Source organism: Rhopalosiphum padi, chromosome 2 (assembly GCF_020882245.1).
Source record: "Rhopalosiphum padi isolate XX-2018 chromosome 2, ASM2088224v1, whole genome shotgun sequence".
Classification (NCBI taxonomy): Eukaryota; Metazoa; Arthropoda; class Insecta; order Hemiptera; family Aphididae; genus Rhopalosiphum; species Rhopalosiphum padi.
In genome coordinates, this window is record NC_083598.1 from 44,300,258 (window position 1) to 44,564,319 (window position 264,062).

General features: G+C 26.7%; 1 protein-coding gene across 4 annotated transcripts; it reads left to right on the top strand.

Moving 5' to 3' along the window:
• Positions 1 to 24,790: 24,790 nt before the first annotated feature.
• LOC132919766 (chaoptin-like) lies at positions 24,791 to 225,550 on the top strand. 4 transcript variants are annotated; one of them, XM_060981587.1, is made up of 8 exons: positions 24,791 to 25,024; positions 72,325 to 72,370; positions 119,931 to 119,968; positions 147,574 to 147,612; positions 167,827 to 167,894; positions 218,748 to 222,064; positions 222,167 to 222,501; positions 222,592 to 225,550. In XM_060981587.1, the coding sequence occupies exons 6-8, from the start codon at positions 218,800 to 218,802 to the stop codon at positions 223,045 to 223,047; spliced, it is 4,056 nt and encodes a 1,351-aa protein (XP_060837570.1). In that variant the 5' UTR covers positions 24,791 to 25,024; positions 72,325 to 72,370; positions 119,931 to 119,968; positions 147,574 to 147,612; positions 167,827 to 167,894; positions 218,748 to 218,799; the 3' UTR covers positions 223,048 to 225,550. The 4 variants fall into 4 exon arrangements, with proteins under 4 accessions (XP_060837570.1, XP_060837571.1, XP_060837572.1 ...); XM_060981588.1 differs by lacking the exon at positions 72,325 to 72,370; XM_060981589.1 differs by lacking the exons at positions 24,791 to 25,024; positions 72,325 to 72,370; positions 119,931 to 119,968; positions 147,574 to 147,612 and adding an exon at positions 166,372 to 166,548.
• The last annotated feature ends 38,512 nt before the right edge of the window (positions 225,551 to 264,062 follow it).

Below are 264,062 nucleotides of genomic sequence, written 5' to 3' on the forward strand. Positions count from 1 at the left end.
TTCGGTGGGAAGGTGGGATGAAAGACAAAAATGCCTTAAATACAGACCGCTTTAGTCACTCATCTTTAAATACCTAAAATATATGTGTGCAGTGTGCATACCATCTAATATAAGTACATTCAGAGAGTAATATCAACATTGCGATATGTGTATGGTTTCATTTTAAATATAAATTGTAATAAGATTATAATAAGCCTGTATGGCTGCATCAGTATACCATAATATTATATACTATGATTAGGTACAAGTAATTTCTGTACAAATAAGTAATTGACGAACGACGATTAATTAAACATTATAAATACAACTAAAAATTAACAATTTTATAAAAACGATAATTTTCTTGTGTAAATAATTGTTTTAAACGAGTTGCAATTTGTCAATGTAATTATTTTCTATTAGCCAACAGTTGTGTAACGTGCTACGTGTACAATGTTTAACATTGGAATATTCCTAGAGCGTCCCACCGTTGGTGCAACTAGTATTTTATGATCTTGGATAGCCAGACGATAAAATATATTTTCTGTCATAGTATAAACTATAAAGGCAATACTAGTTTGATGTTTTTTATAATGTTAGTATTTGATAATAATAAAACAAAAACATTAATTGTTCTTTGTTAATAATTATGCACTTTCTGATCAGCGAAAAATATGTTTTATATTAAAAGCTTAATTCTTAAGTTAGTAATGTATTCCTTACCAGTTACCGTAGTATAATATATATATATATAAGTCGTTTAATCGAATAAGTTCATGTCTTCAAAGTATAAATACATTAGATTATCAAAAACGCCTTGACAATGGTTTTTAACTCAATGTCAAGACTGTTATACTCGTACTTTTTACTTCTATGGACATTTTCTATGATTTTAAAATTCCCCAACAGAGTCTTTCGACAAGGTACACAATACATTAATTTCGTCTGTTATTAAAAAATTCAGTCGCTAGAAACATTATCACACTAATTGTTTGACACACGAATTAAAAAAAAATATAATTGTTTAGTTCAAAAGTCTATGATTAAGAGTGCTACGTTTTTTACAGTAACAGATTTTCCGCCAAGTTGTTCATCTATTTTATATTTTATTTATGTTTCATGGGCGTCACTATAGAGTCCAAATTCTAGGGTAGCAAAAAAAAAATTATCTACAACAAATTTACATCGCATTTATTTTTAGAAAGGGAAAAATTATTTTGTTTGCCGATGTATGGTTGTATTGAGTACCAATGTCATAATATTGTTAATTCACAATTTATGGTGATTAATGAAATTGTAGGTACAGACAGAGTAATAATAATACAAAAACAACAAACCAAACAGGTCACAAAGAAAAGAAAATTATCAGTTATCAGTTAAACACACTATCATAATACATGCAATTAGTATGACGTTATATTAAACTAATAACAAGTATGATATACTATACACTAATCGTCTTATCATAAAATATAAATATTTTGGACACTGGACACAACAACCACAATTATAGATAGTCTTAAGTCTAAGTTCATACACACTTGAAATACTTGAATAATAAACATCGAATATATTTTTAAAATTTAAGACTTTTTTGAGGGTAGCAAAACGATACCTTTCATACCCCCAAAAAAATTCTGGGGTAGCAAAGAAACCTTTTAGAATACCCATTAGTGACGCCTATGCTTAAAAACCTCTTGATTATCCTACAGTCCTAATCTTACAGTTTTATTAGTCTACTTCCATAATTTTTAAGTAATTGAAAACAATTCTACTGAAGCTATTGATGAAATTTCACCCATTCTCAGTTTGGTTTTAGGAATAAACACTCTATAGTACAGAAATCAACAGCTAATTCGATAGAATCTCCTTCTAAAGTAGTAGTAATTAATTTAATTCGTTTTAACCTATAATATACTGTTGATCATCCTACGTCTCCTATCACAATCGTAGAAGACTTTCGGTGGCGAGGGAGGGACTTTTTCATTTTATTATAATATTATTAATATCATATCATTTTGTAAAAACTATATTTAGGATTTGATTTTAGGTCTTACATATATAATATAACTGTCAAGGTACGAGGGGGGCGGGTCCTTCGGACTCCCCTTTGAATCCACCACTGGAGACTCTACTGATAACAAAACCGTTCTCGCTACATATTCCTCTTATCCCTAAATAGTAGATAAACATACAAATGCACTAATATATCCGTTCACTTTAACACATTGCTGTTTCACTTTCACACTACAAATCAGAAAATTTATAAAAAATAAAATTGTTTATGCTATAAAGGCCGCATAAACGCCGTGCGACGTATTGTGATTTATTTTAACAAAATACATTTTAACTTCTACGCCCGGTCATAGGATACCGTTTGTCGTTGTTTTCCAAACGAGATTTAAAGTTAATAAACAAATTTTAATATACATCAGAAAAAAAATTACGTTGCTTTAACACACAAACACTCGATTCAAAACTCTTTCAGCTCACAGAATTGGATATTAGGAAAGAAAGAAATACGTGAATTTAAGTTTAAAGCGCAATAAGAAGACCCAAAATATCGAAAAACTTTTTCCCCTTCCGACCGCACGTCCACGCGTCACCATTGTGGCATGGACGCTTATTGTTTGTAAGTTTTAATAATAGTTTCAGCGGGGTATATCTAAGGAAACCTGAATATATAGTAGAAGCCTCTCGGCCGGTCGTAATAAACCTATATAATAATATAAATATAACGAAAAGCTTTGGCGTCAGTTAATAATTTTTCACGGGAATCGACGTGATGTATAATAATGATGTAAAAAACTGTAAATTTCTTGTTGTTGCTATACTGATTATACCTATGAAGTGATAATTTATAATATCATAAAGTCTTTGAAATGTAATGATTAGTTCATATCTGTATCGCGTGTATCATATTGAATACATAACATTCTCACGGTTAATCATTTAAATTTTTGTTTATATGCTAAAATTATCGATGACCAATGGGCAATGACTATACATTATTTACATAAATTACACTAAAAATAGTTTTGTATAATATAGTCGTATATATAAACGAAACACGTATCATTTATGGAAAACAAAATAGAAAAACCTTTGATGAAAGAAATCACGTGGCTTTCGTGTATATTATTATTGTTGTATAAATTGCGTAAGTTTTTATTTTTTATTTTGTTTTAAAAAAATGTCGGTTTTAACAGGTGCATATAATAAAAACAATTGTTTAAAATATTGTATCATTATATTTATTTTTTGAAAAATTATAAATGTTTAAAATACGTTCATATCACATATGTATTCGTACCACGTTTGTTGTGTATACATATGCAGCTGGAGGGTATTTAAATGTCACAAGCAGAGTAGGTATGTATGATATTTAGTGTACTACTATAGTTGGCCGAAACTCGAGAGGAAAATTTAATAATTTTAATTTTAAAATAAACTATTTTATATTATCGTCTAATTCGCAGACGTATATAAATATTATATAAACTTCATTGGAGAGAAAAAAAAATTATAACGTATTCATTTACTGCCTCCTCTCCTACTCTTACTCCGTTGTTGTGATATTAACACAACTCTAAGTCACGGTCACATCTATCTATATAAATATTATAATATAAGTACTATATACCTACGCGACGTGATGCCAATGTAAAATATTTGGTAAACCAATAAAATATACAATTTTAATAGTTTTATTTTTCAAATTGTTTTGTTTGATTGGAAAAACTACTATATAAACATGGTTACTGAGACATATCACTGAAATATGAAAAATAAATTATTAAACTACGCTTTAAGCATGTTAAAAACAGCAGCTATAGTCTAATTATTGTACTCGAACCTGTCGAAAGCAGTTGTACTAAATTGTCGATTAAACGATTCTCAGTCAATAAAACTTTCATTTAGAGCATACATAATATTTTATGGCATTTATAGTATTTGTTAACCGTGTATGTATAGACATGTATAGAATTGCTTGGTATTTTTATATATTATTACAGACGATGTTTTAACATCAAGTGAGTAAACGTCTCTAGTCTTAGTCCCTAGGATGGATGATAGTTTTTGTCGTTGAAGGGAATAATTTTAAAAAGCCACCAAAATGAAATAAAAAGTTTTTCACGATTAAATTTTGATACAAACATGTACTGTGTTAAATCATCAAATTGCATAAATACACTGAGAGCATTAAGTTAATATCTTCATGTGAAAAACAAAAAAAAAATCTTATACAAGATGCAGTAGCCTTCATTAAAAATTAAATAGAGTTTTTGACTTAAATATTATTGTAGTAACAAATAATAATTTATAAGTGTTAGTATCTTAGAATACAAATTATTTTTTTATTATAATATTGTTTTACCTACCTACCTAATAATAATAATAATAATAATAATAACAACACATAGGTAATGAATCTTTATTAATTAAAGACTTCTGGTATTTTGTTATCACAACTACAATAAATATATTTTTGTAGTTGTGATAACAAAATATATTTTTTTTAACTAGTCAAAGTCGGATAAAAAAAAAAAAAAAACAAAAAAAAATGAATGAGAGACAATAGGAAAAATATAGTTTTCTTTTGAGCTTAATTATCCTTGCCACCACCTTATTTAACTCATAGAAATGACCCAGTATAATTAAATAGCTTATTCTGCCTATGATGTATATTATTAAATCTTTTTGTCTGTGTTTATTTCTATACTTAACCTTTTTTACCATACTGATTTCGATGATACGTTTAAATTTGTCAAACTATTACCTATATGCTATAAGGAATGTTCATATTTCAAATGTATTTAATGATTTAATATCTAAACATGTGAACCATAAATCATTGTTTTACTTGAATAATCTGGGTATAACTTTACATTCAATTATGTTCAGTAATAATATAAAATAATATACAAAAGTACAGAAAATAAATATTTATAATATTTATACTTTACTCATAATTTGTTTTTTTTTTTAACAACATTTGCACATTATTATGATTTATTAAATAAACAATTAAGATATTGATTTGTTGATTATTATGAGTTTATTAGTATAGCACATTTAATTATTAATAACAAAACTAAAATGTATGTGTTAATATTATGCATATTATGTGTATATTAATTTACCAATGGGAATTCTTAATATTTTATTACAGAACCAAAAGTATAAAATTATGTTAGGTAATACAGGGATACTAGGGATACTATGTTAATCTTACTCATTAATATACTCAATGAGAGAAGTTTATGTAACTATATAATTTACATATTAATATAAATATATAATATTATATACTTTTAAATGACAAAAATTAATCTAAAATAATCCAAACTACATTGAACAAGTTAAAAAAAATTAAAATGTTTATAAATCTATTATTTAAATTTGTAAGAAAAAACTTGAATACAATAAACATTATTAGTCTCTGTCGCTGGAGGTTCACTTTTAATTAATTAAAACATATCGAACTAGGCTTAGGAAAATGAAAAATACGTAGGTATATATGTCTTTACTCTTTGGGGATTTTCATTACTTTTTTTGTTGTATTTAATCGCAATTAATGTTGTAGAAATGAATCTCGGAAAAAAAGTGGCTTGACATCCATGAAACATTTTTTACTTTTTAATGTTCTACATAGTTTTGGTCTAATGTAAGCAACGAGAACCAGGACATGATGAGTTTTTAGACTCAGTGGTTTTTGTTTTGTTTACTAAGACAAATTGTCCACAGTAATTCAAAATATATTTTTCCCGGTTTCTTTGAGAAAAAATACCACTAGAAGTAATGTTAGTTCCTAAAAATTGTTAAACTAAGGGCAATTTTAATAATATTTTTTAAGGTTCTACCACTAGTTGCATGTCATCTGTAACCAAAAACACTTGAAAAAAAGTTCAACTTACAGTTTTTTTAATGGAAAAATAAATTTCTTTTTGCTTTTTAATTAAATTACAAAATATCCTTGGGATTATAACCTGGCACTGATTGAAACATCATCATACTCAAATTTAACAAATCAATTACTGTGTCCTACACCGCAATAATAAGGTAATACTTACTCAAAATGTGCTATATACAGTAGACTCAATAGAGTGACTTCCCCAATTTTTTTTCGTTCCCTTATGTAGGTAGGTAAGCATTACATGTATACATTTGTAATATTATTGAATAAATAAAAAGGTATCAAATCTTTTGAAATGTGTAAAATAGTCATTGTTCAGTAAATTTAAGCATTTTTTGATTTAAATAGAAAACTAATAATGAATGTTAAGATGGATTTAAAAGGTAAGACAGTAAATAAAATATGTTAAGCGAATTGTGAGGGATTTATGACATGGACATAGACGAGAATTATTAAGTAAGATTAAAGAGTATGCTTGGTAAAAGATTATATTTCTTGAAGGAAGACAGGAGAAATTTTATAAAAAAATAGCTATTAAGATTTTTTTTATAACGAGAAACTGATGAGACAAATACTTGATGGTAAAAATAAGTAATTTGGCAAGTAAGTAAGACAGATTTTAAGATTGCAAATGAAGAATTGTTTGTTTTTTAAATGAAAGATAAGGATTAAATCAATGCTTCCATATTAAAATTATTAATATTTTTTATCGTTATAAGTAGTTCTTTGAAGATTTTAATGAAGAAAATTAAAAGTAATTAATAAATATGATTAAATGATAATATTATGACGAAATCAGTAGAAGATAAGTTTATATATTATTTATATATTACGTATATCATGGTATTTAGATGGTAAGTAAAAGAAATAGCGATACGTTTTTAATAAGAATAATTTTGTAAAGAATATTATGTAGACATAGAGTGCTATCATTTTGCTGTTAGGTAAAATAAAAGATAAACACGAAGAGTTTTAAATTTAAATGGTTTAATAATAAAAAAATCAGTTTTCTGCAATATTATTGTGCATAGCTGTTTATGTAAACTTGAGTTTGTGAGGTAAAATATACCAAAAAAGAAATTGTGTTTAAATAAACTAATAATAATTGAGTTGTATAAAATGATTAAAAAAGTTAACTGGTATAATTTGATTGAAAACTGCTGAAATGAAAATTTTGTAATAATAATAATAAAAACAATAGTTTGATTAATATTTTTTCTCGTTAAAATTTGTTTTAGAATTTTATGTTATATTTGAAATAAAGTTGTATTATTGTTAGATCTATTTAATATAATGGATTTTATTGATTGATTTTATTGTCTTTTTAACAATCATTTTTTGTTACTTCATTTTTTAATTGTATCATTAGAAAAGGTATTGGCGGTATTAGCTATACTGCTATAGTACTCGAATAACTTACAATAATACAAAATCAAATCAATTAAACAAAATTAAAATTTAGAAGCTAGTGAATGTAGCATATTACAACGATTTGGGCGTGATAAACTCTTATTTATATTCAGGCATAATAATACATATAACTTTTGGACCCATGTTATCTGACAATTAACAAAATGAACACAGTTTTATGAAAAAAACAACAATGATTAAATTACGTTTTAAATTCTTAGCAGGTCAGGAATGTAATCGTGTATTCGCTATAAAATTATATGATGTTTGTTTTGTACATTTTGTTAAACAAAATAAATGTTCCAAAAGTTTAAAGTCTAATCTATTGATTGAAAATTGAGAGTATTCAATGCTTAAAAGAGGTCATTTTTCGATTATCTCAATAGTTTTTATTTATACTTCGAAAAACTATAAAACCGTCGAAATATTTTGAAGACGTTTGTTTCAATGAGATTTTAACTAGGATTTTTTATAAACTTATTGGACTATAATGATTTACCTTTACCTAATATTTTTAAACTAAAAAATAATTATTATGAAGGTGGTCTCAATTCAGTAGGTACTAATGTGGTTTGATAGCTTTTAAAATTTATTTATATTTTGATGTTTCCCCAAATATTTGTGTTAACAAATTTTAATAACAGATGGTATGTGTACACAAGATATATTTTTATTTATGTTATATATTTAAAATAGTATATCTACCTACGTATACGATTAGTATTTAAATAAAAAAAAGTGGGCAAGTGGGTATCGTTCTGCTGTATAGTAGAGATGGAGAGTAGGTCACTGGTCACTGGTCGTGTGGATGTGTTAAATTAGAATGCAATGACGGGTATCATTATATACGAAAAACGATTCTGAACGGAGATGATTAATTGTCAGTCAATGATAATTAGTTGGATATATTATATTGTTATTACTTATATTTAAATTGTAATATATCGTTATTTTGCGCGATTTCGTAAAAAATTAAATTTCATACGCTCATAAAATGTTTTCTATATTGACGCTGGAATTTTTTTTACAATTATTTAAAGGAAAACTTATGGATAACCTTTTATTGGATTTTTGGACCTTAAGTATAAATCAAAAAATTTTTATGAAATTTCAACTTCAAAATTCCTTGCAAATTTTCGCGATTTTGATATATTTCGTAAATATTTGAACTTTAAATGCTTATAAACAAAAATTGTGACTAACGATTTTTGATTTTTTTTTTACTACGATAAGTTCAATTTATAATAAACCTTGTATTACATTTTAAAGATTTTTTGGATATTTTTTTATCGACATTTTAAGAAAAAAAACTTAAAAAAGTCAAAAATTTCAATTGTCTATAAGTAGCTTAAAAAAATTCTAAATATTTTGAAAATTTAATCGTAAATATATAACGCTAATATAAACATTTAGTGAAAATTTCAAGTATTTACAATAATTCGTTTTTGAGTTACAGAAAAATCAAAAAATCGATTTTGTCAAAAAGTGGTTATGCGTAAAAATTCCCATTTTTCCGTATTTTTTCAGGGTTTTTCCCGAAGCTTTTGAAAAATATTGGAAATTTTTAACTTTTGACCCCCTCAAAGTACCAACTAGATGAATTTTCTTTTTCAAAAAGGGGCTAAAGTCAATAATCGAAGCATTATTACTACTCCAAAAAGTGATGACAGACACAAAAAAAAAAAAAAACACACATCATTGTAAAATCTCAATACATTCATAACTCCGTTCAGAATCTAAAAATGATTCAAAATATGGGCATTTGGAAGATTTATTTCAAAAGTATTGCAAAAATTGAAGCAATTTTAACTCTGTCTATAATAATTGTAAAAGTAGTCATACATTAATATCGTCTAAAGATAATATTATACAATAATTATGTCAATTCGTATTCAATTTTAACATTTTATATGTGTTTATTGTAAAATCAATACATTCATCACTCCGTTCAGAATCTAAAAAATATATATATTATATATTTTTATACATTTATTAAAATCTATCTGATTCTTATTATCTATCTACCTATATTTAAATAATATTCATTTATGATTCATATACAATTAAATTAATGTTCAATTACTATTTTACATTTTTTTTTTTATTAATTTGTAAAATAAAATATTATGATAGCAATCAATGTAAACATATATTTGCCTAATAAGATGTTTGTTTTATTTATAATATGATAACTATTTTTAACTATCATATATATTTTTTTTTTTGATTAGGTTTTTGTTTATGTGAGGTTCTATTGACAAATCCCCCTGTGAATTGTCTATGCTCGGATCAATTTTCGGGTTTGCATAGACGATAATGGCCGGACATCCGGCGTGACCCCATTGTGTTCGTGGTAAATGGAGTTTGTCTTTTAGTTGAGATAGGAGTGTCTATTCTTTTGTTTTCAATCCAAAATTTGTCTGGATCATCCGAAATATCATTACTTAATCAATACAAAAATAATATTTACCTTATTTTGTAAATTTTAATGACAAATTAATATAATCAAAGAATAAATGTAGATTTAGAATCTTGTATATAGGTATATAGCAATTTCTTTTAAGTAATTTATAAAAATAAAATAAATATTTACTGCTTTCTGTTTGTTGGTTATTCATTGTCCATCGTTTTACGATTACAATAATAGAATTTACTCAAATAATATTTGTTTTATTGAATATTTGGTTAAGTAGGTCCTTAATTATTTACAATAGGTATAGATAATACGTTTACATTAACAACTGTTTTAAGTTTTATACGCAGCGTAGGACCTATACTTAAATATAATCAATAATATACATTTAATCCATAAAATATTATTGTCCAATATAATTATAAATTTTCAAAATAACTAAAATGGTACAAATATCTAAATAACATAAATAATTATTGGCCGTTTAAGCTTTGTAATAAAGATTAATAATTGAAGATATTATTAATTTAATGATTATTAAATCAATAAAACAGTGTACTTTCAATAGACTTTCCTTATTTCTATATTAATTAGCTTGAAAATTTTACGGTAATTTAAGCTATTTTAACTTAATTTAAAACCTAGCTTTAAGCTAGTATTTATAGAATATTTCTATAGAATATTATGTTTAGTGTATACTTACACATGATATTTATAGCATTAAAAAAAAAATGTAATGCTTTTGTAATATATTTTTATGAATGTAATACTTTTTTGTGAAAGAAAGTTTGTCCAAGTAAAGAGTATATAATGGTCTCACGATTTGTATTTTAAAATTTTGAATTATTCTTTTTTCTATTAAACTTGGAGTTATATTTATGAAGTTGTACTCGGCTAGTTTAAACATTTTAATGTGTTAAAAATTTAAAATATAAATTTATTTTGCTTTTGTAAAATACCATCATAGTGTTTTAGAAATATAGTTAGTATGTAATATTATAAAATACATATAAATTGTATTTTTAAAATAAAGTTTGTATAAAATATAATTAATTAATAACAATTAATATATTACTTTAAATTAATATTTAAAATAGAGTAAATAAGTAAAAAAAGATACTATAATCAGGTGTTCTTAACAGTATATACATAATTTATCTGTTGTTTGTAATATTAATACTATTTATTTGTTATCAGTATAAGATTGTTTATACATGTTTACTTTTATCAAAGGGCTAAGCCCGTAAAATAAAATAAAATAAATAATTGTTATTACTATTATATATATGAGCGAGTGTGTAAAACATATTAATGATTATAGATTTATATTCAAATATATAACTTAATTATAGTTGAAATTGAGTAGCTAGAACTATAATTATACAATTTATGCAGTAACTAAAAACGATTTATTATTAGTATGATTTTTTTTTTAAATTTAAATAATCATTTTTTTATTTTTAATAATTTTTTTAATTTAAGTTTTTATAGTTAACTAATAAGAAATCCTATGTATTTTTTAATAGGTTACTGTATGAATTTTCATATAAAAGGTTAATGTTGGTTATTTTAGTTACCTAAGATTTTTTATGAAAAAAATGTAACATTTTCAACAATAAATATAACTATTTATTTCTTCTTGATTTATTTTGGACTAGGATTGAGGTTTTCCACATTTATTTTACAAACATCTAAAATTTACAACATCGATCAAATTTAAGTCTAACATCATCAGTCTATGTTGCTTTTTAACATTCCCAGTCTCATTTGTGGTCTTTTATTCTTTAAACACACTTTTTGCAAAAAAAAAAAATAATAATCAATCTTTGTCGCACTTCTCTTACCTAGTAAGTTATCACACGCTTCCGCTTTCTGAAGAGAACATATTCAAAATTATGCTAAATATTGTACAAATGACGTGTTCAACGTATTTTTATTGGAATTACATACAACGATTGTGTCATATAAAAATATGAAGTATTTACGAAGAATAATGACACGTCTTTTAAATATCCTGCTATCATTACGAGTGTCATAATTGATATATTTTAACAGTTTATTTGTTTAAACTTTTGTATTTTTTCATGTGAATCAATATTTAAAAATGTTAACTGTCCTAAAATTTGATTTCCACCATATTTATTATTATTATTATTGTTTTTTTTTTAAATTTTATAACATACGATAAAATAATATATAATATTCATTATTTAGAAATTACAAATTACTGTTGCTTGTAAAAAAAAATATTTTTTTTTTCTATGAGCTCTAAATAATTTATATGTTTCATTAATTATAATAATATTATTCATTGATGTGTGTGATACATAAATATATATTATTCAGATGAGCTATTGGCTGACAGATTTCACTAAATACCAAATTTTTTTTTTCGATATTGTTAACCAAATGCAATATTAATAAAAATATTAATGGTTTTGAATATGTGTTTATAATACGTGTTACAATAAATTATCTAAGTTAATTTATTTTAAGAATTTCAAGACTTAGCTAATGATGTTTATTTTATTCTAAGACGATGATTGATGATAGAGAATTAACAAAAAGTTATCAGTTTCTAACTAATTTAACTATAGTTTGTTATATGGTCGTGTATTTTATATGAACTATAAAGTCCTATTGTGTGCAAATACGTGCAATAAACAACACATAAATTATATCTAAAACAGATCGATTGTTAAGCCTGAGTGAGTTTAATGTTAGATTTGGCAGTTGTCCCCAATTCGAGTGCCACAATCCCAGATGTGTACCGCAATTATAGATTTCAGTATTATTTGGAATTATGAAACCGACAGCTATATTTCAATTAAAGTTAAATAACATTTCGATTAAATTCAATTTTCTTTAGATAAGGCATTACAAAATATATTTTTCACAGACACTTGATTAACGTTGACTTTTGTTTCATTTAATGGTACTTAAATACCGATGAATAGTTAAATTTGAAAAAAGATAGGTTTGGAAAAATAGTAATAACCATTAGGTCTTAAAGTTATTGTTTTTCTTTTGAAAGTCTAATATTGTAAAAAGTAAAAAAAAAAAATGGTTTAAAAGTATATAAACTATAAAACTGAATGCTGATACTATCTCGTTAATTTTAATGTCAAAGTATGATTTCCACAAATGTTTAGGTTTACTTTACCGGAACCAAAATTAATCAATACTGTTTACAATTTTACTGTTTGGTAGTTTTTGAAGGACGTTGGATTGTGAATGTATAGAATGTGTGTTATTATTTTGTATTTCATATTCTCATGGATGGGAATCGCAGAAACATTATAGGACATAAATCTTAGATGACAAGCTAACAAGAGTTTTGGCCCAAACGCTTTTCTTTAGGAATCGAGCAGATACATTAAAAAAAAAAAAATAGTAAAAAAAATAAGTTGAGACGAGATGACGATAGATGGGTTTAACATGTATAATAGTAAATACATTATATTATAAACTATTTAATATTAATCATAGACAAATATACTTTATGGACATATGACTTTTAACATATGCAACAGATATATTATATGGAAAATATAAGTTACTGTAAAAGTTTTAATTATCTTATTAATCAAAATAATTGTATTTAATGGTACTTATAGGTAGGTAACTATTGTTTTATTATAATATATAAACAAATATTTGATAGAAAAATATTGGTAACAGAATAAATAATAATAATTAATCGACGAGTTTGAAAATTTAAAGCAAATGTAATGTATACGATGTGAAAAAAAAGTCATGTCAAGTATTTATTTATTCGTTTATTTTATGGAAATCTAACGAAATAATAGGTACAAAAACTAGCTGATTTGTGGAATAAGTATAAATATTATAGCTAAAAGTATTTTATTGGCATCAATCTGTTCTAATCTGAATAGCTACTGGGAATTCGAATTGGTACATTCAAGTATCCTTGAGTACATTGTCGTATTTCTTAAAATATTTATTGTATGCAGGTTTTTTGTAAATTATTTTAATCTGGACCAATGTTATAATTGATTAAATATATATTGTATGTGATAGATATTAATTAATTAACATGATACATGAATAATAAGATCTAAATAATGTTATTAAACATTGACTAACAGATGTTTATAATTTAAAATATGAACCTTCAGACTTTTAATGTAATTTTGTTCACAAGAGCAAGTTTTATTTTTATTTTTCATTCATAAATAAAATTTGTAAACAACATAAAATATAATATGTCATTAAAATATTATAAAGTTATTTAGCACCAATGGCCAAGTCACTTAGCCCAAGTGCCTAAGTTGTCGAAGGAAAATAAATATCAATTAAAAAAAAAGAAAGTTTGTTGATAAATTTGTGACGTACTGCAAGCAATTTCATTATCAATGATTTGAAAATTGTTACTCTAATAACTACATCAATAATAAATTTAATTTTTAAATATATTTATAAATTATATTATAAATATAAATTTAATCACAAAAATTGAAAAATATATTCTATATATTTCTGTTTTAAAGAAATTATAAATACTTAAAGTTTCCTAAATATTAAAATATTATAATTATTGTATGTAACAGTATTTATGCATATTAGGTATTACTTTTGTTTTTATTTATATTGGTAATTTGATTTTTTTAGTGATATATATACTTATAATTTCGTGATCAATTATTGTAATTAGATTAATGTTTAAGGCATTAAAGATACTTTATTTTATATCTTACATATGAGAACTGTATATTTTTATTGCAATTAAAGTTTTATATTTTAGAAAATATACATTTTCATTACAAGTCTATCAACTAACATTTTTTTTTAAATTTATAATTTTTTTGTCATGATAGATTAACCTGAATTTTTATATCCATGAGCATACGATGAGTGAAGTATAATTTTTTTTGTATATTACACAAATTTGCTTCAGTTAATTGATAAGTAGGAACAAATGACTTCACAAATGTTAACGTTTATAATATTATATGAACTAATAAATAAAGTAAAATGATTAATGATTATTAATTTTATTTTTTATTACTTTTAAATTTAAATTTGAAATATTAAACTTTAGTTATACCTTTAAGGTATGCGAGTGAGTATCTTATATAATATTTTTTTCGGTATTGAATTTGGGTTAAAAAATATATTAAACATCATTATTACTGTACACGGTTCTTACATATCATAGAATACTTATTTTATGTAGGTATACAATGTTGTGAATTGAATATATTATGTTTACTGAAAAGTGTTTTACTATATATGATATACGGATGACCGACAAGATACTTACACTCACCTTGTTGATGGATGATGTACCTCATGATATTGTCATAATGCATGTCTATTATGTGTGTGTATATTTCAGTTTGATACGGGTGGAGTAATGCGTAATTACTAACTTTAAAATGCATTTTTAAAAAGATTCTTTTACCTTGGCAGATTTCCAGGGAACATTAAATGAGATATTTGTTCGTAAAATACGGGAGTTTCGACATTTAAACAAAGTAACTAATCTCTTCCCATTGGCACCGTTGAAACAAACAACGATAACTTATTATTTCCATTATTATCTAAATTCAAGTACTGGCTATTATGTACATGACTTACAACCTATTATAGCCGAATTATCGCGATAACCCTTTCAAAGTTGGTAATTGTCATTAACTTCAAAAGAACACTGATCGCTAAAATAGGTTTGTTTTGCAAATGCTCATCTTATAATCATTATATTTATCTTTATTAAAATAAATAACATGCATTATAATTTGGTGTATAATTATTCACACGAGGGACAAAATATTTAATACATTCATAAAAGTCGCTATACAACAATATACCTAATAATGTATTTTTATTTTATTTTTATAAGTGCATTTTGTTATGTTATATTATTTTATTATTCAACAATTTTGAAAGCCATTTATTTTTTTTAAATTTTATTATTTGTGTAGAGATTAATAATATTTTTTAATTGATATGGGTATTTATTAGTTTTATTTTGAATAAATTTAATAAATCCTTATGACTAATCATTAATAATTTATACAGTTATATTATTGCAAATTATATTTTTATTTTTTATGTGTGTAGAATATTTATTTTTTTAAATAGTTTAATTGATGAGTTCTTATGTATTTCAATGTAAGTAGAATATACATTAGATAATAATAAAAAGAAATCAAAGCTTTTAAAATAAATAAATAATTAATATTTACCTTTGGCACTTATGTGATGTGTGCAACTGATTGCAAGGTAGTAATGTAGTATTATTCATTCTGTGTAAACCTAAAGTATGAGAATTTCATCATATGTGTTTCCGAAATGTGTCGATTGTTTTCAACATTTTGTAATAATAATATCGAATGATTATAGTCCTTACATTATCAAAGCATTTACTAACGTCGAGGAAGTTTGTGAACGTGTCTTATTTTACACATCGTACTCTTTGTCCATGTGACAAAACTAAAATCAAATAACTGTTCAATCGTGTCCGATTTAGTTCTGTATGAGAAAATGTGGATTGAGGATGACAATAATTTAATTATATCTGCTGTCAAGGAAATGTGATTCTTCGTTACTGTCGACCTAGAGGAACTTCATGATCTGTTATATACACATAAAGTGTATCACATATAGTTGTTTTGAACAACCAAGTTGATATTGTGGTTTTACTTAAATAAAACATTTGAATAGATGATAATAGTACAACAAATATTGACAAGCAGTTTATAGCTTGGTCTTTTTGTGTGGTAGAAGTTTAAAACAAAATGTTGAGAATAAACAATAATGAATTAAACAATATAATGTATAATTTTCTTACACAATAAAATGAAAAAAAAAATTGAATATTATAGTAATTGAAATACTATATATTATATTAATAGTATATATGTACACTAAATATTATTTTGGAATAATAATACAAAATATTTTATAATTAAGTTATAATTTCCCATTTTAAAAGTTTTGTTTTGTTAAAAATTATGGCGATCAAAGTAACAATGCCATTTAATTAGTTAATTGTATGTTATAATTTATAGTATAATACAGAAATATAAACATTATAGATAGTAATTATTTATCAGGACTTTTCGAGCGTTGGAATACAAATAATAACAAATTGTTATCTTGTATATAAAATATTTTATTTTATTTAGTACATTATAGGTGTGTGCGAATACCTGTAATAAGGATGGTTAAATATTAATTGATTTCTGTTGTTATAATGTTATGAAGTTATAACGTCTTATTTAAATAATTAATTATAGACAAACAACGCAGGAAAAACTTTTGAAAGTTAAACTTTAATTATCGAGGCACTATGTAATATACTTATGTTTAGTTTGGCTCAAGTAAAAATTAAATGATAAACTTCATATTTTAATGATAATTTTCATTATCGTTAAAGACGACTATACGTTATTGTGTTTTATAGTACCTATTATATATAACGAACGAAGAAAAGTAACTATAACTATTAGTTACTAAAATCTATACAATATATAGATATTTAAATTACATTTCATTCATTATTCTATTCTTAGAATATTTTAGTATTTCTTTATATTACTACCAGTAATAGCCAATATAGGGTAGGTTAAACTAATATTAGCCCAAAACATCCCATATATTATTATTATATCATATATTTTTTGTTAGGTATTAATTTGTGTCTTATTAGTCATAGCCGAAGTACCATATAATGGCGTAAATAGGTTCATGCAGTGTAAATAAATTTAAATAATTATTCCAAATATTTTGAAAATGTCGTTGTGTATAGATAATAATACTAAAATCGTTTTAATTATAACAAATAACTAAAATTGTTATTTTTGTTTAATTTATTCAAGTTTATGTAATTTTTGACTTAAATTGTTTATAAAAATATATTTTTTTCGTATCAATTATTGTTGATATTTTTATATTCCTATAAGAAAATCTTATGAAGAACATTATACTAAATGTTCAAGTCAATTAAATATTTAAATTGTATATTGTATGCATTTTGAAATACAAACGTATTTGGAAATATTCGTGAATTAATTGACTGAATGATTTTGTATTTTTAAAATATTTAAATATTTTTAAGTTTATAATTTAATTTATTAATTGTATTTAAGCAAATAACACAAAGTTAAACAATTATTTTAATAATGATATGACTTATAGACTTTTATAATAATAATACTGAAACCACTCTTCTATAATTTGGTATCAAATAAAAATATTCAATTTGACTCTAATAGGACAAAGGGTCCAAGGAGTTTTCCAACTCGTTTTACTCAAACATCTGAAAAAATATTACTTCCCTTAAAGTGGTAGCGATCGGTATTTCAACATGTTTAACGTCATATGAGTGATAAATGGATTGTTATTCTACCAAATAAAAATAAAATAGATCAAATTTACATAGCCCCATTAAACCATAGTGGATAAAAATATAAGGTTTCATCAATTTATAAAAAACAAAAAAAAAGGGTTTAAATTAATTATGTTGACGCTACTTCATATTGTTAATAAATTAAGTAAGTACACATCTATACATTGACTTCGTTATGATTTAAGAAATAATATATAAAATCCATTTTAAAGATTAATACATTTTTAAACTTATTTTACTAATTTGGAATATCAGAATTCTACACTTTATTTTGACCTGAATGATTATAAACTTAACAATACTTAACTAATAAACATTGAGGTTAATAAAAAATAAACATATTTAAATAATTAAATGTATTTACTGTTAAATTTTAATGCAATGAATGTTTAAAAAAAAAGATTTATTTAGTATTCTTTCTATAGAATTATTTTAAATTGAATACTTATAAGTCTTATATCTTGTATAAACTACATGTACAATGTAAATTTACATAAAATAATATAATTATTCATATTAATTTTCGTTTTATATTTATTTTTTCGTTGCTGTTATTTTCATTAAGTAAAGATATTTTTTTGTGAAAAATACGTATATATTTTAAAGATATACGGTATAATTAAATAGAATTTAATCTATGTGATTAAGTAGTAACTATAGTCTATAGTATACAAAAATAGATATAGGAAATAAAAATTTTTGGGATATTTACTATGATAATTAAAAATAAACTATTATCAAGATATTGCTCACTCGTATCTACTAATCTATTTATTAATTGTTTATTGAAATAGAAGTCGCTTTGAAAAATTTTAATTCTGTCAGATAAAACCACAATAAATGTATAACAATGTTCCAAGTGCCAATTGACGAAGTAATAACTGTATTATTACTTCATTATTAAAAAACTTTTCCTTTATTCGGATTCTGTTTAAAATCGTAACATTAGTGTTGTCGAACTTTCAAAAACGAACGAAATTACTTTCCGTTAGATTACGTTTAATCGCCCCCGTGTTTCATTATTACTAAACTTCTTATGGTACTTCATATAAATTATATAAATATAAAATACTGATATAATTTAAACTCCTATTCATTGACCAATCATATTTAATTTATATGTACTTATATGAAATATGAATTAATCATTATTATTGGATATTTGGACACAAACTGCAACACTCAGAAACTCTAAACAATTAATTCTTGTATCTAGAACAAAATCAATCAATAAAGTAATATAGTTTGTTAATGAAATATAAGTAATAAAACTCCGTTAGTTAATATTATAATAAATCTTATATTATATAAATATGAATGTAGATAATTGTTAATTCTATAGTTTGTATCGATTACTCGATTAATAACTGCGTAGTTAAGATCAATATAATATGTGTAACATAAAAATATAATTATTAGGTTAATTGTTGTATTTAAAAATTAGGACTATACATCTTGAATATAGATATGTAATATGTATAGTACACAAATAAGCAAAATAATGAAATATCATTTTTTTTTTTTAAATTAAGTTCGGTGTTTTGATAGTCTTATTTTGGTATATATTGTTGTTGTGAATAGTAGGTATCTAGTTTATCTTTAAAAAATTGTTTTCTAAATTAAGTAATGAAATGTAAAAAAAGTAAAAATATAAAAAATTATTGTTTTTGCTTCCAGATTGAAACTGCAAATAGTAATTTCTGATTTTAAATCAATAAATCCATAATATTATAGAGTATAGAACTATAGACCATATTCATTTTTTTTTTTTTTTTTACTTGGTTAATGTGATAAATAGACATTTAAGCGCATATTTTTAAAGTTTTAATATATTTCTCCTATTTTATCGCATACGTTATTGGTATATCTTGACGAATAATACTATATAATCGACTCATTTTCTAAATTTATCGTTACCAGTTTTCATGTTTTTTTCTTTATGAATTTCCACATAAAAACAACATAATAAATTAATAATAATCAAAAAAAAAATTAAAAATAATAATAATAATAATAATAAATTATAATTTCATAATAATGAATATTTATTAGTATATTGCCAAGTTGTATTGCTATTGTATTATAATATATTGTATATCTTTTTATTCTTGGACCTTTTGTCTTAATGGCTCATTCGATTAATAAACATAAATACTCTCGTCCCAAAGCAAGTTCAATGTAATAACTCTATACTATCGGTGACTAATGTACCATTTTATTTTATTGTAATTTTAGCTTAAATAAAAATGAAAAATATTTAAAGTATCATAATTCATAATAAACAGCTGTGCTCATATATAGTGTGTACTATAATTAATACGTAAATATTAAATAACCAATATGGTTCAAACTAAGGAAATGATACATGTAAAACCATATATTAAACGCAATATTTTAAAATATAATTTTTTTTGATTTACCTATTATTTATAATTAAAAAAGGAATTAATTTTAACACAATGTAATTATTGATTGTTTATAAATAAATGAAAAAAAGATTTTATTTTAAAATGTCAAAAACAAAATTTAAAGTTATAAAGTAATTTTCATCAAAATATTAAAAATAAGAAGCTTAAAAGAGTATACATTTTGATGTTATTATTCAATTAACATAACACATGACTAAAAAAAACTTAATTTTCATACTTCCATTAACTTGATAGATTGCTCAAATCGCCAGGAAATGTTATAGCTTGTAATAACTAAGACAAAATATGAAGTTTCTGGAAGATCAGTTAAATTAAAGACCATATTTATTTTTTTAATGTAATAAGCATACATTTTTTTTAAATATGATAATATACTTAAAGTACTTAACTATTTAAATGTACTTTTATTTGACAATTATACGTGTTTTTCAGCAAAACTTTGAATAGATTTCTACTCACCCGACAATAATTAATTTGGTGAACTACTTTTAATATTTGCATAATATATTCCATATATTATACAATACTAAATCTTAAAAAAATAAAAATATTTTAATTAATACGATTTTAAACTCTAGCTAATGTGATTTTTGATTTGTATGAATGTTGAACGTAATATTCGCTTATTATTTTTACACTGTTGAGATTTATCTAAATATAAATCTAAATTGTATTTATTTATTTTAGAAGAATATTTTAGTCATCTATACTGCAATTTATTTAGATATTTTTTAGTTTTAATTTTATTAATACATTTATGCTATTACATATAATAGATACACGATACATTACTATTCATTTTTATACAATTTGAGATTATGAATGATGGAGTTACAGGTAATTTATTAAAGTTACTTTAAAATAATATGAATAAATTCAAAACAGTTATATACTCTAGAGAGTTTGGATCTTGGTTTTGGACCACGAAGTCAGATTGTAACTGTAGTGTATAGTTTGCGGTGCGTAATTCGTGGGTAGGATAGAGTCTAACAGTTAGACCACCGAGAAAGCCAGTGATTGGTGCTCCAAATTGGAAAATTTTGTATTGGGCTGGTTTAGACTGCAGAAATGAATTTAGGTTGTGAATTATATGGATTAGTCTAATATTGAGTTTATGGGACAACAGTCCACAAGTAAACCTATAGTGTATGACCAATGACCACCTAAGTAAGAAGTAAGAAAACAACTAACATAAAAATTGTCTATTATCCAGGAATAATAATAAATAGGTATTTGGAAAATAATTAATATAATTTATAATCTTTTTAACAAATTTGTCTTAAAACAATTGTGTCATTAATATTATTAAAATTATAAGTCTCTGGAATGCGTTGTTTAAATGTTATTTTTAATAATTATATTATACATTTAATATACAGAGTCTATATAATAGTAGGTAGGTATATATAAATAATTATCAAGAGGTACCTAAAGTATTTAAAACTGTACTTTATTAGTTTTATTGTATACAATAAATTTACTGTTAATGTATAAAATAAATCACAGTTAGAATAAAATTATGTTAACTGAAGTTTTTATCACATATTATTGTATCTATTACACGGAATAAATTATAGGCGAGTATATAATGTTGTTTTTAATAATTGAACATAATATAAAGTTCTTTTTTTGTATATATAAAGTACTTTGAAGCAAGTTAGAAATAAAATATATACCAGATTTTAAATTATCAAGTATGAATATAAATTGTATCGTAAAAAAAGCTCACAGAAAGAAAGTTCTGCTTTTGTGACGTTCCGGTATTTCAAAGAAAAATATTTTTACTAGTTTGTGCAAAATGCAGGTGCTTTGACTGACTGTAACGAGTGATGTTTGTTTTTTGTTTATTATTAATTAAAGGTTTTTTAAAAACCGTACATTTTGTATTGTACAAGTTCATAATTTACATTTTACGATATATAATATATATATTCAAAAGCTGGTTCCTATCTACTAAAGTAAGAGCTTGTGATAATCATGTGTGATCATTTAATCCCAATATATTATGTGGACAATATCATTCAATAAATAGTATATCGGGATAAATACACTATTTTCCGAATTACAAAATAGGAAAAATTGAATATAATAGTAATATAATATTATGTCTGGAAAATCACAATATATAGAAAAAAAGAACGTCAGTAATATATTTTTATTAATAATATTATGGATTGAACGATGCAGTTTAAAATATTCATAGAAATAGGCGTAAATATATACTATAATATATTTTAAATATAGCACTTGTCTATTTATATAGATTGTGAGGCACTATTATTAAGTATAAATTTATATTATAGATCGTTATAATTTAAGATCTATTTATTCATAATAAATAGCATTTACAAATAAAGTAGCATATTATAGAATCATTAATTATTAGCCATGATAGTATGACACAAATACACAATATGTTAATATTATGTGAACTGATGATTATTTCATTCAATTATAATTTTAGAAATTATATAATTGTATAATAAGTCAGAAATTAAAATGTTGTAAATGACATTAATTTATTTCAATTTTGTGTCCATTCAAGATATTTTTAATTTGCAATGTTCTATTGTACTTTAAAATTAATTAAAAACATTATTTAGTAAAATTAAGATAAAAAAAAAGTTACACAAAGAAATATAATAATTTTATGATTAAGCAAATAAAACGATTTTATTAAAATAATAAATTTTTTTCACGGTGAACAATATAACGCATATTTTATAGACTTTTTGTTATGATAATTCAGTAGTATAAAGTTTCTTTAAACTTGTGTATGAACTATATTCGAGCAATAACAATTAAATCGTGTAAAATGTAAGGGGAACAATGTGTATACATGCCAGACTAATTATAAATTACCTATATATTTTTAATTATAACTTGTATTTTGTTTATTCGGCGTTAGTAAAAAAACAATTATAAAGTCGGGCGATTCGAAAATATTAAAGAAAATACATTGGACGTACACGCACTTCAGTGTGTTCAATAATTTACTGCAAATAACAATGAAATTATTAATTTAAACACATTCAGGATGGCATGGTATAAATGATTGATGATAATAATATACATTATTATTACTCTTGGCTAGGTGGTGTACGAAGCACGTGTACCTTGATATAAGTCTCGTAGATTATTTTATATTCTTTCACATCCTTAACGCATAAACAAGTACGTAAGTACGTAGTATTATATTATAATATATCTATTATAGGTACATGTATACTCATCCAGTCACCTCTAATTTGTCCTTTATTAAAATCCTGATATTTATTTTTTATACAAAAATTATACTTCAGGGTCCATATTTTAAATTATTTATATTTGCTATACATTTAAAGGAGTGTCCTGTGACGATATCAATAAATTACTTTTTTTTAAAACGCATTTAAATTAAAATTTGATCAAGCTGCAGTTCCTAAGTTATACCAAATACCTACAAAGGATAATGTTTCTTAAAAAAAATATAAAATAGATTATAGATATAGAAAATTTGTTGCTATACTTATTGTTCTCGGACAATATTTACAAATTATATAAAATATTGATAGAATTATAGATCAATGCTGATTATTAATATTTAAAAATTATCACAGAAACACAGTCTCCTTATCTTCTAAAACTAAAACACATTATTATTATAAACCTAGTATTGTATTATTAGTTAGTTCACAAAGTTAAATAACTTAGTACTTTTTTGCATTTTTATTTAAATGGATAAGTATAAATTTTCTAAAAAAAAATCATCTGTCAAACATAATACAGTAAAGAAAATTGGTTCTCATTTAAAAATAAGCGTATATCGCTACAGGGCATCTGCTAAATTATATACAAATCTAAATAATTCAATATACTTAGTTTACAATTAAAAATATCAGTATTTTAATAAATTAATTATTAAAAGATAAAATGGGGTGAATATGTTTGGTGAATCCTCTTGTATATTATAGGTATTATATATCTAATAATAAAGTAGACGTGTGTGACTGTTTTTTTATTTTTAATCGGTACTTTTAATATTGATAATAACAAAAAAATATGAAATTTGATAGAATCTTTTAGACAAATCTTTACCGTAACTAATGAATTTTTAAAATACTTACATATATTTTTTTTAACAGTGTACTTACATCGACGGAAATCTGTGCAGGTTCGTGGTTGTTGTCTCGTCGAACGGCAGTTGTCTCCGGCTGCAGTATCTGCCATCCGATATAATTCCGGTATGGTGACAACGAAATAATAATAATAATAATAATATGACGATGGATGACGTCGTGGGAGGCAGCACTGCTGCGCGGTCCAAAGTCTTGTTGCCGCCGTCGTTTCGGGTAGTTTCCGCTCACGCTTCGCGTATTCACGTTCGGTCGTTCGAGCTCTGGTGTATCGGCGTCCGGCGATATCGCGTGCTATAACTGACGTTCGTCTGTGTCATTCAGTTGTCCGATAGCGTAGACAAGATACATTAAGAATATTTCATTAGGACTGTCATTTGAAAATTGGTAAGTCAATGATTGATTTATGTTTTTTTTTGTTTTTAGATCAAATATAATAATAGTGATTGGTCTTACCTGAATGTAATATGTTCGTGTAGTATCTAATATTTATTTTTAAATGGTCGTTGTTCGGTATTATTATTATAATTTAAGTATTCTTTTAAAGATTTTTTTTTATGCTATATGCATATTATTATGTTTATTGGAAAATTCAACTAGGATAGTAATATTTAGAAAAAAGTTAAAAACTATCCAAAATCTATCGAACTATATACTTTGATATTTTATTAAAACTTTAAATGTTAATTTAGAAGATAATTCCAGTCATTGATATAAGTTCATTCCAATTAAATAATAAATTATAATCTGCATTTTTTTTTTGTTGTTGTTGAATCAATGCTTATAGTTTACAATTCTGTAGAATTAAATAACAAAGAAAATAAATTTTTTATAAAATTCAATGTATTTGTTCCAATGTTCCATCTTTTAATAAATATTTCTCCTTAAATGATTAACGCCCTAATGTAATAATTTTTATAACGATGTATATTACTGTTTTATACTTAAAGTACTAACTCAAAAATGTTTTTAAATTAAACTTCATTGGATTTATGGATTTTTTAAGCTTCAAATTGAAATATGAAATTATTTTTTGAAATCTTAAATCAATTTATGTTTATGAACACTTAATGTTTTGAAAATCAATGTTTTTTGTAAGATAAAAACATAATTCGTTTTTGAATTCAATGATTCATTTACTTTAAAATAAATATCATACTACATTACCTATGTCCTATATATTTTAGCCTTTGAGCAAGAGTTTAGTAAATCTAAATGTCTATGACTTAAATACAAATTTATCTATATATCACCGATATTGAAAGTTATACCTAAACTGACGATACCCTATATTATTTTTAGCAGCCTTATTAAGACCGAATATTTTATCCAATTTGATTCGTAATGATTTGAAATATTTTAAATAAGGTGAGACATTTTTGACATACGTGAGGTAATTAACTCAGATAAACAAAAATATTTGTTTTAAATATTATTCTATATTAAGTGTTTTATTTGCGGGTTGGTCCCGGTCAAAAGTGTTTCGGAAACTGTTTAATAGTTTTTTTTTTGTTATTCCGCGGGGAAAACACATGGCTACCCTCTTGACGGAACGTATAAGTCTAGTCGAATGATGGTTATAGATTTAGTGAAACAACCCTTTTCGCCTTTATTGTATGACTTTTAAAAGCTTACAGATAATAAGTTATGTATTTAATTAAATGCTTTTATACCTACTATATTTCGTAAGTACGTGACTTCGCTCGATTGCGTTTAGGCACATTTTTTAATTTTATATTTTTGAGTAAAATAAAAATTATTTTATTTCTATTCTATTTATTTTTTATTTCATATTTATAGTCCCCAACAACTATGTGGTTGAAAAACTTATTTACGTTTGTACAGTGTATATATTACTATAATATGTTACTTAAGGTTAGAAATAATTAGAGGATTCGGTGAAGTGCAATTGTAAAAAATTATGTTTTCAAATGTCTGCAGCATTACGTACACAAATCAACATAATAAATGTTTCGTAAAATACATCTGAAACGAGTTACGTGTTTTTTTTCACATCTAAATACACAACTTGGGAGGTGGGGTTCACCATTTACGGGTTAAAAGCAAAATTTGTTTGTTAGTTCTTTGTTGTTATTTTTTGTAAATCTAGCTGGTATTTATTTTGCTTTTTTCTCCTCCACCCATCCTCAAAGCTTTTAGAGTTTGTTTATGGCGGATTTACTCTAAGCAAATTATGTGCACGCACATCCAGGTTTCTCTCTTATTATTTGGATATCATTTTTATTAAGGTGGCCGTATTTCAAAAAGATGCTTTTCTAAAATAAAAAACATATATTTTTCCACTTAACAATAGAAACATAACTATGTACGAATTAAAAAATTAAAGAATACATTTTTCTTTTATATAAATATACGTAAGTATTGAATCTCAAGTTCTATAATGTTCTAATACTAAAAATTAAATATTAACTATATTAAAACATTGTTATTTAAAATGAACTAAAGTTACGGGTAAAATAATGTAAATATATTTAATGGTTTTTTACTATTTTGTTATATTCATATGAGCAAGAGACAAAATTTAAAATTCCTCATTCATAAAATTTCAATTATTGGTTTAATAAAAATATTGTGATAATGCATAGGAATATATACATCAATACTCATAGAATTTCACTCTAATAGTCTAATTAAATAATAGAAAATAATATTATAATAAACTTTCAGTATTCTATTTGATTTATATTATTCCATAATTTTTTTTTTTAATCACGGTACAATAAAAACTGTAATACATTGGATTTTAAACTCATAGTACCTACATAACTTAATGCCTACATAAGTTATATTGATATTGTTAATTATTTAAAATTGAATTTGTGTATGAACGTTTATCATAATTATATAATTTTCAATATGTAATATTATAAATAAGATTATGGATTAAAATATAAAAATGTTGATACTTAATTTAAAAGTTAATGTATTAAAATACTTAATATCCAAGTGGACTTTGGAAAATTGAAAATAAATTCTTATTTACCATAGAAAATATTAAACTTAGTTATTATATTCATATATATATATAATTGCATAGTATAGTTTATAAGTCTTCAATGTCTTTGAAACGAAAAATATACCTGATCGTAAAATTGTTTTTCAATAAGACTATAATTTGAATTTGATTAATTTTTTAATATAGTAAAAAGTTTTAGCAAAATTGTATAATCTTAAAAGTTTATACTTAGTTTATTTTTTATATGTCTTGTGTGAAAATCAAGAGTATAATAAGAAATATTTGATGATTAATCAACAAATTAAACTACGAGACTAAGAAATGTATGAAGTACAAGAATTTAGCTTAATTAAGATATATAATATATATATATATATATATAAAAAAAAAAATATAATAATAATAACCTTTTTTAAATTAAATAGATAGATTTGAGTATACCAAGTAGTTAATTACTTCATCGGTGATGCAGATTAAATAATAAATATATTCAATAAATTAATATTTAATTTTAAGTTGATTTTTTTCGAACTGTCAATTATGAAATTATAAGAAAATATATATTTTTTCATTGTTTTTACTTACTTCTAAATTTTTTTTCATAGGTGCGTCTTTTAGGTACGTTGTATTTTATTATCTATTTATTTTTTGAGTGATAATTGATGAAATATTTTACATATTTTATTATTTTTTAAATACTAAAATAAACAAAGAGTATCTATTTATGTGGTCTCTTGATTTCCGTCCTCGTGATGATTTAATTATAATAGAAATCGTTATACATTCTTGGTTTTTATTGAATGTCACTCCGGGAAGCTTCATAGGGAAAATAAGCTTATTGGTTTATATAATTTTGGATCATTTTATATATTAGTATATGAGACAGTAATTTGGTCTCTCTATACCCTGTGACCGATACTCAGAGTATAAATTGTATCTAGAAAATATTTCTCAGCTTTGCTGTATTATTTTTAATATTGCGCATTCTTCTCATAACTAAAAACCTGTTATACAAGGCTTGGATTATTTGATTATTTGGAGGAAAGATGAAAGGGTTCGGGAAAATATTTTATAAAGGGAATTGTTAAATTGTTGTTGTCTTTAAGAACCACTACTCATCCGGGTACCAAATAGAATAAGACCATTCAACATTTTTATTTGCCTCTGAAGCAAACTAACTTTTCAATAAATGCATACATCTTTATCAATAGAATGATTCGAAACACCATTACATCTCATTAGTACATACTACATAAACTATATTTGCCCATATTTTCTTAAGATTATTTTTATTTTATTAGTTAATTATTTTGTTATTTATATGTAAATAATTGTCACTATAACTAAAACCTGTTCAATTTTAAAATGCTAAATCAATAAAATACATCAAAGTATTTAATGTTAAATAAATACACTTTAGAATTTAGAGGTATACCTTATAATTACTAGAGACTTATATTAAATGTCCGGAGATTTGAAATGATTACATTAGTAAATTCTTTCATTAATTTTAATCGTAACTTGTAGACATTTATATATTATATATATTTATATTTAAATAAGTTCTTCAAAACATTGCTATCTATATTATGAGATAGTTTAATTTATTCTTGAAAACTCAAAAGCTTAAGATGTTCAGTTTAACTTTATATAACAAAAAAAAAAAAAAAAAAAAATAGCACCAGTTGACTATTATACATTTTTTTAATACTTAGAATTATTTTATGGTATATAAATTCAATTTTTCGTCTTCAAGAAGAATCATGTAATAATAAAATTATTTCTTATTTATATAGATTTTAAATAAAAAGTTTAAAAACCAGTAATTTTTATTGTAATGTGAAAAATTAAAAAGACATTTTAAAGAATAATAAGTAATAACCTTATATTTTATTATGAAACACTGAAAAAATTATTCTAGATAAAATTTATGATGGCTACTTAAGCACTAAATATGTTTGTTAGATTGTTTTATATAGTTAAGTTAGAGCTTCGTCTAGCAGATACTTGATAATTATTATTACACTAATAAATATATTTTGTTTTATTACGCTTTCGATTTATTCGAGGAGCAAGGATTTCAAGATAATATTTCATTGGATATTTACTATTTATTTTAATTTAGTGAGTGGAATTTGAGTGTTTAGTTATTTTTAATAGTTATTTTGTGGTTGACATAATAAGATATACATAAAGTTATTGTTTATTATTAAGTTCCTATGTAATATATGAAAATATTTTGTTTTCAAGAAGGGTTCATCACTTGAGTAGTGAAAGTATATTATGAAAATAACTATTTATAAATACAATATTTTATATATTGAAGTATCTGTTATTAAATTTTAAAATATGAAAATTTCACACTACAGAAGACAATATAATACTGGAATAATAAAATTATATTTTGTTTTAAAGAGTTTATTGATTCGCTATACTTTCTAAATTTTTACTGTATCATCTACAGACATAATTGTTTAATAATGTATATTGTATACATTAATATAAAAAGGTTGAAAAATAGTATTAGATAATAGTATTTTAGATCCAAATAAATTTCCAGTTAACGAATATGAGCTTCAAGTTAATAATATGGATTTTAAATTCGTTAAATAGTATTTCTGATTAATAATTAAATTTAGGATTGTTAAAATCTAAATTTAACACTACATTTACGTAATCTAACTATAGTTAGTTAATTTAAATTTGAGTATATTAAATAATTTCATGTTATTGGTAATACTGATACAATTTTGTTTGAATAATTCAGAACAAATTGATGTACACTATTTTAATTTTTCTTTTTGATTTATTGAATTAATCTGTTAAATTACATCCAAGTCATAGATTATTAAGTTGGAAAACTGAAGCCCATTATGGGATTTAGAACCATTTTTGATATTCGGATAAATAAAGACGATGGGCAGAGGTGCGGCAATAAGTGAAATCCTTTAAAGCTGGTAGTAGAATTTGATAGCCGACTATTAGTTTTATTTTTCTTGCAGCAGTCATCAGTCTGTCTGAAACGGATTAAAACGGCTCCTACTTGACGGTTCTGTCTTACCCGTTGCTAACTGAAATCCTTTTTATCTGGCTACACTCAGAAAGTACAAAAATTAATAATAATAATAATAATAATAATTCTTGTTCATTTATTTTCTTAAAAATCGGAAGTTATATTAATATCAAAATATTATTACTTTTTGCAAAATGTTTTGTTAACTAAAATTTAGTGGTAAAGTTATTTTAATTGTATAAAAATATTGTTTATACTTAATGATATTCTTGTTGATATATTATATACTAAAAATGTATTCAGCTTATGAATTGGCTTATAAGTAGGTAGTAAATAAAAGTTTTTTTCGTGAAAAAAAAACAAATAATGATTTTAGATTTAATACTTATTTGTACGTTTTAAGAGGAATGTATGCTGTATATTTTAAATATATGTATTTAATTAGAATTCTTTATAAACATTTTGCTCATAAATATTTGATTTATATTATATTATAATATATATATTTATATTTAATTTATATTCATAGATAGTAAATTAACTACAAATAATATAAATTAAAAAAAAAATATGTAAGGGAATCATAAAAAAGTTAGTACGAAAATAATATTTTTATGCCTTTTTTTTAAAGTAGTCAGCAGCTTAAAAAAATTACATATCTATGTTAAAATTTTTCCACCTTAAAGCAGTTTTTTTTTGAACGATAACATACATTTTTAAATTCATATTCTGAAGCAAAAAAATTTTTCTGAATTTTCATACATACAGATTCAAATTTGGATGAATAGTTTATGAGTGTTAAATATATAAAGTTTTGGTGAGCGGAATAGTAGACCGTTATTTTGCGAAGTATCACTGTACCATGATTCCACTACGCTAACAAAAACTTTAAACAGTTATAACTTATAAACTACTCATCTGAATTTAGATTTTTATTTATTAAAATACACGGAAAAACATTCTACTTCATAATATGAATTTAAAAAAGTAAAAACTTAAAAAATATATAATTTTTAAAATAAATGTTTCATTTTAACTAGAAATTATGTAAAAAAAATATTTTCAACAAATTTAATAGATTTTGAAAAAATGAGTGTTTTTTGATAAAAGAATCGCCCTGTATTTTAATGGTTTAAAATAATACTGTGCAATACATATTTTTGGCACTGTAACGATCATGTTATTAGCTAAATAAATATTTTAAAGTATTAATATGAATTCGTTTTAAGCAGCATTAAATAGAAATATATTGATAGAGTTTATTTTGGCGGTAAAAAGTCTAAATGGTTTGTAAAGCGCAAACAAAATCATAATTAGTATCGAATTGCAATAGTTAATATAATAAATTATAATACAAACTGATTAAACTTTTATCCTCAGAATTTGCTTTATATTTTTTAAATTAAAAATGAAATAAAAGAGGATTAGCTTAGCGAACATTGGTTTTTACAATGAATACCCAATCAAAGTTTATTCGTAAAATGAAAAAAAAAATATTTTAACACCCTCTATCAAAAATAAAAATTATTTTCTACTTCTCTTTCCATTGAATAATATTTAGTTTAATGCTCATAATGGATGTGCAGGGGAGTAAAAGCATTTATGTTTGCCCATTGGACCATGTCGTATTTTATTTTTCCAATTAAAACAATACTAATTAGCTTTAGTTTCCTTTTGGGTCACCAAATGTACCCCTACTACCATCCTTTAATTTTGTGGTGTTTACAACTCATTCTCTGGGGGTATATACTGTTTTAACCTGTCTATTATTTCAGAAAATATTTTGTGAACCCTTTTAAATTCACGTGATCATAAGTTAAGTTTTCTTTCTACGATTATTCTAACAATAATAATTAATAATCTATTCCGATTCAGCGTTTAGAATAAAGCTAGGAAACTTGTGATTCTTAAAAAATAAAGTTTTTTTATCTATAGTGTCTGTGAAAGCTTTTAAAGATGTTAAAATACGTACAAGTATAATATAAGTTATTTCATTGAATTATATCAAATTTATTGGAAATAAAAATAACATATTATTTTGAACTTATTATTAAAATGTTATATTTTTTTAATTTACTCATGAAAAGAAAAGCCTAACATCAAATTAAATAAAAATTATGAATGTAATAATTAATAATATACTATGTTTGTGTATTATAATTTAGGAAATATGAATAACGATAAAATTAGTGCTTGTATAAAGTTCAACATTCTAAGCAACACTTAGACATTTTTGATTTTAGTTAAAGTATAATTCACGTGCATTAACTTATCAAGTACCTAATATTAATAAAACTATACATTTATATATAAACCTTATAAACATTTTTGTTCATTTTTTGTTACGTATTATAGTTTTATTTATCATTTACTCATTACTTATAAACTGACCGTTATATAAAAATATTATTTAGTATAAGTTATATTATACTTATTTAATATATCTTTATTGATAAACCATGAGCATTATAAAATATTATAAGATATTTGTTACTGATTTATGTTATTTATTTATTTTAAATAACTGTAGTTTTAATTTTTTAATTTACTGATTTTAAACTGAGAAAAAGTATTGTATTATTAAATAAATTATTCGGTCAATCTATAAATTTAATATTCTAAAAGACTAATAGATGTCTTCAAAATTCACACTAAGGTTCAAATTGATTAAAACTATAGTTATAGACTGAAATTTACTTTTATCAAATATTTTGAAATACATTTTGTCGAGTTATTAATTTACACATGGGAATATGGGGACAATGGGATATATGTTTCTAAAATATAATTGTATTATTAGTAGCAGTAATGAATAGTACCTACACGAAGACTGAGGAAATATTATTATTTTTCTCAGTACTCACCATAGTTTTTTGGGTGTATTATAGTATTATGAAAATTTGTGTTTAATATTCTAATTCAATTAAATAAAAAAAAAATATTAATTAACATTTTCCAAACAATTTATACGTAATATGAACTATTGTAGAATTAGTAAGAATTAATGTTATGTCCCAATAAAATATAAAAAAAATTAAATAATTACATTTATTTACAAAGAAAATTTAAATAAATGTATTGATATAATATTGTTATAATGCACGAAACTTGAAATTTTCATAGAAAATAATATTGAAAAAAAATTTTGAATAAAGTCTGAAAGTATTAATGCAAAATAATTATTTTTCTGCCGAAATTTGAATTTTACTCCCTAGTCCCTTGATCATTAAAAAATAATTACACTATTAGATTACTAATTTATCTAGATTTTGTTTACGTATGAAATATCAATTAAAATATATCGATTCTATAATCTAAATCTCTATATCATATTTTTATAAAAAAATTCTTTGTTGAATATTTATTGTATAAAAATTGAATACTAAATATAATAATAATAGCAATTGATACAATAATTATTTAATAAACCTAGTATAATTGTCATATAATATAAAAAGTCATAAATAATTACTTATGTTTAATTACACTTAAATCTTATCTTCTTTATATTATGTGGTTCACTAAATAAATAAGTTAAAAAAATTCAGTCATAATATTCCTAGTAAAATTGAATAATAAAAATTAATTGCTCGTTGCTTGTTTTTTGATATTTAAATAATAGTATTTTTTTTTTAACGTTGATATAATTTATAAATATTACGTACTATACGCACTTATAAATTTACCCTAGAATATTGTTCAAGGACTATTTTGATTTATTTTATATTATGTAGTTTTAGGTTTTTGAAATATTTATTTAAAAATTAAATTATACCTTGATTGGTGTTTTATATTGCTTAGTAATATTGGGATGAAATATTATGACATAGGTATGTACCTATATATTTTAATTTTTAAGTATCAAAAGATGAAGAGTGTTAAAAAATTCTCGAAATTGATCGAATAAGTTACAATATTCTTCCGCGGGGCTTAAAAGATATAAATATAATATAGTTTTTCCTAATACACGTGAAATTGACTTGTGGTCTAATAAAATCATGTCATTTATCTGATGACATAATTTGAAATCTGTTTGAGTAGTGATTATTTACAATAAATTTTCAAACTCTAAATTGAATGTTCTAATTTATTTAAAATTTGATTTTTATTTATTTTTTAATATTCAAACAAGGGATCATTTTAAGACTATTGTATATTTGATCGTTTGATTAGGCAGACCATACTAAATATTATAAGAACATCAACATCATAAATAGACTGTAGTTTTAACTTAGTTCAGTTCTTACTTATATAAAAATGAATCTGTAACCAATTTTTCAAAGTATTTAATGCCCTTTTCAATGTCCAGCATGTGGTAATTATTAAATAACAAGTACTTCCAATCTTGATGTAAAAATTTAAAATTGTTGATTAAATTTAATACAATTCGGATATACGTACTTAATATATGTATTATATGTATAAAAACTGAATAATACTGTGGTCAGGTTGTATCTACTGATAAAACGAGTGAAATTCTGTGATGAATATATGTACGAGAAAGCTTTACTGTTGTGATTTAAAATCTGACGTTTGAAATCGGGTTAACGTCTAGACATAGACATTTGTATTTAAAAATACGTGGTATGAAAGCAAAGTTTAGAGTTAGTTAAATAATAGAACTTTTACGTTCTGATAAGGAAAACAAAGTATTTTATAAACTTTTAGTAATCAATTTGTCAACATAAAAAATCAAAAAAAAAAAAATGCTTCTACGTTTGCATGATTTTAGTTATTGTAAAATATATATTTAAAGTGTAGATGATATTTTGATTATATTAAGTTATTATATTTCTTACATCGTATTTCATCTATGTAAAACTTTTTTTCCTCTTTTTAATTCAAGAGTTTTTGATATTCCAAATTTTATATTTATTTAAGTTTGTTATGACTTATTAAGCTCAAAATAAAATCGGCAGTATTGATAATTGATTTATGATAGTTATTGTCTGTGTCCACTATGAATTTACAATTTAGTCATGGTTCAGTTACCTTTTGAGTGCCGTCAAAAAAGAATAAAGGATGGGGAAATAAAACTTTCAAAATTAAACCCACATCTAAGAATACAAACGACTGTTTGGACTGACCATTTCCTACGGAGAAAACAATACGGCACTATTGTGAAAAGATTTAATTCAATTTTCTCGTATAGTACATCCGGTCATGTATATTAGCAACGTCTTTCTTTTATCGTTTTATAGAATCGATCAATAATAGTTGCGTGTTTAGAGAATTAAGGAGTAAGACTATAATAAATTGACGAAATTTATTCCCGAAAAAAAAATCCAACGAATTGCAATAGATAAAATAACATCAATATTAAAACACAACTACGTATTCCACATGTAACAAAGTCATCGTTGATAAGTCATAACATAATATACATATCTGATTAATTATTTTTATAGTAAAATATATTTTCACACTTCGTATTTAAATATATTTCGACCTACTTGTCGAAGCAGTATAATAGATTTTAAGCGGAGGTATGAATATATTAATTTTATAATGATGATTTTTATATGTGTGTGTTTATAATTACATAGTTTTTTTTTAAGTTTGTAGTAGTTTTTTTTCTAATGGTATACACGATAAGATTGTAAAATATTGAATATCTTAAATTTTGAGATTAGTTTCTGATAGAAATTTGAATGTAATTTGTACTTTTGATAAATCAAAATTAAAAAATCGAATTCACTGTATTTAATTGAGAAAAACAAATAAAAAATTAAGGAAAAAAGCAAATTTTCATGCAAAAATATTTTTTAATAAAATCAATTTTTTTTTAGTGTAACTCAAAAACAGAGAACTGTATCGACTTTGAAATACATTTACCAAATATTATTTCTTATACATGATACAATTTTCAAAATGTTTTTAATCTTTTTTGAGGTGCTATTTAAATATTCGATTTTTTTTAAATTATTGATGATAAAAAATTTTGCTAGGTCAAAGACCTTGGAATCTAGAATCTAAGGTTCTTTATAAGTTTAAATTATTTTCATTTTAAATATTAAAAACAAATAGGCATTTTATTAAGCATTTAAAGTTCAAGTTTTAATATTTGAGAATTATTTTGTAGTATTAATTTAATAATTTCAAACAAATTAAAATAATATTTATATTCGTACTTAAGATTTGAAAAATTACTGGGTAGGTTATAAATGGTTCGTACTGAAATCAATAAAATCTAAAAAATATTTAGGCAGAGTTTTATTTTATATATATTTGAAATTTAAATATGGACAAACACATTTTTAAACAAAAAATAAATTATTTTAATAGCAATATAAAGTAAACTTAGTAATATAGACTGGCGACTGACTTCACTTAGAATAATTTTTTATATGTAATGATTTAACATTAAATTTAAATTCAGCACATTTTATGTGTTATTATATTACAGTGAATTATACAATTGCGAAGTATATTAGATACTTACTGTACAGCAGAGCAATTTTAACCCTTTTTTATTAATAGTTATTAATGTGCATTAAATTCGTATATTTAAGTAGAGTAATTACATATAAATAAATGAAGATCTTGATTATGATTAGTATTTTTTATTATAGATTAAAATTATGTACAAGATGCATTGTTATTCATAAAATATGAAATAGAACTTAAAACTATACATATTTTGCAGAAATTTGAATTATTTGTATAGTTTATATATAGTATAGTATTTTTACATCATAATATGTACATTTAATTAGGCTGCTTTGCATTTAATTGCTCTAAATAAAGCTGTTCATAATGTTTTATACAGTAAGATAAAAAGCATTTGAAACAATACCAAAAGAGCTATTTTACTTATTATTGTTATTATTTTTTTTTCCAAAAAAACCATTTTTGAGATAATAAAATAAATAGACTTCGTTGATTGGAAATTGAATATAACCGACATGGAATTTTTATGATACATGTAGTGTATCTATAGATTTTATACTTTTATCTACATTACAATTTATGGTTTTGAGATTTTACGTGTTAATATATTATTCTTATTCTCTAGTACAAAAAAATGTCTTAAATATTTTAGCTAACATTTTTCATGACATATGACGTTATTTGCATGAATGAAATATTTAGATCAATGCAGTTTCATTCTACCATAACAATACGTTAACTTTAAATATTGTCAAGGGACGTAAAAAGCAATATTTTACTACCCTTTTTAATGTCAATATAATAGTAGGTTGTATGAGACCTTATGGTTTTCAAACCAATAGCTACCTGAGCTCAGAATTTAATTACCACTTTAAAGCACCAACATAATGAATTCATGAAAAGGGAGTTCAGCGTGTAATCACTAGTCCACTTGTTTGAATTTTATTCATTAGTCAAAAACGTTTAATAAATTCGATCGTTCTGAAACCGAATAATTCATTAAAGTGATCTGAGAATTTGTATAATTCACTAAAAATGTAGACAAATTTAATTTATTTGAAAATTATAAGTGAGTCATGTTTGGTAAAAATAAACACGTGTTATTTAAATTACAGTGTAATTAATATTCTCTAATCACACACCATAAATATAATATTAAGTTGTACCTATAAAATTATTTGCATTTATTAATTTTGCGTAACTCGTGTACTAAAATATCTCCTATGTTGTCTATCTGATTTTAATAATGTTATTTTGGTGTTTGAAGTTGTAGATAGGCATATTCGAAGGGGTTTAATGACTAACAAAGCTATAACTGTGTTTATAAATAAATAATAATGCAATGACATCGACGTATTCGCCATAAATGCCCACATGTTAGAATATATTTTCTTGTATGAATGTGATCGTAAAAATCAGGGATACTGAAAACTAGTTATGTAAAAATATAAATGTAGATGAAAAAAAATCATTGTTAGACTAACATCACAATGATATTTATTATCTCTTTATCTTTTATAATATACTATGACTAAAAGCCGAAACATAATGACCATAATTTATTGTATTGCACGTACAAAGGTCAAAAATCATTAGCTAACGTTCTTTAGAACTAAAAAATCATATTGTACACAAAATCAAGGGTGTCTCTTAGTTTTTTTTTTTTATCAAGTAGATAATAACTTATAAGCTAGCAGTCTAAACAAAATATGGGCTCGGAAACGTGAATTTATCGTTCGTTCTATCATTAAAATGTGTATGTCTTTGTCTTACGAAGTACGTGAAGTTAATTTTCCAATTTTTAATTGTATATCTTTTTTTTCCATTTATTTAGATTTAATAGTTCTGACTATGCGAATATTGTAATACAATTTAAAGAATAAAACATATTTTGCAGTTATTAATTGTATTATTGACATATATTTAGTTAATTTTACAGTTAGTATACAATTGTTTAAAAAACTAAAATTTTGCTCATATTGATTTTGAAAAATAGTTATTCTCTACAATATTCTCTGTTTATTACTAATTATTATTGATAAAAAGTAAACTCTAGTACACAGCGTTAACTTTTTTTAAAACTTACTTAAGGTACCTACACCTAATTTCAAAACATTTAACGGATAAATTTCATGTAAACAGACTTATATTCATAATTATTTAAAGTTTCAAAGGAGGTTTATTTAGAAGTTAAATTTTTAATAATTACATAATAGTTTTTACACCTATCATATTTTTCAAGTCTTTTTGAGGTATACTGCAGGGACTTAAAAATTATAAATAATAATTAATTATAGAATACTTACATTTTATTTTTCATTTCATGAGATATGTTAAATTACTTCTAAAATTGTGATAGTATGAAGTATTGTTTATGTAAGCATTAACATTAGAAATTTTACAATTTAAAATTGATTATTTCCAAAACAATAAGAGATATATGTATAATAAAATTATATAAATAATATTATATAATATAATTTATATATATTTATGAATTGTAATATTCATCAATAGAAATTATAAAACTAATTAAAAAACTGATCTGCCGATTATTATGATCAATAATGCGTATTATAATTTGCTTATTATATATTGAGTATATTTATATTTTACTTGTTTTTTTTTTTTTAAATATTCAGAAATGTTTTAATTTTAAATAATTAAATAAGACACTATTTTTAACAAAAAAAAAAGTTGTACAATTCTTAACGTTTTGGTAGGTATATTTTTAGCCGAGATTTTCAAAGTAATATTTTCTTTCTAGTATAACCTAGTTCAACAAAATGAAGTTTTACAACCAATATGCATTAAGTTGATTAAACGAGCGCCTGAAAAATATTCTTAGATTTTCCCTAAAGGGCAACTTAATAAAAAAAATAATGGAAACATACTATTATGTTGGTGTCCATAAACTGTTGCGACAGTTTTGATACGAGAAATAATTTAAAAAATTTTTCATTACTAATTTCTATAAAGAATTAAAAATGTATCATTATTTTTTTTGAGATATTAAAAATCTTATTAAAATAAGATATTGAAACATGATTCAAAAAGAAAATCATTAAAAAAAAAATTATTCGTTTACAGTCTTAAATTTAATTGATAATGTTCTGAATAATAAATATGTGTAAATTTGTTAATTGTTCATTTATGTCATGCATATCTTATATTTTTTCTTTAAAATACGATTTATGAAAATATAAATTAAATTTGATTTATTCGATATTAAACAAAAATTAGTCTTGAACTACGAAATTAATACTGAAAATGTATAAATGTTTAAAACATTTAACATACAATATTGTATTTGGAATCCATCATGCATAAAACAAATTTGCCAAGTGTTCATTCTATAATATTTTATCTATATTCGATGTACAAATTAGCAAAATATTTATTAGTTAATAGTTATTAGTTATGTTATATTTTTATGATGTATTTTCTTTACAATGATTTAATTTTAATTCAATTTATTATACTTTATAATAAAAACCTATCAAGACATCATTATTTTTTTACTTGGATAATGGATACAATTTTATAGTTTGTGTACTGTGATATTATTTATAATATTTATTTTGGAATCATTAAATAGTTGCAGATGTTATCTAATTATTATTGGAAATATTTACGATTTACCACATATAATTTTAAAAAGAAAAGTTTTTTAGTAAATTATTTTTTTTAAACTTTATGTAGTTTATCGACGATATTAATCTTCTCGTATTTTATTTGGTATTATCCGAGAGTAAAGTCACTAAAAAAAAGGTTGATCTATTAGTCCAAGCTAATTTATTGATAGACAAATTGTATTATTTAGGTTGAGTTTGTTACCTAAGTAAATATGTTACTACGGATATAAAAACTGTTTTCCAAAATATTTAAATATACCTAATGAAATTGTTTATAAATTTGACAAATTATAATTTATTATCAACTAATAACAATAATAGATCTAACTCAGAAACACGTATACATCTTCTAGGATATTTGATTTTTATTACATCAATCTATCAATTTAATAGAAACTGAATATTGATGTTAAATTATTAAAGTCATACTTCTACTTAAAATAACAGCAATTAATATCTTTAAAATTTAATAAACCACTTATATTATAGTGGTTTAATACCTCACATTTTTAGTATTGTTGTTTTATTGTGTTTGAATGATGAAAGTTAAGTTGATTGATTCATTTTCAACCTATTTATATTTAAATAAAGGTTTGTACATTATGTAATAAATATGTATGTACGACCTACGTAACATATTATAAGTTAAAACTACTGACTAGGATCAATATATTGATTTTTTTTTAAAATATTATTAGACGATAATTACTAAGCTAAAATGTATTTCACTGAAATATAAATCTAAATAAGTAATTTTTTTGTGATTTCAGTTAATTTTTAATTATTTTCCACTATCTATTCGAGAGAAATTTATAACTTTATAAAATTGGTGCATAAATTTGTTAGAATTAATAATGTTTCTGTATTATGTTTCTGTTATTATTATTAATTAAAAAAATAATAATTTAAGTAGGTATATAATCCCGATAGTTTTAATGGTATTTTTATATTTTTAGATAATTAATTAATTGCTTTATATGACTCTATATAGAACTTATAAAGTATAAATGTAATAAAAGTCAACCGCGTCAAAGCATACAAGTTCTATAACTATAAACGTGCATATCCCAAATAGTATAGACTGCGTCAAATGAAAAAAAAATACGTAACGTATACAATTTTTGATGTAAAGTATTATATTATTGTCATAACTGCCTGTTTGTTATTCCGTTATGATACACTCTATTTGCAGGCGATAGGACCATGTATAATAACGTGTGCATGTGTGCGTAAATGTATGTGTTAGGATATCCGGTATTGTCTTAAAACACACAGTGGCTGTAAAAGAGGTTAAGGTACACGTTGTAAAGGGACTAAGGGATAGAATGTACAGTTTGTGTGAAGCACGTGCTACGAACATATTTCAAGTTAAATGCCCCGCCGCTCTTTCCAGGCTCCCGAACTGCTGTGGTCCTTAATGATTATCATCTACTGCTCGGGTGTGACGTCATTCTTCGTTATTTTTACATTGGTTTTTCTTTTTTTTTGATTTTATTTTAACTGCAGTGAAAACGGATTTTCTATCTAATAGTTAATTTCACTTACATAAACGTGTTAATGTGAGTTTATTAGTATCTATATTTTATTTCACTTCATTCTGTTATTTGCCCCTATTATTATACCCATGTTTAAATTAGATTGAATCTAATTGTGTCATTAACAAACTAAACCGTGCGCAAGTACTTATAATTTTTTGCCTATACGATTGTACCTGTGTGACTGTATATCAATTTTATTTTATGAAGTTTTTTAAAACATCCTCCATAATATATTATTATTTATCTAATTCAATATTGTTGATATTAATTTTATTATTAACTTATATTTTGTCAGTTAAGTAGTTTTTTTACTTATCTAATACACCATTTATATTTTACATCACACATTTTAAATTCCTTTTCAAGTATTCATATAATCAAGCTCTCGTTTTTAAATCAATTGGTCCAAAAATTATTTTCATAATATATCATGACCAATTTTATTAATTGATAAAATTATTGTATACATATATTTATATTATTTTTATTATAAGTTATATTTATTGAATTAGCACATACCTGTTAAAATAATCGACCCTATGTATGTAAAAAAAATAAATGTTATTATTTATTTTCAAATATTCAATGTATAAAAATTTTTAAATCTTATAAAATGATAAAAATAAATCAAAAACTTTAGTTTTTCTGTTCTTTAAATGATATATTAAATACCCCAGTATTGAAACAAAATTTTATAATAAAAACACAAATTGAAATTAAACATGTTAACACGCATACAACACGCGCGCATACCTATATAAAAAAACAAAAACTTGAATAATAGTGACAAAATAAAGTCCTTTAATTATTTTAAACAGAAAGTATTCTATATTTATATTATATTATAATACGAAACTAAAAAACAATAAATTAAGTCAAACTCCTTAAATTTAATATATTTGCTATGGATATAAAATGTATATAATTATATTACATATTGTCCACATTGATCCGTTATAACTTATAACCAATATTTTATAAATATTTTAAATACAAAATCATAATTTTAATTTTGATTTGATTTATCTACTACTTTTTCGTTGATATAATAATCGTGCATTATATATTTATAAATACCTATATATTGTGTAAATAAATAACTTTTTTTTATCATTGAATCTATTAGTTTTATTGAGAACATATTTTTATCTTTTACATTTTTTATTAATAAAAATATATTATATCATTAGTTAAACACACATAATATATGTTAATAAGAATTAAATATGTATTTTATGTTTTTATACAGTACACGTATAAAAATAGTACCTATTATGTTAAAGTTAACTGAAGCTATGTAAATTTGGTTTAGTTGATATTTTTGACATATTATGTTTGGTTACTGAAATTAAGTCATCGCTTAACAGTGGCAAACAATATTATATTATAAGCTATCAAATGTGTTTTTTAAGCTATATATTTTGGATAATGACATTTATAACATATAGTGAATAAAACTTTGTTTGGTTATTGAAATATAGTAAAATACAAACTTATATAGCTTACTATAATAATAAAAATATATATTTTAAAAGTTGACATTCCATTATGAACTATGATAAAATATCGTAATAGTTATTAACTAACTAGGTACGTTTGAATCGTTTGATTGATTGTTGATTTTGTATTCATGTAACAAATACGATGTAATATTTGTTTTTTTAGTCTGGTGATATTACTGAATACCTTCCTATCCTGTAATTTACCGCTATTTGATCTAATAAAAAAAATAAAAAAAAAAAATGTTGACAGTATGGGTCTAGAAATTAAATACGCTAAAAATAGGAATGTAAATTGAAAAAAAAACTGCCATTGATTTAACAAAATTAAATTTGAACAGTGTAATATTACGTACCTATTATACACGCATGAACCATTCATTTTTCTTTTACTACCTTATACCCTGTTTTTGGGCCAAAAATATTGTTTTTCTCTCTGAATAATACCGAGTGGTCAGGGCAATTTATTGAGCCCCCAAACAACACCACTACCATACGCGCCGCCAAATTCCGCATATAACCACAACTATTGGTATTAAATATTTAGATTTTATTCATGCACATTTTCTATAGTAACATACCCAATACACTAATTTAAATAACAATAATTATTAATTTAAAAAACGGTGATTTGAAATATGTGTTATCATTAAAAAAAATATAATTTTTATTAGTCCCTTGAATAAAATCTTTCCTGCAGGCTAAAAAAAGTATCAAATAAATTATTTGTGATTTAGTTTTTAAATAAGGGTTATTTTTCTATTTAAAAAACCAGAAAATTACAAATATTCATAACATAATTTATATTATAATTTTATTTATTTATAATAAAGTTTTTATAGTTACATATTAAATGTTAAATTTAATAACACAACATTAGTTCATCCATCACTAATAATCAGTAAACATCTTCAAGGCGAATCCAAGGCATCATATAGTCATATATTTAAATTATATTTAAACTAGGCGTAACGAGATTTGTTGCATCAATAGACCGAATACACAGTTGTAATTCATTCTCCACGTATAGTCAAAAGCCGTTGTGTGTAGTTTGAATTATGAGTTATTATGATGTATACTATGTGAATTTCAATGTGAATCAAGCATTTATCAATGGTTTAGGAACAATGTTTTCAAATCAAACTGCTGTACATAATATTATAATGTACAGATGAGTAATTAATTTAACAGTAAACACACATTATATCAATGTGTTAACTTTTTTTTAATTTTCTTTTTGGAAATAATTTATCTATATGCTAAGAATGTGTATATTTTAACTTTTCAACTAACAAAAAATTAGTAATCTATTGTATTTTTAGTTTTGGAAAGTTTTTTATGTATCAACTCCGAATATTATTTGATAGTTTAAAAAACGCTAATAATTTGTTGACGTCACAAAAATACTTATAATTAAGATAATGTTTATCTATAACTTTTAAATGAAGATTCTATTCACATTTTACATACTGTTAAGATTATTGATGATATTGGATCACAAGGGACAAATAAAATTGAATAATAAATTATTATGTGTAGAGGAAGTAAATAATGTTAGAATGTATTTTATACTAGTTAATTCATTTTAATTAATTCAATATAAATAATTTAATTTATGGTTTGTAACCATAGTACTATACACGATTTGTTTTATACATTTAATTGAAAATAAAACATAACATAAAACCGGGGAAATCGTACTACTATTTAGTATGTGCCTACAGTGTTATTCATCATTGAGCAGGTCACTGTGTTGAATTTTAATTTAATGATAAATCGTCGAATACGAAACATGATTCTAATGATTCTGAATGAAAAGTATTTGTAGTATATTATACTTCTATACATATTTTATAACAATATATTTTTATTGCTTATTATAAATATATTTTTTTATTTATTTATTTATTAGAAATTCACGCCCAAAGGCATAGAGTAGGTACAGCATTTTCTAAAAAAATTGAACACATTTTTGTCAAATATTTTAATTTATCGATAACAAATGATATTTCCTATACGAGAATATGACGATTTCCAATTAAATGTGATTGCATTAGATATGGGTGTACAGATTATTTTTGATTTTATTCACCACCACCAGTCGCAGAATGCAAATTCCATAAGACGACATTTTTATTGTTTGGGTTGTACAAAAATAATTCCGATAAACCGTAGTTGACTCTATTATAAATGTATATCAGCTAGCGATTGTCACATAGAAAACAGAATGCGCTGCATTTCCAATGAATTCGGCACCTTGCATCTGAATCTGAATATTTTAATCGTAATTCGGAATGACCCAAAAGTTTCATACAACCATACAAATTAATATGTAAGAAATCTTGTATTGATTCAAGTACTTAATATTTCTGTGGAAATAAAATAAGATAAATAATACAATAATTAATCCCAGACCACACCAATAGGTACACTGATATTATTTTATCGCGTTATCGACAAAACAATTTTTATTTGTTGGATAAACCATATACCTAATAAATGAACCTACAAATACTAAACGTTATAATTTAATTTTTTGTTATTATTTTTATTATTATTGTATCGATTGTTTATTATAATAATATAATGGTAAAGTGATTCATAACATTTTTCAGATCGTATACAAATAATTGTAAATGCATTTTATATCATATTAAAAATGTTTCATGTTAAAACAATACATTTTAACTAATTTCATCTATATTATTTAGCATCAGTAGGAATGTGGCTACATTAACCCGTACCCTCCCTGAATACGGCTCTATACATATCACTAGGGCTAGGGACTTCTAGGAGTGTGTATGTTTTTCAATAATCATTAAAAACATAGCAAAGTAAAATATACATTTTTTTCATAGTAATACGAGTGTATATTTAAAATTTATAGGTGCATATTTTGCATATTTGATCATTTTTCATTTATAAGTACATACTTGACTTATATGAAGGTATAATTTTATAAAGACAAAATTAATTTTAAATAGATACAAGGATATTAGGTATTAGTATTGTGATTTTATTTATACAAAATAAATATTTTAAAATAAGTTTTTGCAGTGTTTTTCTCGCCGATCACTTGCATTGTTATTACTTATCGATACATTGCAAGTGTGAATTAAAGAAAATAAATCGGAAAAGAAAAATAATAATGAATAATTTATAATTTTTGCAATTTTGCAAATATTATCTTGAAATTAACATAAAAAGATTTTATTCAATACTATGATTTTTATTTTTGTAATGTATATTTTAAGGTTTTTTAGGGCATGAAGTCCCTATCCCAACATATCACTATGGTAAACGATACATAATTAAAAAAAAATTTCACTTTGATATAATTATACATAATAATTGAGTAAATATGTGCATTGAATTCGAATTTAATGTTAATTCATTACATAAAAAAAATCATTCAGAGCGGAGACAGTATGTTAGGCGTCAGCCTATATTTCTAAGGATATTTAATTATATATTTATAATGCTTTTAGTAATAATAATAGATTCTTATCAATGCTATTAGTATACAATATAATGGTAAAATTTTTACAACAAATAAATCTCATCTATTATATATTTATATAAACTACCTATATTATTTCATATAGTACTAGCTAAATAGCTGTTGCCTGTCAAATTAACTTAGAAGTCAGTATACCGACGTATATAATTGTAAACCAGTGCAATAGGTGCATTTACTGCTTGGAATAAAATAACTTAAAATTAATTTAAATATTTTGAAAATATATTATACATAGAGAATACTAATATACGTAATGCTAAAAATTTGTAAGTTTTTACAACTACTATTTTTTTAATTACAACAAAAGAACTAAGATTGTTGTTATTCCTTTTTGAATATCTAATATTGTAAACATTTTAATTTCAAATGCTTATAAAAACTAATTCTTTTTTAAATTCCACTTAGAAAATATCATGAGAAATTATTTATCAATTTGTCAAGCTTTTTGTGGTTGAGCATTAACGAAAAATGAAAAATGTCTAAGTAACCAAAATTAAGCCAAAATTATGTTGACCATATTTTACAGTGTTAAGAAAATTATATTTGATAACAATTATCTACATGTATATGATGTGCTATTCATTTTTAAATTTCAACAAAATAATAAAATAAAATTTGTCAAAGATTTGGTTTTTTATATAGTTTATATCAGTATATTATATTGTTATTTAAATATAATGAATGCCTTTTATTACTTTATACTAACTAACTCAATCAACGATTTTACTCGGTTCAATTGGACCGGCTCGATATAGTGTTCGGCGCCACTTGGCCTTCATAATTTTGTTACGGTAATACATTTTAAGATATGAATACGAATATGATACAATAGTCGGTTAGCGGGTATGTGGGACTAATCACTTTATACGAATTAGTAATTACTATATTATATTTAATTATCTACGGACTACGTCTCTATTTAATTAAGAATTTAGGTAACATTAAATTGACATTTGTTACCTACGTAATAATTTTTCAATACTATTTTATATTTAAAAAAAAAACAAATTTAAAAGTGTATATAATTTGTAAAAGGTAACAAAAAAATATTGATAATTTTTTTTATTACGATTTGCAATATGAAATGAAATTTATTTATATAAATATCTAATTGTATGTAAAAATTAAAGGTTCAAATTTTTAAATCATTAAATCTGCATTATTAGTGGAAAATTTCTAAGGACTACGATGTAATATTTCAATCCCCAAAAATAGATTTTCTATGAAAACCGTATAACTTGTTGAATAATTAAAGACAATAATATTTTATGTATTTAAATTAAATCAAGTACTAGTTTTAGTATATTTTTTTGTTGTTGACGTATTATAATTGATGAAATTTCATAAAATAATTTTAATAGTTTAACCAATTCAATTTTTTTATAACCAATTGATCATACATTTGATTTTTAGATTTAATATCAATAAATCCGTTTAAAAATAATATGTAGAGTTCGTGTTTTATAAAATATATTTAATATATACATTAACGTATGTTTAAAAGATCTGCAAAGTATAATATTTACAATTGATAAAGTGAATTTTATTTTATTACTAATTTCATTTGAATTACTGAATTGCATATTAAAATACAGTTTTAAATTTTTTTTAAATAACTTATATAACTTATATAACGTATATTAAAAAATTAATATGTGTAATTTGTCTTAGTTATACTTAAAATTGATTAAGATTTAGTTAATCTTTTTTTATATATTTTTTTTTTTATCATTATTTTTCCTTAATTTGATAGACTTTTGGTAAATTGAAAAAAATCACCCGTCCAAAGTAAAATATATGTTCCATTTGCAATGTTGGTATATAGCGACGGACTTCATTAAACTGTTTAATCTTTTTTACTGCTAAAAACGCGTAAACAAAAATATATATTTTATTGTATAATATGTACGTGTATATTATCATAAGAACCTAGTTTGCTAATAATCCGAAAATAAGCGGCGGGATTTAATTTCAATTTTATAATTGTATATTTGTATGCATATAGAATAATATGTTGTATATGGTTATATATAATATTTGTTTGCAAAATTGTGTTCGTAATATATTTATTACGAATTAGAATATCAACAAGCTTAAGTTTCGGAGAATATAATACTATTATGTCTTATGCATTTTTCTGTTTAAATATTTAAAAATTTTGTCTTAGTCAACCAAATTCTATTTATTTGATTAACTGAATGATAATGACGAGAAAATGTAGAGTTTTGGGTGTTTCGTCAAAACTGCCTATGGGCGTAAACCGGGGTGTGATGCAAGATTAATTGTGTTGTCGAGTATTTTTCGAGTCTTGGAAACTAATAAATAAATAAGACCTTCCAGTCACCGCACGTGATGAGTTTTGGAACGGATCCAAACTATCAAATGGCCACCTATCCTTCCGTGCCCTAAATAATATATCAAAAACTGCTCGACTAACAATATACTTACCGCTGCGTTGGTAGAAAACTATCGATCTTCTCTAATAATTATATTTGTAAATTGAATTATGTTCTATCAAGTCATAAGAAGGTCTAATAGTAGTTAATACGTTTTTATTTTTTAGTTGTTCTTAATTTTTTTTTTTTTATCTATTTATAATGATTCGTTTTGAACTAAAACCAAGGAAATAATGTCGCGTAAATACTAAAAATAGTATTAAAAATAAATAAATAGTTAATTAACAAATATATAGGTATAATTTGTTAGGAATCATAATAGTGTTATACAAAAAATATTTTTTAATTGAATCCTTGATAAAATAATTTATTATAATAAATTTGGCAATGTTAATTTTTTTTAGCAAGTAAATGTTAAAATCATTGTAATTTATATAAAATAGTTGAATTTATAAACATAGTTTTTATTTTAAACTTGAAATATTCAGTGTAAGATAGTTTTATTTATTTTTGGCTACTTGGGTTTTATTTTGTATTTTTTTTTTTTGTAACAATATAATAATAATAATAATAATCATTAATTATAATTTTATTATTATTTAATTATTTATAAAAATAAATATAAACGTTAGTTGGATTTAATTGAAAGTAATTAATTATTAAGTAAACTTAACTAATATCAGTAAAAATCGATTGATTGAGTTAATAGTTAAGTTAGTAAAAAATAAACGCAGACAAGTTAAATAAATAAGTTAAAATTAACATAACTTTAACTCGTGTATGATTGGTATTGGTCAATATTTTTTTTTATATATTACTAAACTGAATTTCCATTAATACGACGTAGCTACCAACTGGGGATTTTAATCCGGCGATGTCCATGCAGCTACAGAACATGATGTGAGCAAATTTTGAGTATTGACAGGACAACCTTCTCCCTCGTCAATAAGCGATGTTTGATATCAATATATAAATTTTGTTATATAGATTATTCTCATTTTTTGAGTTTTTGGTTGTTTTTATGTTATATTTATATATTATTTGCTAATAACCATCTATCGGAGCTTTGAACGTATCATGTTTTACGACTATAATATATTATTATTATTATACATAATAATTAATAACACAAAAAAACAAAATTAATGGAATGGTTTTTTTCCCATCATAATTCTCAATATTTAATTATATTATTATTGTATTCATGGAATTTTACGTATTTTTCTATTTACATTTTATGATTGTTTGGATTTTTCAACGCTCACTTGATTGTTTTTTGATAAATATTATTTTGTCATAATTTTTATTTTTTTATTACATAATAAAAAACGTGAATTCTTTAATCACCCACGACACTATAGTCCTACAGATCTCAACCTTAATTGGCGACCTTGCCCAAAAAAGACGGGTCAGTGGTTGTGTAAACTATATGTTTCCACCCCCCCCCCCCGAGGATTGATGATTTAGCAAATAAAAACAAAAAGCTTGATTTCATTTTATAATTTTATTTTATTTATGCATATAAACTTTAAGTTGTAAATACACTACTGGTTGTTATTATATTTCATATATAACTAATTTTGAATATAATATGTAGAGTTAGGATGTATATGACTCTAGAATTCTAAAAAAGGTATGCGAATATGCCTTTAAAACAACCAAGTATGACATTATTAAATGCTATAAAAAGTATATTAGGTATTAGTTATTTATTCAAAATATACAGGTTGTATATTTTTAATAGATAATTTATATAATGTTTCACATTAAAACATTTGAGTCGTTCGAGACAGTTGTGACCCCAACAATAATAGTTAATAACTACTAATAATAGTATTGTCATAAGATATATATATTTTAAAAGCATGTATAACATGCTTAAATTATAATATATTGTTATGTGTTAACTGATAAATGTAATAATACATTTTTTTTAAAAAAAAATTTCATTCAAAATCTAAAAATACTCGTAAAAATAATGAGTTAATTAGTAATTAATATTTATATTAATTAGGTTTCATCAACTATTTCTTTGAAACAATTTCAATTATAATTATTTAAGAAAAACTCAAAAATAAAATATGCAAAGTCTAATATTGTTGTTGAACAAAAGATAGTTTCAATTTCATAGTATTGTAAATTAAATTTTACTTTTAGTAACTACCGATTTATGTACATATAATATATATTATATTGTCTTAGTCATAGTAATTTATATATAAGTCAAATTTAAATAAGTTATCTATTTTATTTGATTTAACTATCATGGACATTTGTTATAGATTTAACATCAAACTTTCACGGTAGACGAATAATTAACTAGTTACCTGTATAATTACTACTTTGAGTTTGAAATTTGAATTTACAGATTAATATAAATCCTTTGAAATTATTACAGTTATATTACTGTTATCTTCTTTGTTATACAATTATTATATTATAATCATGGATAGTAAACAATTATGATGATAATTATAATACATTTATCTAAAATAATTTCAAAAGCGCTTTTGAGATAAAAAAAAACATTGTAGTAAAATATTATCGGATTGGAAATAAAATTAAGTTATATTATAATTAAAACTTAACATGTTTTAATAGTTAAACATTCTTTAGTGTATTTGTAAAGGTTCTGAAATTATAATAATAAGATTTTTGCAGTTTTAAATTTTAATAATGAAGTAAAAATACTTATATATAACTTTTTTTACCAGATCGATAGTTTTATAAAACTTAGAGAGTTCTATAGTATAAGCATTTTTTTTCAATTGAGTTGAGGTATTGTACTTTTTACCATTTAATAATGAACTATTGAAGTATTATTTGACGTTAAATCAAATATATAGTTAAGTATTAATATATCATGAATGTGTAATTTATTATACGAAACATATGCATCAAGAATAATTTGAGAATTAAAAAATTGTGTATATATGTTATAGTTTCTAAAATCATACTAAAAAAAGTTAGTTTTTGATCTCAATTCTTTGCAGATTAAGATACCTATGTGATGACCATCGCAAACATAACACGATAGATAAAACGGTATTATCGGATAATAATTTATTCTTTTGTACACAATAATACACATTACGCCTACCTAATATTTATTATTCATTAGTTATTACCTAAACCTGAACTATAATTCTGCCATGAAAATAGTGCATTTGCGATTCGGCTTTTAGGCCGGGCGTTATCATCGATAGTGGGTGGCGGATGAGATCTTATTATTATTATTTTTATTATTATATTATTATCGCAATGATCATCGATCATGAGTTATGTGAATCGTATAATATATATATATATTATATATATATTATGCATATCTGCAGAAATAATCGTGACGGTGTGATTATTATTCTTGGTGAGAACGAGTGTCATCACGGAAGACGCGCGACATCGGATTTCCTGCGAAATGCACTGTAACCGTCGTGAAACGCGCACTAAGTATGTCGAAACGTCGTATACGCATAGATCCATATATATATATATATATATATATATATATATACATATTATATACGAACAGTCAGTTTGTATAAGATTTTCCTCTCTCCGCTACCATAATCTCGTGGGGCGAAATCGTTCAATCATCGCTCGGACTCTGTAGTGTCAGTGACGGTGGCGGCGGCGACAGGTATATATTTAGCGGGTCTCCGTGTATCCTTATAGTGTATTTGTTGTAGGCAGGTGTATAATATAATATAGTGGTGCGTATTTTACAGTTGTCGGAGCGTCCAGCATTACGTTGGGATTTAATTATATGTCACACCCGGTATATATTATTCGAGGACATGCGCGTGATTCGAATTGACGCGCATGCGTATTCAGTAATGATACAAATCTATATATATATATATAAATATATTTATTTATATATACGGTTTTCAAAAACAACCGAATTAGACATCCGGTAGAGTTTATGATGAACGTGATTAATGAACGACGGTTGTGCGTAGAAATGAAAGCGTGCATGTGTAGTAAACACCCCCTATATACCATCTATACAAAGCTATATGTTTCACTCCTGTTCGTATATATCGTTGGTTTTACTGCGTCTTGCATCAACACCATCACCACAGCCAACTCTGATCTTCCGACAAACCTCATTGTACAATTTGTTTTGTACGGACTACGATAGATATGATAATACTGTATGACAACTCAGCATATTATCCCTTCTGGATCCGAAGAATTTGCCGTGATATATTTTACGGCCGGAAGCAGCATTTCTTTTGCTTCCATCCTGTTGGTTTTGAAACTACTGTCGCGCACGGATTACGTGTACGTACCTATATACACGGTATTTAATTTGTTTGATACTGCATAAACTAGGTAAAAGCGTATGACAATAATAACAATATTATGTAATTTTTCTGTTCAATAAACACGCAGATACAAAAGGGTACATGCATAAATTCTTCTCGTTAAATGCTAATTAGTTTACGCTCTGTCACTGAAAGAGACTTGCTTTCATCTGTATAGATATTGTGCGTTACTGATTATGTTTGTCGTTGCAGTATCATTGGTACTACACTTACTACCTGTAACACTTGGTCGCGAACAATATAATATTACCTTGAGTGTATAAGCACACAAAGTTTGCACTTCAACACATATTAATATTAATATAATAGTATAATCCAATAGGCGAACGAGTTATCACGATTGCTATATCGCAATAGATGATTTACGATATTTTGTTTGTTAATATTTTAATAATCATTGGTACATAATCGAAAGTTGAAGTATTATACTGTCGTAAATACATCATATAGTTTAGTATTACTAAATACGTATACTTTACAATACTATGTGACTGTATTGCTTTTAACTCTTATTAATAAACATAATACATTGAAAACATGAATATAAAATTAAGGGCGTCTTCGTGACAGGAAGTTAGGTAACAATATTTGCTGCACTAAGGACCTTAAATCATTAAAAAATCATATCTGATATTTATGTATATAAAATAAAATAGTTTTTAGTTTTAATCTGTGTTTATTTTAGATCTTCAATTACAGGGAGGGGGGTAATGGGTATCGTACATTTTCAGAGTTATGCCAAAGAAGTAAATAATAAAAAGAAATAAAAATATCGTATACATTTTTCTCTGGGAGGGGGTAAAGCCATCCCTAAAATAAATACTGGTTTTAATATGGTGTATTCGAACATGTTCAATAGGGCCCATTATCTTTTTAAAGAATAAATAATAAAAAAAAAATATGCGACTGATAATATAATATAACAAAATTGCCCGTTGATACAATATAATAACAACATATACAATTTAGCCCATCGACCTATCAAAAATATGTTTGCCACGTATGTTTATAATACATAGTAGTGAAAGGGTCTGTAATTATACAATAAAATAATACAGGTAACCTCGTACACGCACAAAGACATCACTAACTAACTATATCGGCCGATTAATACAAAATTACACTAAGGAATAAAAATATAACTACAGTATTCACAGTATGAACATAAAAGAAAACCACAGTTGTTCATATTGGCTGCAGGTAAAGTCGATAACACCCTAAAAATGGTGTAAACAAATATAAGCAATATGTTGGTAAAAGCTTCGAACGATATAATCTGATAACCAATTCATAAAAAACGCATTTATGAACCAAACTGAAGTCAACCCAAATGGACAAAACGAAGATAGTTATCTACGAATCATGAATACGCAAATACAGATTGTTAAATAATACCAAACAAATGCGAAACGAAAGAGGTTCGAGGTAAACAGTAAAACAATTTTTAATAAGCTGTTCGGGCGCGCACATGAACTACAAAACGAAAGATCAGTGTCCCCCACATAAATTAAAACATACTTGAACTAGGAACGTTTCGATAACACTAAGGTCAATAACTTTAAAAATTCACGAAAACATAACCGAATTATTACAAAAACCGTGCATGTAATACGAAAAACAACAAATGTATTTACACTTCACAGCACGCACATACTGGACAGTCAGCAAAACAACAGCTGAATTATTGTGAACCAAGCCATGGCCACGCACGATACCGACCTTTACGAAATGTAATTGGTGAGTGTTGAGTGGCAGAGAGGAAACTTAAAAATTTAAATTTGTTCGTAAAGTGAACAATATGTTTCTGAAACCTTTTTCTACTTAGTGTCCATTATAAAATAAAACCATATACCTAAAACATTTCATTAATTTTAGAGTAATATTGTTCTTGGATTTTATTAAAATACGTTTATGCAAACCTAGTTAAAAATAAATATATACTTATCTCAGAAATACTAACGTTATATTTTTTGCAATTGGATGCCGCTTGTAATAGTAGTACATACTTGTTTTTAAGTTTATGTGGTAAATTGTATTAGAGTTGATTTTTTTGAATTTGTTTACTAAATGTTTCGCAGCAAAATAATCTATTTAAGTAGTTGACCCGACTTGAAAAGGATCCTACTTGAAAGTACAATAAGAGGAAAAGAAACTTGTATTAGTCACTATAAACTCCTTGTACAGGCACTTGAAAGGGTGTATTAATTTCCTGAGGTTTAAAAAATAAATCGAGCATATAAACAACCAAAATTCTCAGTTATAGTTAGTAAAAACATTGGTTTGCTTAATTTTAAATGTATAATGTATAATTTTAAATTATTAAAAACAACGGTTACAATTAAAATAAATTATAACTAACCCAAGAACTCTAATTTCTTTTGAAAAATAATCTTATAGCTTAAAAAAAAAATGTATGAACATTTAATTATTCTTGAATTATAATTTATTGAATAAAAACAATAAATTCAAAATATACTTAGTTAAAACAGTTGTCATAATACACGTTTGATAAGAGAATTTTTAGTAGTTACCAAAATTTCCGTCTCCTGCTTAAAATTTACCACGGATTCTCTGAAAAACCTTGAATAAATTAAAATACATAGCCGATATAAGGGAAAATATTTCTTTGTATAATATGCCGATTAAACACGTTTCCTTAAGTTTTGTTTTAACTAAATAACCCTTTTATTGTTAACTGCAAAGTAACTTTATTTTTAAGAAATATATTTTAATTTTAATGCAGCAATGATTTAACATAAAAATTATATATTACTAAAAATGGGAAATTATGGTGAAAATCTTGTACATATTATACAATAATATATATTATATACCTATATCATATTTGGTTTATCTATAGAAGTGGGAAATATAATTTAAATACAAAACACAAAGTATATAACGAATATAATTTAAATTATTATATGAATTTTTTTTTCCTAGCTGTTTTCAAATACATATTTTATTTATTGTATTATAACCGTATTGATAATGTCATTACATCGAGAACTTTGATATATATTATTTTATTTTTTCGGATATGTATATTGTATACGTACTTATATATTATATATTATTATGTATGTAAAAAAAATGTTGTCCTCGTAACATAGTGTGTAGATTAGGGTATAACATCATTTAAAATATTTAAATAATAATTTTACTGAAATTAGGTAATATTATTTATGATTTACGATTTTATAAAATATTTAAATCTACTAGTAATGTACTCGTATGCATGATAGATTGATAGATGTATTATCGATTCATGTATATTTACATAATAATACGTATGAGAATAAAGGTGTATACAATAATTATATAATATTATGAAATTCTTTAAATAGTAATTAACTAATAATTTGTTGAATATTGTCAAAATATAATAAATGTAATTAATTATAATAAATCGTATAATCTCTAATCACAAATGAATATTATGTAAAGTATATTATAGACATTTAAAAACAATATCGTTTTAATTAAGCACGGGGGGATCGATTATTCCACTAATGAGCCATATTCAATATTATTAAGTACTTAACTAACAGGAATAAATGGTCACATTTGTGAACACAAATTACTTACTTTTAAAATGCATGGTTATATACAGCTCATAAACAAAGTATACATTTTTAGGGTTCCACTCGATATTATAGGTATAATAATTTAAAAACAAATTAAAGTGGTAAAACCAAAACTCAGAAGTATGTATAAATAACACATAATTGGCAACAGATAAACTAAAAAAAAAACCCAATTTTAAATTAAATTTGACCATACAGTTTTAAAAATAAGTTCTTAAATAAAATGCAGCATGAATAGTTGCTTTTAACAACTGTCTAAATAATATGTATATTATTATTATATCAACAGTTATTAAAACTCGAATTCAATATTTTTGAGCTTATTGTTTCAAATATGCACAATATTTATACTAAATATTTCTAATCAGAAATATGTTAATAAATTATTTTTCCCGTGACATCTTATTAAATAAAAAAAAATATATTTTTTGAAGAATTATAAGCAGTTAAACTGTCTTTATTATATTAACAATACAACTGTCTACGTAATAATAAACGATTATTATTTATTTATGTTACAGTATAACATCTAAAAACTTTGTATGACCTTAAAAGACATTTTAAAGTAGGTAGAGAATTGCTGTTTATCACAAAAGAACTTTTTTTATTGCACAATCGTCTTATTCCAAACGTTTGAGAAAATTTAAAAACTTACATTATAAGCATTTTTAACCAAGTGCATACTATTTGTAAAGTTCTAAAATTGTTTTTAATATTTCTCATTTTGTAGTTTACACCTTACACACGTTTGGAATATTTATCCGTCTTATTATAAGTTATAACAGATTAATAGGTTTAATCATAAAGTCCGGCTAATATTTTATTTTGTTCAAGTAATTAACATAATTACAGTAATTATTCTATTAATCGTTTTAAAAACTAGCGAGAATACTTTTTTATCCAGCCCTCAATATTTCTTTACCTATTCAAGTAGTACAAAGTATATATTATTAGTAATTATCTTGGAAATTATATATTTTAATTACTGTCTCTTCTTGTGTTAATTTAGATTGAACTTAAAAAATATAGACATTTTTTAATCAAATGTTATAATACTTTTAATGCCTTCTTTGTATATAAAATATTAATTAAGTTGACTTATTTTATTATAACCTAACCAAAAGCAAATGTTCAGCGTAATCTATGGAACGTAAAAGTGGGTAGTAGAAGGGAAATGTTTGTGTCCGTTTACGGATGTGTTTAAATCCGTTTACAAAATTGAAAATCCTTAAAAGTTATATCTTACTCTAGTAGGGAGCAAAACAAAAGATTTTGACAGTAGACTTCGTAAACGGTGATCATTAAGCTGGTATTACTCACCAAATTTAAGTGCTAGATTGTTGAAAAAATAATTATTTAGTAGAATACAAGGTATAATTTTCTCTTATTTGAATAGGGTTCGTTCTACTATAGGTTTTTTCAATAAGACATATTTGCTATTAAATAGTGGTGCAATTAAAATATTTAAATATACATTAACTATTTTTCAACCATTTTACTATTTTACCATTTTAACCATTTTCACTATTTTTTTTCTTATTTGTAGAAATTGCATGTTAAAAAACATTTTTAAAAATAAAATAAAATGATTTTTTGACAGTTATGACGATGTTACAACAAATATTTACCCAAAGTATAGGTGAATGTATATAGATAATTTAGTATTAAAGCTAGTGTTTAAAATATATATACATTATACTATCATATATGATGTATATAAATTTATATATACAATTTATTTACAAACTAAAAATAGATCCTTAGAAAAACGATAAGAGTTTTATCGGAATGTTTATTTTTTATGTGGAAAACACATTTAAGGTACTCAAAGTGCTCTTTATATATTTTTTGTAGCAAATTCAATCGTTTGGAAATTGAATTAAGAAGGGGATTTGGCATTTTATCGAAATTGTAAAATTTACATTACTTTAGAGGAATATTAAAAAAAAATAAGCACTGATGTAAACTTATAGACTGATTAAATATTCTATTAAATGTTAAATGTGTACCTAAGACATGAATTATTCTAATTGTTTATTATGTTCCTTTATTTACATATGTATCAGAACATTTAATAACGTAATAAGTGCACAAACTATTAATTCAATGTTTCCAAATGCCACAATTAATAGAAATAAAATAAATGTATAAATAAAGTGTAAATAAATTAAAGCTTAAGAAAAATTTAGACTGCATATCTGCTAAAAAATATGAATTAGATAACTCACGCCAGGTTTTTTTTAACATATCTCCGTTTACTGTTTAAACTAAATTATAATTTTAAGTTTTATAATTAATTAATACGTATATTCATAATGAATTATTTTTAAAATATAATTATGCACTACTATAATTTGAACATTATCAAACAATTGATACATTTAGATTTTTTACGTGGATAGTCATATTTGTTTTACAATGAATAATAATGATGTATATATATATATTATTTATATTATCTTTTTGTATACACTTTGTCTGAGGGGAAATGTATAATAAATCCTTCAAAATGTTTATGTAGCACTTAAAATAATCGGACATTTTATCTGTTAGATTGTTCTTAGTATAATGAAAAATATTTTTTAATATTTTGAAGAAATACAATCTAAACTATCCTCCTAAAACATTTTTTGATTCTAATGATTTATAATAGGTAGGTACTTGTTAATAAGTACCTACCTAACAAATTGTAATAAGTTGTTTTGTTGACTTATAAGAAAATAAATAACTGTCTTGATAATTTTACATATTATACATTTTAAAGCATTTTATTTTAATTTAACATAAAATCAAATACTTTGCTTTGTTACCCACTCAGAATATAAAACAAACTGAATGTTACCGTTTTATTAATTAAAGGTATTCTTGTAAACATTTACAATCGAATAAAATATGAATATTATAGATTTGGTTAATAATTATACTTGAAAAACAACAACAATAACAATTATTACAAAATTGTAATTTTAGTAAATTCATCTCTGCAGAATAATTTATATTTTATAAGTAATCAAACACTATTGATGAGTCAGTGTAACAATAACTTTAGTAAGAAACTTATTATTTAATTTTACGTTTGATATAGCTTTTATTGCTATCTAGGTTTAACTACTGTATATATATATATATATATATAATTTCCAGTCGATTAAATTTGAAACAAAAAACATTTGTATCTGATTGCCTTAAGGCTTAAAGTGTGTCGAAAATAAAAAAAAAATTTTAAAACCAATACTTTTTTTATTCTGTATATAACTTAAAATAATTTAACTGTGTAAATAAATTAAAATATATTTTTATTGCTATAAATGGATAAATTGGATGTTTTCCAACACTAACATTGTTAAAAGAACAAGTTTTAATTATAATTTTGTTTATAAATACATTTTTAAATATTAATTGGTCGAATAATTACTATATTTTGGTCTAATTTAGATTAAAAAAATATTGACGTTTGTCATGAGTATAAATTAGCAATGTTATTATTGTATTTTAATAAAAAAAAAGATTAATTTGTTGAAAATCGAAAAGTGTCCTTGAATATAATGTAGAAACTATAAGTTAATATTATATCTGGTGGTATGTAGGAATATAATATATTATATTAATTAATATGAAATAGATATCTAATCAATTTTATACAATAGTGAGATAACATTTTAATTAAATAACAAAATATATTCATGCAATAAAATTGGTACTATTATTCAATAAAGATATTAAAGGGTAAAAAATTTTATTTATCTTATTAATTAGTAAAATAAAAACAATTTAAAAGTGCACCTAATGCACAATATTATTATTAATACATAGATAATAGAAAATAGAACAATATGCATTGATTGGAGTTGTATTTATTGTACTATTGTATACATCTTTAATTAATTAACTTATCAATTTTTACGCATTAGTTATATAGTTATTGATTTACTTTATAGCTTTGTTTAGTTTTGATTTAGTGCTTTTATTAAATGGTTCCATTTAAAGTATCTCAATTTATATCAAATTAAATGTATATAAATTATAACAAGCACTCTTAACGTTTTATGCAGTTAAATATACTATGACAAATAATTTCGATATTTTGAACATGAGCTAAATAGTTTTAAAAATTTGAAACAATTATTATTTTGGATTAAAAATAAAAATTGAAATGAATACAGCCATTAAATAATTAACTTTACACACAACGTAAAATCATTTATTGACTGAAAGATTTTTGATTTTTATTATTAATAATAACATTATTATCTGTGAGAATGTATATATATCCCTTTAAACTTCTTTTGTATATAAGAATTTTAACGAGCATCTTTGTATTTAAGTTACCTTTAATCTGAAATATATCAATCATAATCCACAACATCCTTAATAGAGAGGGAATTGCTCGTAAGTTGTATTTGAACTTGATAATATAGATTAAAACCCCTTTATTATTTTTCTATATTTAACTTCCCCGGAGAAGGATTTACGCCATAATTAATCATAACCAGTAACACCTAAAATTTTCAACATCTGAATATCTGATACCCTTATTACTGGGTATAATTGATGTTTTTTAAAATCACTCAAATAAAACATCCCAGTTAGCTATTTTAACTCGAATATATATTTTTTTTAATTTCATAATATATTGTGTTTTTTAAATTTATTTTTGGTACTTATTTCAACTTTATAGTTAGTTGTTTATTAATAACTATTACCAAATGATAGATATCTACATAAGTATAGTTTTAAATTTATGATTTCATTGAAATATTGAATTACTTAAAATTAAAATTAATACTAGTATTAACCCATATTAATCCAAATAATAAAAGTTATAAGTACCTCACCTAAATGTCTATTAATATTTTTTTTATTCCATCGTAAAAACACCTAAATACATTCAGCACCAGAAAGTTTGAATGCGAATAAAGTCAGGTGCCAATTCTTCTCAGAATTAAATATTATATTAAAACAAAAAAAAACCTAAATATATTCTAAATAGCTTCATAAATTTATAATTAATAATCATTGTTAAACATATATATTTATATTAACTATTATCAATTAAATGTATAATGCATTTTTCAATCTTGGTGTTTCAGTTTATATAACATATAATAAATTCACAAAAGTCCATTATTATTTATATTGTATATTTTATAGCTATTATATAAATTATATACTTATACAAATTATTTACTTTAATATGAATCAATTTAAGAATTTTTAATTATTATTTGAATTTCGAATGAAATAATATTATAGGAATGAGATTATATCCAAATTTTATATACATTTTTAAGTTACTTAATCTTGGTACTTTTTAAATGTAAAACAATTGATTTTCCACAATTTAAAAGCTCTGCCGTATATTTGTAAATTTATTTAAACTAAATCACCAATTAATGAAGATATTACTAAATATTTTGGAGTATGATTTTCTGAATATCTATGAAATTGGATGCTAAAATGCAAGCACGTATTCAGGATCAATTTTCGGAAGGGGGGTTTGGTGATCCCTTAACCCCCTTGTACTCGAGCTTGATAAAATACTGTAATTTTCAGTGATTTAGTCTAAATTTTCTTGAAATCCAATTAAAAATTATAAATAACCATTCTTGATTTTCAACCGATCTACACGTAGTTTTAGATTAGGATTGGTTTCAAATTTAAAACAAACTAAAAAATAAAAAGACAAAATCATCATTGTAAAACGGTCCGATTAAAAAAAGAAAATATAAATTAAATTAGGTAAGGCATTAAAATACTATATAATATAGGTATATTTGTTACGATTATTTATCATGCCTTGGATTTCAGCCAAACCGGGAATTACTGGTATCGTTAGATCTTTGGTTGAACTTTTCAAGGTATCCGCCGGGTGCAGTTAATAGTCCGGTCAGAATTTCTGAATGTTATCAGAAAATACGACGACACGGCCCCTAAAATCTGCCGAAATAACAATGTCCCTATCTACCCTTTTGCCTCAATCTAGACCATCGAGACAGGAAAATAGGGTGACGGGTTGGCCAAGGATGTATGATCACTGTAGTGTCGTTTGAAAACTACTGCCGGTGGCGGCCTCATTTTAATTACCCTCAGAGACCGCAAAACATGGGAATCGATCTCCGCGGGGCCAATGATGATGGGAGGGTGCATAATATGAAGAAACCCAGAAGGTTCTATTATTCACGAAAGGACTAGAGGAGGGGGGTTTCTACAATGTCGTTGGGTCCGGTAATTGATGATGCAGCCCGTACCGTTACAAAAGATGATTTTTTTTTTTTACTCACATACTCAGAACGTCAGCGAAAGGGGTTCGGGTTTTTTCTACTATTCTATGCTGGTGGGCTGGTTGGAACATAAAAACGTCGTTTTAACGATTTTGAAAATGTTGTTGCTCTTTAGCATTCTTTGTAAAACACGTATATTATTATTTTTGGTGCCCTGGTGCCTATAAATTGTAATAGACTAATTTACAATGTTATACCTATATACAATTATTAATACTTTGTTTTTAGAATTTGACTATACATATCTTAATTTGTAGAGTTTTACTATATAATTAGAATATGATAAATATTTAACTGCGACATTGATATTTCTAGTGTAAATGGAATCATTTGCTTTGTCTATAAGTATACAATAATTTATGATGGAGTAACCATAATAATTGAGTTCTCAGAATAATATATTAAAGACTAGAGTTATGTAGTAACTATTAATAAATCAATTTATTTTCTTCTATCATTATGACATCTGCTAAGAATACTACCTATGTCCTATATTAATAAACAATAATAATACATCATAATAGTTATAAGTTATTAGAATTCTAGGTATCACTTATGAGTTCAGTGTACAATTATAATTATATTTTAATTTAATTTAACGTCAGTGACAAATTTTTTATGGATATTGACTTTAAATAATTATAATTTGTTATACAATTTTTATGAATTTAAAATGTGTTAAGATTATAAATATCACGTTAATTCTACACAGTAGGCAGTACAACATATTTGAATAACGCAGTACCTAGTGAACTTCATAAAATTGTATTTATATGAAAATCATATATTATTAAGTAGGTATATACACGCATTCTATTGTTTTTACATAATCAAATAAAGGTCACTGATTTTTTATGATGTTTAGCTCGATGAATATTTGATATTTGTCAATTTTATGTTAATGAATAAATTAATATTATTACCTATCACAAAATGTCAAATTTTCAATAGCTACATTTGACCTTTAAAATAATAAACATATATTACCTAGTGTATTTTTGAAATAAACTATAATAATATTGATTTATACGTTGTTTAGATTATATTACTATACTCTATCTATCATCATTCGTCCACTGAGTAAAATCCATTATGTTTTCTGCCAACACAAATTTAATATTATTTGATTTTAATATGTTTCCAATAATTTCAGAATTCCAACATATGAAATGGTAACTTTCATCACACAATGTAATCTGAAAAAAAACATAATTAAATATTTTTCCTTTCAATAACTTATAACAGTGTTTTTTTAGTATTAAATTAATTTTTACTGCTACATCTATTGCATTCAATACTGTGAAAATAATAGCTTCATTCTTGTTGGTCTTAAGGCTTTAGCTATTGTTATATAATGAAATCGCTTAAATATAAAGACTACAATATATTAGGCTTATAATAGTAGAGTATATTAAAAATATCCAGTAATTAAATTTGTTTTTATATTTTGATAAGTTTTAAATTTGATGCTAAATATTTGTTTAAATATTATTTGTTTGTATATATATATATAATCTATCAATTTTCAAGCTATTTAAATACAATTAATATTGTGTGACTATTGAATTCAATTATTTTTTTATGCTTTATTCTTACTATGCATTTTTGCTTTATATTCACATTTGAAAAAAAATACAATAACACCATATACACAATATAATAAATTTAATGTAAGGAAAATAATGGCTACAAACTAAAACGGATACAACTTTCCAAAAAATGTAGATGAATGTATTGATTTTTTTATTTTTAAAGTACTTTTTTCATTATTTTAGAACACTTGTTACTATTTTCCACGCTTTTTAGTTTTAATACTGTTTGTTTAAGATCTCTGTTTTAACCGTTTTTTTTTTTAGAAACAAGAAGCTAACATACATCAAACGCTCGTAAATACATGTAATAACTTTTACGACATTGGCGTCCGGGTAGAAAAAACTGAGAAATTGATAGAATTTAGATCTTTATTGTTAACTTAGAAGATGTGTGATGAAAATGGTTATGGAAATGTAATTTCCCCCAGGGGGGATCTATTTTGTTTTTTATTCTGGCGTGTACATAATATAATATACATATTACACATATATAAGTCATAAATACAAACCCTCTTTTCACCACTGAATATTATTATTTTTTTTTTCGAAGCCAATAATATGTTTTTGTTTTCTTGTAACCAACTACCAAAATACTAACATTAAAATCTATTAGTTTTAGTTTCTGATCATAAATTTAGTTACAATTCGAAATTAAATATAAACTCAACAATAAAAGTAAATAAATAATTATTTTGATATAAAACAAATATATTATAATTATAAAATAATTATACAAACTTTGAAATTATTATTCATTTAAATACAAATAAAAAAGATTAATAAGTCATTGTGCCTTGTAATTTTTATTTTTCAATATTTTAATGTATAATATTCTTATTGTTTATTATTAAGAGTATAATGGTTATTCTGGAGGAGAATGCATTTTTTAATTTCATTAGTTTGGAAACAACAACTTGTATTACCCTTTAGATTTTGTGAAGCAACGAAGCTATTTGTTAAACTTTAAATTGAAATCACTTTTTATTTTTTTATTTTTTTCAGACAACGCTTTAAGAACTGTAAACAAATTTTGAAAGTTTTATGTTGGGTTATAAATCATATGTAAGCTTGCCTAACTTTGAGTGCATTAGAATTTTAATATTTTTGAAGAAAAAGTTAAATTAATTCTAAAATCTTATATTGCCTATAAGGCGTAGTCGTAGATATACAATAAACTTATGACTTTTATGATTTATTTTACATATTTATTAAACAATAATTGAGTAGTTTAATGTTGATAAATCGTTCATATTCCTATACATTTTTATAAAATTAATTTTCAAATGTATTGGTTGCAATTGACAATGAGTATTATGTATTGTTTGCTTTTAATTTTAATCATTAAGGTTACACAATTCCACATGAATACACACAACAAATGTTTGTAGCAAGTTACTTGAATATGAAATACTTTAGAACATCTGTTTCCTTGTAGTATTTATGAACATAATAAAGCTATGTTTTAATACATAGGTAGATAAATCTAAAAATGATTGGATAATTTATGGTTATTAGATAGTATAAAAGTGAGAAAACACAGGTAAAAATTGCGATATGAACACCCATACATTAAAATATGACCATAAAGATAAACAACGGTAAAATAAGGTCAAATTCTATGTAAAATAAATCTCCCCACCATTTGCGTGCGTTCCCTTTTAACAATAATAATTATTATTGTTCTAAGCAAAAGAGACTACCCGGCTTAGAGCATTTTTCGTCTGCGTGGTTAATTTACTATCCAGTTGAGCCACACCTTCAAATGTTTTTATCTTAATGCATTCTACGTACTTGGTTCACTGTTTTTCTTTTGTAAGAGCTGTAATAAAGGGTCATCATTTCTTGTATTGAAAACAAAATACTAAAATCATTTTAAAAATAAATGTAATCTGTATATTATATTTTTGAATAGATTTACTGTAGATACAATGTTATTTATTTTAATACTTGTATTACATATTATTATTATTTATTTTTTGTTACTTAATCTTTGCCATTCAAAACTATGAAACATGTTTTTTAACTACTTATATACAATTTTTAAAATAGAAATGTAAGTCATATAAACATTATGCAATGTAATTACCACAGGAAAAAGTGGTTACAATATTTTAGTTGATTTATTATTTTAGAGAATTAGTGCCTGAAATAAAATAGTGCAATTCTATAGCTTTAGTTTCAAATCACACGCATTCAGTAATCCAGAAGATTTATCATATAAAATATATGATATCTAAGTGTAAAATTTATAAAAATGAATTCACCTTTAATGAAATTTCATTTTTTTCGGATCTAAAATTGTTTCGGACACTAGGTTGAATTACCTAAACGAATTTATTAAGTTCCCTAATCTATGGATGTGCATAAATAATTAAATTAAGTTAAATAAATACTAACAATCAGCATATAAACTCGGCTTATTATTTTATTAATTTAGACTATATGTAATCAATATAGGTATTTTTATTTTACTATAATTTTAAAATTATTTTTTTAATTAAACTGAAACTTATCCTTCTAACCTTAAGACTTTTATCTATTGTAATATTTATTGACAGATTATTAAATAATACACAATTACTTGTTTGACATTTCTAAGATGTTTTTGTTTAAACTTAATATCTCTAGTAATAAAATAAAGAACATTTTGGATTGGAAAATAAACACTATTATTTAATTTAATCATATTGTATGTGTTATTTATTAAGTATCAAATCCATTATGTTTCATTTAGTTTCATTTTTTTAAATATAATCTACTTATTTATGCCTTAATTTTTGGTTAATATATTTATTTTTTAATAATTCATGAAACATACTTATTAATTTTTAATAGAATTTAATTATTTTTAGAAATGTATTACTCCACCCATACTTATAATAACCTCAATTAACCTAGCCTAACCTAACATAATATATTATATACATTTTCTTATAAATCATATTATAATATACATATGAGCATATAATTATCATAATAATTTTGGAAGTATATTTTTCTTATCTCTAAAAACTGCCTGAATTTGTGTTCAATATGTAAATTCATTAATTATATATCCAACGACGCACTGACACGATTACAAAAGTTGGCTATAGTATGCTTAAAGTAATACTATTAACCGTGTAGGTAGTAGGTACATACTGTAGCTCCATTAAAGATTTATCTTTCGGCACAGTAATCATCAATTAATTTTGGTTTTATATTTATTGCCGGTGAATAATATAATAAAGTAAATGGTATAGAAAATCTTGTTTTTGTTTTTCTTAGTATTAAAATCGTCTACTGTGAAATATGTGACTCATGGAAGGGCGAAGGAGACTAAAAAAAAATGAACGTAGTGAGATTAGACATGTAGGGAAATAATGACGACAGGAGTGGGTGGCTGACTTAAGTAATTTATGATCCACCACTATCGTAGCTGTTTTGGTCCGCTATGCGGGAAAGAGTGACACACGTGCCGCCTTCTTTGCCTGAAACTTTTGTATCCCTTTGACAAGGGGTAACCAAAAAAGGTGAAATTTACGAGGCACTCCTTTTCCACCCACGTGTTATTGATGAGACCCAATATAAATCGCGTCTAGTAAGTTTGACCATACAAATTTACTTGTTTCCCAATATTTACTTTGGATTAAAATACGATCGAAATAGATTAAATTACATTTTTTAGACATTTTATTATAATTACATTTTTATTTACAATGATATAGCATAATGTAATATGCAATATACACATTTTAAGTCATATGAGTACAATAATTTAGTTTCTAAATTAATTTATTATTGTTTTCTTTTTTAAAAATCATAAACATTTAATATTATGCTAAAATAACAATTATATCATACGAGAAATAAGACCACATACAGATATAAAACCCATCTTATTTTCTCTCATTTTTTTAGAATAATAATCTACAAATAGTAATATATTGTTCTATTTAAGTAAATTATGTAACAGACGATAACAAGTTTTTTTTATATACAATTAATTTTAATTTTGTTTTGTTTTAATTAACTTTGTTGATGAAAATATCTTACTATAAATATATTGGATATATTAAAAACTAGATATAAAATTATGTGTTTCATTATTGTTTTCTTTGATTATAATAAACTGTTAAATTACATAGACTCTTCAATACTAACAGCGGAAATAATTTTTTTTTATACTAATTTATGTAAAAATCAATTAATTGTTTTTGTTGCGTAATAATAATATCTAATGTTATATATTTTGCATTTAATTTCATTCCAAAATAAGCTCTGAGCCTTTAAACTTAATTCCATCTGTCGTAAAATAGATTACAGTTTAGTGCATTATGTTCTTTCTCGAATAATAAAATAAGTGGGCGTTATACTTTTTACGGTTGCCGAAGCACATATAGGCTGATGCATGCGGTACGGGTATACCAACTTATGTATTCAGTTATGGTAGTGTCGGTGGTAATGGCAGGCAAAGACCATTGGGTTTAAAAGCACGAGATCAGGAAAATCTGCGACAATAGTAATAATGGTTGCAATAGTCCGACAATACAGAGGAAAAGAGAGAAAAAATAAATAACGATGACGTATGAACCACCCTCTTCACATTTGTCGATAATGCCATTAGCTCCATTGGCCGTTCATCGATGTCGTACGAAAGGTTTTGGGGGTGCGCGTTCCTCATAGGTAGGTATATACTATGTAATATATAAGACCGGCTGTGGTGACGGTTATAGGCGACGTTAAATTTTTCTACACCTCACGTAGAGATTGAAATCCCGTCTCGTTCATCTCCCTGTCCTCGACAATAGAGTTGGATATTGAGCCGAACAGTCTGATGCAAGTTATTGTGGTGCAGTGGATACTGCAGGAGAGGAAAGAGAGCCAATCACGTGTGTGGTTTTTTTCTCGCACTCCTCTCAACCTCGTCACGTCTGTAAACACACACGTACTCGTAAACTATAGTAAAAGTCATGCTTTTAGTTTGACGAAGCGTATCTGCAAAACGAGAAGGAATAAAATGAAATTTTTTTTCAAAAAATAACGCAAGTTGACGAGGTTTTTGTTGACGATCTTCAGAGCTGTTGTCGCTACCGTCAATCGCGGTCATACGTCGCCGTCACGTGGATACAAACTCTAGATTTAGAAAACGCCGTGAATGATGATAACCTTTTTGTTTGAAATCCGAACGTTATCTCATCGACTCCGTCTTCTCTTATCAGAGGTTCATTCAACCCAGTGTTTGATACTCTATAGTCTATATAATACCCATAACAAAAATAAAACGTCCACACATTTTAAGACCTGTCACACAGAAATTTGATTTCATATATTTTGAGATAGGGTGTCAAAACGTTTTAATAATGTTAAAAATTTCGTCAATATATTAATTAATAAGATTAGGTAAATAGAATTTTATTGTTGTAAGCATAATTATTGATATTGGATAAAAAGAAAAAAATAGGTAGAACATTGCGTTGCTGTAATTATATTATACTCATAAGTTATTTATTTTTAGCTGTCTATTAGGATTATAAGTAATAAAAAGAGAGAAAAGGAGATTAATTAGTGGTTTTGAACTTTTTGGTGAAGTCAGAAGTAGTAGCAAGTAGTAGTTTTGCTAAATTATTTAGTGTTTAAATATTGAGATCTAAGTATTACTTCAAAATATTTTTAATCCAAATTCATATAGGTAATATATAATTAGTCTGCCTAATGGTCTAATACTCTAATCAATAATAATATATTTTCTATGATGCATATTGTATATTATGTTAACAACACAAATGCCACTATTTTCATTTTTATGTATAAAACATAACAAATACCATACACCACTTCATATTAATAATTATAATATGAAATAACTATTTTTTATTGCATTTGAATTAGGTTTATTTGTTATTTGTTTTTGAATATTTAGTAATTTAAATACTAAATTAAATAAATTATGTTATTTTATCTCATATCATCTTCCCAGGTCGGATCAAAGCTATTTTTTCCCTTAGGAAAGAATTATTCAGTTTGCCCCTCTTTTAAGAACATTTATTTTGGGATTTTAAATCTATATACATTTTATGAAAACTGTAGTCGTTACTCTCGTATAATATTGAATTATCTGGTTGCTGAGGACTTGATTCGATTTTTACTAGAGTCTATAGAACTCCCTCCATTAAACATCCTCTAATCATTTCAACCAAATAATTAGTATCTAATTTAAGTAAAAAGTGCCTATTAAAATATGGCTTATCTTAAGAATTGTAAACTATTAATAAATTATTTCAGATTTAATAGGATTACATATTTTCTCATTTACAATTAATAGATACTGCGATTGGTTTATTTTAATTAGAATTCAATTGATATACTACAAAATATATTATTTTTTGAATTAATGATTATAAAATATTTATATAATTAACAGAATTTTTAAATCGTTTACAATTATATTTTATGAAAAACAAATTGACGACTGATTTGGTAAATAGTTGACTTTGGTACAGCCATGATTATAAATCAGTTTTTATTGAAACGTAAATTTATTATAAATATGATTTGATATATTTTAAAGACCATTTAATTTATATTTACGTAACTCGCATAGTAAGGGAATGTATAATTTTATCAATTTTATTTAACAAGTCAAAAATACTTGTACAAAGATATAGCAAGTAAAGTATTATCAAACTTTGGAAAAATATTTACTTTTAATTCGTTAACATCATGGTTTCAAAACTTTTAAAATTATTTTATTCTTAGAATTCATTTTGGAGAGTCTATCAAACTAATTTATTATTTGCGTGCACTGTACACTTCGCTATGAATTGTTAGTTAGAATAACAAAAACACTTAAAATAATATCGATATTATGTTATATCTTTGTAATGTTTATTTTGTAATATGATGTATTCAATTTTAATTTTAATTATTATTCATTTTTATTTTTTAGTGTCCTAAAAAATTATAATCAATTTATTTTCGAACAAAACAAAATGGTAAGTAAATAAATTATAAACTATATTTTGAATTTTATTGCTGATTCTTATTTGTGTAGCTATAGTGCTATACTATAGAAATGATAACAGTTATAATTAAATTTAAATTTAAAGTAAATTAATTATAGAAAAAGTTTTTGGACTGGTATAATTTTGTCTATATTTGTTATACAAACGAGGTTATTTTTATTAGAAGTTAAAAGTAAGCATTTAAAAAAGTTTTAGTTACTGTTAAATTACGACTTGAATGTGTAATTAACAGTAGAATATAATAAAATCGTGTTTTGAAATTTTAATTATAAATATAGGTGTGCTATTTAATTTAGAAGTTACCATTTTGATGTTTAATCTTTTTAAAAATTAAATTAGTGACATTTGTTAAAATTGTAATATTAAAATTTTTCAATTTTTCGAAAAACAATAAATCATAAAATATTTTTTATACTTAATGGTTTTGTATAAAAAACATGTTTTATAATATTCATTAAAATGATTTTATACATGTATTTTTTCTTCTAAACTTGTATGGTAAACTTATGAAATAATACTTTTTTAACGTAATTGTTACGATAATTTTAAATAGCTTAGATTACTTGCATATAATATATTACAATTTATTGGTAAATAAACTCTCATCATACTTTGTGTATATATAATATTTAGGTGTATAAATGTATTAAATAGGTCACTTAAGCAATTTTATCGTATTGTACCTATTAATAATCTCCATAGAAAAGAATTATATTAATTATTGATATTTTACTTTTATTCGAGATTTATTAACATTTAAAAAACATGTTTGAATGATAACCTTTAGGAGGGCTTAATAAAACAATAACATTTATTTGATCTTTTATGTATAGGTAAATCTACTTATATATTATATTATCATATACCTATGTATCATATATTTATATATATTATCATTTATCTCTGGCTTTGTTTTTATTGGATAATTTTTACATTACAATAATTATTGTACACAATAATACCTATAATTGTACACGTATTTAAAAATCCACTGGTAGTATAATTATAGAAAATGTATGAAGAATAATATATGTACTTTAAGTATATGAATTGTAAATGTAGTTACCTAAACAAACCGACATATATTCTAGGAAATATAAAAAATTTTTGTATACATTTAGTTATATATTACAGTCTTACAGTATGTACGAGTAGGTAATAGATGTTATTTTTTATATAGATTCTCTACTGATGTCAGCTAGACACTAAAAAAAAATATAATAAATATTAACTTTAAAAATGTGTTGTTGTTTTAAATGTACATAGTTGTAGTTAGTATTTTTTAAAGAAATCAAAGTATATTTTAAATTTACATATTTTTCTTAAAAGTACAAATATATTATATAAAATATTAAGTTATTAAAATTAAAAATATTATGCACATGTTTTGGCGTAGTACAGTGGACGCACAAGTTTCCTGATAAATCTGGTGTTAAACTAGCAGCTAGTTGCTATAGTTTCTGGATGGGTGACCAACTGGTTTTAACCAACTTGGTTTAACTGTTAAAACCGGGAATTTTAGCAACACACGGACCATGTCCTCTTACCTAACTGTAATCGTCAAGATAAAAATAATACTTAGCTAAAAATCTCATTTAACATAAAAAAAAAAAAAAATTGATGGGTGATTTTATTATTATATTTTATTGTTTCTAATGAATTATACTGAGTATTAACAAGAAAATAACATTAACAATAGAATAATAATAATAATGTTGTTACTTATTATATTTATGAATAATTAATATAGATTATTTTTTGAAGATATCATTCGGGTTTTTAATTTTTCTTTAATATTATAATACTTCTTTGATTGTATTATAAATAACTTCAATATTTAATTAATTTACTATGTTTTATTGACAATTTAAAATCATAAGAGAACAGCTAAAATGTACTTTATCGAGCCTTTCACGATTTTCAATTATTATTTTTTAACCTAAAAAGTACTCAAGGTACTTATTTCATCTATATTATTTTTATCATGAAGACATTATTTATTATCAATTAATTCGTTTAATTCCTTCTAGAAATTCGTTATTTAAGTACAAATTTCAACCATAGAGAATTCACAGGAATCATACAGAAACTGTGTTAACGAATTATAATTTATGCGTTTAATAAATAATAATGTATTATATTTAAATATTAAAGATTTTACTGCATTTGAATTTAAAAAATAAATAAATATATAATAAATGTATAATTGAGCATCTGTACCTCGGCATCCATCGTAATTAAAAAAAAGGTTTCTGTACATTAGGTGTAATGATTGACACATTATTATAATATAGGCGTGTTAAATTTGAATTGAATGATCTATCATTGTTACGAAAATTGATTCTAATCGAAAACAGTCTTTCAACCTATATCACAAACTATATTTAATTTGTTTTTTTTTATGTACATAGCTATTAAAATATAGTAATAGTAATTTTACGAGTAAATATCGAATATTGTAAAAATTTGAACTTGAAATACGTATGAAAAATGAATTTAAATATCCAGTAGACTTTTGTTTTATACATAAGTTTTCAACTTATAAAGAACCTTATATTGAATTTTCAAATCTTCAGTATGAAAACAAAATGTTTTAGGAATTTCTAACTACAAAGTAATTTGTACATTTTTAAGATTTTGATGAATTTTATTATAGTTAAAAACTTAAGACTTTAAACGTTTATAAAAAAAAACTGTGACTATAGATTTTTGATATTTTTTAATTGAAAAATTAAAGATTTGTGAGAAATATTTCTAGCTACCAAATAATTTTTTATTATTACATTTATTGAAAAAAAAAACTAAAAAACTTGAAAATTGCTCATTCTTATTTATAGCTCAAAAAGAATCGAACAATTTTGAAAATCTGATCGTAAATTAACATAATATGGTAAAAAGTTAAGTTTTTACAGTAATTAGTTTTCAAGTTACACCAAAACAGCAAAACTGATATTTTCGAAAATTGAATTCGTGTAGAAATTCTTGTTTTCCTTATTATTGGGAATTTTTTTACTTATAATCAATACATTCATCGCCCCGCTTAGAATGTAAGGTATAGTAACTTCAATATTCCATATGCATATTTTATTGAGGTTTCTTTAGTGTTTTAATAATAATAATGAGTAACCAATATATTATATGTTTGGCTTTTTTTTAAATTTTCTTTAAAGTTTCCTTATTTCTCTCAGAATCTAAATACTACTTAAAATAGTCTTATTAATACTAGTAAACTAGAATATATTAGAATAGTATATAAATATATGATATATAAACTTTATATATAGCCATATAGATGCTTATTTTGAACAACGTCTCTTTTTTCTGCTAAAAGCATAAACTGTGCTTAATAAGAAAAACTAAACTGTTCTATTATAGAATTGTATAATGTATTTACTATTTTGGAACTATTATAATAAATATATATATAAAAAAATATGTATTATACTTACTTAAAATATCCTATTCATTATAGGAATACATTAGTCTACAATCTAAGACCACTAGATCTGATTTTTAAAGAGGTTTTTTTTTTTAATAATACAGCTAATAGCTATTACTGCAGAATACCAAGAAGCACATAATTTTACCTACTGTACAATATTATGTCACCTAAAGGTTTCAAAGGAGTTTCAAAGTAACTTGTAACATTACGTTGATTGTTATTTAAACACTGATTTTGTGGTAACTGCCGTTGTCCATATTTGATGACGTTTCTTATGAGTTGGATCAACGTAAATATAACATGTATCGTATCAACATTTCTGAGATGATAAAACTTCCTAGAAACGTCTATCTTAAATTGAGTAAATGTTACATAGATGTTATTATTCAATGTAAATATAAGACTATTTATTATTATAATAACGAGGAAAAAAACATAAACATTATCCAGCCAAGCTTGGATATCAAACTTCATTATATTCATGATCATGTCGATACGACATAGTAAATTTGAATAGCACAAAATAATTTTAGTAATTTTATATTACTAAAAAATGATACATTCAGAGTATAAAATTTGCTTCAAATAAAAAAAAATGACACATTTGGATGGATAAATAATGAGAGATAAAGAATACGGAAATTATTCTAATTTTTAGCTTCTTATATAATTATTCTATTAATGAAAATGACCATCATTCATATACAGCTACGTATATTATACATAATTAATTTGACGAAGTGAATACGGAATTTAGCTAATTAGGTATATAATAATATTATAATTTATCTTATCAATACATTAATAACTAAAATAATATTTACTTTACCTATTGTCTATAATATGAAAGAAAATACAGATACATACTAAAAAAATTGTTAAATCTGGACTGAAATTGCTGACAATTATCTGTCAATGCGAAAATTCCTATTTAATTAAATAGTTTTGTATAGTGGAAGAGGTAAAACTCCGGTGAACTTAAAAAAAATAAATTACAACTTGGCTATTACACAAGAACAAAATCTTGGTAAATTACTAATTAATGTTTAGAAGCTTACGTATTTTTTAATACAAAACTTACCTCTTATAGGAAAAACTCACGCCATGTGAAATAGTCAAATTTTTTTTATTTAAAAAAAAAACTTTATACAGTCGGATTGGTCTCTAATTTCAAAAACCGTATTTTCAAAAGTTTTAATAAAAGTATATATAAACAATTATTAATTGCCAAGTATTCTGAAATGTATTTTATGATTTTACTTCTAGTAAATTCAAAAATCAGAGTCCAATATGACCTAAATAAAGTTTTCATTTCTCATATAAAAAAAAGATTCAAATTCAAAATTCGACTATTTTACAAGGCGTGATTGTTTTTCTCGTGAAGTCAATTTGAAATAGTTCGATTTTATTTTTTGTAGAGTCTACTTGTAATATCACGTAACTATAGATTTTTTAAACTTTTTCACCACGATAAAAACCTGATTCCAACAAACTGAATAGTAGTAACCCGTCGCTTGCATTAATTAGACAAAGGTTTCAATAATTTGTTATTATCAAATCTATTTAAAATAAAACTAATTGTACTTCAAAAACCTTTTCATACAATTCATACTTAGATATTTAAAATATTTAAATAGTAAATTATGCATTTTATTTATACACAATGACATTTGCAAAGTATGTTCATTAATTTTACTTATTATGTATGATATATTCATACTGTTTTAACTCAAAAGTTAATAACAGTAATATAATATGGTACAAATATATGTGTATAATGTATATGTATTTATATATTATGATGATAATTAAGTATTAATAGTATAATAAATACAATATTTTTGAAAAAATTAAATCAACCTACCGTAATACTAATAGTAAACTAAATCGCTAATATCTAATATCTATATAGTAAAGCATATATATTATAGCGATATAAGTAGACAGACAGCTTATACCGTTGAATTTAAATTTAACACATACATTATAGTTACCCATTTTACAGTAGACACTAAGTACCTACTAATGTACTCATTTACTTACTTTTGTTTACTTATACCTCATTCTGCCTTCCTAAACTACTAATTACATCCGATTTTTTTAAAATAATATTCAATATTGTAAAAAGCTATAGGTAAACTAATAGTAAATAATGTTTTAATTTATAGTTTAATGTGTGAATTTTGATATATACAATTAATAAATAATAAATAATTAATTATAATTAATTTATACATGGAATAATTTTGGTTTTTTTCTTTCTCAAATATCTTCATGTTTATGAATATTATTGTTTCTTATTTTATGTTAACCACTCGATAGTTGATGTCACCGATGTCAGTATTAATATTTGATAAGTTTTTTTAAGTATAAAATATAGTTTTAAATAAATAAGTCTTTTAAAATTATAATATATTACAATTAGTTAAAACAAATTCAATAAAATAATTACTTTCGTCAGTGTAGCGACAGTATTAAAAAAAAGAAAAAACTGTTCTTTAACTATAGTATTATTTAATGAAAAAGTCGATGATACTCATTGTAAATGTATGATAAAATACTTCAATTTTTTATTCTCATTTCAACAGTATACAAACATAAATATATCACTTTGATATAACCATTGTTTATATTATAATTAATGGTATAACGCGTAAAATAAATCGTCTTCAAAATTAAAATACAAACTAAATTAATATTTATCTATCAATAGAATAATTTTAAATGTATTTAAAATAATTATTTTACACATTATAAGAAATTACGAAGTATTTTACTTAATAAAAAAATATTAAGTTGGAATAAATTCTTGGTTGATATTTATTACAAGGCACTTTTTATCTGTATGAGTTTATAAATTATATGATATTATATTATATATTTATTTGTATGCACCTACTACTTCAAAAACTAAATTTAAAGTTTAAGTTGAAAAGTTTTTCATTTTTATATTACACGTGATAATAGTCATTTTTATTACATTTGGTATTTTTATAATCTAAAATTGCGTTAAGTTAAGTTTATTATCATTTTAATTGAAGTTAATTTATATTATATTGTTAAATTGTAAAAGTTTATATTATTATTACATTTCCGATATAATTCTTCATTTCGATTTCAAGTTTTAGAAAATACCAAATTATGAACAGTCTATTATTTTTACGAAAATAATACTTTATTTAATAAACCTGTAATAATATAACGGAGCTTTTTGTGCTTATATTTACATATTTTTAAAGTACACAAGTTTTCTAATGTCATAGATACTTTATAGCAGTCCAAAGTTTTACAATTTAGTTAAAACGTATACATAACCAAAGTTTCGTTCAATATTATAGCAGTGCATATCAACACATTGAACCCTCATTGCATGCCAATTTAAGTTTACGATAGGATTTTGTTATTATGATGAAAGTTTATTGGTTACAAATTACAATGAAATTCATATATTTTAATTTTTAGATACACCAACCGTTTAATTTTATCAATAAACGTTCAAAGCACATTATTCCAATAATTTATGATTCTACCTAATTTTTCGTATTAACTATATTATTAATTATTAGGTATGGAATTTATCTATATTGAAAATATTAAATTAATTTAAATTTGTTAAAGTATATTAGTTAATATTTATTATTATATTATGCCACGAAAATAGAATTTTTTTTTTAATAATTATTTAAATAATATAAATTGTAATTCTTGTAAATCTAAATAAAGCATATTTATAATTGAAAACAAAATACTTATAGTTTTTATGATATTTAATTTAAAAATACAAATGCTGATGTATTGATTTTTGATTAGGTAATATATGTGCTAACCAAAATTGTAATACTCAGTTATTCACAATTAAATTGTTATAAAATATAAATATATTTATTCAGAATAATTAGAATAGGTTAAAATGTTTTAATTCTCTCCTTTCTATACATAAACAGATGATTATAAAAAATTAACATAGCTAATTAAAAGCATTAAACAATAATAATATTGTGAAATAGTCTCGTGACGGATTACATACATAATTGTTTATTATAACAATTACCATTAAATATTTGATTTGTATATGAATCATATAAATTATTATACAAAATAAACTGATACATTTTTTAATATTATTTATTCAATATACCAATATAGGAAAATAAAGAAAATTAGTTGTCTCTAATTTATATTACGTTTAATATGAACTTATGACGTTACTAACGTTTAATTTACGCACGGTTAGATTGCTTTATTTGTCGGAATTTTTTAAGATAGGTAATTGGAAAAATATAATCCATAAAGAGCACATTTATTATTTCGATTTTATGCTTGACACAGATGATGGGTAATACTATAATTAATATATTACGTGTTACTTATATAATAAAATATAGAATCTACAACAACAAAAAAAGTACAAAATAATTCTAAATTTTTCACAAATAACTAATAACTTTTTTTTACTAATTTATTCATAATAATACTATTATTAAAATAAATACCTATATATAATTACTTAATTTTGTTATACGTATTGAATTATTTTTTAGTTACTTGATTCATAGCTTGTAAATATTTTATTTAACTGTATAAAAAAAAAACTATTATTGCACCTAAATAAATAATTGATACCACTTTCAAACAGTGTAATCGTCTCTTGTCCGTTCAAGGAACAGCCGTTAACGCACCACATAACCGAAATTTATACCGCCATTATATTTCTTTTCCAAGCTTGCTGTCCAGTTTACCATCATGTTTCTCTACCGTCAGATTGATTAAAATCCACATTTTGTTTGATCTGTAAGAGTATACGGGCATTTCTGAAGAGGAATCTCGAAACGATTTTATTTCATGTGCAAACAGAGGGTAGACTGGCAAGAGCACTTTTAATCTGCGAGATTAAACACGGTGTGCCCCATACGAATAATGCAGTGAATGTCCTAGTTGCAATGACGATGCTACACCCAGCGACATTTTTTTTTCAACTGTGTTTATAATAAACAGGAATTTACAGAATGATTCTTAAACAGTAAATACTCATTATCTGGAAATGCTTAAATTATTAAGAAATCAATATTTAACATTTTTTTTAAGTATTATTTTAAAATATCCTTGCTGGCATGGCCAATTAGGAGAAAATCATCATGTTTCAATTTTTTTTTTAAATTTATTTATAATATGCATATAAGAGAATAATAAATATATATAATATACATAAAAGACTTACTAATATACGGTTTTTACAATTATCTTAGTTTTAGTTGTAATAAAACTAATTTTTTTACCATTTTACATCATGATAATATTTTAAGTTTTTAATTTTTGGAACTACAACATTTATTTTTAGTTGTTTAATCTGAAATGGAAAATTTTTCAGACTATATTTTAATGTATAATAATAACATTTTGAATAAGTTGTTAATTTGTTAAAACTTTTAAATTAAAACGAGTGGAGTGCTGGTGTGCGTTAAGTTGTTCCATACTAATATATACAATTTTCTACAAACTATTTCTAATATTTAAAAATTTGCTTATAACTATTTGTAAATCAGTTTTTAGAATTTACTAATTTTGATTTAAAGTAATCGTTTAATCAAGCGGATCAAAAAGGTACTCCATGAATTGTTGTGTACTTACTGATCTATCTAAACTTAAATACTTTTAACAAATTAATCGTTATTCAAAATTTTTATTCATTAAGATCCTCAGAAAAATATTCTGGTTTAAAATATGAATTAAAAAAATATTTGCTTTCATTAGAAAAATTTAATAACTTATTAATAATTTATTTATAATAAATTATCACGATAAAAAATACAACTTCCAACAATGTTATTTTGTAATCACTTTAAATTATGCGAAAAAAGTATTTTCATAAACGTTTATATTTTCAAGGTAATGAGCGTTTAATGTTAAATCAACTGATTTGAAAATCCAAAATGTATTCTTTGATATTTAATATAATAATAAACATAATATACATATCATTACATTTTTTGCATTTTTATGTCGTAGAAGATCAAACGTATATTAATATTAAAAATTAATTCTCAATATTCAGAAAATAGTTTAAATTCTAAATTTTTAATTCTACGTAAACCTTATACTAAAAGCTATTGGTTTTATAAGGTCTGTAAAAGTTTTTTGACCGATACAACTATATAGTAATTTATATTATGTTATATATAATAATATAACTAGTAATAATTTATAATAATTCATTGGCATTAATTTTGGTATACTACTTGAATAAGTGGTAAAATTTATAATAATAATTATCACTGAACAATTATTCTCAGACCAGTATATTTTGTTATTTTTCTCTTCTAAAAAAATAGTGAGATTACCAATAAAAATAGTTATATTATTTACATGTGCTTAAAAAAAATGTTAATTATTCAAATTATGCAATTAATAAATTCGTAATTTCAAGTAACTAAAGTAATTTTAATTTCTTACAAATATTAAATTTTGATTTTTTTATTTAAAATTATACGAGTATTATATACTTTTTTTGGAAAACTACTGATATTCTGCAACTTTTAAATTTCAATAAAAATGTATTTTCATCCTATTTAAAATTTTAAGCATACTTTTAGTGCCCTAACTATAACGTATTTCTCAATTACAAAAACTGCTTTATCATTGTCAGTGTTGGATCTACAAATTATGTCACACCGGGAATATAATAATATTAGAGCCCTTATAAAGTTACCTAAAAAAAAATTCAAGGCTATTTCATAATGTTATAGTTGATATTCAATATTTTTACTATCAAGACATATATCTAATATATATAATGTATAGGTCATAATAATGTTTATTTTTAATAAAATATAAAATAATGATACTCGTGTTGTAATAATCTGACATAAAGCATTCAATTTGCATTGAAAAAAAATGTAAATATAGTAAAAATATACGTTGAAAATGAATGAGTAAATTGTAATTTAGTAGGCTAATGAATTTATCATTTCATATTATTTGAAATTTACGCACCTTTATGATTAGTGGATAGCACCCAGCGCCCAAGGTACCTATGTGCCTTGGATTTCCCCCCTTTATTCCAGTGCCGACCATTCTACCAAGAGCAATGATCTTTTTGCTTTACTAGTTTTCCAAATATCTAAGACATATAACAGTAAATAAATGATCGATATATTTCATAAAAGTTGGTATTTTATAAATTATAACACTTAAACATTGAAATAATTCAATAATAGTTTTTATATAATAAGTCTAATAAGATATTTAATACTCTTTATATATTATAAAATATAAAACATGATATTATATTTTCTTTAAACGCCATCTGTTTATTAATAATTTCAAAAATACATCTATCATAAAGATGGGTCAGGAAGAACTCTTCCGGCTAGGATGTACTGCAATATTCTAAAATTATAATAACGCAGTTGTCACATCATCGTAATAATATTGACTATAATATGGTGTTTGTTTTCGTCGAGGTAGTCTTTTGTTGTTTGTATAATTCGTGATATATATATATATATATATCAATTTACGACAGCTGCTTTTTAAGTAATGAACCGACTTAACGGAAGAGTAAATAAAGATGGCTGTCATACTACTATAGGGGGTATAAAGCTTGCACCCGAGGCGTTGTGATGTGTCGAGGGAATCTTGCGCCTAGAGCCGAAGTCGTTGTTTATACATAAAAAAAAACCACAGTAGTACGTTTAAATATGTTTAATGTGAACAACCACACCTTAAATAGATCTAAAAACTAAAATTTATTAATTGAATATACAAGCATTTCGAGTCATCACAGTTTGTTTGCTAGAAAATATAATTGTTTATTTTTGAAATTCTATTTATAATGGTAGACGTCTACTTAATATACTCGTATATATATTATACGTTATGTAGGCATTCTTGACGTTGGAAATTTTGACTCAATCCAATGATCTGGTATTTATTTGTTTGATAATATAATTGAACATTTACGAGGTATTTTTTAATTATATTAATACGATATAAATGAACATATTTTTCAAATAGGCTTAAAAATATTATTAAATTTGTTTTTATAAAAAGTTTATCAATTTAATTTAAATTGAGTTTTTTTCAATCATATTCGATAACTTTTTTTTTTTTGGAATTCTAAATATTTTTTTCTAAATTATAGTACACAAGATGCCAAAAATTATAATTTCCATTTCTTCTATTAATAATTAATCAATTAAAAATCATAATTTCTTGAATTATATAAAATCATTTTTAGACGATTTATTCAAATGTTTGATATGTTTTAACTTCTTAAGAGGTCGTGTTACCTGCGTGTGCTATTTCCGTCTTACACATGTACAACATAGTAAATTTTTGTTCACCAGTTTCAATAGTGTACTTTAAGTTTTAATATTAGAGTGAATTGACCTATTATCAAACTTTTAGGCAAGAACATTAACTGTGTTCTCTCATTGGTTTTTACGATATTTTTATTTTTAGGTGAGTTATGACTTTATGAGTATGAAATTATTCAATATTTTAAAATGCTCATAATTCACTTAAATATTAAAATATCGTAAAAAACCAACGTGAAAACACAGATAATGTTCTTGCCTAAAAGTTTGATAATAGATGAATTTACTCTAATATTAAAACTAAAATCACACTATTGAAACTGGTAAACGAAAATTTACTATGTCGTACGTGTGTAAGACGGAGACAACATATACGTGTGAGACGTTCTCTTAAAGATAATTCTATTACGATACAATCTTTTGTTTTTAAAAAAAGAAATCCATTTTTTTTGTATTTTTTTAAGGTATCTTAATATAATATTATAATTTTATATAGTTAGTATACTAAAATTTAGATTTGCAAACTAACCTAACTTAAGTGATTATACGATATCTTGTGAAAACTAAATAAGCTATAAATGTGATGCACTAAATAATAGTTAAATATTAATTACTTCTATTTTTCTTAACCAATTTATTTTAATCAAATAATTTTAAATATAATAAAACACATTTTAAAATAAAGCTTAAATAACTCAACTACGTATTCACAGAAAAATATTGAATATTATATTTACTATATCATATTGCTGATTATAAATAAGGAATCATTAATTGTTTTATTTACTTTAACATTACACACATTTTTTACTATTCATGAATTAGATATTACAATTATTTTTATTCATATAATACAAGATTAACATAGAAAAAAATATCTGTAAAGACAGATGATATTTTTTTGATAGGTTATAAAAAGTTCTAGAACTTTTACCTCAAAATGTTCATTCAAGTTTAAAAATAAAGTTATATTTGATTAGAAGCCTGATGCGAATAGCTTTAAAGTCATCTAATATAACTTTCATTGTTCTTATTTTAAACTAAACTAATTTATTCATATTATAAAGGTTGTTTAATATTTTATATAAAAAAATATAAATTCTGAACAATAATAATACAAAAAAAAAAAATGGTGTTCATTATCATTTTATTGAATGTATAAATTATATTATTTATGAATTTTAAATAAGTAGGTGTTAATAAATAATAATTAAGTAATTATATTTATTATAAAAATTTACAAGTTATAGAAATCCTTAAGTTTAAAAAAAAAATTAAATTTGATTACTTTTATAAATCAATTAATACTTATTGATATTTTTAACAAATTTGGTTTATATTATATTCATATATTCATAATTAATATTTAAGTATTTTTACTATGAAATATTATATTATGAACTAATAAAATGTTCTATGTTAACCAATAACTTACAATACAATTTCATTACCTTTTATCGACACTAGGCACGATAAAATATAGTTATTATTATAATATAATAAACTTAAAACAAATATTTCTAAACACTTATATAAACCTTAAAACCTCTAATAATATTTTTACGATTTATGTGTCAATATCTCTATATTGTATTATTGTAAAATTATTAAAATAACAATAATTTAAAAGTCTAAAATTGTTGCATAGTTAACATTCATAATAATATATATTACCATGTTTATTTCTATATTGATAATAATTAGTAAGTATCATATTACACGATCGGTAGAGACTTTCCATCGGTCTTAAATAAGAAGAAATTTTAAATGTACATTATATTACGATTTAGAGAGTAAACAATAAAATACTTTAAAATACGTTTGTGCAATTATTCATATTAGTAATACGCAACATATTATATAATAAGTTAAACCTTTAATAATTATAATTAAGAACGTGTTTTTATTCTAATGATATAGTGTATTAATCATTATCATAACGATCTTAATTTAGATTCCATTTTTAAGGAAAAATCTAAGGTGGTCTAGCTTTTACAGTTTTCTTTTCTGTATTGGCAAGTTTTCCAGTTTCTAAATGAATGGCATCATTCTGAATCCATCACTCTCGCCTTGCCACATCGTGAACGATATTGGCTGCAGGAAAAGCAAAATAGGTTTCCGTTAATAAAAAAAGTCTAGTAACTATTATCCTGATAGCATAGAGCATAAATTTTTATTGAAACACTTCAATATTAAAAAATACGTTAATTATCATCACCTAAATTACATTTTTGTGTTATCTATATTAAATACAAATTTATTTTATTGATGATACACAATATCATTTTGAATTTTTAAATTTAAATTTTAAAAGCAAAACTTGTTTTTTACAGATTTTTAATAATTTATATTTTCATAACAAATTTAAAACAAAATTAATCTTTCAATTTTTTATTTTAAGAAAATAATATAAAAAAAGAGAGAATGAAAGTTAGTCGAATTGCTTTTTCTAGCATCTTTATTATAAGTTTTTACAATTTATTGTTTCGGGGAAACAAAAATTATATGGATTTTCTGTAAACAATTAATATGATATGGTGATTAAATCATCAAAATGAAGGCATTAATATGAGAAGTATAGAAATTGCTATTAAAATAATTATATAATAAAATAAATTAAAAGTTTACTGAATTTATTATTATTGAAAATTAAAATTAATTTAAAAAGTCGTCCCGACTTTATAAAAAAAGGGTGTCGATTAATTTGTTTTTTATTTTTTACGATTTATCTCTTTTAAACTAAATATTATTTAAGTAGGTATATAATTATAAATAAATAAATAACTAAATTAAAAAGATTAATTCTGCGGGTATTCTATGGTATAAAACTAGCGAAAATTAACACGTAGGTACCTACATGCAAAGTATAGTTAGTTTATAAATATAAAAATTACATAATAAAACATAGAATTTTTTTTTTAATATAAACTTATAAGTTATTGGATAATAATAGTATACCATACATGGATAATAATATTATACCATTCATGGATAATAATATTATACTATTCATAATAAATATCATTGATGTCATTCTAAAGTAATGGACGTTTTCTTAGAATTCTATATTGCTGACTGGTATTAAAACTTTTAACGTATGCGGTAGGTACGCTAATACTATGTCTGTCTGTCATCAATTTTCAAATTATTGTTACTATTGTTATTTTAATTAAAAAATTACTCTACAGTATTATTGACCATAATTCTTAAGATTATTATATTTATCAGAGATATTTTTATTCATATTATTGTCTTAAATAGAAAAAAGTAGAACAATTTCCACTAAAATATTGTATACTACAGTTATCATTATAACAAGCATGACTAGTAATTGGTATTTATTATAATATTTTGTTGATTACAAATAGATACATTTAACATTTTCTATAAATTTAGAAAATTTAATTTGATTATAAATTAATAATTTTTATTTAATTATTTAATATAATAATATTTTTATTTTTTTTTTTTTGCAAAAACAACTAGATACATTATATAAATACATAGAATAATTAATTGCAGCACCCCCTAAAAGCGAAACTTGTACTGGGGGAGCAGTTATTTTATTATATAAACTTATAATTAATCCATAAAAATAAATAAGTAATAGCCGATATTAAGAAGTAGCAAAGTATAAATATACAATATTATAAACAGAGTATAAAAAAAGAGTATAAAGAACAAAAATATATTAAATTTAAAAAAATAGTATTATTAATAAGGTTAATAAATTAATTAAATAATAGACAGATCAAGACTTTTTACATAATTTTTGAATGATTTTAAATTACCAAAATGGCTAATGTTTATATTTAAGGTTTGATACAGTTTTAGACCGTTATATAAAACACTCATTTGACCAAATACTTTATTATAATTAGGTAGGCGTATGTTTATATTATGTTTACATCTTGTATAATGGTCATGATCAAAAGGAATAATTAAATTTTTATTTTTATAAATTTCAACTAGTGCATTAAAATCAAAAATATGTCTAAAATCATTAAGTTTTAGTTCCTTATAAATTATCGTGGTATTTGTTATAATATAAGAGTTAATTTAGAATTGTTTACTGTTTTTCAATTTTTAAAAGCAAAATATTAAAATATTGGCTTATTTTAATAAATAAATTCATAATTTTTTACTTTTTTATTCCATATTTAAAAAGTTATTCGTTGCTTTTTAGTTATTTTCTATCATGATATTTTAGTACCTAAATAATTACTTAAATATTAAATATCAACTAGATTATATTATGATTAGTAATAGTATACATAAAAATAAAAAATGATTTTCAAATTTAATTATTTATGAAACTTTACTATAAATTATAATTACATATATTAATTATATTTATTTTTCGTAATAAATATCAATCCATGAATGTGAAATTGGATATTTTGAATTATTCATTAGAAATTTACTAAACAGAATTTTGTTATTTTAATAATATTTTTGATTCATTTATTAATATAGTTGAACTAATAAATTAATAAATTATTAGAAATGTTCAGTGAATCATATTTGTATTATTAGTATTATCGACATAATTTAGTCAGATAAACTAATATTGAATAAATTCCTTAAATAATTTATAAAAATATGTTAAATACAAGCCATATAATAATAATAATTAATAAAATAATATTTTTATTGTCTGTTGTTTGAAAAAGTATACCGAGTTGAATTGAAAGGAAATACATTAATACATGTTACATGCTAATTAATGTTTCGAAAAGCAGAGGACAGAGTGTCGGACCTAAATATTGTAATTTGTAATGAATCATAATAATTAATAAGGTGATTCGTTAATATTTTATGCAGCGAATGTGTCTAAAAGGTTTACCTGAAATGTACATTTTAGTTTAGTTTTCAAAGCCGTGTAATACATTATTATGTGTTTGGCTGAGCGGGTTTTGTTGGTAATATTTACGTCTGAAATGGTGTCGTTAAAGGGAAAAAACAAAATAAGGTGTGACCTATAGAGACTCCATACCGATAACCGTGGTATGAAAATACAGGAAGTAGTGTTTTTATAAAAAAAAAAAATCGGCTTACGTGCCTTACAAAGAGCCAACGGTTTCAGATTCAGATATAGCATTCGCTTTACCATTACCAACCACCACAATCCGCTTATATTGGTGGTCATTTTATAGACATCTTGATCAAATACCCGATTCACGAGTGTATTCTTCTACCTGTGGGCCCATTATTGGCATTTGATTGTATATAAACTTGTGATGTGTATGCAGTTATGCTTATTTATTCAGCGGTTCAGATAATAAATGACGAATTGGGATCTTTATAAAATAATTTCCTTTCACATCAAAGAAATGTAAAATTCAATTCGATAGAATAATGTTGCGGTGATTTTATATTTTCAACGACGGTAACTATTATGACACGCCTAAAAAATACAACGGTGGATATATTTGCGAACACGTTAATTAAGTTTCAACAATGATACCATTGTATACATTCATAATAAATAGGTTAACAAAATTATGGGAAATTGAAAGGTTTGGTTTTTGCCTTTACCTGTTACATTGGTGTAATTATTTTCAGCTGATATGATACTGATCTTGAAATTAAATTTTATTCACTAAAACACGAAAACAATATTATGTGGGATATATAATTATTTTTGGCATGTTAAAGTGTATAATATTAAAAAAATATTTTGTTATAACTTTTAATATTATCATTGGTACGCAATATACATATAGTATTTCTGTATGCATTATTAGTATACTTTAGGTAAATAACAAATCTCGAAAACAGTACTAATGGATTAATCCTCCTCGACAACAAAGTTTAAGTTTGTAATTGCATTTTTACGACGCATGTGAGATTCAATAATCTAATGGATATTTGAATAATTAAACTCAAAGTTGTTCGAGTATTTTGAGTATTATTATTACTATACAATATACATACTGATCACCTATACAATACTACTTTTAGTCAATCATTAATAGTTATAAAAATATACTAAGTTTGTTGTTAAAATAATAAGTTGTTTTATATATTTTTATTAACAAGTACAAAAAGTAAATATATGATAAAAATACAAATATTATTGTAGTTTTTATTGAATTAATATTTTGTCGTATCATATATTATTTGATATATGAGTATTTTATAATACTACATTTAATTAATTAAAAATATTATATATCATATTAATGTTAACAATTAAATTAACTTTTGTAGTTATTTATCTCTTCGCATAAAAATAATTTAATATTCGTAACGGAACATTGCAATTTGATTTGATATTAACATTAAACCGATGGTTGGAGTTAAGGAGGTTGATATTAAATATTTTCTAATAGTTTTCAGATTTAATTAAAAATGAATTTGACTTTGAAAACTGAGAACATAATTTTCGTTGTGAAAAATTGTGTTTTTTCAAAGCCAAAAGGTTTCATTTCTGAATGAAAAAAAAATCAGTATATAATTAAAACTCCAAAGATTAGTAATTAATTATATATTTTTTAAATAATGATAAATTGATGTTTGATGCAATATTAATTAATAAATTAAGAAAAGTTCATTAGGTATTTGAATACAGTATACTCGTATATAATTTGAGAAATTACATCTTAACATGAAAATACAGTTTTTATTACAATTTAAATAAAAAATATTTTTGTTTTCTAAGGTTTTTTCGTTTGTATTTTTATTAGGTAGTTATCTTATTTTATTTTGTAATGAATTAATTTATATACAAATTATTATAATTTTTATATTTGCTTAGTAGTCTTTTTTTATTTGTATGGTTCAAATCACAGTTTATTAAGTAATAAAAAATAATATAGAATATAGTGCATGGACACATTTATTTTTAATTATTGATACACGTGCAGCAATCGCGTTATTTATGTGCCCATTAGAAAACGAATACATAATAGCGAATTATTGGTATAAAGTAATTTTACCTTTAAAATATCCGATCCAAGTATAATTTTACAGCAATGAATTCCGATAACTGTATTCATGATAAATTTCTCAATCTTTTAAAACGGAAATAAGATAAATGACAGTTTCTCCTGGCGTGATGTAATACAGGTGTTTGAAAGTTTTTATTGAAAAATCTTTAAAACAGATTTGTCAGTAGGTTAAACAGAAGAGCTTTTATTTGGCGAACTTTATTTCGTTCAACAATCGAATTCGCACGTGCACAGTACACACGCATCAAAATTCTCGGAAGAAGTTTTTCTACATCAGATCAAACGATTCGTGACGGATATATACCTATGTGGACCACATTACGGTTTACACATTACCATTTACGGTATCTCTGGCTTGTTGGCTTAATCTTAACACCGCTCGATGAGGTTTTATCGCGAAGATAGCACTGAGAAGGTTTAATATTTTGTAGTACATAGTGTATAGTGGCGTCGTCATCGGTTATCGGTTCCTATACGTGCAGAGTTAAATTCCTTTATTGAATCATACCCCCGTCGAGTATTTATAACTATTAATAACATACAGTTATATACCTAGTTGCTATTAATAATTATGCATCACTAACCTCGTGTCGCCATTTCATCCCCGGTAAAGACCATTCCTCCACACGTCGCGGGGTACGTGCGTATTATATACTGCGGGTGGTATATACCACAGTCGTATTCCTATGCTATCGTGTATACGTGTACGCCTAACCTTCCGGGGACTGCAATAATTCTGTTCGTTAATCAAACTTAAAGTTTTGACGTTGTTCAAACAGTCACTCCACAATAATACGACGGAGGTATAGCGGTGGTAACATTACAAGAACCGCCGTCGCTTATCTCGTATAATTATATAGACTTCGGTTGATATAATATACATATATACACATATAATTATACGTATATATGTGTAACGTATGTTGGGTATTTATATATTATATAGTAAATATACTGTACAGATTTAATGTGTATAGAAACACTAGAAACCGCGTCTATGTATATGTATCTACCACCACAACTCGCACTCGTCCATAAACCCGATTGTCTTGTTGTCGATTAACACGCCGCCACCGTTCCCGAAGAAACCACTGCGGTCTTTTGAAAATTTTGGTTATCCACACCTGCGCCCCCAAAAACATTTTTTACTCCACTCCCCTCACCAGTCACCACAGTTACCATGGTAATCTGATCTGACTTTTTACCACGCGACCAATCGTCGTCATCGTTATCTGTGAATGCAAACGGGTGTTCATATTATAATCATGTAATATAATATAAGTATCACTAATGTTCTCGCTTAACGATTATTAACAATAATAAAAATAATACTATTGGAGTCGTTCCAAGGATATTTTAACGTTTTAACGTTATTTGTGAAGCACTAATCATGTATCTTTAATATTTGAAAAACAGACCTATGTTTGACTCTAACAATCAGAGAATTGTTTTTTTTTTTTTTTAATATGTTCTAAATATTTTTATATTTATTAAAAATATCATAACATTCGTTCTCATCGAAATGATATTTAGGTACCTATCAATATCTCAAATTATATTCAGTATTCACTCAAACTATTAATTTATAAAGTTTAATTCTATTCGACGTTCTGAATGTAGTAGGGATAATACGTATCGTATTTTAACTGTTATGTTTTGAAAAATATTCGAGATTTTTATAAGTGAATGGAACAGTCATAATTTAGTAATTAATATTGTTGTGCTGATCGAACGTACAATTAATATACAAAGTTTGACAAGACGTTAAGCTATAAACTAATTTCCACAAGTGTAAATAATACGGTAATTAATACTTGTTAGTTGTTATCTTGATCGACGCTTAAACTTCCACATACCTCTAAGGAATATAATCATAGTGAGCTATTTTTGATTTCAGTCGTCAGTTATAACAGATCATATCTAACAACTATGATATACACCATTAGATAGGAATAATATTGGTATGTTATGGTTTCGTATTGTATCGTCTTTGATAAAATTGGAGATAAATAATACCTACGTATTTTTGGGGTCATGGCCCATCATAATTCACATCAATATTATATTTCAAAAGACAATCTCCGTGTATTTGGCTGCTGAAAATGTACTGATGATGAATAGTTATATATCATCAAAACGCTTTGAGGGGGAAGTTTGAACTTTTTCACAACAATAATAATAAGTGACTGCTATCAAATGGATGGATATCAAAAGAGATAATCTGATTTTAACTAAGCACAATGGGTGTTAATTACTCCATTTATTCCTCAGAGTTCTAGAAAGTTTCTCGATATTATAATATAATGTCTTCTTTGCTTTAAGTAGGATCGGATTCGTATATATTTTAACGCTGATATTAATACTGACTCCGTTGAAGCGCATAATTCAGTTAGAGTAACTACGCTTTAAAATATGAAAATAAAATACGTAAATAAGAATAATACACCAATTCGACAAAATTATCGTACCGTACCAATTTTATTAGTTCTATATGAAAGTCAAAACCGAAATTACAAAAGTTTATTGAGATACGTCAAATGAGTTTTACACACTTATGTTTTCCATAATATTATTAATTATTAATACTCACTCTGCTTAGACATATAAATTAACATTCGTAAACATAATATGTATAGTAAATAAATTAATAACACGTAATAGTATAACTGTATAAGTATTAACACGACAAAGATAATTAATAATATATAATTTGTTAATGGATTTATGAGTTTATAAGATCGGTATCAAAAACAATTTAAATTAGTTGATAAATAAGAAATAATTTAAAATAAATAATATTTATTTAAAAAAAATTTCTATAGAAAGAAAAGTATTATTTTATTTAAGTGCCATACATACTACCAGTGTAAAACTATTCAATTGATAAAAAACTATTATTCATTTTAATACTTGTTGTTTTTTTCATTATGTATGTATTTTACTTTTCAAGAATTATAATTAATTGAATTTGCTTCTATAATGTTTTTTTTTACATATATATCAAATATTTGGTCCTCATTCAAACCCACTCAATTTCTTTAATTTTTTCGTTTTCTTTTAAACTTTTCCTTTTAAAAAATAATTCTTAAATGCATACATTATTTTATATTTGAATTTATCAAGAAAAAAAAAGCGATCATAACTTTGGTTATTTTAAATTTGAATATATTATGTAGGTTTATGTATAATTTATAAATATATATATAACACTATTATTCTATTCTATATAATTTATTAATGTATACATTTTGTGCTGTTACATGTTAACCATTTCGATTGTCAGGTCCTATGTACTGGAAATTGGTTTTTAAAATGTTATGTATTCGTGAATTAGCTTATTAAGGCTTCTTTCAAGTATTCTGTTTACATTTAAGTGCAGATTTATCTTCTAGATTTCTTTAGTTTTCGATAATTATATCTTTCATGTAATGAGATATTCCATCCACTGAAACCTTTAAAATTGAAAAATGAAAGTTATTATCGATGTCCTGTTATATAACCTAATGCAATTTATTATTAGTAACTACCTTTTCAAGAAAAAAAAACAAAATGTTTTGTGTTTTTAATCTTATTGTGAAATTGAATTAATTTACAAGTTTGTTATTATTTAAAAAAAATTGGTTATTGTTTTAATAATTGGAATTTCAAATTGAACTCAATTAACAGCATTAAATAACTGCAGAGAATAATAAATTACATTTATTATGCAGATATTTCTTCCCAGAACAACTAACTCCTTTAGGTAGCATGGTTGGTATACAAGCAGTACTATATGTAAATATATTTATTTTTACGAACTTCTGTAACGGATTTTATTTGTCTTTGGTTTATTTGGCCTAATTGTGCTGCCCATTGTCCCGCCTTTTTTATTCCTTTCTCTAAAATAAATAAAAACTTTTCATCAACTATAAACTGCTCGTTCTCCGAAATCTTATCTCTACTTATTTGAATATAATTTACATTCTGAATTGTGAACTCTCATTCAAGTGATATTTTAAGAGAATATTCTATAATTGAAAAAAACCAGACTGAAGCTATATTGTGTATGGTAGTGTATTTAACGACGCCATTTGATTGGGTAGTTTCTCAGTCCCGTATCTCACTTTGGTCGACTTTTTGATCCAAGATTGAATATTAAAGGTACACATTTCGTGTCATTATACTGCATTTTAATGTGAAAATATTACCGTAATCAAAAAACTGTTTTCATTTTAACTTGCGGTAACCATATCTGATTGTGCCGTATTTGAATTTAAACAGCATTTTATTTAATTTTAATTTTTAACAAATAATTATATGAATATTATTATATAGGTACATTATGATATAAATATACAATTAAGAATTAAGATACATAGTAAATTACTATAATCATAATGATTCATTTCTTTGTAAGTATTTTATTAAACACCTATTTTTATATCCACTGAATTCGAATTATATGTAACAAGAAAATACAACAATTTTATTTAAGTGTAATTTGTTTTTTAAATTGTGTTTATATTAAAAAATTATTTTTAATATATAAACACAATATTTACGAATAAAAACGATTTGTATTTTTTATAAATATTATGATGAGAGTTAAATAAAATAAAAATGATATACAAGATTTATAATTATTATGTATTATGCAATGTACAACTTAAGGTTTAGCTTATTCAACAAAAATATAAAAAACAAAATAATACTACCACCCACATGTTATATTGTATATACGTAATATTGTATAACACGTGCTACCCATATAGAACCCAACCTGAAAGGCTGAAAGTAATCACTATGTATCAGAAAAACCAATTAATCACTAAACTGTTAATTATTACGTCTAATATTATTAATAGTACATACAAGATATGCAAATACAAATTTACTTATAAAAATATTTAAAAAAAAATTCCAAACAATTACTTACTGATGGATATTTTGGAATACTCCACACTAATTAATTATGTAATAAAACAACACCTTCTGTTATGCATTTTCCAAAAAAATATTTATTTAAATTTTACAGTGGTTATTGAAATCTCTCAACGAATTAGTAATAAAATAAAATTATTATTATTCTATTTATATAGTAAACCCAAGACTTTAATATTTTTTTCGATTGATCTTTATTTTTTTTTTTTATTATTATTAATAAAATTTTCTTTAAATACATACATAAAATTTAAATACATAAATTGGTTAAAATTTGTCTACTTTCTGTAAGCATAGTTTGTGTTGAAGGTAGAGAGTTATATATAATATAATATATTGAAATTTACAAATTAATTTTATATAATATGATAAGTTACAAAATGTATGAAAAATAAAAATAAACTATAAAATTAGATCTGAAAAATAAAAATAAAATTAATCTAGAGACATAAACAAAGGTTAGGGTATAAAACCATAATATGTACAATGCAAAATAAATTCGGTATTTAATTGTAATAAAATGGTTGTATTATCTATAGAAGTCTTCTCAATAGAGCCATATATTTACAAATAAAATTAAATCAAATAATTTAATAAATATAATAATTGTTAATTTATAATATTATCATTGTCCCGGTGAATTTTTTAATCAGTACTTATTATCAAAATAATAATTAATAGCATTGCATAAATTGTACCTATGTCTTATACAATATGAATATTAAAGCATGTATAACCAAATATTAAGTGTATATTGAAAATAATATAAGCCATTACATAAAAGTTTAAAAAAATTAACACGTCTGTTACCCCTTTTTGGGACGTTATTACAATATTATACAGAGTACTGATAATTCTCGTACTTGACTCTTGTCACGCACGAACATTGAGATTTGCATATCGCAACAATTCACGAAACATTAACAATAATCAGTGTGTTATCTTATAAGTTATAAACATCTACTCAGTAAATATATAATATTTCAAAAATGTTTTACGAAAAATAATATTTAATATCAAACATTATAACAAAAGAAAACAGAATGGTGCATCCGACATTTTTCCCATTGAATATTATATAATATTATGTGTGAGCTTAAAGTTGCTGCAAGTTAAACATACAGCAGTATAGCCAAGAGGGTAAATATTCTGTACATGATTATATGAAATTGCCCCGTTTTAAAGTATGTAGTTAATATTCTTCAGAAGTCGTGTATGTGTGTGTGTGTGTTAACGTAAAGCAAAAGTAATGATATAACACCGTTAAGTCTATATATTTAACAACGTAGTTTAATAATCTACACGTTGTTCAAGTCAAAAATCGCTCAATGCACCAAATTTATTCTCATAAAAGATCATCGTATTAAGTTAAAATTATAATTATATTTAAAATATATTGTTATTTTTTAAAGAATAATAGATTAATATTGTCTCTAAAAAGAATATTTTAAATTTAAAGATCGCTATGAACACAATATTCTATAAGTATATAAATTATTAGGTGTTTTCGAATTTAAATCCAGCATAATATACTGAAATTTTGGTAGTGTAATAAAAAACTTCATTAAAATGATTTACTATGCTTTAAAGATGCAATAAAATAAAATATTGTTTTCATTACTCAGCAGGTTTAAATAATAAAAAAAAACAATTACTGATTACTTTTTGGAAATACATTATAGTGTTTATAGCAAAAATAAATACATAGTATATACAATATAATATTACATACCTATATCACATAAAATAATATTGAGCACGTCATCATAAGCCCATTAAAAATGCTTTAACAGTAAGCCTGGATTTCAGCAGATGTTTTTGCGGGAGTTAAGTAAGGTTTGAAGAACTATGACTACTTGTACCAGCCGTACAGCAATGTAATGTTAATAATGTAAGAATAGATACTACATATATTTAGCGAACTACTACAGGTTTATTGTATTAATAACCTAAATTGTTTAAAAACTTGGAAAGAATGTTTTAATATTAAATTATATTGTTATATAAAATTATACCATAATCTGTAGAAAATAATGTTTTGTCTGCCGTCTGGATTCAAGAATCGGTTTATCCACGGAAATATATTCTTAACTTTTATTGAATTAATTTAATGCTTATTTTTAATTTATTGAATAAATTTACTTCAAAACTCTTTGGATTCCAAATGTAACGCTATGGTCTATGACAATAATTATTTTTTACCGAGAAATTACTTTAAGTCTTTTATTTTTATCATTCTAAAAAGTTTTAAATTCCACTCTAAACATAATATATTTTTACAATATTATATCGCAGCAAACAAATTGCGTCCCAAGTTTCCTTTTTTATATAAATTGCGTAACGATAATATTCAACAACTACACTGATTGCGTCCGATATAAATACATTATTTTCCTTCCCATTTAAGACAGACTTAGGAGTTAAGGCTGTCAATAGTAACATTAAATATTATATTGCTAATGGTAGGTTAAAAATATTTCTTTTCATCATTTCTTAATTATGTGCATAAAAAATATTGTTTTCGTCGTTATTTCGTTAAACTAATAAAAAAAATAAAAAAAAATGAAAGTAATATTAGGTTATTGTATTATTATATATTAAAATGTTATTATAATATTATTTATGGATTGTTAAAAATTTGAATGATACAATTTTAATGTAATCAAAATGTGTTTTTTCGTTTACGTCATTAATATTATTTTTTATACATTCAGAATTCAGGGAATTTAGTTTATTATTAATCGAAATTTTTATATCGGGAACACAATTCATTTGTAGCCTATTATATATTATTATTAAATTCGCCTTAGTAGAAGGTTAAGATTATCGCAGTTAAAAAATAATTATTGTAGGATAAGAAATTCGTTGGATTTATAGTTCGTTTACAAATTACGTACAATACGTCAACCAAGGTTTTCCGAAAACCTATTGTATACAGATACGACATACCGTAAGCCCGAGCGTAATATATATATATACATATACCTTTGTATACTGCGATGCGATTTGTCCTTGTTAACAACAATAGCAAAGGATTTTACTCGAGATTCGCCAAACGTTCCTTTGCTGGCAGCACCCTTAACACGTGGTCACGCGTCCCTCCCCCCCTGAAAAAGAAAAAGGAAAATTAGAGTTCTTGGCATACAATCGATTCTACAGTGGTTCATGTCGAGACATCTCTCCTGGGCATTGTCCGACCACCGCATAGTTATATTGTTATATTGTATTATTTATTTGGTGACGATTGATATTCGTCAAGTTTGTTTCTTTTTTATCTTGGTGTGGCACAATACGTTCAGCCGATTCGTGCCATTTAATGTTATTTTTCTATATTTTTCTTCCTAACCGTATTCATATAGATATATTATACCTAATTCTGTAATATTATGCTATCTATACAAATTCAACGAATCGTCACATCTTATTGATAACGAATTAAGCACGAATAAATCGTGGATGACTATATGAAAAACTACATAACGATTTACACTGTGACTGTACCATCGGGTAATGAGTGAAAGTGATTTTACTACCTACTCATATAGTCAGGGCCAGTTTTAGGGGAGGGCTAAGTGGGCTGCAGCCCCAGGAGCCCCCACAAATTCAGTGCCTTCATAATTTTATGATACTTAAATTAGGATACGGGAAAAATGATATTATTTATACTAGTTATATTCGATTTGGTTATTTTTATAATTATTTTTTATTTAATTGTTAATACTACTAAATATGATAATAAATGTTATTTAATAAGTAAAAAATATATTTCCTTGTTTATGTATAAGGGGCCCCCATAATGCATTCCACCCAGGGGCCACCACATACCTAAATCCGCCCCTACATAAAGTGGCGAATATAGGTACATAAATTATCTGGAGTTCGTACTAGATCATTATCAATTGGTCTTAACGGGCGCAGAATAACGATGCGCTGTATTATAATATTATTATACACGTGCGTTGCCAATGGTTTCAAACGAAATTCCGAAATAAATCGGTAATAATAATACGGAAATAATAATTGTAATCGGTAGATGAAATACAGAAAATGTCAACAATACACTGCGTTTGACTGGTGAACATATTATCATTAAAAGCCGGAAATTGAGTGAGAAGAGTTTTAAAAATACAACCCTCTGTGTATTATAATAAACAGATGTTAACGGTTTCGCGTATAATTTATTTCTGAATGATCATTGTCTTTGCCGTACATACATAATATTATTATGCATACAGTTCCGTCTGGTTATGTCAGAACTAATAACTGCGTTTTTATTTCAGGCTATTTTAGTCGTAAGAACACAACATTTCACTTACGTCCAAAAAGTTTAACTCCGCTATTATTTACATTAATGTTCATTTAGTTCGTAACGTCTGTGTTAGTATTCGCGTATTCGCTGTCGATAAGACATTACATATTAATCTATAATGATATATTATACTATCTTACGATATGCATTAAGATTAAATTACAGCTTTTATTATATGATGACAGTATTATGACCATTGAGATCTAGGGGAGGAGAAAGAAAATTGTACCAATTTTTTTTTAACCTAACCTCGGCAAACAAGGTTACATTAAAATTTATTCTAGTGCAATTATAAAACAATTAATAACAATGTTCTATAACAAATAGATATATAATTATATTATTAGGTATAGTAAGTTTTGTATACCCGATTTTCATGTGGGTAAGAATAACTTAAAATGTTCTTTGTATTTCATAGGACAAGTGATTGTCCAGTAACTAGGTCTAGGTGGTATTATTTTTTACTAGTTTCTGTGTATATCTGGAGTTTTTTATTTTTATTAGGAAGGATAGGAAGAATGTAATTGCATCTAATGGCATGTTCATATTCCTTTACGCAGGAATACCCGGGAAATGGCTGAAGAGCTGATTTTCTTGGTTTTAATTTTTAAGCTAATAATTTTATTTTGAATGTGTGGATTAATATCTCATGAGTTATACATATTTTAATATTGTATAATGCACTAAGACAGTCTATAAAAATTATTGAGTCGTTGATATGATAATATTTAGTTATAAAATCTAGAGAGTTAAGAATGCTGAATCAAGGTGGATTAATCTATAACATCAGTTTGGTAGTTTTAAAAGGTATTTCTAAATTGTTCGTTATAAAATCAGTTCCAATCTGAATAATCCTTTTGGATGCGTCAGTGAATATTTTTTTACTTGTTATATTTTGAGTTAGATTAGTGATTTATTATATGCATTTGTCTATTGTTCCTACAAAGTTGAGTAGATAAAATTAACGAATTATTTAGGTTAATATGTATAAATATTTGTAATAATATTATTTATTTTTGATCAGCATTTGTATTATTTTACGTGGTTTTTACAACTACAAGTGTGTTATGCACAATTATACGAACAATGTCAAACATAAAAGGTTTAGATAATAATATTAATTGAGTTATTAAATGATTAATAAAGTGTAAATTGCATAATAGTCATTATTAACTTGGAGTATTCTCGGCTTTAAAGAGTTTTTTTTATTTTAAATACCTTCGCATTGTCTCATCTGTGTCGCTCATGGATTTACGTTTCGCTTTTTTTGTTGCTTTTAAGTATAATGCGGTTGTTTTACTAGATCCACTACTTCTTCCGCTGTAGTATACCATTCTCTCAGCGGGGGAGTGATAACAATTACTACAACTCGGATGTCTTTGACTTTACAAGGCCGTTTTACCTCGCAATGCACATTGTTCTGTTAAAGTATAATCGCCAATAAACGTGTTTTACAAAATGTAACAGCTACTTATCGATTAATTCGAGAGGATTTCACTTAACTCGAGGACTGAGGTGGTAATAACCCAGTGGCATACGTCGATACGGAGTAGGTATATATATAAACCGAGTATATATATTATATATATATATATAAGTGCGCGTGCATGCATTATAATGTACATAGAATCTCTACGTTTAATCATAATAAACGCATTCGCAAAGAGGAGTATACAACAGTCGCATCGCAGTACATCCCCGTAGGTTACGGATCGTAACTATAAAATTTAACTATCTCACGTAGGTACGAAATTTAATTGAAACATCTATAAAACTCGAACGTCGTCCCTGAGGATCATTCAATTGAATTAAAATGTCCTAAGCAATAAAAAAAAATAAAAATAAATAAAAGATAAAAAACCAAAAAGAAAAAACCCGAAAAATCTTTTCCTTCTTAACTGTCTCTGTATATGTGTTCATTGAATTATTAATGTTAGTTGCCCAGCAGTGCAGTATAGAGCAGGTTTTTATTATGTGCCCCAGAGCCTCTTTTAACGAAACCATTTTATTATCATCAGCTCCTCTCGCCACGCTGAAAGGTAGTATTTTATGGCCGCAAAGGTCTGCAAATGAATAATAAGTGAGATTGTCGTTTTACCCGTTAATATCTTGCGCGAATCTCACTTTCCTTTTATACAACTACTAATAGACTTTCATTTCTTACACATCCAACCACAAAAAAAAAAACATAATCCTACCATAATAGTGTATTTAGTAATCTTAATTCCCTAGAGTTTGCGTGCTCTATTAATTTGAAATCTCACGTTCAGTTTTATTTTTTACCATAATAATAAACTATGTAATGTGATACTGATGAAAATCATCATTTAACTACGTATAAATATGATACTATAAATCGTTCATATAACATTAAATATTGAAGTACGTAAATACAATTTGATACGGTTTAACTACGAACTCAACTAAAATAGAGGATTTTGAATATGAACTTATAAAACATCAAATTCCGATTGCACCACTTGGTTTTTGAAATACACAGAAATTGCACTAGACTAGAATTATTATATAAAATACGTTTAAAATAATTATTATAATTATACATTTCCAATTTGATACTGATTCAGCGCTGAAACAATTATTTATGATAGTAAAAGTATAGAAACATTAAAATTATTTTTTTGATAAATAAAAACTGAATTTTACTCAAATTATATTATATTTTGCATCATATTACACCCGTTGTATCTACTTTTACTATAGGTAGGTATATCGCTCTAATTAAAATATCGTAATGAGTTAATAATAATCATTAGGTTTTCGCGTTTGATATTACTTAAGCAAAACAAATTCAAACGGGTTTCGGAAAACCTAGTTGTATAAAAACGTTTATATTATACTGTTTTGAATTCCTACTATTTTGAATAATAAAGACAAATTTAATAACACAAATTATTATTATAATATTTTATTTAAAAAAATATATATATAATATGTAACCTAATTAATTATATATCTTATATCTGTATAAAATCATAACCTGTTTATAACTAATGGTCTTTGTTGTCGATGTTTTTTTAGATTAATAAAAAAAAAGTATTTTATGTTATATGGTCTTTCTGATATAAATGCATAACATTTTACACGTAACATAAACGGATCGTATAAAATTACGCTGTTGTTGAATATAACATAATATATAAATTGACACCTACGTAATAATATTGTATATTAAGTATACCTTTGTATATTTATGGGCTACAACGATAATTATATTATTACAACGCCGACGCATGTAAATAGACGCAAGGGCTGCGTTTGAGCGAATTAGCTATGTTATATCGCATTTGTTTAAGACACGAAGGCGGATACTTCCCATGTTTTGTACGTCAAATACGCGTGCTTATTGCGATAGATTTGTGCGCATTCAAAATTGTAAATATAGTTTACAGGTATAATATTTATAATACACGAAGTTACGACCTTTAAAACTGATTACGCTTTGAAACGTCGTTTACTCGATGCGATTATAATATCCGCATGTCTGTGATCAAAAGCATTTTATCGGCAAATAATATAATATCTAGTAATAACTACGGCATACGTATAATATTATACATATTTATGTATACCTTGATGGCAGTATTGTGAGTGGCTTCTCATAAATGGCGATAATAATACTAACCATGTCTAAATAATCTTATATCTGTTGGTTATACCGCTGCGCCGCCGTCGCCTGCGTGGTCGGTCTTCTTATTCTCCCGCCGCTTTTGTGCACTGACGGAAAGCTTTTTATACCCTTCGGGCTGCTGCAGTGCGTTCACGTTCATCGATAATATTTCCAATGTAAAACCGTATTTCTCTGTTTTGTAATAAATTATACATACTATCTTGTAAATTGTCTTATTTGTGATTATTAATATTTCAATACTATACGTTTATATGTAAATGATATTATTGTAATGCAACCATTGTGCTACTACTATTTACTATTTTTCTTATAGATCTTACTCTTACTAAACAAATAAATAAATATCTACTTACCGAAAATATTATACGATGATGTAACCTATTGTAAATTTTAGTAATGCGTAATATAAAATAATATACCCATATGATATGGCGATGTTGTTATTACTAGCTACCTGCAACAAGTTAATTACCTAGGGGTTTTTAAAATAGTTACCTAGTTTATTTTTCATTTAACCCCGAATTTAAACCTTAATAAAATTTCAAAAAAATACGGAGTATGAACTTTAATCACAGTAACGACAAATCAAAAATCAATGTACAAGTATAAATGGTAATATCAATCGGTAAATTTTCATCAGACTCGAAAACCACAGCATTTTTTCTTAACAACAAAATAAGCTAGTTAAATTTTTTTTTTATTTAATTATTATTTTACATACATTATCAACTAATTCCTTCTTAAAGATTAATTATAATAATATGTATAAATGTATAATGTAGATAAAATAAATATTATCATGCATATTATGATGTTATGATAAATATTTCATCTATTTGGTTGTTTTACATTATAAATTGTAAGAGTCGTTATAATAATTATAATTTTTAAGTTTAATGATTTTTATATTTAAATTTAAATAAATAAACATTTTATTGTTTTCAATTTGTCTTATGAAATATATTAGTTTAACACGTGCTATTGATGGTAAATAAAAATAAAGAAAACCGTAAAGATCCAATATTGTATCTCATTTTTAAAAATTGTTATGCTCGGGCATTCTTTTTGGGTCTCAAAGTAACAGTAATAAAAATAAAACATATAAAGAACAATTCGGATTTCATGACGGTCAACGTGATGATAACCCACAATATATTATTATTATTATTATTATAGGTATGCATACAAATATATAATAAAACGCGAAACAACAAAAAGTTTGGACGGCGTAGGTGTTTAACGCTTTTGGGTAATCGTACTAGGGCATATAGCTATATAACTTTGTCGTCGTCGTCGTCGTCGTGTCTAATTAGTACAACGCGTTTCCGCGTCCGCTACACCGTCCCTTTCACGTAAATATATATATATATATACATACATACATACATATAATAAGTATTATATAATATCATGCACACGCGTACACGCGTACACGCACACACACACACACACACTCATACACATATACGGTATTATAATTATTTTTTCAACAGCGGTTGACGTTAATTGAATCATTAAAACAATGCCACCGTCGACACCGCCGCCGCCACCGAGCTTTGGAAACAGTCCAAAAAGGGTTTGGATTTTTAAGCACAATGGAGCACCCGTTATTATTGCTTTGTTATAACGCTTTCAACTCTCGTTCCCTTCGCCATTCGTATTACCTACATACACCACCACAGTAATGCCTATCGTCGGGCCACGCACATTTATTATGCGATATATATATTTTTTCGTATTCTTTCTGCGTTTTTATCGCTCGTATTAATTCGTACTCAGTATGCTAAATCGTTACATTCGAATAGTGCCGGTGCCATATTATTTTATAATATTATAATAATACATTTTATTGACGGGTACAATATACACACGGGAAATGTAAATTTTGATTTATAGACGGTACGTCAGAACCGCGGATTAACTACCATTATTATGCGCATTAAGGAGGTATACCCTGCAGTGCCTAGGGCCAATAACTATACGGTCTATTCATTACTTCCCCGCCGTTTAAATTTCTAAAAACTGTTTTGGTAAATATTTGACGCTTAAATAATAGTTAGTATACTAAATTGTTTTGTTTGTATGCTTTTGGTTTAACCGTGAAATCAAAAATTAAGCATGAGCTGTAGACGTCATGTGCATTATTTATAGGTAACGAAAATACTTATTTTATTTTTAGATTTTTGCTGAACTAATATTTAGCATATAATTTATTAGCATTTATTTACACGACGATTTCTCAATTTTTCAAGTCATCTGATTATACTCAAAAATCAATTTTTGATATCGTTCATACTCGTCAACATTGTGAAGTTCTATAATATACATAAAGTATATAACACTTGTTCTTTTATTTAAAAAAAAATACTGTTATATAATTTTAAAATTATTTATTTTTAAATAGTATTTGTCATGCTTATGCGTTATGCTTTGTAGATATTTATTCATTAGGCATAATTCGATTTTAATGTTTGTTAAACGTATTTTACTGTGACTTACAAAATAAATTTGAGTCGTATTTACTATAGCTAATTTTATTACGAATTTGATAAATTGTTTTAATTTAATTTTACTATCGATTATTGTCCTTTTAGTTATTTACTTTTTCCAGGGCAAATTTATATTTGCTCTTTAAAATATTTACAAGATTTTTTTTTAAAAAGATATAGAAATCAAAATAACTGTTATTCTTTTAATACAAAAGTTGTCTTATAATTAAAATGTATAAATATTTTTTGTTAAATTATGTACAGTTATAACTTAACAATATTTAGGTTACGATTTTAGTGCCAGAATGTTACAACTTATGTCAACGATTGGCAAATTATAATGTTTAAATTCCTAAAAGCTAATAAAATAGGATACACCATTGAAAAAATTCTTCATGGGTAAAATTTCAAAATTCAAACGTTGTTTTTTTTACTTATAATAAAAATATAGAAATTTTCGGTTTCAAAAAAAGTCAACCAACATATTAACTATGATTTATGGGTTATTAACATATTTTTGAGAATATCTAGAGAGCTAATTAGATCATTATATTATTTCCTCTTTATAATATAACAATTTTTCTGTTAATTGTTACAATATATAAGTAGGCGATGGAATCGCTAAATCCTTAACATTCTATTAATAATTATTTTGTACTATTAATAGTTATAATAATCTACTACTTATATATTATTTAATTATATAAAATCAATAAAATAATGATATATTATTAGCATGACTGAACAAACTAACTTGTAGCTCTAATATATATAAATATATATATATATATATATATATATATATATATATTTTAGGTATTTTCAATTTAATAATTACTAATTACAATGTCCTAAAAATGTGGCCCCTTATGAGGACGAAATACCTGCATGTGTGGTCTCTGTATTACTAACGTACATCATAGCAAATTTGTGTTCAGTAGAACACATTTTGTGATGTTAGCTTTAATATTAGAGTAAATGTACCTATTATAAAATTTAAAGGTAAGAATATTATTTAGAAAATAACTTATGCTTTTATTGATATTATCATTTTAAAGTGAGTTATGAACATTTTAAAGTTATAATATTTAAATATTTTACATAGCTATGACTCACTTTAATGAACGTAAATTTGCTATGATGTATGTTATTAGTAAGACAAAGACAACACATGCGGGTATGGTGTCTTATGCGTTGTTGTATATAAGTGCCAATAAATGAGACACGTGTTCACAGTATAACATCGAGGCAGCGCCGTATTTAGAGGTGGACGATTACCTCGAGTTCGGAAAAAATAATAATAGGAAAATTGATTTAAAAAATTATACTATTTCATATCATTATAAATTGTATGTTTGATGGAGACATTAAGTAGCGGTAGGCATAATTAATATGTAATAAATAATAATGAATGACTATTTAGTACAATAACACTAATAATCAATCATAATATTATGAATAATATGATGGAGCAAATATGGTAGGACATGAGGGCTGAGGGGTTAAAGTATATTTTCAAAAAACCCTTTAGAATTATTTTGTATCTTAATTTGCTTCTTGGATACCTCTATATAACTGATATAAAATAATATGGTACTGGTATAATATCCATAACACCCATAACACCGGCTATAAATTTTAATTCGATCACTATTTTTTCAGCTTCTGTCGAATGATGGATGCATATTCTGAAATCTGTTATTATTTTGTATGAATTAATCAATTAATATAAATGGTAAAAAAATACACAATAATTGTTGATAGAAATATATGCTATGCGCTTCATGAATCCTAAGGACAATCACCTAACGTCGACGCACATATAAATCGTACATATTATATTATGGTGATCGTATACGACAGTACAATATTGTTAGATAAATCGATCGTCCTAAAGTAGTAGAGGTACACCGTTAACGACGTCAAATATAATATTATTATTGCCATAATATTATTGTTTCCCGCCACCGCTTCGTCCATAAATCCGATACAGTCACCCAGCCCTGGTCTCGTTCTATACATGTTTATATCTGAAACAAAAGCGGCGCCCGCGTATCGTAGACAGGACGTGCTGATATTGATATATATGTTTACCATGTCGTCCCGTCGCTGCCGATGTTTTATCTCCGGAAATTATTTCGCAGCAGTACCTATGTAATAACTAATAATAATATAATATTATATAGTACTTTTTTTGATTGTTTACAACAAACATATTATTCTACGGCCATACGCGCGGAAAAGGAAACAAATTAGATACAATAAATGCATACATATATGTATATAATATATAATATATACGCTTTGTATTATTATTATTGCTGTTATTATAATTTCATTTGTTTATTACCATCACTATTACTATTACTATTTTTTTCTTTTATTAAAATTCGATATAAACTTTACGAGTCTGGGTGAATTTTGGGATATAAAAATAGTAGGTATAATAATACTGCCGATTTATTCATAAACAATATAGTTCTAACTTTATTTATCTGCAGTTCATTTATTTGTAATGCAAACTATATTATACAATAATATTACGCGTCCGAAAATATTTCATTTTCGTTTAATATAATATTATGCAAATTTGTACAATATTATTTTCCCTTGAAAATATATTTTGTTATGTGCTCGTGTTTATAGTATATTTTATTGAAATACAGTTTTGCTCGTCTTATCTTTTAATATTAATCTGATTTATGAGCTAGATATTAGATATAATGAACATACTTTTTTTCTTTGGAATTTCATGCTTTATACAATTAATTTTAATGAATAAGCCATTAATAACTTTGTGGCCTAATCTATAAACTTAGCAGTACTCTCGTGGTTTATTTTACATTATTCATTATATTATATAGAAACATATAATTCATTGAATAATTATATTAATCATGCCAAAAATCTTTGTGACGTGAAAATGATATAGTTTATAATCAAGAAATGTATTCGTTGGATATTTTTTGTTTTTTTTTTTTGCTATTAACTTAGTTTCAGTATATTTTATTGATAAAAACAAACTTTTATTTTTAAACGAATATGAACATTTTTGACAAATTTCGAATAGACTATCGTTTAGATTTAAGTGATTTAACAACTAGAAAAACGAATACTTTTTTAAACTCTAGCAAATTAAGTTAATGTAAATGTCTTTAAAATATATAAATATGCATTTCTATTTTCGTATTTTAAGACAAAATATTATAATAATATTCCGTTGTTTATAATCAAATATTTTTTATTATAATTTAATGAAATTTAAATATCTCCGTTAGATATTTTATTTCCATAACTTAATTATTACTCTTAAATATTTGAATAATAATAAACAATATTACACTATTTAAGCGATATAATACTTTATTTATTTTTATTTAGGTTTTATTTCCTCTTTTTGTAATCATAATATTATATTATACCGTTAATCAATTTTCAAGACTGATATTAATCATTGTACCTATACCTATTATATTTTTATGATCTTGTTGTGTATTATATAAATACTATCGTATAATAATATCAGTTGTCATTGAAAACATATTATATTCTAATATACTATAGCTATTCTTATATCATTAGTAGATTAATCTATATACATTAATTTATTATTGTTATTTTAGATGATAATTTTAGTTATTGTTTTTTTTTTTTATTTATTATTTTAAACAGTTGCTGGTAATTATTTTTATTTTTTCTGATATTACTACTGACGAGATGACCTACAACATTTTAGGGCATTGTAAATCACAGAGTTAATTAGCATATTTTGTTACTTTAATAACCATGCACATATATATATTACGAAGATATTGTTTGTGCCAAGTAAAAATTTAATTCTTCAACAATTATGTGGATGGATGGTAACTGTATAACGAAACGTCTGTCGTTGCCATCCGGCTTAAGTTCGTTTAGACAAGAATAAAACAGTGGAATATACGTTGTCGGCACATCGGTGTAACTTCTCTTCACGGCATGAAAACTTCGCCGGTAAACAAATTTCCCACAAATGGAGAGTTATTATATTTCTCGAGAAGTTTTCTACGCCGCGAATTGTTTGCTGAAAATTGCAAGTGAATAATACATATTTAAACTCCGTTTGCGATTTTCGTTTCGACCATAACGATAACAATTATTACTCGCGATAGCAATATATATATATTACTTTGCGTATCGCCAACCAAAGAAAATCCACTAACCACCTCCTGACTTTAATTTAAAACTTACATAACTATTATAATTACTTATTAATATTATTTACAGGGTGATCCACCAAGCGTGCTTACTGCTTATCCCAATTTTTCATTTAATAATGAATGTTTTCAAATTCTAATTTTTGAAGTTTTTTAAACTATCTTAAAGACTATATTTTCAATTATTTAGTTGTTTGATACTATACAAGGAGACAATACAAACTTTTATGTTCAAATAAGAATCACCTTTATTTCCTTTAAATTCTTATTATGATGACTTTTTTTTAAAAACTGTTGATTTGTCCATGTATGTAAACTAAAATTTCAACGAATAGAATCGAGTTTTTAATTTGCACTAAAGATAATTAGTCCATGGTAATGAGTTTGAATGATATAGGAGCTATGATGATTTAAAAATCAAGTAATTAATATCAACTAAATCCAATATTACATATTTTGATTTATAAAACCATTTTTAATGACATTTAACCTTATTATACACATTTTTTATTAAAAAAAACTTAAACTTTACTCGTTTGATTTTCGATACAGATACATGAAAATTATCTAAAGAGACATCTCGATCTCATTAACAATTAATTGCAAAAAAAAGTGATTCTCTATGAAAACAATTTTATCGCCACGGGATACATCTTAAATAGCATAAATATCCAAATACTTGAGAAGTAATCTTGAAAATCAAAATTTGAATAAATTCATTATTAAAGAAAAAATTGGAGTGTGTACTTTTGGTGAATCTTTTTGTATATAATAATATACTTGGTGGAAAAAAGCACAACTTATTTAAAAGTATTTGTATACAGTTTTCATTATTTTGAGTTTAGATAAACTATTATAAGAGAGTATAAGTACCTACCTATATGAAATATTATTGTGATGGATATTTTTTAATTTTTTATGTATGAATGTATAATGTATAGTAATCAAGTTTGCTAGGAAAAAAGTTATTGACGGAGACAAACTCGATGAGACTATAAATGATCGCATACCGGTTGGGGTGAGGGATGAATTGTAGTGCGGCACAAATTGGAGTTTTGTAATTTTCTGGCGAAATTGTCGAATAAAATAAAACTGTGTTGAAGAGGAGGGTGGAAATAGTGCGGCAGTAGGTACTTACTGCGAAACGAAACCGAAATGAGAGCGGTAATGGTTACGATGGGGCTGGCGAGCAAGAAGATGCGTATGTATATATGTATATTGAATACACCACAGAGGCGTAATTAACAGTAAGGGGGAAACGCTTGACATCCCCCAGCGATGGCTTTGGGCGAATTATTTGTTCGGTCCTGCGTAATTTTTGATATTGTTTGTCTATAGTCTATAGATGCTGCGGAGTATAAGGACGGCGAAAGGTTAATAAAAAAAATTGTAATACAACTGTCGGCGTTGCATGCTACTGTAAAACATGTATAGTTTTTGTATTAAAATGATTATCCTATAATGATAGTAATAATAATAAAATAACAACAACAACAATACACGGGACATAAATATTTGTGCTATAACTATCCATAATTTAATAATAAAAATATTATAATGAATAAGACGTGAAAAATAAAAAAAATAATGAACCTACGTTTTTTTTTATCTAAATTAATGGGATCCATTATCGATAAATTATTGTGTAGAAATTAAGATCGGTGACGGAAGAGTGGACGTAATTATTCTGAAAGTTATCGTTATCACTCCGTCGCACATCGTTGTAGATTTAGATATATGGAGTGAAATGTCTGATGTCATTCAAAAAATTAAAAATTATAAAAGTGAAAAATATAAACTCTTTTTCAAAAATGTTCTTGCAATGATTTTAAGATGTTATAAAATAATATTTTCAAAATTTTTGATATTTTTCTTTTTAACGAGTGTTAACTGTTAAAATATAACACTACCTTGTAAAATAATACATATTTAATATAATTACCACCATCACAACCACTGTCCACTGTATATACATATAATAAGCTATTGGACTTTTAAAAGAGTTATAAAGTATCGGGACAAGTGTCTCTTTTGACGCATTTTTTAATGGTATTTTTTTTTGTTTTTCAATCTTTTGTCTAAGCGAATAATTATATTGTTAAAATGCACGCGCGCTTTCTATACATATTTAGTTATTACATATCTATGAAGGACGACGGTGGTATTTACATATAATTAACAAATTTAAATGTTTAATTTGTTAAAATAACAGTAGGTTTTATTTATAAAATATAAATAATTATATTTAAGATATAATTAAAACATTTAATTATTTTTATTAAAACAAAGAACTAATTATATTATTATAAGTTAATTTATGGTGTAAATTTAAATTTTAAATTTGTTTAAACATGTTTCTTTTTATTTTCATTATTTTTATTTCATATTTTTTTAAATTGAATAGCTGATGATGTACTCTATCGTTAGAATGTGGTTATTTTTATTCCTATGTTATAAAATCTTTATAACCTATTATACAACAATGTAGTTCGATTGAATAGTATAGACCACAGATTGTTTTTTCCAAACTGTTACTTTCATTTATATCTACCACACAGAACAGGATTAAGTTTATACATTACAGTTGACAATAGTTACTCAATTTCCATAGATCAACTGCGTTGTTAAAAATATGTTAAAATGTATGCCATAATGTTATGTTTGCAACATTTATTGTTAATTTTTTATTTATATTGATTTTTCTGATATACTACAATAAAATTCACCCGAGTAATATTTAAAATTTATTCGAATTGCTGTATGTAGTCTGTCAAGTGTTGTGAATGATTTAAATGTAAGTTTCCAATATTATATTGTTGATTATTTTTGGAATTAATTTACAAAATTTCTGTTTTGATAATCGTTGACCTTTTAGTAAATGGTTTCCGGTTCTATTAATAATATTACATCAAACCGTTTCATTTTATTATTACGGTGGCTTTGTATAACTGAATTGACGTTTCCGAAAGATCTTTTGTTCTTTTAACAATGATTTCGTTGAATCAATGACGTCCCTGGCCTATTTAACAATATACTGGAGTATGTGATTTGTTTGGAGAGGTGCGTGTAATGAAGTGCTTAAATTTGTATAATTGCATTCCATAACTCTATGGATGTGTATATGTACGTATTTATAAGTGTATCATATAGTAATGTATGAAATATTTGGTTATAATATTATATTAATACACATAACCGATGGATATATTCATTACTAAATTTTATTTGACCCATTTGTTTGCACTAAAAGAAAAACAATTTTTTTGTACATACAATGATGATTTTTATTAATGTTAGTTTGTAGTATATTCCTATTAATTTATTGAGAATATTTTGCGTTCGAGCCATACAAGCAGTTTTTTCTTCTATTGACCATAACGCCATAATATAATATTATTTGAAGTGCATTTTAATAACCAATTATATTTTATTTGCTTTATCATACATGCCTACAATATTCTTTAAATCCCAGCAAGCATGGATTAATTTACAAATATAAATAGATATATTTGTTATTAATTAAAAAATTTAATTTATTGTATTTTTTTTTTAAACTTTTTTTAACTTTTTTATTACCTATTATTATCTCTATTTTTATAAAAAAAATAAGAAAATATTATTAAAAGACAAATCTGTGTTTGATAAAGTTACTATGACATTCTGTGTCGTTCTGTGTCCCAGGGGACAGTTTTAGAACGGTATTCAACAACTGTTATATGGAACCCCTCGTGATATTTTTAGGTGAATTACCTATAATTTTTAAATCGCCCTCACCCTTGATTGAATTTTAGATAAGCTACTGACTTAATAATTCTTTAAGCCTTATACTCATAAAACATAATATGCCAATTAATATTTGTGACAAATATAATAATTTATTTTCTCCTACATAAAGTTTAAAATTGATCAAATTCATAAACAATAATAATATCATATCCATACAATATAATCGAAATTTTCATTAAATGAATATTATGCATTTTCAGTTTTTTGTGAAATGGTCTTTGAAAAATAGAGTTGTGTATGTGTATCTAATTATAATTTATAAAATAATAATAAATACTAATGTTTAGGTACAATGATATAAGTACGTTTTTTATTACTTGGATAATAAATCAACGGTATTGTTATATAGACAATTGAACTATTGAAGGAATAGTGTTGCATATTATAGCTTAGATATTATAGATACCTTCAAAATTGCACTCAAAAAATAAAGTGGATCCTGAGGTCACTCAAGGGGGGGGGGGCGAATTTAAAAAAATTAAATTACCTATTTTTATATAGCCTTTAATTTATAGGAGGCTAATTATTTGCATTATTTCACCAACTAATGCTCTATGTGTTATAAGTAGTATCAAAAAAATAAAAATATCAGCTTTCAGCTCAATTGTATAATATAAAAATAACGTAAAAAATACGGTCCAAAGGGGGGGGGGTGGCATCGCTCCCTCAACCCCCTCGTATCCGCCACTGCACTAAGTGTAAAATAATATTTATATTTTATGAAATGGATATTATTTTTGAAGTGTTCAAGCGCACTGTGGACGTAACACATTTAGGCAGTCATGTAATAAATTGTTCTTTATACACATATCAAACTTTCAATTTTCTTCGATCATTCAAAAATATTATCCACTAACAGTTTAAAATACGATATGTTTATTTTTTTATTAATTCGTACTTAGGCTTATTATTTATTAATATAAATAATATAATATATTATATACATATAAAATAGAGTATGGTTTTATATACCATAATGTTGAAGTAATTGCTTAAGTATTTCAATATTTTTTTCATTTTTAGTAATTGAATACAACTGGTTTTATTTTTTTTTAATCTATTATTTTACTACATTACTTAACATACATATGATGGTTGAAATATAAAATGTTATAGCGTAATAATATATAAAAAAAAAAGGCAGTTGTGTCTTCGTTTTATCCTCTCTGGACTGAAAAATAATGAAAAAAACGTAAAATAAATTACAGATAAATTTAGTTATATTTTATTCTTTCATATAACTGCATAAGCCTTTGTACAAGTCTTATATCCTGTATATATATATATATAATTTTGTACTATATATATATATATATATATATAATACTTATATTAAACGTAGCCAGTAAATTGGGTTGGATAACAATTGAGATTGAGATTGCACCAAATGAACCCTTCGCACACCCTCCATCTGTAGACAGAAAAAGTTTGGGTCGTTTGGTTCTCGTCCAAAAAATTGCACGCCCATAACATTCAGCAGGTCGATCAATTGCCTCATGTGCCTTCCATCTATATTAAAGAACAAAACGTTTAATCAGTTAGGTACTATAAGTCTGTGGAAATTTCAAATTTTTGAAGTCAAAAATATTTAATTTTTTGAAATTTAAAACAAAAATCTTGACTTAAATGTACATCTAATATAACATTACGTACATAAGAAAACATCTAGCATTAGAATAAAAACAATGAAATATTTTGTTATGTTTAATAAACATGTTTTAATTTTACCATTTAAGTTACACTTTGTACTTAAATTATTTTTACTTTTATAAAATAATCTTGGAATTCAATTTTAACAAATATGTTGATTTTATTATTATTTAGTTTGACCATAAATTTACTCGTAGTACGGCTTGTATAATTATTACTGAATTTTAATTGGCTCACACGTAAGACATTAATTTAGTATATTAGTATTATTATAAAATAATTGTTCATTTTACTTATTTGTATATAATTTGCTATCCGAAATGCATAGACGGCTTTCTGGTTACATCAATTATTATGTCGGGGTTGGTATTTTTAATATTACCTATGTAATGCGAATTCATTGGTATTAAATTTTATGATTTAATATTCAATCTACTACGATTCCTTACATATTATGCTATTTTACTTTGGAATTTTATCATATTCATTAATTATTTGGATAATAATATGAATTAATGGTTATTAAGAAAATTATATTATTGTCATCAGAAAATCTACTTTAATATAACAACATATAGCTAGTGTTGTTCTAGCAATTCGAACCTTTGGAAAGTATTCTTTGTGTACAGCTTAAGTATTGTTGGGATAAATCGCATTTCGTGTGGCAAAGAACTAGTTATTCTTTATAATGGTTTTGTAAAAGTATGTGTTGGATTAGAACAGGGCAAATCAGCCACTACCGGAGGTTTTTTTTTATTAATGGTATATTTGAAACAAAGCCAATCAAATACATAACTCAAACCTTTGTTAAAACACGAACAACTCTCCTTTTATTTATTTTTTTACCCAATATACAATAAAACAGAACTAAAACACGAAATAGGAAATGTGTATAAGAATGAATAAAAGTGTTTAAGAATTATTTTGAACATATAGTTATTAAATACAGTGGTGATTCCAAGAATTTTTTAAGAAAGGGTCTATTAGAGCCTTATATAATATATACAATAAGATGAAAAAAATAATAATAAATAAATAACTAATATATTAATGAATCAGGTCATTTTCTATGATTTTTATGAGAATTCGTCAATATTAAGCTGGTTATCATCAAATCTATTAATCGTAAAGATGTTTAAATTTGACTTATGGGAGTTTAAAAATTTAATTTCTCAAAATATAATACACGAAAAGGTCCTTTCACATCCAACCGAGGACATAATTGATATCGTACAAAGTTCATACATCATACACCTCTGAAAAGACTATTTTATATTTATTTTTAAAAAAAACCATGTAATGTAAATATATAAGTTGATTTAAATAATTTATCAAAATAACTTAAGTGCATAAATGTGTGATTAATCATGTGAAAAGAATATATAGTTATTTTATAAATAAAAAATAATAGCTGATTTTAAAAAATAATTATCAATGCGTTTAACTTTTAAATACAAAATTAGTCTTATAACAGTAGGTATAGGTATTTCAATGTTATTGTAAATAACAGCGGTGTTTATGTTTATATTTTCAACACTTTTTGTTTTCAATTAAATTTATTAAAATCTCTTGACCGGGACATTAAGATTGTTTCAGTAGATTGTTGAAATAAATTGACTTATCTCTCTACATATAGTGGTTATAGTATCAAAGACATATTTGTGTTAGAACCCGGAAACCGGAAGCTGATAATGGCTATTGGCGACTGCAATACTGAGCTCTGTCCCATTTCCAGTCGATGTTCCGAAAGTTTGGCCAACCCGAGGTGAATAATCACATATAATCTGAACTGTAGCACAAGCAAGGTCAATAAAGAACGACATGATATTCTCCCTAAAACACCATATTATCCGACACCCTTAAAATATAAAGTAAAAACTTTTTGTTTTTTTTTTTTACTTGGCAGTCGGCTCGCCCTCATCTCATCTCTGGCCAAAGTCCAGTTTTTAAAACGAGAGAGAAAGAGCTAGATACAGGGAAAAATAAAACGGAAAGGTATATGTATACGGATTTTGGACTTTCGTTGTGGAGGTCAACTGTACTGTAATACTTTTGGATCAATAATCGGGGTACTCATTGTTACAAGGGACATCATTGTTAAGAAATATACCTATTACCATTGCATGGTACTTATATATATATATATATAAATATATACGCATTTAATCTATGACAATATAATATACAATGTGTAGGTACCTCCCATTCACTTTTTAGTTTATATTAAAAATAATAATAAAAAATGTAATGCTTAAGTAAGATTTGTAAAGAGTATTGCCGGGGGATTAGAAAACATTAATCAACTTTACCATTAGGTTTGGGTATACATATAGGTGGGTATATGGTACCCACTCCCATTATATGAAAACATAATTATATAAAAACACACCGATGTATATACATGTATATATATATTTCCTCCATTTAGTTTTTTGACATTTCCCGTGCACCAATATAAAACTTCCATAATATTTTATTATATAACATCGTAATTTAATGATAAAGTACGTTAATATTTTTTCTTGTTAAACTTGTCGTATTATATATATCGTATACGATTTATAAAATAGACTTACTTATACGTTGTAGCGAACACACACCATTACATTTTCATTTCAAATGAGTTATCTGACCCGCTTTTATCTTATTCTAAATTAACTAGTTTTTCGTTGGAAAAAAACACAATTAAGTCTCACGCTCTTTGAACTAAACTTTTTGCTAAAGGTTGTTTCTTCTTCTAAAGAGATCGCAAATGAACACATATCTTTGAAACTCGAAAACGCTTATCGTTTTATTGTTTTATTTATTTATTTTTTTTGTTTGTTTTTGAACGCATAATACAGTGTGGACTAAAACAAACTTAAAAGCGCGTCGAAAGACAGATAACGAAAAATAAAAAAATTGAAAAGATTTTTGAGCACACAACACGATATACATTAACGTTGTAGCGATCTATCGTCGCGTATGATGAATTGCGAGCTGTACAGCCATGGATGTATATATACATAATTACACGACGACACGTCGGAGTGGAGAGTGCGTGCCTTTTCTCGTTTCCCTACGATTTAATTTCAAGTCTGAAACTTTATGCGTATAGCGTGTATACTTCAGTGTATACGTATAGAACCGCACTCTATAGGTGACGCGTGCGGAGAAAAGTCACACGAAATAAAATAATATATTATTACGTTATCGTCTTGCCGCCGCCGCCGCCGCCGTCAACACCCACCAAAAGCTACCTACCCATATGATATATAACTATAGGTATAACGTTTGAATATAATAATAATAATATACGTATACACACACACACACACTCGTATTATATTCGCACGCGAAGTCTTGTTGACAAACAATCTCTTGAATATGTAAATCATACACGCCGTTCCGATTCGAGGGTTTTCGAGTTTCACTTAGGTAATTAAGACGTACGGCGTACGTCTTATACTGTAGCACGTACGCATGTATAAATATAAACACATATATATATGTACACACACATATACCTGTGTACCTCCTTACCACCCGTGTTTATCGTAAACGCCATTAAATACTCATACCCTACCCCCTGCGCCATATCTCGTTCATATATATTCATATATACGTGTAATATACTTCAGAGTATATACAGCAGTTGAATAGTGTATAATATAACGTGGATGTGTCGCATAGTTATTATATACGTATATATGGCCGTTGCCCGCCGTTTCAAAGTAATGCACTCTTGTACGCGTGAATACAGTTCTCCGGTTGATGGCGAAATAATAATTATTACGTGTTACGAAATAATAGTTATTTATAATAATGATGATATTTTTTTTCAGTTCGGCGGCTGATGTATTGAGATTTCAACACGCATCATGTAAGTACCCAGTCGTTTTTTACACACACACACACACACACACACTCACACTCACACACACACACACACACACACACACACACACACACACACACACACACACACACACACACACACACACACACACACACACACACACACACACACACACACACACACACACACACACACACACACACACGTATTGCTATTATATATTATATCATGCAGAAAAACAAACGTGTTAAGTGTTTTTATGTGTATATAGTACTGCTATGTATACCTGTACAGAATTTCTAGTAGTTTTAGACTTTATTCTCATTATTCACATCGAACGATTTCTGTGTTTTTTTAATAACGTGAAAACTTTCGTGTTTTTATTTGATTAATTTAATGGAGGTGAGAGGTTCGCTATGTTGTTTTTTTTATATTAAAACGATTTATTAACTTTTTTTTAAAGATTATGACTGTAGTTCATTGTATATAGGTTAAGTGTAAATTGTAAATGTATACAGCGTTTTTTAAAGTCAAATTAATTTTTTAGTGATTTGACTAAAAATAACAAGAACTTCACAAATTTGACATACTGGAAAATAATCAATATAAAATACCTGTAAAATCACATACCTGTATAATATAATAATTATGTTGCGTGGGATATAAGGAACAGTCCGTTTGTTACTTAAAAAGTATTATATCCAATATAATTACGATAAAATATATTTATTTCACTTATATTTGGTAATTTAATTTTAAAATCTTGCAATTTACATAATTTGAATACAAAATATATGCTTTGTTTGTTTGATAATAATTAGGTATAGTAATTTTATTTTAGACCCAATATTAACATATATTTTTATTCAAAAATATTATCTTACAATTCAATTACGATATGGATTTGTTAGCATACAGTAGGTACCTACTGTGCGTACTAGTTAATTGAATTGGCATTGTAAATTTTAAAATATAATTTCGGGTAATTTAAATATTTGTCCTCTTGGTTTTTTTGGTAATCAATCTATCATCAAGAGGAGGAACTAGTCAAAAAAAATATCTATATATTCTAAACATACGATTTTTAGTCATAGGTGCAATTACTGTTATCGTACTTCAAAATGTATAACAATACGTTATATCAAACAGTATCCATGTCGAAATAAATAAATTATGTATATTATATACGTGTATAATAATATATCAAACATTTCTAATAAACTTTGACAATCAATTATACGAACACAATGTGATTTGTGCACAGGCTCAATTGACTGTTATATAGACCTTTCAATTCTTGAAATAAGTCAAATATTATTTTATTTATTCAGTTATTCAAAGAACAACTGACCTATGAAAACTTTACATATTTTGTTTATGCTAATGTTTCGACGCCAATAAGTTTCATACGATCGCCGGTGGCTCGTTATAGAATGAGTTGCATATGAAGTATTTTCGTATATGTATTTATTTTTTCAATAGAAATCGGTATCGGCCAAACCTAATATGGGGCGTGGCGATATAGTGCAGGATTTTTTGGTTAAAGGTTCTTGAAGAGCAGCTTATATATTAATCTATACACTGTAGGTAGGTGTTATAGGAACAGACCACACACCGAGTGCAGTGTTAGCGTGATATTGATGACTGATGAGTGATGAAATTCCGGTGTTGTAGGCGGCTGTGACTCCACGTCCACGTCGATTTTGTCAGTTGTTATCACATCGACGGACGATCGTCAAATTTCTGCAAGGACCATGACGGGTCTGATCCCTAAAACTCTGTTAGCAACGCTTACACACATACATTATATATATATATAATAGGACGTGTTATGTAATTATACAAACGGGACGGATAGTTTCACTCAATAATCGCGGTCACTGATAAAGCTCATGTACCAGTATATAATATATATAGATATGCATAGAATATAAAAGTAATAATGGAAATTCTTACGGTAGTCTCTCAAATTCCTACGCGCAAGCGTAACATAGGTATATAACCAGGATATATTATGTCGTCACCGCAGCTGACGTTATGATAATATTCCTAATAATGTAATACGGTCGGTTCACGGTATACACTATTATAGTATATACGGAGTGATTCGTTCAACTTGCTAAAACGAAATTCGTTTTCTTGTATTTTGTAAAAAAATAATTACTCATATACCATTATAATATTATAGTACTTCAGTGTACACTTTTAGAAAAAAAAGATATTATTTTTTCACGATTTCGTTTTTTACGTATTTATTTATTTTAACTACAAGCTATACATAGTTTGTATTTCGCAATCAGATGCTAGACATTTATTAAATATCGAACATAAATGGTTTTTTTTTTTTAAATTAATAAGTTTTTAAAGTTTCGACACGTGCTCCATATAATATACGTTCAATATGTTTTATAGCTTTGTACCTACCGTAATTTTATGGCGCGCATCTGAACTTTGTGAAAAAAGTGTTACAAACACTTTAAATTATTTAAAAACACAAAATCCAACATAGGAAATTAGTTTAGCATGGATCGTCCTGTATATACATTGCACTCGTATACATAATGCGGTGCTAGTGTTGTACAATATTATAACGACGATACCTACGTATAATATATTATAGCTAGATGCGAGTTGTTCCCGGCTACGGAGTACAATTTTTTTTTTTGCGAAATTTATGCGAGACAGTGCTGGCGAAGGGGAGGGGGCAGTGTCGGATGCTTCGTTGGTCGATTTTTAATGCGGTCTCTAGTTGTGCCGCCACCGCGCCTGTTTACGTCTTTGTGAACTTCCTAACGAGTTTCTCGGCTGATTTACATGTAAAACGCGATGTAAATCATTACATATTTGGCTATTTTATACGGTCGAATTAATATGTATACAATATATAGAACACCATCGAAGTAAATTGAGTGCCCGCAAATGTACCTCTGTATAATATAGTATAATGGTATATTATATTTTATACACTATATGTAGTATTGTACACAGTTTGATTAAAATAATACAATATATAAGTAACGCATAGTATATACATCAGCAAAAACTACCATAGCGATGATATTACAGGAAAAGTCAGTTGCAAACCCCAAAAATAATACAACAAATTCGTCTAAAATATTCTTTTTTTTTTGTAACATAATGTCTTTATCTATTACAATAATTGCAATTAATGAACATTTCCATTAATTTGCATACAATTATAGATAAAATGGGGGTTATCAGTTCTAGAGCAGAATATATTGCCAGAACCCAAAACAAATATACAAGAAATACATTTTTCAATTATTAAATAATTCATTAATTTTTAAATTTGTAGAAAATTATAACATTTGATGTTAAATAATAATAAAATCAATAGTATCTACTTAAACTTAATGTACTTTTAATTTTTTACGGTGTAAATTCAATATTAATTTGCTGTAACATTACTACGACTTTTGAAGTATAATAGTATAATACTAATACCCGACTGACGTCGATCGATTGCTACCCGCCGTGCAATCAACGTTGATCACAGACTGATAAAATATATATATTCTACAACGATTATAACTCCCCTCATTTATTCGAATATATATTATTATATTATAAACGCAAAAATAGTATAAACAAATTTATATTTTTTTTTTACAAACATTTAATTTTAAATAAAAAAAAATAAAGTTCTATATTTTGTAATTTTTTTTTATATGTGTACCTAAATTTAAATTAAATTGTTGACATTATTGTTGAATAATTACAAATCTGTAGGGTCCTAAAATTTGTTTTATGGCGCCTCTGAAAACTAGTTTACTGAGTCAGGGTACTAAATCCAGCCCTGAGTGCGATAAAAAAATAAATATAGTTTTTAGTACCAATTTACTGTTTGTTGTATACTGTATACAATAATATACTGTATTCGATAATTTGTATACAGTATACAAATTATCACCCATCAATTGTGTTGTTGAGAATATCAATTATTATTATAATTTGTGATACCATAACTACATTTTCAGGAATAAACATTAGACTATATTAATCCACATAGATATTGTTCTCCATGCTTAAAGTTAAAATAAAAACTATTTATCACTTTGTGTAAAACAAAATTGTATACGATTTTATAAAACAATTTTCATTTACCAATTAGATTTATGCATGGCTCTTTTTATGAACTACACCAAAATATTTTTTTTTTTTTAAACATAAAAATTAATATCACTTTAGCTACGGCCACTAATAATTAAGGCTCACAGTAAAAATGCATACGTCTGCAATATGTCTCAATCAATAAGTGAAAACTCGTAGCCGTTTTTGACGACAGTGAAGATTTATTTTTTTATGACGTGTGAGATTGTGTTTTAATTCGATGTATTGATTACACAATAATAATTGTATTACCGTTGTATTACGATAGATGTATAACTGTTTTCGCCTCAATAAATAATACTGAAAATAATCAATAGATTGAATAAAAATATTTAATAAAAGTTAATTATATTTTTCGAGCATGCCTATGGAAACTGATTTAAAAAGTTAAATAATGGTAAATTATAATATATTTGTATGAAGCTTGACAGCGTTGTGAAGAAATTCGATCGATTATTTTTATAATAATGCAAGCATAGTATAGGAATAACCGGTAGATTATTTTTATGTGCCATAAAATTCTGTTTTATTTAGTACATTTCTTAGGTATCTAATATTAATACCCGTATGGCCGTATGGGACAACTGAAACAAATAATTTATTGCGTCATTGGGTTTACAATGACAAACATCCCACTGCGTAGTTGTCGTGTTTTTAGGTTTATATACTTTTTTTGAAAAACTTAATGTTATAAGTGCAATTTCCGAAAGTTAATGTTTCTAATAAACGTATTGTAACATAATATAATAACAGTGTAGTGATCAGTTACAAAAACGTCGACCATTTTAAAATAGTCAGTTTTATTTTATTTATATAATGTGTGCTAAGATGTATAGGTATATAATAATATATCATCAGACTATTTAGAAAAAAACGTGATTAAAAAAAAAAGTGTATTGACTGATATCATCATTGTTCATATTATTTTCCAGTGATTATTTTTCAATAAAAATGAATATCGAACAAAATAATCCTAAATCCGATAAAAATAATAATATTATAAGCGGTCGTATTTTATAAATGGCTTAATGCGTATCTCCGTGAAATTTATTCTCGGCTATAACAATGGAAACAATTTTGAATCGAAAATCGTATCTCCGATAAAATATAGAAATTTTACAAAAATTTCTATTAAAGTGTATTAAAAAATTCTTTGCTTACACAAAACTGACACATTTAGTACTAAACTATTACAAATGTATTTAAAATGAGTAATAAATACATTTTGACTAAAATACTCGATTAAAAGAAACAAAAGATATTTTTCTTTTTGTAAAATTTGCTAAACAGGCTGACGAATTATTGCGGGTTGTTACACAAAGGAAGCAGTCAATCTCAGATGACTCGGTTACCCTCATCCGATAACCGAAATCGAGGCGATAATAATATATTATCATAATACATGTGGGCCGGCAAGATATTGCCGACGACAACTGTCACACAGTCACGTCAAATTATTACGGGTTTGTTGTCGGGTGGCAAATATCGTTACGCACATGTTGGTCGGATACCGAATTCCCCTGAATAAGTTTTAGGACCTCGTCCCGTCTTCACGACCCGCCACCCAATTCGTCGGACCCACACACTCTAGTACATTGTTCCACGACAGAACATTTCACATAAACAATAATATTATGACGTCCGGAACGCGTTTGTCTTCGAAACACGCACACACCTCCCGCAGAGGTCGGATTATTATTATTATTATTACTATCACTACTATCGAACAGACCGTTTTGATTATTTTTATTCTTAAACTTTAGCTTCGTTTTTATTATTATCGTTATTATTTTTTTTTTACGTATCCGTGTGCGACCGTCATCCATCGTAGAGGATTGTAAGTTACACGCATAAATCGACAAATTTATCGGGATGCTCAAACTAGCTAACGATAATATTATGTCTTCTACGAATATTGTTGCAACTCTATTTTATCGTATTACTGCCAGTCGATACACATTTGCCATATGATATTTACTTTGGTTCATGCATAATGACGTACATTTTCTTAGAATGCTATTATAAGATATGCGTTTTAATTGGTAATGAAAATAAATTCAATATTTATAAACGAGCAAACTGCTTTATCAACCAATGCGCGTTCACTAGTTTGCAGTTGGTTCAATGTACAGCGTTTTTAATCACGTTTTAAAGAGTAATATATATGAATGAAGTTTTTTTTTACACTTGTATTACGTCTTTAATTCATAATCCTTTATAAATTTATAACTTTGATGCTTTACTGATTAATAAATAATAATCTAGGAACACGACCAAATTCATACTAAACACATTGATTATTAATGATATGTTAACATTCCGTTAATTGAACTAATTTCCATGTAATATTTAAGAGAAGATTAGAATTTGGTCGAAACTTAATAGGGTGTTCAATTTTAGTAATACTTCTCGTGTTAAACGTATTTTACTTCAAATAGTTTCTATTCCAACGTAATAGTTAACATAAATTGTGTTTCGCTATTAACTTACTTAAGAGTGTTATACTTACGCTTTTGTATTAAAAATAACATTTAAAAAAATATCTTAAATCCACAGAATCAAATTATTAAAAAAAAATGGGTAGAAATTAACTGCTTTTTTATATAAAAATAAAATGTATTTTATGTAAGTTTATACTATGTTTCACGCCTTTTGAGAGTATTTAAAAAATTAAAAGTTTTTTGAAACATCATTAAAATAAAAGTTTCTTATTTGAATAACTTTATATTAATTTCAATTTAATTTATTAATATTATTTACTACTATTCAATCAATATTTCTCATTTGAACATTTTTTTCATAATTAAAACTATTTTAAACTTTATGTATCTATTGTATATATTTATATATATATATATCCAAAATATTAAAATATAATAACTGCATTTTTTTAAAAATCAACATAAAAATGGTCGGATTCACAAAGTTAAAGATGTGCTAAAAACTATTTTTACTTTCAAGAACTTATTACTAGAAACAATAAACTATAGATATGCACTGGCGTGCGTGGGTATCCAGTATAACCACGCGGGTGTGATTGGATTGAAATCGAATTTTCCCGTTGATATTCCCACATGTTTTTCCACAGTAAATTACTCTTCGGATAAACTTATACAGAGAAATAAAATATAAAATCGGAAAAGATTGCAGTAGACAAGTTTAAAATGTATTATCGCTAAACTATATGCAGTACTAAACTACTAAACAGTATTCTAAAAAATATTTTTGGTTTTTTTTTTTGTTTATATCCACATGGTTGACACGTTAACCTACATTATGACCACTTGAGTAGATATAAACCTACTCACTTGAGACACGATATTTTATAAATAATAAAGTAACGTACACAAACGTTTAAGTATTCATTAGAGTTTGTATATTTGTTATGTTTGTCAAATAGTTATCGTATGTTACCTAACCTAACCTAATCTTACCGTTTTTATGTGGGGAATTTACTAGAAATTATTTGAAATGAGTCCATATTGGCAAAGTGAACATCTAGACGTATTGACGTGGAATGCAGTTAATGTGTGTGAGAAAAATGGTAAGTTTGTACGTGTGTACGTGTGTTTTATTGTTGCAATAAATATCATGAAAACGGTTTTATTAAATTACAAAATATGGACATTTGTAAGATAAAATGTATTTAATCTTTATAATATTATTTTTATACTGATTACCGTTTAATTGTTACTATATGCGGTGATTTTATCATTTTATATTTAATACAATTTTAATATTTTTCTATAACAACAATAAAGCATTATGATGGAAGAGCATAGTATTTTTGGTCGTTAAACGTAAATATTATTATTGATACAGCATCAATGGCAATTTGGCGGCGGCCACAGTTATTTTTTTATTTTATTCTATGACCGCAAACGGGTATTATATGTAAATAAATAATTTTCGTAGTAAGTGTTCGTTTTATTTTGCTTATTTTCTTATCATTTTATATAATTAATGATGTGCGTAGTACCTACTTATATTAAGGGTGAGAAAGCTATTTATTAAGTGGTAAAATATAAGCAATTTCTAGTTACGGAACTTGGACGTCGTACGACAGGTAACATTGGGTTTTTTTAAGTAAAGAATGCTAGAAAAATAATTTTAAAAATATTCTGTTTATACAATCATACTTCATTGCAACTTGTATTATATGTTTGATTCTTTCAAATAAAAATATATTATTATTTATTTATTGATAATGTATATTATTTGACAAAAAATCATGTTTCACGGTGCTATAAGTAGACGTTTAAGATAGACTACAGTCGTGCATTTGTTTTTATGTTTTTTTTTTTTTAAGTATAGTTTCATCAAACTATAATGATAATAGGTATTGTTATACAATTCACAATAATTAAAATGAGAAAAAAATATAAATCAAATAATTATATATAATATTATGTCTATAACGACTAAATGCAAATGTATAAATAACTGAGAATGAAATGAATTCATTAAAGTTTTTTTGTGTAATGAGAATATTGTAATTTGAATTCCAATTTTTAATTAAATATTTTTTGTACACGTTTTATTAAAATAAGCACAGGCAGTACCTAACCATTAGGTTGGGTTATTTTATTGAATATTATTATCTTACCGTGTTTTTTCAGTTAATCCATTACAAACTGTATACAGTAGACATCATTTGGCCACAATTCTAGTTATTAATAAATTCCCTAATATTGTTCTATATTTTTACAGTAACATAATATTAATGCATTACTATTTATTTTTAATTCTTATTGTGTGTTCAGTTTTAAAATAATATACCTATATTAAAGCAATATATTTTAAGTACTTATTTTATAGAGATTTATTTCTCAGCAAAACTAAAAATGTTTGATATAAATTTAATTACTTTTTACGACTTCAAATATTTATCGGTTCCAATTTGTATCGCATTCTACTTAAAAATGTGTATTCTAAAACTAAATCTATAAATATATATTTATATTTGTACATTATTAGTTTAACCCACCCACATATTATTTATTAGAATAATAATATAATACGATTCTTAAAATTTATGTGCACTTTAAAGTGGTTACGCACATTAGAAATTACATTTCATGTGGTACATGTCGCATGCGATATAAAATTTCAATATATATATATATATATAAATAATACGATTTTTATGTGCTTTATATTTGTTATGTATATTATTTTTTACATATAAATGATTTAATATTATACTTCAATATTTTTTTTACATTTTGTATATCGTTAAATTCTCGTGAATTAATTCCATAGTAATGTACAAATCTGTTAGGATTTCATCATATTGTCATTAATTATTATTGAAAATCATTTTAAATAAATTATAGCTAAACTAATTAAAATTTTTTTATAGTATAGCCAATCGTATTTGATCTTAAAATAATGAATGTATAATTACCGTTTGTAATTTTTATACATTTATATTATATAATGATCTATAATTATTAAGATGAAAAATTGCTTTTATGTCCTGAAGGAATAGCTTTAAGAAAAAATAGTCTGAATTAAGTTATAAATTTGTATACCTTTCTGATAGAATTAGAAAATATGGGTTTTTAAAGAATATAATATAATATTAATATTGCAAAATTATTTATTAACAAATCGTGTATACAAAATATTGTGTTTATACTCGTATGTAATAAAGTTACGTTCATTCAATTTTTTTATATTTTCTCTTACCATCATTAAATAAATACATTCAAGTTTTTGAAATATTCTTAATATAAGTATATATCATTTTTTTCTCAGCACAATTATATAATTGACAATACATTTGTAGGATCCGTTTCCATCTCTTATAATATGTAAATATATTTTATTCAAAAAGCTAATGAGCACCACTAAAACATACGGTATATTGATACGATGTATATGTACCGGACTGTCGATTACTGTAGTAGTTTTACAACGTGTTTTCTTGATTTATAAGTTAAGCGTAGTTGAGATAACGAGATAGATACATAAATACCAAAAATAGATTTAAAAATACATTTAAACTTGTATAAAGTATATAAACTGTTTAAAAAAATGAATAATGCATAATTTTATTAGCAAACAGATAGTATATTTTAGTTTGAACAGTTTATAATTATAGTCAAATGAAATATTATAACAAGTTATTTATTTGAAAAGTTTATCAATTATTATTACATAACAAAAATAGACAATTAGTTTAATAGACACAACATCCATGAACTATTATTATATCAAAATACATTTTTATTCTTTATTTTGGGTAATATTATTTAATTTTTTTTTTAATTATAATTATTTATTTATTTGGAACTTCTAATTGTTTGAATACACATTTATACGACAAAACAAAAATAAATAAACTTTATTTATTTTAAATCTAAGTGGATATTATGATAAGTCAATAATAAATTATTTGAATTTTGTCTATTACTTATGTTCTGTTTTTTTTTTGTTTCCATAACACATTTAAGAATATTTATTGAAAAATAAAAATAAAATAAAAAGATATTATTGTAGAATACTTATGTATCTTTTAGAATTTACTCTATATAATTTAGTTACAAAATAACTTTAATTAAACAGTTTTTACTATTATTTTAAGTTTTCATTTTAAATTACAATAAAATACTGACAATGTCAGTCTGACATGATTTTGTTTTAAAAATAGTACTTGATTTTAGAAAAAAAATTGTCGTACCTATGAGGTTTGAAACCGTATAAATGGTATACTTTTACCAATCTAAAATAATAGTATTCATTAAAAGGAGAACATTAATCACGTGCAGGTGTATAATTAATATACCAAAATTGAAGACACATGAGATTTTTTATTCACGTGTGAGGTATTTGTAGGCATTATTTTAATTAAGTCCTTTAGGGTGTATCTATTTATAATTTGTTATTATGGTCTAGGAAATGTGTCATACAATTAAACTTGAATAGTTGCATGTCAATGATTAAAGGCTTGTGACAGATTAAAAGCCAACAGCTGTGCGTAATGTAACAGAGGAAGAGACTATTATAGTGTATAATTATACAAGCTGCAATACTGGGCGTATGATATATTCACAAAATATCTAAAGATTACATAGTACTAAGTTAGGAGCTTTATATATTGTACACATGAAACCTAATTCGATTATTGCGAGTAATTCAATTAACATCGTCTTTGTAATTAAATAATGTAGAATCACGATGTCCATTGTCTACTTTTTTTTAAAAATATGTTTTATAATCGTTTTAATTTTAGTTCGGTACCTATTTTATATCGTTTGGTCGTACTGCACTTTAATAATAATACTTCGCTATTACTAATTCGAAAAAGTTGTTATATTTATGTAAAAAGGTATCGACCGTGTTGACTATTACCTATAAAAGTAGTTTTTAGTTTTAGTAAAAAAAAGTATTGAAAAATAGTGGCGATGACATACATGTCTGAACTTAATCTTTTTAATTCGTTTAAACATAACTTTTTATTGCGAATAGCTTTTTCAAACTTTTCGTGCTTGAATATTTTATACATATAATAATACTACTTTACTCAATCGATATCGGTTATACCTAATCCAATACCTATGTGGATATAAGTTTACTTTGTTTATAATTAATTTTTTTTTCACTCAAACAAGCTTTTTTTATACTGTTTTTATCGCTACAAAATGTTAAATTATGATTTTTAATAAAATTGATAAAGTTATTTTGCTCTTTAGCTTTCTTGTGTACACACTGATTGGTTTACGTATCTGAAGCAGCAAAAACAAATGCTCTTAGCTGTATTAGCTATCAGTTGTCTTCTTGATCATCATATTGTGATAGACCGCTTTTTCCTGATTTTCTCAATTTCTTAAAGTAATTTTTTTTCTGTTCTACAGCATTAAAAAAACAATTCAATATAAAAGTCCACATTTTCCATTGTAGTTCATTTACACTTTGAGTGTTTCTTTTGTCTTAGTAAATTGAATCTCGTTTGAATAAAGTTTGGAGGAAAGGAGCGATTCACTTTTTATAAACACATTTAAATGTCACGCCACATAGACGTGCGTAGTGCGTAGGAATTTAAATAAAAACCTTTGTGGTTAGCCATTTTTTTCGTATTTTTTTAATTACTCTCGCCTTTTTGCCAACACCACTTCTATATTCCGTCCTTCGTAAAGCTTCCGCGTGGAATATTCATCGTCACACGCAAAGAGTTCATTCAAAGGCTCACCGCTACTGGGACGTGCGATATATTATACTTACTTTGTTGAATGTGTATTACTCAAAATATATATACTTGCGGGTGTATTTGTGTAAGAGAAGTTTTAGTTCGCTGTTGTTTCAGTAAATTAATTATATTTCCTGTCACGTGAACGTAGCCCATGCCCAACGAATTGTACTCCACGCAGCAGGCGTCTGTGTGCTTGTGTGCATAAGGGATTTATACTAATTATAGCGCATTTGATTCCATGTTTCAAAAAAAAAAAAAAAAACACATCGATGACAAACATACACAATGTTAGTGTGCTATTCGCAGGTCAGTTTGGTAACAAATAATCGTTTATGCGTGATTACAAAATATTATTATACAAAAACCACGCTGCAGAATTAAAGAAACCTATACTGAGTGCAACCAAGATCAAAGAATTATTAATTTTTAAATAAGAATTGTAAGATAGTGGCTTAAATACTAAAGACAGTATGCTATAATTTAAAAAACATACATCTTTATAATATTTATATGGAAGCAATATTTCATGTCGTGTGGACTATCGGGGCCGACAAAATAAATGCGCACCAGCATGTTAATGATACTATGTAATAAATAATTGCTTAGTTTAAAATAAAATCGCCAAACTAAAGAAACTGTATAATTAATAGAATACCATATGCACTATAATTTAATACCTATAATAATGTGCAAACTTATCCAGCCCAATGCCTACGGACTATGTAGTGATAGGGGCTCATATAATATGTAAAGCGAGCCGAAAACAACACATGCTGATTACCGTTCCGTGATATACTCAAGAGTCGATAGCTAGGGACTGATTATTTGTAGTATGGGATGTGCGCAATGTAAAGGTGTTGATTCAATCTGACTTTGTCAATCTGAACTTCCAAGGACCGTATTTATCTTCGACGTCGGTTACTTGTTTTCTCCGGCGATATCGTTGTAAATATTTTTTATTGAGTGTGACCATTCTCCAGATACAACAAACAAACTGTTATTTATTATAATATTTAAGTGCAATTTTTAAAACGAATATCTATCATTGCAATAGTGTATAAGTAAGGTATAACAAAAAAGCATTGTTATCTGTGCTGGTATCTATAGTTAAACGCACGTCTACCGTCATCTCATCAGTGTCGTCGGACTTTGCATCAGTTTTAATAATATACTGTTTTGGCCTACGTCAATCGATACGCCACGCAAATATCATAATCTCGCAAACAGTTGCATTATATTCCTATACTTTAATACATAATATATCGGTACACGAATATCGCCCCAAAATTCGCGTTTGTATATATTGCTAATAGTATCGAACGTGGAGAGGATTTTCGAAAATCCCCAGTCAGAAGAGTGTGTGTTTAATACAATAATATATTCAGTGTATTATAAATACACCTACCAGTTTTCAGTCATCGGTTTTGTATAATACCATGTTATATTATTATTATTATTATTATTATTATCCACGAAGTCGTGGATTAATTGGAGTGAATTTAAACTACGTTGATGCGCGTTTTGCAATTTTACTATTTACGCACAAGTAAATAATGTTGTAGTGATCGCGCGGACATTGCGATCGGTTACCACAATAATTATTTAAGCAACATAGCACCTTTAATGTAGACTTGTTGCGTTGTAGAGAAAGGTAGGTGAACAACAGAACACTTGCACTTTGGTACACTGATAATCGAACAGTTTATTGACTATAATATAATGAAAAGTAATTATGTACTTAAATTCTACTAGAACTGGAAATGACTGTGTACTCGCGACGATGTAGCTGTGACAAAGTCCACGACGATAAATGATCTTACAATAAGGAATAATATAGTCAGTCTAGTATGTACTATTACTACCTTTTGAAGTAAGCTAAGAAATCTGCTCATATTTATATGGCTTTAAATGGTAATGTAATACAGAGCGTGTTATTTTAATACAAATATATTATGGCCTATTGGACTATTATTCAAATATTAAGTAATTTCAATATCGAGTTTCCGCTGATTTCTACTGTTTCTGGAAACAACAATATATTTATTAACGTTTGATACTCATTCCGGCACGTACACTATATAGTAAAATAGTATACTTGAATGATGTAGTATTAACTATTCGTTTATTGGATTTAATACAATACCATAGAGTACCTATTATTATGAACCAAATATATTTTATATACGTAGACTGCAGCTGTGCTAGTATAACAACGACAAGCACTGAACACATTGAATGATGGTAAATGTACATATGAAAAGGAAATCAAGTATTTTTTATTTTTAAATGTCAGTTTTGATTAGACACTCGACGAAACGAAATGGTTTAATCGTGTAGTATTTGTGTTTAATACTACTGCGAATACGCAAAAAATATTAAACATAATACGTCGTATATTACTCGTATAATGTCATATACGTACAGTTTGTGATTAGAAAATATTCGTGACTGGCATTAACATGACAATATTATGCTTATTTTTGTGCATTTTATGATGTGTGTTTGTTATATGTTTGAAACTGCGATTACAGTATTTGGGATTTAAATTCTATAGACGGGACAAATTTATAGAAAATAAACCTTAAAACGTTCGTGTCCCCAACAATTGTCAATAGAAAAACATTTGGCTAAGTGTTTGGAAACGGAATTGCTCCGAAGACTAATGTTTATCGCGTCTATTGACATTATTCGGTATACTAGAGTTTTTGTTCGATGAAATAACCGCGTTACATTTTCCATTGGTACAATCGTTCGGATAATTTTATCGTCAGTATAATATACAATATATTACATTCGGTATAATAGTATGCTTGCGCGCGGAGCGTAGTATAATTAACGTATGACTTTTTAAAACGTATACACCAATGAAGAATTGCGAGAGAAGGTAGAAATTGGTTTACGACACGAATGAAATTCTTGACCCGAAGTGTAGCTGATTTATTTATTTAGTTATTATTATTTTTTTTTAAAAAACGAATAATAAGTACGATGGGGATGCCCGGAGGGAGTTATTTTTTTCCAACACAAGCCGTGTGGAAAACGGTCGATCCCCTCTTCAACCTTTTGCTGCAGTCTGAAGAAAATCCACAAGAAACGTTCGACACACGCACAGATTATACGGTCATTGGCTTAACGGGAATTAAACTACCGCACAGCGCATATATATGTATATAAGCTTAAATGTAAAAACGTATAGTGAACATTTAACACATATATTATTATATTGGCTGGCCACACTACTGCATCGTACATTTATATCCCTTTATTTACGCCGAATTGTCCATATAATTTTGAAATGGCGTGTAATATTGTGTAGAGAAACCTATGTAATCACTTTAAGGATTTACTGACCCTAAGCATTAGTAATGAAAAACAACCATGTCGGATTATCGTTTATTCTAAATATTACAATTTTGTAAGCTAAAGCAATTCGCTCTGTAGGCATTTTTGTCTGGCAAAAACAATGGAACGTAATCAAAATGTTCAAAAGCCTATTTTAACAGTATTCATAATAATAATATTATGTATACGTATTTATACCTACACAAATTTTGGCAGTAGGCTGCACGCATCATACGCACTTGATAATAGTTTAAATTCATAAGTGTTACGCAAAATTTATCTTGGTGTAAATAAATTTAAATATGCGCATGTGCATTATTTACTTAAAAATGTTTAATTTTAACCACTTAAATGTATGTGTTCGAGATACTCGAATTTCTGTTTGATAAATTTAACGGTTTTTTTAAGTCAATTGACAAATAATGGATAGTTACATATTTAGTCTTATAAGTGACAGATAACTACTGAAAATCTGAATAATGGACGTTTGTGTGACTCACAAGTAACAAAAATAAAATAATAGATTAAACATTTGTTTTTGACATACACCAGATATGCAAGAAAATGTTCAACAAAATAAAAAAAAATGTCCGCTATTAAGAAGTTTCCTATAAAAGATATATCATTGGCTGTTTTGTATTCAATAATAAAATATTTGACAAAATACGACCATTGTAACTAACAGAAAACTTTTAAAGTGTAAATATGTAGGTACTATATAGGTAGATAGGTATCACTTTAAACAGAGTAAACATTCTGTTTAAAATTTAAATATAAAGGCTCGAAAAACCTTTTATTTCATGATTTTAAATACATGTTTAATTTAATTACCTTGGTTTACTATAAAAAAGCATGCTCAAAGGATGTTTATTATAATGCGAAATATTCCCGTGACGAGTTGAGGTTTACCACAATAATATGATAAGGTATAAAATAAGCCACAGCAGATGTTTTCTTTATTCATATTTTTGCGACAAACTGTTTCCATTTTAAATTCCATCGTATCATAATTAATACAGTTAAAAAGCAACCGTTTTCTTTTTTTGTAACTCAAATTATTTACGCACGGCTAGCCACAAATTATAGACGGACGGCTATTATACGACAATATAAATGTGTAATAAGAAATATCCGCTGACATTAAACGTTACTATATAGTTTATTTGTTTTCGTAATAATTGACTATACGTTTACTAACCAGCAGCAACGAGCTTAGATTTTAACGCTGATGTGAAAAATGTATTCTTAATTTTACAATGATATTTAAAAAAAAAAAAACAATTTGTTATTGGCCCGAAAATGTTTACGTTGATACAACACAAATATATAACATTATATATCTATCATGCTAATTTAACAAATTTGATAAAATGAGCTGTATACGTTTGTTTCTAAAACTAAGTTAAACGGTGGCAGTGATAAAGGGAGGTGTTGGCGTAACAGCTTAATTACATTAAACTGATTCCAGTGTATTTGTGATGCAGTTTAAAATCCATTTCCCATCCCACCAATACCTATATCATCCATACGATGACCATATTATATCAATATATTATAATATAATATATGATATGTTTACCATAATAAGCATGAAGATCATTTACTTGAAGTTTTACGATGTCACGACAAACTATGGTTTTCTTAAAATATTTTCTTGAATATATTTCAGTTTGATCTTTGTATAAATCATTTTCCACTGTAGTGCAGAATGTAACGTGATTAGCTATTTAAATAAAGTATGTATATCATTTAAAGTGTATATAAGATTTTTTAAATGTAGGATTATAATATGTGTGCTGTTTCAAATAAATTAGGTTAAATTATTACAAATCCATTATTTTTTATTATATTTATTTATTTTGTCTTTTGTAGAGTCGATTTATTATGTGTCTCTTCTACTAACAATAGTAGGTATTCCCGGTAGACTTAAATTATATCATCCGTCTTCATAACATTTGATAACTTAGAGCCGATTGACAACTTACTTTAGTTGAGTTTCCGTTTGAGAAAATGTCTTACATCATACCTTCCATCATAAAAAGAAAAATTGAAAAAAAAAATAAAGTTAAGTACGGTGTCAATTTGTATAATAATATTATACAAACGCATTATAATTTACTTTTATCGAGATTCTATTACATACTTCACAAATCGGATGATATTTTATGTTAAAATAGATATGCAATCTGTAATTCGTATTTATATTTTGTGTGAAAATAGTCATAGTGCCAACAATGATGACATTTAAAAATATTTTTATCATTTAATAATCAATTTTATATACTTTACTTCAATTTAAAAAAAATCCAGTTTATTATGTTATTATAGTACGCACGGGAATTTTGATTTTATCACAGAGTCAGCCAATTTAATGTTGTCATAAGCAGGGAATGGATTTACTAGGGTTTATACTTGATTTTATAAAATTCTAAAAAGTCTAGCAGAATAAGCTATACATTTGCGAACATTTTTTTTCTATTTACATAGTTGTCTGGCATTTAAATATAAATTAATAAATGTAGCCCTTTTATATAATATATACATATTTTTTTTTATCAATATCAGTCTTGTTATATATATTTATTGGGTATTTAAATAAGTGAATCAGTTTTTCTTAATTTTAAAAATTCGAAAAAACAACTTATTTTCATATAAATTACGTCACATCTGTCAGTAAGTCTTTTCCTCAACTTTTAATCTAATACCTACATCCCACTATTCTTATTTCGTGATTTCAGTTGATCTCTTATTTAAAATTTTATTGGTTTTTTTCGTCATAGCAAATATTTATATAGGTATTTTCTTAACTCATAAAATGATATTATATTATACTATACTCTAATAATTTTTTATACGATTAACTTGTTAATTTATCGTATTTTGTAATTTCTATCAAATATTGCATTTTATATATTATTAAGTTGTATTATATTTAGAAGGCCATATTAAATAATGTATATTTTTTTCAGTGTCTACAGTGCGTGGTGAAAATGAATCATAATTTGTTTTTTGAAATTTCCTTGAGTTCTTAAGATTAATTCTTATCTAAGCGTTATTATAAAAGATATATTATATATAGTGTTATTATTAGCTTATAATTACAAATTACTATGTATCTGTGAAAGTACAGCAGTTGATTTTCAACGGCCGAATTAAAAAAGAGTTAAAAGAAAACCTAAGACATGTATCGAGTTGGTTTTTTTGTCATTAAATATGACTTATTAGATAAAAAAAAAACTATATGCGTAAACTGTAAATGTATTTTTAAACATTTTATACGACTTAATAAAATTATTGAACTATTTGAATTCTTGAATTTAATATCAGTAACACATTTTCGCAAATGAAATGTCAACTGAATTTGCGAGTTGAACTGTTATTCAAGTGTACATAATTTTTAATATTTCACTCGCATGGTATTGACAGACCATTCAAATTTTATTTGCATTGCAAAGTGCATTACTTTCACGTAAAAAATATATTCACTTTGGATGATTTGAATAGAGATGTTTTAATAATACACGAGGCATGTGACTGGCGGACGTGACCAATTGCACCACTTAAACGCTTTTGTCACGAAATACAATCAAACTGACCATTATAATGTAAACGCTGCTCTCTTAACTCGACACAATATTATGCCCAGGATTTTCGATCAACCATTTGTTTAAATATATATTTTATATTCGCTAGGGCTTAAATCGATCGTCGTCAGTAAATATAATGAACATTCTGAAACAAGATTGTGTTATTTTATTTTATATAAAGTGTATACATTTAGAAAGTTGGATACAAAGAGTGTGAGTTTATGAAATATTAATACGATGTACTAAATTAACGCACGTGTAAGTACTTCAATAGTTTAACATTAATATTATAATTTCGGTAAGTCTTGTATAACTTATTAACGTACAGTAACTAATAAGTTTTTTATAGACTTTTCAAACTAGAATTTATAAGGTTAAATCATAAATTGGATTATTGTTTTAATAGTTTTTATAATTACATGGCTTGTTTTGTGAATTATAATTATTATTGCAGTTCTTTGGAAGGCTGATTAATGTTTTCTGGGATAGCATTTGGTGATAATTCAAAAAATACCAATATCATAAATTACGCAGATAATGAAACACGACTTTAAAGTTATCTAATTGTAATAAACATAATGTACCTAATCATATTTCATAAATATTTTACGACACGATTTTATTATTATTATTTATTATTATTAAGTCAAATATTACTGCTTAATGAATTTTATCAATTTATTGTGATTGTTCACTAACTTATTTAAGATTTGAGGTTGGGAAGTTAATCATGTCTTTGATTTATGAACAAAAGTAAAGAAAAATGATTTGAAATTGATAAAATACGATATCCTACCATGGCATAAGCTGCAGTTCTGGACTCTTGAACAATAAATATATATTATTATTTTATGCCAGCAATATAAAAAAAAAAAAAAAAATGAAATGACGGTTATATGGAATTGCGCAATACTTTTTGCAAATATGTTTAATTCGCTATAGAAAGCTATTGCAATAATGAATCGATTTGTTAATAATTACCTTTATTACGGTAATACGGCACTGCGCGAGATTGCCGAACTGAACATAATATTTTCTTATTTTATATTTATAGAAATTAATAGGTACAGAAAATTATAACCAGTGAACAGTGTTTAAAACATAGTGTTTTTATATTATGTACATATTGTACATGGCGCATTTATTTAATGCGCAATATATATAGGGCAGATTTCATGAACATATATAACAGACCATTGACCCAAAAAAATACTTAAACAAGCAAGCGTAAACTCGCTGAAACATGCATCATTTATAGGACAATTAAAAATACTAATCTACATTATTTAAGCAAAAGAAAATTCCTGGAATTCTTTAGTGTTTTGCACCATTATTTGCATAGGGTGTTTATAATAAATACCACGCGCAGCTCTTCTCTTATTCCGTACACCGTGGCAAATAAAATTCGATAAACGAGCAAATATCTACGTTTTTATTGTTAATCCTTAAAATAAACGACTTTTAATACGGTTTTCAAAACCTCGTATTTTTTTCTCTCCCGTGACCGTCGTGGATTTTTAATTGCGCGATTGCTGAAGGCTATGCATATTTTATTTATTGATTGGTATATTCACTCGGGACCTTTATAATTTTTCAGCTTCCGTCTGATTCCCAAAAGAACAACGACTGTTTTGATTTTTGTTACATTCCATGATTTTTAGAAATTAGAAAGATGTCGAGTCCGCAACGCTGACCAAATTAATTATATTTTTTAAACTCAGTTAAATTAAGTTAACTATATTTGTTTCCAATTAAATGATATATTATATTTTATTACATCTGTTGAGTTATGATTGAGTTAACACTTTACTTAATATTATTATGAGATAAGTTAATTTTTTAGAAAAATAATTTAATTAAATATTTAAATTAGTAATGACCACTTTGTTAGATAGTGATTTAATAAAAGTCACGTTAAAAGCATATTATAATGAAATAGGTAGTATAATTTATAAACATTTCGGAAATAATTAATCGTAGTAAACACTTAATACCACAAAGGTAATACAATGGTAAAATAATATAGTAGATAGTTTAGATTGAAGAATAAAAAATAATTACTCACAATATATGATAATTGTATTGATAAGTATTAAAAATATATTTATGAGCTCGTATCTGTTAATAATCTTTAAATCAGTGACTAATTGTACGTTGTATTTTATTAATTTCTTACTATGATCAATTTATTTTTATCTTATTTACAATATATAATTATTCGTAATGTGAATTTTTTTTTCTGATTTAAGTTTAAATAATGCCTTTTAAATGGTAATACATATAAATTCATTTTTTAGAGAATATGAAAATTCAAAATTACTTTAATTAGGAATATATATAAAAAAAAAACATAAATTTATTGTAACCATGTTAGCAAGATTCAGTTAATATTTATTAATCTAACTTAAAGTTATTTTTTTTTTAGCTTAATTTTAGGTTATACGTTAAACATTGAATACATTAATTTTACAATAATAATAATATTTATTTTTTTTTCTATAACTGGAGGCAATTTTGTCCTACAAGAAACACTAAATTTTAACTGTACACCAGAGCGATTCCTTTTTTAAATTCACTTTACAAAATTAAAATTTTAATTTGGAATATATAAATTATTTACGAAACAAATTATATAAAATGATAAAATAAAGAATATATTATTTATTAGTTGAATGGAGGATACAATTTTATTATTGAAGGGGTTGTTGGATGATTTAATAAGGGAAAATAAGAGGGCCCATTGTGCTGATAATTAGGGACAGTTGAATACAAGTTGAGGAATGTCAATTATAGTCGGTTAGTTTTTTAGTGTGCATATGAGTTATTCAATGAAAGTTTAAAGAAATAAATTACAGAAGTCAGGTGTGGCCAAATCGGAAACGGAAGAAGATTATACATAAAGAGTTTGAGATTGTAAAAAATAGGTTGGAATTGTATTGTTGAGACAATTTTTTTTACTAAATGGCGAAATAAGTCGAGAGCGTTTGATTTACCCATAATATATTGTTACAGGTACAAATACTGAGTTTAAGGCTGAAGATTGAAGTCTGTAAACTGTATTCAAATAACTTTTAACTTTTCTAACTTATTATTATCAATAAAATCTATATTGACAGTTATATGTTTCAAAATTCAAAATTCTTCTTTCAGTCTATGTTAATTTTCATTATTTTCAACATTATTTGTTTGTGATAATGTATGTATACGCCGATGAATTCAATCGTATACACTATACAAGTACTAATACGAGCACTTTATTAAAAACTGGCATTCAATATAGTTATCGTTTCACACGATCGGCAAACCTAAACCCGATCTAATTTAACCTAGTTATTGTTAATGGTTAAATCGTTATTATTGAATATGGGTACATATTTTATTCTAATTATTATTTTATCACGTTCATTTTACTCTAACCTAGTATTTACCAAGGTATTATTTTTATGTTTTTATTAGCTTAGTGAATACAATTATATGATTTTATTTTTAATTTTACTTATTAAATTATTGTTTTCTTAACCTTGTTTTTAAATACACTATAATTTATTATTATTATAATAATAATTTAATAAAATGAAAAAATAATTAATCAACTACTTCAACTACTCACTCTCAAGTTTAAAATTCTAGTTAAAAATATTTAAATAGTAGTTGGTTCCTATGAGGTTTTGTTTAACATATTTTCAAAAAGTTGTGATGGTTTCAAAGCCAGTTCTTATTGGTTTTTTTTGTTTGTGTATTAAAATGTAGAATATGTTGCATATGTGTGAGATCTTAATTAATTCAATCGTGTTATTATTAAAAAATTCATTTTTTAGGAAATTTTTCGAAGTTTAGAAACATTTTTATAATTTGTATTTGAAATTAACATAAATTAAGGTACAAAATGTATTATTTTTATAAAAACTAATATATTGGTAAAAAATATTTACCTGTAGTTAAAAAATGTCAAACTTGTAAAGGTATATAATACATGTCTACTACCGTTTTACTTATGTTTTGGATCATATTTAAATAAAATTCACCAATGTATACAATATTTCCGTTACATTATTTTTAAACGTATTTTTATAGTGCATATTTTAAGATTATCAAGGCATTTCTGTTATTTTATTTTAGGGACATTTTTCGATTTTTTTTTTTTTTGGGCGTTATAATCCCATCCCTAATTGTAAAAAATGATGATTATTTATAACCATTCTTCGCGTTATAAATTATTATTATATATTATGTACTATGCTTTTAGTTATATTTTTGTTAAGGCAGATAAACTACGTGATTTGTTCCGAAAATACAATTTATTCAGTTTCTATACCAACAAAAATATAAATATGATTATATATATATATTTATATATATATGTATATATATACATATTTTTAAACCAAACAAACGGATTTTCAAAACAAAGCTTTTACGTGCGATTTGAGATTAGCATTTCCGATATTACCAACAATACAACAAAGTTAGATGTAACAAAATCCAATACCAGCTTAGAGTTACACAAACAAATAACCTTAGAAAATACGTTGCAAATAAAAGTTTTAACATGATCTAATGCATGTTTTTAACAGGTTTTTTTTTTAGGTAGAATCTCGTATGTAATAAAAAGTCCGAAAATAAAAATTAACTAATTTACGTAGAATATCGTTGCACGAATAACAACTGTTTTATTAGTGTTACAGATAGGTATGTAAAGGCAGATTTAACAGAAATAGTTCACACCTTTAATTATTATAGCTAACTCATCTTTTATAATTGTTATTCTTAACGATAATATATATATATATATATATTTAGTATACATATAACTAACAGTTATCTTATAATACCATAATATAAAATAATTTTTTTTATATAATGTATAAGAGAAAAGGTTATTAAATAGGTAGTTAGCCGATTACCTACATATTATATCAGTTCTTACTATGAAACCCTATATAAGTAAATGTTTTCTTCCGAGATTGTAATGAAAATTTATTGTACTAATAATATTGTGAAAAATATTTAATTATTAATTAAATACCAATATTATAGTAATATTCTATTAATAATGTTATCAAATCAAAAAAATGTATTTTAAATCAAACTTAATATAAACAAAGAAATGCATAATGCGGTCTCGCTACACTCATAAATGCTGAAATATTATTTTTATGGGTTATCTGCTTAGTTTAATAATCATGAATCAGTTGTAGTATTATCGCGTGTTTCAAAGTATTATTATAATTGCGAAGTCAGTATAATATAAAAACAAAATTCAGCATTATCGTACCTATTTGGTTTGGTATGAAAATAATATATAACGTAAAGATATAAAAAAAAAAAAAATCAATTATAAGATTTCTAATCGAAACCCGGCACAATACCATAATTATTAACAATATCAAAGAAATATTGATGAAAACAAATTTAAACAATATACCTATACATAAACCCTGTGGTGCTTTGTTTAAAATATTTTTGTATTTCGATTAAAAATCTAAAATACACGCATGTAATCATTCAAAATGTATTGCAATAGTAACCTGTACGTAAAAGGGCAAATTAAATGTAAAAAAAAAATTAATAAAAAAAAGCAAATTAAGTATATAAATATATATTAAATATAATATTATTATTTCGGATAAATAATCACGAATTAAAATACATAACATAAAACGACGTTAGGTTAAAAGACCACTTTTTTCGTCTGATTTGAAGTAGTATACAGACGCGTACTGTTTACAGCCGTATGTTTCGTCGATGGCAGTGACTAGTGGTTAGCGGGAGGAGGGATATCGTTGTTATATTATTGTTATTATTATTATTACTATACAGCTAGTATATATATAATACAGCTCTGCCAATTTTAATTAAGAACGATAAAACGAAAGGGGAAAAAGAAATTCTGACCAGTTTTTTCCGGACGAATATTGGCTGTATTCATGTTGATATATATACGCTTCGGCTGTTAGCTGTATATATAATACATTTATACGATGGCAAACACGCGACGGGTCGTTTAGGTAGGACATTTTCCGAGTCGTAATTTAACTGAACAATTTTCAAACGTTCCCTTTCCCCCACATGACTATACCGTGTCGGATTAAGTCATAACGGCGCGAGATTCCGTATATAATACATGTGCCGGCGATGTTCAGACAATTGTTTTTATTTTATTTTTTTAACATTTCATTAAGTTTTTTTTTTGACCGGAAAGCCTTATAAAATCGATATCATGCACTACCATTGTACAACGTTCAAAATGTCACTTGGTTTTACATGATACTCGATAAATTCCGCAATTCGCATGCAATGTTACATTCAATGTATATACCTATACTCAATTTGTGTAATATATATATTAAAGTATGATTTTATAGTGTCATTTCCGTTGAAACAAAAAATCTGTAGCGAAAAAATGTTTCTACGAGCGACGACAATTATTAGTTTAGGAAAATTCGTCGCAGTCAAGATTTTCCATGACCGTTTCGCCGGGCCGCATATCCCATGCTCACGTGGCACGTCTATGAGCTGCGGATTTATGCATAAACGAGAAATAAAGCTTCACATTTTAGTAAATTGGATAATAAAGTGCACCTGATTTGAATTGAGAAATAAATCGAAATTTGTGTTTAAAATCTCAAAATGTATTAATCAGGAACCATGGAAAAATTTTGAGTAGTGAGGTTTGAAACACATGTCATAATCTTAATATTGCTGTATATTAATGAGATAGGTACATTATTGGTATAATTGATATTTCGTTCGGAGGTTAACCCTTCGCGGCGAATAGTGTGTCGACGAAATGTTAGAGTTGGAAATTATTAATTGTATATTATGTGACAGATTTTATTTATTTCCACTGCTTAATTTTAATTTTATTATACTTCCAAAAATAAGCGTTTCTAAAATAAAATTATGCGTCACATTATAAAGTACTTTCAAACACCTAATCGGTTAGGCTATATAACAATGATACTTTTAATCTGTAAAAGTTTTGTTATTTGACCGGGTATGGTAATACAGTGAAAACGTTTATGATAAGTTTTTAAATTTAAACTTTAAACGTTACACAAAATGAAAAAGCTTATAATATTTATTTAAGACTTATATCGAAATCATTGTTTTGTAAAGAACTAAGGCAACAGTGCAGTCGTCGTACACACGCGTGTAACTCATGAAACAATGTATAAAGATTAATAATTTTTAAAACATTATACGAATTTATGATATGATGATTTTTAAAGAATTATACATATCTACGATGTTTTACATTAACTCTGACTTATATTCTAAATTCATTATTAATATCGCAATAAATAATAATCCAATAATGATGGTATACTGTTAATTTGCTAATCAATGACCAATATACAACTTAAATTATAATATAATATATTATGATTGGTTTAAAAGTTTGTGTATTTTTGCATAGCACTATGAATATATTCATTTAGGATCAGTTTTAGCATTATTTTCATATCAATACAACGCTCTCATTGAATACAAATTTATATATCATAAATATAGTAATTACTAATTAGACCACAATTCATGTTCACTTGCGTGTACATGAATTGTTACAATAATAATATGATGAATTAATTATTATTAATGTGCAGTGAATTGTTCAAAATTAATATATCCGTCATGATATAGTTTCTAAAATTATTTATAATTGAATTATTTTGTTATATTTCGTGTATTTATATATTTACAATGATTGAAATTATTATAATTTTTTTTTTCTTTTTTTTATCAAAGATAAAATTTACAATTTGCATGAATAAACAATACAATAAGTAATTAAAATAATATTTTAACTAGATGTTACAACGAGAGTGAAGTGGACAGCTATTGATACTACTTCCAATTATAAACTCTATCTAATAATGTTAGACAACTTATTATAATATATATTTATTAATGTCATTTAAAATACCATTCGTTTATTTAACAGTCTATTTAACATTGATTGCAATCATTTAGAAACAATTAGGTATCAATTTAATATACTTTTAGAAATATAATTTGTTAATTTAAATTTGATATTTATCGGCCATTGATTGATTATTATTCATACATTTTTACCCATCCAGTTTCTTCTACTCAGTGAAAAAATAAAATAAAAGTTGACTATAATTTTGAACCAGAAAACACGCATGTTTTAGATTCTTTATTTCTGACCATAATAGTATAATTATTATATTGTCCATAAATGTAAAACGGTTAATAAACCTTGACTATCTAAGCCCTAAGGAGAAGAATGGTAACAATTATTTTGTATGCACAGTATAGTGCATAGTATATGCACCTTATAAAGATACATAAACTTTTGTTTTAGGTAAAATAAACTTCAATATTATACTAATTAGTTATAATTGTTTTAGTTTCAGATTCAAGAATAATAAACAAGAATGTAGAAAACGGTAAGTAAATAAAATCTATTGTTATAGAAATAAAAAAAATTATATAAAAAAAAATTAATTAATATAAATTAATTCAAATAATGTATATACACTTAATGATTACGTTTAGTATTTAAACATTTTTTATTTGGTTTAAATGATAGTTTTACACCGAAAAGCTCAAGCTAATATGAACAAATTTGTAGATAATGTTCGTTAAAAAAAAGAAATATACCATCTAAAAAAGTAATTTTAAGTATCGGCACATGGTATATTATACTATATATAATATATATTATATGATATAAATGTATATGGTATTTTTCAAATCAATTTTCCGTACGTAATTTAAAAATAACTGCTTTGCAGATTCATCGGAAGGTCTAACTTGATTTATATCATTGAAAAGTATCAACTGAACACGGAAAGGGATTTTTTTTTAATAATACGATCCTTTTTTCATTAAAATTTTAATTCTAAATCTCCAGCACATTTTTTCGTTTAAACAATTTTCATTTTCATTTATATAAATATCAGTGTATACTATTACACGATAACGTTGATACTTAATGTAGATGTAAGTTTATTTTTTACTAAGGAAAAACAAAGATAACCTTTTTATATAAATAACTTTAATTTGTTTGAGGTCAAATTATACTGAAAGTACGTGATTGTCCCACTTAAAACTAATGAAACATTAAACAACATTATAGACTACAAAGTATGAATATAATCTTCAAGTTTTCAAACATGTTTTGTTCTTGCATAATCCTTTGGAACAAATTTAATATTCTATAACAACATATTGAATAGAAAAAAAATTAGGAGTAAAGTCAGGTTACGCATATAAGTATAATATATATCTATATATATATTATATATTATATAATATATATTTTATAAACATACATACCTATGTATGTTTATAAAATAGTATGAAAATGTAAATGAATTATTAATTTGTTGTCTCTTTGTGATAATAAAATAGGTCATTGCTAACAAAACGAGTGGTCTTGTAAAATATTGCGTTTATTTATGGTAATAGGGATATCTTTTCGTTCCGTGTTTCCTGGTATTTAGCGTATAATACGTATGATAGAGAGAAATATGGAAAATAATATTGTGCTTACTTTGCATCATCCTTTATTCCGGTGTTACCCCGAGTATAACTAGTAAAACTGCTCTGAATAATAAATTTAAAAATAAATAAATAAAAGGAAGACAATATTATCGTTTAAAACGTAAGGCGTTGATATTAAAAATAATATTATATTATTGTAGTTCAACCAATATAATGTTATGTAGTTATAATTATATTACAAGCGTGTACGTCATAATAAACTGTCATGCATACATTTAATGTGTATGGCTACGGTTTAAGTACTGCGAAGTTTATGGAGCGGTCGAATAAGTCCGCGAAAAGTTTCTGCGCATATAATGTTGTTGATTTAGTAATAAATTGTTGTACAATATAATTAAAAAATAATAACAAAATTAACGCTCATTTTAGTATCATAGGTACACGAAGTTTAGTAACAATGTTTGCGCGGACTAAGGAACATTGTTTTTTCCCTGCCGAACCGTCTTGCTTACTCCAAGTCCAATCGCGACGTAAGAAGTTAATAATTTATAGCGTACTCGGCGCGGCGGTGTGTTCAGTTTGTAAGTACACAAGTCACGCGCTTAACTTGGGAACCTACCCAGATGCGAACCACTTTTTTGCTCCTCTCTTAGACTTGACATGCAAACACAATTGTGCTTGTGAGATAGATAAATGTAATGTGGACGTATTTTATTGCGTCCCGATGTCGTTTTTTATTTTAGGCGGGTTGGGATTGGTCGTTGGGAGGGTTAGGTGTAGGCATGCTAACGGCTCGCTCAGCTGAACGAGGGTCCATGGCACATGGCTGCACTATGTAAACGCATGTGGACGAAACAAGTTTGTCTATACCTTCATAAAAGCGTGTGCTCATAAATATTGTAACATGCTATTATTATAATATATATTATATAATATTATCGTAACATATTTGTACATAGTACATTTTACGTTCATATTATTATGCGCGTTGCGAAAACGTAAACTCACAATATTTTTATTGACCGTGTGCGCAAATACATAAAATAATGGCATATCAATCACATAAATATCATTAAATTATTTCCGAGTTGTGTACTTAACTTATCTACCGATAAATAGTCTTCGATTGCGGTCTCTTCACACAAGACTCGACAGGTTTTTTTACTAGAACAAGATATTATGCTAGTATATATGTATATTATATAAGTACTTACATAGTTACACGCAGGATCGACTCAGTGTAGGTACACACAATAAACGATTCTGTTGTTCGTGTCGCCTTGTTATTTCGTCTGAGAACCATTCTTTTGTAGACTGTACCTGCTAGAACACGCGAATTTTCAATTCGCACGACATCGTCACGTACGTGATGCACATATTTCACGCGTACGCAATGTATAATAATAATGATAATAATAATAATAATGATACGTTTTGACTTCCCGTCGGAACAGCCAACAGTGCGTCACTTCCTAAACAGTATAACTAGGTATGACTTTTGGGGTAGTAAATTATTTAAATACAACTATTATTACTTCCGCGTTTGTTGATCAAACTGATGAATTACGTCCCAAATCAGTTAACCACCGTTAAAAAAAAAAAAAAAAAACAAAACACATTAGTCTTAATAGAATATTATATTACACGGCGAATGCTAGGGATATTCGAATGATTTGTTATCGTATTTATTTTGGTCTTAACATAATATTTCTAAGACAAATTTTAAGTTTATTTGCTTGCATTATAACGTTCGTTGCGGTGTATTTATTATCATAAATAATCCGAACAATCTTGTTTTAAAACTTTATCGCCGTTGTCATTGTACTTTAAAAATGCAATAATTTATCGTTTAAATTTGAAACTATTGGTATTGTCAGTATTAAAAAAAAAAAAAAAAATCTCGAACAACTTTTAAATGTTATTAATATTCCCATTAGTCAGAGTTATCGATATTAATGATCGAGGATTTTTTCAAATATTCCGTTAAAAAAAAATTGTTTCTCTTACGAAGCTACAGCAGAGTATCATTAGGCAGACTTATTTAATTTCATCCGTCTTCTGATAAAATAATAATATTAAATAACAAAAACTACATTCAACTGCTGGTAAATTAATTTGGATTTATAGAATAGACACATTTAAATTGACGAGAATACGATTAAGCGAAAGGGTCGAATGCATTTACATGCTGATGTGGGATGGATCGCGTGTACGCAATTGTTTTGTCCAAGGGAGGAAATTAATGTACCCTGGTAGGCACTCCATTGGAATCGAAATAAATAAATATCAAATATCTTTGTGCGCATATCACAACGCACTAGAATTATATACGAGATATTGTGTGTGCAAATTTTTTCCCCCCATTATTTTACTTATATAGTTTTCAGAATACTCTATAATTTTCCACAATTATTCAACGCTGGCTGTTCGCATAAAGTTAATAATCACGAAGTGAAAATGCGTCGGCGGTGACGCCATATTATTATATAGGTCTGTGCGGCGTGGATGTAGTATGCAAATGGTTGACACAAAACGCAATTAAAGAGGACCTATTAAATCGTATTGCTCCTATGTGTATACAAAAATGACCCTAAACATTTTTTTTTTTACGGACTGTCCGACATTGAGTTTATAGAAAATAAAATATTATACTCCTCTTTTATATTATCCGGGGGCCCTGAAAGGGTGAAAGTCCCGACATTGTTTGTAAAAGAAATTTGTCATTCGTGACCTCAACAAAGCTTTTCGAACCGATCACATTTCAGTTGAATGGGTTGACTTTATAAATTATTGACCCCAGGGACAAGGGGATAGCTTGGTTTTATTTACAGTTTTTCCACATAATTTAATCTTCTATTTTTTTCCCTCCACTAAACAAACGTATCAAGTTATTCGTCACCTGAATAAGTGCTCAGGAGAAATATTGAATTTATTGCATTTTTTTTACGTGCAGTTATTTTGGTGAGATACGTTTCCAGTTCATATGATTTTCAATTAACGAAAAAAAAAAAAACATTTATAAAACACTCTCAAGCGATGATGATAATAATAATAAATATAATATCAATTTAGTTTCAACGTATATCGTTGAATATTAATTTATTAGTTTATTCCTAGAATTGTGTTTAGTATTTTTCGCTACTCTAAATAGTTATCGATAAAAACATAATGTGATTCAATATATTCTCATAATACGAGTGTATTGATTGTGAATTGTGATTATTTTTTATACCGTTATTGCATTAATATGATTGATTTAATTTTTTTTTTAATTTTTCTTAAGACTAACAAAATCAAATATAAATAATAATGTATAGCATAGAATTTGCAATTGAAATGTAGGCGTAGGTGTAAGTATCCAATTAATCATTTTAATATAATATGTAACAAAATACTTACTCAAAACCATAATATACTTAAATTTTATTTAGATCTATGCGCATTGCAAAAAGATTAAGGTAATGCACTTTTTATTATGTACATTATACCGTGTAAAAAAGTTTAGACATTAAAGGTAACGATTTACAACGCATATAATGTACATAATATGTATTTAATTTGAATTTAAAAACTCACAATTCAAACTCATATACCGTATTAATAAACAGTTATACTACGCATTGTATAGTAATTTGCAGTAAAATAAATTGTATCCTATTTATTTTTATAATATATACGTTATATAACATTTAATTATACACCCACTGGCCACCAGGAACAACAATACTGAAATATTTAGGTATATATTGATATATTTATATTTCAATAATATTATCATTCTTATTGTATGTCGTACCTATTTTTCATTTCATATTTTATTCATCTTCTCGGTTCCTTGGTATTAAATTTAAAAAAAAAAATACCATATAATACCTACATACTTATTTTATGTGGCTTATATATTTTTATTATTTTCAATATAAATATATTTTACCTGATCTAACACACATAAATACACAAACACACACACACAATGTATATTGCATATACTATATTATATTCATTGTAGAACTTTCGGCTTAAAAAAAAAAAATTAACATTATTTAAATTAAACATATTTTACGTTAAATTCGTGATGCGTTAATGTTACGAATTAATAATATATATCATAATATATAACACATATCGTTAAACCATTTATTATACATTAAAAACTGCATGCTATACGGTAGGTACGCATTATTTATGATCATGGATGTAGATTACCTTGTATAATATTATAATAATATTATCGAATTATAATATAATTCTATATTATCGAAAATAAAATGATGCTGGTTCATCTTAAATATTTATAAATAAAACTTTATTATTTTAGAAAATTTAAGTTTGTATTTAATTATATTCATTATTTTTCGTTTAATGTTATGTTTTGTAATGCTATTCGTATTTTTCATTCAACTACGTTATGATGTTTGTTCAACGATATTTCAATTTTTTTTTAGTTTTAATTATGTTTAAAATTGAAATGGTATTTTTCAAGGATAACGTTATAATAATATAATGGACTAAAACATTTTCGAGTACTGAATTTAAAACAGCTTTTATAAATACAATACAATATTTTATATTTTAAAAGGAAATTACAAGTTAATTAATACAGTTCTTACTATTCTTAATCCTTAATTAGTAAGAACATTTTCACTGGTTGAATTAAAAATAAAAACATACCTAAGACCTACAGGTGCTCATGAATAAAGAAAATTTCTGACTGCACATTGATAAGACCCGTGCGGATCATAAGAACTTTTCAAGTCACTAAACATAAAAACATAAATTTAAATAAACACATGCACACAGCATACACTGCACCTCGAACTCGTGCTAAGTATATACATTGCAGACTGTAACTAAAATGGGAATTTTACTTGCATGCATGCACACGCGTACACACACACACACACACACACACACACACACACACACACACACACACACGCTACTTATGAGCATTAATTATTTAGAATATTTCTCCAAATAAACGTCCATAAGAAATGTAGTAAAATAAATATGACTATTATGGTGTATATTATTGTTTGGTGCGTGATAGCCAAATTAAACGTATCAAAAATATACATCGTAAATTACATCGTTATCTAGTAAAATTTTGTTGTTCTACATTAAGGAGTGTTGATGAAATTTCAACGTTTTTATCGCCCCAAAGTTATTTAATATTTACTAAAAGCCATACTCACGTGACTCTTAATAACGCATTCTCTCTGTACCCTATATTATACCGTTATGATAATATTGTTTTGTTCACCAATAATGATTTATAAGTAGTATTATCTGTGATGCAATAACATTGATTATTATACAAACTTTTCGACAAGGATTTCCAATGTTAAACTTTTGAACACTTCCCTGCATAACTTTTCCATTTCATCATTGATGTTATCGTACAAATATTTTCGTATTGTTTGCTATCGTAGTGTGAATAATAATATATTTATAACCGGAACATATTATGATTAGCCTACATATTTTGTAGTAGCTTTGATCCTTCACCTAAAATGGAAGAAACCTAATTATTTTCCTATGACATTTCCATATGAGTTTTAGTGAATTAATATAATTCACTCGGCGTAAGCGCACGATAATTTCAAAATATATATACATTTTCATTGTGCTTCAACTTGGAAGATTAGCTAAACTATTTTTATTTAATAAATCAGGCAATAAAAGCTTTGACCTAACCTTTGACTTGCGCGTGCAATGATGTGAGCAAAGCGAGAAAAGATTGCTCAACACCAAATCTTTCAAATCTTTGTTGTAGTCCATTCCAACTTTTTTTCATTTCGTTTAGACAAAATTCTTTTTAAAAAACATAATTTTGCTGATGCTGGTCAAACATTTTGTTTTCTCGTGTGGAAAATTGTATTTATAGTGAAAATTAATAAAATGGTTTGGTTAAGATTAAAAAAAAAAAAAATGAGATGGCTTTTTGTGCATAGTTCATACATTTATTAATTATATTTACCTTTTACCCAATTCATATATTATAAGTGTACAAATAACTTGCTTTGTAAAATATATTCGAAATTGTATACCTGCGTAAAGCATATTTAACTACCTATCTATATTATACATGTAACTCAAAAACCACATGGTTCTGAATATAGAAACTTCAAACTGCTGTCGTGAGAAAAACCATTTTATGGGCTCTAATAAAACAAAAATATAATTTCATACGAAAAATGTTAAATTTATATCTAAAATAACGGTATGTGGTATGTAGTATTCAAGCGGAATACGTGGGTATACTGTATAATAATGTTTTTTTTCGTATAATGGTTGATAAATATTGTCGACCGTATTCGTTTGTTAACCTTTTCTGTTCAATAGTACCTAATTCAATTCGTATTGTTTTACTTTAGCTATATTGTTTGGTTTTTGTACTTTCAATATCGTTTTTGTATACCTGCCTACTTGTAAAGGTGTGTTGGTGTGTACTTCATTTCAAGCTTTGTTAAATAATACAAACGGCGAACAACGCCGACGTCTTGGACTGCAGCGAGTTTTGAAACTGGGGCTTATTCTTGTCAAAATAGTTAACTTATTTACAGCAAAAACTTTAAATAGGTGTAAAATATAGTCAGAGAACAAAAAGCACTTTTCTTCACTGTTGTACAAAACAATCTATTGAGAGGAGTTAATTTTATTAAAGCGATTGTAAACGGTGAATTTACAATATTATTGATTTGTTGTACAACAAGGTCGATTACAATAGTATTCATTTCGCTAAAGATCTAATACAATTCCATCATGTGTAATTATTATAAACATATGTATGCTATTTAAATACCAAAATTTCTATTTACTATAGGAATCGTGTTCAAATGCAAATATAATGTTTACTAACTATTTATACATATTAATACTATTGGTTATCTAGTTTTGTGGTTAACCATTAGGTATAATATGATGTTGACCAGACGATACAGAATAATTAATATTACTAACTTGAAATATTATCATTTGAGTTCTGCAAATATAACCCAATCTTTAAGGATTTTTTTTTTAATTTGTTAAACCCATTTAGTTTATAGATTGTATAATGTACCTATTCATTAATACAAGAAGTATTTTGAATATTCTGTTATTTTAAATTGTTCCTAATATATATTATATTTTCATAATTTGAATAAACAGTAAATTTGATATAAGTTAAAAATTCAATATTATAATTTTAACACTATTAACTTATTGATTGTAATAACTATATTTCAGAAATTATTATTATTATAATTTTAATTGAACATTTTTTTTTTAATACTTCTATCTTTCTATCTTTTATCTTTAAGAATATTTTAGTACATTTTAATATAAATAATTCAACGGGTCACTATACTTATATACATATATATTTACCTATATTACGATAAATATTTATTAAGTTTTACTAAGAATAACGTTGAATATGATATAATATATTTTAACGACGATTTTCGTATTCCCTATTCGCATATACATATTATATTCGCATTTCATAAAAAACAAAATAAAATTGGATGTATATAGTATACCTACGAGTAATACATACATGTGTTGTGTTTTGGATGTATAAAAAAAAAATTCTAGTAAATCATATTTACTTTATCAGTCGTAGACATTATTTTTGAATATAGTTGTTTGTTTACCTAAAATAAACATATCTAAATAAAAGCAGAAGGCTATTATTTTATTCATATACCGTTGAAGAATCGTATATAAGGCTACATACAATCTGGGTAATTTAAAAATCATCTAGATGATCTATTATCTAGTGTATACGTATACTATTAGTATTTATACTTATTTCGACACAAATATTATCATAGTTCTATATACTTATTCTATTACTTGATTTGTTTGATTTTTCGTTTTATATGAAACAATCATACGCACAATGTTAAACGTTTAAAAAATAACAAAAAATTAATACAATTTAATGTTTAAATAATATCAAGTCAATTTAGTTTTATATATAATATTACACAGTATATATATATATTATGTACATTGTGATTCACTAAGCATGCTTATTCCATTTTTTTTTGAATAAGAAGACCGAATGTAGTGTCAGAATTTTACACTCCTTGAATAGAACAAATAATCTCAAGAACTTGAAAATATAAATAATCTTAAATTATATATTTTAAAAGTTCTAAAAATCAGACATTAAAATACTCAGTGAATCTTTCTGTGTATTTAAAAATCATCATCATCATAAAAAAAAAAAAAATACACTAAAATTATTTACCATTTCTAAACAAATGTTAGTCGAATTATATTATTGAGCGTTTACAGCAAAACGAAATTCAATTTAAGCTAAACGTTGTAAAAATTCGTGTAAACACGAAAATCACTTAAATACTAATACTTCTAGCCTCCCCGCCTTTCACACTTTCACAGTATAGGCGACCATATAATATGTATATATATACACGAAATAAATATAATAATACGCTGTAGAAAATTGTAATATTCCAGCCTTTGATATTTGTCGATGACATCTTTGAGCGTCGCCCAAAAGCTTCGCGCAAACAAAATAATATATAAGACTTCCACTCCGGTCGTTCAGAAGAATTTGTTGATTTCGTTCACAATATCAAGTACCTATCGATCATCCTCCCCCCTCCCCCGCCCACCAAGACCATTCTACAACCAGAACTGAAACGCCTCTTGCCTTGCCACTCCCGTCGAAACGTTATTCGTCTTTAATTCAAACGGTCCAAGTCCATTAGACGACAACAATGGGGTAGATCCGTGGCCCCACGTCGTTGACAACACTGGCTGGCGTTGGCGTCCGGGCCCGATTGACATAGAGACTGTTCGTTGTCGAGTCGCACGTCTTAAATATTTGGATTTCACGGTTTAGAGTGCCGTTCGGTGTCTTCTGCTTAGTTCTTGAACGTAATAAACGTCCGTGATTATACGTCACGGCATTTTATTTATTATTTTCCTTTTCGTCGCCAGTTCTATAAACAATAAATATATATACGCATACATATTATGGCGATGTTTTGTAAATCAATTGTAGTATTTAATGTTCCGACAGAAATTATTAACTATAGACTATAGTGATATATATACGTATATACGAAAAATAGACTCCCAAAAAAGGGACAAAAGGGGAAAGTTTATACATTAAACAAAATTACCAAATTGCATGCAACGTCTTAAAAAGGTCTGTACTATAGAATTTATTCTGTGGGCACTCTCAGCTATGTATATAGTTATATTTATTTTTGTACTGATAAACTTAAAATTAAATTAAAAATCAACAAATTTGAGAAAGTTTTGATGAAATTTATTTCGGTTTTTTTTTTATGTAACTACACAAAATACGTAAAATTAAGATATATTAAACGTATTTCATATTGCAGTATTGTATATTATTATAATATAGACAATATAGTCCATGATATGAAACTCGTATAGATCTTTTAATAAATAGTATACATCAAATAATAATAATAATAATACAATTAAACGAAGTTTATTTTTATGCATACAATTCAGATGCATCAGAAATATTTTAAGAGTAACTTGTGTTCAAATAGACTATAGTCATTATAGACATACGAGTAGAGCTCAGCTCTCATAACAGTGCGTCGATAGTAATTATGTTATTGGTGATTACTGACATAATTCAAAGTTACGCAAATTATTATTATGTTGTTGCTAGAGGTGAAAAATCATGTTCCATTAAAAAAAAATTTGAATAGTCAGTTCGTAAATCACATTCAACGCACGCAATTTTTTTGTTGTGGTTGGGATCCACTTCGGACAAAGCAGTCGAAAAAAAAGAAACGGAAATTTAGGCTTTTCTGCCAAATAAAATATATTGGTTTTAGACCGAATCCGATTTTTGTGCAAACGAATACACACACACACACACACACACACACACACACACACACACACACACACACACACACACACACATATATATATATATATATATTATAATGTGTTTGCGTGTATATGCTGTTTACGGTTCGTACGTTTATTGCTCAAGTTTACTACCCACGGTGGATGCACCCGTTTTAAAGACAAATAAAACTACTAACAAAAATCCGGTCGAAAAATAAAGACCGTGTGCGAATAATATATTTTATTAAGCAAGAGCTGATGTTGACAATTCGCCCAACGACGTTTTGTCCGTAAACTTTTCGCATAATTTATTTCACGACGATCGGAGATAAACGCGGTCCTCCGGTGAACGAATGGTCTGGACCAAACCTACATTGCATAATTCCGATAACCGTGAAGATATATATACTACAATGTCGTTGTAGTTATATATACGTGTGACATGCAAATAAACGTTAATTTCCAATTATATATTCATGCCATTCCTTACTATCGAGAATTGTATATCTTACTATATTAATGATTGTACCATAAATTGTAAAATAAATGCGAAATATATTCCAAAACGGATTTAGTTTGGATTCTCTATAAAAGAGTTTAAAAGTAGTAAAAGGTAACTGATTTGTATCGATGGCATTTATTTTTTTATTTTTTTTTTGTTTGTGCATTTTCTAAGCATTTCTTAGTCAATAAATAACCAACAATTAAACCAATAACAATACTTCAAACTAATACTTTTATATATTTTCATATATTATATTTTTTATTAAAAAAATATCTAAAGCTACAAGTTTAAGAATTTTTAATTTTTTAATTTTTGGCCACTGTGGGTAGAATTTAACGACCGTGTTATTATTTACAGTTATGCTGAATCTTTGATGATACCGCAGGCTAAATCTTCACAACAATTATACCACCACGTTTGTAAACACTTTTAGTCATCCCTTACTGCCCAAAATGGGCTTAGTCGTATTGGTCATTATATTATTATTGCATCAGTGGTGGTACAGGCGAGAATAATTCAGTCTCAGTGGGTAAACACCAATTTTATTAGCTATACATATATTATAATACTCTATAATTGCCAAACGGTACTCTGAAACAAATAATTTTATTTACGTTCGTGTTTTCTCTGAATTTTTTATAATATTTTATTGTCATCCACGATAGGATATGCTGTAAGATTGATAATCATACAATTTATTCACACGAAATAATAGTGTTTGTTCGAAAATGAAATAAATTATTACCTATTACCTGTTGTAAGGTACCTATTCACGACAATATTGATATTATTATCGCATAATGTCTACAGGATTATTTTAATATATTATGCAATTCTACAAAACTAAAATTGTTCATTGTGTAATAATGTGAAACTTTTGAGGATGAAGAATTTTTTGTTTTTATATTAAATCATAATATATATATATACATATATTATGTTTGTAATAATTTATGATTAATATTACGAAATTCTTGTAATTTTATCTAATATTATCAATTTAATATGTGGAAATGTTTTAATATATTCTCAAGTACTCAATATTCCCCACTATTAGGGTCTACAAAGCAAATTTCATTAAAAACTAGTACATACGCGATGGTATGTGATCAGACTCGAGTGAACACAATTTATAGAATTTCAAATTAAATTATTATAACTAATTGTTATAAAACTACATATAACTGTTTAGTTGAATTCTTTAGCTTTTAATCAGTTCTATGTATTTCATAATTTTCAAACGAATAAATTTATTTTTCCTTATTTAATAATATTATATTAAACAATATTAAAACAATCAATTTCACAAACGGTCAAGCTATCCATGCCTACATTTAGTCTCGATCCTTCATTTATTTATATTCCAGTCAAGTCTTGGAAACTCGCCTATGGATCAGCATTTCTTTAAAATTTACCGAATCGCATTTACTAAATTTATTCTGTGAGAGATTTTAACGATAAATTGCGTGAAAATGTTAAACATTAGGTTTATCTCGGTATGGGATTGGATAGGACATCTTACATGAAAAATACATCTAGAATAGAGTGCTAGATAAGATGAAACGAGGAAAAAAATATTGTAAATTGACTTTGTTTTCCCACAAGGACTGGAAAAAGTCTACAGCGTGCTGTGTATAATGTTGACCGAGTCGTAATGATAGAATATTGCAAACGTATCATTTGTAATAAACTGTATTTATATGTACACTGCGGTCGGATAATCACACAGTAAGTAATAACTATATCATACGCTGGGAATAATCTAATTATAGAAATCGCTTTTCTCCCTTTAATATATCATACTCGTATTAGTCGAGTCGGAACTCGGAAGACATAAAATATCGAACAGTTATTATACTAATACTAATAGCATTTTTAAAAAAACCGTACGCGAAATCAACTCACTAAATTTAATGTAAAAAATATCATAGATACATATAAAATTATTTTATAAACGTTTTCATGATTTTAGTCAACCGTACTAATAATAATAATTGTGATTATAGTGATTATACTATAATTAATTCAAATATTTTAAAATTTAACTCTTCATCGTCACGTAATAAAGTGTGATATTATAAGGTTGAATCATTTTTGAACGCATTGTTATATTATAATATTATCAATTAATTAAATTCGAGAATTGATTAATAGTTAGACAATATTACGCAATACATAACATGGGATCGAGTTTAAAAACATCGATAATGTTTGCAATACCATTAATCACTGTAACGATATTTATTATTAATTATTATATATTATGCCATTTAATTAAACTCTTCGGCATCGACATAGCTATTTACAAGTATGAATACAATTTTCAGGTACGACAGTTAGCCGACAAGTAACATTTTAAAGGTCTATAATAAGATTATTATTGCACGAAACTCATAATCGGTGATTTTATCCATATTCTCGTCATAAAATAAAGTTATAATATACAAAGTTTCTGACATATACATATTAGTCAGATCGTTCTGTATCATAACATTACGTATAATATTATATGATATATTAACTCAAAACTCTCTAATTTTAGTTTTTATATATTAGTATATTATTAATACAACATTTATATTAAATTTTAATATTTATGAAGAACACAATGCGGTTCTTCGTTTTTTTTTTTAAGGTAAGCTTATAGATTAGCTAGGGAAATCCTGATTCTTAACAATACATTTGAACATATTTTTATAAATTAATATCAGTTTATCACGTTTTATATTTTAATCATACAATTATATTCACATGATATCTTAAATATGTGTAATCACTTGAAATATCGAAATATCACATATATTTATATAGGTAATATAGGATAAATAATTTTTAAGATCCGGCAATTATATTGACCGGATCAACCATCAGTGCCGTTTGTTTTTACATTGGTTTCAGTTTTACACTATAGCCTGATACACGATGATAAGCTGTGTACCAATAATTCTAGACAATTTTTTAGGGTTGATTAGAATAACTTCCTGGTAGTCAACAAACGCCAAATATGCATAAAAATGGAAACGTTTACCGAGTGACTTCGGCCGGATATAGATAGTGTACGCATACTAGAATTCGTATGTATACATCTTATAAAGTATTATAAAAGTAGTATATATTATATATTCATTTAAAATGTTTATATATACATATATATATATAATATCTGAAAATCGTGTATATGATAATATTAAGGTGCTATGTAATAATAACACTCGTACTACACTATAATGCAGTAAACATTTTAATGTTCCCATATTAAGGACACAAAAAGTTTTTTCTCTGCAATACCAAGTTTTCTTAAGTATGTATGAGCTTTTGCCTCAATATATTATGTATACGAGGTATACATAATATACAACATATTATACGCGTTATAACATGTATACGCGCCTAGTCACATAATATATGTTTAATTAGACATTTGATTTATGTAGAATTTATATTCTCGAAGGATAACATAAATTACTGCGATTTATTGTCATTATTATTATTATTGTACGAAACCTGTAACATATTTTTTCCTTTTTATTTTCATTTTAACCGTTGATGACTTTTCGAATTTTTTCCGACCGTTCTCGGAATCTTAATTCGACGACAGATAAATAGATTCATTTCAAATTCAGTTCGTCCGTCTCTTTTATTTTTACTTCGATTAATGAACGGATCCCCTTCTTTACCCAACACTCAGCATTACATCGTCTATATTACAAACGGATGAGTAAATGATAAATAGAATAATTATGTTTATGGGTTCGGTTCGTGATTTTCAGGAGGTGCTATAATAAACCAACAGTTTTAATTATTGTATTTTAAGAACCATTACGTGACACACGTACAATTCAAAGTATTAGGATTGGTAAAAATCATATTTTGATTATTTTAATCTCATGCATATGATGCGCACTAATTAAACAAGATGTGAATGACCGACACTCGATAGAGGATATTTTACAGTAGCTACACTATAGGTACACATTATGTTTGTATATTATAAGAAATACATATTACTTATGTTACTTTATTTTAATAATATCAAAAGTCCAAATGAACATATCTATCAAAATATGATTATACATCTAATAATATATAATGTAACAACTTGTTACTAACAAGTGTATAATTGTGGAAAATTGGTTGTTTTTATTTTTGAACGTATAAATTATTTTTTTTTTTTTAATATACAGTATAGGTAGCTATATAATTTATACTAACATATTCTCAATTTAGGAAAATCATGTGGAAAAAATAAAAATTCTATTCAGTATGTTGGTGAACAATAATATATTTATACATAGTTTTCTTCAAATGTATACGAAATACAAAAATGCTATTTCCTTTTCACCCGAAAAGTATAGGTAACGATTTTAAACAAAACACATTAGCAGTGTACCATAATATTTCATAGCTATACACCATACTTCAAGTGATTTTTTTTTATCTTAAATTATAAATCTATCAGACAATATGACGGGGAAAATATTATCAAGGCGAAAAGGTCTGAATATTACACAATAGAGGTACCTGTTTGAATAAAATTGATGATCCCCTGCGCTCATAAAGTATAAATATACCTTTTAAGAAATTTTCAATACAAAAATATTACATGTTAAATATTATGATGTGCTTGAAGCATAAACGTCATGTTACTTGTGTAATTCGTTATCCATACGTATTCAGGTATATAATACTATTATAATAAAATAGAATTTAAAATAGTTTACATAAAAAATTAAATGAAAAAAACATTGTTCTACTGCAAAATTGTTTTTTTTTTTTAATAAATAAGTAAATAGAGGATATTTTACAATCTGTAAAATTAAAAAAATAATAATAACTGAATAACTTGATAACTTGATGGGGCGTATAACGATATTACTTCAAAACAAAAATATTAGACATGATTATAATTTTGAAAAATACATTATAACTTTTTGATAATAACATCATTTATTGATACCATGAATATTTCTGCTTCTCATTGTTTTAATGGTATTTTCTAACATGTTGAATTTTAATAAAAGCACTTGAAATGCGTTTGCCAAAAATTTTAATCGCATATGCAGTAATTGTTATAATTTTGTACAGTTGTGCAATCTAAATAAAGTGTACAAAATTAAAGTTTTTTTATAAGTACAATAATTAATATGGAATTTAAAACTTCTTAAAAAATATAAGTTTTATTTTAACAAAATTCTAACTGAACATTTAAGAAACCAGTTTTCTTTAAATAAATCTACTTGGTGGTAATAGGTATTAAGTATAATATTTGTTTTAATATTCTTTATTTTGTAGAACGAGTATGTAGAATATCTGTACATTATAATATAAAGTAAAGAACACATTTTATTCAAAATCACAATTTAATTAAACACGAATGTTACAAATTCGTATAATGGATCACCCTAAATATATACAACAAATGGATACACATAATAAACTTAGTCACTTTTAATCTTTGACCTTTAAAAGTTGATCAAAATTTAAACAACACAATGTGAATATATAAATTTAAATCAGTAGTTTGAAAAAACCTCACTCACACACATCATAATATATTTAAAACGAATTTAAGTTATTTTATAAATTTATTACCACAAAGCGTTGGGTTTTTTGGATTTTCAATTCGTATTCTCTTTTTTTTTAACCATCGAGTTTCAAAATACATACTTCATTGCCACAGTAGTCATCTGTAAAGTTTAGTGCGGTACTGTATGTATTGTATACGTTAAGCCGGATTAGGAAGACTGATATTTTATCCATAATCCAATATAAAAAATGAATCTACGACCACTATTTAATCAAATATATAAATACCTCCTGATTGAATGTATATATTAGCATAAAATAATTTTTATTAGCCTAACCGAGTTTCTGTTTAATGATATATGTAATAATATATATATAAATATATAAATTCAGACATCGGAGACAAAAAAAAAATGTATATATATATGGTATTTAAACGTTAAACGAAGAATAAAGAAGGATCAATATGTAAACCAACGAACATATAAATCTCTAATGACAAATATCTTTTCCACCTGACTTATCGAGAAAATAGAATTTTCTTATTATACTTAACTGCACTGTATGTAAGTGTGTTTGTATACTAGTTTAATGTGTGCGTATATATAATAATATATTAGGTCGAAAACATTCAAGTATGTAATTTTCTATTTTTCTAATGACGATATCAATTATAATAATAATATAATATAAATATCATATATAACAACGATTTTTGGTAACGTTCTGCCGTAAACGAAACACATAACCTTATAATATGTAATTTATGGTTACAACAAATAATAATAACAATAATAATAAAGGGTTGATTTGTCGAGATATGCGCTGACCAAATATATGTATACTTCTATAACATAACACTATAGAATCAGAACTATCGTCAAATAGTCGTCTTCATCTTCTTAAAATAATCCGATCTCTTTTATATGATAACTTTAGCCCGTCGCGCACTCGAAAACTCGGGGTGTATGTGTGTCAGTTGCACAATAAGCGCATTGGCGAAAAATTGAACATTTGTCTACAAGCGTACCAGACGGACCATATACACATACAATTATGTAAACAGTCGTAAAATATAATATTACTGTAAAACTGTTCGACCCACATCAGTCGTAAAAGTCGTAGAGTCGTATACACTACGTGTGCCACATAAGCGCGCGCGCGCACGATTCAGAGATTTCCACCTTAAAGTGTTTACGCGTGGAAACGATAGTATATACGATGGAAGTCGCGAAAGAGCTATTATATATAATAATAGTAATAATAATATATTGAAAGTGTAGAAAAAAATCTTCCCATCGGTTTTGACAGAACACTTAAGCTCCCGAGCGAAAAAAAAATTGTTAAAAAAAATATTGTAAATATATATATATATTATAATATGTACAAGTAATATATGTTTAATAAAAAAAGTTACCTCTCCTTCGCACCGTAGCCATACCGTCGACGACGATCGCACGCATACATCAAAATCGGGTTTACTATATACGCAAGATGTGGTTATTGATGTGCCCGCGAACGAACGTCGACGGTGGAAATGTATAATATAAATTCTCTGTGAGGGAGGGGAGGGGCATAATAATAATAATAAAATAAATAGCAATACATTATAATATGTGCGCGATGATGACACGTCGCCAGTCTCGGTTTGGATTCGTTCGCGTGTGTATAATGAGAAGTGTGAATCGTATCGAGGTCTAGGTATATAGATACAACGGCTGGGGAAAAAAAAAAACATTTATTCGTAATATTAATCTCGCCAATCGATATTTTAAACGATCGGGATTTTTTTTCACGCTCAGCGCTCGTTTACTCCGCGTGACAGTTTTACAAATGTATCCAATTAACGTCGCGTAAGCCGAGTCTGGACGGAAGGCGAATATATAGGTATATAAACGTATAAATTGTGTAAGCGGTATTACCTGCGGATACGTTGGAGATGGGAGACAGATCGTTGAAATACGGTTCACAGTTTCATTATATATAGGTATTCTATATTATAATATACTTAAGCGCTAGGCACACATATCGCGGTGTGCCATTAATATTTAATAATATTTTAGTATAGCCTGATATAGCTGTAATCGAATGCTTGGATGGTCGTGGTAACTCTACCTAATAAGTGAATTTCACAGACGAATAACTAATATGCCAGGAAAATGATTGGCATTCATTTTATAACAACGAGTATGCCGCGAGCTATAGGTTCCGACATAGCTATTTTCTGCGCTTAGCCGTTGACTTAAGAGAGATACTAATATATTATCTAATTGTTTAAATTATCTCTTTCTTAAGACTCTGCGTGTCAAAATTAACAACAACCAATAAACTGTGGTAATTTTAAAAATAAATGTATTTATCATAGTATATTACAATAAAACAATTAATTTGTTAGTCATACTGCTTTTATTAGCATTGCATGTATACGGAAACGCAACATATAATAAATATCTATTTTCTATATTATATTTATTTCAAACTGATAACACATTTTTCCTCGACAAATATGTCTACCTATATTATTTTAGTTTTTCAATAAATGACGATATTTATTTATTTTTTTTACCTAAAGCCGGGCTATCAATAAGTCGGTCTTGCAAAATAAAAATTCAAAACCACGTTTTAGTTTGATACACAGCCATAATATCAAGAATTTATTTCGATACTTGAAAAACTCTTAGGTTTGATTTACCGCATCTTAGATAACATATGTATTAAATAATATCAACAGCGGATACAATAATTCAATGGAAATAAGTATTACGTCATGAAACTGTATATAATTAATTATGATATTATAATACGCGAACACGTTATAAATGTTTACGATTTATCGTAATCAATCGGTGCCGGGCTCCACCAATTATAATAATAATATTCCCTCCTAATTTCGGCGCCACAGGAGAGTTTTACTTATACAAACTATAATGCAAGTCAAATGCGTCCAATGGTATAGCTAGGATTTTTATTTTGAAGAGGGCTGATAATCTGTTATACATAAACATAAGATAAGCTTAATTCGAATCCCATATATATTTTATAGGATGATGTTTTGGGTATAAACGGTTTTAGACTTTTGCAGCAACCTTTTTCCAAATTACAATTTTAGTAAATCACTATTACGTTCTTATGTAATACGTTTACAGAACACCGAAAGCATTTTTAAGCTTTCCCTAAATATCGGGAAGGGCTTCAGTCCCCCAGCTCCATCCCTATACCAACGCCACTGATTCATAAATGTTATTTCTATTTGTTGTTGTTTCAGCGTTGCCGTGTTTCAAGGGTAGACAGACCGAAAACTCTTATGCATTTGCCGAGGTACCGTGAAAACGCGTAAGTAATTTATGCAACAATAATTGCAGCATTCTCTCGAGCAAATGCTCCTCCTCATCCCTCCCACTCTCCCTCCCACCCTCCTGCAGAAATACCGCAATTCGCGGTATAAACAATATACAACCCCCATGGCCATTATGCTGCATGTACGGGTACCGCTTAAAGTATTAGATGACGACTGCCGACTACAGGTAGGAGCGTAGAGCGGTGGCTGGGACGGAATTCGTCAAGAATCTCGTACCTCTAACCTAACGAAATTATTCATATTATACATATAGGTACCTATACACAATATGTTTATATTTTACACAAATTCGCGATCCTGTGGTGATATAACGGAAGTGGAGATAAAACATTTTAAGTCGGATGTTGTTGTATGGTATACGCATTATTATATAATAAATAATAATAATATATTGTAGTATCATATGATCCTCTCGGCTGCACATTAAAATCTCTCGCTACACCACTATTACTATAATACTACCAAGTTTAACAAGTTAGTCATTTTTCAATTTCTTGAAATTTAATTAATTGAATATACAAACCAATAAAATTGAAAATTTAAGTTAGTTTATTAAAATTTTCAAATGTCCATTTTTGTTAGAAGTTTGTATTTATATGGTTTAGAATTTAAAATGTTAAGTAGGTAAAGTAGGTATTACACATTTAATTAATAATTAGGTATTTCAATACAACTATTGGTGATAATTGATGACTAATCAAATTGTATAATAATTGATAATTTAATAAAATATTTCAAGTACTGACTATTACTTCTTGTAAGAAATAAATAGGAATTTCGGAACATAATAAATATAGACTTTGGAGCATTATTGCAGTGGCATCAATAAATTATTCAGTCAAGACACTAGAGTAAATATTGGTTTCACCCATTAAGTATAATATTATGATAAAAAAATGTAATTTATGTAATGGATTCAATTTTAAAGATATTTTAAATTATGCCGAGTCCATATAATATGCAATTTCTAGGATCTCTATAAAATTCTAATGTTATGTCATGTAAAATATAAAACTTTGGATAGTATTTAATCAAAGTATGTATAATATTGTAACTATGTTATTATTTATGTATTCATTTATTGAAGCATACAGTTGACGAATGAAATTTTGAACTGCGTACAATATTATTATTTTTCTCAGACATTTTTTTGTTTTTGATATTTTAAATTTCATGTAAATTTTACCAAACCCTTGTCCATTTTTCGTATACTTCAGGGTTGTTATTGAAGCAAAATTATAATCCGTGGGCACTCGTAAATCGTTATTAAAATTAGTTTGGCATATTGTGAATAATTTGAGACCTTGAAGCTCGAGTATAATGACTTGAAGCCCTTGCTACCATAACAACACCTCTAAGAAATATCTAATTTAATAATACTGTTTCCGGCATAGTTATAGATTCCATCGTCTGCTAAAATGCGCAGTCGGTTCTGTCAAAAGGTTGTATTATATACATATTATGATAAACGGAAATTTCAAGGAAAACAACTATAATATCTTAAAAATAATTGTCGGGACGCTTTACTACGACGCTTTTAGATTACATTATGATAATAATATTTTATTCTATAATATTATGATATTGTAGGCTACTAAACGACACCGTCGCGCCATCAAAAAGAAAAACCACGTCAAGTAGACATAAACATTACATTATATATTATGTGGCGCGTAACTTCAATATGTCGGGCGGGCATATACTTTTCGAACGAAGCTCGACACGTCGTTTTGGTCGATAACCGTATGACGAGAAGGATGCAAAGTCACCGCACGTCGAGTTCCAGCGTCGTTAGGTCGGTTTAACTCAATATAATGTCCCCGTACGTGCATAGTTTCGGATCCAGTATTGTGTTTTATAAGGGGTCGAGACAGTAAACAAAATATGATGTGCAATATATATATAATGCGTGATGCGTTATAATATAGAAATAAAAATATCGCATTAAACGAGTTTAAAAATAATCCTGTGCATTAGGCACATCGCGGTAACTTATTTTGGCATTAAAATACTGATGAGATGGGTCTACCATTGGGTTTTCGGTACTTAAATATCTGATAAATACAAAAAAATAATATAGCGTTTTAGCACTGAATTATATACGACTGACTATTTGTCAGCCGGCGACTCCAACAGTTTCTCGATCTGGACAAGGACACTAATTCGAGAAGTCAACACTGCTATCCTCTCTGCTATCGTACTCGATAATCTGATTACACCTTTATGTTGTCTACTAGTTTTTGTTACGGCGGTGGAGATGGTGCGCGCATCTGTGGCATATCGTATATATTACTCGACCACAGTTATCGTTCACTCCACGGGTTAGGACGTGTCTCCCGCTTATCATTTTTCTACTTATAAGTTTGATAATTGTCTATTTCTTGTAATGGCACAGTTGTCTTAATTCGCATAAGACTTATCGTCGAATATTTATCTATATTTCATCATTACCGAAATTACTGTGAGGCTAAATTATAATATTATATACGTAAACTGGTGGTTTGTATGCAATTTTATATTATTCTCATTTTTGTATGTCTGTATTTTTGTCAATAATATTTACAACAGTCGTAGTAGTTTCAAAAAATTTTCTCTGTACATTCAATGACTATAATACATATATTTTTGGAAATTAAATTATATAATGTTTTTAAAACCTTATGAAGGTGAAAATAATTTTTAGTCTGGTAAACAATTATAATTCAGTGAAATTTCTGTTTAATGAACCACAAATTAATTTTAACGCAATTTTCTATTTGATGAAATATTTTTTAAATACAATTTATCTAATTCTACTTTCAACAAACTAATATCAATCTTATCGTTTTTAACAGAGAGTACACTTTTTTGTTTATTATCTTTTAATTAATTTAATTGAACAACTACCTATTTGTTTTGTATGAAGTACTTCTACCTATTATAATAATTATCAAATAAATGATTTAATTATGTACATATTATTTTTTTACTCTTATTTGAAGGTATCCATTTTATTGAAGTATTTTTTTTTATTTGCATTGTTACGCGTTGACTAATATACATTATTATTATGATCAAATTTAAAATGGATTGTTTTTTATTTGTTTTCTACGATGTAGTATTGTGTATAAACAACACACATCTGACCGTTGCAGCGTCACTATTGGCGTCGTTTTTTCTCTTTAGCCGTGTGACGTTGATAGTTGATATGATGCACGTAAGGCCGTTGCAAAATACCCGTAGACCGTTCGGCTGAAGTGAGGGCATATTATGTCATAATACACTTCCATCGACTGATCGCGCACGCTTGTGTATTGTACTCGTACACTGTATACTTAATACTCATATAACTCTATAAGTGTACGTATAACCACACAATAGCACACCCACGCGCACGGTATATGCCCACACGTAGGTATTGATAGCTATATAGGACATAAAATGTAAACTGACCGCAGTAAAAACACTGCGAATAACCTACACGTAAAAACATAAAAACATCCAATAATCGATTTCCGAAAAATGGCGCGGTGCGCAGTACTAAATATAGTGCTACGCAGCAAACGTATATATCCATTTAATGCGCTGTGCCGATTGAAACCGCGCCTTAGCTTACAGAGACTCAACGATAAACTATTATTATAGTCGTTGTTGTAGTTGTTGTTCACGAACATGGTGATTTTATTTATTACACACTATAATCGCAGTCTTTGATACACTACATATAGTAATAAACTTTCATTGCCAAACTGTACAAACCCAACAATTTTGTTTTATTATTATTATTATTATTATTATTATTATTATACGAGTTTTTCACCTGCGTAATGTTGTTAGGAAATCATGGTCAATTTATATTTATATATATAGTTTGAAAAGTAGATATCAGGGACCGGAACCATGGATATGTTATACAACTTATCGATGTATACACCATTATTTTTATAATATGAGCCATTTATGCAGTCACTGGCTTCAGTACAACTTAATCGAACGAATTTTGTAGTTTTATACGCAAGTTAGGTGTAAATACTATGTTTAGACTCCGAACTTTGTTGATTTTACAAAGGAGCACTCAGAGATAATGAGGAATTATAAATTAACTTTTTTACAAAATACATTTTCAATTTTTCTTTTTAGTTATAGTGACAAACGATTAACTACTTAAAGTCAAGTTAAATTAAGTAAAAGCTTAGTGATAAATTTAAGTTAAATAGGCACTTCTATTATTTAATATATATTAAGGACAACCTGAATTTAGGAATATAATATAAGAACTTTAGTTAAATGGTTTCTAAATTTTTAAAAACATATAATAGTTTTATATAATCGTCATAAATTCATACTTATTATAAATTAACCTATTATTATGTATATTTTTCTTACTAAAAATAAGCAAATTTTAGAAATAAGTTTTTATTTTAACCCTTTTGATAATATCATGTTTTCAAATTTATTAATGAGAGCAAATTAACTTAATAAAAATGGTTTTAATCAAACGTTATTTTTATTTTGTTATTATTCAACATCTATAAGTAATAATTCTATTAACTTTGTTTCTAAATGTATATTGAAAGATAACTTTTGTTTTTCTTATAACAATAATAATAATTAGTATTATTATTATTTACCAACTAATTAAAAATAAAAACGAATGGATATACTAAAATGTTGTTTTTCATTTGACTTTTTACAAACTTCAATAAAATGCTACGCACTTTAAATAAAAAGTGTTATGGTACTTTTGGTTGTTTCAGTTATTTTTAAAATTAAAAATAAGTACAATTTTTTGTTGATAAAAGTAATGAATACTATTGAACACTGAAATAAAATACTTTTGTACAAAATTACATAATACGATCATGAAACAGGAGTAGTCAAAATATATGTATTCGTAAATTAAAAAAATCCAACTAATATTAGCAAAGTAGTATTTAAGGTCACACAATTGGAAAAAAAACATTTATGCCATATACTTGATTTTATGAGTATAAAAATAAAATATTCTTCTACTTTTACTTGTAATGTATTGTAATTCAAGTTTTTAACATCGATAAAATATTTTCTAATTCAAATACTTAAATTGACTTAGTTTAAATGATTAAAATTAAACATTTAAATAAAATATAAACCTTAAAGTTAAAATTTAAAATTATTTATTTCACAATAAAATATATAATATAAATGATACTATTCAATTATTTCGTTTTTCTATATTGGAAAAGGATGATTTAATCATTATAAATGTAATAAAATGTTTAAGAGAAGCAACAAAATATTTTAATATTTTATTTAAATTTTGTTGGATTAATTTAGTATAAATGGTTTAGAAAAATCGAAGGCCGTTATCGATCAACCGCCAATATATCATAAATTCTAAAAACACCTATCGATTTTTTTCACTTATTAATTTATCCGTGTGATTACTACAAGTATCCTGGTTACTCCTTCATTCAATTAATTAATTTAAAAAAACTAATGTATAGTTGACTTAATTGTATGTTTTGTAATTCATTATTACGACTTTTAAGTTCAACAATGTCATGAGGACCAATCGGAAATTACTGATTAATTCATAAAAATATAAATAAGCATCTATATCGTAATTATAATTACATTAACCTATCAATTAAAAGCGATAATAAACCATAAACACTGAAAAGTCAGTATATTTCAGATGACACAACATTTGTGAATATATATGTATATATAATAATACATATGTTATAATTGTAAAAATAACAAAAAACTGTAAATAGTACCTATATAAATTTAAAAATGATTGATTAAATTATAATTATAATTTTTACTCAACATTCGAGTTACCTAAACATAAAACTACAAATTCGCAGAGTGAATAGGTTGTTCTTAACTACATGGTGCAATCAATACTAGAGAAGACGATATACTTTTTATTTTAATAAAAAAAAAGGTCTGAAAAAATTGATGAAATCCAATAAAAAAGAAAAATGAATTTAAACATTTATTCAACTGTTATATACCTAATAACTAATAAACATTTAAAATCTCTATAATTTTTTGATCAAATATATTTTTTTTCAACTGTCGTAGCATACTTTCCATTGGTGTTTTTTAACTGTATACATTATATGGTTTAAATTAATCACACTATATAACTTTCACAACCATTGGTAATAAAGACTGAATATAGAATATTAATAAAAATAAAATTTTCTGACTTGACTGGTTCTTCGTAAGGTTAAATAACGGAGGTGAGGTAGTGTTTCGGTGATACATAATTATTTATTTTGACTTTATTTAATCATAATATGTGATACGCGCCGTTAGACAACGCTCAATTCGAAAACACAACCGAGTACTTTATATTGTATATAACTTTATGTTTAATTTTTAACTGTGTGAATTTTAACGCGTCATGGAAGATTGCAAATACAACGTCAATAATAATTTAATGATAATGTATGACGAGTAGTGGAAATAAATTCATAAAAATAAGTTATATATAGAGTAGAAAGGTAGAGTTCAAAGTAAGATTTTAGTTATATCTGGCAGTGCGATAGTGATATGGGTATACAAAAAAAAAACTGCTCCAGAGACTCATATTATACTCATCGTACACATAAAAATACTCGTTCTGCTATACACCTAAAGTAACTTTCTGTTAATTACATAGAAAAAAAAAACAAACCGTTTTTAATATTATGAATAATATTTATGGTAATTAATTTAATATATTTTTTTTCATAAAGTTTATTAATACTTTTCCAGACAAAATAATCAAATCACTTTTGTTTATTGTAACAGATTGTAACGTCAGATATTATTGAAAAATTAAAAATAAAATTAATTAATAAACGATTGGAAGTTTCAAACTAAAATTCACTTGGTCGATTTATTTTTCGGTTCAAATGTTAGTTAATACTATACATAATATTATGTTAATATTATTATGAATGAATAACAAAATAGCTCAACCTAATTACTCTTTAGTGGATATTCATTAAGTGCAGGTTTAGCAATAATTATTACGTACATGTTTTCCGAAACGTTTTTAAACAATTTATGCAAAACAAGAATGCTGTTAACATCAAATTAAAAAGATGCATACAAATTAAAACAACGATTTATAGTCAAAATTATCTCGTTATTTGGTGTTTAATTAAACGTTAAAAAAATATCCCCTACACTAAGCTACTTTATTTTCTGTAATTTAAATGCTTAATACGTTAATATATTTAATACAAAAAAGCAATTAAAAAGTTTTAAGGTTAACTTTAATTCAGTTGTTTACCTGGGTTTCAGTTTTTATTTTTTGATTATAAATTATAAATTACTGCAATATCATTAAAAATATTTAGGTAAGTATTTATATAATTCTTATTCATATGCATTAAAAGCATAAATTCAAGTAAAAGAACCCTAATTTTTTGTATGTATAATAACTTTGTTTATTAGACTTTGTAGTATTTGAATTTAATATTTCACGATGTATATTCACAGAGTTGATATTTTATTTTTACAATCCATATTTCATACACAACAAAAAAATATTATTATAATTGGTATTAATTAATTTTCAAATATGATAAATAATATTGAATTTAATATTCAAATTAATCAAAAATTAGAATTAGTTAATTTCGATGAATGTAAATTGAGAGTACCACTGTATATATATTTTTTTAATTACATTTAAAGCATTTTCATATTTATTTTTTTGACAAATTCACTTTAAATTAAACGTTGATTCAATGTTAAACTATCCATATATTTTAATATGTGTATTTAAACAGTTCATTAACTCTTTGATCAATTGGAAATTTACTATTTGTTACATTTTAATTCATTTATTAAAAATATCATAATATTATCATAACTTTAATGTGTACAAATAAATAGATAACCTAAACTAATGCATGGTATAGGTATTATTATATATTGGTATACTATGCGTTTACAACATTATTTAGTTTTCATAAATTTCAGGCAATCTGTAATCAAATATTTTCAAAATAATGTTATAAATTCATAATGATAAAAGTATAATCCTATTTATCAGCTCGATAATATATTTTTCACTACGTCAAGTGTAAATTAATTTAAATTAATTTTTAATGCTAAAAAATATAATATTGATTTTTATTATTATTATTATTATTATTCGCCAATAGAATAAATTATAAATTGTTTTAAATATTTTTTGTTTATTTTTATTAATTTACAAAACGCTTACTTTTACAATACTTTATAGTATTTCATACCGCTTTAACGAAATGGATTTAAGAATAAGAACTTCTATAAAAGTTATTTTTTTAAATTATTTTAAATCAACATTATATCAACATATATATCTTATAAGCATATTGGAAACATGTTTTCAAATAATCGCTTTTCCGTTTTAATTTAGGTAATCTAAAGTATTATTGTATTAATTTAAATTACTGTATTCGATTTAAAATACAACCATTTCGCACTCGGGTACCTATTAGATTTGTCTGAATTGAAAAAATTACATAGTAATTCTATTTTTCAAATTAAGTTTCAGAAAAAAATATTGTAAAATGTCACGGAAAATAAAAACATAAAAATAAAAATAAATTAGCAGTGACACGCGATCGAATTTTCGGGGGAAAAGTTGACACGGCGCATCGTATATGCATTTTTGCTACACTCATGCGTGCCTGCGTTTCTCATATATTATTTTTTTCTGTACACTGCTGTGTATGGCGTCGGTAGTACCATCACGGGCACGCGAATGATATATTATTATTATTACTATTATATGTTATAATATATTGCCATTTTTATTTTTGTTTTTATATTTCTAAATTATTTTTTTTTCATCCCGAGGACGATGTTAAATTTTTATTTTTCATGTTTTTGGGACTTTGACACGACGTGCGATGAACGTACAGAGTGAGCCACCACCCGTACCCTTATTAACCTTCTGGTCAAAAAACACAGTATATGAATATTATGTTTTGACTTCAAGAGCATTCAATTAATTCTGATAATTTCTAAAACATAATAATATACCTAAACTATCCCGTAGACACGTGTAATACTCTAGTGTGTATCGTCAGGTGTTATTATTAAAAGCCACGTTGTTTACAACAGCCAATAGCAACAACAACAATGATAATAATAATAATAATAATAATAATAATAATACGACTGACCAATAAACGGAACACGCGCTGCGTGCCAACCTCAGTGGTTGAAATAAAGAGCGCGAGGACTGCGGTGAAGCGAAATATCATTATCATCGTAGTCGGTAACATAAATAAATAAAATAATAATTATACAGCTGCTACGACGGTTTACGCGTATATTAACCTATTATCCGCCGGTCATGTGTTGTCCGACCAGAACTCGTCCTGACATATTATTATTATTATGTTTTTCGGCAACGATTTCGCCCGAGGGGTGACGAAAATATGAAAATTAAACACACACGCACGCACGCACATACACACATATCACATGTGTGTATATTATTTGCGAGCAGGTGTGGTTGAGCATTTTTGGGTCGCCGAGAGCAGAGCTATAGATTCTATGGATTGGAGGAGAGAGGTGGTTTGACGGCGAACGGAGGATAATTTACTATATGCACTGCTATATATATATATATATAATATCGTTTGTCCAAAATCCGGTCGCGTACACACAAACTCATGATATACGTATATATATATATATATATATTGTTGTATATAACTAAGCCGCAGTCGTGTTCATCGTGTGTATCCGGTCACCGTCAAATTCAATACGAACGCGTGCGGCGGACGAGACGGTAGTCGAGAGGAAAACCGCGTAAAGAGAAAAACCGATTAAACGCGGACGTTTGTACAATCGCGGTAATATATTTTATAATTATCTGCGTTTCATTTTCGATTTTTTTTTTTTTAATGTTTTTTAATTTCTATGATTATTTTATTATGATCATTATTAGTTGGTTTTCTCCCTTCCGAGGGGGGATATACATTATCCGACGTACGTTAATATTTGACAAGAGCAGGTATTCACCCCTTCCTTACTGGACACCCTCCAACCATAGTAAGTATAATTCCATCTCCCACACCGATTTTACGTCGAAGTTTCCACACCACGATCACCGTCATCGTTGTTGTCGTCGCTTAATGACAATGCCACCGTCAGTATACCTCTTCCTCCTAGCATAGTGCAATATATTATATGATAATAATAATAATAATTATTATTATTATTATATTATATCGGCGTAACGTAATACTCTGCGAACAATACAAATTAAAACGTAATTAATTACTGGATGGCAGGTCGGTATATGGTTCAATGTTGGAATGCCGCGCGTTTAGACATTGATTTTCTACAGCAGTTTGTAATAGCAGAAAATTAACGACAAGTCTATATTATATTATCCAAACGATATAATCTTCACGCTGTGTCTATTTGTGTGTGCGTTTTTAAATCATTATAATGCACACTGTAATCCTAGACCTGCATAATGTTGCCATATCTTGCTAATATGTATATTGATTCAGTAAACGCAATTTAAGTATAATCAAATTATAATTATGTCAATTTTCAATGATTTCTGTTATGACTTATCATTGTAATTAATTTAATTCAAAAAAATAAATCACATTTGACCTCACCATGGAAATTAATTTATAAGTTATTTATTCGAATTGTATTTGCTTACGCTGTGTTGGCTTTAATTTAATTAATTTTTTAAGTTAAGAGTAAATATAATGAAACCGTACTTATACATAGTTTATTTTACACTATGTAATTGAATATATTGAGTATACTATCTGAGAATGTATTTCTTAATAAAAAAATCGGCTTTAAATAAAATATTTATTTTCATACAACTTTACTAAACTAAATAGTTACTTAGAAAGTAATAATATTTAAAACTGCGTTGATAATTTATAATATTTATCCGTTACAAAAATTAATTCATTTCTATACAATAAGCACGACAAAACGGCGAAAGGAATTTTCGAGATATACATATATTGTTCTAAAACAATCACAATAATTGCTTTTCAGACTGAATTGTGTAAGTGCAATGATAAATTGTATAGCTTATTATATTCTCGAGAAACAAAATTTGTTCTTATTGTATAATATCTGCCAGTTAAAGTGCATCATTACCGTGAAATCTGTCTGAAACGTGTAGTTGTATTAAATTGCCGAAGGAAAAAAACGTTTAATGCGGATTTTTGTTTAATTCATTATAAATATTTTACGTTTTAATCTTTCTGTCAGTACCATAAACCGTTTCAATCTTATTCAAAATCCTCATTTGGCAGGTTTTGCTCTTTGACCATTTAATCTCTCGTAATTCTATTAAACAACTGCAGTAAACGCTAAACCTCCTTATAAGATATTGATATTCGATGAACCAAATTGATTCAAAGCAAACATTTTATTTCTTTTTGCACATTTTTTTTTTCATGGAGAAATTTTATTATAAAGACATTTAACCAAGTTCCATATTTTCCGATGAATTACATTTTGTATGCATATATACATACATTTTTTTTTTGTTACTGAATCTTATGCTGTCCATAAAAATAGAAAGTATACAATTATATTACATTTAATTGGATACGATTTTTTCTTTATAATAATGCTTTAGAGCCAACGTTTGTAGACGCTTTATATTTATTTAATTTGTGTACAGTAATTTAATATGTATTATTTTTGTTATTCAGTTACAACAATATCTAGTTATACCTACCGTAAAAACCTTGTTGTATTACGTCATTCACATGCATTTTGTGAATTAAGTGTAAATTATATAGTATTCTCTTATTATTATTATTATATTCGTTAAGTTCTTCATTAAAATAATTTTGAAACTTTTTTCAAAGTACACAATTATCATATATTATATACGTCCCCAGACATTCGTTCAGATCGGCACAATATCATAATAAAAATTAAACTTTATTAAACAATTGACTATTTCAATATTATAATTTGTAGGTATGAAAATCAAATAATGCGAAATATAATTTACACGGGATAGTTGACACGCGAATAAAACGAAATCATTGTTAATCGTGTACGAAGAGTGGTGTGCAATTAAATCGCCATTAATAATTGATAAGTTATGGCATTATGTAAATGGATAGCGCATGGTTTCTCTTCGATATCGATCCAAATAATTTGTGTACCATAGTTTTAAACGAAAATTTTCCGTCGAAATTGTTTCACCTCTTGTTTACTCGTTATGACAGGTTTGAATTGTAAATAGGTACCACTGATGTGCAATAAATTACGCGAAATTGTTTTTCATACTATATTCGTGTATAGCGTATATTAATAATATCTATTAATACAAACAGTGTTTTTGTAAATGATAATGGAAATGGTGTAACATTTCATAATTCGTCGAGATCGTGCACAATTTAGAAAGAAATTAAATGCGTGGATGAACCATTTGAAATCTTTTGATGTGAATACATTATTTTGTCAGATCGTAAAAATATTATATTAATGTTTTTGATTTATTTTCTAGCATATGAATATGTATGATGATTATAAACAAAGCGAGTAAAAACAAAATTGTTATAAAATTGTATTAAATATATAAAATAAACTAAAATTTGGCAAACTTAACTGTATTTCAATTCATATATAGAGGTACCTAACAAATGTATTTTCTGGCTATATGTATGGTGTTATTACTAATTTTAAGCATACTATACATTATTGTTGATATGTGTATACTATAATACACACATACATACATATATATATATATATATATGATCATATTCATATACACATGAACATGTGTTTATACAAAATCATATTCTTGGCCACCCACGTCATTTGAACATATTGCGTGGTTAACCATTATATACAACTACAAAATATGTGTACGTAATTAAGGCTATAATTATCTTTTGTTAGTATTGACTGTGCAGACCAGTAATAATTTGAACATGCTACCACCGATAATGGAACAATTTAACTAAAGTACATTTATGTCTACATCGATAGTAAATTACAATTAATAGTGTTACTCGGCAGCTTAACAATACGCCGACACTTTTACGTACTTAGAAAATAATAACTATTAGAGTAATAGAAATTCGACAACAGTCAATAAGGTTTTAATTGGAATAGCACGTGCGTATCTAACTGTAATCATAATGCTTACTTATCGAGACCAGCTCATCCGATTTAAAATAATGTAATAGCTTATCTCGTTGCACGCATATAATATAAGGATATTGTCGCATTGAGTATGTCAGTAGACGTTTGGATTTCGGGTATATGGAATTATGTGATTATATTACGAAACTCGACGATGTGATTAGTGCGGCGGGTGCTGTTTGGTGTTCTGTAATATTATAATATTCGAATGTAATTATACGAAACGATACGCAAACAAAACATGTATAAGTTGTTAAATAATCCGCAACAGTAATGTAAAAACTACTCTGTAACAACATTATCAGTATTCATAAATTTTTTTGATATTTTTATTCGTATCTAAATATTATACATTAATATTACTAAAAATTCTAAACACGATTAAATGTTCATACGTGTATTATTTGCTGTGTAATAATAATATATTTACCGAGATTAAAGCCATTACAGAGTCGAGACCGTTTGATACTTTGACATAATTACTATTGTCGAATTTGTCGGCCCTGCAATACTATAATATGTCTAATGTTTACTGAGAAGTCTGTATCCAATATAGTGTTTGATCACTCTCGTATTCGTCGTACCATAGTAATATTATTGACCATTGGCCTACAAACAGTACTTGATACTGAGCACTGTTTATGTACTTTGTTATTGTTGTATATAGTCTTGCTGTCGGTACAATGATCTTTATTTCTAAATAAGCATTGCACCTAATGTTCTGTTATTTTTTAATTTAATCCCATAGTTTCTAGATTTACGATTTTCCTCGACCCTAATACTAAATTGGAATTCTCTTATTATTTAATTCAGTCGTAATTAAATGTTGTTTTTAGGTTGTATTGTATAAATGTAGTTATTTAGTAGAAGAACTTGGTTTTTTTTTTTTTAGTTGCTAACGAAAGCCCGCAGTATAGTATAGTCTAATGTAAACCACTGTGTGGCAAATCAATCAATTGGCGATTTATCTAACACAAAACGTGTAAAAACAATCTAACGAGTCGTACATCATTGTAACGATAAAGATAAGAACAATAATTCTTCAAATAATACACGACAGCAGTACCATTGTTAAGGGGTATACTAGACTGGAGCAAATATAAATTTGTTTTATAGCAGAAGGTATTTTTCATAGACTTATAATATAAGTATATATTATAAGTCTATGGTATTTTTTAAACGTGCACATTGGTATGGTACTGAGAATTGAATACAAAAAAATGTTAATACATTTGAAAATAAAAATACTTTAGACAATATATCACACCAAGATTTGTTATCCTTACCTTTCGCACACCAAACATAGTAAAAATAAGTCCAAAAGTATGATAATATTTACAATTATAAAATAATAACAAAATTATTACATTAGTTATAACTTTATAAGGAATAGGAATTATATTATAGAAAACAAGATTCACGAGTGTGTATTTTTCATAACCTTTATGCAATAATATTACAATATTTCTTAAAATATAAATATAGTAATAATTTTTAGATTTTTTACAATTTTTTTTTTCAATTTTTTATCTTTACGAAAGTCTACATAAAACAATTGATTTTATTTTTAATTATACAATATGTTTTAGGAATAAGCAAGTGAATGGGTCGAATGGGATATGTTTAGTGTAGGTATCTTGGAATGGTGATTTGAGATAAGATTTAATACAACTAGACTGCAAATTGAAGATGACTAGAATACAGAAAAATATTTAATAGTACCTATGATGGGGATATCAGTGTCTTTTTTATGAAAACGAAACTCTATAATTTGTATTTTCCTCTTTAGAATACGTTTGGCGTTTGATTTTCAGATCATATTTTACATTCGTAAATTTAATCATCATTTATTTAAATAAGTAAGTTATTATCTATTTATATACATACTAGTTTTGATTTTCTTTAATAGTATACGGTTATTAAAAAGTAAATTCATATCATTTGAATGTCTCATTTTAGAAATCGATCAATCCTTTCGAACATTATCACGCTCACTTACCAATTTCACAGATGACTTTTTTAAGTATAAAAATTCTTATTTTATCGCTCCAAAAAGTTATAAATACAAAAAATATTATATTAACATACACAAATATTTTATTGTATTTTGTATGGTGGTTTTTAAAGTTTGTAATTCTCTACGAGAATTCTAATAAAAATTTCAGTGTACAGATATAATGAATAATAAGTGGAGCATTATTCATAAAACTTTACTTTTAGATACGTATTTTACTAAAGACGTCTCGTTTTTTCTTCTTTAATGAACCCGTAACTATATTATTGTTGGCTTTATTCCAAGATAAACTACTCTGAAAATGGTCATGTATACATCGTATCATATATTCATATCCAGCTTGTAGTAATTAGGTACAAGTCACTTCAAGAAAGTAACTTCTGATTTTTTTTGATTTTTTTACAAATGTATTTTATTTAATTACACGTCAAATATATCTATTACTGTTACCTACTTAAACTATTCAACTATTAGTATAAATGTTTTTATATCAAACAAAACGCATCTATATTCCTTAAATATTATACATTTTTTATGAAGTGTGTTTACCTGTTTACCACTCATCAGTATAGTACTCTAAATAGTCAATTATTTGCCAAATATTTAAGAAAAATAAGAATTGATGAATCAAACAATGATTTGTTCAATTTTACAAAAGCTTATTTATTATGATCTTAAATAAGTCCTATTTTTTTCTATCGTGTAATCATAAAATATTTGAAAAATATCACTGTGAATATCCATTACAAAAATTATACTACAAATCCTAAAAGTTAGAATACAAGATCTAAATAGAATATATTAATATTTCCTACATGTTTCTTATTAAATAGATCAAAGTCGTAAAAAGTTACTTCTAAAAGCTACTAAGAATAAAAAAAAAATAAAAATGTATTTTTTTAAATCCATTATAATGCGTTCTAGTATAATATAATATTGTACGCATTGATGCGTTTCATTTCGTACTGATAACAATGCAACATTATAATTGTAACTTATACTTTTTGAAGTTCACAGAGATGTTATATTATATAGAATTTGTTTACAATATTTTGCTTTCTTAATGATCAATAGATTGCATAAAAAAAATATTTCAATACACTAAAACCTTTAATAACTTGTGTAACATAATTAAATATTATATCATTTTAATTAAATTAAAATATATATAATTAAATAAAAACACCTTACTTTATTATGTAAATAATATGAAGTATAAATGGTTTTGATGCATACAAGATACAAATAATACAACTCTACAGTAGGCATTTAAATTGTAAATTAATATTACCGTACAAAATATAATAAATTGTATTTTATCATTGTCACGTTTCAAACGTTTGGAAAATAAATCGTCAAACAATTTTATCTTTAAAAATGAAGCAGTAAACGAGATTTATAAGTTTATTTGATAATATTGTATTATTAATAGTAAAATGTATGTTCTAATAAGAATTTCTGCTATGAATTATTGAAGTCTGCCTCCCAATTTCAATAAGCTAGTATTATTATACATCACTGCATCAGTTGTCCTGGGTAGTGTTAAGAATTTTAAGTAGATAATTTCTATTAGATATCTAATCATATAATTGTAAATAACAAATGTTATGTATGTGTGAAATATTTCAATAACGTCTATAATAATACCATAACATAATGTTGTTATATTCATCGTTAAACCTATTTCGGTGGAATTAAACAATCTTTAACGACGGTATCTCAAAGTTTCCATGCATGCCGAATTTTTATTTTTCTATATATCCAAGTCATTATTCAGCACAACCACCGCCGATCGCTTATATGATTCATTTGTTCGAATGCACATTATTATATTGCACGCGAGCGCAGAAAAGAAATAAGAAATGTCGAATCGTAGCACACGACTGGATAATTGTGCGACGGTGATCAATATAACGCATTATTATAATATTATATACGAGCAAGATGAAAAGTTTTTAATAATCATTTTCGATTTCTGAATTGGTCTTGTAGTCTCGTGTGACAAAAGAAAATTCGTAATAAAGACGCCTTTATCGCACAACCGGCGGTCGTCGTGTGCTTTTAGTGGTCGGGCGATGCCACGACGGTTTGGATCGGCGTGAAGGAGATGGTGTCGGAGGGGTCGGCGGAAACTGTTTGCAACATTTAAATCACGTACGCACCTCGCAGCGCCACCAAGACGGATAATGTGTAAAATAATAGCGTCGGAGACTGACAGATTTATCGTGACGGTTTTACGCTTTGGGACGCAATAACTCAGGTTCTCTCTGGGTCGTCCTATTATTATTATACGCGCTTACAAATACTACACCGCGCGCGCGTGTGTGTATGTGCAATAATTTGTGTTTGTAATATTTTTTTTTTTTGTCCCGTTGTACACGTATTATATATTATGTTATGCGCCACGATCCAAAACTCGGAGAAATACGATTTTCCCACTCAATAATAATAATATCCGCACGCTTCCCCGAACCGTTTTGCTCCTTCTTCCATGCGTCTACCCTCCGATATATACATTATCATGCCCATCAGGTACCGTTATGATATACAATAAAACCATCGTTTAAATTCCGGCACGTTGTTTTTTGTGTGTGTGTGTGCGCCCCTCCCCCCCCCCCCCAAAAAAATGATATTCTGGACGACGAACCCGTCGCCACCGCCACCGCCACTGCCACCATCGACTAACACGCGCGGCTACGTCACGACCTCGAATGTATTTTATCGGAATGCAAATACGACGGAGAGGGTTGGTTTTTTTGTCTTTGGCCCTCTTATCCTTCCCCGTCAGATATTTTTATGACATCGCAATATTATCTATGGGTACGTTCGTTTTGTTTTTCGGTTCCTGTCTAGCGCGATATTTACAATCTCGTGGTCCTTCACCGCACGATTCCCGTCGCCACCGCTGCCACCACTATAAAATTTTATCGTGTGCACAAATACGCATAAGAGAGCGTCGACCTAGACCCGGGCAGGTTGGCGTGCATGCGGATGACGGCGATATCGTACTACCGAAAGTTTATGCACGTATTCTATAATAGTAATAATAATAATATTATAATATTCTCGTTGGGACTGTATATACTCGCGGTGGCTAGAAAAAATATATTATATTTTATTCACTAACCCTCTCGATGACAGAAAAATGAGAAAACGGTGAAAAATACCACCGGCTTTTGACGAACAACAACAGCGTATTACAATTTTATTGTAATATTATTATCGTGCATAACGGTTAGCACAGGAAATAATTATCAAGAAGATTTAATAAGCGAACGGTTAGGAAATGTCAGACGATTCCGTTTAGAGATTTTATTCCGTCGTAAGTTTATGCATGCGAAATATTTTTGAAAAAAAAAAAATAATAGTAATAAATAAAGAATAAAAGACGTCATTTGTAAGTTCAAAAGACAAGATTTATCGAATTGTGCGCAACGTTTTACGACGTTATTTTTTACGAAAATACTTTCAGTTTATATTCGAATACTGACGAGACGATATAATATACGAAATAACGGTGTGCACATTGTGTAAAACGATCCCATGTTTCAAAATCTAAACTATTCATACTTACGATGCGTTTTACTCGCAATTGTTTATTATGTTTTCCATCACGTTCGTCCAAAAATCGTGAACAATTCGACACATTATAAACATTATACAACGCGTTTTTTCAGTTTTATACAGTCGTGGCACGACACACGTCTAAACAATTTTATCGATTTAATCTCCGCGTAATCACACAGTCAGCGCCCTATGCATAATAGCATTCATAATTATTATATGCTCGTACTCTAAGTACCGGCAGTTTCCATGATATTTTTTGACCAGCAACGCGGTTTTAAAAATAGTGCAGTTTACGGCTCGCGCGAAACCGTGTACGTCTATAATAATATACGTTGCGATGACGGTATTATTTTAATATATACTGTTCATATACACTGTTCGTCCCGTCGGGTTCTCTACTAAACGGCAAATCTTTCGTTCGAAAAAGTTTTCCTCGATTTTCATATTATTTTAACGCGAATATTATCCACGTTCATCCGAAATCTACATTTACTCCGCTCGCTGTACGCTATACACGGATTCGACGCTATACGATGTGCGCTCGGGTGGTTACGCCTACGCGTTGTTTGCGAATTAACACCGTACACATATACACCAACAACGAGCATACGTCGAGATATTATTACTATATTAAATCACCATAATCATCATTATTACTATTATTATTATTATTATTATCGACTTTAACATGATACCTACAACAGGCCGCGAGTGTATATGGCGTAACACGCCGCTGGTTTGCGCGAACAATGAGCCCTCGGGATACCGCGTGTTAGTGTCGAGCCAATAATATTATAATACTACATGAATGACGCTCACGTATAATGTTGTTATAATGATATTATAGTCGTGTATTGTTCTTCGAGCGTTATCAATTACCGAGAGCGAAATTGCTTTGGGAATTTTTCAGACCGCGACTACATACAGCACATACACTGTTCACCGGGCGCACTGTGCGTGAGTATAATAAATATGGTCTGATATTGTTTTAGGAAGAAACGCTGCCGCCGTGAATCGCTGACACGGGTTTTTATTGTATATTTACCGCGGGCGACTATTGTTACGAAACTGCTACAGTGACCGCATAACGAAATATAATGTCTTTTTGATCTAACATTTCGCAATGACTTGGATCATTTTTAATAGAATTTTTAGTTCCGGACATCAATAATATTATATACATTTTAAGACAACCGTAAATGAACCACCTTCACATTATTATCAAACTGAGTAACTAATACGTTAATTAAGGTTGTTAACAAATAACACAAAACCATATGATTTTAATATTCCAAATTACGCTGACTTTACTAATGAATATCCGTTAAAATCTTTATATTGAGCTTTGCAAGAACGTTCCATTTGTGAATATGATTGAATCATATTATATTATGATCTACGTATCAATTGAGTCTTAAATGTAAATTTAAAAAAATCAGTATAAACCTAAACGCTTCTTTACATTTAAATATTCATACCCTCGACACTAGATTCTACGCAACTTCTTCTTTTGTCTATTTTTAATCACGATACACTAGAACAACAACGTTTACGATTAGGTTAATACATTTCATATATTATGCTTTTCATCGTCAATATTTGCTATTTTGAAATCTTAGTTTGTTTTCCTTTCCATACTCCTAGCATTTTATTTGAATATAAAAGCGATAGAAATATAATTAATGAAATTGATATAATGATAAAAACTATAAAGTATTAAAAATTAGCATACGCAAACCTGCAGCAGTCAAACACAGTTTGTATTTTCAAAAATTTTAAAATCATAGTTCATGGAAATATTTTAGTTTGTTAATCAAATAATTAAAAACCAAATAACAAATTTAAATTATCCTAATATCAGTTTTCGATTACGTGAATCATCGAAAAATACTGATTTATTTGTACTGAGAAGAACAGAATGAACGCTCTTTATCCAACATATTATTATTCTGTTCTCTTTTAAGGTAAAACATCTCTAAAATAACTTTGAAAACTTTTCTTGAATCTTTTTTTTTTAATGTCATAAACATTTTGTACCATAATTTATTCTAAAACGTGAATAAATGATTGCATTAGTACAATACACCGTTGTGACTTTAAACACTCACAAACCAACCACCAACGGTGTACACGTATAATAACTACTAACTCAAAAAAAAAAAAAAAAATTGTTGAGCCAAAGTTGTTCAGGGAATGCGTATAATTCACGAAATATAATAATGATAAAAACACTCATTCTGAAAAAAAATAACAATAATAATAATAATAATAATGAAAAGCAATCTCTGGCTATAAACAAAATACCGACTACAATATTGTTATTTTCCATATATATTTTCTCATAATTTTTGGATTGCGTACCCCTGCTAAAGTACAATATTAACTTCCACCGTTAACTCTTAACTAATACTATTATTTTTGTGAAACATTTTCAGAAGAACTTTAAATTCACCCAGTAACTGTTTTCCAAACGAGTTAATTTAATTGTGACGTTAATTAAATTCATTTTTTTTAATAGTAAATTAAAATTATATTATATGTTCATAATATACATACTAGACCGTATTATACTTTTATACATGAATCATACATAATGCAAAAAAAACATATTACATTTTTAGAAATGTTATAAATATTTTTACGGCTGAATTTGTTATTATTTTTTGCTACAGTAATTATTATAATATATTTATAGTTACGTACAAACATAAATAATAATATCAATTATGTATTTTATAACGGAATTTACCTTATTATTTATTGTATTGAGAAAAAAATCACTTCATAATGTATTTGTTTATAATATTAAATGCGTAATATTATATTAAGTATAAATATTATTATGTTTTTTTACAATAAATAAAATTGAATTTTAATTTTAAAATATTTATTTAAAAAAAATTATCATTACGATTTTCGAATATACTCCTAATTTTATTTAATATAGACTATATAGAGCACCTACCTAATACTGTGAAAATAAATGTTGCCATCATAACACATAAATACGTTTTTGATTTAACTGAATAAAATTTAATAATATACTAATAAAATACTATTACAATGTGCAAAACAGTTTACATTATTATGAGATACGATACGGTAGCGTATATTATAAAAATAAAAATATCACGCAATAATATCTATCAAGAACTATAATTGAAATATATTCACTAAAATAAATATAAAATTGCACTTTTGCATACACTTAAAATAACAAAATATAGTTTATAATTTATTAAAGAAGTATAAAATATAAATTATCTGCTCAGTAATACTGTATGAAATATCGTGTTCAGTATTTCAAACCGATTCACTTTAATTTCATTTTATAATAGATGTTAAACGTACCACATCCATGCCACTGTAGTAATACGAGTACAACACTTTATTTTTATCAAGTAGAAATATTTTATTTTCAATACTATTAAATCTTTAACTATAATCGATATAATGTACATTTTAATACATTATTACCGTATCTTCGATTCCCATTTCTATTTCATGAATGTAATGAATGTAATGTATTAATGTATTGTATGATAATGTTATATTATAATTTATTAAAGAAGTATGGAATGTAAAATATTTTCTCAAGTTGCTGAACTGTCGTATTTATAAATTAAAGTCATTTTCTTTGAAAATATTGTGTTCAAAGACCAATCTGTGTAAATATTATAATGTTATAAATATTATAACACATTAAAAATACCACGGTAGTGGTATAATATTTGATTTTTGTCAAGTCAAGCTTTTATTTTCGTAACTGTGTAATCTTAAGCTGTAATCTGTAAATTATACGTTTTAGTATATGTCAGGGGTCGGCAACCAGCGGCTTATTCGATCTTAAGTTGCGGCTCTCTATAGGTCCACACGCAAATATAATTATTATTTTATTAGGTATCAAAAAAAAGTATATTTTATTATATAAAAAAAATATATATCGTTTTACATTATATTTTTGTTGCTTTCAAGAATATAAAACACCTGCACAGGCCATCGTAATCAATAAAAATTAAAAGTGTGTAACAAACTTTCCAAATGCATGCAAAGGCAATGCTTCCATTGATGTAACCATATAACTATCTATTATTCAATAACTTTATTATTTAATATTATAGCTAAAATACTTAAATATGTTTTGTGCTAAAAATATTTATATGTTTTTACATGAATAAATATTATTACGTGTATAAATTCGTTTATTTTAAATCAAAATCAACTATAAGTATATAAGCAAATACTAAAATATTTAAACAAAAATTTTTTGTGGATTTTTAAAAACGTGGGAAATTGTATTAATTGTAACTTTAGGCTCTGCCATTTCAAAAGATTGCCGACCACTGGTATATTTATATTATTGTCTCTTCGGTGGTTCCTATCTATATTTCATGAACTACTCTTGATCATAATTTATTTCCATTTTTTCTATTATCTACATTTTTTTTACCTAACCCTCGGGGTAAATTGCGGCGTACCGGGTGTTAAAATTCGCGAAGACAACACCGCCAAACAGAACATGGTGATAATGAGTCACGAGTCAAAAGAAATAAGAACTGTCGTGGTTCTGGTGGTGGCCAAAAACTTTACAGACCCTAATTGTGGTCGAAATATTTTCGCACAAAGGTCACCGCCACCCATAATTACTTCCAAAGTACCGAAGAACTTTTTTCTACGCCAATTAAGATATTATAATCGGTGGGGCGTCGTCGTGAAGTCGAAACTCAGCGCGTGTACGCCAAACTCGTTGTGGGGAGCGAATAATACCACAAGCATTACCACAAAGTAACTATATAATAATATGTATGATGCGTCGTCGTAGCAGCCGTTGTACACCCCCAAAATTGCACGTGAGGTCACCAGTTCATATTTTTTAATAATAAAAATGCCCTCTCTCTCTCTATATATATATATATATATATATGATATATGAAACGTAAAAAATAAATAAAATATAAAATATGATTTTATTCTACCGTATAATATTATACTGCAGAATCAATATTATTCAGTTTGAATAAATCGCACAAACGACAGTTGTCTCAACAACAATGTCAATATTATGTCTCGTGCCTTGGAAATAAAACAATATCAATATGCCTAATATAATAACAATATAAGTCTAATATGCTTCCGCTGAATGACGTTTATTATTATTTATTTGTCCGCCCTCGTTCGTATATAATATCTACTACGCGCGTTATACGATACCTATGGACAATTGCATGTAAAGGGGCGGTAGTGTATACTGTCGAGTAATCAGTCACGTCAGAGGTTATCAACGATGGGTCACGTGGGTGACTGTGACGCGGGGGGTGTCAAAGAGCACGGTGATTGCAGGTTGGACAGAATATAATTAATGATTGATCTGAGAAATGTATTCCCGACACGAAAAGCAACTATAAAATAAATATCTGCAAAGAACAATAAAACGTCATACACCGACATGTTCCATTTATATATAATATTATATATATATATATATATATAGTATATATGACGCAGATACATACGTATCCGTTGTATATATATATATTGAGTAAAATTATATTTTTCTTTTAAACGTTGAGATTGTTTTCAAAAATTGTAACTTCATAAAGACAACAGACTTACAGAATAAACGTACGCAGGTATCTTAAAATACTTTTAAAAGTTTTATCAAAATTCCATGATTTCCATGTAACATTTACTAAGAAATATTGAATAAATTACGACATTATATGTATACATAATATATATTCAACTAGAATCTGTTATATGCGACTATTTCAGTTATTGTACATGACATATTATTATATGAAAAAAATTTGAAAAGATAATAATAATATTAGTTTAACAAATAACCAACCATGCTTTGCAACTTTGCAAAAAAAAAAAATGTAGGTAAACAATGCATTTTATTTTCATTTTATTTTATCTAAGCATATAATTATATGAATAATATACGTATGTATAGATGTTTTTTCAATAACCTTTTTTTTTTTTTTTTGAATAACAAAGAATTTTTAAATCCTCGGGTTTTTCATAAATATTTTTTTCCGTGCTCTACAGATTAATAATCTTCGATTTAATAATAATATGTATTATTAATATATATATATGTATGTGTGTGTGTGTATACATGTTATGTATACAGTTAACGACGTCAGATACAATATTTATACTGTATGTTTATTGTTGATATATATTATGAAATGGTAAACTGTACAAAAATAATATTATAAAGTTTTATGATATTGTCTCTCTCTCTGTCGGTTGTATATCCCAAACGATATTATTCGCGTAGGAAAAAAATGCTGAACAATTTTCCAGTATTATTAGAAACTCTTTTGTTTTCCTATACTATCGCGTATTATTATATGTAGATACAATGATAATACGTATATTAAAACAATACACCGCGATGACTAACTACTAAGATTAGGACATTTTTATCTTTGACTTGTTATGCCAAAATTACTGAACGATCAAAAATCACTTCAAAACGACTTAAAGCTAACCTAATCATTATTATTTTAATAGGAACCAAAAAATAAGGCTGCAGTGATCAGGATAGTGCCAACTCTGTATAGCAAAATTTTTGTAAGGATATTTTTAAAAGGTAAACGTACTCTTAAATTAATATAAATCCTATATTATGTTTACTTTGATCTACTAATGATAATATCCTTTGTCTTTACACGTTTTATTTAAAACAGCGTTGTACCAACCCATTTCAATTATTTTTTATTTATTAGTACAACCATATTTTGACCAGTTTACTATAGTATTTGTGAATGCGATTGCTCAGCAAAATATGAAAAAAAAATCGTTTCGTGGAACTATATACGTAAAAGCACAGTTACAGTGCAATTTTAACTGTAACCATTTCTTTTGCACAATAATTAGGTTTTATATTATAGTCACTATTATATTAACATAGTTGGTAATTATTATTCTTTAAGTGAAGTTCTCTGTATTGAAACAATATTTTATAAAAGAGAATAGCAAGATGCGTTTCATGTACATAATATTTTGGAGGATATCCGGAGTAAATATCGTTTGTTGGCAATTTACGCCAAATCAGTCTTTCCGATCTGACGGATTCAGAGACATACGCGCTTGCGCTCCCGTTAATTATTATCGAATGAACCGAACGTAATAAACTAATAATAGTAGTTAGTAGCAGTAATAATAATAATAATAACCATTATCATCGTCGTTTCGTGTATAAATTGCCGTCATTGTTCGTCCGTAGAACAGATGCTGTCATAACATTATATTATAGTTTGATGAGTATAGTGTGTATATTATATATTACACCATTATGTTTTCATCCGGATAACTGTCATACGTCGTCACTCGTCGTTGGTCTAAAATAATAATTTCTACTCCGATCGGATAATATAATATCATTGGTTTATGTAAGTATAATAATAAAATATAATATGAGTGTTATTTAGGTGATTCCATTAATATATAAGTGACTTTTTTACGCACGTCCTATTTCTATTCGATTGCTTATATTCAATTTTTAAGCGGAGTATTTTAGGTCTTTTTAATTGTTTATAATATTATATTATGCGATTTGTCTTAGTATTTTGGTGTAGGTACTTCAACTTCAGTCGATCTAGTCGCACTGTTTGTGTCTTGAAGTGGTGGTTGATAGGAATGAGCATCAGTGGCTGTTTACTTCAGTAGTGAAGTGCTTGTAGTTTATATTCACGACTGTTGTGGACTACGTCAAAATATTAAGTTTATTATAATGTTATATTGTTTGGGGGCGTTTAAAATCTATGGACGAAAAACAAAGATTTTCGTGGTATTTATTGTATCCGCATAACTTTTCACTCAAATGTAAAATGCTCGTAAAAAATGGAATATTCATTCAGCACCATAACTCATCTAAATGTACAATGTTTAAACATTCAAATATTCTGGACGAAATAATAATAAAAAGAATTGTCAATTTATTATTAAAATATAAATATATCTACACAAAATACAATTAATATGATATTAATAATAAGGGCTGATAGGTAATCGTAAAAATATTATATATAAAAAAAAAATTGTTCTAAAAAAATAAACCGAGATAAACATGAATGTAATTATGTATTAATAGATTATCTGTATAATCATAAGCGTTATATAATATCATACGTTCTGATCTATTAGTTTATTACACCTAATGCTTTCCTAAAATCATTATTATTATTCTCTATAAAGTAATAACACCTTGCAAATTCTATATACGGTTTTCGACTACATACAAATGTATTCAATTCGTGTTTGACAGATATTTTAATTATTATAAAAAATAATAAAGCATATAGTTACTTCTATATTTACAATATATACGTGAAACACATATTGAAGTTATGCCATTGTCACGAATGTTATAAATACTGTGCGAGTTTTATCTTCTTTTATTTCACCGATTCTTTGTCACATTTTTGCTGTTCCCCAAAAAATTATAATGAAGTGCTCCATTGTTGTAAACCGTTAATGTTTTTCGACCGAGCAATTTGTAAAAAATATCGTGACCTGCGGGTCTTCCGCCGCCCGTTATCCACCGACGACTGTCATATTATTTCGTTTTTCGTGGGAAAACTGTGTGTGATAAAAACCAGCCTATCTGATGCTCCGAAAAATCTATAATCGGTGTAATAATAATAATTGCACTCCGAATTCAATAAAAATATAAGGGTTGAGAACAATGTATACTGCAATGACGTGTCGATAAAAAGTAGTTGTCTGTAAAAAGGAATTTCCTTCTATTTTTTCACCCCCATCCAACCCCATTACTATATCATATTATTATACGAATACTGATGACAATATAGTATATATGGTATTGTTATTCATGTTCTACGCGTAGACGCTGTCTCAACCAATGGCGTTTTTTGTGCACAGTAAAAAACTATAATAGAATGGTCGTGAAGAAATCAAAGAAATACGAAAACAAATTTGCACAAAGTACCGAGTAGTTTATGGTACAAAATTATATTATGATAATGTGACGAAATGTATATACGAAATTGCTGTAAGCGTTCATTATAATATTGTCACCGTGTTTGTTATTTCTCATTGTTAACGTGTTAAAATCCTAAATCGACACGAAATGATCTGACAAAGGGATTGTTTGACAATCATTTTTTATTAATTTATTATTTTTATATAATATAAATATAATGATATAACATAATATGTACAATGTATATAATATAATATATATGTACTACTCACTATTCTTTGTTACGATAAGTACTAGAAAAATACACATTTGCGTTTGTTATATTCAGTACAGATAGTTACAATCTATATCAAATATATTTCATCGAAAATTAAATAGAATTATAAAACCAGATACCAATAACTATTGTTATGGATTTTTATTTTCACCTATAGTCAAATCAATATTGTTATTTTACCTACATCATGGATAGAAAAATTATTGATTTTCAGTTAAATGTTTAGGTTATATTATTATAGTCATTTATTTGAAAAATGTATATTCTTTTAAGTATCTTTTTCGTATTTGTTAACATTAAGTATTACTGTAATTTTATACAAAGACAAAGTTTTTTTTTCAAACTTTAACTCTACATTTTTATTTTTGTTCACTGTCATTTTCATTTTTTTTTAAACTAGCTTACATAGCAAAAAAGAACATAACAAAGAATACTTGTCTAACGTGTTTAGAATTTAAAATAGACATGAAACGTTTTAAAAAGGTATTTATTCGTTTATATTTTTGAAAAATTATACTCCGCAAGTAAAAATATATCCCATTTTGATTTTACGATTATGTGGTTTTCACTTTAACTTTTTATATTTTGCACATGCTCATGATTTATTTCCTTCGTGTGTTTTTCATGTATACCTATTTATATATTTATATTATATATACATATATATCACACTTATTTCGTGTTTTTTTGTTTATAAATATTTTATTTTTTAAATTCTGTGACCCCATATTATTGCAATAAGTTATTGTCTTTACGAATGACGTTTATTCTCCATATTCGGTAGACAACATTTCATCGAATAAAATACATGTAATGTGTACACGATTGTGACAGGTGATTAAATAGCTAGTGTAATATAATATAGCTTCTATATAACATCGGCTAGATACTTAATGTTTATTGGATATAACAAGCGGGGAACACTGGAAGCTACACGTGTGTGAGATATTCAGTTAAGCTGTGATCGTCTGATAAACATACACAAAAAAAAAATAACAATATTAACAATAATACGAATACGATATTAAATCTAATGAAAAATCATAATATGTATAGTGTTAAAAATAAGTATAACAAACTATTGCAAACACGGAAAAAAACATCAAACAAGTTAAGAAGAAATTAAATGCATGAGGATATAAAATATTTTACTGCTTATTCATATGTATAATATATTTATTATTAAATTGAGTAGATGTACTTGGGAGAATTTTATAATAAAATCAAAAATCCTCAAATAATTTACTTTTATTCAAGTATACACGTTACTAAGAATAATAAAATTTAACAGTGAAAATACTATATCTTGACATGACTTACGACTTACGAGCATCGTGCGAGAAGTCTATAAAAGAAAAATGCACTCGTGGATATCGTTCATTCTATGTCTCTCGTTGATGGTAATTGGTGGCAACGTCGTTGCTGAGATACGTATTTTCTTGAATAAAAGTAAAAACAAAAAATATTTTGTGGATTTTCGGGTTTTATGATTTTAATATAATAACATACATTATATGTTTGTGAATTTTATTGATTTTTTTTTCTATTAAGTTTTGACGATGGAATCGACATGGCATACTTTGGAGGAAAAACAATAACAATAAATTTTAAGTGGTACACCCGTCTGGAGATGAATTAAACGCATTTCCTACTCGAGTGTCGTTCTATATTATAACGAAAGTTAATAACAAACGTATTAAATTACCAGCGAAATATTTTATTATTATATGTAATTTTATGGACAACATGAGTAGAATAATTATTAACTTTGCGAACTATGCGTGTGGAGTGACACTATACAATACTATTATATTATAGTCTGCACGTTTTTTTGTAATAAATAATAATTATAATTTATTTTATATTATATTATTGTGTTGTCTGTGAGTATTTCCGTTTCGCAACATAAATGTATTCTAGTACTACAATCGTATATATCATACATCTTAGTCTAATAAACGAGGTTTATAGTCTTATTAGTAATAAGCTATTGCTATTATAATAATGATTACCCGCAAAGTCCGTTGTACATTGACGCCGACGTAAAACCATTCAAATATCGTAAAACTCGAAATACCACCCTTCCCAGTCCTACTGTACCGCCCTAGCAACATCACCATTCGTGACCCACTACTCCCACTGCAAACGGGATCGTAATATTTTGTGTTTATATGTATATAGGTACTACTGGTTTTGATATTTTAATCGCGAAATATTGGTGCACAGATAATTTACGACGAATATCTTTCGATAAATACTATATACGTATATGTATCTAAAATCAAATATCAATACACACCACACGGTTTTATGGTGTAAACGGTAAATTATAGGTTTCTTGCAGACATTTTGTCGTTGTTGTTCACGCGATTTAGTCCGTAAAAAATAAAGTATATAAAAAAAAATGCCCTATTTATATGTATATATATATATATATATACATTCGTAAATAACATACGTTGTCCGCTATACATTTTATAGTTTGCGTATCCGAACTATGTTATTTCACTACAATTAAGTGATTATTTTAAATAATTAATAATTCAATAATTAAATTTTATAATCAAATATCGTCAAACTTTCTCGATACTCCTTTTATTTAGATATCTTTTTTTTTAATTATGAGTTAATAATAGGCATTACAATATTATAGCGTTTAATATTTTTCATTATCCGTTTTAGCCATTTTTTTAAGGAATTCAACGTTTTTTTAGCCTTGAAATTATGTTTTCAATAATAATGTTGAGTACTTACAATGATGAAAGTAAAAATTTAGTGTATTTGGCAGCAGCTGTATGTTATAGACTAAATAATATCTGTATATAGCAACAAAAGAAACTAACTAAATTAAGTTTAATAATAATAGGTGATTTTTAAAATGCATTAAAGTAATGTGTTTACGTAAAAATAATAATTTTATGGATTTTTTTTATCCCTTTGATATTTATTTTAGTACTTAGGATAATAAGTATAAAGTCTATATAGGTTCAGATAAATAGTTACTTTTAAATCTACAAACAATATTCTTTAAACATTATGTATTTTATGTTTGAAATTAAAAAAATAACGTCTATAAAATATAGTTTAGTATAATTTATATTTACAGTCTATATATAACTATAAATATTGAAATTAAATCTAACGAGAAAAAAATGTGGGTATTTATTACATAATCTGGTATTTTCTATAATAAAAAAAAATATTTATTTGGTATCCAATTGTATTACGATGAAAAATTTACATATCTTAAGTCTATTTATGTTTTTTTACTAAGTCTTGATAAGGATGACAAACAATTGGTTTAAAAATTTCATTTATGCAAATTGTATGTAATTTGATAAAAAATATGCCAACAAACCATAATTAAATTTAATGGATTGTACCATAAATGGAAAGTTCTTGACTTGTATTATTTCCAACTTACAAAATATATGATATCGATTATCGAATAATACCCATTTCCTTCTGAAACGATTTAATCACTCTCACTGCAGTATAATCAAACTTTGTATACAATTTTAAACCCAATCGATAAATCAATCGACATAGCTATACTGCCTATACTAACCAATAACTATAATCAAATTTTTAATTTAACGGGTTTTTTATGTAACAACTGTCAACTGATGTTCGTGTTAATAATATGTTCGTGTTAATAATACAAATTACTATCCATACAGTATTATCGGATAAAATATAATATGTGTAAATTGTAACGTCCTGTTAATTATAGCCGGCCAACTCTAAGGCTTGTGTTTATGCCCATCACGGGTAGACTGATCAGGTGTTTTTGATTATTCTGTTTACACAATGCAATGATCTGTTGAGATGAGTAAAATATTTATTATGAAATCGTATAAAGAGTGATGTTTTTTTGTGTTTTACGTGATGGTTGGTTTTTAAGAAAGTTTCTTTACATTCCCATAACAAGACCGATAAGTGTAATTTTAACGCTTAAAACATAATGCATAGGATCATTGGAATTTCGGGTGACGAAAGCATTATTTATTAGTTGCGGACATGAATTGCATTTTACCATTTACATATACGGTTAACTAGTGCGTAAGTGCGTGTAATCCTTGTAGTTTTCGTGACGTAAATACGTCGATGACCGCTCTGTATGTATAAAGTTTAGACCGAGGAAATATAAATGATCACTATACCCGACGTTAACCGGTGCTAATTCTATGTACGTAAATATCCACCATCCTGGAATATCCTTAAGAAAATATGAAAAACATAACCGTATATGTAAAAATAAAATAAAATATTTTTACCTAAATAAAAAGCGTAGTAAATGTAAATAAATAAACGGAAAACAATACTATCTACTTCGCGGAAATCGTAAACTGACCGAGTATATAGCGTTTGTAGTTTTTACTATTATGTAATATATAAACAATACATAGGAACGCGTTCGCAGAATTAACTGTCAAACACATTTTTAGCCAAAAAAATATAATAATGACATGGTGTTCATTTATTTCGATTGACCCCCCGGGTGTAGTATATAATATACGGCCCGAATAATGTACCACACGAGCCGGACAATCGTATATATATATATATATATATAATAAGTGTGTACGGTTTTTCCAAAAAATTTGGTTCTCATAGCAACCGTGGGATGGGCGGTGTCTGTGCGAGTTCCCTCTATAGCGTACGTGTTGCATTTTTTATGCATTTGAATTCCACGAACGACCGCGGAGATTGATAAAAAAATAAATAAACCTACACTCGTTTATATATATCGTATATTATATTGTTATAATGGAATTGCTATGCGGGCGAGCATTGTACCGAGTAGGCATGGTTTCATGGTAAAATATTAAAAAAAAAAAATCATTCAGATCCACTCAATTAAGTTTCAACAATTGTTTTGAAAGTATATTAAGCCTTTGAGTGTCCGACCGTAAATATTTTGTTTTTTTTTTTATGGTTAATTTAGTAGCATATTATACGTATATATAAATACGAAAAATAAAAATCAATCAATCGAATAAGTTATAACAAAGTGCTCTCCGATGAAACTATATGATTCGTTCTATATTATTTCCTTATTTCCAGCAGCCATGATTCCAAAGTCAAACTTGCACTCGAACGATACTCAAACTTTTCCATCAGTTCGGTCAATAAGGTAAGTCATTCGGTAACCTCTCCCTGATAAACGAGTTTTCCTTTTATTCGAGAATTGTCCTAAAGAATATACGAAAAATGTATAGTGTATCCATAGTGGATAAAACCACTGCAAGATTCGCCACTACAGAATAATGGTCGTAATAATAGCACATCATTTGGGACGAAGTTGCAAACATACAGAAGACCTGTGTGGTATTATACGCGTATGTGATAAGTATCATGACTTTGTTTAATTTATTTTCCTAGTGTGTTTGTGTGTATGTAGTCGACCGCGAATATATGTTCACTTCCGTTGACGAATTCTAAATACGCTCTTTATAACATGTCACGTGGACCTGCGAAAGCACTTAGCATTTCCTGTTCACAACTTTGTATCGCCCGTCGAGATTTTTAACGATCGGCATTCTTAACAAAGTTATGCACATAAAACTCGCGAACAGACATAACTACGTCGCGCGACGTACAAAAAACGTCACATAATTTTCTCACTGTTTTGTAAACTATATAAATCGTTTGCGACATCCCTGTACTGAATCATCGGTCGATTGGCTCTTTGACCTACTTTAACTACCGTTTTCTGGATTGTATACATATTTCTAACATCTTATTGACTCTTGCGTTGACATTTGACTTTTAATCTATCCATTTAAATTTCTTCGAAATCATCATTACATAGATGTTTTTATTAAATTTAAATCCATCGTATTTTACTTAATTAATTAAAGTTGTTTGTTCTTAAATGCAATTTTCTTGTTTTTTTTTTACTACAGCTATAATATGTTTTATTAGTTCATATTAAATTCTGAAAATTATGACTATTGTTCGATATACGGTGTGCATGTTACAGTGCTCCAACGCACATCAGGTATTTATGAGTCAAATGTTTGAATGTAGAAAGTTTTAGGGTGAGAAGTTCCCTGGCCACTTGTAGAATGTTCCTTTGACTTGCTTAAGCAGTATGTATAGTATTATTATTTCACAGTTAATATACAAAAGCCTTATGAAAATGCGACAGTTGGTCGATATTTATTATTTATATCTACACGCAGTCAACTAAAATGCTGAGTGTAAGGATTTTGTAACTATCAGTATGTTGCATAATAACGAATAATGCTTTTTAAAAAATTGAAAATTTCGCCAAATAATAATTTTACTTAATTATTATTAGTAATTCAAGTTTATTTCAATAATAAAATAAAAAATATGAAAACCTTTAAAATGCTTTAATTCTTGAGAAGTGAAATGAAATGCAATACAAATCAAATTATGATTGTATAAAAAGTATGCTATATTCGTTTGTATTATACTGAATATAACATACAGAAGGGTAGGTAAGTGGGTACCGGTCTGCTGTATATTAGGTATCGAGTGTATAACTATTATAATTAAATTTGAATTCAATGATATATCATTGTATTCGAAAAACTATTTTGAGCAGAATCAGTCCATCGGCGTATATCACCAAGTGATATATTTATTTTATTTAATTATTATAATTATTAGTTATTTATTTCAATATTAGTATTATAATAGTAAGCTGATAATATATTTTTTAATGACATTTATTATATTATAAATATTTAATTATAATAATAATATACATTTATACCACATTAGTTTTTTTTTATAACACACAATTTAATAACATATTTCTATAAATACCGTGAATCAGTAAAAAAAGATTCATATAGTACCTATAAATAGATAATTTTAAAATAAATCGAAAATGTTATTGCATATAAATATATCATACATACAATTTTAAGTTCCCACAAATAATTTTTTTTAAATATAATAAAATAACTTACATATTATTATCATTATTTATCGTTTAAATAACTTATTTCGTCCAAATTAGAACTTAAATTATCCTTAAACATAATTTTCTTTTTACATTTTATGGTTTCAGTATAAACAACTTAAAAAGAATCTCGTATTAAATTTAAAAACTTAGATCCAAAAGTTTTTATGGATTCTTAATAATTATAATATAGTTTACAATTGTGACGAATTTCGTCAAAATTTTAACTTTAAGTACATTAAAGAAAAAATTGTACCTATGTATTTTTATTTTTTATACAGATCTTGATAACTTTTGTGGGATCTTGTATTAAATTTTCAAGAATTTTTACTCAACGTATAACTTTTTATGATCATTTATAGAATAAAAATTAAAAATATTTTGAATTTCTTTGCCTATAAATTGCTCAAAAATAGTTAAAATATTATGATGTTAATTACCACACTTATAATTTATAAATTGTATCAGACATAGAAAAGAATAATATAAAAACTTGATAAAAATTTCAAGTACCTATGGTTTTTGTTTTTGAATTACATCAAATGACATCATTTTCTTAATTTTTTGTTTTCCCTATTATAAAAATAAGTACTGGGAATCCTTTAAGTTTAACCTCTTCGAAATATTCGAAATACAAACTAGATACAATTTTATATCCAAAACCACTCCCTTTTTTTTTAAATCTAAGTATTGTATCGACAACTTATTGTGTACTCAACCATCACGGAAAAAAAAACTCATCATTGTAAAATCAATACATTCATCGCTCTAGTCAGAATCTAAAATAAAAGTTATTATAAATTATTTTTATAATAACAGTTAAGCGCCTATTATAGTCAGTAAAATATTTAATAATATGAATGTATTTATATAAATTAGTTTAAAATAAAGAAGAAAAATTCAGTGTCAAGTAAATAGGCATCTAATATTATTTTAATATTATTAATTTCTAAACCTTATTTAATACATTATAATAATATTATGTCATTTGCTACATACGAGTAATATACATAATATATATTATATATATTTATTATTTATATATATAATATGTTATCAAAAACGACAATATTGAATAATAATATTAAATGTTTAAATAATAATTATATAAATAAGTATTATAATTTATTTTTATTCAAATATTTACTATAAAAGTAAATGAAATTCGTTTTAAAGTCTTTATATTATGTACTTAAGATTTTAAAAAAAATATTAAAAATGTTTTCGAATAAAATCTACAGGAAACGATTTTTCAAATTATTACACAATATCCAATTTTTTATTTAAAATAAATTCGAATAGAATATATGAATTATTTATTATATTTTTTCCTCAAACCGGAACAGACTATATAACCATATATAGTTCCAACTTCCAAATCATATATGGTTTAATTATGTATAATTTGACGAAAAGTAATAAATTTAATAGTAATGGTATTTTGAATTTTATATACTTGTATGTCTGCTCATATGGGTCCCAAAATATGCAAATCGCAATATATATTTTTTGTTTGTTTTTAGCTCTGTCTGACGTAATCTTAATTTATTATCAAATATAATATAACGAACGGAACATAAAAATATAAGATTGAATAAAAACGATTTTAATCGCATCGAAATTTCAAGGATCATCGTATGATAGTATACCATGCGTAAGTAGGTACTCTCGTATTATATTTCATTAACATTAGGTAGTCTTGGACGTTTGATTGATTTTTATCGTCAGACGATATTATGTGCGTTGGACGCAATTTAGTATGTAAAACAGGCATTTTGACCGTACAACCAACTTACGATGAACGCATCAGTGGGCAATATGTACATTATTGTTATTAGTTTACAGTCGATTAGGCGATACGCGTATACATAGGTGATGATGGGAGGGGTGGCTTACGAGGGCTTATCCTCTTAAATGGTCCTTAAGCGCATTGATTAAAAAAAATATACATATATTTTAAGGTTTGAAGGGTAATTATTATTTTGTAACATGTAATATTGGAAAGGCTTCTTGTTATTTGTAATTAATTATAAATTTGATTATATTTATGAAGTCAATAGTTTTTATCTCCGACATCTCTCGTCTCGGAAATAGAAACATTTTATTTCATTAAAGATTAATTATTAAAAATTAAATTATGTTTCGTGCTGTTATATTTTATGTTTGATTACTATCATCCGTAGCTTATATGCAATATTATGTATTTTTATTTATTGTAAAAGATCTAATAGTAATTTTAATAATGATTAAAGAAATACAAATATTAATTTCTTAAAGCGGTAGTTTAGTGAATTTGTTTAATATTTAAAGTATTCTTCGGAAAATTATTGATCTTCTTAATATTAAACTAAATCGCCATCTATTCATGCATATAATATACATGTGTAAGTATAATAGTTCATAAGTCGTAACACTGGTTAAGCCTATGACTGTTTAGCATTGCTGTGATTTTTTGTGGGTGAAAGACTACATTTTGTAGATCCGTCACAATGGTTTCCCATACAAAAAAAAAATGGTTGTACGACAGTTCCATTATACCGGTAAAGCACAATTTATATTTTTGGAAATACGATTCCGTTCAATTTTTAAAAAATAATAGGCTGTCGAGATGACTTTAAACAGAACGCAATTGCATACGATTTTCTGTACAATGATTACATTTTTATTATACCTACCTACCTATCAATTATTTATCAATTTGTTTGATATTCCTAAAAAATAACTTTTTCAAAAAAAAAATTATTATTAAAATTAACTTAATATTTAAGTTAAAAAGTTAATATTTTAGAATTAAATAAATGATTTTACCATTTAAAAATTGATACTTTGGTACTTATTACAAAATATATTTTATTATATTTTGGTGAATCATAAGATGACATGCGTTATAAATCATTAATTGTTTGATCTAAACGTCGTGTGTTAAGACCATTTGATTGAAACATCCTTGAGATTCTCATCTTATTTTTGTGTAGGTCTTTCCTTGTGTTTTCTTCATAACTGATAATGCCAAACAAATAGAAGGGTGTGTACTATGTAGTTGAACGTTAAATGTTCTATGAAATCTTTTCGATTTATCTGTTGTATTTGAAAAAATACCCGACTATATAGGTAACATTTTAAACGAATACAATGGCGATAATGGAGATATAATATCTTTATTATAACTTATTATATATACTATATACTAAATACTTATCTGATTTATAATGATTTTATGGCCGTTGTGTGTTACTAATGCTACTGTTATAGCTACGTATATATGTGTGTCAAGTAATAAATATAGTGTATATAAAATATACCGAATAAAGTACATTAAAAACGAAACTCAATACGTCTTAATCTAAGTCGTAATAATATCTTTGAGAAAAAAAAAGATTACAAGTTTTGTCAACTTAAATATATTTGATGAATTATAGTATTTATACATTGTCAAACGGCCCATCGCTATTATACTAAGTCAAATACTTAACCTTATGGAAATCTGGCAGCATTGTACGAAAATCTTAAGTAAAAACTTTCGGAATCGTGTGCCTTAAAACGTGCACGATTTCGTTCGCTGTTAAATGATACACGGAATCGTTTTGTACCCCAACGTTATACGTGTATTGTAGGATGTCGTTCATATTTCTAGAGTACAGAATAAACCAGTAACAGATTGGATCGAAAAATACATTAAACTGAATAACGATAGCATAGTATCACGATCGTGGAAAGGAGGTGCTCCGGTAATTAAAAATAAAAAGGGTCGTCGATTTCGACTCTAAACTTTTTTTTTTTTCGATCGCATTAATTAGATTACCGTGGACGACTGCAGAGATACGTACGTGGTACGGTATTAATTCGTACGTGACGCTGTCCCGGAATGTCACGCGTGTTCAAATGGCCGTCTGGCGGAGCCGAATCGAAGTCATAAATCGTAATACGCATAATAATAATATATAATATCTGCGGGATGCAGCGCGGTTATCGAATAATTCGATACGCGCTAAAAATGTGTCACTTAACGCCGTGGCATTAAACGCAATGATATATTAGCATCTATACGTGGAGTTGGGTCCGAAGATATACGGTCGGCCCGCCGGTCATCCAAGACTCGGCGTAAACCGTTTTAGTGTATACATTTAAATATTAATTATTGTTATATATACGCTTAGCACGACGACGGCACTCCCCCCCCCAACACTCTCCCGCGGGACTGAAAGTCGATCGCCACCGGGTCCAGCGCTCGGCACGGTGCATATATTATTATTATTATTATTATTATTACAGGATGACCTATTTTATAGGTACAATGTTTTCTCGTCTAGTTATGACACGAGGAAATTAGAAAACGTGATGGGCCATAATAATAATATGCGTGTTTATTTGACGTTCTATAATGTCATGCGAAATACGCTATATACCGAAGACGCGACGACAATGACCGTCGCGTCGACGTCGGAATAGCATTATTTGATTTGGTATAATACTATATTATCGTGATTATGTCTGACGCAAACTAGACGTCTAACCCACTAAAATTGGACCTTTTTGGTTTTGCGTGAAGTTCGTGGTCTTATTCGTTAAGACACGAGGGGTATAGTTTGATATTATTAATAATTATTAATTACCATCGACGCGTACGATTCAAATGATGCGGTCCCAAGTGCATTTTTTTGTAACGCGAATTCATTTTCTAAAACCCAACTATGTTAATAAGTATTGGTATAGGTTCGCTAAATCATAAAATTTAGTTTTAACTTTAATATAATAAATATAAATAATAATCTAACCGGATATCTAAAAATATAAGACGTTACAGACGATATCGTATTTTATCACGCGAGCAATGGTACAAAAATATGATAAATTCTAGTGGGAGAGATTGGCTAGACCCTTTAAAAGTTTTAATAATTTATTCATTTAAACTGTAATATCTTCCATGATGTTTAGACGCTTTTCTGTTTTCGAGAGGGTAGGGGTGGAAATATTTTTTGGTTTGCTTGTCATATAACCGCAAACAATTCTGTAATCGTGTATGTATTAAAATATTTTTTTAATATTATACTCAATTATATTATAACATACAACAATCAGGAGAACCGCAAATCGTGTGATAAAAATAATTTTATTTTTCCTTACCAGCAATTATAAAATACATATATTATTGAGATATATTTAAGTGTATTGTATATACATAATATATTATAGAAATAAATGCAATCAAACGAAAGCACGGAGAACTATAATACAACAATTTTATTGCACCATTTCGCGTGATATATAATTGGTCTGAAATATATATTATACACAACTAGTGAACTACCGTGCAATAAATATTGTTACATATTTTCTATTTTCTATAATGTTCGCAATTAAAACGCAGAAATTGAAACTGTGAATAAGCAAAAAAAAAAATCGTAAGTTTTATTTTAATACTTAATTAGTTAATAAATATTCTTAACAATATTTTATATTGATTTGAACTTTGAAGTAATTTAATTTTTACTTTTCTAAATACAACGGCTCTGTGTCTGGATTTGTCCATTTGTATTTAATTAGCTGTCATCTCTATTTTAAGTACATACAGTTATTGAGATAATATTTGTTTTGTATTGGTTTTAATATTGTTTATTTTTTTACATAGATATGTTTGGTGGTATCGCATTAGAAATATTATTTTAATGATAAGTACCTATTTTTATTTTAACGTATTTAAAATGTTAATTTGTTATCATTACATTGGTTCAAATAACGACTTTCATATATGTCCTCAATGCATGTACTGCTAAATTTATTTGTATAATAGGATATCCTAAATTTAATGTGATGTCACATCACTGATCTGTGAATAAATGATATATTTTACATAATTAACCAATGCCCAGTGTGATGAACCACATTGCATAGTGATATTCCATCTTAAGTCTATACCGAAAAGCATCATCTGTTTGTTATTTATTATTTGAATAGTTGTGAAAATGTAGTTTCACAAAGATATTATGTTGTTGCAAAAGATATTAATATAGCTAAACAGCTTTTGAAGTTAATGGATACCTATTCTTGCTGTTTTATTATTATAAAATAACTGACACTAATCACCGACCAACTTATTTTGCTAAGTGAAAATAAATATTTTTATTTTCTAAATTATTTTAAAAGATTATATTAATTTGATTCGTTATACCTAAGTAATATTCTAGATTAAAAACATCAAATGTATCATGTTATTAATTAGTATTATATTATAACTTTATTCTTGTTGTTAATTTCTAAGTCAAAACCAACATATCATAGAGTTAAAACAGTATGAACAGGATAACTTAAAATAAGTCTTAATATTTAAAAAATTCCCCGTGTATAGAAAATAATAATTTAATAATAGTGAAATGCTTCAATTTTTTTTATTTTTAAGCTATGAAAAAATATTATAATTTATGTTAAAGTTATGACAAATTTCGTTAAAATTGAACATTAAAAAAAATTGGGATTTCTATGTATTTTCAATATTTTTTCATTTTTGTATAAACACGTATAATGAAGATATAAATTTTTAATTTTTAATTTCCTATAGTTTTTTTTCTAAAACTTTTGTAATTTATAATTTCGTCATCATAAATTAAAAAAAATTCAAATATGTATGTAGGTTGCTCAAAACATTGTTATTAATTGTTTTAGTTATATCGTATAACTATGAGTCTTACTTCAATAGTAATAACTTAATATGTATAATAATCAATGATAATGTACCTAGTAATATTGTGTTTGCGGTAAATATTATGTTGGTAAAATTCTGGTGGTTTTTCTTTTTTATATATATTAATAAAAAGTTATGTTATGGCATGTAATACGAGCAAGAACGGGGGTGGTCACTGTGTTTGGATTAATTAATCTGTCAGTTTTGATTTGAAAGCTTTGGGCGAGGAAAAACACAAAACTTGCCTATGCACGCCTGCTTGTCATGAAAAACAAATGAACAGTCATAACTCATAAGCAAACAACACAGTGCTTACTAACAATAACAAAAAATATATATAAATGCTATTTATGTATATAATTAATAATATTAATAATTATGTTGTTGATGATGATGATACAAATAATAATTATAATAATAATGTCATGTCGAGGAAGGTACGTAAGTAATTTTTGCGTGCATTCATACTATCGTCGTTCATTGAAAAATACAAATAAGTGATCTCTATTATTTGTTATTATTGGGGAACGGATCTAAACGCTCTAAAAAATAAGAAAAATACCTTAAAAAAATATGATTTAATGCATTCATAACAGAATTTTTTTTAAAAATGCTCTTAAAATGATTTTTAGCATTGAAAAAATGTGTTTAATTATATACATTTTTATTCTTAGGTATTAATTATTCATATCATTTTCACTATCTTTTAGTTATCCCATATTCTTTTTACTCTGAAAAATATTTCCAAAAAATGAATATAAAATTTAGATAGATAATATACATTCGTTATACTTTTACCTTGTGTTTCATAATAGCACTGTATAATCAGGCACTGCTTAATTTTTTTATCGAATTTTATCAATTCCTATATAAAAATGACTTGAAAATATAAAAAATGAAAAATAAAAGTTAAATTTTTTAATTCCTTGATGTATGAAATTATCTTGGTGCTTGAAAAGCTATGTTTTTGAACATTCAGAAAAAAAAATGCAATTTCCATTTAAATCCATCCCCTAGTTATTATAGAAATATTATAAATGATTAATGCACGTACAAAACCGACTTTCTTAATAATTATATAATCGGAACTGTAAAGGTACGATATAATGTGTCAACAGAATTTGACTTATTTTCATCGTGGTTCTTAGAAACAGCACTCATTGTCTAAATCAAAATAATTGAATTACTCTCGGTCCGATCAATGACAATGACGTAACATTACTCAAAATCAGACCTAAGCAAATATTTTAATTTTGTAGTTTATAAATTGTTACCACTTATTAAATGACAAACATTTGTATATTTTTTTCAAAATTAACATAGTTCTATATTATTATATTTAAATGGTAACTACCTTTTGTAACTATATCTATTCATAAAAAAAAAAAAAAATAATAAGATTTAATTTTTATATTATTATTTTTGAATTCTAGCCATATTACCTGTATTATAATAAAAAACAATAAACTTTAGATATTAAAATTACAAATTATTTTTCTGACTGGTCGGATTGAGTGAAATTTGAACATTAACCTGCCATTTTATATCCTAACCACGATTAGGCCTTAGCCCTGCTATAAACTATATAGGTATAAACCACGCGCGTTTTATGGTCTTTTCTGTACATTACGTATTTATATTGGCATATTTTTAGTAGGTAACTGTAGATACATGTGTTCAACGATATTATTGTTATGTTTATTATTATATTTTTTGGTTTGTAATGCTACCACGTCCGATCACGGTCGGTGCGCTTTAGTGTATGTGATAGGTGTTAAATTGAGTGGTCTAAAGATGTACGCGCGATCAGCCAGTGATAAATGATGGAGTTTATTCAACTGGCGGCTAACCGACCAATCGAAAGGGCACGTTAATAGTCAATGTCTATACAACGACAGTCGAGACGCCTTCGCAGTTGATTCATGACGTTCAAACCGTTCAGTCTTCGTCGCGGTAATATTCGCATACCCGAGATAACTTGTTTTACTATTTGTTTTTCTAAGGAATTATGATATTTATTTTAAGTCTTCCTTAACTTTGACATTTACGTTATTTGAATACATTATTTGAAGTTTATTATATATGAACAAATTAATATTTAATACCTCGTAATCGGCAATAAATATATGATTACAAAATAATATATTTATCATAGAAGTTAATATCAATTGATAATAATTATTGAATATTATACGCAACACACGCTATATAAATGTATTCAGTGCTCTAGAAATATTTTTATTTCATCAACCTTGTCCTTAATGTTGATTAAAAATCACCATCGAAAGGAAAAGTTCCATCCTTCAACGTAAGTACTTAAAACTATTTAAAAAATTAAATAATATACATTTATATTATATTATATGTATTATTATGTATATCAGAGAAATAACATTTTTGAATATTCTAAAACGAAAAAAAAACATACCTGACTTAAAGTTATAAAAATAAATTAAAGTTAAAATATACTTTGGCTTAAAAATTATTCATATACATGCTATATATTGTTGATAACTAAAAATTGATAATTAGTATTATTATATTGATCAATACAAATATTGCATTGGTTTTTTAAATCAAAAACCGATTTTGTAAACAATTTCGTTTGAAACATAAATAAATTACTTTTGAGATGTCTTGTTAAAATATTTATTCGAATTAATTTAAAAACATTTATTATTTTTTTTATTGTAGTTTAGTGTTTATCATGTAAATATAATTTATTGTAAGGGTCACAACTCACAGACATGAACTGAGGTTCGTTAGTATAATTTTGTTTATTCTACCATCTAAACGAATATTTGTCGAATGACTTGGATGGTACCTAAAGATTAAATTTAAAAAATAATTTTTACTTAAACTGTAGACTTATAACTATACAAAAACATTTATTTTCTATAGCATGTAAAATGTCATATAATCTGTTTTGAAATTTGAAACCCTGCACATTTGTTCGTATATGGATTAAAATTATTTCATTCCAATTAATCGTCTTAAAGTATTTTATAATAATGTTATAACTATTATAATCTCTATTAATTGGTTGACTGAAATTTAACAAATATTATCAATGGTCGTTAACGTACGTTATTATTGTGAGTTCAAAATTCTGAATTATTATTAATAATGTACAATAGTCATAATTTAATAAATGATGTATATTTAAAATTTCACCACAAAAATATGAACTATAATAAGAGCCGCGTTTATTAATTATTACTATCTAAATACAACACTGAATATAATTAAAGAAATACTTGCACGTACATTCGACGTTATTAAAAATCAATAATTATTAACGGTTGTTCGGTCATTATTCGAATTAAAAGTTGTTAAAAATACGATAATATTATGCTATTGTGGTTTGTAAAAATAAATTATATAGGTAGATAGTTGCATAATTTAAATTCGTGACCGCGAAACGTTATGTCTAGAAATGCCGAAATGGGTGGGTTAGAAAATGACATACGAATTTATGAAATTACTATAATAATTTTAATCGTCTAAATAATTATTATCGTTGTCATTGTACAGAGTATCAGCAATTAAAACGGTAACATCAAAACGAAAGCCTTCCCAACGATTAATTTATTATAGTTGGTAACCTACCCTATTCAACGACGATCGATCCACGCCGCGGTCATCTCAACGAGTAAATTGACGGTCGACGGCAGCGTGCATAATGAGATATTAGCGGAAGCGAAATGCGAGATCGTCACTCGAATATGGCGTTAGAGTTTCGATAATTTGATAACAAGTGCTGTTTCGATTATCGACTCGCTGTTTGCCACTTATAAGAACGTACGCGGCTGTATAATAATAATATCCGTGCACCGGGGACGACATACGCTATCGAAATCTCTGCACTGCTTCCACAACGCCGCTTTTGCATATTATTATATTTGTATAATAATATTATTGAAATATTATGTTTTCTATAGTAGACACCCGATAGAATACCGTTCATAAACTTAGGCATGTTGACGTTTTCCAATCATCCTACGCGGAGAAAAACATTTCTCGTCGGTCGACCGGAAAACAGTCTGTCCACTGGCCCATCTTCGTGAGCAAGAAGTTGTATATAATAAATTTGTCGTTAGACATTCGTTTGATATTTTTTTCTGTACACAATATTGTCTTGGCTCGAAATAAACAGGTGACTCTATGTAAATCCAATTACTTTTGTTGAACGCGTGAAGTACACTTTAATCAAATGGAATCATATACTTTAATATATACACACCATTTCTTTAATGAAGTCGAGAAAAAAAAATTAAACAAAATGTAATTTGACTTGTCATATTGAATTATTAAAGAAAAGTCAAAATAATAAAAATAATAAAACGATCATTTTGCGGAGCCATTTGTATAAATAGTTTTTTTCGGTTAGACGATTCGTATGTTTATACATATGTAATATTTGTACGATATCTACGTCGTCGTAGCGGCGCCTACTTTTAGTTTCGAAAATATTTAGTACAAACGTATGCTATACATTATTTATACACAACAATACTATACTATCGTCGTCACAAAGTCGTCGGCGCATAAAGGCGATAATAATAATTATATATATATATATACAATATATATATTATATTGTTATTATAGTCCCCGATGGCCGGTCCCCGAATAACTGCGCGTTTCCGACGAGATTTTTCGACGGCGAGACGATTCCACAGATGTTCTTTGTACAGTATATATATTATACATAATTTATTATTACGGCGTTATTATTATTAGACCGCACGCGACCAAACTCTCAACAATGCGACGGCTCGTTCTAATTCTTGCGTTCCTAGACGGCAAAAACGAAATACTAACTAAATCATAACCTACGATATCGTCGTTTTTATATCATGCACCTAACAATAATAATATAATCGACAGTATTACCATATACCTATATATGGCTATAGGGCGTCAAAGTTGACCCGATAAAAGAAAATATATAATGTGTATACTTGATTATTTACGCTCACCCTTACCGTGTTGGCGTGAAATGGCGACTATACACGTTTATTATTACAAAATTATATATTAGGTATGTATAAGTACTAAAAATGTACTTATGCGGAAGCGAATATTAATCGCAAGTATTATACTATCGTGTATATTCGCCGCTGTAAAATACGCGTACGACGATGAGAGAGCCAGAGAGCACGTGATAGACAGGAAAAACTTTTAGTTTATTAAAACGAAGACTATTGAGATTTTTACGGAGAAAATAATTAGTAGACTTTTACGCATCCGTGAGACAGTTTTAGAGAAATCATTACTATTATTTTAATTACTACAGTGCAGAGTGCAGACGTAGGTACTTCCGAGTTGGAAGTAATTGAGTTTTGAATTTGTCGAGATTTCTGTATGAGAAATCACAAATGTGTTCACGCCTCCCTCTCACCTCACCACCCCCCCTCCCACCAACAATCCTATCTAAATCAACAGATTTTGATAAATATTATATTAGGTCTACTGCTGCCTGCGGATGATAAGTAAAAAAAAAACATTTAAATTTACAAATATACATATATTTTAATTTAAAAATGACATTTTCTTAAAATGTGTTTCATTTTTCTTCATTTCGTCTTGTGGGATTTTTTCTTTTAATAAAACAAGCACTAAGAAACGCGTATAAAAACACGAGAAAAATTGAATTTTTACTGGTATATACCTACATACCTACGGAAGCGAAATTGAATTGAAATATACGTCTATCGTACCATTTCGGATGAAATATTACTAAACAATATTTTGATTTATGAATACGCATTTATATAATAGGTAGTGTATATATATATTATGTGTGTGTGTTTGTGTGTGTGTGTGTGTGTGTGTGTGTGTGTGTGTGTGTGTGTGTGTGTGTGTGTGTGTGTGTGTGTATTGAACCGGAAACGTGTAAAGAAACGATAATTAAACGGTCTCCGTAGACGAGTGGATAAAATAAAAAAAACAAACAAAGTTATGAAATAATAATAATTTAAAAATAAAAAAAAAACCTTCACTGCGTGCGAGAACGTGAATCGGGAATAATTACAGTTTTTTTATTTTTTGCTTAATTGTGCACCATCTAGTTTTTGTTGCGACTTTTCCATAATATTTTGTAGCGATTTTTCGATGATCATCGTCAACGAAGCTGCGAAATAACCTGGCACGTATCGGCGGTGTTTGCGATCGCAGTTATAATAAATAGAGTTGTAGATACATATTGTATTAAGAACGATACGCGCGGATAGGTAGGTATCTCGTGCACGATAATAACATACACATCGCACCATACACGCATCACACGGGCCACGGCCGACGACCCTGCCGCACATATTTTATTACAAATCATATACTCGCAGGTTGCAAGGCGTGTGTAAATAATGTCATGACCATACGTCCCTTGACGCCCAAGCAATTTATTAAATTTATTGAATTTTGTTTACAAGGGCTTTTAATTTAAATTCTATCCTGGCGTGTGCGAGAACGTATACAATAATAATAGTACCTATTCGCGTAATACACACGCTCACCTTTATAGAATATGTAATACTATAATAATATATTGTATCCTACACTACCGTTCTGTCGTGTTTGTCTAGTAAATGTTGTCCACAATTCGCTCACTGGTTTTAATATTTATACATCATACACGCCATAGAAAATATAAACTCGGCGGCTGCTATAGTAATACGCAACGGCGTCGAGGTGGAAAAAATAATGTGTACATATATTATATATACGCCGCGATGGATGGGGTGATGGTGGCGGCGGTGGTAGTGGTAGTGGTGGCGGGCGGCAAAGGCGGTGGTACAGTGTGAGTTTCATACGTCGTTCGGTTCCTTTCAAATGGTAAAATGCCGAAATAAAATTCACAGCGTTCGAGAGTGTGGAGGAAAAAAATAAAAGTATCTACCGTACGTTCCACGATATATAATATCTGCGATGGAAATATGCGGTACAAAATGTTTCGTATGAAATATAAAATGCTCCCAACCATCTCCGCCGCAGGTATACAGTATATATATATATATATACATATACGCGTAATATATATTATACATAATATAGGCTACGGTTACCCACAGCTGACGAGGGCACGCCGCTGTCGTCGTCACACGAAAATCATCGGTTTTCGCCTCTGGAGAATACGATGTGGTGTAGAAAATGTAGTTTCCCGTTCACTCGTCGGCGGCGGGACGGGTTCTCCTAAAAAGGGTTCTACGGGAAAAGCAGAAGCCTTTTTTTAGTTTTCTGTTTTTGTTTTTATACCAAGCCCGAAAGCCTATAATTCAATAATAAACCACTATCCTTTGGGCGAGATGGACTATGACGATGACATAGAAATTCAGCCAAAAGCGAAACGATACGGTTTTTTCCCCTTCGTTCTTATATATATTTTTTTTTGTCGCTCACTCGCCCGCCGATATAATTTAGTGGCCAATAGAGAAACGCTGGCCGTAGGTACGTAAAATAATATAATATGTACGTGCGCACGCCGAAACGAGGCGTAACAGATAAAAATCCAAAAACCTTCTGTCGCGCTCTGCGCCACTAAAACTTCGACATTTGATAGTCAGTTTAATCTCGTATATATACGACCTCACTGCAGTCGGAGTCGTCCCAGACTCGGTTCGGGTTCACTGCTTTGCACTTATTCGGTTTCACACAACTTTGGATTCATTATTCAAATTGATCCCAACTTAAGATACGTATATATAGACAGCGCTTTTTGCATTTATTTAACCTTTATCGGCGCTGGAAACTTTGTTTCGGGTTTTCTGGGACGCGACAGAAAGTGTGTATCGGTCGCGTGAGTAAATTACATTAAAATTTGCGTTCAAGCAGCAGTCCTTGTTCTACACCACACTACACTATACAAATGAATACATTCGCGACCAGAAAATTAACTTTTATGCATTCTAGAGGATATTTTTCGTTTGTGCTGAATCAAAAACATAATAAATTCATCTGTAGGTGTACACATTTTGTTTATATCTATACATTTCTCTCAATAGAATGCAAACAAATAATTAAAATTAAATGTTATTTTTAAATATTATATGGTACTCATCGGGCGTAAAGCGGGATAAATAAAATTTAAAACATCAATTATTTTACTAATAATATAACTTTTTTGAAAAAAAGTTTAAACAATTATACTACAACGGGGTATTATATACTTTAAATATTAACAAAAGTTAACTGCTCTTTCGTTTCCTTCTTATTTTGTGAATGAAAATATAAGTAATTTTAATTTAATACTCAAATCATAAATATTTCTGAAATAGTAACATTGTATATACAATATAGCAATATCTAATTATGTTTTTTTTTTAATATCAAACATATTACAAATTCTATTTCTCAATTATTAAGATTTTGACTACCTCTCGTAAGCTCATGTTTGTGATTAAGTATTGTATATATAAACATTATATGATCAATATAAAAAAGTAAGCATTTGTCTTATTTAATACATAAAAAAAAATTATTTATATTATATAAATTACACAAAATAAATATTATTTTACATAAAAAACTTTGAATATAAACGAAGTATAGTAATGACTATAATATAATTTATTATATTATATAATATATATTTATTATATTTATTTATTTTAATCGCACCTATTAGTATATCGCTTCGTGAAATCACTTATTTTAAGATTATATAAAACATAGATAGAAATGTATTTGAATTGTGTATATAATATAATTTAATATATTATGTATTCAAAATTAGACAGTTAGTAAATATTCGTGTTTATATACAAATTATATTTAAATAAAAATAAGAAAAATAAACGTAATATAAAAAACTATAAAGTTTATTACATAGAATAAATAAAAGTTCATTGATTTTTGACTTAAATGTAAACAAATGCTGATTATCACCAATGGCACAAAATAATTTAGTTAATAATAACATTAGTTGAAATAGTACCATAATACAGCGCATTCAATACTATGAAACTGAAAACAATGTTTTAAACATAAAATATTTAATAATTATAATTATTATTCTATCATTATATAAATATAATTTAAATTATATGAAATAATTTTAAATATTATAATCATTCTTTCAAGTGAATTACAATTACTGTTATAGCAGCACTATGCAAAGCATTCTACCTATATATTATATCAAAACAGTATATATTGTACTTAATCATAAAATGTATTGAACTGAAATGTATGGAGTTTATTTCAATATTCAGTTGTTAAAAAAGTTTAGATTGTAAAAAACAATACTAATGTTTGAATACTTTGTTTTTGTTTCAGGACAATTACGCACAAGCTGCAATAAGACCGTTCCTGTTGACATGGCGATGAGATGAGATCCAATGACTGGTGGCCGTTACTGTGGATATGCATACTCCTCTGTTTCCATGCTCATTCCGTCGGTGGTCAATCACCGACACCAACTATAATCACAACGTGTCCGCCACAAGTTACTGATCAGTCGTGTTCTTGTTACGACTTTGAGGACGGAATTTTTCTCGAATGTCCCGGAGCCACTGGAACGGGTGTGCGCAATGCACTTTCCTCTGTAGCCGGCGGTTTGATTCAGTCACTGAGCATCTACGACTTGGAATCCACCGTATCTATATTGTCAGCAGACTTATTTCCTCCAAACACCAAACTCCGACAACTTCAAATATCCCACTCTAACCTGTCGGTAATCGCAGAAGATGGGTTGAATAACATTAAAAGTTTAGAGTCTTTTGCAATGCTATCGGGTAAACTACGGGAAATACCTCAAAAAACTTTCACCAGTTTGACGTTATTGAAGACAATCGATATCGAGTCCAACGATATCGCCGAACTAGGCAGTTATGCTTTCTCTGGTTTGCAATTAATCAAAATCAACCTCAAGGGTAACTCAATACTTAAGATATCAGAGTACTCATTTGCTGGACTAGAAACTAGTCTCACTGAACTTGATCTGTCTGATAATAAAATAAAAACGTTTCCAACGTCCGCTGTCAGACGGCTAGAGCGTCTCATGTCCTTAAGAATCGCATGGAACGAAATAGCGTCGATTCACGACGACCGTTATTCCTATATGAAAAGTCTTGTACAGCTAGACCTGAGTTCCAATAATTTCGAATCAGTTCCTGAAGATGCATTCCGTTTATTTCCTAAGCTCAAGATGCTGTCTCTTTACTACAATTCAGTTGAAAGCATACACAAACGAGGTTTTAGCACACTGATTGAACTTGAAACTATCGACATTAGTCGCAACAAAATAGTTTTTATGGATTTTAGCACATTTAAGTACAACATTCACTTACGGACAATAGACTTAAGCCATAATCATATTCATTATATTAGTGGTTTGTTTGCTAATCTTCCCGAGCTCAGAGAACTATTCCTTTCTGAAAACAATATACTAGAAATCTCGGGTGACTCATTTTCTAATTCTCCAAAGTTATCGGTAATATACATTCAACAAAACGCTATCAGAATAATCGAACCTGGTGCTTTTACAAGTTCACCCGAACTAATGCAACTGTATTTGAGTGATAATTATATAGAAACCATAGATGCCAATGTATTTTTTTATTGTAACAAACTTACGTCATTGAGTTTGGATAACAATCGCATTGTTAAAATTGAAAACGGTGCATTCCGAAACAATTATCGACTCAAAGAACTCAGACTGCAAAACAACAAACTATCAAAAATATTACGAACGCAGTTCGAGACGTTACCTGAATTGTTGGAATTACATTTACAAAACAACGCAATAGTGGAAATTGAATCGGGTGCATTCAAAACCCTCAAAAGTCTACAACATATTAATCTCCAAAGTAACGTTCTCACTCATTTAGGTGACGTATTCCTACATAACGCGCCATCATTAGTGTCAATACAAATCGATTCTAATGTGTTAGCGAGTTTAAACAACAAGTCACTTCATGGTCAATCAAATCTAAAAGTAATGTGGCTTAGTCACAACAAACTGACTAAATTAGATAAATCCCTATTTGCTGACTTAAATCAAGTACAAAGGATTTACTTAAACAATAATTCCATCGAGAATATTGAACTTGGAACATTTGAATCTATGCAAGCTCTGGTATTTCTGGATCTTAGTTTTAATCAGTTACAAGAAATTACCTCTAAAACATTCGCTGAACTCAGGGGACTGAATGAACTGCACCTCACAGATAATCGTATTTCTCGGATAGACGCAAATTCATTTGCGGCGCTGAAAAAATTAACGGTTCTTAACCTGTCCAACAATCCACTCACGAAACTGCATAGGTATATGTTTCAAAAAGATTTGCCCATACAAAATTTATATCTCAACAATTGCTCATTAAGAACCATTGATAACGGAACATTTTCCAATTTGAACGTTCTTAACGAACTTTACATGAAACATAACTACTTATTTGCCGATGCGTTAATCCAAGTGGACGTGCCTACGTTGACTATATTGGATATATCTTACAATAATTTAGATGGCCTTAATTCAACTGTCTTAAAATACCTACCAAACGTAAAGCGCGTGTATTTAGACAGTTGTAACATAGGTCAAATTTCTGCCACGACATTCAAATTTAATCTCGAAGTCTCTATGATGTCTTTGTCGAATAACAAGCTGACAGCTCTACCTGCAGATTTGTTCAAAGGACAGACCAGTTTAAACATACTGATTTTGGATGGAAACGATTTCAACGCCATGCCTTATGCCACATTGGCGAACTGTGAGAGTCTGCAAAAACTATCTGTCGCCAGAAATATGTTAACCGAATTGGATATGTCCAAATTAACTAGTATGAAAAACCTTCAAAGCCTCTCAGTTTCTGAAAACCGAGTTCAAATACTTGCTGGGTTTCCACCTTCATACTTCACACTTTTGACCGATTTGAACTTGTCAAACAACATACTATCGTCATTGCCACTAAATTTTTTTCAATCACTAGAACATCTAGACATGTCCAATAATCATTTCAGAAAAGTTCCCCAGCTTACCAAAAATCTCCAGTTCTTAAACCTCACTCACAACCCGCTGGGGCAAATACACGAAACAACAAAGCCCATGACGATCGAACACACTGACTTAGAAGAACTCCACGTATGTGGAACGAATTTATCGGTGCTAGCAAGTAACGATTTCTTGTCGTTCAACAATCTTCATCGTTTGTACATGTCTGATAATAAAATATCAAAAATATCTCCCGGTACATTCAGCGTTCTTGAAGAACTACACACGCTTGACTTGAGTAATAATCTTATGGAATTTCTGCCCCAAGAAAGATTACAGGGACTATCACGTCTGCGGTTGTTGAATTTGTCACGTAATTCATTAAAAGAAATCGAAGATCTTTCTTCAGACTTGATATCACTGCAAGTACTAGATATTTCATACAACCAACTGGAAAAAATCAGCAAAGGTTTGTTCCGTAACTTGGAAAGTTTGGCTGAACTACATTTATACGGAAATTGGCTATCATTTATATCTCCGGACGCATTTCGATCGTTAAAAAAACTTAATATGTTAGATTTGGGTAAAAATAATTTCAAGAACTTGCCAATAAATGCTCTTAGGCCGTTGGAAACACAAATAAAAAGTTTGCGTACAGAAGGTAAATAAAAATAAATTGCTTAAAAATTATTTTATATTTTATAAAAAAAATATGTAGGTAGGTACTATCAAATATTTGATTTGTTGAATTTTTATTTTTCAGAAAATCCAATAAACTGTGATTGCGACCAACAAGAGCTATGGGAATGGATAAGAGACCACCAAAAGTTAACATCCGATCTAAGCACGAAAGGCTTGATTTGTCATCACCCTCCCGAACTCAAAGGTCAGAAATTTATGGAACTTGAGCCTCCTACGTTTTGTGCCATGCCCGTCGTACTTAAACTCGCCATTCAAGACATTCAGCCATATTCAATCTTTGTGTCATGGAAAGGGCGAAATCACACGGGCCTACACGGTTACAGAGTTGCGTATTATCCAATCGAAGATCCGGATTATCCAGCAGCAGCCATTTCGTCGGTTGCAGTAATGCCCAATGTAAGTCACTTACTGCCCCCAAATATAATTATGAAGGTTGTTATCATATTATACGATTTTACAATAAAATTATTAACTTTTTTTTTATAGATCATGAACAAATTTCTCGATAAGAACACTCAAACTACTCTGCTGGACAACCTTAAGCCAGAGACCCGGTACTTAGTATGTGTGTTGGGTCTAGGTAATTGGATACCCATGAACAGTTCCCGCCATCTGCAGGACGATTCTCAGAGTAGCCGTTGTACCGAAGTAAAAACATTAGAAGGCGACATAGCATATTATTCCGATGAACATCACAAGAGCTCAATACTGACGAGGCGGTTAGGTCTGATCATTGGCAGCTGTTTGGGCTGTGTCGTGTTTATAGTGTTAGTATCCGTTCTTGGGTATCTGAAAATCAAAAAACAAAGAGAAGACACAAAAAGGGAACAGCCACTTCCTCCCGAGTATTTGTCTTACAGGCATTTTTCTTTGCATACCACCGACCCAATTGTTGCCGCTCCTGCATTAAGTCAAATTGGCCCGATTACTACTGTACATTAAAAGACATTTTGTTTTGTTAATAATATTATTTACCTATTATTATTATTATTATTGTTATTATTAAGTGATAATATTATATCATGTTGGATCCCATAGTTAATTGTTAACAAAAACATACCTATAACATGATATACCTTAATAAGATTAACAAAATAATTAATTACAATGTTTAATCGTTAAGTGTTTGTAAATATAATCATTTTTTTTTTCCAAACAGATTCAAATAATACAGCACAATAATTATTGGAACTGTAATTTTTTGTAGATGAGGTAAAATTGTTCCAATCCTTACATAGGCCCTGTTATTACGAAATACCAATAGATCGTATGAATAGTTACATAAGTTTCAAATTAGTAATGGTATACGAAATTTAAAATACATGCGTATACGTGATTTATAGATATGTACTTTACATGTTTATGTGATAAAAGTTCAATACCACAAGCGAGCTATTGTTAGGAGTGAATGGCTCGACCGATTTTGTTTTCTTTTTACGTAAAAAATATTGTTTTTATTTTATTTACATACGTTTTTACACAAAATTCGTCGAAGTTGTTTATATAGGTATCGAAATTGTATTCGTACTCCCGTATGTGTACTGAATATATTGTTATAAACCATTTTCAATTTCAGAATAGAAACTCGTGTTCGAAAATGTTTGTATTTGCGATAAATCTATTATACTACGGCAGTCGACTGTTGTTTATTAATTAAAACCGTTTTCGAGATCAGTGGGAGTGGAGGCGATACAGCGCACATATTACTATTATATAACCAGAGATAAGAAACTTTTACATCCCGTAGCCTCCTAGCTACCCATTCACCCTTCCAAGCGCCACGTGCCCAAACTTTAACAAAACATTGCGATCGCTAATCCATCGCTTGATTTACGCCAAAAATATATGCCCGACATAATCATTGATTTGTGGCATGTGGTCTGATCACTGCGACCGTATCGTTTTGAACGTAACATCAATCATCGGGTGGTTATATCCAACAATTAGCTGCCGATTTGTTTTTCTTCACGTCCGACTGTGTAAAATTAATCGACCATCGATTGATCTGCTGAAATCCAAATTGCAATAAAATCAACTATATTTTTCGCAAATAAATAGGACACTAAAATTTGTAACTATATTATTGAATGTATTACAATGGTATTTATAAACTATAATAAAAGGTTTTAACATTTTTTTAATTTTAGATTGTTAGATTAATTTTGGCTACCGGCAAACCAAAAATTTGGTACAAACCCAAAATTATTAACGACAAAACAACAATAAACCAAAATAAAAAATGATATTACCCTTTAAAATCCTTTAAAATTGTGTTGTCGTGTGCTCAAAACTCATGGTATTTTGAAAATCATATTTTTTTTAAAAAGTATATAATATAATATTATTATACAATTATTAAACACCAATGTCCGTCGCAAATTGCCCATGCTTATAAATCACTGCAATCAACATTTAACGTAGTCGGATCTCATCGTTAAATTGAATTAGAGAAACGTATAAGTCCTACGTGCGTCATTTTCAATTTAATTTTCTGATTTTTTTTTTTATTTTGTGAGAAAAAACGTACGGTAGCATTTCAAAACGATATTTATTGTTTTGTTTTAGCACTACTTTAATAAAAAAAAAAGGTAACTCTAAATTGCTGCGTTTCGTTAGCGATATAATTTTTGAAAATAACAAGAAAACGTGTTTATAATTTTTTATTCTTGTGCCGCGTGCCAAGACCATTCCAAATATCAATATATCACGTCATAACAATCGAGTTTACGGAAAAGGTAAAATCCTCCGAAATTAACCCCGTTGTTGTACAAAATACTTATTAGTATCGTATTATGGCGCGCAAAGTCGTTTGTTGTCCCGAAAACCGTTTAAACGACTTAATTGCATCACTGCCCGATTTACGAAAGCCGTCGGCGTTTCACCTACCGAGCGACGTTTTATTGTTTTGTTTGGTTTACATTTAGTCGTCCGGTCGCGAATGAGACGCTTTGTGTGTATATTTTGAGAAAATTAGCTTACAAATGAGTAAAACTATATAATATTGTAGGTGTCTATAGAAACCGCGTTTATACCTCCGTCGTATGTAATAACGTGTTAATAGTTATACCGTGTTGTTAATGATAATTATTATTAATTATAATGATGGTGTATAATAAGGCTACGCAACACTATAATATTGTACACCGATTAATATTATAATATTTATATTATAAATACCGAAAATCGATTAAATCAAAATCGTGAAATTTGTACGTTTTGTTTGTTAATTAAAATATTATTGTGTTATGTATTGTATACGGATAAACTACTAGGTTAAACGCATATAACCTATACCTATACCTGTTTACAATAATATATTAATAATATGTTACACATACTTACCTATTATTGTTTTCAGTTTTTATTTTATTTATTTATTCTTTGTTTTTTGCAAACGTGATTTATAATAATATGTGTATTGAGAATAAATGTTTTTTTTTTTTAATTATTGTAATGATTATCATTATTTTTCACCTAATGATAATTTTCATCATTTCGCAGTACATACAAATAGTTATGGTTATTTCGAGAGTCCGTAAGCACAGCACCAGAATGATTATGATTTGAGTTGTAAATTTAATACATTAAACAATTTATTAACTCATCAAAATCTTAAAAAAATCAGTATAAAATCTACTATAAGTAGGTATACCTAGTATGATTTAAAAACATAAACATTTAAAACATTTTAAATTACATATCTTTTATTCTTTTATTAATATGTGATTGAGTTCGATGACGTGCCTACTGACCGTGCGGAACATTCATAAGAAGAAAATGTATTCATAAAATATGTGTAAAAAGTTGTAGTATATCGAAAAACAATAATAATAATGAATAAAAGGCCTAAAAAGACGTGAAATATCAAAATTATCATAAGATGTAAGGTAAGTGTTTTGATAATTCATTAATATCTATAGACATTCCAATTTGAACTTTGAGTTAAGAAAGCTATACATATTATTATAATTTAATTATCACGATCGCACGGACAAGAATCGAATACGGCGCACGTGTTCATGAAAATTGTATGTTTAAAAGAAAAACGGAAAAATTGCTAAGATAATTTTCAGGCGATGTATATCTGTGTACCCGTGGGTTTCTATTCGTGTTTACGCCCACCATCGTCGCAAGATACGATCAAAAGCTTTTACGAGTTTCAATGGTGCGGGTCGACGGTGATTTCAATTTGTGACGCGCGTGCTACACACACACACACATAAACATATATAATATATATTTATGCATACGTATAGACGTATATATACATACCTATATATATACGTATAGGTTATATACCTACTACGCGAATTGTTTTTTTGTCATATTTTTTTCTACTCCTGTCCCCGAAACAGACCCAAACTCCGCTGTATACGTGCGCGATGCATATTACTATAATATTACTGTTGTACGCTTATATATAATACGATACACCCCCACGATCTGCACGTGTTTTTGAATAATAATAATAATAACAATATTATGTACCGCGGCCGAGAGCGACTCACGGACGGACGTGCGCGTGTAATCGCCATCGGCCGATTATAGTGATATTATACAACCGAACGTGAGCGAAATTAATTATCACGCGCCACGGCGGAAAGTGGAAAAAGAAAAAGAAAAACGCTAAAAAAAAAAGTAGGGTCGAACTTGGGCGGAGTGCGGGTTTCCGCAGCGGTATCGTTTTGCTCTCGCCCGCCACCAAACCCGGCCCGGCGAAATATTTTAATATTCGGACGCACGCGCCTCCTGTACCGTGTTATAGGTATAATAATCTGTGTACGTATATCAGCGGTGCCGTATAGATAGGGTGACATAGGTGACCCGGGCCCAGCAAAATGCAAAATTCAAATTAAACGACGAATAATTTATGTTTGATTTTGATTTAATTTTTTTTTAACTTTTTTGTTTCTAATATTTATTTTTGTCAAATAACTTAATAATTAATATTTGATCGTTCTTTTGTATATAAATACGTTTATGTTCTTCGGCACGTTCTAGCACTTGGGTTTTGTGCTAATGTCCAATTAATTGACTTAACGTTATAATTCAATGTTTATTTTTCGTATTAAAATTAAGTAGGCCGATTTTTTATTTATAATTACATTTTTAGAGCCCCCGAGAGATTTTACGTCACGGTTCCCTACAATTCTAGTTACGCCGCTTAAATACGAAATATAATAGGTAGGTATAAGTCCGGTAGCGTTCTTTTTAATAACCTGGCAACGACGTCAACCCAATTAAAAATTGTAATATTATTATTGTCATGACGTTTCGACTAAAAAGTGTTAGCGAGCAGTCGAGTTCCGGCCTGATGTGTCGAGTTAATGTTTTGTGACTGTACTGTCCCTTATTCATTACATAATACGGGTGAATGCGTTTAGTATAAGCTCGGCACCTGTGTCGCTTTTTACGTTGTAATATTTCATTAAAAAATGTTCGTAGAGTTTAAAGGGGTGAAAACGGCTGACAATTAAACGCCATGTAGGCAACGGTTTCAGATTTCTATCATGAAATTTAATTAGTTAAAATCGTGTTTAAAACGTATTTCAATTTTGTTATATGACCAGGTTGATACATTCGTCACAGGACTCGACCCGTACAACACCCCGTCAGACTTCGTACGATATTATATCATACACATTCGGCTTAAACGGATTCCGTGCTTAGGTTTTTTATGTCTTACGCGCAATAGCCACGAGTGCATTATTGGCTATTACCATAATAGCAGACTATTCGTTCAGACAACACCCTAACGGCCAACAGTAAGTTGGTTTCGTAAAGCGCCCGCCTGCTGCACTATACGTATAGGTATACAATATAATAATATACGTTCATTGGAAACGTTGAATACGCGCTGTACACCTTTGAACTCTCGAGTGGGGGAGGTTTTACTCGACTTCCTCGAGCGAAACTAAAACCCACACGACTGTGAAAATTCTAGAGGAAATGTAAGCGCGTTTGTGGTTGTTTTAACCGAGCTCCGCTCCGGACCGTTTTTCGAACTCCACAATTTATCGTCGCTTTCGAATCTATAACAGCAATAATGAACCACAATCTGAAACCGTGTATATAGCTGATGCGTGGAGCGAGCTTATATATGTATGCATGTGATTTAATGTATTATAAATAAATATATTTAAATACTCGACGGCATAGTATCCGGTTCAGTAAATATACTTTTTTTTCCGTTTCGACGACCCGCTCGGCATAGGTATAGTCGGAACTGGAGTATTGGGTTTATTGATAGTATCGTCATGTCCGCCGTAAAAAATATGTTTTAATATTTTCGTTATAATATACAACGATTTTAGCACACGGGCAGCGTGGCGGCGTCGTCTCCGGTTACGTTTTATTTATTATTTTATAAGAGTGTCTAGACACGTCAAGTCGAATTAGAGTGTAATAATATTATTATAAGCGTTTGTCTGCAACAATCGTCCTGTAGGTAACAACAGTTACAAACACGCGCGGAGTCGGAAACACAATATGACCTATCCAAAAAATACTGTATAAATAACAATATGTATAACGTATATATTTTCTACTTGTCGAATGTTGTATATATAGGTGCTAGTAACGTTTTAAATTGAATAACGTTTATCGTAATACGATCGAACTACTGATGATAACTACCGGACGGTTCAAAAATACCGATACTATATTTTCAACCATATAACTGACAAAAATAACTCAATTTACAAAACAGTGAAAACATAAGTCTATAACAAAGTAGCATATTGCCTACTGCCGATAAAGACTATAGAGTGAATACTAAAATTATTTCCCATAAAACACAATATTTATCATAATTATATATATATATATATATATATATCATAATTGATTGATTGATGTATGTCAGTAGATAAAATATGTACCTGACTGTTCGACGAAAATGTAAATATTACAAATATGAAATAATAATAAAATACTGTTCAAAAAGAAACTTATACTGTTTTCTAATATAATATTAATAACTATAAAAATGGGGAAAGTAGGTCATTGTAATAGATGCGTTAAATTTTACTTCAATAATATATCATTGCATAAGAAAAACGATTTTGAGCATATACAACATTGATAGTTGAACGCATTTACCGTGTGTAAAATACGAGATTTAAGTAAAATTAAAAATAGAATATATCTCCTTAGCTAATACTACTGACAAGGCTCTTCGGTAGTATAATAGTGGTAAGTATCCCCCCCTCTTCTGTCACGCGGGTGACAGTGGGTTCGATTCCCCACCGGGGAGCCATTTTCACACGGCTACGGCGGTAGGTGTTCGGTGAATCCGCAGTGAGCCGGTCAGGATAAAAGAACAACACGAATTTCACTATTTGTACGATGTATTTTTATTGATGATAAACAACGGTACACAATATCTAGTTGTAAAATATGTCACTATGTCAGGTGTTGACGACATAGAAGAGAATACATAATTATTATGCTTTACGCGGTCTTACGATTAGGAGACGTTGTCACCGTTGTCGGTAAGACGGTTCACGCAAGAGAGCGAGACGCACGGCGGCCGGTACTCGTCCGGACCGACTTGTCTTCTCGTACCACTCTGTGCCTTTGTGGCGTGAGGGGAGAGTCGACGGTGTCGTGTCGCCGCTGCTCGTGGTGGCGGTTGATAAGGCGTAGATTGGTCGCTGCGGTGCCTGTACTTTGTACCGGCGACCGTTGCGTACCGTGTCACTACCTATAAAGTAAGACATTTAAAAAACCATTACTTTTAACATTATTTACATAGCAAAAAAATATAAACAAAGTGCATAATATTATAATAATCAGATACAATTTGAATGAAAATCGTCTCGATTAATACTATTATTATTATAATTTTTTTTTTAACAATATACAAATATACAATATATTCTGTAGATAATCTTTTGAAAATAATCAAAAACTAAGGTTGATTAAATTTTTATTTTTTTATTTTAGTTTTCCTCTATTTTCTAAAAACAATTGGGAAATTTTAAGATTACATCTTCACTCTACCATTTGTGTTCAATTTAAAATATATGGAGAGATTTCCTTGAAACTTTTGGAGCATTACTTTTCCCGACAAAGTGAACACGAAAAAGGATAAAAATAACACAAATAAAACAATATACCTCGTTTTAAAACCAATACATTCCTCACTGAGCTCAAAATCTAAAACAATTCATTTTTCTACTGAGAATCTAAATCTGGTTACTCGGAAAAAATGACATACCTATAGACATAAAAAAAAGCAACGCACATACTTACTCAGTGCAGAAGTAATGACGAAATAGATCATTTATTTTTATATATTATTATTGTTCTCCCTTTCCTATGAGGACATTTTTACAATCACTCTAACTAACAATAATACACTTTACAGTTGTATATTATTTTTTTGGCTTAACTTAATGGTAAAATAATTATCTTAGATTATTATATCCGTTTAATATTGTGCGTACCGCGTTTCTGTTTATAAAAATATAAAATATATATAAAATAACTCGAAGACATTAAAAAATGATTTGATAATTTATATAACTCCTTACTTTTTTTAAATAAATTAAATCGTAAGTTTATTTTTATAATAAAATATAATAACGATACGGGTTCATAATAAGAAAACATAATATGGTACTACTTATCAAAGTATAGAATACATGGTGATTTTGCAAATAAATATAAAAGTATTATAATTATACGAATACCTACATAAATAAAATTCAATGATCGAGCAAAATGACACGTTATTCCACATTTTTTTTTTTTTAATATTTAGTTTTAACAAAATAATGCATTAACAAATAATTCATCTCAAAACAATGATACTGCAAATAATACCTACAAAAAGGAGAAAAACGTATAGAATTGAATAAAATTACTTTAAAAAAATACCGTGCTTATCCAACATTTTCGTAAAAGTAATAAAAATAAAAATTTATACCACTGAATTTTGCGTGATATAAATCAAATCTCAAGACCAGCATCGTATAAAATGATTAAAAAAAAGTGCAAATTCCCGAAGCTCCGGGTTTTAGTTATTACGCCACCATACTCCGTGGCGAATACATGACTTATATACACGCATTGCGTATTAAATACTATTTATTCATATGGCTATATCAAATAAATTGTCTTTATTACAGCTAGCACATGGTCTACATGAAGGGAATATTTAACTACTACATTTAATTGTATATAAGAAGATTTAAACTTTTAACTCTGATTATAAGAAAAAAATATATTTTGTATCAATATAATGACATATCTTAAACAATTACATAATACCTATGATCCGAATATCTATGTACATTTAATAAGCATTTAATGTATCAGTTCTTTAACATTATTATAAAATAAATAACATATTAAAAAGCAATAATAGTTTTCCAAACTGTACATATATTATTTTATAATCGATCAACTTCAGTTGTCAATAATAATTATAATAATTTATTTGAAATTTACGAAAAATTAATATAACCATGGTAGCAGTGATCGGAGGGGGCATCCTTTAGTTGTGATACCCTTCTTAAGGTATCGTGGAGAAATAAATTTGATTATATATAAGAGTATAAGGCAACAAACTATGATGTAAATGTATTTAAATGTAACCATTTAACTTAATAATAATTAATAGTTATTTCATTAATAATATATATATAACGGGCAAAAGTCCAAATCGGGAAAAACACGAAGTGCCCATAATCCTTGGGCAAAATGTCATATTTCGGCATTTGCCTGGGTAAACATATTTGTGACCAACCTCGTTTGGACAAAACTGTAGCATTTTAAATACCTACATTAATATTAAATATAAATAATTTTAAAATAAATATTATTGTAAACATATAGGTAATTGAATACGCTTCAGTAATAATAAAAGTATAATGATTAGTGTAGATATTTAAGACGCTACAGTTTTTCCCAAATGAGGTTGGTCACAACTATGTTTGCCCGGGCAAATGTCGAAATATGGCATTTTGCCCAAGGATTATGGGCACTTCGCGTTTTTCTCGATTTCGACTTTTTCTCGTAACATACATATTTAATATGCAATCACCAATCACGTAAAATTGTATTAACATTAATATAATCGAAATAATTAAATTACTAAAAAATTAACAAAAAAAAAACTAAAAACAGTTTTAAAAAGCTACAGAGGAAAACTGTCATCACTCTTTTAAAGACACTCCTGAAACGCGAGCATAGATTATGTATATGTATTATTAAATTCGAACAATATGATAAAAAAAAAATACATTTAAAAGTTTACGTTAATCTTTTATTGTCCCACGTTCAACTTAATCATTACGGTTAATAACAGTCTAGTAGACAATTTACACATCATAGATTAGGTTATGGACTCGGACTAATCAAAAGTCGTTATGATATAGATGTGCGTTAATTTCGTTAGATGAAATCGAATTAATAATTTAATTTTACGGCTGGAAAAAAATAGTCTGTCAGGATTTATAACTCGATTAAAATACATTATAATACGCATTTTCATTTGTGACAATTAATATTCCCAGTAAATCTCTCTCTGTGCGAAACGACGATTCTTATTTCTCCTTATTTTGCATTTACGGTGGTGAAATTATTTGACGTCATATAATTATAAATTTATATGGGTATAATATATGTATAAAATCGTACGCTGCAGTCGTAGTAATATAATAAACGCGTAAAGACTTAAGTCTCAAGACAGTCATCGATCTGTTGACGACTATACTATAAACAGTATTGTAATATACGCATTTAAATCGTCAGAATAATTCCGTTTGGTTTGGTTTGGCTTAGATTTTCATCGCGGAATTGTTTTTGTCAGATGTCTTCCGACGTCTAATATATAATACGGTGGACCTGTTTAACGATCGAACGCTGCATACAACGAATATATGAATATTTATATTTTATTCGTACGGCTGAATGTACTTGCGTTGAACCGTTTTGTGAAAAATATTTTTTGTGTAGGTACCTAACAATAGTAACAGCTGCAGATCGGGAAAAAAGAAATATTAATAATTCGATAACGATAGGAGATAAATGCAAGTACTCGTTGTAATCGTGCGGTGAAAAAATCCGATCAATTTTCATCACGACAAATGACTCATTAATTTCGTCGTTCCTAAGAAAAAACTAATTTTTATATATAAGTCAATACATTTTAAATCAAACTGATTGACGATATCTGGCAACAGCAGATTATTAAATCAATTCTCTACATATTCATTCTCTTACATTTTCCACATCATTTTTAAAATCTAATAATCCGGCCTTTTTAATTATACAATTTTTTGAGGTTTTTCGGTTACTAGTTAAAAATTTCTCGCATAGATCACGATCACAAATCATGTTCTTAAACTCGATTTTTTTCATGTGACGGTTAGTCAATTTACGATTATCACTTAATGTAACACGTCATCTTTTGCTTCGTCACCTTTTTACACGGTCTTAGAAGATCTTCTAAGACCGTGCCTTTTTACAAGACTGTATGGTGCTTATTCTATTAACTAATTAAAATACAAACATAAATTTTGGATATTATTTGATTGGCGTACTTGTGTTGTCTAATTAAGTCCTCCCCCCCAAAAAAAAAAAAGAAATAGAATACACTGCCAGAAATACAGGTGTACCGTTTCAAAAACACCCTCTTAAGATATTATAATAAATTATAATAATAATAACAATTTTTTTACATAATAATAATTATGTATTATGAAATTTGTGGTTTGACGGTCAGATTGTAATCGATGCAGAATTTATGAAAATCACATCTCTATTGGGAAACCCATCGAAATTGTAATTATTATTATATGTGCGCGCACGAGCATAACAAACACGTGTACGGTATTTCGTTTAATCAGAACGATTAAGCTTTTAACTCCACATTGAATGCATTATTTTTATCGATATTAATAAACCGAACAGTGAGTGGAATGAAATAAATTAGATTTTTTATTTTAATGTATATCAGGCAATCAAGCGACATTTACTTGTGTAAACAAGTACAATGATGTCGAGAGTAAATTAATTTACACTCGAAAAACGGTTTATATGATAATATCGCGTGTACCGCAGAACTCTGTTCTTTTGTGGTCCGATTCTTTTAAAATTATTCCCATAAATTATTCGTCGTGGTTAAAAATCCTGTGATTATAATAATGATAAAAAATTTTAAACGACCATAATAATGATAATGTAATAGCGTGTGCATAAAATAATAAGATACACAAATTAATACACATATATTATTGCATAAAAACTAAAAAAAAAGTATAAGCATAATATATACTATTTAGGGTGTTGACTCTCGACAAGAGGGGCGTTCTGTTTTTTCGGAAATTTCGTGAGATTAATACACACGCATTAATGTTATGTAAATATTTATACATACGATCGTCGAAATGTCGAGATACAAAATGTTTATGACCCTGTATAATCCAATAAACGGATTTTTTTTTTTATTAAGTTGCCATTTTACGGATTCTCTTCAATACACTACGGCGTGTTGTTTTAATTGGACATTTTTTCATTTGTCACTTGAATTGCGTCTCATTACTATTTGTGTTGTTCAGACACAATTATAAGTATCAATCGTACAACAACCACTTTTTGTAGAATATAAATGGCCACTCTGTTGCCAATTAAAATTAAAAATAAAACTGTTAGATTTTTTTGTTAATTACTCACGGATTTATTTAGTAAATACTCAATAAAGTATATGCCATAAGAGAAATGAGCTTTATAAATTTCAAATCTTAATTAACGATGACCAATTTACCTGTTCGTTATCAACAATTAACATATTAATAATTAGTGAATACCTTTCTCAGACATTATTAAAACTTTGAATTGCTTTGGCCATTCACTCACCAAGTCAGCATTATAAAAAAAATCCTTTACGATTTTATAAATCAGTAAAGGTATTAATGTTTAATTTTTATTTATAATATAGGGTATTGTTTTAACAATATTATTAACGTACTAAACTGTAAACTATAAAAATCAGTCATCATCTAAAGCTCTGTAATATAATAAACTAGATCCAACGTAGAATTATCCTTCCATACAACTGCTTCATTTGATTTCGTTCCGTTTATAACCTTTACAATTTTGGTGACATTAGGAATAACTGAATGAGTCCTGTCACAGGTTGAATATCTCCAGTTGATATCCGTATTTACTCAATTAATACAAACTTCTTATAACATTTGAGGCAACACGTTTTAGTCAGAATATTTAAAAACTACTTAAAATATATTTACTTTCTTACAGTAAATACATTTCTTGAAATGAAAACGAAAAACATAATTAATTTAGTGGAATTGTAGTTTTATCCATTTTTCCAGTATTTTATGAGCTCAAATGACATCAATACCACATTACAAATTACAATACAGTATGATTACAAATACTAGACAGACTGTTTATAATCTAAATATTAAATTGAATACTTGAATAACACAGGTTCCAAACAATTTCAAGAATATAATATTATTATTATTTTTTTTTTATTCCAGCGAGGTAATATTTTATTTGTTGAAACGATTATTTACATATTAAACATCCTTTTTTTATTATTATATGAATGATTTATTAAAGTTGAACAATTCTATTAATCGGCTTAGTTATTTTCTAATAGTCCAAATTCTATAAGTATATTAATGTATAAATAGTATAATATACTTAATATAGTATTATGTATAATAATATAATAATGCGTATGTATTATATGTATGTGCTTATAAATATTTTAGAATTAGTCTAGTTAGTAGTTTCAATCAAATTTGTATTAATCCAATACTGATACCAAATATTAGATTCTCTACAATATTTTTTATTCGGTAATGCTCATTTATAATCTTAATTTCTTCTTTAAAATCGTCGAGTAGTGATGTTAACTTTAAATCTAAATTATTGTTATAAGCTATTTCCCTAAAAGATTTAATGTTGATAAAATTTTCAACAAAAATACTAATAGATTTATACTTGCAGGCGGATCACTGTTGGTATAGGCGTATCTAGGGGGCTTGGGAAGAACAACCTCCCACAATGTGAATATTAGCTCCCCCCAGAATTATTAATTGTGGTCTATTTCATTGAGATAGATTGTCCTTATTAAATTGAACTTGTAGCGAATGAAAATATAATACTAAAATTAGGTATCACTTCTGTAAATTTTTATATGGCAATAATATTTAATATATAAATTGGCAATTACTATATCACAGATATTAAACAGTTTAAAGAAAAATAGGTATTGTTACAGTTTGAAAATGATTTTAAATGTTAAATAACCTGTTCGACTATTAGTTACGAATTCGTTGTGGAGCAGATTCGCATCCAAAGAGAACCACATGGAGGTTGCCAAACTTTCTCTCCACTGTGTACAGTCGAGACAACTACATAACTGTAGAAAGAACCTAACTGTCCACGAAGCACCTAAGAATACGAATCCCTAAGGATTAAGTATTTCAAATGACCAACACCCGGTGTGATTCACAGACACCCATGTTCGGTATACAACAATGTTGTATATAAATAATTCTGTATTCACCGATTAGAAAGTCTCAAAAAAATATATGTCAGATGAAAATGTATAATTAGAAGTAACCAATGCGATTCATGCATGCCGTTTAGAATTCAAATAGTAAATTAAATTTATTCTAAATCTGATATTTTTTTTTATAAACAATTTCACCGTTGCTATATACCTGCGACCGCGTTAGCAGAACTTCCCTATACTGACACATTGTTCTTTGTGACAAATTGACCATTGCCATTATCGTATAAATACAATCAATTAAATCATCAACAACATCATAATACATTTGCACGCTATTTAATTAGTTTAGTTATGTAATTTAATAGATTATATTATATAAGTACATAACCGCTCGTAAAAACAGCTAGTCCCAAAGCGATACATTAATATTAATATTATGCGTATCACATTATACACTATGTATGTGATATTTTCGTACCTAATAACGTTTCCGACTCGCAAAGGACGCGACAACGCATAATATTATTTTGCTAAAAAACTGAGAGCTGTCGTAAAATATTCATTTACCCACATTCATATTTTCGCGACGATGTATTTTAGTATCATGGTCTTTTGAAACGAACAGGATAAGCATCAACAGTCGTAATGCCAAAGCAGCATGCTATATAATTCGATGGAAAATACTTTCAAAAATTCGATGATATATACATATACTACAACTATATAAATAATGTAAAAATGTATTTTGATTTTCTTCTCGATATCACTCTCGTTTTCTCTATAAATCTGTTTATTTTTCATTGTATTCTATAAACTCAATCATAAATGCTAGTAAAAATATGACGTATATTGTATCAACTAATATAATAGACATTTTATATACAATTATTTTATTTTATTTAGAAACCATAATATACAGTGTGTGCTATTAATTAACAGTAAAAACGATTAAATTTGTTTATAAATGACAAATTTATTATAACAACCATCCAATAAAAATAAAAGTGCATTAAAAAACGTAAATTGTTTGCAGTTAATTAGGCCAAATCGTGTCACTTTATAGTTGCTAATTTAAGAGACGCTAGGTCTAAACGCCAACCATACAGATAGGTAAATATTACAGTTTATGTAAGTATTCACCAAAAAAATTTATTTTAAGTAAATTTAAAAAAAAATAATACATTTTAACATTAAACTATTCTACTACTATACTCGTAAATCGTAATACTGAAATAAATTCTAAACTATAATATTATTCCTGTAAACAAAAAAATTGTAAATAATTATATATCTTTGAAATTAAATTAATTATAACAATGTATAGTTTTAAAAAGTCAAAACTTATTATTCCCCTCCTGAAAAGTACACATTATGTCATTTACAATAAAATAGCTTTTTCAAAACCATAATATACGTTTTTAAATGAATATTTAAAATGTATAAAGATAATTGTACCCTTTTTCTGTGTACGAACAGGACTTGAGTGTGTTCCCGTAGGCTGGACTACGGGAAAATAATATTTAAAAAAAAAAATGGACGAGTGAGTAACCTTATTAGTAATTGAAAGTGCGCCTCATCATTGAGTCGGTCACTGAATGAAACCGATTTATTACATTTTAATTCAATCATAAATCATTGTGTAAAAATATACGATTAAAATATTTCTTAATGGATATAATCTGTCATCTTCTATGTGGAATAGGTATAAAACAAGTTTGCAAATATACGTGACTGACAAATATTGCATGTCAATATTTTAAATTGAAATTTTATAAGAAAAAATTTAAATTTAACTATCAACATTTTTAAATCACTGTAAGAAAAACGTGTAAAGAAAAAAAACCATATATTACACTGTCAAATTTCTTATTGAAAAACAAAAAAAAATTTCACACATAAATCTGATAAAGACTAAAAATTATAATACATTTTACATATAATATCTATAATAAAAAGCTCGAAAATAAACAAAATGTTTTGACAATATAACCAATCCATTTTTATACCTTTATTAGTAAATTTCAAGTCTCTATGGTTATTCGTTATTGAATTACAAAATCGATTTGATTAAAAGCAACATTTTTAAATTTTTTTTTTATTTTCCTGATTATTTTGAAAATTATTTGTACTTTGCACTTTTAAACATTTCCCTTACACGCACACACACACACGCAAGTACTAATTAGATCTGATTTTCTAAAAGAAACTATCCTAGAAGTTAATATGATCGGAGTATTTTTCTAAAAGCAAAACTATCTTTATTCGTATAAAAAAGAAAACATCATCATTGTAATACCAATACATTCATCGCCCCGCTTAGAGTCTATCAAACGAACTTATATCGAAAAAAAAACAGCAACGAGACGACGACAATATAAATCTCAGTCGGAAAGGAAACTCATTAAACGCTATGTTTTTTTTTACCCCATGTCGTGGTGACTCGTCGTTTAGACACTATCAATTTATTTTGTTAATTTTAAATGTTCATCAACGACTAATCGATTTGTAATTCGGATGAAACAATGACGTATTTTTGTCCTCGTCCCGATCAATAACGATTAAAACACAATAGCTTATGACAACGTATTTTATTTCTATTCTTCTCGTATTTAAAATATATCTGCCGGTTAATTGATAATATATATCTATACGTTTTCAACAAGCCAATAAAGTTCAATATAATACCTAACCTACAATCACTCGCGTCAAATACAGTGGCAGGCATGTGTCACTGTGATGGTACGCCACGGTAAGGGATTAATAAATAGGTAGACAAATGGCGTATTTACACGTTCCTATTGTTTGATGAAATCTCAGCATCAATGGAATCTAGTATGGATATGTTCGCCGATCTATAATGAAATAGTACATGGCGAAATCGAATTGAAAGTTTTTTTTTCATTTCGAATAATAAACAACGTCATTGAAATCATTATGCTTTAATTCTACAAAGGTAATGCGTTTTTCAGAGATCGCATTTTTATCGCGGAAAACAATAAAATTGTTTAAAAAAATATAGCGTGATTGAAACAATAATAATTGCATACGTTTTAAATTTGAATAAATGTATCATTATATGGTAATCTACTCGTAATTACTGTAGTACATGCAAAATGTATACTTACGATAGATAAATATTAAATATTTTAAAAACACATTCTGTTGTGACTGTGCCAATATAGTTTTTATTTTTGTCTGTGTAGTAGGTACGCTGATTATAATTTGTTAGTTAAATTAGTCTTGTTAAAACACAATATAGAACAACACGATAAAACAATATCCGGCATTTGATCCATCGTTGTTGCTGACCTTTTTTTCATTCTGACATGGGTAATATCAGTGATGGTGTACATCACTTATATTATGTAATATGTTAGTTTCTAGATTTTTTTTAGATTATGTAAAATAAAAAACTCTAAAACACGTACTTGTGAACATTTTTAATAAAAAACAAACCTTTCATTCTGTGCATTATAAAAAAATCAGACTATTTTTGTTTGAAATTTCTCTAGTTTCCCAAGACGAAACCAAATAGTTTTTACATTTATTTTTATTCTTCCATAAAGTAACCCGTGATAAAAGTAGAGAAGAATTATTTTCAATATCTTAGGAATTACATTGGGAGAGGTGGCTTTCAATCAAAAATTATTTTTAAATTACAATTGAAATAACTATGTGTTAATGCTTACTACCTACTAAATATTTATTTACGTAGATTAATCTGAGGAGAGTAGATTACCTGATTACCCTATGATGTAATGTATATTATTAATCTAAATAATATTACTATAACGATAAAATTACATAAGTACACCGCGTATGGTGTGTGTTGTATTCAGTATTTTAGATTACAATCAATTTAGCTAAGCTCTACAAGTCGAGTGCCCCGGAATATTGACGAGTTATAAGCACTACATTGTGTTTTTTGTTGACACAATTTAAATTCATATTTCAGTCGATTCTATATTATACTATTTACACAGTAAAATATACTCAAGGAAGAATAGCATTTTTGTTCTCTCTACACGTTAATACGTATAGTTATATTGACCGTTGATTTTTCAATAAACTCTAAAATGATATCATTATACCGGTAGTTATAACTCATTTATTATTCAAGCGATGTCCTACGATTACCTACGGGACACTACAAATTGTAAAACAGACCATCAGCTACCTACCGCTCCCTAGTCACGGCACTGTCCTGCGGCGTATTCAAATTAACTCAGAAAACGACCGGAGGCCATTCCCAGCAAAAAAAAAACCTATATATTTACCTAGAGATTACATTTATCAGGAAATTTGAACGCACCACATAGGTACATTAGTACGGAAACGATGAACTACTCGTTCGGCCTATAATTTATGAATAAAACAAATGTCAAAAATCAGTGACGGAATCGTTTTTAGTAGGTACTGCTTGTACCAGTTGTACCCACACGTTCCCGCACGACAAACAGTAAGCGTTACACCGCGTGACGGATACCTATCCATCACAAGTACGTAGATGGTACCAGATCGCGAGATCTGACGTCGAGAAGAACGCAGAGAATTCCGATTAAAACGATTCAATATAAATAGATATGCACATAGTACCATTATAGACAATATCATAATATAATGTAGTGCTTGCGTACATCGCATTCCATCTCTTCGATCGTAATATTATTACGATACATGTGATTTGTATATGTATACTTTATGTGTCATAATATATGTATATATTTAGTATTATTTTTGATTCGAGGGGACTGCGCTAACGTATAATATAAAATATTATATATACACGCATAACATGCATATCGTACGACAGCCGTCGCCACGTTTCTTGCGAAAACGTTGTCAATGACGATTTATGTTTACCGAGTAATTTATGTTATATTTTTGTTTTTTTTTTTTTTGCACTCCTCTCCACCGCGATTGACTGCGTTTTATGTTTACATTTGTTGTTTTTTTTTTTTGTTTATTCTTGAAATAACTTTACAGCAAGAAACATACACACACAAAATGTCATGTTTCGAACACCTTAAAAAATATAAATATTATAATATACTTTTCGCATCAATTGGCCATGTGTAAATGTTTATACTCCCTTCTCCGTAAAGCGGGTATTACATGTTATACGTATAATAATATAATGCATTGTTAGTTCTGACACGACAAAAGGTACAAAATATATGATAACTAAATGAAGGAAAATAAAATAAAAACGAAATACGATAATAAACTCCTGTGTATTTAGAAGTAGGTACTCGTGACACCACTCGTATTGTGCTTTTGAAATTCGATTTTGCACAGATCAAAACAATATTTCAAAGCAGTTTTACTATAAAATCAGCAACACTAAATTATTCCAAAATCTGGAAGCTTAACGTAATTAGTTTCAATATTCTGGTAACAATTTATTATTATCATTATTATTATTGATCTGCCTCCGGTTCTTTTGATTGTCAATACATAAATGACGTTTACAATGCGTGAAAAATGTGTACGTTTATACGGCTCAACTATGCTTAGTTGAAATTTACACACATGACATGTAATTATGTAAATACGTAATATAAGCAAATTTAATTTTAAAATAAAAGTGAATAAATTTATCCATACATAATATACTTAATATGATATTATGTGAATAACATTTACCCAGACACGAGTGTTAATATTTATATAGGCGTACGATACAGAGTTGAATTAGGTCATTGTACGGCAAGTTTAATCCTAGTTAAATAATACGCAAGTAATATGTAACGTATAGTGGATTCCCGTAATTTTTTCTTAAGCAATGCTATAGGTACTAAATAATATATTCTTATTTCGATTCGATTCAGTCCCTGTCACTGGACTCTACAAAATTCTGAATATTCGTCATTCGCACAAATCGACATTTTACGTTTTGCTCATTCGAGCCGGTCCCCGATCATCCTTTTTTCGTTTGGATTATACGAATTGTAACTTGCAGTTTATAGAGTGTCCATCTCCAAATGCTTAGACGACTTCTATTAATAAATGAAAAAAAATTATCTTTTGCCAATATATTATTAATTATCTTCGTCTAGCAGCAACTGTATATTTTTATTTTATTGCGTCATCGTATCATAAGATTTGCATATATTTGTTTACATAGTAACGTTTATCATTTGTCACGTCTGTCCGAGTACGATTTTATGAAAAGTATCATTAATTCAAAATCAATGTAAAATAAATCGTTATCGTATCTTTATTTTTATATCATACGGCAGCCGACTATTAACGAATATATTTTGATTTTTAGCCCATCGGTTAAGAATATAATATTGAAGAACCTAAAAAATATATTAAACATATAATTAATTTTATACTATACATGTTATAAGTTAATAATCTAATTGATTTAAATACTGTAAATCTTAATCCAAAAATGACAAAATTAGATATACGTCAAGTATTAATATGATCATGTGAATATACTAAAACATATTGATAATAATATTATACAGAGTGATAGAAACAAAGTGATTGATTCACATTTAATATTTTGAAAAGTTACTTTTTATTTATTGTTATCTAATTGTTTTCTTAAATTTTTACTTTTTTAAACACTTATTTTTAATTTCATATCCTAAAGTAGAATGTCTAATGAAAATATTCATTCAAATAATCGTATTTTGAGTTAATTAGTTATAAATATTTACATTTTAGATGACTGGAATGACGAAGATGAACCAATATTTTACGGGTAACACTGTACCACTCTTATAGTCTGCTCATCTAAACTTAAAATTAAAATCAATATAAAATAATTGCAACCACATCAAATTATACGAAAAAAAAAATTTTAAAACGTAAAAACTTTTCGAAATAATTTATATAGGTAGTAGGCAATAAAATATAATATAACCCTGTTATTTACTGTATATTTCCTGTATTTTTACATAATATTCAGATCGATAATCATTATTATCATCGTATCAATTTTTTCGCCATATACGTTTCATGTATATTAAAGCCTACTAAATATCTACTATTTCTCTCATCGAATTATTGTAGATAAATCAAAAACTTATCTTTATTTTTATTATTGTCACTAATAGATTTAACTCAAAACCCAATTGTTTTTTCTCGGTCTCGTTTCGATTGAATCGGCCATATTTCAACATACACTGACGATGGTATCAATCGACGTACCCTTCGTTTTATTTTCTCCCTCCCTTAATTAGAAATCTCGACGGCACGTAATTTTCGGTATTGTGTGTTTATCAAAGTCAAACGGTTATTTCCGTTGAGCTGGTCTCCGTGGTGTGCATATTGATCTCTGTCACATTCTATTATATCATATACTCGGAAAAAAATCTCTCGTGTCATACACCGTCGAGCTTTGACTCATCGTCGTACTAGCGCGCTTTTGACGGTCTGGCGTGCGGCACTTGTCGTCTTGTTCGTTTAGCTTATTAAACGAATAAAAAAAAACATGCCTAAACGCAATTCGTGCATGCAAATATGGCGCGTGCGCGTGAAGTGCCTACCTACACGCAGGCAGCTGTCGCTCTCGTCCTGGAACGAAAAAAAAAATAAAATTTTCGTAACAGCACAGCAGCTGGCTTATTATTATAATGCATGTACATCCGAACACTCTCGTAGGTACTAATTCGGGTAGTTTAACGCTGTAATTATATAAGCCCGGCCTCGACTTACTACTCTGACTAAGCCCGCGTCTTTTTTTCCGAGATTTCGTGTCCCACACCTGCTTGCACCGGGACCTACTCAGAAAATATTATTATATCGATCGCGCGCATGTCGTACTCTCTATGACGTGTAATATTTATCAGGGTCCCGTCGATTCCGCAAATTTAGGTGCGTGTAGTTTAGAAACAACCTATCGATTCCGACACCTACTAATAAATAAGTAAGTACCATAAGTATACTTACTTATTTTATTTGTCATATAATGATATAGAGCGTGAATAACCACGGTGTTTTCTCGCATCTGTACATGCGCGTAAAACGGCTATTCGAAAATAGTCCGAATATGATAACAGAAACGGTTATCCGGTTAGGTTGTTATATTATTCATCATTTGCATTGTAGGTTTTAGCATATTATTGATATAATATTATGCATTGTTATTACCAATTTGGTAACCTATAAAACCACTAAAAGACGAAAATTAAATTTTCATGTTTCAGTGTCACTGCAGGATATGTGTTTTTAACAGTTTAATGTTTTTATTTTAAAATAAATTGTAAAATTTACTAATAACACAGACTATAGTTAAAAATTGAATTTAAGAAGTCACTTACATCATATGCTCTCATGTACGATTTGGGGGGCTAGGAGGTAATTACCAGCCCCAACATTTTTATAGTGTCAGAAAATTTTGTATTGATTAAATCATTATGTCATAGACGTTCGAATACTTTTATTTCTAAGGTATTGTTTGTTTTTATATAAAAATAAATATTTCGTTAATTATTAAAACATTGATAATATATTGAAAAGTTATATATTATTAACAACAGGTAAAGAATTTATGGTACGATAATTTAATAAATAATAATGATTTGTCTACTATAAATAATTATTACATTTTGTCAATCGGGGAGGATAGACGAAGCCTCCCAAAGTTCGCTTTAATCGAAATAAATCTAGCAGTCCAGGGCTTGGAATCAAAATAAGATTTTTCGATTCTGATTTTAATTTTGCTCATCGATATTAGTTTTGATCTATTTAAATTTTATATAAATATATTGATTTTGCTACATCATTTTATTGATTTCTGATTTTTATTTAAATTTAAAAATTATTTTTTATTTATTCGATTTGGTTGATTATTATTCTTATATTTATATTTTATTTACCTGTCGAGCGTTGGCTATAGTTGAATACAATTTTTTTTTAATTTTCAAATTGATTTGTTTATAATACGGTTATTAATTTATTATAAATTGTTGATTTATTTTTTTTCAATTACAATATATATTTTAAATATCATAAGCAAACTTTTTTGATTTTGATATCCCTTTTAATTGTTTTTAAATATTTTTAACGATATTTATCGATATTAAAAATTGTTTTAGTAATCGATTTCAAGCCTTATCTAACACCCTCATACATTTAACCTCGAATTGCGCCTATGCATATACTGTTTACCAGAGTTAATTGGTGAAATAAAAATCTCTTTTAAATACACGATTCGTTATTCTCACACGATATATTTTCATTAAAGTAACCATAGGTATAGTTAATATAAATTATATATAACTTAAAAAACGCTCTTCTGAATTGATTTCCATTTTTTTTTTTCATTCGTGTACCTACTTTATTATGTCGGTAGCGCGATAGATTATGCATCATGTATGTATAGAAATTTTGAAGTAGATATAAAGGAAACGAGACCAATGCATGCGTAAAAACCATACGTGAAAACCGGATATCGATTGTGTGTACTACAACACACATATGATATACAGCTATAATAATAGTATACCTCAGCATGGGCGTGAAGTTTACTTTTCTGTGGAGTAACGAGCGCGCAGTGGAGAAAAAAAAATAATAGCAATAAGAAACGGCTAAAGTTTTGCCACCGTACGAATTCATTATGTGCTCGGTAATTTTTTTGCTTGTTCGATTCTAGAAGTATAATAATCATCGTGTTAGTGCCGAATACGATGTCGGCGGAAGATTTATTTCGTCGTTTTAAGCGCGTTCTCAAGTTTATAATAGAAAGGAAGGAAAAAAAGCCCCCGATACAAGATGGAACGTTTTAGAAATAAGTAAACGGTCTGTGCATCAATGTATTCGTCAGTTGTTGGCGCATCACCCGAATTACACGTGCCGAACGTTTTAGCGTTACAGCTGCAACGTATCCTCATCCTTTCGTCTGGGTTTCTGCGTCGTTACAATTTACGACGACACATAAACACACGTTAATTCTATGTTGTTCACGTTCAACCGAACGACTATAGTTTATTTTAATCACACTTTGCCGGGACAATAATATGTGACATTATAAATTTATAATACAGACGATCCTCCCGTCGATAATCGCCAGGCGATGACACACATAAATATTGGAAAACTGAACCGTGTACCACTTTCAACACAAAAACTTTTCAAGTTTGCAAGTTTTTAAAAACGAGTTTTGCTGTTATAAATCTATTAACTTGTATGATGATAGGTACACTAGTTAAATATTATTTATTTATAGTCGGTTCAGAATCAGTTTAAAGTCTGTACGGACCTGAGCGTTTATAAATTGTTGTTGAATCGAAAATAAAACATTTACAATTCAATTACATACAATATTTCCAGCGCTTTATCTCTTCAACTCGATTGTTAAGCGATTGAGATGCCGATAAATTGAATAACTATTAATCGATTTGTTTATAAAAAAATTTCAAAACTGAATATTATAGTCATATTATATAAATATAATACGTTCAGTTCGACTTGTTTCAACGAAAGTTGAACACTATCCGTTTCGGAAATATCACTTCTCGTTTTAGAATATGCTTTATTCGGGGTCATACGCAGAAAGGGGGCGTTCAAATATTGTTCGTGTTATTACACACGCGGTGCGCAAGCATTCTGTGCGTCTATGTAACGTCAATAACGCATGATGATTTAACGCGCATAAAATTTAGAACGGGTTATTGCTTTTTGCTTATGTTACAAAGTCTACTTAACTACTAAGTATACACAACTACTACTCGGTACTTACCGACGATTAAACACTACCTATTAATACTATTGTCGTGCACATGATACACGTCTTTAATGATCCGGTTGACCGTACCGTTACGTTCATTAAAAAATCTGCTGTTATTATTGTAACTATTACACGCATAATAATATTATACATACAAATACTAGTACGGCAAATACCGTCGAACTCGTATATTATGTTGTCTCGGTCTTACATATGTACCGGTGTAGCACTAGGAGCGATAAGCGGCTTAAGCCTCCTTCCCCTTTAAACACTTTATATACATTAACATTATATATTTATTTCTGTACACGATAAACACATAATAATTATTCGCATATATTAATCTTATACAGTTACGAGCAAAACAATTCTAAACAAATGGACTATTAAAACACCTTGTACGTATGAGATATACTAAAAACCCGATCGACGCAAGAAATTAAATCGTTTTAACTAAACAATATTATTTGATTTGGTGTTAAGTAAAAAAAACAAATCTAAACACGGACCACACAGTTATACAAAATACGACGACAGTGTAAAAAGAGTGTTATAGTAAGTACTTTTATATTTATATAAATTTTTTGTTTTGTCCATTTAGTGGTACAATTAAGGTTAATCAATCAATTATTATCTAAAAGTTCCTCGATTCCTATTTGACTATTTTATAACACAATGACATGTGACCAGACGTTTTATTCTGGTTGTTTTTTGTTTATAGTATATTATCGTTTATAAATACCTAATAAAACTGACCGTATAATAATATGATGATGACGACAATAGATAATTATAAGCAAAGACTGATTTATATATTTTGGAGCGCAGTACTTAAATGAAGGGTAGGAGCACTTATTAAAAATAAAAGCCACATATTGGCAAACTGTAAAAAAGCAATGACTATACTACTTCAAGCTACGATAATATTATACAAGTATTCGATATTTTGATCGTTGCAGTTTATTGGCACGAGCCTTACGTGATTATCGTTGTAAAAAAAACGCCCGCGGAAGTGCCTCATTTCACAAAATGCAAATAAATATTTTTTCTAGTTATACTTTTTATCCTGAAACGGCAGCATTTTCTTGTACACGGTTTCTGAAAATAATATAAGTCTTATAAATTATATTAATAATATTTGAATTGATAATATACTATTTTGTAGGCCATTTAAATTTAAACGAAATATTGAGACAGGCGACTATTTTAATCCCTTAGGTGTTTGCTTAAATCAAGCTCTGGATATTAATATAATTACTATCTCTGTTTTGGTTGAATTGATTTAAATGAAAAAGCTTATTTTTTTTTAAAAGAGACACGTTTGTAAAAACCAAAATAGTTTTTGACGATATTGCAATGCCACTTAAATAATGAAAGCGATGTGAATTTAGATAAGTAACATTTTTCGAGTTACGTATACGAGGACGAATACGCGACTCAACTCTGACGAGATAGGATATTGTATAATATTATACAGTACGCACAATATTACGTAACGGGCGAGAGTTATATATTATACAATATTAATATAAATTCCCTGTGTAGATTTCAAAAAATCTTTTTTTTTCATTCTGTTTATAAAGTTCATAAAATATATCCATTTCTGCGCGTTTCGACGCCGCAAGTCATATTTGACATTCATAATATAATATATACACATATTATATGTACAGCGTACACGTTGCACAATGTATACTATTATATGATGTCTAAAGACTAGCGCGAATAGTACATCAATTTAGTAGATTTAAATGCGACCTTCCATCATTGCCACCATGCAACCAATGACCAATCCCTTCACACGCGTCATAATTAATCCTTATATATAATATATAAAAAAAGAACAGGCCTTTTTTATATTCTAATTTTGTGACGACACTATTTAACTTTTTTCCAATTTTTTTTTTTTAACAGAGATGTTTCAAATACCCTCCCGAGTGTTAACATATCACCCGATTTTTTTATTTTTTTTTGTCTGAGGAGAGTGAGAGGAGGCTTGTATTTAAAGGTTTCGGTTTTTTAGCATGTCATTTAAATAATTTAACGATTTTTTTTCACAAGGTTGTGCCAAATGAGCCTGAAATTAAGAGTAAATTATTCATATCATTTCCAATTTTATTTTATTTGTCAATTTCAGTTATAAATATCATAAATTAATTTAAATTTAAAAAAATATTATACTTTACATGGCTAGGCTTTATACAGTTTAATTATAATAAAAAACAAATTTATATACGAATTGATTACCTATTTAACACACGAGCGAAGCCGAATTATTCAGCTAGTAATATAATATGACGAACGATATAGGCCATAGGGATGTTTTGTTTTGCTCAATCTCTCCACTTCGGGAACAATAGAAAACTTATTGTAAAAACCAATAATGTAATTATTGATGAATTAACAATAGGGTGCAAAATACTACAAGGTACAACGTTATATCTCCAATTTTATTCAATAGGTATTTAATTAAATAATGTATATAGTCTTCACCAAAAAATGCACTTAATATTATGATGCTACGCAGGCGACACTATTTTGACTGGTATTGGTAGTACTCGAAATTAAGTAGAAAAAATATTGAAAAAAATCTAATATATATCGACGGTTGTGTGCATTAATAGTTTACTTTTTAATTTTGACAAGTCAATGATGTTACTTTATTCGCTTTCTAAACTATCATTCAGGCAACAAATACCTGATGTCAACGTAAGTCGATAGGATTATGTGTTTGCAAATCAGTCAATGCGTAGTTTCAAACTACAGTAAATATTGTGGTATCGAAATATCTTCAAATATGAAACATAAATACCAGAGTGCATCTGTCTTGGACAGGTTAAGAAAATGATGATTTATGTAATACATCAACTGCATGATATTCTACCGTTTCAGTATATTATAACAGTATATTATTTAGCACTTTTTGAATCTGTAATTAAACACGATTTATTAAGTTTGATAAATTGGGTTATGAATGTTATAGTAATGCTTTATCTTTCTCATACAGCTTGCCAAAATACAATTATCTATGATCGCAAGTAAAAAAGATATCCGATCAAAAAATTGTGTAAATACTTTAATGTCTGAATATAAAAACCTATACCTTAAAAACACAACTTATTATTTAATATAATTTAATATAATTTATGTATAATAAACGGGTATTAAACCCTTTAGCAATTAGAAAAAATATAAGTACAGTGTAGCTTATCTTATAACATAATTAGACACGATAATGATGTAAAATTATTTGTAACATTGGAAATAGTTAACAGCCAAAAAAGAATAAATATAAAGTACAATAAAAATCATTAATTAACAATAAATGGTTACGCAAAAAAAAAAATTAATAAGAATAATATAATAATAAAAATATTTAAACAAGAGAATTTAAATTTAAAGCCAGATAAACATTTTGTCTGAATACAAAACGCGACATAGCAAAAAAAATCAACATGATCCATTATACTGTTACCCAAAGACAGAGCTCTGGGGTAAAACGAGGTGGAAGTATAATTATTTTTGGAAAGAGAAACATGAAAAAAGTTAGATTTTCTTAATACGTGAGTTTGTACATTAAGACCAATGTGAGATAATAATTCCGGAGGATAGATAAGACCATTTAATAAGTCATATAAGAACATAATATCCGCAACAATTCTCCTCAAATCACAAGACGCGATCCCCAATTGGGAAATTTGCAATTTATATGATTCTCTTGTAATGGGTATAATTAATTTAAAGCATAATAGTTTTAGAAACTTATACTGAACATTTTCAATTAGACTGGTATATGAAAAATAATGTGGTGACCAGACAATTGATCCAAACTCAAGATAAGACTTAACCAGGAAAAATATAAAGTTTTTAAGGCATTGGTATTTTTTAAAATTATCGTGCTTCTATTAATAAAACCAAGCATCTTAAAAGCTTTTTTAATAAAGGTGTTAATATGGATGGAAAAATCCATATTAGAATTAAAGATAATCCCTAAGTCTCTGATGGAAGAAATACTTGTAACTATAAAACTATCAATCAAATAATTATAGGTGATTATATTATTTATTCGAGAAAATGTTATCACACTGCACTTATTCATATTTAATGGAAGGTGATTAACACGACTCCATTCAACAAATTTATCTAAATTTGACTGCAATTTTAATGCATCATTTGGTGATTTAATAACTGAAAATAGTTTAGCATCATCAGCGAATAAAAGAATATTAACTGAGCTATCAAAAATAGATGGTAAATCATTAATAAATAATATAAATAAGAGGGGTCCTAAGTGCGATCCTTGAGGTACACCAGAGCTAACCAAAAAATCATTAGAAACATAACTATTAATTTTTACCACCTGGGTACGAGAACATAGATAAGATTTTAACCAATTAAAAAATGTACCATGAATACCAAAACAAGATAATTTATATAATAAAATGTTGTGGTTAACTTTATCAAACGCTTTCTGAAAGTCTGTATAAATTGTGTCCAATTGAACACGTTAATTAAAGGCCGAAAGGATTTTCTCCTGAAAAAGTAAAATATTAGTAGAAATCGACATTTTGGGTATAAAACCATGTTGGTTATTAGAAATGAGGGGGTTCATAATTAAAGACAACTTTTTTTGGAATTAAAGCTTCAAACATTTTCGGAATAATGGTCATTTTGGAAATAGGTCTATAATTTGAAACATTATGTTGATTTATGCACTGGTGTTACAAATGATTTTTTTCAAATGTTAGGGAAATAACCTAAGCCTAATGATTTATTGAAAATCATATGAAGCGGACGAGTAAGAACAGAGCTACAAGTTTTTAAAAACATAGGTGGAATACCATCAGGTCCAGTGCCAGCATGAATATTTAAAGAATTTAAATAATCAACAATTTCATTATGCTACGAATCATCACGGAACGGTCACCGAGTATGTTGTAAACATTTTTTCATTTGTTTGGCTCGATAAATCCGGCAATCGAACGATTTTTGTTTTCGTTGAAACCCAGCTATTTAATAAATCATAACTCCCAACAATTTAACCGACATACAATTTTTAGTATTTTTACTATTTCAAAAATTTGCCTCACGCTGGTTATTGTATGATTATTATTCTGCTAAAACATAAACTATAAACATAAATATATTATATTTTCTTTTTTTTTTTTTTATTCGCCATGTTTAATAACTATAAATGCCAAATATTTTTTCATATGTACCTATTCATTTTATCTAGTTTTTATTGTCATTATTATTAGTAGATTAAGTTCTTAATAATAAAATTATTTATAACACTGAATCTCCTCATACCCCCATACGAGTTATGTCGGTGAGATCCGGTAACCTGTCATCAAACTTTAATTACAAATATATGGGTACACTCGTAAGCGATTGTATTTTTATCGCGGTAGTGTCTTTAATCATACTGCACTCAATCACGGGAACGATATCGTTCGTTGTTCGGTAAAATTTAGGGTAACGCGTAAATCTTGGCGTCGTCCACGATACTCTAGAGAATTAGTGGAAAACTACAGTCGTCGTGTTTCTCGAACCGTATTGAAACTAGACTGACACGAGACGTGCCAATTAAACAGAGCTTAACGTTTTTATTATCGACCAATCGCTTTGCGGCCACGTCTAATTCTTTCTTTCGTCCGGGATGTTTGTATATATATATATATATTTGTATGGATAGAATTTTAAGCGTTATGTGGCTAATTTATTTATATCACGATACTAAGCGAAAAAAAAATTTAATAAAAACGTTAAATATATAATTAAATTTAAAAATTGATTAATATATTTTAATACTACCCGAGTAGCAATTGAGGTTCATAATAGGTGCGTATAAATTTGCGGTGCAGAACACAATTCAAGTTTGGTTCCTGGTCCCGACCGTTCGGTGATTTGAATACGGGTTTTAACGTGGTGTGAACCGAGTTCAATCAAAGTGCAACAACTATTCACTTACGGGTTTTTGGTGCAATTTTTAACTGTTTATTTTTGGTTCAATTGACGGTGCATTAATTTAATATATATTTTATTATTTATGTGCCTCAAAATAGATATAAATAAATATAACGGTAAATGAAACAAGACAATGCTATATACAATTTATTTTATACAATACTATAAATACTCATATTATATTATAGTGTTAAAATAACAATCAGGATATTTCAAATATTATAAATATACGAGTGTGTACGTATGTTCGTTCATGTGTGTGTTTGTTATTTCCATAGAGAATTTTGTCCAATTTACGTTTCGTCTGATGTATCACGAAAAATAAAACAAAATTAACGCATGTCACTCACGCATATTCCCATATGTGATACCCATACCTATATGCTTATTATTGTGAATAGATTTTATATATTTTTCCCAAATATGGTAAAATAATTTCTAAAGGATAGGTTACCCAAATTCAAAAATGTTACCGCAAGTTTTCTCAATAGTAAGTAAGTTATTCGTGAGAGTCTGGAAGTTCAGCCTTCTTACTTATCCAAAGATGTCTATATCATGACAAACTCCTTCAAAAGCTGCTAGCCGTTTGATTATTTTTCAGTTTTTCACTATGTGCGCAAATTCAAAATCTTTAAGCACTTACTTTAAACAATTCTAAAATTAAATTAAGCCGTGATTGTTTGAGCTTTATACATTTATTTTTACTATATCAATGTTAAGTGATATAATAGAAGAATCGTTTGATTATTTTAAATTATAAATCCAACTTTTATTAGTCAATTTTATTTATTTACTAAAATTAAGTGAGCCTTTTAAACTTTGTCCATATTAGTAGAAATAGAGTAATTTATAGATTGCTTTGTAAAAAATAAATAAAAATTTTAAAAAAGCTGAATAAAACAACATATAATTTTCATGGCAATGTACCGTGAATTTTACAATATGAAATAAATAATTTTTTATTTTTTAGATTCTAAAACAGAATAATAAATATATTGATTTTACAATGATATATATTTATTTGTGTGTGCAGTATAGTTGAACTAAAAATGAAATAGTATAGTTGAAATAGTGTACACTTAAAATTTTCAATAAATGTTTAAGACAGCATTTTTTTACATAATATAAATTTTTTTTTTACTCTTTCTGGACTATTTATAGACATTTTAAAGTATTAATTTTGTTTTTAGTTTTATTCTTTAAATATCCATAAAAGAATTTTCACTGACTAAAAAACCTTAAACGTAATAGATTCATTATTATATGGTTTTTATAATTTTTTTGTTTTAATAAAAACATTTAAAAAAGACAAGCACATTTTTATTCATAAACAGTAAAAGTTAAAAATTTAAAAAATATGTAAGAAATATTTTTTTTAGACATTTTAAATTTGAATTTGGACAAAATCTGAACTGAGAATTATGATTTTAGTTATTTGTTGTAATTTCATATAGTCTGACATACTGTTTTCGCTCAGAATCATTTTTCGTATGCAATAATTCATCGTTTAATTATTTTAAATTTAACACATGCATTACAGTGACTTGCTCAACGGCAAGATAGATACACTGGACCCTACAACCCTTACTATGCACCATTGTGGTTACCTATACTTTCCCCCATTTTTTTTTTTCTCATCTTAATATATTTTTATTTTTTTCTATTGTATAGTTTATTCCCAATTACCACTTGGCACACATCGTGGTGCATTAATGCAAGTATACCTGTTTACGTTTATTCTTTTTATCGGACAATCGAGTGTCACCCCCTTATAATCGCTAGCTCTCGCAAGTATTCTAGATAGCACTCGTTTAATAATACATGGGGTGCTGGTATGTTATTATTATCGTTTAGTTTCTTTTTTCCCTTGATCGTTAGAAAATAACAGCTGTATATGGATACCTTCTACCTGGTATAAAACATTAAAGTATGACATTTTACTAAGAGCACTGTACAGCTATATTAACATAATACTGGTAAGCTCCTATACGCACACTGCAGCAACGTAATAACCCCCCCCCCTAAACATTAATATTATAACGCTGGACTCGCATTTAAAAAAATTTGACTTTCACAGACGGTGTACGATTGCAATACTCCAGCGATATAAATAGAGGACCGCCGTTTGTGTTCGTGTTTTTTTTCTTTGCAATATCGTTTTTGTTCAAAAAATCACGAACAACGAAATTTTACGCGAATACCATATAATAATATTATATAATAGAATAGCCCGTGGGTGATTTTTATTATTTCTCTTGGATCATCAATCATCCATATTATTATTATATATGTTACCGTACGACATCCACGCGTACACCCAACACCTGTTTGTTATAATACATATCCTAATAATAAGTAGGTGCTAGAATAATAACGTTCGAGTTTCAAACGTCTACAACGAAGATCAAATAATGCCAATGTGTCTGCAAATGGCGATTTATACTTTTTTTGTTTTCTGTCCACCTGCAGATAATAATATAATATATTATATGTATATATTATATATATTTTAATAAATATTACGTGTATAGCATAATATATAGTAATATCATATTACGCGCGCAAAACTATTACGACAAGGGGAAAATACACTATCGATAAAAATAATAATAATATGTATTTCAATAACGAATTGTTTCCTATATATTATATTGTGAAAAATATATATTTATATATATATATATATATAATGTCACGTAAAACACGCGTCGTATGGTGTCGTAAATATTATATTATACTGACGGCAAATATTAATCCAAACGTCATCATTATTTCGTTCAACTCGATATCATCGTATTTCTGCATACGGCTCGGAAAATATACTTATACGATGTGTTTACTACCCAATTCGGTGTATTTTCAGTCGTTAATATATATATATTTCAATCGTAAAATTGGTTCTTGTGGACGGTAGTGTTAAACGTATATAAAAAAAAACTTACAACGTTAAATTTTAATCTATTCATAGACGATACTCGAAAGGGTATCATCAGCGTACTATTGTTAGTTTTCCATTTATGACTGACATGCAACATAGCAAATTTTCGTTCAGTAAAACCAACCATGTGTTGTTTTATATTAGAGAAAATTGATCTATTATAAAACATATTATATATTTTGAGGACATTATTATCTGTGTTTGTACGTTAACTTTTTGAGATATTTTATTTGTTCAGCAATATATGAGCGTTTATAAATTGTAAAACGAATAGCTTGCATACTCAACATTTAAAATAAGAATGTAAAATGTAATATGTCTGTGCGTAGAGGTTCTTCTATGAAACCCTTACAGACAAACACGCATAATATTCTCATCTTTGAGTTGTTTGATAACAATTAATCGATCAGTCTAATAATAAATCTTACATCACAAGATGGTTTCCAAATGTAAATTGGCTATGTTTCGCGTGGGTTAGAGAGAAAACAAATTGTTTACTGACATCCTCTTAAAACATAACCTTAACTAAATCTGCTCGTCATTCCGACGTTTTGAAAATAGACATGAATTATGAGTCAAGACTGATTGAGTGGTCTGCATAATATTGATTGGAAATAATAACGAATAACTCATATGCAATAACACACTAATAATACCTATAGAAAGTAGCCGATTGTGTACGATAAATGTTGTATTATTACAATACACAAGCATTAAAAAATAATAGTTGAATAATAATCGTCATTATTAATGAATTTTCAGAATCAATAAGGAAAAACATTTTTTTTCGACATTGTTTACGATTTATATTTTCATAGCGGGATAACAATATAAATTTAAATAGAATTAATAATTAAATAATAAAATTAATTTATAAATCATTTCTATGAAATCTGTTATAGCTCACGAACTTTAAACTCGAAATCCTATCACTGTATATTCGGTTAAACTTTAACAGAGCAAACAAACCAGCAAACACCGAGGTGCACGTACATGAACCAAATATAGTTTATAAGCTACGGGGGAATATTTTGTACACATATTACGGGGGTATTGCGGACGTTTGCTTATTAAACCATTCGAAGATTATCTAGACTCTAGAGCAAACCAACGAATCGTATTAATAACTTATTCGTTTTATCAAAATTAACATCTATAAAGTAACTTTCTGTTACATCCCAACCTAGGTATGCTCACAAAGGTATAAAAAGCTTAATAATTTGTAGAATATTATACACTTTTTGACAACGATAAAAGATCGATGATTTGAAGTAGACTATAAAAAAATTTTCATAAATTTTATAATAGTTATATAATCATAATTCAAGTGCGTATAGATCATATACACGATCTCAAACATAATTATTTAGTCTTTTTGTTAGCACAGCAGCAATTAATTTAATATATTTTCATATCACAATAATATATTTTACCTATGATTAATTTAGGTCTTGATTTCGATTTATAACGATTATATTATTATTATTAGTATTTATTTAGATAAATTAGTAATTTGTATACTTGTATACAGAAACAATGTAAATTTCATAGTAATTATTAATTTATTACACGAAAAACACAAAAAGTGTTATGGCATAAAATGAATAGCTATTATTGGCATCAAGTTGCGATATTAAATTGCATGTGCAATGCGCCGTGTTACAATAATATATTAATTTATTTAATAATAATATTATAATATTATTATGTTTTATACGATATTTCAACGTCTGATGTCTTCTAAAGAATTATCAATGGAGTATAATAAATAATAATATTTATGATGTAAGCTACATTTCTAATTTTTAAGTTTACGTGTGAAAAGGAAAATACGCCTCTTTTAAATTTATATTTGCAAACATAGCTTTTCATGCAATGGGGAGAGGTCTGCTTGGCACCTACCGTAATAGTTAACCACGTGTCTCAAGTGAACAAACTACACTTAATCATTTTACAATTCAGCGATAAGTATTACTTTTTTCTGACCTTAAATACCATGTTTTTGTATCCTTATTTCGTCGTCGTCTGTGTATACATTTTAGATTGTCTAACTATAACATGAGATTTCCTGTGTACAATAAATTGTTGTTCCATCTCACATTTAACACGATCGTGTTATGGTTATGATTATTATACTTTATAGTTTATAACAAACGCCCTTCAGTCATTTAGCTTGTTTGGAGACAAAAATATTCGCAATAAACTTTAGATTAAATTCAACTGTCAACACTGATTTTATTATCAGAAAAGCGACGAAAATTTAAATTAAATACAATACAATATATACAGCTTGTATACACTCGTTCGTAACTCGACAGACCCAAAATTACTGCGTGGATGATGTGAAAATCGCCAGTGCGTGTCTATATGTGTACACGTCAACAACTTCGACAACACCTACCGTTAATTTTCACGACTAATACTTCTCATTAAATGTGAAAACACAAGGAGTGGAAAACAAACATCGGCCATGAATACAAAATCAATTTTAATTTTTTTCTTATTTACCTATAAATTGAATACATTTATTTTTACACGTTTTGTTGATCCGTTCAGGTCATCAAGACGAGGATAAAGAGGAAACGGATGGAATGCAATATCAATACAAACACATTTATAATGATTATAATTTTTTTCTGCAGATATGTACTCGTTAATGTTAACCATGTAGAGACAATTTTTAACGATTTAATTAATTAATTAAAATATATGTCTCACAAAACACACAATGTATTCAATTTATAGTCATCAAGTATAAAACTTTTACCTTTATTCCGTTTTATATATTGCATTATGTATGTATTAATTGTATATAAGGTGCTTACAATATTGTTTTTCTGATCATTCCATTTATAATTCAGTCAATTTTTTAGTACACTGGAGGACAATGTGGAATTACTAAATAATTATTGGCTTTTAAAGATTTTATTTTTATAGTTATTATATTATATGAATATAATTCTGGTTTAATATTTTAAAACGCTTATATTATTATTTACCTACATATTATGCGTAGTACTGAATACTGAGTATTGACTTTAAAAAAAAATGTGGTACAACTTCACAAATACCTACTTTATTTTCGGAATTATTTGTTAAAAATACCTTTTTGGTACTGAGATTGTCGTGAAACTGCTGACATAGTATTACTACAGTTATCACACATAATAAAATTTGCCTCTTCGTACCCCCAAACGCTAAGTGCGATAACGCTTCAGCTACCGCCGAATAACAAACACTTCTGCGTAAAAGCGTAATATTTATTTATTTAACATACATTAAAGCCGTGAACCCAAGATACAAATATATAGCAATAACATTATATCAATAGCATATACCAGGGGATCGTACAATTATTATACGGTTTACCTAAACCATTCTGTAACTTGTATACCTATAACATCTGCGATGTAACTGAAGCTCAGACAAATGCGGCTACGCCTCGCATGAACCAATTTCTTAATATATATTATATTATATTTTTTTAAATATTAATTTTCTATTTGATTTAACGATAACTTAACAGTTTTATTATTTCAGTTACCTATATAAAGCAATAAATACATAAAAAAAAAAAAAACAAGGCTGGCTCTCAACGGGCTATTTCGTCGCCCAATCAAATATATCACTGGTATATTGCAATGGTTCGATCCTACGACGTTATTACAACACACTGGGTCTCAGTTAGACTCATACAAGTATAATATGCGCAGCACTTAGCCATATTTATTACACGCATATAAAAACATTAGTTCCGGCCGTGTACCTATTTGTTCGTCTTTCGGACTTCATATAATAGCCATTTGAAAGCTCTCTGTATATAATAGGCTCCAGTCTTAGCCAATCTATATAACAATTTATTTTATTAGCTCGGAGTTTGAACTGAAAAATATAAGTAGATACTGCGATATTTTAAATATTTTATTTCCAAGTTTCCGATGAGACGATTTAATTTTAATCGTAAATATATAACTCTTAGCACGCACGTCATACGTGATTTACATGTCTAATTCAATCATAATGGTACTCCAGTATTAAAATCCAATTGAAAAAAAAATGTATTTAAAAAATATGTATGATATGTAAAATATGTACCTACCTATATAAACCAAAAATTGTTTAAATAGAAAGAAGAGGTATCGGCACACACGTACATGATGGGCATGCATCGAATAAAAAATAAAATGTGTTACATATAATGTCGCGAGATCGAATATTTTGTGTTTTTAACATAATTTTCGACTGAATCTTCTATTGTAAATTAATCTCATGAATAAGTAATATCGTCGATACTCTTAAAAAATCTTAGGTGGAATAAATTCGATAAAATACGATTCTACTGCATACAAAAGTTCTGAAAGTTATGACGAAGTGGTTTTTATACACACATAATATACTGAATTACTATACAATACGTCACAGCTATTATATTCTAAGTATTATATTCAAATTTAAGTCGCTGATTTATGTAAATACCTATATAAAAATAATTTTTATGAAATATAATGTATGTAATATATATGTAGGTGCCTATACTTTTATAGTATGAAATACATTGTAAAAATAAAATGTGACAAGTGGTTACCGATCTGCAGTACATTAGGTCACTAATATAGTAATATTTTGAATTTGAATTCAACGATATACCATTGTATACAAAATAATAAAAAATGATTCTGATCGGAAACGGTCTATCAGCCTAATCACTAAATATGACGTGTGTATATTGTATAGCAGGGGAGCAGGGGTCGGCAACCGCGGCCGGCGAAGCAATTTTTTATGGCCCGCACAAAGGTGGTTAATTTTTGTGTTTTATTTTTGTTCAATAAAATTTTCAATATTATTCAATTATTTTTTCTTTATAAATAAATCTAATCTAATCGTCAGTAGTTGATGTTTATTTCATATAGTTATATAATCAGTTTAATCTATACAATTGTTATTATTATCAATATTATCTAATCGGAGTCGAAGATAATGATGGTTGCACTACTCCAGTCATAGTTACTTTGGGTTTGTAGCGATTAGTATTACACCGTGATTACGCCCGTACATGTGACTATACATTTTTGAATGAATTGAATATAAAATTACAAGGCAAAGGAAAATTACTATCAGATATGTATACTGATATTAAATCGTTTCAAGTAAAATTAAAACTATTGTACAATAATTTCGATCAACAAATTTTTTATCATTTTTCGTGTTGTAAATCTGTGATTGAATCTTTTGTAATATTATTGCATTGGGATTTAATTAAACCTAAATTTCTCAATATTATTGAATAATTGCAAAACGAATTTTCAACAAGATTTGATGGTTTTTATAAGTACGATAAAGAAATAAAATTATTACAGAATTCTTTTCAAGTGGACATAAATAATGTCAAGAATGATTTAAAATGGAAGTTATTGAGCTTCAAAATGACGAGGTTCTAAAAAATTATTTTGGGAAGCATCATCTAGTTTGCCTCAATTTTATAGTTGTCTTCCAATATCTACATTCCCTGTAATCAGACAATTCGCACAAAAACTTATAGCAGCGTTTGCAAGTACATATATATGTGAGCAGACATTTTCTATTGTGAAGTACAGCAAAAATAAGCACTCTTCACGCCTTAGTGATTAACATTTATACGCTGTATTACGAGTCTCAACAACAAGTCTGCAAGCTGATATCGAAAATTTAAATGATAAACTACAGACACACAAATCTCATTAATTACAAATTTAGAATTTTTCATTTAATTAAATTTTTTCTTAAAAGCAATTTTTTCCAGTAACATTCGTAATTTTACACTCATATTTGTATATGTAAAATAATCAAGTATAATTGCAATACAATTATTAGTTATATATTATTAGTATTATATAATATATCATATGTAAAAAAATGTTTTAATGTGGCCCTTGAGAATCATTTGAAAAAAAATATGGCCCGCGTGGCTCAAAAGATTGTCGACCCCTGCTGTATAGTATAAATTTTGATATTGCTATTAAAATAATTTATTTTACTATACTAGACGTATTAACGACATGCATATTGATTTGATTTTCTTCAAAAACATTTAATTATTATCATAATTTATAACAATATATATAATATAATATTGTACTATATATTATGTTTATTATTTAAACAATATTATATTATCAATCATTGTTATTAGCTTTTGAGTAAATAACGCCCTACTGTACATTTTGGAAAACAGTGTGATTAGGTTGATATTAGATATAGATAATATCTTTGAAAAATGTACATATTTTTAAAATATCATTATATACAGTGAAATTCATAGTTTATACGTAAAATTACCCATGAATAATATACTGGACACTGGTATTATAAAAAAAATAATTAACTTAATTTTTTATTGATAAAATTAAATATAATTTCGCCCAAATTTGAATGGCAGACATCTAAAAAATAATTTGATTGTATATTTTTAAGACTTTTTAGTTACAGTATGAACTAGGTTCTTATGACTAATTAGTTATGTAGATCATTTTATTGAATCTTAGCTATAAAAATTAGAGAATTTATAAATATTTTATTTACTAAAATAATAGGTACTTGTATTTTTTAAATTCTTACAAATCTAAATAACAAATGCATATAAAAAAAAATTGTATCTGTATTTTAAATATTTTTATACAGATATAAAAACCACTTATGTGGGATCTTATACTATATTTTTAAGAATTTCTACTCATCAAATGATTACGTATCGTCTTTTAAAGCAAAAAAAAAAAATCCAAATGAAATAAATTATTTGTAATTTTTTTTCTATAAATAGCACAAAATGTATTATTTTTTTTTTTATATATATAATGACATGCGTATATTAATTTACTGATATCAATGTGAATGGTTCTGAAAAAGCTTTCAATTTATGATTGGATGGTTTGTTCCTAAGAGGGTGTTTTAGTATATTCCTTGCAGTGTAAAATTTCAAGCAATGTAGGTCGATATGTATCATTGTGAGGAGGTTCGTCACTTTGACTGCAGTAGGGTTGTACATCGTTACATATTATACAGCATAATAATATATTATTGTTACCTCAGATCTTGGAATACTGCGCGGGGGCCGTATAAGCGCGCCCAATATCCATTTACCATAATGCCATATCGAATCCACTATACAAACTTCTATCCCTACGGAACGACTGTCTCGTAATTATTTCAACAGTCCGTCAATATTGCTTGTTTGTGTGTGTGTGTGTGTGTGTGTTTAATGCACCAACAGACTGTATACATTATAATTATACTAACCGGTGGCACGGGAAATCATCTAAATACTAATACAATATTATTATAATAATAATATGTAAGTAACCATTATAATATAAGTACGTATATTATACGTGCGTGTGCAATGTGCTTGGAATTTCAATGTGTAAGTAGTGAAAATCCACCGTCAGATTTAATTTAATAATATACGAGTACCTATTATAGATATTAGATACATACACGTCTTCATAATTACCTATTGTATTATAAGATTTTTCAAAAATTTTAATTATATTTATACTATTTACTCAAAATTATAATACAATAAAAAAACATTTGATCAATTATATTAAAATACTATATATTATTTATATATTATTATCTTTACCGTAAAACTGAATATTTTATATTTCTGAGAATGCTATAAATGCCTGTGATACTAAGGAGATCATGAAAAAAAATCTTTTTTATTAGTATTGTATCTATTAACGTTTTCAAGTAGGTTAAATTTCGTTGACGCAATTTGAGTAATTTAGCGGGGTTTGGGTACTAGGCGTAGCAGCTAAGCTCCTCCAGTTTTAAAATCAGCGCCTTATAATTTATGCCATTTATGTTTAATTATAGTTCTTATTTTA

Bases quoted from the DNA above. Each gene is read 5' to 3' on its own strand.
- LOC132919766 (XM_060981587.1), top strand. From the start codon at position 218,800: ATGAGATCCAATGACTGGTGGCCGTTACTGTGGATATGCATACTCCTC. The intron at 222,065-222,166 runs GTAAATAAAAAT...TTTATTTTTCAG, and splicing joins AAAAAGTTTGCGTACAGAAG to AAAATCCAATAAACTGTGAT. The intron at 222,502-222,591 runs GTAAGTCACTTA...TTTTTTTTATAG, and splicing joins CGGTTGCAGTAATGCCCAAT to ATCATGAACAAATTTCTCGA.